The sequence below is a fragment of the Anarhichas minor genome, unplaced genomic scaffold, assembly GCF_050575085.1.
Source record: "Anarhichas minor isolate MPS153535 unplaced genomic scaffold, ASM5057508v1 ptg000073l, whole genome shotgun sequence".
NCBI classification, from domain to species: domain Eukaryota; kingdom Metazoa; phylum Chordata; class Actinopteri; order Perciformes; family Anarhichadidae; genus Anarhichas; species Anarhichas minor.
The window spans coordinates 1,790,469-2,031,571 of record NW_027466519.1 but is presented as its reverse complement, the minus strand read 5'-3'; the positions used below and the strand labels follow the sequence as shown (position 1 = coordinate 2,031,571).

The window sequence follows — 241,103 nt, the reverse complement described above, 5'->3', positions numbered from 1 at the left end:
GCCACATTCATTCTATTAATGTCTCAGTCTCATCAGGGAGGTACTTTGTTTAGCGGTTCCCACGGTTCTGACGTGGGTTGGCTGTGGGAGAGAGATTCATCAAGTTGTTTGTAATTACAAGTATTTTTGATGGCACTCTCTCTTGATGCTCCTGTGTGTACAATTATCTATATGAATGTGATATGCAGTTGGCTATTCTGCCAGAGAATATGAAGTAAAGCTTGGACTGAAATGTGTGTTTTCTTATTAATCCTTTAAAATATCAAACAGTGGTAAAATATTGAAGACTGCGAATGAGCCCGTATGAAGCATAAAGAAGGGGCAAAAAAAAGTGAGTTTAGAAGGAGAAGACGAGAACTCAACCGGTCAGCTGCAGTCTTGCAATTGCTTGCTTTTGAAGAGGTCAGTTGAGAGCCATTCAAACAAACACTTGAGCCGCAAGTTCACAAACAGCTCCGAAATGTTGGCATGCCGAGGGGCATTTCAGTGCATCTTAACTCTTCAGACGGGGAAGTAGACAGGCTAGATTCCTGCACCGGTAAATTCTTGTTCCGTCCTCTTGTTACATGGTGATGGTAAGGTGTTGATTTGATAGAGATAACTTCCAACCATATTAAACATTAGCTGAAGTTACACTAAATCCATTTATATCTGCATATTTCCTTAAATCTACTTTTCCTATCATGCAAAACAAGATTAAACTGAACAGTGTAGAAGTCTATTGATTGTGTCATAGATCCATATGCACTTTTCCCCTCAGGACTACACACACACACACACACACACACATATGCAGAGGGATATCAGCTTTCACTACATGCCAGTGTGTGCGCTTGTCATCTCATATACTGTATGCCTGCTATTCTCTCCATCTGCCAAAGAGGCTTCACACAGACTCAACAACACAGTGCAGGGTTTCACCAATCTGATAATAGAGAGCGCAATAAAGCATGTTGGGTTAGGGGCACACAATAACGAGATTGTGTTTTATTAATGACCGGCCAATTGATGCATAGAGACGTACCCAAATCAAGTAATACCAGAGTCTGAAGTGAAATATTTATGAGGCTGATCTAAAGTTTAGATGACGCAGCTCTTCTGCCAGGAATTGTACGAGATGGATGGAAAAGAGGGAACTGTTGCGGAAGAAAGTAAGCAGTAGGCGATCTGTGATTTAAATGTTGCACCTGCACCCCCAATTCCGTCTGCTACTTCAGCACCATGGACAGTGCCGTAGCTTTATCGATACACAGGTAGGCTACTGATATTTCTAAGCCATAGATTTTAACTTGCACAAACCTCAGTCAGATAAAGGATCAATGAGTCAGACTAACATATTCAACTAAACAACCCTTTACTCTCTCTGCTACTAGGGGATGGAGAGGGAGGGGTCACAGGTTAATAAGGGACATTCATTTTGCCAACAAGGCAGATAGCATTCCCCCTCATTCCACCTCAAATTGTTTACTGGATATCAGCACCTGAAGGCAGGTGGGCAGAATAAATTAGAAGAGATCGTCGACGGAGAGACATGCAATTATATGCACATCAAGGCTATTGGGGAAAAAAACTGTTTGTACGCTGACTCTGAACCGCACATTAATTCCTTTCATAATAATTGGATATGTCACTTCAAAATGCTTTAAAAGTATAGTTGCCACACTCGTATCAATATATAACACTACGGCAACTGTGTTAAACCATCAAACACCACCAGGGAACTAAACAAAAGCAATTAAAAATGAATATGCAATGAATACCACGTTGTAACAACTATAGTTTTCACTTTCACTTTGTAGCTCCATGAAATCAACACTAACCTTGATGCCTTACATTTCCTAAGAAATTGAACCATTAGCTGATTTTTTTTTTTTGTTTAAAGTGAAAGTGCTGTTTTCTTTTCATACTACATAATCCTATTAAGCAGAAGAAAGCCATCTCTACATGCTTAACATCCACAGCGTGTATTCTGTATTTCAGAGCTCACTTCACTGCATTTGTGAGAGGAATGATAGTCACACTCCAGATCTCCCTCTTCAGCAGTTTGCCAACTGCCATGACTCCTCTCCCCGGCACTCAGTTAAGTGTCTCAGTGGGTTTCAAAAGACTCTTCCTCACGTTTCCCTCCTCACTGTACTCGATCTGAATAAGTGTTACAATCTACTTATTGATGGAGCTTCAGAGTCACGCTGAGACTGCTGTGTGTGTGTCTGTGTGTGTGTGTGTGTGTGTGTGTGTGTCTGTGTTTTGTGTGTCTACGGCGTCATTATTCAAGAAGCTTATTGATCGGAGGGTGTTTGGTTACTCGGCGGCTCCTAAGCGGTGGGCTCGTTTCCATGGCAACCTAACAGGCTGGCCGCGAAGCAGCAGCCTTGGCTGTGATCAATGTTGCTGGAGAGACTTGCAAACGGCCATTCACACACACACACACACACACACACATAGAGCCTAAAGACCAGACAATGAGAGGTTTTATATACTGACTGTTTCCAGTTGCTACCCAGAGATTCCCTTTTTCCTTGACACCACTAGAAAGTAATATACATTTAAGAAACGGAGTATCACTTAACAGTGGTCTCACTCCATCTCATTAAACTACGCGGGCTATTCTGCTATTTGACAGAAACTGTTGTACTGTAAACACAGCATCTCTCTTGACAGGAAACATATCCCCTCAGATCCGCTTCATTTTGTGAGGGAGTGTTAGTTCATTTTAAATATCAGCAGTCGTGAGTTTCAAAGTACAACTTTCTGTTCGTGATTCTTTATCGTCGACCAGACTCGCCACAATCTTCTGGTATTTACACCTCCGTCTGCTTCGCTGTCGTCCGTTTGACTTCCAGGTGAAATGAGGAAGCTCCGGCAGCCTTCAGCATTTACATCAAAGGTGTTTATAGTGGTCTGATTTAAGGAGAAATGTAACAGACAGGAAGTTGACAGTGATACGTGCACACAAGCAAGATGGCAGTTTTGCGACCGTTGCAAACTAACTGGATTGACAAAAAAATGAATAAATAATTGGTCCGTATGAATCTCATGACATTCAAAAGTTCAAATTGTCAGAAAGATCTTTGCGCCTCGCTGTTCCCTTGATGATGATCAGGTCAGAGAATATGTTCTCGATGGACGCAGTACGATGAACGTAGAGTATCACTTGAGAGCACGCGGCACTAAAAAAGCTGTTGATGGTCGATAAATACCTCCTACATGTAACAATATGTCTACAAGAAAGTTGTATTTACTTGAAAAGGAAATGCAATCAAAAAATATTCACGTGTCTGCATTTTTTATGCATATCGCTCAGCTGAGATTTGAGTTTCTCTGAAAGGAAAGTTCACACACAGGCACAAGGTATACAAAAATAAAATAAAATGAACAAATGTAAGCACGTTCACATCGTGTGGAAGTCATGCCGGTCTGCTGCTATAAATAACTTGGCTCGGGAGGTTGTCATAGCAACCAACAAACTGATGCCAGGGTGGGAACGCTGAGCTCCTTGAAGAGAAAAAGCACATTCAATGGAGGGACAAACGGTGACAAAAGAAAAGATGTAAAGCAGAAGGGGAAGGATCGAGGACATGGAGAGGGAGGTCTGAAAGGATAATCATGGTCAATGTACAGGAGACACAAGAGGAGAGAGGATACAGAAGAAGGTGAGGGAGGAAAAAGGAAAGATGTAAATCATAAGTAAGAAGGAGGGGAGAGGGTTAGACTCAATATAGCAGAACAAATTTAGAAGAAAAAAAAAATTGTGGGGATGAAATGCAAGGTCAAGACATGAAGAGAGCAAAGAACGGAGGGGGGGTGAGAAAGAGGATTGGAGGAAGATCAAGTACGAATGAGAACAAGGAGATGGGATGAGGAGAGGACTGAAGAGGAGAGGATGGGGTGTGAAGAAGTAAAGAGGAGGACATGAGTAGGAAGAAGAGAAGGAAAGATGGAGGGAAGGTGGCAGAAGAGAGAGGAGTTTCTTCATCTATCACTGGATGATATTTAACAATATCTTACAGACATTATCTCATATAATGCACACAATTTGGTGAAGAGCTTCAAAGCTAAACATTAGTCTACATGGTCTCGTGCTTTTCATACGGTTTGAGTTGAGCCTCTTTGTTCCACTTAAAGGAACAATTTGATGTTTTTGGGAAACAGCTGATACGCTTTTTTGCTCTATTGCCAAGGGTTAGACGAGAAGATTGATACCACTCTCTTATCTGTCAGATCGTTATGAATCTGGGGGTTGTTAGCTTAGCTTAGCATAACAAGTGAAAAAATAGGCGGGTTAAATGCTGATTAACATGATGTATCTTGTTTAGTCCTGTGTAGTCCTCTTGTAAAATACCTCTCAGCAAGAAAGCGAATAAGCGTATATTTCAAACTTTGGGGCAAGTTGTAAAGTAAAAGACGGCAGTAAAAAACACCCTTACTTTAAGTGTTCCTGTGGACCTATGGACAACAGAGTATTTATTCCAATTGAAAACACAATCTGCTTGCACTGAAAAGAGGCACTATCCCATTCCATTTCCCCCCCGCCGCCGACCACCTCCGCTCCTTTGGCCTTGCAGGACAGATGCTGGTGCTGACCTCGACTCTTTCTGCCTCCAACTCCCAGACTCGCACAACTGCTGTCAGGCCTAATATGTGGCATGCCGCTGTGTGAACCGACACTAATGCTGACATGGGGCTTTAACAGGATCACGGGGAGAGGAGGGGGTGGGTCGTGGCGGCGAAGCGAAAGGGTGCAGAGGGCAGGATTGATGTGCGAGAGGAGGGCGATAGGGGAGAAGGAGATGTTCAAATGAGTGTGAAAAATCTGACAGGAGGGGGTTAAAGGGGAGCGAAGAGCAGGAATAGGGGAGCATTTGATGGGAGAAAGAAGTGAGGAGAGTGAGAGGGATGAGGGGGGAAACAGGCTGGGGACGTACGGGGAGGACGTGGGCTTAAGGAAGACAGCAAGAAGGGGGTGCAGGGAGGATTAGTGAGGCAAGACAAAAGCCCAAAGCTGCGGAGGGAGCAGGAGCTTTCCATTTGCATCTGCCATAAATCATCAAACACATTCTGTGGTATTTTTCTGTCCTGCTTCATTCTGCGTTTATCTGTTTGATCATAAACACAGCCGGTGGAAAAGATCCTCGCTGTTGTTGTTGCCTCTGTTTCTAGATCTCTCTTCATCCGTCAGTTTTCTTTCCAGTTCTCCGGCGGTTCTTCGACGCCTTGCCACTTCTCGGCTTCTCCCCTGAACCGCTCCGGTTCTCCATCTCTTACTTGAATCTGTTTGACGACAGTGGAGGGGGGGGGGGGGGGATTTCCCCAGAGAAATCCCACAAGAGTGAAGCCCTCCAGAGTGTTTTGCCGTAAAGAAGCTGTCTTCTTTACTTGCAACACAAAAAAAAATCTCACTAAAAGTTGTGCTCCAGAGCAGTGTTTGAGTATGTCTATCCTTGCAAACAGTTCCCACTAAATCGGAGTACCGTGATCAAGTCTGACATTTAAAACGTCCGGTTGCTGCGGTTGAACTACATCCCAAACTATGGGATGGATGTGATCCAGAAGAATCTTGCAGTCTACATTACAGCTTCTTTAATTCATTACACTCCTTGTGGAAGGTGTTAAGTGCTCAAAGTGGGACAGGACTGCACACTATCCCTCGAAACCAAAGACAACAGCACATTTTGCAACGTGGAGGCCAGTTTTTAGTGCTGATGCCACACAAACGAAACACATTTTATTAGAGATTTAGGAAATGATAAATAATTCACAATGAAAAGAAACAGAGAGCCCAGTCTCATCCATTCTCGGGGGTTATACAATTTCTGCACAATGAGTGTAAAGCTTGGCAAAACCGAGTGGCCCAGTTTTCATCATCATCGACATGAAGATGCTGCACATTCAGAGCCGATCATACAAACGGATGCTGATGCTTCGGGGACCTTCTCATATGGGTGTTTTGTGTTTTGTGTGACCGTCACAAACAAGTCATAGGGGTTAAAAAGCTCTCTGAAAATAGTCCACTTAGCCTTGTTTTTCCAGTTGCAGATCTAAACCTCACTGACTCTGGGTCTGTGTGCGGCGAAGATGATCAGACGTCACTACTCGAGCCGAACAATTTGAACTGAATGGGAGCAGATGTTCTCTGAGGAGCCTGTGAAGCGTGGATGGGGTTATGATGTCAATGGAAGAGGACTTTAAATGGTTGCCATGGCAATACCAATTAAGCAGTGCACTTTGAGTTGCAATGAACATAATCGACACACACAGGAACAAAACAATTTTGGGGACTCTCTTTGCTCTCTTTGACTGAATTCGTTCCCTAAACTGTCACACTCCATTACGGCACTTCAGGCTGAAGTTTAATCTTAGCCTCAATCGTTCGCATCTTAATTCAAAACCCAAATCTTAAATCTGCAGTAGCCTTCCCATTTCTTAATGCACTCATATCGTATGCTTAACCTCACCTCGGGCAAATTAGTCATAATGCTAATCTCATCCGTGAACTCGCAGTCAGACCCAGAAATATGAGGAGCTGCAGGATGCCCTCAAAACGCAGATCGCTGTCTCTTGTGAGGGCACTGTCCTCATAAGTATGGAAATATTCACACACATTTTGTCCTACACTAGCACGCATGAATACACACGCTGTCGCACACTTAGCTGCAATTTCATATGGAGGCCCGTGGGTGCTCTCTGTGCCATGTGGTCTGACCTAAACAATGTCAGGGGATTACACACACACACACACACATATATATATACAAACTTTATACACACATACACATGCACACAAAGGTGAGTTGGGTTGCCTATTTGTGTGATTAAATCAGTGTTGTGAGGTGGAGGAGGCAGCATTCATCTCCATTAGAGAGTTAGAGGGCTGATACCTCACTGTGACTCAACACACACACACACACACACACACACACACACACACACACACACACACAACGCAACACAGAGGACACAGAGAAGCAAACACATTAGTAATGGAGTTTGCTCCGGGCACTGATGTGTCCAAAAGAGAAATTAAAAAATGAGCATATCCAAAAACCCAAATTACTTTATATTTTTGGAGACGTCTGTTGGATTGAATTCCGCATTGTCAGAGCACACAATGGGTCTGCGTCGCACGCAGAGGATCTGGACTGTGATAGAGGCTATCCTCCACACACAGAGGATGTAATTTATTGCCGGCCAGACAAGAAATGTGTTCCCCATGAGGATGAATAATGTAGACTTACATCTGCAGGAGATAAATAATACACCATGCAATCTTTTGTTTCCTCCCTCTTTCAGCATCTACAACCTTTTTCTTACCTTCCTCTTCTCTCGTGTTTTGTCACCTCTCCTCCCCTCACAGAGTCTCACAGGTCAGTGAACACAGCGCAAAGCACAAATGTGATGCAAATACAACAGCCACCCGTCTGTGCGTACATATCCTCCAAGCTGCTGCATTCATGTTTCACAGAATAGAACACGATAGAATAGAAGAGAGTGGGATATCTGGTCGGCTTATATTTTAAGGAGCCCAAATGGCGAGCCACCCCGCATAGGTCACTGATGTCTCACTGAAACGACTTTGTCATCATAAATGCAGTGAACTGATATGAACATGGTGTTTGATTGCGGCAGTAAAGTATTTGTTTTCAGTCACATTAATGTCGCGCCGCTGACGTTATAAATGTCAACGCTGCAGTAATTACATCACCAGTGTGTGAGAGGGGTGTAACATAGTGTGCATGGCTTGACGTCCCTGTTCTGTTGATGCCACTGAAGTGACTTCACTTGGAGACATTTCGACATTCAAGGAAAGTCTACATCTCTCAAGATTTAAGTCTCTAAATGATCCATCCCAAAATCCCCCAAAAGACCAATCAGCAAACCATGGAACAACTATTTAAACAGTGTGTTTAAGTGCACGTGCAAACCCCCCAATGTCAGCTTCAAAGTTTGATTGTCCGGTTCAGACCAATAAACAAAACAATTACACAATTTACAATTCTAATTCATTGATTGTGTCATATTGCTGACTATTCACTTTATTTTATGTTCCAAACCAAGCAGACACTGTCTGAAAGCACCTTTATTGTGTCTACAATATCATTATGCATCCAGATATTTGTGACCTCACACTGCCTTCTCTGCTTTGTCTGCAAAACACGCTTACAGTCTAAATTGGGATGACTCTACCGACTACCGGCAGCGTGCAAGTGACATCTGTGCCGTGACTTACTGTGCAGTCATCATGCTGTAGTGTCACTCTTCATTTCAGTGATTGAGACACACACACACTTCGACACAGATCCGTTTTAAAGCATTGAAAAAGCCTAGATAAGATAGGCTGGATAACGATCTGTCAAAGTAGCACGGCATTAATTCAATAAAAAAAATAAACCAGGCAAACCTGAAGCCAAGCTGATGTTCTGCCAAGCCTTCTCTGGAATCTCTTCGCTGTTTTCGCAACCCTTTGAAGATGAGTCGTACAGCTGAAAGGAAGGTGTTCGGCGTTAATTACAGCCTCCTGCAAGACGTTGTTGTGTGCCACTCTCCCCCCGAAGCAACCACAGATAACTTCCTCTAATGGGGTTTGGATATCATGATAAACCACACTTCAGGAAACAGACAATGGATTTTCAGGCTACTTTTTGTCCACCTGTGTATACATACTGTATGTGACAACACACTAACTGCATCACGATATGGCAGCAAGCATGCTGCACACTATGCTTCTTGCCGATGACAGGTGAAGCCATAATGAGTTGAGGGCTTTCCTGATGATGTCGCGCCGATAATGCAGAGGAGCACGGCTTTGCAGAATCTGAGTGAGCTCACATGTCTTTGTCTCTTATGCAAACAATTATGTCTGAGTGGCATGAAAGCCTTTTTGAGATTGAAAACTTACAAATGATTAAAAATAAAAAATAAAAATACAGGTGAAAAGGTTTTGAAAATGACTAACAATGGATATTCCATATTTAGGTTGAAAATGAATGATCTTATTTAAAGGACATGCGATGTGAAGGGAGGCAGAACAACAAAGACATTTCCCTCGTCTGTGAGGATTTATGACAGCAAGAGAATAGGAGTGGGAGGTGCAGCCTAAATTAGGGAGAGAGAATATAAGAAGAAAGGAGAGAGGATGAATAAAAAAGTAGATATGAAGGCAGGGTTGATCCAGAGACTGAAAAAAAAGGGGATTATGCAGGCAGCAAAGCAGCAGTATTACGAAACTGATTTTTGCAGCTGTGGCCTTGGGCAACGACGTGAATGTATTCGGTCTAGCACACGAGTCTGGTCAGCCAACTGAAGAGCACACAAAGACAGAGAGAGAGACTCAAATACATGTACATTAGTAGCAATCTCTCATACAAACCGGCCAAAATCACACATCGCATTCATCAAAGCTGCAGTCAGAATCACTTTGCTTGAATGCTTTCATCACCGGGGATTCAAGCGTTCGGCCCTGAGGTTTTCTATAACATTTAGTTTAACCTTTTCTTTACGGCGGGTGTGTGGAATGATTACCCTGGCTGGGGCGACAAATGTATTCATGTCTGACCGGAATCCAGCACAGGAGCATTCCTCTACTGTCAAAGACACAACACCACCAAATGTAAAACCAGCAGGATAATGCATAACTGCATGTAAGCTTGCTGTTGTCAGCTTGCAATTCCATTTACATGGCTGTGCAGCATGAACGGATTAAACATGGGTTGAAGAACTCAAACATCACAGGGCGATTACACTCATTATTTTTAAAGGATATGTATGGAAGTCCCAAACTGCCACATGACTTGCAGTAAAGCTCTTCAGTTCCCAGAACTTGATCCAAACTTTTAATAATAGGAATGAATCGCTCTACAAAGCAACAATTCTGGTTCTTTATGTCCATGTCCTTTAACACGGATCATAAATAGGTGCACGTTAACATTTTAATAGGCATAATATGTGCCGTGTGGGTACGGAAAGTTTGACAGGCACAGAAACAGTAACTAAGAGGGAGGGGCTTAGCGACTAGCGTTAATTGCGAGGTCAAATCCTGAGCTCAGCTACAGTTATGCCAGACACGCATGGAGAGAAATATCATCTTGATCTTCCATAACGTAATCTCGATGAGCTGATGCATACGAGTGCAGAATCTACAGCCAATGGGACTAGACACACACACACACACACACACACCTGTGCCCAGGGGAATTACGGGCTGCTAATTGTGATGTTGATGTTGTAGTTGTTGCTGGATTTCAACGCACCAATCACATCTTCCATTTCATAAATACCCCGACAACGCTACCGATGCAGAGGAACCCTACAACTGTGTGTGTGTGTGTGTGTGTGTGTGTGTGTGTGTGAGATTTTAAGCTTGCTTTGTCTTCCTGTGAATACATTGTGTGTATGTGTGCAGGCATGCAGTGGTGTGCTGCTCTCCATTTTAATGGCAATTCCAACAGAGCCTTTCCCATCTCCCCGTCGCCATGGCAACCGAGCGGGTAAGCGGCCACGTTTGTCTCGGGGGCCTTGGCCTTCTTTCGCGTGCCACAGCTGCGCACACACACACACACACACACACACACACGCACACACATGCAAACACACATGCACACACCCCAGGACACGCATACACACCCAGGAAATCCTGATTATAAATACATTAAAGCTATAATACAAACATTTACTCCTCAATGCACACACACACGCACGTTGCTACATACCGTGTGCACACACACACACACACACAGCACCGCCCTTCCACCCTTTTAACACAGGGTTCTCCCCAAACTCTTTCCCACACGCCTCCCCCTCCTCCAAACCAGTGCTTGGGATTTCCCAGTTGAATGCAAAAAGGGCTTTCCCAACTGTCCTTCCAATTACAGGAAGCTGTATAATATCTCTCCCTCTCCCTCTCTCCCTCTCTCTCTCTCTCTCTCTCTCTCTCCCACTCTATTAACATGGTCTTTGTATGTGTCTACAGGAGCTGGCTGGCCAGTCAATGGACTGGAATGAAAAATTAGCACTCTCCGCTGTGATGTTTTATTCCCACCGCTTATAAATTGGAGAAATGTTGAATGCAGCGCGGCGCTGATGATGACTAATACAGCCACGCACTGCACCTCACCCCACATGAGCCTCACATAGCCAGGCCAAGCACACATGCTCTTCTTTTTTTCTGCAAGCCTTTACCCTGCAAAACGTCATCATGGATAGAATGAGAGCAGCAGCCAGAGGCTGAACCACTGAACTGGTTTAAATGATGGTTTAACTCGCCACCTCCTGAAACGATTAAACGCGAGATCAATTATTAATTCATTCAAGAAACACTCAAGCCAAGGCTGCGCAATATATCAATACTATATTGATATTGTGATATGAGACGAGATATTGTCTTGGATATCGTTATATCGTAACACGGCATAAGTGTTGTCTTATCCGGGTTTTAAAGGCTGCATTAAAGATTTACCAGACTGTTAGCTGTTATCTATCCATCCACCTGATTAGTTATCAAAAATCTCATTGTGCAAAGCAATAAGAAAGCACCAATAGTCAACCCTACAGTGTTGCAATATCGATATTGAGGTAATTTGGTCAAACATATTGTGATATTAGATTTTATAGCGTTAACTGAAGCCTGATTCTGTGACTACATGCCCATTCCTTGTTTAGGCAGATAATTCATGAGAAACTTGAACAGCCGCTATGACTTTAGATAGAATGAAAGCAGGAAACAATGGCAGCCAGACAGAAGCAAACTGGTTAATATGAATGTCTCACTTGTCAATCATCTTGTGGCAAGGTGACAATTGTGACTTTTGCAGCCATTTGTTTCTGATATGTTTCGAGAGGGCCGAATGAAGGAATGAGAATCCTCAACAATTCTCCCAGAATTGTTTTTGTGACTTTGACTTTCATCTGTAAGTTGATATGGTTCATTTTAGGGTCAAAGAAATTACCTGTGCTTAATTAAAGTTATGTCTGAAATGCAGTGAACAAGTCATTTGTTTATATTTTGACGGCAGTGTGGACCTTGAAACCAAAAAATTGCAGCTATACCTGCTGCAGAGAGTGGAGCTCTTTGCTCTAATATTTCATCTGTTTTAATAACTGCGCGCTGACAAGAAGGATGTCATCATGCTTCATCATCTCCCAAATCCTGCCCAGGATGTTGATGAATTGTTTATCATCACCATTGTTGCAAACACACGTAATTGCACAGCTGAAGTGGGTCACAGAGCCGTCCTCCTTGCCGTCAGTATCAAAGTTTATATGTAGTGCTAACGACAAATTCCGACATAAACCTACATATAAACTCACAGTAATATAATTAGAATTGGTATAAACCTTCCTCTATAACTGACCTCTGTTGTGAACGTCTGGCTCCAGCATAGGGGTATGTTGAATATGCTAATTCAAAATACATTGCTTATTCATCTTTTATATATTACACTACTTTCTTCTTGCATCGTGCATACCATACGTATGTTCAGTACAATACATGTAGATTAATTAATTCAATAGTAATAAAAAGAAAAGTCATTTTGTGTCAGTTGATTATACTATAATTGGGCTGTTTTATTGACGTTTGAGCCGTTTGGATCACAGATCATCCCTTTAAAGGAGTGCACCATACTGTACTGAGTGTTTAAAGGCCTTGATAGAGTTGCTGATCAGCATTAGTGATGCAAGTATTAGCGGGCAGGGTGCTGGCATTTCTGTGTCCCACGACTGTCCCTTTGTGAGACTTGCTATGGAATAACGTGGATATAATTCGGATAACACAAATTTGAACGGCGTTGATCGTCTGTATATTTCTAATCCCACTACATTGGCTTGATTTGTTTTCTATTAATCCAAAACTGTAAAATTATACTTGCTTTATATGAATTGTAAATCCCACTGCGTTATATCTTATAACTTTGTTTATTGTATTTGCGTATGGTACAACGTATTTGCACTTGTTTATTATTGTCAATAAAGAAGAAGAGAAAAAAGATTTCTGGCTTTCTGAACTGAATGACATGAATAAATGAAGTAATAACTGTGCAGCATTTTGTTCCACACTATTTGGCTTATTTAAAACCCCCTTTTGTCCTCCGTGAAAGGAGACGTCAGAGCTGTGCTGTAGTAAAACAAGGTGGAGCACTTTTGAAGTGGGTCAGAGTAAATCCCAGTCGTGACTCCTGTGGTATCGCTGGTTTATCCAAGCTGACAGACTTTCTGGATCAACGACTAAAACCCACTGTAGCATGAACTCCGTCTATTTACCAAAGTGTGTGCGTGTGTGTGTGTGCTTGTCTGTCTGTCTGTCTGTCTGTCTGTCTACCTGCCTAACTGGCTGAATGTTTAGGAATCTGACCTGGCAGTATTGCTTGTAAAGACGTGCGCAGCCTGTATTTTAGTGTTATGTCTGAAAGTAACACAGGACACATGGTATACATGTAGACAAATCACTGTGCATTCAGGTGTACAGCATCAGTTGTGAGCATCATTACAGCTCCTTTCATGCCAATATTTTTCATTAACATGTTTTTAAAGAGTTTATAGTTTCGAATCACTGTTTATTTAACAGTTCGGGTCAATTCCTTTACGGTAAGACATGCTGGTGAAAAAACTGTCCTGTGCCCTTACTCTCTCTACTCTCTGCTTTCTCCACTATCCCCTTTCCCATACTGTACACATATGGCATCAATCCCAAAAACATCATAAGGACAATAAGAAATATATCTCTAAAGAGATCATGGCTAAAAGTTGGAGAGATCTTCTAAAAGTCTTAGTATTATTGAAACACGTTACCTTCACCTTTAAATCTGACAAGCAGTGTCCTCTACTGGATCTCCCCTGGTGGTGCAGTTACTGTATAATTCCTTATTTATAATGCACATTACTGCAGACCATGCTTACATTATAAGTTGAATATGACCTGCATTATTTCAAGCATCTTAGAATCCCAGCAGAAAAACAAAAACAGCCTTTTATTTCTAATGAAGTCAATAGAACACAAACCACAGCCTCTCTTTAAATCACTCCTGCTACATTACTGCCGTCTCTTCATAATAGATTCACGCACGATGTTTCCATCTTTGAGTGTTTTTGAGTTTAAAAAAAAGAATCCGGACATAACAAGACAAAACAAACAAACGTTAAAGAAAATCACACCATTTGAAAGAACCAAGCTTTAGCTGAGCATGTTGGAGATGTTTGCAAGAATCACTTCTTATGTTTAATAATGTAATGACACTCATTGCTTTCTGTCCTCTGTCTACTTCAACACTAGTCACCAGTCAGATATTTTCAAGTGGCTTTAAAAAACCACAAGATGGCGGTGTACCCCATACTTATTATCCACGACCACCATCCTTATACTGGATTACACACTTTTCTAAGGCATGGCATACTGTGCCTGCAGACCAGTGAGGTACATGATTCAATTTTTAGCATTATTTTATTGAAATGAGCACAAATTAGCCAAATGCTTAACATTAAAACTTCAAAAGTTACCCACATTTTTAGAATAAATACTCTGTTTTTTTCAGTCAAAGGTGATCCTGATCGAGTCAGTTATGAGGATGTCATCATCTCAATCTTTCTATTTTTTTATTACCTGAGCAAGAACCCTCTATATCTCTATATACCACATATCTGGGATGAGGACGCACTAATTAACATACACACGATTAGATATTAGAACCTCCACATACTGTATAACTGGATGGAGCAGGTTGGGATCGAGGAGGGGCTGAGTGTTGGCGTGTGAGAGTGTGGAAGGTTAAAGGACGCATGTGTGATGCCCATTTAAGGTCGCTACCTCAACCTGGAGAGCAGCTGAATAACTGGCATACCAAACAACATGATAACCATGAGCTGTCAGGAAGGGAACGAGAGAGAGAGAGAGCAAGAGGGAGCAGAGGGAAGGCAGATAAGTCCGGAAGAAACAAACTCTACAAGTGTAAAAATCTAAAGTGTGACAGGAAGGAATGTGAAATGTCTTGGCACTTCAGGAGATGTGACCTTCACTCTGTCCCTTGAGCCTGGGAATGACATGTTTTCTGCTCTAATGCTCGTACACAACAATAAGCAATGAATTCAACTGGTTTTATTTGCAATGTTGGGCTGTTACATTACATTTCATCATTTATCTTCTTAATTTTTCTGTGCATTTTCAATCTAATTGCGTCGAGTTCTCGCTTCAAAAATGTCTGACGAGTCTAACGAATGTATACGTAATTAAAGTACGCTTAATGTGGGACCTCTGTTATCCACATCACAACCTGGTTGCACTTGCGCTGATCTAAAATAGTGTGTAGACAAAAACATGGGCAAATGTGTACACGTTCACTTCAGACAAAACAAAGGAAGACGATAGGAGTGAAAGGAATTGAGAAGGAAGGAAAAAAGAAAGGTGGATAAATAGAAATAAGAGAAAGCAAAGTGCAGGACTGGAAAAAGAAATGGAGAAAGTGAAAAAAAGAGGGAGGGAAGGAAGGATATAAGTAAACAAAGAGGGAAGGAAGAGGGATTGTGTAAAGAAAAGAGGCAAATGCAAGATAGAAGAGAGACAAAATAGCAATATTACTGATGGGGCAGGAAGGGCAGAACGACGGAAGAAGAGATCTTGGTTTCCCTCTCCCCTCCAGTCAGATGCTGCTAAGTACTCAGCCAGCAGTTTATAGACCCAATAAAAAGTCTGCTGAGCTTCTTGTTTGGGTAAGTAACTAAACTGTTCTCAATATACCACACTTGCTGTAGCAGCTGGACTCGTGTCTTGTCTGGCATGGACCCCTTTTTCGGCATGCCAAGCACCGTACCACCAGCTAACGCTCTGCTGTGGGGTGTTTGTAATATCTGTGATGCTTTGATTCGACATGTGACAGCTGTTCCTCTTTTTCTGTCTACCTCATACTTGCATGATTTTCCAGACTGCTCCTCTTGCATGTTTTTTTTGCAGTTTAAACTGGTGGTCCTTGGATGATTGTCCTCTGTCACTGTGTTATGCAACGTACAAACTTCTTAACTCTTACCCAATTTAACTTCATCACCACATCTGATGACCAGCATTCACATAATGTCATCAGCCAGCTCAAAAACGCAGCCAGGAACATGTTGCTGTTGACGGATTAGCACATGTGTTACAGATCATCCGGTCATGATCACATATTTTAGAGACAGTGGCTGGCTCACACTTAGTCTGTAAAAAGACAGATCATCATTCGGCACATGTTATCTTTCAATATGCGACGCCTAGAATGCAAATCTCTCCTCAGAAGATTCTATGCAGATTCGTCTGAATCCAGCAGTGAAAATCAGGCGTGTTTGACATCAACATGACAGCTCAAAACTCGATCTGGAGGATTTGAGTCCTAGAGTGCAGCCCCTCCACCAGATAATGTACGTCCGTGGTGACGTGCCCCAATTCTTGCAGACAAGACATGGTCAAAGCAGGATTGCGAGGGTTCTTTTTTTTTCTTTTTTTGTTTGGTAATAGTTGCTTAGAAAAAAATCTTCTTGAGTCTTCTTCACAAATCCTGCGCAGTATCATTCAGTCCATCATCATCCATATGGCCATCCATTTTCTGTTATCCCGTTTAAAGTAGCAGGACACCCCCTTCTTTTCTTTAACAATGGAGGGGTTTCTAAAGTATCCTATCTGCCTCTTTAAATGAATCCCTCTCCACTCTCAAAGGGGAAAGGTTCTTAGGGTAGCAGCAGCAGGGATGAGGCATGTTGGCCACTCCTTTCATTATACTGTAACTCCCCCAAGACTCTCTTTCTCTCTCTCTCTGTCTCCCTGCTCGTCTCCTTGCCGTCCTCTGCTCTCTATCCCGCTCCCTCATCTCGGCCATCTCACCCTCCTTCCCTCTCTCATCTCCGTCACACTTGCTCCTACAGTTACAGCATCTTTTTTACCTCATTTTCCTCACCTCCAAAATCCCTCATCCATCCCTCTCTCCCTCCCTCTCTCTCATTAGCATCATCACCTGGACCTTTATCCACCACTCTTTCTCTCTCTTGTTCTCTCTCACACACACAGACACACACACACACACACACACACACACACACACAACCCATCCCCTCCTGCCAGGCAGAGCAGGTCGATGCAGGAGCGGCAGTGGCAGCAGCTGCTCTGACACATTCTGGCGTGACAATCACACTGAAAAGGCAGGACGAAAGAAGAAGGAGGAGGAGGAGATAAGGAGGAGGAGAGGGAGGAGGAGGAGAGGAGCAAGAGAGAGACGAGGTGGACACAACTCTGTGAGAGAGGACAGCGGAGGACAGGAGAAGGCGAGGAGGAAGAGGGGAAGGGGAGCAGAGGGTGTTGCGGCCATGTCAGACACACCTTTGCAGAGGAACGGCACAGCCACAGCCCCGTAAGTAGTAGATGTTTTTTATCTTTTTTTTTTCTAAAGCTATCTCTGCCTCCATCTCTCCTCGCCTTGCCTGCATCCCTCCACCTCCCCCCCCCCCCCCCCCCCTCCATCTGACAGACTGGGTTGTCATGGGAACGGGAGCTCCGTCATGGTGAGGCTGCTGCTCAGTCATGACTGGCGAGGAAACCCACCGTACATCGTGTACACTCCTCCCTCTCCTCTTCCCTCTCTGTATCTCTTTTCTTCACTCATCCTCTCACTCTCTCTGCAAACCTCTCGCCTCACCACACACCAGCCCTCTGTGTCTTCTACTTGTCTTTTTTACCAAATCAGTCTTGCAGTCCTTCTTCCATAACATCTCACTGTCCCTGTCCCTAACACCATGGTACATACATAATGTGGGAATGTGTGTACGTGTGTGTGTGTGTGTGTGTGCAAGTGTGTGCGCAAGTGTGGTGTATTTCATCATAGTAAATGGGGAAGCTGCAGGCTCGGGCCAGCCTCTGTGTTCCAGCTCAGTCCACCATGCGGCAGAACGTTTCTTCCTGTGTGTGTGATTTGTGTACTGTATGCATGTGTGTGTGTGTGTGTACGTGTGTTCATGTATGTCTCTACTTTATGAGAAACAAATGCCCAGGCAAAGATAGAAAGACAATGAAATCAAACATCACTTGGTAACCTTTCATTTCTAGTCTTTTCATCAGGACAGCATGAAAACCAACCTAAAAAAACAGACTCGCATTTGCATTTGTGACTAATGGGGATAAAATCACAGCGAGACACGTATCAAGCAAACACTGGCAATGTGTGAAAGAATCGTGTAACTTTGGTGGATTTTTGGATCGAAAACAATTTGCTGTTCAAACCACGTTCAGATGACTGTCAAGTGTTTGATGATGTGTCCCACAGGTACTAGAGATGCACAAAATCAGCACATTTTCAAACCAATCCGACCTACAGCTACATTTCCAGACAAAGAATATTCCGATTTTTACATATTTAAAATGCACAAAAGACAACAATTTAAGAAGAAAATAAGAGAAGGACCCCTGTATTTTACAACAAATATGTGACATTTGGGGTCCCAAAATGATTACTGGCCAAATGTTATCCTTTTCTTTGAAAACAATGATTGCAAATGTGAGGGCCTTTCTAGTATTTTCAGAGACAAGACATTTTCCTGTTGCTTTGAGAGATAGTTGCATGTTGTTTGTAGCTTTAATGCTGCTAGGCTAGCAAAAACCAGCGTGTGTGTTGCTGCTGTAGCTAGTCCGTCATTACACTGTCCGGTAACAGTTTAATTTAGAGCTTTATGCTGGCTCACGTAGACATGACCTGCAACAGGCGGGTGACAAAGTCGGTAAAAGATGGAAAGACCCCGGATGACAGCGTGAGAAATGCAGAAGAAATCATAACGTGGTCTAAGAATTTAGCTCCCCCAAGTGCAAGAGTTGGTCAAACATCATGATTGAGACTCCCAGTGAAGAAAGCCCACACACAGGTGAGATGCTTTTAAAAAGGGTTTTCCAACCTTGCGTCAAACTTTAACATAAGAGAAAGCTGCAAGTGGGAACTAATGTTAAATCTGGAAAATGCTATAAGTAAGATGTCAACGTTATGTTGACAAAAGTTTTGGGAAGAATCCGTTGTTTATACCCGAGTCTCATGGACATGCAAAGTACTCATATTTTCTTGTCGCACCTGAACGTGCCTCAATCAGCTGCTCCATGAATTGGTGTGAAGTGGTGACAGTGATGCTGAACACAGATACAGAACAGGAGAGTGGGAGTTGTTCTTTACAATGCTAAGCTCTGTGGGTGTTCTGTGTTCTACTGAAGCTACAACAACATGGAATTCAGAAATTCTTGACTTATAATTTTTTTTTCTATGTGGCCGTGTACGTCCAGGTGCTGGTGGATTTTCCTTTGAAATCCAGAAAGCCTAAATGTATATAAAGTGGAAAAAGAGTCATATCTGTAGCTATAGCTTTAAACATTTTTTGGGGGGCTTGTGCAACTTGAACATCCTATTTTTGCCCATTTGGTGCATGAACATGTATATTACAAATTATACAGCTTGTGCAGTTTGCTATATCCTTGTGCAGCACATGCAGGTTATTGGGTTCACCCAGCCTGTGCAAATTTGGCTCTAAAATCTCAAGTTACAATATCACAAATCAGAATATATGTTGTGAATAGTCCCTACAGATGTTGCAGATTAGGGGATGCTGAGCGCTAAGCTGATTTGAGTGATAACCAACTTGTTAAATAGCGGCTCACCTACAAGCTCAGAGTCTCAATCAGCTGTCTGAACATCAGTTTGAGTGACAGGTCGTAGTGATTTTTTTGCATCCTCTGTCAGAGCCGCACCCATGAAGCGGTGCAGGGAAGCATGAACCTGACATGCTTTCCTGGTGCATCAATAGTTAATGTTTTAATTGGGGAGAATGAGACGGTGCTTTAGGGATTCAGTCAGTCCATCACATCCCATCTTCTCTTCTCTCGGCCACATGCAGCGCTCTCTCTCTCTCTCTCTCTCTCTCTCTCACTCTCTCTCTGTCCACTGAATCAGCAGAAAGATGAGGTAGTATTTGTGGTCGTGGAGAGGCGCAGACACCACAATGGCAGATGGCCCATTCGCTGCTGCTATTTATTGCACACTCAGGGAAGTCTTACAGGAAAGAGGCTCTTAATAGGGATGGGTTGAATTGAGCAGATCCACTTTTACCGTGAGGCAGCCCTGCAAGACTAACCACCATATTTTTCTGTTTATTGTCTATTATTTTGTCTCATTTTAAATTAAAGTACAGTTTGAAATTTTGAGTGTAGTTTATTAATGGATTAGTCAATTATCAACCAAACATATTAAACATTTGTTGAACAAAAAATGAATTGAAAAATACCCGCTTGGCTGCTAAGGCATTTTGATGAGCATGTTTCGTTATTTTGGGAAATGTAAATGGCTAAATAATAAACCAATTAATCATAACGTAAGTAACAAATTGATTGGTGATGAAATTGTTAGTCTCGGCACACTTGGTCCCCTGCGTATTTATGACCCTGTGAGCAAGTTCAAGTTTATTCATGACAGGTGGACAAAGAAATAAACCTGCACAACCGAGTGGAATCGTGTGCGTTTTACTCAAATGATCTGATGACACAATATGTATGTTTTTCTTTTTTTTTTGCTCTGCTTATCATCTACAATGCCTCTCAGGATAAAAACGATTAAAAGCTACTTTATTGAAGAAGAATAATATAAAAATAAATAAATAAAACGTCTTCTAACTGCATGCAGACACATGTGCATACATTGATATATATGGACATGCATGTAAATTCTTCTCTCTCAATATAAAGTACTGAGAATAAAAGAGAGTGAGAGAAATAAAACGACCATTTTAGGACATGCTAATTTATATGCTACCTAAATTCCCATTCACTACAAAGAACTGGATTAGTTAGTGGGCAATATGAGAGGCTCTCAGCATGAGTTCCTGTGGTCTTCACAGTACAATAAAAGAACCCTCTTTGCGTGGTATAGACTGAACTATTAATAGAGTTGTATCAGTTAGAAAGAAAGGGAGAGTTGATATCTGATTAGTTGCTGAAAGCCAATGACTTCCAAAAGTTCTGCCATCGCCAAACATTCTCGGCTAGACTCGCCTGGAGAATTATTTTTGTTACATTCAAGGCCAATTCTGCTGTGGAAAATTATAGATACTTAAAATGAACAAGGATGGCAGGGCTCGGTTTTAGTTGAACTGTGTGTGTGACAGACAGACAGACAGACAGACAGACAGACAGACAGACAGACAGACAGACAGACAGACAGTGGGACACCCAAACACAGCTTCACCTCCCTCAGTGATGTATAAAATATGAATGAGATCAACGTCTGGCACTCACAGAAATATGTCTGTTTAGGTTTCTTTCTCTCTCTCTGTCTCTCTCTGTCTCTCTCTGTCTCTGTCTCTCTCTGTCTCTGTCTCTCTCTCTCTCTCTCTCTCTCTCTCTCTCTCTCTCTCTCTCTCTCTCTCTTTTTTGGGGTACAATTTAAATGTGGCATTAAAAAGCTAAAAAAGGCTGGCTAAGAAAATGTCTGCATTAACAGAACACACATGCATACTCAAACGCACATGCACAGTTTGTCTTTCTTTGTCCATATTTGCTCATTTCCTCCTACTCACCCTTTTGCATGTTGTTATATTTCTGTGTGTGTGTGTGTGTGTGTGTGTGTGTGTGTGTGTGTGTGTGTGTGTGTGTGTTTTCCTGCTTCTGGTTCCACATCTGGAGGCCATTACTTCTGGGGTGGGAGGCGGGGCTGGGCTGGCTGTGCAGTGAGGTCATCGCGTCGTCGTGGCGATGCAGAGGAACAATGATGCTGTTGTCTACAGCGACGACCGACCAACACAACTGACGCCAGAATTATGGGGTTTTAGGGGGAGGGGCAGGGGGGCGGCATTTTAGGGGGGGGGGGGGGGGGGGCGAGGAGAGAGTTAAAAAGTAGGGCAACAAAAGTGAGGTAGAAAGGAAATCAAGTAGAAAAGTGTTATAATGAAGTAGAGCAGTGGTAAAGTCAGGGAGTAGGGTTCGTAATGCCAGCATGGTGATGTGATTGGTGTGAATCCAGATCAAACAGAGACGGGCCAGAAGTCTGACGCTAAAGTCAAGACAGCTGCAGAGCTAAGTCTGGTTTCATAACATAAACTATATGCTACTAACCCAAACAGGTCATGGTCCACAAGCTGCACGTCCCCACAGTAAAGATGGAGCCAGTCTCAGGGGGAAACAGACCAGTTTTTATTTGACTTATCCTGATGGTGAACCTCAGTAAGCCTATAGTGTGTTTAAAGAGACAAACTTAATTCTCACATGAGTGCAATATGTTTGCATCTTGACAAACACATTTCACTTTTAAAGATAAAATTCATCGGTACCTTTTTAAATACTACAACAAGACATAAATGGTGTTGAATGCAAGCGTCAAATGAGGAAAATTCCAAGAAAGCAAATCAAACTTAAACCTTCATGAATGTATTTGTTTGGCCATTTTAGGGCAACAAGCTGTAAAGACAACACGATAAAGTTGATATGAGCAAATATGAATGAATGTAAGTTCAATATTCCCTCTCCTTTTAAGCTCTGTTTTGGTCTCAACTCCTCAGAGAAATATCTCGCACTAAATGCTTCACATGTTCACCAGCTAGTCACTAACTTTGTCTGTCTGCTGGTTGGTGTTTGGGCAGGTAGTGAGTGGTTCATCAGAGCTTTGTCACTGAGAACAGCAGCTTGGGCTATAAAACCAAAACAACGAGCTGAAAGACGCTTAAATGCTCCACAGAGCTGAGGGGAACTTCAGGGTCAGGTGATGATCATCTGAATTTAATAAAAATATTGATAATGCAGCTTCAGACAGCGCTCATTTACCTTGTCAGAAAGCCCAAAACAACAAAAAATTGCATTTTTAAGAAAACTAAAAAGTGTCAAAAATCTCATAATACAACACTTTCTTAGCTGAAGGGTTGAATGGTCAAGCATATTTGAACACAGCCCAGGTTAGTAAGCTTGAACTGAAACAAAAACTAGGTGTTAAATCAAACAAAATAAAAACTATATTAAATATGTTCTACAGCTAACTTTAGTTTGGTTTTTAACGATACCACATATAGCAGAAATACTGAATAAGGAAAATACATTTTTACTCCCACGCACAAAAAGACAAACTTTGCAGCAGATAAAAACAATGGCACCACTCCTGAATCCATATCTGCAACCCTGCATACGGTATGTGTCTATGTGCATTAGTTTGGAAATAATAAAACAACAACTTATGGAAACTAGCTGAGGGCTAAAAACGACAACTTTGATTTATTTTCTTTCTAGTCTTTCAGCTTCCCAGAAGCTTCACAGGACAAATGCTCTCCAGCTGCAGTTATTTATTGTACACTTTATTTTCTAATGCAGAAGCTGCTATGTCAGTGTGTGTGTGTGCGTGTGTGTGTGTGTGTGTGTGTGTGTGTGTGTGTGTGTGTGTGTGTGTGTGTGTGTGTGTGTGTGTGTGTGTGTGTGTGTGTGTGTGTGTGTGTTACATGCTTCTGTATTCCCTAAAGAGTCGGCCAAGACTGCTGCTGCTGTTTCTCCTTATAAGGATGTCTGCTTGTGGAAGGAGGGATGAAGAAAGAGGAGAAAGAGGAGGACGGGAGGGAATTGAGGAAGAGGAGGAACAGAAAGTGTGAGGACAAAGTCGGAGGGACGGAAGGGGCGACAGGTGGAAGACGAAGCGGAGCGGGTGCACGGAAATGAGAGGATGGGGAGTAAGGGAGTCAGGAAGGAGACGAGGAGGGATGAAAAGAGAAAGGAAAGATCTAAGGAAGAGTCATTTGGAGGAGTGAGAGTTGAAAGGGAAAGAAGACCGAAGAAGTAAGGAGGGATGTAGGGCAGAGTATGTAGGAACGGGAGAACTTAATGTATGGAGGGAAGGATGCGAGTGTTGGGTATGGTAAAGTAGAGACGAATGTCAAGAAACAGGGCAGCAATGCAGCAAAAAGAAAAAAAGGGGAGGAAAGGTGCATGCGAGAGATGTAAGGAAGGATGGAGGCAAAGAACGAAGGAAAATCAATATGGTTGCAATAGAACAAAAATAATAGGAGATGCAGAAGAAGAATGCCTGAAACCCAGGTGAACCTAGAGAGTTAAAACAGGGAGAAAGAAAATTGGGACACAGTTAACAGTGACCCATTTACACACACACTCTGCTTTTGTCTTTGTGTGTGTGTGTGTGTGTGTGTGTGTGTGTGTGTGTGTAGATATGAAGGTGTGTCTTGCCTTTTAAAGAGGTGTTTTTGCAGTTTGTATTCAGAAAGATGGTCCACTTTACCAAATGCACGGAGTGACACAATTATCTTCTTTTTTTCACTTCTATCCTGCTCCTGTTTTTTTTCTTTTTTTTAAAATAAGAAGGCTTCTATTGATGTCTCTTCTATTGAATGAAAGGCGCTGGAATAAATGTATGACCAGAGTGACCAGAAATAGAACATGAAGAGTCAGCTTGAAGGAGTGTTTGTGTGTGGGCGACATCGCTGCGTGCGGTCTCACAGGACTGTAATAAAAGAGCAGAATATCTCAACAAAAAAACAATAGTAACATGCTAAAGACAAGTTTTGGCACTTTGTCTCTTTTGGCCTGTGATTGGCAGCAACTAAAAGCACACGGTAGCATAGCAATAGCTCCTAGCAGCAAGCAACTCTTTCAACCAATTACCATATGGGTGAAGGCTGGGAGGAGTTTGTTATGTCATAATGCTGTGGGTCCAATTGGCCAGTGAGTTCTGTGCCGAAGCATGACGGCAAGGTTTCTTTTCCAGGTGTTCAGTTGTCATTGTCACTTCCTGTTGTTGTCGATACAGTTTTGGTTGAGGAAGTGTATGTATATTGATCTACCGATGTATCAAAGTAATAATCTGCCTTCATCCAAGAGGTAAGAACATGTAAAGCTGTTGGACTGAAGAAAAAAATAAATAATTCAGTCTTCAAACTGTTAATGTTCCATTTCCCATAGTCTCATATCAGCCTTCAAATATGACAAATTACTCCTCTGCTTCCTTTTTTCCTTACTTCGGCAATTCTTCTTTGCTCTTCCTCTTTCGCTCCCTCGTCTCCCTCTCTTCTCACAACCCCCCCCTTTACCTTCATGCCATAACTTCTCTCTTCCTCTGCTTCTCTCTCTCTCTCTCTCTCTCTCTCTCTCTCTCTCTCAGCTGCTCCTCCCAGCTGTTTAATCACACATGGCTCATGCCTAAAAAAAGTGAGTGAGGGAGGGAGGGAGGGGACAAATGGGAGGAGAGACAGAGCGCAACAGAAAGAGTGGGTGAGAGAGAGAGAGAGAGAGAGAGAGAGAGAGAGAGAGAGAGAGAGAATGCGAGCAGCGGGCCGAGTGTGAGGCACATGGCCAGTGACTGAGAGATCTTTGCCTCCCCTCAGTGTGAGCTCCTTCTCCCACTGTCTCTCTCGCTCTGGTTGGATTACTGCTGAGGAAGGACCTCGTCTGGATACTCCTCTCTTCCCTCACTCCTCTCCTCTCTGCCTCCCTCAGTCTCTCGCTGAAGGGACCCCGGGCTCTAAAGTCTTCCCAGATTCTCACGTCTCTTTCTTCTCTCCCCCCCCCCCCCCCCCCCTCTCCCCTGCTTCCCCCTCAGGATGTCGTGTGAGGAGGCTCAGCTCCACAAAGAGAGGCTGCAGGCCTTGGCGGTAAGTCAGAGTGCATTTTTAAAAACTGTGTGCTTTTTGGGTTTTTTTTTTGCTTCTTTATATTTCTTTGACCTTCCGTCTGTTTGTTTTTTTGCTGTCTGTTTGTCTGCGAGTGCTTTCGTGGCTCACCATCTCACCTCGACTTCATCTCTGTCTGTCATTCACAGTACAATATCATGCCGAACTGTCTGGCACCTCCTGAAACTCTGTTAGTCCCTCTCTGCCTCCTTCATTAGTTCCCATGCTCTGCCAGGCTCTCTCTGAACTAGTCACCTTGTTCATTCATGTTCCATTCACAAAGTGATCTGTTTTTCGTCTCTTCGCTCCATACCAAAGTTCAAGTTTATTGAACGTTGCCTGATGAACTCCTGTGACGGAAACGGTAGAGGTGCTGCACATCACGGTGACCCCATGGCTGCTAATTAAGTGTGGAGCAGCGGCGGTCTGTCCTGGTGTTTTTATAATGGTTATGAAGCCAATCACCTATAACAGATGAACCTAAACATGAACTGGAGATAAATTAGCTCTCTGTGTTACGCATTCCACAAGTTAGCTGGTGGTCACCTACCTTAGCTTCTGTGGTGGGACGCTAAATGCTAACCAATGTGACAAAAGCTTCTTTTTTTGATCACAATTGCATCATTGCAGTTTTTTAATGGTTTGATTAAAAATAATTAATGAGCTCAAAGTGTTGGGAGCCCTACTTCATGACATCATAACCCCCGACATCCATTTTTGTCACACAAAACAAAGTGATTTCCGTTGCACCGATTGTAATGTGCCTTGCTTCTTCACTGCTGCAGTGTTTGTCTCGCTGCTCTTGTCCGTTTTTATCTTTCATCCATGTCTTTTTTTTGGGTGAACCAACTCTGAGGAAAGTTGGTGGAAAATCAGCTCTGTTTTTTTACTTTTTTTTTTTCTTTTTGGCGAGATGTCTGAGGTTTTTTATCTCAGCCGCGAGGCGGTCCAGAATACGTTCGGATGCTCGCCGTCATGTTTCACGATCACGGAGGCATTCGTTGAAGTGCTCGCTGCTGATAGGACTTCACAGCAACGGTTAGACCTGGATTCTCTGCCTGGGACTAAATTTGGCGCCAGCGAGCAACCACAGCATACCACACACACACACACACACACACACACACACACACACACACACACACATTCATACACACAAGTGGGGTGAACAGCAGCACCAGCAGCAGATGGAGAAACTATTTTGGCCACATCGAAACATGGCAGCCATACCAGGCTGCATGTGCTTAAACCAGTCAGGCACTTAAGTAAAGAAACAGAGTGGGAAGCTTCTGACAGTTGTGAGCACAGACGAACAAGCGTTTCTGTTTCTTGCATCATTCTTGCATGTGTATTGGATCAAACACTGGAAAAATATTCGATTACGGTATCGTGTAAATGGGTTTTGGTTCGGTGCACGAAGCCAAGAATAACAACAAACATTGCAGAATATTCTGGCGGCAGCTGTCGTGACGCTACGGAGAACGTTTCTATCTAGTCTAATTCTATCCTGAAGTACAATCAGAGGTCCTACTGGAAGTGCCAAGAGTCAAAAGTAAAAGTTTGTCTCCCTCAAATGAGCGTCTGCCTCGTCTCAGCTCTGTGTGTGTGTGTGTGTCTGTACACTATATCAAAGACAATAAGGGGCACTAATAGCCTTCAAGCCCTACCGGGACACTTAAATAGAGAAGGGTTACTATTACACTAATAGTACCAACAACCCTCTAAGCGCTCTGTAAGCCACGGACTCAGCCAAACAGCGCAGGTCCAGTGTAAATACAGGAGCCCAACAACGTTTTCCAGAGCATCTCGCAGGGAAGGGGAAGAATCTTGTAAAACCTCTTTCGACTGCCAATCAAAAGCAAGCGTTTCCTAATCCGGCGGCAGCTTCAGCGCACCAGAAACACTGGATTCAAGTCGTTAAAACTAGTTTATATGGTCTCCCACAGACAATATTTATGAAATAATGTTTTCCTTGTCTGTTCTGAATAAGTATTACTAAACCCCTGTAGAGAGGTGTACAGTACACACACACGCACGCGCGCTCACACACTGTGTCGGGTCCGCAGCTGACATGCTAATGATTTCATCAATAATTAATACTACGAGACCTCATCAATACTTCAGCAGATCTCGGTGCCAAATTGGAAGCTTCCGCTAAAATCCAGAGCCAAGTGTTGGACATTTCATCTCTGTATCTGAGGCGCCTGAACACACAACTGCTGAATCTGACACTGTTTTAAATTAACAAGTCATTTGGGACTATGATGGTTTGAGTGTCTTTGCCAGGCTTCATCTATTGAACCGGATCAGATGAAAATCACCGTCAGGTAGCAGATTGTATTGTTATTTGTGACAGAGACTGGTCTGTTTGCTGTGTGGCTCATCAATAAGGCATGCCCGTAATGGCTGTGAATCAGCTTTTTTTCTTTTCTTTTTTTAAGCCTAACAAAAGGACGACATACCTCTCTGCTCAATCACAGCAGATAGTGTTTACAGAAAGTCCTCTTTACAATTGCTCTAAGCACATTCAAAAATTACTTATTTCTAGTTTCAGGCTGTCTGTCCGTCTATATTTCCTATATTCCTATATATGTGACTTTTTTTCTGTAAGCACATTTCTATTTCTTATGAATTATTGAAGGTGCAAGAGTGCAGCGAACCCTGTGTGGCATCTTTCCGCTTCTGCACAGTTCAATTACAGTTGGTTCACTGCTGCACTTTCTTCACACCATATCTTGTGTTAAACTTAACTAAACTAGATGTAACACGGCGGAGATGGCTCTCTTTTGTGAGTTCGGGGCTGAGAGTTTGTGCCATCCGAACTGAATTATTTTTTTAATCACTAATTGATTTGTTTTCTACATAATAAGATGAATCGGAGTGTTAAATTCGGTACAACAAAGGGTTTTAATCGAAGAGTTGATCAGCGAATCGGCACATTTTGTCCGCAACACTTGCAAACAGACAAAGATTCCCACAGTCTGATAGTGATTACGGCCTCGTCGGCCGCCAGCGGTGCTAGTTTCCATGGTTGCTAATTGGCCAGATTAGGGAACAGTTGTGATGTCATGTTGTTAAATTCAGACCTGTAATTGGTGTATTATTAACATGTAATTATAGCCGTTGGATGGAGTGCAGCCTGGTCAGGACCCCCCAAAAAAACAGATTACGCGTGTGTGTGCGCGCATGTCTGTGTGTGTTCACCAAAACCCTGCGTGTGGTTTTGAGACCAGCCAATGAATGGTGAGTGCTTCGGCTTTCTAATTAGCTGTTGCCCATCTGGCAAAATACATACACAAGCGTGTGTGTGTGTGTGTGTGTGTGTGTGTCTTTGCATGCATCCATTCACTGACTTCTCTGTAGTGTCTGTGACATGTATACACAGATGACCTCAGCCCTTTGGACTCTCAGCTAACCCTACAAAACACACACACACACACACACACACACACACACACACACACACACACACAAGGCCGCAGATCGTCTGTGGCCAAGTCTGAGAGGAATTAGGAAGTGGTGCATGAGGATTGATATAATAGTGCTGTGTGTGTGTGTGTGTGTGTGTGCGTGTGTGTGTGTGTGTGTGTGTGTGTGTGTGTGTGTGTGTGTGAGTGTGTGTGTGTGTTTGTTGGAAAGACAGAGAATGAGGAAACGACAGCTGGGAACAAGACAGAGACTATCGCGGAGATATTTCACCGCAAAAAAGAAAAACCTCCATGCTTTAATTAAACCCCTGTGCCTGTTTGTTTGTGGTTCTGCTCTTTTTTAACGATCCTGCAAGACGAATGTGCAGTTATGAATGTTTTTTATTACCCACAGTTTGATCTCTTTGGGTGAGCTACGTGAAGTAATCTGTGGAACTCAGGGTCGTTGTGGAAGCCGGTCAGTGCTCTGGATCCTCTTAGTGAGGTCTGACAGAGGGAAGTGAGAGGGGCAGGGTGAAGGTCGAGGGGGGGGGGGGGGGGGGGGTCCTATAGCTAGACCTTGGCATGCATCAGATTTGTGACTGTGGGATGCAGCGAGGGCCGGCATAATGGAGGTAAATAGAGTGGGGGGCTGGGCCGCCTGCAGGAATGTGTAGTTTCAGTTTGTGCAGTTCACTCACTCATAGATTGACGTATTGGCAGCATTTTAACACTTGAAAGCAATACGGACAATATCGATTTTAGGTTGCCACAACGCGGTCACTTTTCTACTTTCTACTTTAAGCTGTGATCACAATGTTAAACATACTTACCCCTTTTTTCTGTTTTTTCCCCTGCCTTTAGGTTTCTGTTACTGTGAGTGCACATGGTATGCTAATCTTTAAAAAAAGTCAAACATTTTAAAAGCCTTGAAGGACATGTAGCAGCTCTCACAGTTGTCTTACAGATTGGCCTTTAACTTTCTGTCATCTGCTTTTATTTGTAGCGATTGTATCTGCTTTTACAGCAGGTAGCGGTAGTTGGATAGACTGTTGCAAACTGTTAGCGTCTGTAGGAGATGGCTTGTCAGTTATTTATCGGACGCGTTGGACCAAAGCAGACACTCGCCCGTAACCGTGTTTATATGCACTTATCTGAGGTGAGACTGAACACAACTTTCCAGCCCTGGATAAGTGCAGCTGATTCAAATCTTTCCCGCCTATATAACAGACGTTCGCCAACTTTTTGGCTTTTGTTTAGTTAACACGGGATCTGGCTTATTTGGTCCAGTCGACTGACAAGAAAAAATCTGTTGTCAGATCAGCCCCCGTCTGCTCCATTAAATTGGAAATACTGCATATGCAGAGGGCACTATGACACGATGTTGGTTTATGATAACTCACCGGAGTCACTGCGTGAGTTTTAATGTATATAAAGGTCTGACTGCCCAGAACGTAGTTGCTCAAAAGGCTTCCTGAATTCTAAAGGTTTGGAATATTTGTGGGTTTTGCCAACTACCATCTGAGAAGATTTGGATCCTATAGAGGCAGGAGTGGATAGGGTGGCCGGCGGAGGCCTGGTTTATGGTCTTCAGCACTTTATGGGGGTGGGGAGTGTGCTCGGGGCAAAGTAATTTCAACGGGGGGGTTTGGTTTGTTGGGTAACAGGGGGGTCTGGGGCACGCCCGGCATTACATGCCGTCTAAAATTAGCAGCAGCTGTCTTCTACCTACTGGACATTCTGGGGTTTGTGTGTGTATGTGTGTGTGTGTGTGTGTGTGTGTGTGTGTGTGTGTGTGTGTGTGTGTGTGTGTGTGTGTGTGTAAGGGAGTGGCATTAGGGTTCACAGAGACTTGAGACCAGAATGCAGCTCTCGTGGGCACTGCTGGTTATCCTCCTAATGACGGATACGCAAGCTGCGTTGTTCGTCGACTCATTAAGTCGACGATGGGGGGCATTAAAAGATTTTGTTTGTGTTTGTGTACGTCCACGTGAAGGTATGCATCCTCGCGTCTCTCCTCAATATGGACACGATGAGTGTAGTCACCAGCTGCCGCTGTCGCATGACTACGGCAGCCAAGACATTTTAGCCATGTGCTACGTCTGCATTTATTGACACCGCCATTGGCTGAGGAGTTACCGGGTTAGTGCTCTGTTCACTTTGGAACCCACAAGTTAGCATTGTGTGCGGAGGACATCACATTCCTACTAGTCACCGCTCAGGGCAAAGCGGACACAATCATAATGTAGGTCCGCAGGTCTTTGCTGTAACTACAGGATACATTTTCATCACATTTATAGATATCGGCTCATTGTTCACACTCACAGTTCTTCTCAGCACAGTGAGTGCAGAATCAAACCCGTGACAGTTAAACCCACACAGGTCCATTTCTGTTCTCTGAGTGTTCCGCTGAATGGAAGATGATCTCCACAGCGAGATGTCTCTGCTGGGTGTGTCGGGCATGTGCAGAATGTGACCCGTGTGATCCACAGCTCGCGTCCTGTTCGCAATCTCAACACCAGCAGAGCTTCAGATCCGACATGGTTGCATCACTGCTTTGTCAAATTTTAATCACGTCTCTGTGACATCATGCCGAGGGACGGGGAGCTTATGTGTATCAGTCAGCTGTTTTGTAAGCAGGGGTGGGTTTGCAATCAAGTGCTTGCATGTACAAATGAAAACTATCCAGTCAGTATATGGACACGTGATAAGAGTTCAATTTTATCACATCTACTGAGGTTGTTTTTGTTTTTTGCCTTTTATCTCATTCTACTACGACTTCCATAAAGAGAAAAAGTTATTTTCTTGAATTTATTTTTTATTTAACCCTTTTTACTTCCTGGTAAAAAATTCTGGACGTTATTGTGTACTCGGAGGCATGAATGAGAAATGCATCCAGTAAACCATGTTGGATTTTTCGACCTTCCAAACAGAAGCTTTCCTCACAGATATTCTGTTGAATGTCCCGCTGTGTACGTCGCACAACAACCGTGAATCCTCCTTTTAAGTCTGGATTTTGTTCAATGATTCATAGGCTGCATTCATACCAGTCAGACATGACTGGTATGAATGATTGGCTCCTCTGTTTCCTGTTTATTGTCTAGAGAACGAGGCCTTTTCAAATCTTGGGGGCATTGTACCACAATGATGCTTGAAAGTGTGAGTGTCCTCTTAACAAAGAGTACTCTTGCACCATTTGTTATTGCTGAGAACATTCAACAAAATGGAACCCACAAACACAAGAGGTTATGTTTAGAAATGGACATCAGATCGTTTCTGGTGAAGAAGAAGAGTGAAAGTTCACCATGCTGAACTCCTGTTTACAGGAACTGTAATTAGATAGTGTGATGAGGTTTGACCCCCCCCCCCCCCCTCCTCTCCACTGCCAAAATATTTAACCTTGTGGGATGGGAGGTTACTCAATTCTGTGTAGTCCATGTGACTTTTCATTGGCTTCTGAAGCAAAAAAAAAACATGACAGTAAAAATCTCCAATGGGGCTTAGCCGTTTTAAATATTAAACACGGAATTCTATGTTAGTGTCCAACTTTTGGGATGGTGTCAGCGGTAGTGGGGAAAAGTGATGTCCGCTGTATAATAGCTAAGCAGCGGGCCAAGTGGGGCCAAACACGCAGTGAGTCAAGAGTGTGGGAAGTCATGAGTGTTTGGCCAGGAATGTCAACATATTTTCCAGAGGAGGAGGATGTGTTTCTCTGGGATGAAATACAGTGAACAGAGCACGACTCAGGGTCTCTCTCCTGCCTATTCAGCTGTAAGGCTTTCATCTTTCAATTAACTCGGCAGTTTCAGTTTGTTTTTTTAATCCTCTTCTGGCGGACAGTGAGACACTTTTTCAGAGGAACTCTATGACCCCATGGGAGCTGAAGAGTCCTCCACAGTTTAACTCTTGGCACTGGAACCTAACTTAAGTCAACATTCCTATTCATCAATTTGTACAAGTGCAGAAAAACTAAAGAAGCACTATATTAGAAATCCAATTTTTTACAGATAATGTGAAGACATTGTTCACTTTTTTGCATACAATATGACCATTACTAAAACTGGAGGAGTTTGCAGTAGTTGATCAGACTTCCTCGGTATCGTCATTGCCAGATTCCATATCTGTAACATCTGGATCTCTTGGAAATCTCTGAGTATATTTCAGGAGGGAATTCCAAACTTTGACGAACAACAGCACTTAACAAGCAATAAAGTAGTATGAGTAAGCGGGGCCTTAACCTCTGACTCTACATTCTGAGATATGTTTAATTTATGCCAAGCATAACTGTATTACAGTTTTCACAGAAGCAATAATTGTCTTCTCCCATGTGAGATAAAGTGTAAATTGGACGACATTGCTGAAAAGGTATGCTACAGCGCATCCTACAGTAGCTGTACTGTATGTTTGCTTGGATGTATTTGATTGGTTTCCGCAGAGTGTTGCAAGATTATGTTGCATTGCGCTCCATAGAGCCTGTGTCAGCTTTTTTTTCTTTTACCTCCTTTTGTTTTGTGTTTTTTCCACATCCCTCTGCAGTGGCCACCCCCGCTGCTTTGCCTCATGTAATGAATGAAGAGTCTGTGTTATCTGCCGCAGAGCTATTGTCAACTTAAAGGTCCTTCAGGGCTGTTTAGTAACCACCAATATCAACTATTTGTACTATGCAATACTGTGTTTTAAGCAGGGATTGCCCATTCTACAAAACTTGCTTCCAGTACTCGTTGATTTTGAGAATATATTCGTACACTATCCATGTGTACATATTTGCTTTTTTGTTTCTGTGGGTGTGTATTTGCGTGTGTGTGTGTGTGTGTGTGTGTTTTGCCCATTCCTCGACCACATGTCCTTACAGTCCTTGACATCTGGGGACCATCCATACCTCTGCTCGGGCTCTTTGACTGTATTTCACAAGCCATGGGAACCACTGCTGCGTTGTGTGTGAGTGTGTGTGTGTGTGTGGGGGGGGGGGGGGGGGGGGGTGTACATATGTGGGTGTACATGTGTGTGTGTACAACAGAGAAAGAGAGAGATGACCTCAGGTTTTGAACAGATGTTTTCACAGCCTGTGTGCAGCTTCGTGATGTGTTCTTCCAACTGGTCTATTTTTCTCCAACATGTTTTTTGTTTTTTTTTAGGAAAGATTAGACCTGACTGACCTCTTCTACTCCACCACTCTTTGCTGGAGACCCTTTTTTTTATCTTCTTTTGGGGGGGGGGGGCAGGGGATCTTTAGGGGGTCAGCAGTATATACCACATGTACTATTGATGATGGAGTACATCAGTACATCATCTGAAAACTGCAGCCTGAAGATAAATTTGAGATGCAGCTGTCAAGCTTTTCTAGTCATAAACTGTCATAAACACTGTGTTTCGTTTAGGCGCCTATTCAAATGTTGAAAGTTTAGATTGTTAAAGGGCTTAGAACATTATGATGGAATTATATGGCGGCCATTCTGATACTGAATTATGTCTCATAGTTTGTGCATTCTTTGGGTTGCTACCATTTATTACACAGGTTTGGTGCAAAGAAGTAATGACCCCTCAAGAATTGATAGAAATCGAGGAACACCATAAATAGCGGTTCCCCGTACATTAGGGATTACGTTGCACAATGTCATGTGCTTTGTTTGTTTGTTTTCTGATCAATCAATATCTACTCCGTTCTTTTTTTATGTGTCCACTACGACATTCTGCTTAGCTCTGTCCTTTCTGCTTTGCTATCCTATACTCAGTTTTTTTTCCACGCAGTTTCACTCTCGTTTGAGAGGTGGTCTAACGTTTATACACATTTTGGGGTTTTCTCTCATGGCTATATTTAGCCAACAGGAAATGTCCCAGAAATCCTCGTTCTGCTCCCCCTGAGTGAGAGAGAGAGAGAGAGAGACACATCTACAGTATCTCATGCCCTTCAGCCCCAAACAGGGCTGTCCTGGGATCTACTTTGTTTGTATTCCCATGCATTTTCATCACAGCGTATTCAAAGATAGTGACTCCACACTGCCTCTGTCTGTTGAGGATTTTTTTCAGTTTCAAACCTCCCACTCAGCCTGCTCCCTGCCCGGCCTCCAAACATCAGCCTCATTCATCTCCACATGAAGTAAAGGATTGTTCGCCCCACCCCAAGTTCAATCTCAACGCCATTTAGAAGCTTCAAGGCCTAATCCCTCCCCATTTGGATAGCCTGTCCCCCTCACCTCTCTCAGTCCTCCATAAGCCCTGACCTCTGACCCCTCTAATGCTTCACTTCTTTTCAGCGTACGCCCCTGGATCGTTTTCCTCCAATGAGATCATTTTTGTTTATGATCTACCCTTTCAGAAACATATTCTTGAATTGGAATCCCAGCTTCAGTTTATAAATGTTAATGTCTAGTTTGCTCTGCTGTTGAAACCATTGGAAACACTGGGAAGTCGCTTCACCCACCCAATAGACTAAACAAGACTGCATCAGTTTAAATTGAGTCGGACGGAACATACTGTGTGAGAGGCCATTAAGTCTCTGCTCACCTTTAAATTGAACGGATGAAAACCTTAATTGGCCCGAAGGGACGTCGTCTTGCCGATGATGAGCATTAACAATAAAACACTCAATCAATACACCGGCGTGCATTAGTGCACCATCATGCTCAACTTCTTCAACTCCGTTTTTTTTTTTTTTTCACTGCCCGCCCATAAAACAGAATAAAACGTTCCCACTGACAGTATACATGTGACTTGTTCTGAAAGATAATTTGATTTAACTTTTTGTCCTTTAGGAGAAGCGAAAATGGCAAACTGAGATTGAAGAAAAAAGAAGCCAGCTCGATGACCTGGTGCTACAACTACAGCATCTCAAGGTTGTGTGTGTGTGTGTGTGTGTGTGTGTGTGTGTGTGTGTGTGTGTGTGTGTGTGTGTGTGTGTGTGTGTGTGTGTGTGTGTGTGTGTGTGTGTGTGTGTGTGTGTGTGTGTTCCATAGGAATACATAATTATTAAAGGGTTATGGTGAAGAAAGCATTTTATGATCAGCAGGAGGATTTAGGATTCCTCCGTTATGAGATAATGGACTGCATATTCATTGCCTGAATATGTGATGACATATTTACAGTTTGATCTACAGCTTGGCTGAACATTGTAAAGGTCTGGGCTACTATGTATGTGGGAGATAAGAGATGAAGCATTGTTTCAGACTTGATGTTACAGTCACTTTCAGGTCAGATATTATGTTTCGGGTGAGATAGGAGTGAGGGAAGGAACAGTTCTTGCCTTGACCTGAAATGTCAGAGAGAGTTAAAAGAGACAGTGTGCTCTCAAAGATGTGTCATGTGCCTTCCTTTACAGTGTTGCTCTATTCCTTGCATGCTGCTTCTACACGTATACGTGCATGTGCGTTTAATCACCTGTGTGCAGCAACGTGGAAGTCAGTTTCTGACTACCAGTTTCTGGTAACGAGTCCAATTCCATCGAAGCATCCGAATCTCAGTGCTGCCGGTGTGCGGGACTCTGAGAGTTTCCCCTGGCCGAGCAGGGCGGGCTCTCGATGTTTTCTTTTTTTCCAGAAAAACATTCGAATCCAAACGCACATAAACACATCCCCATAATAATTACTGCCAGCCGCTACCGCTGAGCCAAGATTGTGTTTCGAGTAAACATTGATTTGACGTTTAAGTGCGTAAACGGGGGACACTGCTGACGGATGGTGAGTTAAAAAAGAAGAAGAAATGAACAGCTTGCAGACATCATTAATTTATGTGTTGTGCTTGAACCTTTCAACCGATGAAGAATCAGTCCCTTGACCTCGCGCCCTGTCAGGTGGAGACGCACCAGATATAGTCATCCCGTACATTTTCGTATTCACGTCTTCTGCTTATGACGTTTATGAACTTTGATTTCTATTTCCCCGTCATATTTTTAGAACACATGCGTGAGTAAATCTGAGTTGCCCTTTTGGCATACAACACTATTGCAGGCTAAGGGAAATTGTTTGGAAAGTCCTGCCGCTCTAAATTCAGTGCAGATGCAGGGTGGGTTGGAAAAACTGTATAGCCAGCTTTAATATTTGCAATAAAAATACATTCCATTCTCCAATTAGAGCCTTTAAACACACGTGGCATGAATGACTCCTATATTAAAATAAGTTTGATTCCTACATGCTGGTGTTTTCCAGCGTTTAACACCCACTTGTGGAAATATCGACAAAAGAGAAACGATTATTAAAGCCATGCGCACAGTGTGTATTCGGCGTGCAACCAGTAATCAGGGTTGAGCTGTAGTACCCGCCTTCTATCACAGTCTTGAGTCCAGATTGCTACAGTAGGGGCCCAGCTGCAAAACATGTGTTCTAGTGTAACTGACTCAGCACTGTCTGGATTAGTAACTTTTTTTAAAGTTTATTTAGAAGCTTAAGAAGTAGGAAGATTTTCTCCACACATGAAGAAACACTTGCACGTGCAGCAGTTTATCACAAACATTTAAAAACCGACACATCTGGAGAGACGTGGTTTTCACTGGGCAAGAAGGGCATGAAAACATTGTTGTATGAAAATATCTAAAGTAGAGTGGAGTAAAAAGTACAATATTTAAACAATAAAGTGGAAGTTGAAATTAGCATAAAATGAATATACTAAAGTACAAGAACCTAAAAATTATACTCAAAAAAATGTACATGTTACCATTGCATTGCACAACCCTCCTGGGCAAGTCAACATAAAGTAATTACAAGCTGTATTTTCATAATAATTCAGCCAATATCCAGTTAAAAAAATAAGCTTTTTCCGCTTGCACTTGATGCCTTTATTAGTTATCCGGCGCTGGGGAGATGACAGGAAGTGAGTGGAGAGAGATGGGGAAAGATGTACCACAGTTCATGGCTCGTGCTTTAACCTCCAGGCCACGAGAATGCCCCACATGGCTTGGCGTCCGGTAGCTCCTAGCTGTCTCCTGTCTATTCCCTTTGTATACTTCCCATGCTCCCATGAGAAAAATTTTAAAGAAGTAACACACATCATCTAAATGCACCATAAACAGAGAATGGAGCCCCTATACAGAGTTTAGTTTTCCTCCATACAACACCAACAGGCTTGAACTCCAGATGTAATCAGCATCTGGTCACACAGTCCCATTTAATGGCCATTACCTCTGAGTGCCACACGGCCAAGGCAGCATGAAGCAGGCTTTGTGGTCTTCCCTCCAGAGACGTGGTGGCCTGGGAGAGGAAATGGAGACTGGAGCCCAGAGATTTGATAAGAACCTCTTGGCTGGCATGATACAAGCCTTCCAGAATGGAGGCGTTGATCTGAGTCTGGGACCATGTAAACATCATGATGATTTCAGAGTTAAGTTATACCCAGCGCTTTCCGTCCAAGCATGGTCTCCTCAGTTTATGTTTGATTTTCTCTCTAGCAGTTCTAGCATTGTGGCGATTTGATGCTTCAAAATTGTTCAAAATTGGTTATTTCAGTATCTGAAGAATAGCATAGATCCTCTACGCACACCCCCCAAAACCTTTTCCTTTTAAAAGATTCCAGCTCAGAGCAGTTGTGTGTTAAAGTTCAACAGGAAGTGGAAAGTATATTAAACAGTGTGAGGGTGAGAGAGCAGAGAGCGAGGCAGAGGAAACAACTGGCTAATTATTCAACAGAACTTTATCCAACACTGTTTTGTTGACTTCTTAAATGGTCCAAAAAAGCCTTTATTTACATGCGGTTATTCGTCTTTGTGCGGTAGTACTTTATTGTAGTTAAATGATAACATTCCACAGGCAGGTCAGAGGTCAAGGTTGGCTACAGGCCAGCATCCTCCTCTGGTTAAATTATGTTTTCTTTACCCCCCACGTACAGAATAAGAAGAAATCCATTCAGTCTAGTTGTGCAACTTGAGTCTCGTTCAAAATGTTTCTGACTGACAACTCCAAATTAGTGATAAACAAGATCTATGTGAGGTGAGCTTGGCTCTGTAGGTGTGTCGCAGCCACACTCGAACAAACAAGCAAACAAACAGCCCAGCTTCCACATTCTGACAGCAGGTGGTGAAATGCTTTTGGAAATCATTTCCGTAATGTGTGTCAGTGCGCGTGTACGTGTGTGTGTGTGTGTGCACTGCTAATTGTCAGCTCTAACACCCAGAGCCAAGCAACAGTTTGACAGCAAACAGCCAAAGGTGAAGCTAAGTGTTCCCAGCTCGGCTCTGTTGTGGTAACAAAACAGAGCTCCAGACAGAGACGAGACATCGGAGACGTAAACACGCTGCTCTGGCATTCATCTTTAAGACGTTAAATGAAAGCACTAAACCCCCGTGTGATGAGACGGTCGGTGCGTTCGCCTCTGCATTTAATGCGCCGTGATGCCGACGAACATTTCGGTGTGTGTAACAACAAAACTCGCTATGTATCACCGATAACTGTAGTCCTCCTGGCCTGATGCCTCATGCTCAGCAAAGTGTTTTTTCCTGTGAGAAACAGCTGAGTGTAGAGTTTATCTGTGTTGTGTAAAAACTGTGCGCTTGTGTGGGCCTATGTGTTTGTTTGTATGTTTGTTGTAGCTGTGCTTGGCAGTCATCTCACAAATCTCCTCACAAATTAGTTTCCATAATGAAGGCCCACTGGCTGTTACTCATATGGCGTTACGGTGTTGATATAGATCTGTAACTGTAAGTGTAACGGTCACATTCACTGTCCAGCCGAAGGAGCAGGACCTCCAACATGGCTGCTCTGATATGTAACATCACGCCATGTGTCTCCGTTCCCTCCTCAGTCCAAAGCCATGCGTGAGCGATGGCTCCTCCAGGGAATCGGAGCGGAGGAAGAGCCGGTGCGGCGGAAACAGCTGGAGCAGGATGAAGAACAAGGGAAGAGGCTGGAAGACATAATGCATAGGTACGCTAACGGACACAACACTGTGACACTTTAGTTTTGGGCTGTGTTGGGTTTCCATGATAGTTCTGGCATTGCAGATCAGGTCTGACGTACACATCTGTTTTTGTTACTGCACATCTGCGTCTCTCTAGCAATGTGTAGTCTATATTATATTTCCTAAAGTACCTGGCACAGATTTTTTTTTTGCATCCTATCCACATAGTCCAAAGTGGAAATACTGTAATAATATGTGACTACATCAGTAACATACAGTATGCACCACACGCTTTAACACTATATCAAACACAGAGGACATCAACAACAGCACGCTTTAATTACATCAACCATATTTGAAGCATCAAACCAGAGTCCCAGTATAGAGCTCTAATTTTGTGCGACTAGATGTGGCTCAACAGAAACACACTGAGTACAGTGGTTAAAATGCACACACACACACACACACACACACACACACACACACACACACACACACACACACTGTAATGGGAGAACTATTGGAGGTGTGGGATGACTCTGGAATCTAGCAGTTCTGTAACCTTAGAGCAAAATCAACTTTTTTTCTCGTACACTGGTGTGAAAACAAACACCAAGAGCTACTGTACGCATACTCGTCTTCACTAAAAACAGATACGACGAAGGTTGACAAGGAATGAAGACAGAGACGGAGAGATGAAGAGAGGGAAGGAAAGATACAAGTGAAAGGAGGGCGTTACTCGCAGAGGACGAGGGGGGATATTGTGAACGTTGAAAAAAGGTGGAAAAAAAATAGAGAGTGATTCTGTGGGCACTTCCTGCGTTTGTGTCTCTGGGAGGAGCTTCCTGATTCCCATCAAGCATTGCTGTGAGATAGTCATTCCTCATTCCCCAATGAAGCCGGGGCATGAGATCACCGCTGCTATGCAAGAAGTTCCAGCCTGCTCTTTGCCGTTCTTGCTTTGTATGCTTGGCTGTTATAGTGTTCTCCATTTGCTGGGTGTTTGAATTGGGTGGGGCTACACTTTTTAGGGCTTTTTCTGTGTGTGTGGGGGGGGGGGGGGGGGGGGGGGTTTAGGAGCTGTCCACAAGCAGAACGATAAAGAAAAAAAAGTAATTAGATTTATTCCAAAGTGATGAATAAGCACTGCGAGCTCATGTGAAATGAAATGAAAAGTGCGCCATGCCTGCACACTGTGGCTTATTGTCGAGCATAGTTTCCCATAGGCACAAGACCAAACTCTATCTTACATTTAATGAACAGTATTTGTTTGCGTATGACCATGTATTCGTGTGCTGACTTTGCATAATAGTGTATGCACGGACGAGAACGCCCTTGAAAGCTCACAATATTCCCGAGAAAATTAATAGTGAAGAGGAAAAGCCTCTAAATTGCATTATTCCCTTGTGTGTTTTTGGCATGACAAATAGCAAAGGGCACCGCCTAAAGCAGCGTGCACTGTTGGCACCGCGCTGCGAAGAGCGGAGGAAAATGTGACACAGAATAGCAGCGTGGAAGGGAAGGCAGACTTCTGTCAGCGAGCACGCAATGCAGATGATTTCATAGTTCATATATTCAAACAATGGAGATCAAGGCACGCTCCGTAAAAAGTAGGCTCGTGGAGAGGCCCGGGGTCAATTTGGTCATCAGGCTTGCGCTCCACCTCCTCATCTATCAAGTCTATGGATGACAGAGTCTCTGTTAGCCAGCGGCTACTGTAGCTTATCACCAGCTCTGGAATAACATCAACATCGTAAGTCGCCACGAACACCGGGATAACATTGGCGCGGGTGTAAACAGGGCCGCAGTGAATGGTGAAAGGGAGAGCATTGTGGACCAAAGCACAGTTGTGATTGTGGAGCTGTGTGAATCACTTCATTCAGCTGCTGGTGAACAGACTGGCTGTCTGGTGCGCTTTTTTTCAAAGAGGAGACATGGTAGTTTGTGGTTTTGATTACTTACCAAAGCAATTAAAACCACAAAGATGACTGGAATGCTACGTGTGGTTTCACTTTTTTAGAGTGAAATTCTGCTTTACCCATTTAGAGACAGGCAGCAGAAAACCAAGTAAAGTAAAACTAAGTTTTAAAAAAAGAAAGTTACGATACAACTACCACATAAAAGTAAAGCTTCAATATGCTATTCAATAACCACGAAACCACCCATCATTGACTAGAAAACGCCTCACTTTCCCTGTTTGTGTGTGTGTTCTAGTTCATATTCTCCACAGACCCAAAGTTTAGCAAGGATCCGTTAACCTGGCGTTTTTCTTGCACGTTTATATATGAGCAATGCAGCAGGAGCTATTCTCAGGCGATTGCCATTGTAAACCACGGTCTCAGATGTGTCCTGAAATTGGCTTTAAGAGGAGCTCAGCTGTCTGGGATTAAACTCTCAAGGCATTCAGAAAACAGTCTCCTCCAGTGGGTGCCACAAAGTCACAGAGCACATGTGTGGGAGTCTAAGGAGGGAATTCAGTCACACAAATCCTAAACCGTGAAACCTTTTAACAAAACAGTTTTTACGCAAATAACCTTAAAGCATCAATCTGAGGAGGGAGAGCTGTCGAAATTAAAAGACTGAAGACTAAAAATGTTGTTCGTTGGGGTGTGTCGAGTTGTGAGGGCGGCTGATATTTCTGTTTAGATGTTTTGAACAGGAAGACACTGATGGACAGCTCGTGTGTGTGTGTGTGTGTGTGTGTGTGTGTGTGTGTGTGCGTGTGTGTGTGTGCGTGTGTGTGTGTGTGTGTGTGTGTGTGTGTGTGTGTGTGTGTGTGTGTGTGTGTGTGTGTGTGTGTGTGTGTGTGTGTGTGTGTGTGTGTGTGTGTGTATTTCAGGCAGAGGGTGTGCCATCTATATTTACTCTCTGCGGAACACCATCCCAGAATATCCCACAACCAAGGCAACCAGATATTTTACAATACTGATAGGGGCAGTGGTGGATAGACGGGACGAATACGGACACATTATCTGCGTGTGTGTGCTTATGTGTGTGTGTGTGAGTGTGTGTGTGTATGTGTGTGTGTGTGTGTGTGCATGAGAGATAAAGAGGGAGACAAAAGCGTTCGCAAGGGATGCGAGTGTCCGCGTGGTCAAAGTGACGTCACACCATCAGGCGGTTCCGTTCGGCATGTTTTCGCACACAAAGATCGAAACTTTTCCTCGTCACAATTCCGAGGCTTGAAACTATAATCGTGTGTAAACCCGGATTTCCGTATAAAAGAAAACTCCACCACCCTCCACCTATAAACACTTCTGAAATAAAGTCCTCTGTCTTGTAACTAAAAGCACATAAGCCTAGACGGTCTTGTCCTTCCCAATTTTATGGCTGCTAGACTAATAACACATGCGCTGGTGGACATTTTAATGACAGAAAGTGACTAAGACGTAGGCAGAAGCTCTTTTACGGATGCTCGTGTCTGTTCACGCGCTGGAGGACACAAAACCAAAAGAGTGAAAGAAAGAGGAGGCACAGCTGTATATGTCCATGGAGAACAAATGTAGTGCGACTGTGCTTTCAATGCATGAAGAAAAGCATCCATTCAGATTATCCATATGGAAAACACCTGACAAACAAAGACATAAGGACAACAGCAGTGTCTTTGTGTGGTGTTGTACTGTAAGTGCTGCCTAACCTTTTTTCCTACATATACCGAAGGCCGTTGAGCCCCGGGAGCACCGACGGAGAAAAAGAAAATAGAATACAGTTTGGAACTAAAGGCAGTTTGTGAGGTAGTTTCCCCCTGTTGTAACCCAATTAAAGGGAACACACAAAGCGATGAAGAAATAGCGTTTGCCATTGTGTGCAGGAGAAGACGCTTACTTCGCAGAGCCCGGAGGACAAACAGACATAGAGAGAGCGAATAAGAGAGCGTGGAGGCAGCAGTGGTAGTTTTACAGATATCCCTATCATTACGGACAGGCCACGTAAACAGAGAGAGAGGGACGCATCAGCAAAAAAAAAAAAGGCCCTCTCACAATGTGGCACTGACTCGAACCCGTACCCACAACGCGCTGCTTTTGGATTATTGCTCGTCTCATGTTGCAAAGACGGCTCCGTGCAGATGTAGACATCATTGTAAGGGAGCAATGTGGGTTTTATACAGCGTGCCACAGCTCCAGGACAACCGGTTAGAGGAAAAGTCATTAGGAGAAGTTTCGTTCAGTCCTTTCCATAAAGTGTAGGATCATTTAAGACATTCAGGTTTGTATTTGATTGAATACAATTAGGTTTTGTGGCGTTGATTTAAAAAAAAAAGAAGGCCACTGCAACTTTTTGTTCCTGTTTACAGAGGCTATGTAAGACTATTAATCTTAATTTCCCTGCTAAATCCTGCTGCCGCTGTGGCCTTATTTCTCGAGAGGAGATCGATAAAGTTTCATCTAATCTTGTTAAACTATTAATCAGTTACCAGATGAGAGAAGCTCTGCTCTAAACTGTGCTGAAGAGACAAATGGAGTTTGCAGAGAAGGATACACGAGGTCCAGCATGCAGTCTGGCAACAGCAAGCTATACTTATTGCAACAAAACCGAAATGAAGTGCCCCTGTATCGTGTTACATAACGTTCTAAGAATATTTGTCTTTTCCTTCACACTGGCAGGATGAGAGCACAAAAACAAGTGTGAGGCCGTTTTTATTTCTCAGCTTATCGACAATCGCACCTCGAAATGGAAGACGCCTAAATTGTACCTTTTTAAAAACACTACTTCAAAGTACAGAGTTGGTCTCTAAATGAGGCAGAGAGCAGACCAAGACACCATGACAGGATGGACTGGATTGAAGAGCACAAGATGTCTACTGTAGATAAAGTCTGATCCAACACAGTCTCCTGTTTCTTTTTAGCTCTAAGCTCTCAAAGTCCCAGGTTACAATAAACTTGTAGTAATAATGCACTTACATGTTCCACGTCTCCAAAAACCAAAAGATATTTGAGATTATGTAACTATTTTGTAGTCAAAATAAATATGTTCAAGAAGAATGGGTTGTGTGTACAGAGGAATGAAAAGGTACTCCTTCACGGCCATAAACTCAAAACACAAATGTCTTGTTAATCCTCACACTCTATTGTTTGTGATCTGGCCTTTATCCTGCACACCCTCCTTTTGGTTGGATTTTACAGTCGTATAATTTAAACCTATCAAAACTCTCATTTTATAGTCAGTCCGAATAAGAACGTCAACTTCAGAAAATACAGAGTAAATTCCCTGGACGGGCATCATTTTACCGTTATACCCTGAGGGAGCCTTTCGTTTGAAACTGGCTTTATTTGTTTTACATGAGAGCAACATATCATGATTGTGATATTACAGGGTTAAAATGCCTTTCTGTGGTTTTATTAAGAGCTTTAACATTGACAGTAATTGATCTGCTACAATTTTGATAATCTCTTAATCACTTCAGTTGTTTAATTTAAGGATTTTCTGGTTCTAAATACAAATGATAGACGGATAAATCATGAAGGGGAAAAAAAAGCTAGATACAGAAATGAGAAATATTGACATAAAAACGTGTGCTTCTTCATGAGAGTCTCACAAGCTCTTCTATTATCATAATCTGGTTTATAATGATTCAGCCGTATTGAATGTGTTATTATTAACACCTTCCCAGGTCCCTTCAACAAGTGCTACCTTAGCTGTGTAAGTGCACATAATAACAGGGGTGAGACATCACGAAGCACCACTTCAGTATAGTGTGTAAGTGCTGACATTTTACTTTATGTGACATTTATCTTATCTTAAAGTATGACTCAAGAACTATTTAATTATAACCATATTAAGTCATGGGCCATGAACTTTTTTTTTAGGTACAACTGTGGTAACTTTGCGTGTATAGATAAGTATAATTAAGTATTTATTCAGCTTGCCCTGTCATGTTGACTAAAGCACATGTAATTTGCCTTGTTGTACCCTCTTAAACTGTAAAACAATGGGAAGGATGAAGACTTGGGACAGAGATAGAAAGACACACATAGCATTTATCTTTGGTTGTGTGTGTGAATTTGTTGCCCGGGACAGTAAATCATTCATGACTAAAGTAGGACGGAACAAAGAGCTGAAGAAGCAGACTCATATATGACAGCATATTATAAATGTGCCTGTGTGTATTAGAGGATGGTTAGGGACTGATTCCAGGTACATGATACAGTTTCAATCACTGACTTTGACTGATGTGTAGAAATCTAGTGTTTTGCTCAGCTAAACTTGCAACTTAAAACAGATACTTTAGTCTGGGACTTTTTTTTAGATGTCGGCAAAATAATTGTGTGGCCAGTGTTGACTTTTTGTTGTTTCGCTGCACCGTGGTTCGTCGAGCTGTTAATGGATTCATGAATGTGTTTGCGGTCGGATGTGGAGACCAGCGATGGTCATTGCTCTTGAGTTAGATGTGGTCAATCTCCACGGATCAACACAGTTCTTATTTGCGAACCATTAATGTCACCACTTCTAATCTAATCTAATCTAATCTTAATGTCACCACCAAGAACTGGTGAAAAATGAGCAACATCAGAGGATGCATTTGTCAAAAACCCTTTACTTTCGTATTTATGAGCAGAATTTAAACATTTAATACATGGTTTATAGCTCATTAAAATGCAGTTGTATTTGTCAACAGTTATAGCACTTCTATGAAGACATGTTTTACATGAATGCAACCCTGTTTTGCTATGTCGTCATTCATTATATGTTGCTCCACCAGCCTGCACTTATAGATGCACGCAGAATGAGTCATAGCTGTTGACTAATACTTTAATAAACAAGTATATCTGCTTACAACTAAGTCTTACAACTACTATATCATTATTGTTATTAGTATTATTATTGTTGTTAAAGCTTGATATACTGCGCGTAAACGCTAAATAACTTATGATTTATGATTATAAAAACACAATGTAACAACCCCAGTGTGGTTTTTGCTTTACACCCTGATGCTGAGGAGAGTGAGTCAAAATTGAACTGCCCTATATAGATTTAAACTTCTGCTTCTCCCCTTCATGGACTGCTTGGAAAAACGATGGCTCCTTGACTCCGCCCACTGATCTCTACCTCAGCCAATCAGAGGTTTTCATCCCCCAAGCTGCTTAGCGTCTTGAAAAGTGCACAAGAACAACTCCAGGAGAAGAACGTCACCTAGAAAGCCCCAATTACACACACACACACACACACACACACACACACACACACACACACACACACACACACACACAGTATCATGCACAAACACACACGTGCGCCGCACATAAACCAGATGTCTGCTTTTCCTCTTTTCTGTGTGATGTGGAAAGGTTTGCTGCCCACCCTGGGCGTATCCATGGCAACAGGCCCTGAGGTTGGTTGACGGGGCGGGACGGTGACATCACCGGTCTCTTTCGGGACAGCCACAGAAGATAGTGACACATGCCCGACAAACGAGGTGTAAGGACAGGAAGCGGAGGGGAAGGAGGGACAGTGTGAGGTCATGGCCCGAGCTCTCTCGCTCACACACACACACACACACACACACACACACACATATAGAGATTGAGGTAACATCTGGTAGGACAGCTAATAGTTAATGTGTGGTCCTTTGCTTTGGCATAAAACCCTATTAGGAGTGGAATCTTCATGGAAGGACAAGAAACAATCCACCCATCATGTGTAGGTCTTCTCTTCTGTGCTCACAGTTTTGGTCATGTTTGAGGTTTGATCACTAGAGGGCACCAGACACAAATATGACCGGTGCCAGCATGTCTCTCTTTGCTCTGCACATAAGCTAAAAACCATACAGGGGGGTTGACGCATCCTTTCTACCTTCTGTCTTACCTACTCAATTTCCTTCACAATTTATTCTAGTGTTATTACGGATGACTTGTATGTGAATATTTCTAAAATGAGTCTTGTAGGATGCTCCTTATAAAGCAGTACATGAAGTAGCAGCGATGTAATAGGATTAGAAACCTGCGTCCTCCTCCGGTCACATTCTTGCCCATTTTGGCATAACCTCATTCAGCTTACAGGATGCAGAAGTAAAATCCATTTCCCGCCAGAAAGGGGGGGGGGGGGGGGAGGAAATGAGATAGCGAGGAGCGGGGAAGAGTAGCCACGTGAGAGGCAACGGGGCCCAGACATCTGCTGCAGAGTGAAAAGATATAAGTTAGGGTAAAACAAGACAGAGGGAATTTCAATCTGACAACGGAGAGAGTGTGTGTGTGTTAGGAAACTTTCCAGCAGAATGTTTTTGTCGAGTTTCGTGATTGACTTCAAGATGGCGGTTTGGTTTGTCTAATAATGAAGGAGGGACAGACTGTTTTGCCCCTCCTTCATCTGCAAGTATAAGATCTGTAAAGTGGGATAGTGTGACCCCACCACCTGTACCTGCTGTATATGAAGTAGTAAGTCTAGCTGGTCTGCAGACCATTCTTTTAATCAGTTATTTCATTATCAGTGCAAGTACAGGACAGATTGATTTCCATGTATTAAAGCACACAAACTTCTGACAATTCTGAGCTAGCGAACTGATAGCAAGCTAACTTGCTCGCTAAAGGAACAATACGTTCAGTTTATCCAAAAGACATATTTCTGCCATAGACTCTCATAACTGTTTGCTAACCATTTATCGCCATTGACTGTCTCCAGTTTGTTTCCTATCTCTGCTACTGTCCTGATAAAGAGTATTTTGGTTGTTTACTTGGAGATGAATTAGCTAGTACTAGCATCAACACATTTATCACAATAAGTAAAGAAGGACACCTCACGATTTCAGACGTTGTCAGCTTAATGTACAGCTTCATATTTTCAAAGGATAATGATGCATTAATTGTGTTGAATTCCACTCAGTTCTTCCCCACGTCCTGTTAGCATGCATGCAGTCTTGTGGCCTCATAGGTGTGCAACACCTAATACTCAAAAACCCGAAAAATGATTGATCCCCCCCCCCCCCCGTAGACCTGCTTTCTTCCCTCTCTTCTATACCTCACACTCTCTACAGATATATATTTCAAGTCCATTCACATGATCCGATTCACATTGTGGTGTAGTCCTCGATCCAAGGTTGGGGCAATTTGTTTTTAAAACACCAGCAAGGCTAGAGTTGAATATAGGATGTACAGTCCGGCATTACTCTATTCATAAATAACCACTGTCATTCACTTTACCACCGCATTCATTTCTATCAGACGCTTCGTGCTGAACTACCAACACTGTCAAATACAGCGCGCTCGGCTTCACCACAGCACAGACTGTATGAGCTGTAGCTGGTGTGGCGGTGGGCCAATCACACGTTGCAGAAGAACGCTCGCAGTGATTGGCTGTGAGCAAAACCATACAGATGATCCTTTTTGTTTCACCATTCAGTCATCAGTCATTCGGGTACAAAAAGGATCAAATGCAGATATCATGGACTGGAGATGTTTCTCTACTACTTGGTACTGGGTTATTTAGGTCAACACCTTTTGAGGTATTGATTACCAATACCCAACCCTAACGATAACGGACAATACAGTCTGAAGCTGGCTCTCTTCAGACTTGACAGTGGTGTTAAATTATCTTCCGTGCATGTTGCTGCATTTGTTACATTCTTGGCATAAAAAGAGACAATACACTTTTTATTTTTAAATAAATAGACTCTTGAATCATGTGATTTTAAGTAACACTGAACGACCCTGAACTGCGCTGATTATTCTGATCCAGACAATGGCCCGAGGGCACAGTTACACAAGGCCAATTTTATGATAAGAGACTGCTATAGTCTATTCAGTCTTCTGATGCAAACGAGATTTCACATCGAAAGTAGTGCGTGATAACATTCAGCGGAGACAAATAACAGATCGGTGTGACAGATGCAGCCAACAAAAGCTTTTTTTCTGACCGCAGAACAACCCAATACGCCACAGCGTCTGCAGCGTGCTGCTCCACTGCACCCAGGCCTCTCTTACAAAAGAGATCTTGAAGAATGGTACTTGGTTCTTACAGCCATCAAAGCTTTGAAAACAGGTATTTGTAGTGCCACAGTACAGTCTTTGGGTATAGCTGTAGAACATCCAAGCGTCACACCGCTGAAGATGAACTTGGTGAAGTGATGAGTGTGTGTCTTTTGTTGAGTTAAACCTCAGCGATCAGAGCCAAAGCGCCAGGTTTTCTGGCGAACATTGAATACACAATCTTTGATTATGTTAGTACCAAGAAATATCCCCCCTGTTCACTGTTGATATTTTGAAAACTCAACACGGTTGAACTTGGCCTAGTGCTGCTAACAACCTACACAATTGTCAAAGCTGCTTCAGATAACTGGTCTCTTAAATGGTCCAGTCATGAGTGAGGCTTATTGATTACTGTATTACGGTGGGAAGATTGACTGCTTGCAGCATTGTTATGAACCTTTAATATCTTTATATCTCACACACGCTCACAAAACACTGACGCACAAATTCCTTTGCGTCCCATAGGAGTGCATTCTGAAGTATTGTGAGTGCTGGCAGTGAGTGAGGAAGCAACCCCCCCCCCCCCCCCCGGGCCTCCTCCCTGACAGCTTCCTAGTATTGTCGCTACATCCATGTCTTAAACGTCCATGCGAGCGTGCATATCTGTGTGTATGTGTTCGGAAGTCTGGTTTAGGTGCAGTTTTGGGAATGGTACTGATGAATCCATACGGTCCTCACCAAAAAAAAAAAAAAAAACAGCAGAACTGGTTGTATGGACATTCGTAGGACTTGTTGTGTCTTTAGTTCTGGTGCAACATCGGGCTGACTTCTTAAAAACACACTCAGAATTCAGCTCGTATCAGGATTTAGGTGATTACTTAGGGTCATTATGTTTTGTCTTTTAGAGATTGAGAGGAGAGATATTTTAACCAGATGTTACTCTGAACAGTGCGGTATAAATGCACTGTTCAGTATAACATCTGTCCCTCTGCAAGCCACATCCTACAGTAAAGAAGCAATATGTTAGGGCATGCTGCATTGTAATTACTGGTAAAGACATTAACATTTTGAGATACACAAAATAGCAGCTTCTTTTTTTTTCAGCTTCTTTGGAAATTCCTAATATTAGCCTTTAAGAACATGGCAACGAACTCCTTGAATCTTCAACTTCCTGTATATTTATTTTGTGCTTGCAGGCTGGAGTTTGAAATCGGCACACTGGAGAACGAGGAGTCTCTGATATCAGCCAAAGAGCAGGTTCTCCGGGAACGTCTGAAAGAGACGGAGCGCTCGATAGAAGACCTGCAGAAGGTATGAAGAACATGGCCTTTAGAGAACCTTTTATGAACTTTTTGCGTGCTTCCAGAGTTACAAATTGGTGGCTTTGAAGAAACGTCTGCCAATACTAGAATCATTCTGCTCTAACTGGTTGGCACTGACGTTACAGTTGTGCAATCCCCAGACCATCCCTCCTTACGGGAGTTTTTTCAGTTCTTGTCATCTGTTATCAGTTTATGGTTGTTTGACTACACTCTAATTGCATTGCTTTTTTACTCGCATTGTTGTTGTTTTTGTAAGAGCAAATAAAAAGCAGTGAAAATGGCATGGAGTCTTTTAAAGACCTAGCTGCTAATTATAAACACAAGCTAGCTATAAATGAGATGAATGAATGTAGTTTGTGTTTACACAGAGCAGTTATCTGTAATTGCATTGTAAAACACTGATAACTTGATCGTCAACCTGATGCAAATGTTGAAGGGGGGGGGGGCAGCACTAAAGGAGTGGTATCATTATCATTTGCTTTTTAAATATATCTGGTTGTTTTTAAAGTGGATACTGTATCTAATCTAGCATTTTTATCTAAAGGTTTATAAATAATAGTTTTTGTTATATGAAGCCTTTAATCATGATTATTTTTCATAAACTATACAAAATAAAATATCCCCCTGCGATGGCTCATGTGGATTTTCTTCCTGTCTGTCTTTCAGAGTCTGATGAGCCATGATGGAGGTATGACACACACATACACACAATGAAAATGCACAAACACACCTCTTTGGGATGATGTCCTCCTCTGAGTTATTGTTGTTTCTTAGCAGTGGGGTCCCTCTCTTTCTATTTGTGTGTGTGTGTGTGTGTGTGTGTGTGTGTGTGTGTGTGTGTGTGTGTGTGTGTGTGTGTGTGTGTGTTAGTGTCTATGTGTGGGGGGGAATAATAGTCTCGCTGAGGCAGGAGGGATGCAGGCCAGAGCACGCTCCTGAACCCCCAAACACACACTGAGGGACTCTCCCATAGAAATATATACAGCTGCACACAAACACACACACATGCACCGAAAAAGGGCACACACATACACACACAGAGCGCGGCTCAGCGAGACTATTGAAGCTCACACACACACACAAGGCCATGACTCTGCAGCCTGCAGTCGCTGGCTTTATCCCTCCTATTCACCAACAAGCCCTGTAAAGCCCCTAAAGCTTTGTCCCTGCAATCACACACACACACACACGTACACACACAAACACACACACACACGCTTCTGCTGCATAAGCACTGAACCTTAGGGGTGCTAGAGTTGCCGTGGACACAGAAACAGAGAGATGAGGAGAGTTAGATGTTGTGTGTGTGTGTGTGTGTGTGTGTGTGTGTGTGTGTGTGTGTGTGTGTGTGTGTGTGTGTGTGTGTGAGTAGGTGTGTGTGTGTGTGGAATAGGGACGGGTAGGGTCTCTCAGGGGTGTGGTTAGTTTCCCCGATGGGGGGCTGCGCTGTACGTGTGTGTGTGTGAGTGTGTATTCGTGTCAGGGTGTGGTTGCACATCACTGAGGTGTGTGTGTACGTGTGTGTTTGTGGCTCACGGTCTCTAACGTCCCCCCTGATCATGTGTCATTTCCCCCCCTTTGCTCCTGCTCACTAGATGCCTGCATGTCCGCCCTGCTCTCGGACTGCACGGACCCCGATCCCGACCACGTCGTCCTGGCCACGCAGCCCAGGACCGGCCCACCTGCCATACCAAGACCTGGTAAGACAGAGGGAGGGAGGAGAAAAGAGAGGGAGGGAGGGAGTGAGGGAGGGAGGACTGGAAGATTTTGGGCCGCAGCCAAGTTGGATTATAACCAGGACAAACTCACACGCACATGGAGGGGTGGACAGGCGTGGATACTCGCATGTTCCCACAAAGTGCGTCAAATCTCATATGGACTTTTGAACGTAAAAGATATGCAGCCAACACAGTCATGAACTCATAACGACACACACTTAATCAGTGTGTATCCACATACTTTATACTGAAAAGCACATGGACATCAGGCACTAGGTCTCCATGTTGATGTAATAATAACTTTTGACTACAATTCAGAGAGTAGAATCAAATACATTCATTGATTTGCATTACTTTTATTCTCCGTAATAGTATTACTATATTTTTTTAGTGTTAGACTCATCATTAGTTTTACTGTAGTACTACTACTTTGCTGTATTAACGCACTAGATTAATCATTATTTGCTTTAGTTTTGATCCTAGTGGGTTTAAAGGGGGGAAAAAACAATACAATACAGTTTTGATTGTAAATGGAAATCTGTTAAGTTCATTATCTTCCATGGTTGTTTCATTGTATTCAGTGGTGCTGACTTTGCGTTGGGGAATAGCTCTACAAAATAAAAGCTCAGCTTTCGGGGCAGCGTGATGACATTGTGCTTACGACTTATCTGCATTAAGATAAAGCTTCTACATCAAAAGACAAGTGTAAGAACAGAATCAAACATTTTAATATATAATAACAACAACTAATATAACTAGCTAGATATTTATTAGTGACTTAATCGCACAAAATACCTGTAGTTGACTATAGTCCCATCGACAGTAAACTTACAGTGAGGGAAAGTTAGGTATTTTTATTTTGTAGTTTGCATTACGAAAAGGATAAACAACATTTTGTGTTGTACTAATTACACATATAAGAAACTTATATTGCAGTTGCAGATATGAGTTTATCAGAGAACACTGTGTTTCCCTGTCCTCACGCTTCACTCCCTCCACTCCCCCTCCCCCCCCCCCCCCCCCTCCCCTTCCCTCCTAACAGCATTGTTTGCCATGGAGATCAACGTGGAGCATGACGCGCAGACTGGCGAGCAGCGCATCCTGTCAGCCAACCGCGTGAGCCCGCTGGATTCGGCATCGCGCGGCGTCAAAATCTACGACGATGGCAGAAAAGTGGTCTACGAAGTCAATTCCTCCGGGGGCGTGTCCACCAGCACCATGGAGAACGGCTGGAGCTCTGCGCAGGTCGACCAGCTGATCCAGCGAGCTGCCAGACCGGTGGTGCAAGCGGGAGACGGCAGCAAGGGTCAGGTGACGGTGACCCCAGCTGCCCCGCAGGCTTACGTCTCCCCGGCGGATGTTGACGACCTGTCTCCGCCCTCCTGCGCCCCGCCATCCGTTCCTTCAAGCCCACCAGCCCAGGTCACCCTCCAGAGGGAGGCCCGCCTTGGCATGATGCCCCCCGCTGCTCCCATCACGACCCAGCCCGGCACCTCAGCCCCACCGGGCAGCGAGCTCAGCTCCCCAATGCAAGCCAGCGCAGAGCACCCAATCACCATGGTGTTCCTCGGCTACCAGGACGTCGAGGACATGAGCGAGAGCAGGCGGCTGCTAGGTTTCGATGGGGCGGTGAAGGCCGAGGTGGTCCTGATCGACGAAGACGACGAGAAGTCGCTGAGGGAGAAGACGGTCACTGACCAATCCATCATCGACGGCACGGCGGCTGACCTCGTGTCGGGGCGGCCGGCCACGTCTGAGGCCGCCAGCACGGAACTGTCATTCGAGCCTGACAGCACCTCCTCGCCCCCCACCAACCCCGACGCCAAGACGGGCCCCCCGCCCGGCCTCACCCCCGCCACAGGTACAGACAAGAGGAAACGCTGCGAGTGCTGCATCCTCATGTGACTGAATCTTCTCCCTCTTCCACCCCTTTTATTATTACCCACAACACCCCTCTCTTCTCCTCTGTCTCTGGATGGCTACTAACAGAAGCCCCGCCTTTGTCCTCCTCCTCTGGACTCTGATCGGCTGGCATGCACACACACACACACACACACACACACACTCTTGACTGACCTTTGACTTTCTACTCCGTTACGTTATTACCTCTACAACTCTGCTGTTTCGTTACTCTCTCTGTCAACATGGAGGCTCTGCCTTCATGCCTCCCACCTCCTCAGACAACACAGTTCATTTCGTAACTCAAATTACACTGGATTGTAGCTGTTGTTACGCTGCTATATTAATTAACAGACATACAGATGGTGGAATTTGCTGGTGTTGACAAACAGCTTAAACCAGGTAATATATAAAACTACTCTCAGTGGTCAATAAGAGACAATGCCATGCTGTCTAACCAACCAGTATGTTTGGACAATGAGCCAGATCATCACCTTTTAATAAGCCGGTTTATAAAACATTCAAAAAGACAGACAGTAATTGTTTTTAATCTCTCAATTCAGTCACCTCCCACTTTCTTTTTCTCTCGACGGATTCTCTCCTGTTGTCTCCAAACATACACAGACGCACACAAACAACCGCACACCCAACCTACAAACTCAAACAACCCCCCCCCCCCCTCCCTTGCTTGTACCGACTCTCCCTGACCAGGGTGGAGAGTAGGAGGAGGGTACTCGCTGCCTTGGTTTCTTTATGTGCCTCTTCATTCTTCCACATTGATAGTCCTAACACCACATTAGAGATAATTAAAAGTTGCCATGAGGCATTTATTTCAGTTTGCCGTTGTGATCTGAACTCTTTTTTTATTTTTTATTTAAAAAGGCCATTGAATTGTTGGGACGGCTGTTTCCGTGGGAAATTGAGTTTTTTTTTAACATTGCAGTTAGTAGTAACAGGACTCTCTCTCTCTCTCCTCATCTCTCTCTCTCTCTCTGTCTCTCTCTCTCTCCATCATTCTGTCAATTAACTCCAGCTATTCCACTGCTGAGGCCATTTCCTCCTATTCTAGTAATTCCTAACTCAACAGCCGATAAGAAGCAGTGGAACACCTTTTGGCAGCCAGTAGGATCTATACAGCCAACATTTCCAGTGTGTCTAAAGGCTGTAGAGCACGGGAAGCAAACGGCAGCTTAATGAGTACACTGGCAGCGAAGGAACACGTATTTCCACCTCTGAAAACAAACGAGGGTTACTGCCACTAACAGCAGGGCACAAATGTTTACGTAATGAATATCTAAAAACACACTACCATATTACTAAATTAATGGGAGCTGTGCTCAAATGAGCTTTTAGAGAAAGATTGTGTCCAATTCATGTTCATCTTTTGGTCCATTAAATTCCTAAAATTCTTTGTCGCTGCAGATGGCCACCAGAGATCCATTATGCTCTTTCCAATTCAAAGAGACTGAGAACACTGCCAGCTCATGCTGTAGTCACCAACCAGGCCCTCGTTTACAAGGGTGCTGCAAATAATGTGGCCTGGGTGTCATTATTACATCATATATATATATACATATATATTACACTCTAGGTCATTTACTTGGCTGGTTTTCAGAAAAGCCCTTAAAAGCAGTAATCATCCTCATTCCATTGAATAATGATGGATGCTCTGGAAGGATTTTTGCTTCACTTCTTTGATGTTACATGGAGTAGAGATGATGAAGATGCTTAAATAGGCATCTGGTGAATGGATTTTCGGAGAGTTGGTGACTCCACTTTTCCGTTGTGCACGACAGAAGAAATACCTGTTGTTAGAGTGAGTATCAATAAAGTTATATGGGCCAGATGTGTGATCGAAGAAGATGTCCGCACATTTACAAAAAGAGGTTGGAGAGGCCCTTCAGATTCTAATAATGTGATTTGGTGTTGTTTGTGTGGCTCAGGTGTGTTTCATGGGCCGAGATGTCCTCGGCTCAAATCCAACCTGGGATCCTAATATCATTTATTTGCATCAAAATGTTTTTACTCACATCATGAAAAAACAAAACGGTGGGGGGGGGGACAAAACGACAGCTAACACTTCGCTAACCCACCCTGAAGAGCCTCAACAGCCTTTTTTTTCAGAGTGCGGTACTTTTTCTTTCTCTCTCTCTCTCTCTCTCTTCAGCCATGTGTTTGACAGCTTTACAGGCCTTTAACGTTTTGTAAAGAACATATTTCTATGCACTGTGTACTAACTCTGATAACGCTCATAAAAAGAACGAAAGACCGTCACAATATTCCTTGGCAACAAAAAGTATATTTCCAGCATTGAAAGGTTTATGGGTGAATCAGTCCTCTCCTTACACGGCTCTGTGCACAGCTGTATCCCACCTCTGAGCTGTCCTGGCGGAGCAGGTCCTGTGCTATAGTGTGATTGACCACTGCTGCTGTCAGTCAGTCCAGCTGGCTGTGTGATTGGCCACCACCAGGGCGCAGCCGGGGTCTCGTTTCCTGTGTAGATACAGAATGTAAATACGCTCTATATTCTATTTAGTGACGATTTTATTTTCCACATCTATATTGAGATCTAGAAGTAATTCTGATTATTATGGGTACACTGTTTTTGATGTCCTGCGATGCCATATGACGACTGTATGAGTGCACAAACGCGAGTTTGTATATTTTCATTCTCTTAACTTCACTGCTTTGCTGTGTGTAATCTCACAATTAACGCCTACACAACTTGCCCCCCCCCCCTCTTCTGACCACCGCCACCTTCTCTGAACTCTTGGCGGCTGCTAACATTTCCAGACGTGTTGCGGTTTGGCCCTCGAAGGCATCCGAGGATCTTTAAACATTGTGCAGAGGCGGGACCTTAAATAACCACACCATTGGATTTGCATGGTAGCCTATTAACCACAATACATCCGATTTTTCTTCGCCACGACCTTTTTCCAAAGCATGACGCACATGTTTACACTTTACACACTTATTCCCTCGAGGCAGCCATTGGTTTCCATTCATTTAGGTAAAGCATTAACATCTGTTTGACTTGATTTGCTTTGTAATTACAATTTTTCTTTTTTATCAAAGCTAGTTATTGTTGAAATTCATCTGCAAAATAACTGTTTTACCACAAAACAAAAGAATACTAGCAAATTTACATGTTTATTCTCTTGGTTTGAATTTACAACAACAGATCTCGTGGGGAGGAAAAAAACACAGAGATGGTTCTTCTGAGTTCTTATTGTCCCTCATTAAGTTTATCTCCAAACTGCAAGTCTAGTCTGGGGACAATTACTAACATCATCCCGTTCAGTGTCCCAAATCTGCCAAAACCTATTCTTTGCATGAATGTTTGCTTTTCAAGATTGAGGAGGCTATGCAGATAAGTGTATTCTCAAAAGGTGTCATGTTAGTTTTTCCCCGAGGTGTAATGCACACACATGATGTGCAACGGGGCAAAGAAGCACTTACTGTTTGTACCCACAATAGGAAGTACAATCACAATCTCAAAACACATTAAAAAAAAAAACGAAGAAGAAGAAGAAAAAGAGTACGTCTGAGTTCTAGTTAATGGAGCCTGACCGATCCAGTTAGCCTGTGTGGGTTTGTGTGCGCGTGTTTTTGATGTAATGCAAGGAGCTGTACGTGAACAACAGACTATAGTTGAGTTTACCAGCCCCACTGCCACGCCTGCAGTACTCCTCTCAATCTGTAGGGGTCTCTCTTTTTCATGTCTGCCTGCCCTCACGGTTGTATGGACTGTTAAAACAAAAAGGAGCCATTTTCTATTGTTCACACTTCTCTCTCTCTCTCTCTCTCTCTCTCTCGCTCTCGCTCTCGCTCTCGCTCTCGCTCTCTCTCTCTCTCTCTCTGATGTCTGTATCCTCTCTCTATCTTTGGTCAATAAAGCTGAGTTTCTCCAGTGCCCTCCTGCCGTCTCTTGCTTGTTGTTCTTTTCCATCTGTCTCTAACATTCACTTTTTCATTGGCTGCTGACAAAGAGAACACAAGCTGTCCTTACTTATCCTCTATCTGTCTTAATACCCACTGCCACTAATAAACACACACACACACATTTTACACTTGAATTTAGGTGATACTTTGTCCAAAGTGTCACATGAAAATCAGCTCGTGCAACTTTCTGTCGTACAGTTTATAGCCCATTATAATAAATACAACACTTATGTGTCAAAGACTTAAGTGCAAAACTAAAACTACAGCCAGAGTGAGTTGGACATTACATAATTGCTGCTTTGATTCACTCAGAATATTTTGACAGTATTAGTTTCATCATTTTTACTAGATTCAGGTGGCAATAGTCATGCAATAGATGCTTGAAAACCAGTTAAATAAATAATGTCAAGTTATTCATTGAGTGACAGTGTGGCCTGATGGGGAAACAGCTCTGAGGTGTTCTTGTGCAAGGCCTTGTGCCTGTAGCGTTTAGATAAAAGCCTGATACTGAAATGTGGATAACTCTCAAAAGAAGGTAAACTGCCACATAGAATCAGTCTGCTCCTGTTAGACATATTAAAAGACAGAGTAAAGGATGGCTGTACAAGGACTTGGATGCAGTGCAGAGTTTTTATCGTCAGCGTTCTCTTTCAAACTAGCCACTGCTCATGAGAAATTGCTCTAATATTACGGCAATCTTCCTTTTGGGACTCGTACTGTGTCTGTGGTGTCTTATGAGTTTACACACTGCTCAAAAGATGGTTAGGGGCATAGGAGGGTTAGGACTTGTATAGGTTAGGAAAGCAGCTGGTGCTTCAGGAAGGACAGTAGGAATATTGATAGATAAACAGCTACAGAGATGGCTGGATCAGTCTAGATACACCCATGCAGTTTTGCTGGAGCCCCGAGGAGCCCCCCCTGGTATCAATATTAGGTATTGCAAGAAATCCTTTCACTGCTCACTCACTCATCTAACATCTCTGATACCACTGATAACACACAGCAATGAACAGAGAGGACAACAAAGAAAAGCAATGTGCCTACCACACTAAAACACTGCACATGTACGGTATGAGACTCATTCAAAAGCACACTGCATGAACACGGAGGTGGCCGCAGCCTCGTTCAAGGACACTTTCAAGGATAACGTTCACACATGACACCTGGTGTACTACATACAATAATACACTATTCAGGACATCAGCATCTTCTGAAACCAGAGATAGATGTCGAGATTTTTTTTACATTTAGCAGATGCATAATGTCATCTATCTGTTGATGATCTGCGTTTAAACAAAACAACCCACACATGATCTGGAGAGGGCAGCGACACAAACATGACGCACACTTCCCCGGAGGACATAATGCAAGGTGATAAATGATTATGTTACAGACGTCATGACAACCAGCATCTGAAAACAGGACTAACAAACACACATACACACACACACACACACACACTCTCTCTCTTCCTGCGCAGAGGATGGGTGTGTTTTCCGTGATAATAAGCACTAATAGATTTATCTTTACATAATGACAGTCTGGTGTCTTTAACAGAAACCATGACTGCAGATAATTATTACAACCTCTCACGTGCACACACACACACACACATACACATACAAAACGTGCTCTCACTGTAAGCATGCATCATATCTTTGTGGTTCGGACTCAGCCAAAGGAGGTGCAATAATCAAAGTCAGGGTTGAATAACAGCTTACTTCTTGGCCTGGTAACGTTGCGCATGGTGGTTTCACTCCTGTAAGTTAAACTTTACATCGAACACAATAGGACATTACATTTAAAGCAAAAAGAAAGTAGTAAAGATCAGGTGAATTATTAGATGGATAGTGATCCTGGATCACAACATCTCATTTTCATGGTGTTGTGGGAGTAGTTTTAATACACTACTACCACTGCTGATGCTACCAATACTGCTACTACTACAGCCACTACTACTAATACTAATACTAAAACCATTGCAAATATTGACACTTCTATACCTAAGGCCATTATTATGCAGAATGTCCTGGTTATGAGTGTCATATTATGTATACTGCAATATTATTAAAAATGGATTATTATTGCTGATGAATTAAGGTTTTATCAGCATTTTAATTTTGGGTAGTTTCATCCAAGTTTTATAAACTTTTACGTTTTATGTATAAAATATCAGTCTGCAAAGTAACTATAGCTGTCGAATACATGTAATGGAGTACAAATTACAATATTTGTCCCTGAAATGTCAATAAAGCAGCAAAGAACAGAGTCAAGATTAAAAAAATAAATTTAAATAAATTACAGCGAGAGAATAAAATGAACACGTAATATTTAGTCGTGCAGAAACAGTTGCTCTGGTTGCGTTAAATATAATTCTCACGATTATGATAACTAACTGGTTTCCAGAGTGACAGATGATCATAATGTGAATATCACTAGCTATGCATTTCATCATATTTACAGGTCAGATGCACGTTAGTGTCAATAGCTTTTTACAGCGACAGATTTACAGATGGAAGACAGATGGATTTTCATGTTTTCACAATTGCAGGATTACATATTCCATATTGTTGGGGTCCATGAACCTCCTTGAAAAGCAAGATAGAAGGCCCAAAAGGTCAGCCACTGGTGCAAATGAATATGAAAGGTAGATGATGATTAACAATGATGACAACGGTTTCAATAACTCAAATCTTCTTTTATCATAGGTTACGGCAAAACGGGGGTTACCGTGATAACGGCAAATGGGTATCAAGCTCCCATTCCGACCAGGAATCCTCACACTGCCATGGTGAGTAGTCTGTTTATATGTACATCTAATGGTGCAATTCTTATTAACAGTAGATCACAGGAAGAACAAGACAAGCACAGTAGGAGAATGTGGACAAGTCAGGACTGTGAGTTCTCCTCAACTGGAAACATCTGTACCATACAGGTTCTTGTTGTAGTGCATCGTTAGAGTAGATCAAATTCAGGCCGCTAATTTGAAGCTATGTGCATGTATAACGTATTATTCCCCCCCCAAAAAATCACAGATTGATGACTTCTACCATAGTTAGTTTAGTTGATTATCCTTTTGTAAATTCCTTTTGTGTCTGTGAATTGCCAAACAAAGAGAGAGAGAGAGAGCATAGTGCTCCATAGTGCCCCACCACAACATCACCTATAATCAAAAAATCAACTCAAGTACAACTAAATGCAAGTGACACAACTACAGTATCATATCAGAGATTGTTTTTTTTTTGCAGCAGAAGATATGATTAATGTGTTTGCTTCAAGTGAGATAATCATTGGCTTTGTGAGTTCAGGCTCCTGCACAGTGTACTGTATGTACTTCCACATGGACGGTTTGTGCTGAATTACATCTGTTGGGGGGGGGGGGGGGTTCCACATTGTTTCCTTTCTACAGTGTCTCGGTAATATTTTTTAGAACTACCCATTGTATTTATGGAACCCAGTAAATGTAATATGACCTTACTGTACTATTCATTCATGTACATACTTTTTTATCCATATGTTTATTGTTTTATTTGATAATAAGGGTTGGTGTCCTTCTCATTTTCTCAGTGGTGTAAACAAAGGGAGGTCAGATACTTTAGTAAATGTAGCAAAACTACAGTACAAATAAATAAATATCTCATTACCAGTAAAAGTTTTATGTAAGTATTTTAATATCCTTCGCATAATGTATTCAAAAGTAAGACTACTTCTGCAAAATGGCCCCATGAGTGTTATTATTATTTGATCTTAATCTGTATAATAGCCTAACATATGGTACGTAGGGTGGGGTAAATGCTACCATATTTTCCACAAAGGTGTACTGCAGCAATTTAGTGCCACATTTCCATAAAGCTGGGGCATTGATTGAAAATAGACTGGTCTGAGTCCACACCCAAAAAAAGAAAAACCCTGGATCACTTCCCATCGTGCAATTATGTAGCGAACTTGACTTTATGCGTAACATCCATAGTTCCCCTTTAAATGTAGCGGAAAAGCATTCAAGTTGCATGCAAATAATTGTATTCAAGTCGAGTCTTTAGGTTCCTGATGTGCATTTGGGCTGTGTGGGTCAGCTCACTGTACTAGAGTGTTCTCTAGTTTGTTTTTGTTTGTCTAAAAAGAATGCCACCTGAGCACATTTGACTGAGGGAAGGTAGCCCCGAGCTGGATGTGGGGGAACAGAGAGGTGGGGTACAGAAGCATGGGGGGGGGGGGGGGGGACTGGCTGGGCCGCAGTCAGATTGTTTTGCAGCTGAATAAATGAATGAAAGGCAGTACGGCGGCGGTAACCTGATCCGTCCGGGTCGGCCGCATTGTGCTTGGCTGGCGGCTCGCGCTGGCGGCTCGCTCTCTGATTGTCTCTGGAACGGGACAGAAAACACTCCCGGGACCTCGCGAGCCCTGCATTATTCAGCACGCGTGCCTAAAAAAAAAAAAAAAAAAAAAAAAAAGGGAGAGAGAGAGAGTGAGTGAGGGCGAGAGGATAGAAGGGGAGAGAGGGAGAGGGAGGAGGGAACCGCCGGTTGGAAAAGCTGGCGCGTAAAAAAAAAAAAAAGGAGCTCAATGTCATCCCGGAGCCTGCCGGTACCGTTATTACTGCTGTAGAGAGCGCGCGGACACCAGTTCCTCTACTTCTCCTCGTCCCGCCGGCCGGTGGTGCAGCCGCTGCGGCCACGTTTTTTCACCCACCCGCCCGTGGAGAACGTTGAAGAACAAGACAATTAGGAGAGGATCAGCGGGTATGTTAACGCCTCCGCCGTTAAAACCTAATCCCGGTTATTAGCCGTTTAGTTGGCCGCAGTGAGCTCCGGCAGGGATCAGCGCTCTGTGGCTGCACATCTTCTCTCCGCACAGGTAGATTTGAATTAAAAACAATAGTAATGCTAAAAAAAAAAAAACGCAATAGAAATGTGATTTAAACTTAAGTTGCAGAGGGAAAGGAAAGGGCTGTCGGTGAAAGTGTAACGTTAGTTAATATGGAGGGTGTGTGCGTCAGTTTTTGTTTGAGTTGTTTGCATGCTGACGGTGCTTTTCAGCTTTTTGTGTGTTCTTTGTACGTGTGCTGGTTAACAACAGATAATTGTAATTACACAGATTGGCTTTAAAGTGTTGAGGACACAGGATACTGCACAGAGAGAGATCCAAAGGAGGTTAGTGGACCAGGCTGCTTGCTGCAGTATAGTCTCTATTTTTCTGTCTCTCTGTGCTCCTCCTCCTCCTCCTCCTCCTCCTCCTCCTCTGCATCACTTTAACCTAGATATCGAAATGACCTTAACCTGGTTTCCATCATCCACACACTGAACGACTTGGCAGAGACAGTCGGTGGAGAGACGGTCTTGTTGGTGCTGCTACATGTTAACTGGATTTTTTTTTATTGCAGTTTACTTGGTAACATAATGTGAATGCTGAAATAAAAAGCACATTTTTTTCAAAAGAGTGAAAAGTAGAGGCTGTCACAGAGTAGCAGTCGATTAAACCGAAGACAGAGAGAGAGAGAGAGCCGGCTCATGCTCACAGTAAACCACCTGAGGCCAGACTTCATTTGTTTGCTCCGGATTTGCTTGTGTTGAGTTTTGGATCTTTCTCTTCGCCCTGTAGCTGTTGCCATGCAACTTGCAATTCTTGTGATTGACAGCGTTCGTGTTCAACGAGGGATGGACATTGCTGGATGTAATTGGCTGGTGGGTGTCATTCGTGTTATTTGTGATCAGAGCATCAGAGGCATTTTTGCAGCACAATGTTAGTCATTTGCTGATGAATAAACACATTTTAGGTCAGGTAATCAAATCCTTGTCTTCACAAAATGCACACTCATGGTCCAGATATAGGCAAACCAACTCACTTTGACCCGGTTTTCCCACCAACTCCAATCATGCTGATTGATTTTGACTTTGCTGTGAGTGCAGCTGACCGGCACAATATCAAAGAGGGGGATGCAGGCCCCAGAAATCAGACGTGTCTCTTAGAATAATTAGAGAAGACTTCAATTCTGTTTAATCTTGGACTTGACAGCTTTTATTTATTTTGCATAAACAGCAGCGCCCGTAAGACGGGCAAACACATCCACCTGGCAAGAAGAAGCGAGGAGGCAGCCTCGCTTCAGATCTTTTTATTCAACGTGTCTCACTAAAGGGAGGACAGATTGTCTCCTTTTGGGTCAATTTTTGGAGCCTCAGCAAATCTGCATCAGTAAAACAAGGCACAAAAGCTCCACAGCGAAGCCACCGATGACGTTCAGGTCAGATTTGATCTGTAACGTTCAAAATTGAGGGTTGAACTTGTTTCTATTGTCCGCGCTCTATTTAGAATCGCTCCTCGTCCGTGTTCTGTTTACCGTTTTGTTTGGTTCACCATTTGGAATTTACCAGCTGATTCTGGAAATAACGAAGCGAAGCAGCAAACTGCCAATTCAGACGGGAGCGTTTGCCAATACCTCTGCTGGGCCGGGGGGACAGAAAACTCCCAGCCAGCTCCCCGTTTGATGAGATAGTCAATGACAGGAAGTACCTGCCATATACTGAATGTCCCATTGACACCATCAGTGTAGCTTTAAGGTTTCTGTGTGTTCGTGCAGTCCCTGTGTGTGTGTGTGTGTGTGTGTGTGTGTGTGTGTGTGTGTGTGTGTGTGTGTGTGTGTGTGTGTGTGTGTGTGTGTGTGTGTGTGTGGGGGAAGTACGTTTTCCGTCCCCACCCCTCTCAGCACAGCGGACTGTGGGAACATTGACAGGAACAACACACTTATCAACGATGACTTCTTCCTCCAGACCTCTCCCTTTTCCCAGAATACACACACACACACACACGCGCACACACACACACACACACAATCACAGGTTACATAAAAGATGTGTGGTTGATGGTGCTAAAGCTCGGTGAGCTACGAGTACACAGGAGGTGGAAAGGCGAATGAGGTACGGGATGAGAGAGGCCGACGTGATGACAAGAAACAATGAGTACAAGGAGAGATGAAGGGCAGTGCAGGTGTGTGTGTGTGTGTGTGTGGGTGTGTGTCGGGGGTAGGTGGGGCGGGGGATGTAAGGCGAATGTGGGTGGGAGGTGGAGGAGGGTGCTATAGGAAGTCTGTTCAGTCTAGCACAGCTCCAAGTGTTGTTGACATTAACCGGCCGATGGCCTTTCAATGGCCGATCTGTCGATGGGCCGCCGCTGGCCGTCTTCCAGGAAGAGAGTGATACTCCGCCTCGTGTTATTGGATGAAGTCCCAAACATTACAGTTAAATCAGCGCTGTTCAGACGGACACTATACCGTCACAGATACACGATTGTGGTTTGATTGAGGACATAGTGGATACGCAGTATGCCGCGGCCTCTCCGTTAGCAGATGTAACGAGCGTGCTATCAGCTGACAATGAGTGGACGACATGACTAGGAAAGAAAACTTGTGGCTGTTTGTCACAAATCATGTGAGCCAGCTATAACACTGAGCCTTGAAATGCAGCTTTGTCAACAAAGCCTCCTAATGTTTGTGCACGTATGACGTAGCTGGGATTTATTATAAGTTCTTTAGGCTGTGAATGACACTTTTGTCTTTTCTATTTTTGTTTTTCTCATGGGAATGGATGGCGAGACACAGTAGTGTCTGTGTGTCTGTGTGTGTGTGTGTGTGTGTGTGTGTGTGTCTGAGTTCTTCAGGTTTATTTCTGGTCATTTCTTTGATAATGCAGCAAAAATAAATCACCGTCACAGCTAGAAGAGAAGAGCGCATTGGAAGAGATGAAGAGGCCCTTTTCATAAGTGCCTAAAATGCTGTGAAAAGTTTGGATTCTTCAAAAGTAAAACCATTAATTATGTTCGAGGAAAAGGAAAAGCACAATAATTCTTTGTAAGTCTTTGGCACAAGTGCTGCGATTGGGTATCCAATTAGGGATGGTTTTGGTATTGTCTCATAGTCGAGCTGAATTGCCGTCTTGTTTCACTTCATTATTCAGTCTAATGTCGTGTTTATTATTGTTGATCAGGAGGGACGGAAATGTCCACCCGTCAACTATATTGCCACTTGGCGCAGAAGCTACTGTAGAGCAGTTAACTCATCATTAGTCATGTCAGTCAAAGAAAGACGCATAGCTGCATTGATCCCGCCCATGCTTGTTTGGAATACATTGTGACTCCGGCACAGGACGATAACTTCCTCATTCATTCTGCCTACAAAGCTCTAAAATGCTCAGCTAATCTATTTGGTTTAGTGTATCTTCCACAAGGTAACACTTTTTTTTTTTTCCGCCATATTATTTTGAGAGTCATGTCACTTTGAAAATGACAATGAAAGAAAAAAAGAAATCTTGAATTAAGCACCTAACAAGGTCACATTCCTCATTCTATCAAAGCATTTTGTCCAGTGTTTTGGGGTATTTGTGTTCCAGAGAGGAAGAGAACTGAAGGGATGCAGGAAACGTAACAATGCAACCCGGGCCATGTGATGGCCACCCTTACACAACCCCCCCACCCCCCCACCACCACCCACTATTGTCTGCAACATCCACCGACTGTTGTTGCGCCGTGCAGCAGAAGTCATTCATTTAACACAGAGCGAAGCACAAAGCACCTGTTGGCACGAATACCGTGTTCACAACAAAGACACAAAGTATAAATGCGGCGCAAGAACACGGGGAACGGGACGTAATTCGGAAAAAAATGCCTTTGAACGGAACATTCCTAACTTTTAAAACTGCAAAAAAAAATAATTGGCTGATGCTACGAGAGAGCTGCATTGCTTTCATATTTTCGCAATAAACAAGGAAGAGTTTGATGAAATACTAAAGCAGATACGTTATCTGTAGTTCCGGGAAGTCGGCAGGGAGGTTGACCTCATGTGTTTTGGTGGTGGAAAGCTGCAGAAGTCTCTTTACCGCATTCCAGCTTCAGACTGGAATGTCAGAATGCTACTTGGGCTTTAGGTGTTACTGTGTGTGTGTGTGTGTGTGTGTGTGAGGGGGGGGGGGGCGCCGACACCTGTACGTGTGGCATCGTTTCTTATTCCATCTTGTCCATGTGAGAGCCCTAGCCGAGCAGTGGAACCTCAAAGTCACGGCATTTTTAGGAAGTGAGGTCATGTCGGCCAACCGCTACTTCTTCGGGGGTTCGAAAGAATTTGTGGTTGAGGTTCAACCATCTGCTTCGCATCTTGTCTATGGGAAATTATCCATGCAACATTTTTATCCACTTCTAGTTCAACTATGCCTTAAAACAAAAAAAAAAAGTTTTGGTATGAGGCACAAAAAGAAAATAGTCCTGCAGATGTTTTTCAACCATGATAATTCCCTCTATGCTGTCATTGCTGCTGTCACAATTGCTCTCTCAGCTTGCCGAAATACATTGAAGGATTTGCCTGCGCGTTGCTGGAAGCTCGTCCGACACAAGAAATCCTTAAGTGCATCAGAAGAAGATTAGGTAGCTGGAGAGAAAGAGGAAAAAAAAAAAAAAAACGATAGATTGCAACACTTCATCACAACATGATTCCTGGAATGTGCTAGATGTCTCCGACTGTAACAGCATCTGAGGTCAGCTAAAGGTTAGCGCTGCCATTCTGGCTCATAGGTCAATTAAGGTCAACTAGAGGTGAAGTGATAAGGGTTAAGTCCTGTAGCTGAACCAACTTTGTGTTAGTTATTTGATTTGCAATCATTTTGATGATATGCACTTTAGGAATTTACTGGGAGGGGGGCGAGTCAGTAGAGACATTTTGTTTGTACAGTGGTAACAAGCAGAGACATTGAATTTAAAGCTCATCAGCAGGTCTTACTTCAGGTCATGTCATCCTAACTCTCTCTGGTCACGTGTTTGCTTTCTAATAACAAATATATATCTCTGTTTTCACTCAAGAGCGGTTGCTGTATTTCAAATACCGTCTTTGGGAACGAAGCACGATCTATATAAATACTGCAACAGTCAGGCTCAGACATGTTTACTGTCACCAGGCTGTTCTCTTCCTGTGTGAAGCCTCCGTCCTCCCGCTGTCTAAATACTGCAGGCTAATGAGCCGGTTTCTGGAAATAGACAGGTGATTAACAGAGAGGCAGAGCAGTGAGCTAGTTAATGCTATAAGCGAACACTGGGAGGAGGCTCCGTCTCTTAGGACAACAGCGCTAATGGGCTTTCTAGTCTTTTATTGGGCTGCTCGGGCTGGGTCATCTCTAGCCAACGCAGCTTCTAAACACAGAGCCACAGACAGGCGAGTCTTGAGAAAGTGCCAATACTCATCAAAACGACTATTTCCATTTAGGTCTGTTATTATGAAGCGCGTTAGCGTAGGCGTGCAATCTAAATGTGCTGCGTTCGGTAAATGATGTTGTCCAGTCAGCCACATGTAGGGATAACAAGTCAGCTAATTACTGCGGCTGGCTTGCGCGGGTGTGTTTTTGGGAGGTTTAGGTGCGTCAAAGCCTTTCTAAACATAGCCAGCTGACATGAGTGTGAGTGAGTGTTGTGTCGTAATGAAAGTCACCGATCGAATCTCTCTCTACCCTCAAACTGGCTTTAAACTGATGATTTGAGCTAATTGTTGGCAACATGATATCATCATTTATGGGTGGTGCGTCGTGATTGGCCGATGATGTTAATGATGGCGTGGTAGGCAAATGCATTTGTGATGTATGTGTTCTTAAAAAAAGAAGTCCAGCAACTTTGCATTTATTATACACCGTGTTCAAATTTTGCGTGACACTAATGGCCTCTTTTCGCTCTAAAAAAAGCTTACAAGTTACCTTCCTGAATCTGGACCTTCAGCCCATTGGCCGGTGAGCCTCACTGTGTGGTCTCTGCACCGAGAGTTCTGTGGGACCAAATACTTTCAATGGAAAGGATTACAATTATATGCTCGGTGGCGTTTTCTTTCACTCACAGGCTCACATACACACTTAAACAGCCACGACCACATCCTCCAAAGCCTCAAACTCAGCCAACCATGTGCCACCCCCACCCCCCCTCCTCTAGAGAAGATTTATTCCTTCATGTCTGTCCTCAGCTTATTTCCTGCACGTTCATCCTGTTGTCTCCGATTCTGATTGTCTGATTCCATAGAGGCTCATCTTTTATCTCATAACCTTTAGTTCTGAGATTACATTTTAGAGACGGACTTCTTTAGGAGTTAAGGTTTTAAGAAGACGAGCAATAGATGAACCAGAGAAGTGCCGTTTTTGCTGGAATCATCAGTCGCTGTAGGGTGCATTGAAACGGTCACGGTCATTGAATTCACTGCTTCCATGTGTGTGTGATATAATATGATATGAAACAAAAAGGAATGTTAGTTCAAGTAGTGTGTCATGCTGAACTACCAGCAGGAGAGTCACATAAGAAAGGGAGGCTGAGGAAAGGAAGGGAAGGAAACCGTTCTGTTATTTGGTCGTTCCATTTTTATTTGTATTATTCCTACCCTACGTGGACGATCACAGTCAACATGACAGAGAGAGATATTTTCAGTATAGCTGCAGTAGAACTAAACAGTAAGTTCATTAAAAATAATGATTAGCTAAGGTCAGGTTTTAGTGCGAGACCCTCAGAACTAACGAGCAAATGCAAAAAAAATACCATTTTTAATTGAAGGCCATTTGATTCTCAAAATACAGTTTATCACCGGTCTGCAGGCCTCTGTGACCATGTTACTCCTCATTTAATTTGTCTGCTCCACTTAGTTGATTGGATACTAATCAAATGAACTAATTACCTGTCATGTGTCCGTAGCCGTTTCTGGGTTCCTGCTGGCACAAGTCAGTAAATTACTCGTGGTGAAGTTGATCGCAGTCAATAATGACGAGCAAGCAGAACAAAAGCTCAAATACGCCGTCTTTGACCCTCAGCGGTCAACTCTCACAAATGCAGCCGGCGCTGGATAAGCCAGCTAAGCTGCATTGTTTTGACTGGGCCTGAACGCTCTGCTGTGAAGCTGGAGCGCTAATGGGATCTCAGTTTTACCCTCCAGAGTCGGGCCGTCCAGCTCTTTGGGCCGTTAGCAACCGCTATAACATAGAAAATAACATAGAAAATACACAGATTTCTGTCAAATAAGGTATCACATTGCCTTTACTGTACGGAGATGATGATACTTACAGTTGTGCGTGCTGCCCAGTCATCCCCCAGAGACCCATTTTGAGCCAGAAACAACCCTGAAGATGACCTCTGTGTGCATAAGGCTCTTTAACGGAGCTTTATTTCGCAACAATGGCTGGCTCACTGTGCATTAACCGTCACATAAGTGCACCGTTTCACCGGGCAGCCAGCCCAAGCAGAGTTTCGGTTTGTTTTACTGTCACAGTGTGAAATATTGTTACACATACACACACACACACACACACAGATCTGAGCTCCAGTTAAATAAATCAGTACGGTTGGTGCTTGGTCTCAGTCCAGGACGTAACTAATAACGGATGGCTGTTCAGTGTTAGTGCCGGACTGTGTTTTGTTCCAGTTGGTGCATGCACTTGTGCCGGAACTGTTGATCTGGTTCTCCGTCCCGTACTTGGGAGAGTGGTCACACTCTTTGACTACAGACCTTTGTTGTTTTAGAAGAGCCCTCCATCTGTGAGTGTGTGTGTGTGTGTGTGGAGCGTAGCATTAGTATTCAGCCTTCGAGAGTCCCACTGAAGCGCCCGTCGGGGCCCTTTGTTGTGCTTTGGTGAAGGGGGTCTTAGGGGGTGTGTGAGTGGTGTCGTGAGAGGCTTGGGGAAGGGACTCAAAAATCGCTGCCATGAGTCCAGACATGCAGCGCATTCCTCCGTAACACTCAAAAGGCTGCTTAACATGATTCCAGTCTGGGTGTTGTTTCGAGCTCTCTGGCACTGGGTAGGTGAAAATCCATTGTTATTTGGTTTTGCAGTGCTGCAATAATATACCGTCACTGTGTGTGTGTGTGTGTGTGTGTGTGTGTCTGTGTGTGACCCTCATTGTACCAGCCCTTCTTAAACATGGGGCGGACATTGCTTTATTGGCGCTGCACTGTTTGAGTGGGACCCATTTACTCCTTAGCCCTCGTGTGCTAACAGCTAACCATTAGATCAAGACAGATCTTCTATATTTCAGTTTAAAATGTGTCAAATTAACTAAACTAAAAAGCATCAACCCATCTTCCAAACACATTGAAGAGAAAATACAGCGCTTCATTGCTTTTTAAAAATGAATATCCCTATTTTGTGTTGACTCGGCTGATCTGGGTGTTGTCTTTAAGACAAATGTTGACCCCAGTGAACTTTTAGTCTGTGATTGTCTGTGTGTGTGTGTGTGTGTGTGTGTGTGTGTGTGTGTGTGTGTGTGTGTGTGTGTGTGTGTGTGTGTGTGTGTGTGTGTGTGTGTTCTTGTGCAGGTGGCCTCAAGTTTTTGGGTGTATTTCCTGTGTTGAGGGCCATTTCCATGGATACAAGTCAGCGCAGCTTCCTGGTTTCCTGTTTAGATAACCTGCGAGCTGTGATAGGCTTTAATCCAATCAGTCGCTTCCTTCACTTTTGCCGCATCATTTGTTTTAAAGTGTCCACCACACCCTTGTTTAAATAAACTGTGACTATCTTCTTCATCCAGCAAGACTTGAGTGTTTTTAAAATGCCTGTCAGAGACCGGAGGATCTAAGAGGGTGTTGGCCTTCGCTGCAGTCACTGCCGGACTTTGTGCTGCACAGCGTGCGTGAACGGACATTTGGTTGCTTTCTGGCTGCGATGGTTAATTGTGTCGTTCATTTTGTATTCTGATCAATCATGATCAACCTCCATGATATAAGACTGCTCTGGGCACTACGCTTTATTGACTAGTGTTGACCCAGATGCATGCAGTCACATGTGGACACACGAATACACCGTCACATATACTCCTGCTGTCTTCCTCTGTCTTCTCAACGACGTCTCTTTTCATCTTTCACAGCTTGGCCCTTACTGGACCCGTATAGTCGTATAGCTCTTCACTCTGTAAATCCCCAGCGCTGGGATAAAGACCATCACGAGTCTCTCTGTGTGTTACAACCCATCCAGGAATTGAACCCCCCCAGTGCATATGCAATAATTCGGTTACTGTCCCAGTTTCCTGTGACCGATTTCTCTACATCGTACGACTCAAGAGTTATTTCTAGCCTGGGAACTACATGTGTCGTGTAAAACAGGGATACTTAAAAAGGGACGGGGCGTTTCATTCCATTTAGTTGAAAACATTTAATTTCTTCTTTTTTTTGTCACTGATGTTAACCAGTCAGTTAGCAGGGACAGCTAGTGATTGTCAGACTGACAGGACGCACAGCTGCTAATGGGCACACGCTGGCTTTTGCCGGCCTTCCTTTGCAAATATAGAGTAAGATAACCTCTGTGACCAGTGGACCACCCTGTCGTTTCAAACAAGACTAATTTTAGGGAATAGGAAATATATCATTCTCTTCAGAAAAACTGCTTTGTCACTTGCTCATCTGGCTTTTAAAAAAGTAATCTTTACAGCACTAATTGGTGAAATGCATTGTGCCACCGGTACCTCTCTCGGCAGCGCCGTCCTCCATCATTTAGCAGCCGCTGACACAATAATGCTAATTGCTCTTGTAAATTCGAGGAAAGTGTTTCCAGTGCGTCTCCATGTAGTGCTTGTGAGAAGAGAAAGTGAACCATGACTCGGGTCAGCTCTGGTTTCCACTGGCCTGATCCTGTGACCCGTCAGGTACACGCTCACACACAACACCAAAGCAGACAGAGTAGCATTAGAGTGAGCCTGAGGCCTCAACATTTGCTTCTTTTAGTGGTGTTTACGTCTTCATTTTGGCATTGAAGTTACCGGTGATTGTAGTTTTAAGCCAAATAATGACAAAGAGTTATTTTAGGTAGCCTATAATGACAAAGCCTCTGATGCAGCGTTAAGACCAGCCTGTCACATGACAAGTCTCCACTAGAAGCACTAATAATTAAAAACCGGATGAGGCGGCGGCGGCTTTCATGTACTTTTTTTATTAAAAGGTGAATGCGACTGGTCCGTCACTCTAACCCTCGGACTGAGTCAACAGTCCCATGCTGATGATGACAGAAGAAAATACCATTCCCTCCTATCACTTCCTCCCCCCCCCTCCCTTCAGTCATCATCTCTTCATCATCGCCTCGCTGCCGGCCTCTTCGACTCCGTCTCCTCACAGTTTGAAAGGAGCTGCAGGTTAAAGGGAAAGTGGGCGAGCGACATACGTGTGGAGCGGGGAAAGAGAGGACTCGGTCCTACACAGGAAAGGAGGAGCGGGGAGCCACAGGGTGGATGTTTTTGGTGTGTGTGTGTGTGTGTGTGTGTGTGTTTTACGAGGGCCTGCACAGAAGGGGTCTTTGTGGGTTGAGGGCATCTGGAGAAACACACACACACACGTTTAGCCCATGACATCACAGCTTACTGAGCAGTCGGCAGGAATGTTACTGAGAAAGGAGAGGCTTTGTGGAGGAGAGGAAAGAGACGGGAGGGGAGGAAAAGGAGGAGAAGAAGAGGAGGAAAGGGCTTGGCCAGGGAAAAGTCCAGCACTCCCACTATCTGGAGCAGGACTGACCAAGGCTGGACTCAAGTGAACGGAGCTACGTAGGAAAACAGATAAAGCTTGTTTAAAAGAAGTCACACACACGGACGGTAGAACTTATTGATAGAAATATAAAACGGAAGGAAGCTTGCTCTTAACAAGCACTCCATGGATTTACAGATATAACTGAAATCGACTACTTATAAGAGCAGCAGGTGAGTACTCACCCTAGTTCACTTTTTCTACAGCAGTTTTGTTCTGCTGGAACTTCTGTATCGTCCGATGAGAACACCAACTTTATTTCGCAAACTGACATCACGTGAAATGTTAGCTGCAGGCGCCCGACAGGAACTACCGTGAAGGAAAAGATTAGGAAGTATAGGAATAGCAACTGCCAGTTTTCTCCCCCCCCCCCCCCCCCCCACACACTCTGTGTCAATGTAACCACGTTTAGCTTGTCGATGACGTACCACCACTCTCTAGTTCAACACCTTCCAAACTGTCTTAAGCGGAGGCTGACATCAGGAGTAAGAACCAGATAGCGCTGTTTGGCCTGGGTTCACAATCCAGGCTGGTTGGACCTGAGAACGCCATGCTAAACCAGCAGCAGGCTCCAGTTACCACACAGGATCGTATTTAGCCAGGAAACGGAGCTGTTACACAGCAGCTCAGTGGGTGAGCGTGTGTGTTGGAGGACGCACATCATCAGGCTTTCATTTCTTTTCTTTTTTTTTTGACATTTGCCATGTGCTCAGTCCAGTGTGTGCTAAAAAGAAGCATATGTCGCTATATTAGACATGGTAAATGTTTAGTTTTGGGTGAGAGACGTCAAGGTTGTGTGTTTACTTCCCGTTGGGGAGTATTAGGGTTTTCATAATCTGGTAACCCCCCCCCCCACACACAGCCTCTCAGGCACGCAGCCGAATGTGTATGTTGTTAGTGTGTGTATGTTTATGTGTGTGCGTTTGTGATTTTTGTGCATCAAAGTCAGAGAGTAAGCGTTTCCAGATGTGATGGGAATGGCGACGGGCGGAGAATGAGACAGCACTGAGACAGTAAAGTCTGACTCAGATAGACTCATGTTTGTGTCACTTTATTTGACTTTCCATTGAATTACTTGATTCACACCCCTTATAATATTAACCTCCAGACTCCCAGTTACCTGAGACTAATCTAAGCCATAATACAATATCTTTATCTTAACCCCAAACCTAACCCTAAAATCTGACCTTGGCTTGTCACCCAAACTTCATACTAATTGAAATCTCTAACCCTAAACTAGATCTGTTCATTATGCAAGACTGGTGAAAATGTCTTCGCTTTGTAGGATTTTCCTGAACTTTCCATCCTTTTTTTGGAATAAGCCGAAACAACAACACAGCTGGTACATCACGGCGGTGAGGGCGGTGGGACTATTTACACTATTTTCAAATTCATGTGACTGTTACATCGATACATGTATGTGCATTTACATGCTAATGGAAAAGTAACTCCTGGTCCAAGAGTCAGTTCAGATGTTGAAACAAACCGCTCAGAATTTTAGCTTTTTCGCTTAAGTTACATGATTTTTTTCTCCGCACTCTTTTCGCACACACACACACACACACACACACACACACACACTTTGCTCCTGGCCGGGCGTACAATGTCCCTCATCACAAGTATTTGAGTCCGAGCCTTGAGGACAGCTAGTTATGCCTGGAATGTCAGTTCACCTCAAGGAGAACCAGAACACACGTGAAATACACACCTCTGATACAAAAACACACACTTGAAAGACCACGCTCGCACCGTCATGCGCTGCTGCACAACTACAGCCACACACACACACACACACACACTCCTTATATTGTGTGTTGGTGTGTAGCAGGATAGCATTGCATATGAGACATTCCTGTACTATAGTACTGTTTTTCCTGAGGCAGTAAAGGGATATCCTCCCTCTCTGTACTGTCCTGCCTGCTGGACACACACTCCTACACACACACACACTTACATTCCTGCACACACGCGCACATGCAGTATACAATGGGTCAAATGTAAGAAGACAGAAGACCTCGTCTGTGTGAGTGTGTAAACAGAAGTGACATCTGGTCCTCACATGGTCGCTGATATCATTAACTGGGTGAAAAATTATTTGAGTGTGGGAGAGTGTGAAGAAAACAAAGAACCTGGAGATGAAAGGGGAAAAGATTAGCGTAGTTTAAACAAGTCTGTAATATTGTTCAGTGTCAATCATAGATAGTGTGGTTGAACAAAGAATTACCGTTGCTGAAGTTAAAGTTGATAAAGTAACTTGCTGCTAACAGTACGATTATTTGTCCAAATGAGAAATTCTATTGATGCTTTCACATCATAAAGGGTTATAAAGTTTGTATATTTTCACATGTTCATGTCCCCTTCAGTGTGAATTGTAATCTCTTAAAGGAACAGTGTAGTAGGACGATCTATTGCAATATAAATGGAATATAATATTAATATGTATATTTTCATTCGTGTTTTTGTTACCTTAGAATGAGCCGTTCTCCATCTACGTGTTTTTACAGTAGCCCAGAACAAACACTGGCTCTAGATGGGGCCTTTTGCGATTTGGCGTTTTCGCATCTGCCATCTTAGTTCTCCTTCACGCTTGGCACACAGGAGAAGTTATAGATGGTTGCAATCTCACCGCTAAATGCCTTCAAATCCTACAGTACGCACTAGACCTTCAACTTTTGGTTTAGCGCCATCATAACGTCAAAAATGTAATTTGTATCTTTGCTTTGGTTTACAAAATATGCAAACTAGTGACATTCCCATCAGCCTCAGCTGTACTTTGCGTTTAGTACTAATTAGCAAATGTTAGCACGCTAACACACAAAGCTAAGATGTTATCTTGGCAGACATTACGCTCACTTAGGATCCTCAATATAGCATTGCCATTGTGAGCATGTCACATGCCGATAACATTCAGCTAAATACAGCTTCACAGAACTGATAGCATGGCTGTAGACTCTCAGTCACAGAGATTACGTGTCAGTCGTGTGTTTTTTCTATCTTTCCCTTTCGATGCAAAGCAGCAAAATAGATGTTGAGTTGCATTCAATGTACTTGGAAATGTGCAAGGTGTTCCTTTTAGAGATTGTGTTTATTCTGACTGGTATATAACAGGAGACATGAGGATAGGAGGGCGGGGGGGGGGGGGGGGGGGGAGGACTGAAGAAACAATGGAGAGTAGAGGGTTCCTTCACTATAGACAAGACGGGGCTTTTTTTTTTATAATCCACCATGTGACTTCACTCGAACAATCCCAGAGAGGACCGAGGAAGCAAGAGAGGACAGAAAAGAGCAGCTGAGGGGATGCAGCAGAAGAGAGGATGAGGACCAATAAATTGAAAGGGAGAGAATAGAAAGATGATCCAGCTTTAAGGCTATATCGCCCTCTTCATGTTAAGTCTGAGCAAAATCTGCCACTGATTCCTGCAGTAAACGCGTCATGTAGAGAGTCAGTAGAAATGTCCACCAATATCATTAAATGGCGGTCAGGTAGTCTGAGAGTTAGTACAAAGCAAACACTTCCTCCTTATGGCTGTGTGTGCTTCAACTGAACAGTGGACCAATTCACTGAAGTGGTCCTCATTAATGTGGATGTGGAATGTGTCGGTCGGATGGTTCACCAAAACAGAAAAGGTCACAGGTTCGATTCCCAGAATGCCCGTGTGTCCATCTGTGTTAACTGTTATTCCTCAATATTATACTTACATCACTGGATAAAAGTGTTCCGCTTGTTATGAACTTACGTGTGTTAGTTCATTATATTATGGAAAGTTTAATTTCATTTGGAGGGACATTTTATTACATTTGGACAACTTATTTTGTCATCTAGCATCTAGCACACAATCCGTTTCTACAGGCTGTGTGACAAATTCAGCCGGGGGATTTTGGTTTTCCTTCCTCATAACAACTCCAAATGATTAGGCCTTGAGTCAGGCACCTAATCCAACAGCACAGCAGTGACGCTGCCCTGTGAACAGCTGAGGTGGGGAAGATCCAGGGAGTGAATGTGCGTAACGGAGCAAATATGACGCTGTTAAAATGGAAATATCCTTAAAGCTGTAGAACCCGGAGTGACTACTCCCTTGCCGGTGATGCACTTCGGACAAACTTAATGCAGAATAAGTATTACGTTAAAGTGTCAAGTGATACCATCGGACATAGATCCTTCGATAACAAGAGATTAAAACAGTTTTTAATGACACAATGTGAAGAGTAACATAAAATGTATTAATTCCCACCTGCAGTTATAGAAGCTCAAGATACCTCCAACCAAACTATACATATGCAGGTATTCAGCTCACTGATTCATGCACAGAACTGTGAAGTTCTTTGAACAAAGAATCGTTTTCAGTACGATGGAAGATTGGTCTGCTCTGACCTAAAGCAGCAGAATTTGAGTTGGTGCCCTCTAGTGGTGGGATCCAGTCAGAACACACTCCTGCTGCTGCAACACACTGCTACTGCAATGCAGACGGACAGACTTGTGTGTGTGACGGGTGTCTGTATGAGGTGTGTTATATATTCTATTGGAGATGAGGAAGAGCTCTGGGAAAAGTAAAACGGGTTATCTTTTAATTCCTACTTTGAGCAAACGTTGCTCTTATTAAAGTGGTCATACAGTGTGCACGGTGTCTCTGAACCTTGCGGCCTTCGTTTGTTTTGTCGACACAGAAACTGTGGCGGGCAGCCGAGGATGTCAGTGACACAATACCGAGAGAGCGGGCCTTGAAGAGCGTCAGCTTCCAGGAATCGGTCAGCGTTATCACTGACAGGCCTGCAAACATGGAACTGGAGAGCCAGCAGATCCAACATGGCTGCCTCAGCAGCCCCAGCAACCGAACTCACAATGCAGTGATGTCAGAGACTCCTGACAGCGAGGTGGTGCAGGTATGCAGCTTTTCTGAGCAAGACCCAGCTCAAATGGAACTGTGCCAATTTGTTTTGGTGTGAGTGTAAATTGTGCTGGTTATGTCACAGTCTACGGGGATAGTTAATGTAATGTCCAGTAATCAGCTCATCTGCATCGTTCCTCATAATATAATAGTAGGAGGAGTTTCATGAATATTATCGTACAACAGTTGTACACAACAGTAATTTCATTATCTGCCGTGTCCACAGGAGATCCGCTACTTGGACCAGGTCTTAGAAGCCGCCTCAGAAACACCCACCAACGGAAACTCTTCTCCGTCAGAGCACAGCAAACCAATCGGCATCGATGGGAACTCTCCTTCCGTCTGCGTGTCCGCCTCCTCTCCTGTCAATCACCAATCGATTGTTGTGGAGGGGCTGAAACAAACCACGTTCCTCCACCAGGAGGACTCTGCTGTGAGGACCAACGGCCATGTGCAGGGCGAGGAGTCGGGGAGGGCCAAGTTCGAGCTGAGAGCGTTTCAGGAGGAGAGGCGGCCGGCGAAACTCTTCACCCCAGGAGAGGAGCAGCAGGTCAGGGTGACGAGGAGGCGACCCTCAGGGGAGGTAAACGGCTGTTAGATTGTGGATCAGCTGTAACAGACACAGTATTCAGACACACAGTAGCAAAAAAGAACACAGCGGTAATGTTATTGTGAATCAAAAGTGTCAAATCAAGAAATTAGCCTTTTAGCTCAAAGGGAAGGAATTTTTAAACGGAAATAGTGTCGCAAGTTAACACTGAGTAACACAAGCACTTGTGAGCAGTGACCCAAAAATGGTTAGTTCTAGTTCAAATATTCAACAAAGATAAGTAAAGAGTGATGACCAGTGGAAACTGTTTTAAGTCAACCACTGAACTCTAAGTCCCCTGGAAAACAAGATCATTTTCAGTCGAGTCACACTGTTTATGATCCACCGATCAAGATATGCATACATGTCTTTGCCAGCCTACATGTAATTAAAAGCTTATGCTAATGGGAAATAATTGGGACTGCTTTTTAACCTTTCTCAGGTTCAGGAGCTGGAGCGTGAGCGTCAGGAGCTGATCAAAGACCAGGCAGTGAAGAAAAACCCCGGGATCGCCCGGCGCTGGTGGAACCCCCCGCAAGAGGTAGGCCTCCCCTTTAATCTTTGCTTTGTGTATTGACTTCCAGACAAACTGATTGTTTATTCGGTTGATTCATTAATTCATTCAAGGTTCCTTTGGAAGACCAGCTGGATGTAGATCAGCTTGAGTCCCTCAAGAAATACCAGGAGAGGAAACAGCAGAAAGAGACTCACACTTATACATACACACAGGTAACACACACACACACACACACATAGGACTAGCGATGTACTTCATGTTGATGATTGATTCGATTTGAGGGCCAACCTTGTTGTTGTTATATTTCTGTCTCACCTTTGTTTTCTGTCCTCCCCATCTCTGTTTGCAGCCCCAGGTCTCAGGTCCTCCCACAATGGTGACCTTTGACCCAGAGCTCAACAGGAAGGAGGACATTTCGGAGGAGCAGATCAACTTCTCGTCTGCCAGAAGGCAGTTTCTGCAAGGGGAGGCGACCAAGCGCGACGTCGCTCCTCACATGTATTCTGCCAAACCCTTTTCGAAATCCACAACCAGGGGCAGCCAGTGGAGCAGTGACATCGTTGCAGAAACCGGGGAGGGTCACGTGACCTGGTCTGCCGAAGAAGTTGCAGAGGAATTTACCTGTGCGCGAGCTGTAATGACAATCCTGCCTGACGACGAGGAGACGAGGAGCCATTTCTATCCAGGTTTTCACCCAGAGGAGTCTGACTCGGGATTAGACGAGTTATCTCTCCGTTCTCAGGACACGACGGTGTTCAGCTTGGATAGCATTTCTGACAGCGGGGCCTCGCTACCGCCTACTCCGTTGCCACTTACCCCGGTGTCACCGCCCACCCCCCAGCCCACCACGCCAGTCAATGGGCGGACCAGCGGCAGTCCAACGGAAGACGTGCTGGAGTACCACGCAGGGGTACTTGTCCAAAATGCCATCCAAAATGCCCTGGCAGCTCAGGATGGAGAGGAGTGGCAGCCGTCTGAGTTGAATTCTTCCCAGCTGAGCACCCCTGTATCTCCATCCTCGACTTCAACCAGTAGCCCAGTGCCAGTTTCTTCCTCCCCTGTGTCTTCTGGCGGAGCTCCCAGTCTCCAATCACCCGTGTCCACCAGTCCCGCTCCATCCAACCTGTCCCCTCAGCCAGACAGGCGGCCAGAAGTAAGGGTCTTATCCCAAGAGAAGCCTTCCGAATCGCAACACGCTCTGCAGCAGCAGCAGCAGCCCTCCAGTCCAGCCCAGCAACCACAACTCCAGACGCCGTCTCCGCCTCCTTCTCAGCCCGTCTCGCCACCACAGAGGCCCAAAAACGGAGGCCCCCGGATCAAAATCCAGTCCTCTTACGCCAGAGCGCTCGCCTCCTCGGCGCCGCCTCCAGCTCAGGCGCCTGCCTCTTCCTCATCAGCGGCTCCGGTTCCCAGGCCGACCCCGGTCTACCGCCCCCCTTCTCCCCCGAGCGCGGAGAAACCGGAGTTCAGCTACTTCAGCAAATACTCGGAGGCGGCGGAACTGCGTAGCACGGCGGCGGCGGCGCGAGGCCCCGAGGCGGAGGCGGCCAGCGGCCCGTTCCGCCTGCGCTCCAAGAAGCAGCGGACTTTGTCCATGATCGAAGAGGAGATCCGAGCAGCTCAGCAGAGGGAGGAGGAGCTGAAGAAACAGAGGGAGGAGAAGCCCGTTGTGATTGTCCGCCCCAGGAACTCCTCCAACAGCCTGGGCCCCGCGAGGACGGGGATGCGGCAAACCAAGATTTCCCCAGCAGATAAGATGAAGAGCAACAGCCTGCCAGCTAGACTCACACTGACAGCGAGGACAGCACCAGGTTAGTCACTGCTGTATCGCCTCGCTAGGGTGTTAGTCATTGGTCCCTGGAGAGACTATGTATGAGGTTGTTGTTGTTGTTGTTGTACTAGAACAAAATAAAAACTCAATTATTTTCTGTTGTACAAAGCCGTTGCTTGGTGTGATCATGTTGATTGAACAAACCGGCCTAACTCCATGTTTTTCTGCGATGTGCAGGGAAGATCGAGAAGGTTCGACCTGTGCCGCCTGTCTCACCCTCACCCTCAGAGGGAGCCCTGTCTGACGCCGGCAGCGAGGACTCTGGAGGACGACCCAAGAACTTCATGCAGACGCTTATGGAGGACTATGAAACACACAAAGTGAAGAGGAGGGAGAAAATAGAGGACAACAGTGTGAGTATTTGAACCTGGAGAAACTACATGGTACACGGATGAATGCTTCCATCCCCCTGACCTTTTGGCAAGAGCTAACACTGTATTACATCAAAGGGAATTTCCCGGCCTAATACTGGGAATGAAATTGAAAGTGAGTCACGTCCGGTGGGGGGGTTTCTGTCCTGTCTCCATCTTTTTTTTTTACGTCTGGCGGTGTGTCATTATTAAGAATTAGGCCTCTCTTGAGAAGAAGTATTGGATTTCGGCAGACTAAACCGTGAAAATGAAAGTCTTCAAAGAATCACTTGATGGAAAAAATGTTACATAACCAGAACATGTCCCAGACAACAGTTTGACTTTCTTCATGAGCAGCAAACACTTTGAACACAAGAAGAGATACATCTCAGGGCAACAACGTCACATTGCTTACTGGTCATTTATATATTTTTTAAGATATATAACAGAATTTATCTTGAACATGCAGCAGGAATATTGTTGTGATCTTGTTGTTGTCTATTCATGATGACATCACATGTTTTTGACTATTTGTACTGTTGCTTCTCTCCTGCTGGTCGGTCAGTATGCCCGTTTGTTGCTGGTTAACGAGGTAACCACTGAGGTACCTGTCTCACCTAAAACCCGTTCACTCCATGAACTGCCTGTACCGACAGACCTGGGACAGACGAAATTGAAAACTTTAAAAAAACATACCCTGGTTCCTACCATTAGAATAAACTGTGAGGGTTATCTTTAGTCTTATTCAACATTGTAGATGAGTCTACAACAAGAAACACAAAGTATTTCACTTCAATCAGACTCACGGATATGAAAGTGGTCAAGAAAAACAGAATGGGGATGTATTATTTATTTAGAAATGCTAGACAGGAAGGATTCTGTAAAGGAAACCAAATTTTGTTTTATATCTGATCCCAGGTCTGCTTGTGGTCTCACTGCATTACTGTTCTGCTCTGTGGTGTTGGTGCTGCACGTGCTTGTCCTCCCCCAACCCCCCCCCATGCACATTTGTCCTCTGTCTACAACACATGAAACAAATCGTAAACTTAGAAGAAGTTAACAAATATAATATATTTTCTTCTAAACACACAGCAAGCTTAATTCAAAGAACACAACTGTTAAAAAACCTGCTTTCCTAAGATGTTAAATGCGGTGGATGTCTATGTTGTGATCGTCATCGACTGTAGGTCATATATAAATTGCGAGCATCAACACTTCTACTCAAGTAAGAGCTTAAGTAGTGCTCAGGGATTTGAAAATCCATCATTTTCTACCCACAATGCACTTCACCTTCCCCCTGGACTCCTGCTCACAAAGACATCTCTCCTGCGTGTGAAGATGTGCTCATGTGTTTGTAACTGTGTGTGTGTGTGTGTGTGTGTGTGTGTCTTGGCATGAGTGTGTGAGAGGGACGCATTTAAAAAAATGGAAAGAAATCTCGTGTTGAAGCATGAAACTTTCCCAGAAATGGAGTAAAATTACTTTTTGTTTTTATTGTTAAATACTGCAGGTGCGCTTCATCTTGCTGTGTTTTTTTTTTTTGGATGGATACAACTCAAGGACTCCTTTACTGCAGGATGGTTTAACCAAGCGCTCCCTCAGTTGTTGGCACACAATGCATGCCATATTAAAGTCACTGTGGTGTGTTTTGTTTTTGTGGTTGTGTTGCCGTTATATCCCTTGAGGCTGGTAAAAAGCATGGGGTGTTTAATAGTGATCAGTTGGCTCATGCTAACTATTTCTTTGTTGTTGTTGTAATTGACAGGTTCTGGAGGCGACTCGCGTCACCAGGAGGAAAAGTGACATGGCACGGAAGTGGGAAGCCGGTATCTACGCCAACGAGGAAGGAGCGGGGGAGGAAGAAGAGGAGGAGGAAGAGGAGGAGGAGGAGGAGGAGTAAACGGCTCCTCTCAGAGACGGTTAAGGGACTGAGTGGAAAGGTGGAGGAAGAAGAGGATGATGGGACTGAAGGAAAAATGCAGCGAGGATAGGGAAAGGCAACAGTATTTATTTTACTAATAGTATTCTGATGATCACATGACCCGCTGGCTCGACCAATGGGACTAACCGAAGAGATGCATCAAGTTGTGGTGTTTTGGACCTGACGATTGAAGGCCGACAGTATGTTAAAATGGCCGAGCATGTGAGAGACATTTGAGGTGTTGAGGTGAGTTTGGAGAAAGGTCAGTTACGACAGAGACACTTTGAAAGGGTTCTATGTTGGTTAAACTGATCAGAGGTGTATTTGGTTTTAAAGGTTTTTACTAGTTGGTAGACGCTGAATGACTTAAATATTCATAGCATTTTCATTTGCCTGTAATCTTTTTTTATTTAAATATGGGCTGAGATCTAAAGATTATATTGAGACTTGATGATGGTTTTGGCAACGGGTGCTTGGCAGTAATAACCCCAATCGTCTTCAAAATGTGCGGAAAGACAACGCAAGTGTGTGCATTGTGACTCTCACGAAACGTCTGACGAAAGGAGAAAAAGCAAGGCCTAATTTCTGTAATGTCAGATTATTTTGTTTTACCTGGATTCAGTGATGCTGCAGGAAGGCCGGGATGGGACCTGAAGCATCACTTTCAGAGCCCGTGAAGGTTGATCTTCTGCATCTCGCAGTGCCGCAGTACACCACAGTACGGATCGAACGCACATACGACGCGTTGGTGGGATCTCTCGCAATCCTTTTAAGCATCTATATTAAATCGTAAGTGCCGACTCGAGGGTCCTTGAACTGTCGAATGCTAGCGAGGAAATATTTGAAAACTAGCATCAAGGTTCAACTTTGCCTTAGACCGTCAGTAATCGTGGGATGCACGATACGTACGATGTATTTTATCTTCTCCTATTCCGTCTTGCTACAGTTTCTGTAGACTTTAGAGAAAATTACACAACCACATTAGATAGAAAGCCTGTCATTGAAAAAATATTCTTCAGTGACTTTGTGTCTAGTAAGTGACGGACAGACAGGGATGAGGGAAGCTAACTGCGGGTCATGTTCGCGTCACTTCAGTCAGCGTGTGTATTAATTAAAAGGGCTGCGTCGGGGGTTTTTATATTCTACAAATCACTTATTTTACATTCGCTGGCTGCGTCGCTTCGTTGACCTGTGATTTCTGATGTAAGCAGTCGTTTCATGTATTATACTGCGGTAGGACTGTGTATTTGATATATATGAACATGTATGTTGAGATTCCAGTCGGGCAACATGCCACGCATCTACTATACTTTGCTAGCTGAGGATAAAGTTTGATGAAACATATTGAAAAAGCTTTTTTTATTAAAAAAAATGTTGTTATACCAAAACAGAATGTCGTTACTTAGAGAACCGTCCGCTTGTGCTTTTGAGTCTATTTAACAAGTACTGGTTGTGTGCATGACACTCCTTTCCCCCCCTGAAACAAGCACACAACGAGCAGCAAGAAGAAGGCAATAGACCATCAGTAGAAAGGCTGATAAACAGGTGTGTTCATTGTGTATGGTAATGACAGAACAGGGGGAGATTTGGGGGTTGTCAGTTTCTTTTTAGTTTTTTTTTTTACTGAATATATCGTGAGCTTTGATTTTGCAGAACGATGTGATTTCCTGTTTTGTTTGATGAGCAAAGAATAACTGCAACACACAGGCCTCTATGAGTGTGGTGATGCTGCGGAATGTCCCGGTGTACAAAGCAGCGTTCAGCTTCCAAATAAAAAAAAACGGTGAACACGTTGAAATGTTTTTAAATGAGTAATTAATAGAAATGTGCCAACATGGCTGTAGAAAAACAGAACTTTTGAACCACTTTAACTGAAAAGTAGCAAAGATGACTGAACTCTCCAGTCTCTGTTAGCTTGTTTATTGAAGCCTTTGAGATTTATTTTTCCCTTGTGAACCGCCGGTCACAGTTTTGATCACCGCATCTGTTAGCATGTCCTGTTCAAGTGTCCTTCCCCCCCCCCAGGAACTGACCTTTCGGTTCGCTCACGAACACACTGAATGAAATCTAAATAATTCAACCCGAGGTAAACTTGCACAAAAGATAAAGAGGTGCGGGACACATGCTAACCCTTGGCAATAATGACTCTAATTTATTTATTGTGACGGCCCCATCCCGAGTGCAACTTACCTGACTCTATTTAATTATCTATTTTAATATGTTCTCTGAGGAAACGTAGTGCCAGCAACCAGAAGTGCGTGATGTGTCCATTTCCCCCTGAAACAAAACAAACCCACAATGGTTCCAGAGAATCCTCCTCGTTCTTGTTTTATTTCGACACATAATATTGTATATAAAATGAAAAAAGGAAAAAAAAAAGTATTTAAAGGACTACTGTCCCATTTAATGAGATGTTATTGTGGTGCAGCAGATAGTGTATCTTCATCACAGTGGCAACAGAGGTAGAGCCGATGCTGATATGAGATTAATTTACCGCGCGAGTTAAAGGACAAACAAAATGCTATTTTGATGCAATACCGCGTGAGAGTTGTTCGATTTTAGAGGAGCTTGAACTGACATTTTTCAAGATGAATGACGGACACAGATCCTTTAGTGCCGGATGATATTTTTTACAGTGGCCTATTCTGGATGCCAGCTGAGCTCCTCCTGTATCTTAAGCTTTATTCACAGCACGATTTGAGTTTCAAGCGACAACAGCTTCATCCCTAGTTTACTGTAGCTGCTGCGACACAATGTAAAACTGTATTATTGTGTACACACACTGTCCTCATTTTACCTTCAAAGGACACAATCCAACATTAGATACACTAGAACGCTTTTGAAATGGTTATGACATCATGCACACGCAGAGGAGTTCTAATTGTGTGATTTCTTATTATTATTATGATTATTATGCTTTCGTTGTTTGAATGAGATGATTTATTTATCATTTTTAAATGCTGGTTGCTTGTTCTGGCCTGCAGAAGCACCTGAGCTTCAGTGTGGGACTCACACTGTCTGTCTGTGTGGGTGCGTGTGTGTGTGTGTGTGTGTGTGTGTGTGTGTGTGTGTGTGTGTGTGTGTGTGTGTGTGTGTGTGTGTGTGTGTGTGTGATAAAGCAATCCTATTATACAGTATAACCTGTTCCTATGTTAACCACTTGTATGCTCATACTCTGCTTTGTTATTTTATAGCACATGTAAGGCTCACGGTTATACACCTACGATACATATTATGGATATTTTCTCATTAAAAACAAAACCTGTACATTTCTGACTGGTTCATTCCTGTTCTAAAAGCCACAGTCGTGGTCTTTGCATTTTCAGCCAATTAACTAAAAACTATATATATATATATATATATATACTGTCAAGACTGTCACCAATTTTTCCAAGTATGATATAACTAAATGTACGCTGTCATTTATTGACCAAAATCTTAATACTTTCTGGTTCCAGCTTCTCAAATGTGATGATTTAGCAGTTTGTTTGGTGTTTTATATCACTGTCAACTGAATCCTTTTGGATTGCTGGTTGTTGGTCAAAACAAGCAAGATGGGCTCCGGGAACATGTGATGGCCATGCTTTTAACCATGGTTTCACATTTTTACACACTAAACAACCAAATTATTATTTGAAAAAAGTAATTTAAATTGAAATAAAAAGTAAATAAGGACATTAGTTGCGGTCTTAGATACATTACCTGTGAATTGCCTGATTTTCATTGTGTCCTGACATGCTTTTCTGCCGGCTGGTGGAAAATGTATGTGGCTGTGCCACATCCAATCAATTTCAGCAAACATCCCAGAATGATTTAATGCCAAAAAAAAAAACTAAGGTATCAAACACGCATTAATACTTTGCAGTTAAATATTTAACATTTATTCCAACATGAAAAAAAGCAGTAAATAACACTTCAGGACATCATATTTGTGTGGCGGGGCACTAGCGCCTTCTATTGGCCAGCCGCCAGTTTTCTGCATACCTGAACACAAGAGTCCCGTGGCAATAACGACTGTTGCGATTATTTTATTTTCTCTTTAAACACAGAAAAAACGAAATGAGTGTCTTCATCGAAATAAAAGAGGGAAGTGCTGTTTTGGATTAACTCTGAAATGCATATGTGACTCCCTGGTTGAGCACATGGGTGCTTTCCGAAATTGCTCACACTCTATTACGTACCATCACGCCCGTTTTGTCAGCGCGTAAAGAGGAGGAAGTGTGGGCGTGAGCGTTTTTATTTCTCCCTCGGTGCTTTAATTCCAAACACTATACTCACTGACTCTGAGGGACACCGAGTGTAGCGCGTCTTCACTACATCAGGATGATTTAAGTTTAACAAGGAAGTCTTAGAAGAGGCTGTTATTCAAAGTATCACCATGGTCACGCCGAACCTGTGCCAAACTGCCTTCGCGGTGCTCCGGCGCATAGAGCCCGCGGTCGTGCTGGAGCAGCTGGGCAGCTCTCTCTTCACCACCGCCCTGCAGATGGTGGCCAAAGACCGCTGCGTTAACGCCACCTACCCGGACGCCCACCTCTCCAGGGAGGACAGCCAGCAGAGAGCCATATCGGACTTCTACATGACCTACAACCTCATCCTCCATCTGGTTCCGATCTTACCTGCGCTGCTGCTGGCCAGGTTAGGCGACCGCGGCTGGAGGAGAGTCCCCATCGCGGTGCCGCTGTGCGGGTACGTGCTGTCGAGTCTCACCCTGCTCCTGGTGGTCATCTTCCGGCTCCCGCTGGGGGTGATGTTCGGCGGGGCGGTCTTATTCGGTCTGTCCGGTGGCTTCGGCGCCTACTGGCCCGGCGTGATGACGCTGGCTGCGCTCTCCTCCACGGCAACTGACCGGTCCAAGGTCAGTACTGTCAGACACGGTTCCCCAGCCTCACAACAATAAGTAGGCCTACTCACAGGAAGCTTATGTATATGTATCATTAACCAACAAAGTAATTGCCTAGGCCTATTTGTTCATTGCAAATCTGCATTTGAGGTAATAGTCTGGACAATGTGACAAAAAGTAAAAGACTTAACGCTTAATCATCAGTCATAGCCCTTAATGCGTGTAAATTATTTGCAAATGCTTTAACCTAACCAGGAATAGCAGGAAAAACAACACAAAAACAACAACCTTATCACAAACGAATGGTTTTAATCCTGTAATAAGTCTGATCATGAGGTCAACCTTTTAAAAGAAGTAACGTGTGCCCATGTCCCGAGCAGGTGATCATGACAGTGGAGCTGCTGTATGGGACAGCGGGTCTGGTGGGCAGCCTCGCGTCAGGTCATCTGTTCCTGCTGTACAGCTCCAATTTGGAAAATGGAACCATCCTGATCACCGTCGGCGCACTGCTGCAACTGCTCTGCCTCATTCACTCCATCTTCCTGCTGCAGGTCAGCGTGCGTTTTGGTGTATTACTCTGTTTTGTCTTTTGTGCATATTTAGATGCGTGTGTGTGTGTGTGTGTCCCCGGAGCGTACAATGTATGGCTCCGCCCCAGCCTTGCATCTTTCTCTTGTATGTCATGAGGAATGAATCCCGACAGGTTATATGTGCCACGTTTGCACTGGTTGACGCAGGAGCTCTGCGGATCAAACTAAACTCTTTCTACTACTCTAAACGTGTTGTATTAAGGCTGTTGTAGCCTATATACTGTGGACATGAAGAGCCACAAAAAGAAAGTATGCAGACACTGGAATTAACTCACTCCAGTAAACTGTGTGCATTTTAAGAAAATAAAAAAGTTAAACCATTTAGAGCAGGGGTCTTCAACGTTTTTCAGGCCAAGGACCCCCAAACTGACAGAGAGATGGAGCAGGGACCCCCGACTATATATATTGTATAAAATTGTGTTTTATATTAAATGGGCCTAGTGCCATGTATAAACACACCTCTTTATTGTGCATTCAATACTAAGCTATTCAAATAATACACAGGTTCATATATTCATGTTTTCATTTTAAACAGGTACAGTGAGTAGGGACCCCCTGTTGAAGACCTCTGATTTAGAGTAACAAACAAAGCAGTGCCATATCGTCATAACCACATTTCCAGCTTTTTATCCCCAAATATAGCCCAAATATTCGCTCTACTGCAGCAGCTGAGCAGTGCACAGCTCATGCAGATGTTAAATGTGTTTGTGTGCACTTTCATTTTAAGGTGAAACACCGACCCATCAAAGAGCCAGAGGACGCCAGCCCACTCCTTCCTGATAACTCCAGTGAAGTTCTTGTGGAGGCTTCAGTGGAGGCTCCTGCTGAGAGAAACAGGGTGAACGTAGTTCTGCTGGTTCTAGCTGCCGTCCTGTACGTCTCTGCAGTGGGAGGAGCAGTAGAAATGATCGAAGTCTTTGTGCTAAAAGAGCCACTCAACTGGAGTGCCACTCAGGTGACATTTTGTCTTCTTTGCATGTTTGAATTAGGTCTTGTGTTTGGATATACCTTTTTTTTTTTTTTTTTTAAATGATTGAAAGTTGATCCAATACAATGATTAGACATGAACAGAGAATATAATCAGTATAGTGTACATTGATTTGATCTTGTTTCACTTTGACTTGTTTTTCTCTTTCTTTTACTGTTGCTCTTTCTTGTTTGCTGTCCAATTACATCCTTTCCCTGGTTTCATGTTGTCTCTTTTCCTCCAGGTGGGTTATGGGCATGCAGCAGGCTGTACGATTTTCCTCACTAGTTTCCTTGGCGTCATGGTGTTCCGTCGCTGCGTCAGCGACGTGAAGCTCATCCTGATCGGCATGCTGTCGTTCGCCTCTGGAATTTACTTCATGTCCTTCGTCAGGACAACCTCCATGTTCTACCTCGGTAAGCATCGTAGACTGAGGCACAGTTTGTGTGATGGATCATGAATAATGGACATTTGAACTCTAGTAGTTTGCAGTTCAGGCGATATTTCCTTCCTGCAGTTCTATGTCGTAGCCCCTGATGAAAGCCAAAACTTTCATGTTGAAAAAAGTCATAGAAAATGATTATTTATGGCTTAAAAAGTCATAGTATAGTTTGAAAAAAAAAGTTATATTATTAGTATATGAAGTATATCATGTCGCAAGAAGCATAACAAAGTCATAGTTTAGTGTATCTAAAATAACTAAAGTATTCTTTGTCAAACAAATCATAGAAAAGTCATAGTAAAGCCTGTGGTAAAAAGACAATAATTCAACCAATGCAAACATGAAAAGTCAGTAATCAGCAATGTGTTGTGTGAAAAATTCTGAAGCAAACAAATAGAAAGCAGCAGCCGGGTCAGCAGAGGAAGAGCTGTCCATTTCAGGTGGTGCACTTTTATAGCTGGAACTGCATTACATGTTCAGGTGTGTCTCATCAGCTGACAAGAGTCCTGTAAGAAAAAGAAAACCCAAGTGTATTTCAGTGGTCGCCACAATGTTTAATGTTTGATAAAGTCATTAAAAAGTGACTGTATAGTATGACCAGAAAAATGGATGAAATATTCTTCATCAAGTATGTTGAAAACAATCATATAAAGTATAGTATGTAGAAAAAAGTACTAAAAAATTCATTAAAAAGTAGGCCGAAAATAGTTATAGCATAGTAGGTAAAAAAAAAGAAAAAAAAAGGTCATGCTATAGTATTACAAAAACATTCATGAAATAGTCATAGTATAGTAGTATGTAGAAAAAAGTCATAAAAAAGTTTAATATGTCGAAAAATGTTATAGTATAATGTGTCGTAAAAAAATATATATATTAGTCTTTAGTATGTATATAGTACTCAAAAAATCCATAAAAAACGCCATATCATAGAATGTCAAAAAAAGTCAGAAAAAGTCAGAATATAGTTCGTCAAAAAAAACATAAAAGATTGTCATGATTATATAGTATTTAATTAAAATGCTATTAAGAGCAGTCATAGTATAGTATGCCATAAAAAGGTTATGAGTAAAGAGCTGGCAGGCACGAGCTCAAACAACAGCCAATGGAACTTGTATGATGTTGAACCACTCTTGTTTCAAAGCAAGGAGTGGCAGACAGAAACCAAATGGACCTTCATTTGTCTCGTCACAGGTTAAAGCAAAACAAAAGGCTTATTGTTAAGATGACGTGGTTCAGATAATATTGAGAGAGAGAGATAAGTGGATCAGAAGGATATTGTGGAGGAATTGAGAGTAAAATAGTTAATCAGTGTTCATTTCCCCGCAGCTCGCTCACTCAACTTGTTTGCTCTCATTCCGATGCCAACTATCAGATCTCTGCTCTCACAGCAGGTTCCAGCTTCCTCATGTGGTGAGTATGAAATATGTGTGTGTGTGCGTGCGTGTGTGTGTGTAGGCTTGTAAAAGCACAACAGATGAGTATTGATTGACATTAGAGAGAATTGAACAGGGAAAACAATCTTTGATAGAAAGTAGTTCGAAAGAAAGATGTTCACAATAAGGTCTGTGGAGTAAAGTAACCTGGACATTGTTGTTGGAAAGAGATGTTTCTGTTCAATTCAGTGTAATGCTTTTTAATTCAATTGAATTTAGATTGAATCGCCTCCATTGTAGTGGAGGGAGAGATGGATATCTCGAAACCTGGGCAATAAAAACTTCTTTTTTTTCTGTCAAAATGAATCATTCAGACTTTTCCCTCACAAAGTAAACTGCCAAAGCAGTGACTCCTGACCTCATTATTCTTACGCGTTGCCTTGTTGTTTGAACTATCTGCACAAACTGCTGTAACATGACATTGATAGTGTCATGATCAGAGTATGTCACAATGAGTACAGGAAGAAGTTGTGTGAAAGGGATGACTACTTCATATTTCCTGAGTTTGCGACCTAAAGTTCATGGACAGGTCAGAAACCAAACGCTACTGATCCTCTGACATCGCTACTATCGGTCTGTGATGTTCCGGGTATTTAAGGAGTTACTGTGTGATGACAGTTGAGTCACACATGTCCCCTGGTAGATAGTAGAATAACTATGACTCTGACCCGAGACCCACCATCTAGCTTCATTTTTGGATTTTCAGGGGGGAAAAAATGAAGGCACCTCTGAGGCAGTTATGCATAGATTTTGATCAAGCTTTCTTCTTTTTGAAACAAACACACACACACACACACAAACATTTGTCTTTCTATACCTGTGAGGACGCTCATTGACATAATCCATTCCCGAAGCTATTGGCTAATAAAATAGGTCTCAACCCTCAAACAGCCCTTTTAAAGTCCGTCCCAAAGTGAGGATCGTGCAAAACACACACATACAAGAGAATTAAGAAATATATATGAGTGCCAGGCTAGCTGTAAATATATGAGCGTGGTATCAATCTTCTTAAATCACTCTTGGCAAGAAAGCATAATAAGCTTATTACCGAAAATGCTTTTCCTTTAAAGAGCTCTCTGCGAGATACGCTTATAAGAAAACGTGTATATGTGCTCTGAACCTTTTTAACTTCTCTTTCCTTTGTGTACTCCTTCCCATCAGGCACAACTCTCACCTATCTGCAGTTGGCTCTGACGTTTTCCGGTCTGGCGTACATCCCTGCCTTTACTAAGATCTATCAGAGAACCCTGGACTGGTTCCCGGGCTTTGTCTTCACGCTCTCCAGCATCATTACAGTGCTGGGAATGATACCCATCAGGTAGGATGTGGCTGATATCATTTTGCTGCCAGTGATTGGTATATTCCTACCATGGACCTCTATTTGTTTTCTGCTTGTGTACATCTTTTTTAATTCCTTCAAAAAACAGAAATGTATTTGGTTGTTTGTTTTCTGAATATTTTTAAAACATGTGAAAATGAGATTAGTCTAACAATCAACAGTCAGGACCACTATTTATATTATACACTTTGTAGTTCAATCGTGTGTTAATCAAATGTTTTTTGGAAAAAGACAACAAGGTCGTTACCATTCCCATTTCTGTCGATCGACTATGAAGTTGGAGCCATGAGTCAATTAGCTTAGCTTAGCTTAGCATAAAGATTGGAAACAGGGGTAAACAGGTAGCACATTTAATTTACTAAACTTACTTTTTTTTTTACCTACTCGCACATTGTTTTTATTTACTTCCCAGAGGGACTCTTAGAGCACCCCATGTTATATTCACAATACATTTTATATATACCTAATTAACATACGATCAAATTAAAAGTCGTCAAGAGTATTTGAAAAAGATCTATTGTCTCTACATGGTCTATGCCTGGTCTATGTCTGCTCTATGCCTGGTCTATTACTGGTCTAAGTCTGGTCTATTACTGGTCTATGTCTGCTCTATGTCTGGTAAGATTGGCATGATTCAGCCTTGAATGAAAAAACTGACTTAAAAACACACACCTGCTTCATCTTCTTATTTATATATCTTTGATATGTATTTCCTCTCTCCTCCCGCCAGTATTGTCAGCTGGAGATCACGTCAGATGAGGCAGAACACAAGGATTCAGGCAGACTCAGCGTGACGGCACCGACCTCCTCGTCCGCAGTGTGCAGGCAGACGGGAAGTGAGAATGGGCAAAAAGGAGAACAGTGCTTTAATCTCACTTCCTATTTTGATAAAACTTTAGACACTGCAAGAGAGAAGTTTCAAATGGCTTTGGCTGTTACTGGAAGTACAGACAGCAGTGTTGACCAATCTTTTTTTTCTAGATACAGGCAAATGTTATCAACCAATGGAAATAATTGGGGAGTGAAATTTTGTCCTCAACAACACGCCCAAGGGCATTTCCACATAATGTGGATTTGTCAACGAGTGTGTCAGACATCCTCTCGTACATATATCCTAAGGGAGACTACAAAGTACCGACGGATTTTAACAAGTTTCCTGTTATCAACAGGCTCAAAGTGACTCTGCGAATATGAAACATTTTTGATACCATTGTGACTCTGACACTTCATTTGGAAGTGAGAGATTTCAGTCCTAAAGCCTTGCAAATAAAGACGAGGCTGATGGAATACAATTTGACGGAAGTTGGAAGTTAAATTTCCAGTCATCAACATTGTGTACTTTGGCTTTATTATTATTATTTATAGTTGTGTTTGGTCAGGGGATTTTGCATTTGGTTTCAACAAATTTGAAAGGTACTACACTAAAATAAATATATATATATATATATATAAAAAAAATGTACTGTACTTCAATAAATTGTAACCATAATGTTATGTAATGGTACGTACCTGGCAGAAATGGCGTCTGTTGAATGTCAGTGTTGCACGAAGTCGCAGCTTAAAAAAGATGGAACTCTGCAGTGTGTAGATCTATACCGATAGATATATTATGCATTTCAGACAATAAGGCGGCAAGTGCAAGTTACTGCATGTCCTGTCCTGGCAGCCTGTATTATCATTTTAATATCATGCACATTATGCACACTTTAAAAAGCACGCACACAAAAAGGCTGCAGTCAATGTGTTTAAATAAAGGTTAGTATGACACCTGAGGTACAGTTTATGCTGATGTATGGGTTTGAAGAACATTTTATATTTTTGTGGTGATGGACTGAAGCTGCAAGTTTTGTAAGTCTAGTTTTTGTATTTTCTGAGGTATGTTTTGGGAGACTTGATTTGATTTTGTTTCTATGAAATTCACTTAAATTCTGATAATAAAGAGGTATTAAGAAAATTCTTTATAATTACTATTTTAAGACTCATATCTAAACCGGTTCATTTGGGTTTATAGTCAGCAGATCAATATTACTTTATGCATGTTCATCAAATAACGACTCATCTTTTGTAAACTTACAAAACGTTTAAATTGCTGAATACACAGAAAATGTTAAAGAATAAAATAAAACAATCCTGAGCAGACGAGTATCAAACGCATTCTTTTTATTATTGGTCCAATATATCCAAAAAAATCATTCGAGGTAAAGATAAATTGCATCAAAACGACATCAATATACAAGCTTATTTATAAGTACAACAAGATGTTATGAACATCCAAATGTACAATAAGGACAGAACGTAAACAGTACACACTGGGGAGGAACAGAAACGAAATAAAAAGACGTAGAACCTGTCATACAGGTCTGATTGATCAGGTTGATCTTGTACTGCAAATCAGATTTCCTCATTATGTGTGAATCTAAGACGGGAAGAAAAGACGAGGACATTTTGGCTTCGAAACTTTTGATTTGTACATTAAATGAAAAACAAAAAATGAGTCCGCTCTCACTCTCCCTTTTGTACAGTGGCAGCCATAAATGTCCCCGTTTGGGGATTTTACCTGAATCAGCTTTGCAGACGATGCCTCTCCTAACATCACAGAACCAAGTCAACCCACCAGACTATTAATTGTCACATTTGGCAACTAAAAGAAAGCTTATTTAGTTGTTTAGTTGGAGTTGGAGCTACATATATTGTGCAAAAGTAAATCAGCAGGCACACAGTTAGGAGATGGGGATTTTCCAATGGCTATGAGTGAGAATAACTAAATGTATCTGAGAACCATTCTTGGGGTTCCAATGAGTATTAAAAACAAATAACAAATAAATGTTTCATTTCTCATTTTGTTTATACGAGATGCATCTACAAAATCGTGTTGTTGTAATCTTCACGTACTCATTGGAAAACCGAACAATGATCAACTGCTTGTTTTATACAAAAATAGACTCAGCTGTACCGTATAATTCAGCTGCACATTTGGATATATTGAATATACAGTATACTGTCAGAGCAAAAATAAATTTCAAATCTATTCTCATGCTCAGGTCAGGCCACCTCAGCAGGAAAGTCTACAGACGGCCCAATGCTTATTTAAAAAAAAACTAAAAAACATACACTGCCACAATTCACATTGCTCAGCAATAAACAGATCTCATCCAGTAAATAAAAAACAACTAAAAGAAAAGAGTGACCTAAGTCGCTTTTTATGCTCCAATAGAGGGTTTGCTACATGTACTTTTCCTTTGCCCTTTATCAAGTCAATATATTAAAACGTATTTGAGTTACAGTAAACATTAGTTATTGGTTGAAATATGGAAAATTAAACTTCTTGCTGTCTTATTTCTCATGGGGTTCCAGAGTGCAGTGTGCCAATATGAAAAAAAAAAGGTTAAACTGATATAAGTCTGATAAAACAATCTGTTTTCAAAGCTGCCTAGTGGAGTTTTCTTGTAAACAAAGTTATGTTCACATTCAATCTCTGTCTTTGTGTGTTTTCTTGAGATACAAACGCAGAAACACGGCTCCGTAGTGCTTCTAGTGGTCAGAAACTCTACAGGGTGCCTTTAACTTTGCCTGATAGTGATGAATCCCTGCTGCTGCTAATTTAATAACAGTGACTCTGTCTGTGAGGTTTGGATGAACCATTTAAAAAAAAAAAACATCTTTTTATACTAGTTGTGACAATAAACATAAAAACGGATGGAAAATGTAGGAAATAAGAATACAAACGGCTCTTAAAGCAGTAGTTTGGGGATAAAAATGGAGGTTTGTCTGTACATTTTATGTGAGCGATAGAGAAGCTTTGTTTTGGTTTCCAAACACCTCTGGCTGTGGCTCTTCGCAGTGGATGTTAAAATTGTGTGTGTGTGTGTGTCTGTGTACCGTAATTTAGCATCAGTGCCTGCGTAGTACGGTCCGCTGTGGCTGCGTCGACACTGGACCACAGTGACTCAGAGAGCTTCTCTCAAATCGTACTGGTTCAAAATGCCTAAAATATAAAATATATTCTTGTGTCACCTCACTGACTTCTGGCAGTGAGAAGAAACAGTATCTGCTTTGTGTGCTTTTAACGCTCGAGGGGAAAATCTGAGGGATAAACACAACCCTGACAAAAGCGACAACGTAATAAATCCAGTTCACGAGCAGCCACGGTTACTTCTCGTCGCTGTCTTACAGCACTTGCATTTGGCAACACAGAGAGCGGCCTCGGTAACAAGACGCACGCCTATAAAAACAGGGCAAGGACCATTCAAAGACAGTCGGACTAAAGGACATTTAAAAGAAACAAATAAAAATACACGGGCCTCGAAGAGCACAGACCCCAAAACTCAAACCGGCACCTTATTTCTGAGAGAAATCAAATTACGCTAAAGAAACTCTTCATCAAACAGAGATGATCATGACAGGTGTTGGAAAAGTAAAGTTTTGTAGTGCAATGACATGAACTTCAGATAAAATCAGGGTTTTTAAATGTGGTCCTAGTCATCATTGGTGGGGCTTTCACTACTTTAGGCCGAGTGTAATGAGCTAGCAGTACGGCTGCAAATGAATCGTGCATATTAGCAATAGCAATGAACCATCAGCACGCTGCATCTATCCGCTGTGGCTGAAATCACTTAAGAAAGCAGGTTTGTGATAAGGACCCGTGTCTGAATGGGCTTTTTGGTCGTTTCTAATGAAAGTGTCGGTCTGACATATAAATCTCAGGATAGCCAAAACAAGCTTCTCCTCTATTTTCTATACTTATGACATCACCGGCGCTTTTCAAAGAAGTTCAGAAGCACAGAAAAGGCACAGCGCTCGAGGCAGAAGTTCTAAACTCTGCACTCTTTTCTGAAGGTGTTTTCAGGTCATATGCAGCCTTCAAGACACAGATGTTGTTGATGGGGTGCATAAACGCCACATGTTCCCATGTTTGAGTTTTTAGAAATGTTCTCTTAGTGAGTGTCACTGAGGCAGATTACTGCAAAAGAAATGACTTTTGACTCAAAAAAGTTCCACGAAAAAAAAAAAAAGTTGACAGCCGATTGTTTTCATTTGTTCCAAAAGAATAAATTACACTCTGAACTTGTGTTCATTCCATTGGGTAAATCTGCCTGTTGCGCCAATTAGCATCCTGAACTAACTGAAAGTGTTTGCTTGAAGAAGAGAGGTGAAATCCCCACAGCAGGTATCAACGGCTGTAGCAAAAAAACAAAAGGTGACATCGTGAGAAACCAACAGAAGCAGCACACTGTTGAGCCACCGCTTTTGTAAAAGTATGAAAACTGTTAACAATCTTAACCACCAGGTGGTGCTGCTACAACAGCACACAATGACCACTAACTAAATCACCTCCCTGATAAAGCTCCACAGTCATCTCAGACACCCACACTTGTTTCGTGTCTATTTAAAAGCTCCGATGACACAGGTAGTTTCGAGTCACCGCAAGATGATTTTCATGATAATGGTTGCGGGGAAATTAGGAACTCTTGGGAAAAAAAGGTATGATCCTTTAAATTAAGTATAAGATGTTGGATTGTAATTTACAGTCTATACGGGGCCTTTAAGAGATGAAGGAGTATTGTTTCAGTGTTACAGTTTAGAAGGGTTTTACATCCTGACAGGGGGAAAAGTAGATCTTGGGGATGCTCTGAATACTACTTCATACTTACGCAACATTTCGTGATCTTATCGGTTTTCTTCAACGCTGAAGAGTTATCCTTCACATTTGTAGCGAATAGACAGAAAACATGCCTCTCCGAGACTGTGGTTAAATAAACACCAAGGAGCATTGGCAACCGACTGTAGTTGGAAATACAGTCGTATACAGAAGTAGAAAAGGTCATCAGGAACGAAGAAAAAACAAACAAAAAAAACCGAAGGAAAATGTCTATACAGAGCAGGTCTCTCCTCGTTCCCAAATGTCCCAGGATGCACCATTTGTTACCAACTTTGCAGGTCAAATCTCTGAGAGAGACGACTCCCCTCTGTACAATCATCTCACCGGAGAACAGAGGCAAAGTCCAGCAGTTCAAATCTGCTGCCTGGTTGGTCCTTGGCATGAGAGTGTGTGTTATACAGAGAGAGAGAGAGAGAGAGAGAGAAAGAGGGGGGGGGCAACGGCATGAGAGGAGGTTTCAGTTCGTCTCGCTCGTTTTGTCTTCAGTCTGTTTGTCCTGGAGGAGAGTTATGAGCGACTCCCACGCTGCTTGGCACTGCAGAGGGAGGGAGGGAGGGAGAGAGAGGTAGATGACTGTTGTTGTACTGGGCAACTCTCACGTGTGAAACTGTGTCAATGAGAGCAGGACGTTTTCTTTATTGTTTTATAAAGAGCCTTCATGTTCAGTGAATCTACTGCGGGTAAATAAAGGTCAACAACAGACAGCTCTGTTGGATCCCAAAGCTCAGCTTACTGCTCATTAGATCAGATGGCCTCCAACTTTTTGTTCCTCTGAAAGCTAATTTGACAAAATGAAAAAGTAGCCCGAGAGCTACTCGTGGAACCATTAGTCAGGATATACAGCACGTATATGGGCGATAAAAGAGGTGGATGTTCTTAAATCACTCCACCATTATTGGTGACGTTGATGAAACATGTGGGTCAAACTCCGCTAACTAATTGCTTATTGTTACATTAACGCAAGTCATTTGTAACAAAGCAAAGCCAGCTAGCGTCTGGGAAGCAATACACCATCCATTGATGCTAATAATTTAATAATGTCCTCACATTGCCGACACAGAATAACTATTGACCGGTGTGATTACAAAGCTCATCTTGGTTTGTTGCCTGCTGAGGAACATGAGTTTATGGTCTCGATGGTTAGTTGCGTCTTCTATAATACAGCATGATGTCCATCTAGTAAATGATGGTCCCGTTAAAGTAAAATAGACCATAAAGCCGGGTATACTTAACGTTTATTTAAGATTTAAAGTTCATGCGTTTGCAGTGTATTGAAGTCATAGCAGTGCTTTACAGCAGCGTGCGTACCTTTTCATAGTGGTTGACGTTTTTGTCGGCCATGCCGGTGAGAAGCTGTTTGAAGTCTTGCCTCTTGTTGCTCTGCCAGCGCTCCCAGTCTGCCTTCAGGTCGGCGTTGAAACACTCCACTTTGTCCTGGCACTTCTCTACCTCGACTGGCATCTACGGCGAAACAGAGAAAACACTACCAGCTACAGGGGGCTTTTTAAGGGAACATTACACAAAACTACAGGTTGCAGGCTACAACCGGGCGGTCTAGGTGGTGCAGGGGGTTTTGGAGGGGGAGGGTTGTGTTAGAGATATGTGAAATTTGACACAGCGGCAGGAGAATCTTTATTTGTGGAGGCTTACTGGCGTTCTGTCCTCCTGTTTGCGTATTATGGCTGCTTCTAGTCGGCCCTCGTACTCCGCCTGGCTCTGGTCTCGCTTCCTCAAAACATTCTGTAAATCAAACACAAAACATCAACTGTTTAATTTCTCTCACTTCCTCTATTCATAGTCAAACATGACTCCGCTGAAACACAGCGAGTCTGTAGCCGTGTCCCAAAGCCATAATACACAAATTCAAAATCAGCTTTTTGGTGTGTAGACATTGCAAAATGTGTGCACATTTGTGCAATTTGTGAGTGTGGTGTTGATGTGTGCATCACTATTCTTAAACAAAAGAAATAGAGGAGCTGCTCATAGCAGGAAAAATAAACAAAAATTAAACTAATTTTGGGTGTGTGTGAATCAGTTCAAAACATCTTGTTCAACAAACAAAATAAGCATTAAATCGAAGGGAAAAACGATTGCTGTCCATTTGTCAGTGACATTCCAAAGTCACAGTTTGAGTGACGTTCGCTGTCTGTTAGTATAAAAAAAAATTGGGTTTTCTAGTACAACCCTTATTCCAAAAAAAGTTGGGACACATTAAAACATAAACAAAACAGAGTGGTATAATTTGCTAATCCTTTCTGACATATATTCAATTGAAAACAGTGAAGAAGTTAAGATATCTAATGTTCAAAATGTCCCAAAAAAGTTGGGACAGGGGCATGTTTACCACTGTGTCATTAATTGTTGAAGTTTTGAAAGAAAAATTCTTTCCAATTCTTGCCTTTTAAGAACTTTTTTCAAAATGTTGGTGGCATCAAATTAGAAAGAACTACATGTTTACAAAAATCAAAAGACGTTGATAAGGTAAACTGAACATATGTAAAAGAGGTTATAAAAGCGATCGCATTCTGTTATTTGACAACAAGGTTGAATTGCTGTACTGCATTCCAGCTCTTTAGAACATCAACAAAACAAAACAAAAAATGTCCCGTGCGACATCCCTCGTCCCGCTCACCTTCATGGACTCTACGTAGAGGACGTACTCTCGGAGTACGGGCAGGAAGTCCTGGCTCATGCCCTCGCCCAGGTCCTCCAGCGCTCCGCAGCACGACGTCACGCTGCCGCTCACGCCCTCCAGGGGGCGCCGCAGCTCCTCCTCCGATCCCACCCAGCTGGAGTACACGGTGCCGTACTCACGAAGCTCCGTCAGGTACTCTAGTGGGGTTTAAAAGAAGAAAGAAAGAGGCGGTTAGACAGGAAATAAAGAAGAGTTATGCCTCTTCTTTCCTTTACGCAGCCCTTTTTTCATACTTCTTAATGACCCGTGGATAATCTGTGTCTGGATTTGAAGGTTGAGCAGCTAATACTTTATTACACTGCTGGACTGGAAAACCAATGAAAGCTAAACTTTCTCCCTTTCCTCACAGGCGATATAGAGAGAGAATGGCGTGTTCAATGGAAACATCTGGATTGCCAAATTACACATGAGAGAGGGTGATGAGTGAACACCAGGCTGCTAAGTGAAGCATGGCATCTACACTCTGCGTCAGCTCATAGGTCTTTTTTTATCTACACTTCCCAGAGTTTCCATCTCATCTCCTCCAATATGGAAACGAGGTGCGTTTGCGCTGTAGATTTTTAGGCCACAGACTGCGACATCATCTAAACCCCCGAACAGATGGCGATATCGAGCATTTCACACGGCAGATGTCAGGTATTTACAAGATCACATGTCATGCGTGAGCTAGGCCTGCACTTATCCACCAGGCACCCGCGATGCCAAAGGTCTGTGGGTTTTTTTTTTTTTCTCTAACCAAACACAACAGCACTGAATCAATACTGCAGATAAAGTCCCACAGGCTAGTTTTAGCCACCCGGGTCAAGACCGAGCGACTGCATGACATAAGCTAACCGCAAGCACAATGTAACTTAGAAGATACAGTAAGTAGTTCTACTGAGAAGACGAGTAGAGTATAAGGAGTACTACTTGAGGTCTTTTGCAAGCAGCACACACACACACACACACACACACACACACACACACACACACACACAACTGTTTCATAATGTCGCTTCCTGGTGCCTAAAATACATTTCTGGAAGAAGTAATTATGAAGAAGTGGCTCTAGCCAGAAAGTGGTTTTTGCAACCCACAGCTTATACAGTATGTAATGTTCAGCCACAGTGAGGCTCTCTGTAAATGACAAACAAATGGGTAAATGGAAAATATTAATTAATCTGGTTTTAATTTATCCATTTATTGATTGCTTCATGTTGCTCCTTTCGTTGCCATTTTTGGTGGAATAATTTTCTCATTTGGTACGTTTTGTATTAATCCCTGTCTTTATTGCAAAAATAACAATCAATCAATTAACTGGTTCATAACCATGTGCAAGCCTGCTGGGCCCTGCATAACATTTAAAGGATGACTCCGTTTTATTGGAACTTGGAAAGGGACCTTTGTTGCATATCATACCTCCATGCGAACAAGTGTTCAATAGAGCCAAACTACAGATTTTTACAAAAAGGAAGACTCGGCAACCTCCAGGTGATACAGGTAATCGTATTATTATTATTGTTCCGATACCCGACTGCTCTTTGAGGATCCTCTGAGCGATGCGGTCGATGGTTCCCAGTTTCTGGTTGAAGGTGTCCAGGTATTCTCCCATGGCGCAGAACTCGGCCGGCCGCGCCCGCAGCTTGTAGCCTCCGGCCGCGTGCTTCACCGACTCGCCCACCTTGGTCAGCAGGGCCAGACCCTGACGCTTGTTCAGGTCCTGCAGACACACAGTGACGACAGGCCACATGATGTCGACAATCAAATGACATAGGTATGAAGCGACAAATGTGTTAACGTAGCAATAATGTTTTTTTTTGGATGTACCTTGTGCAGCTTGGACACAGAAATTACCCAATTATATTCTTTTGTTGTTTTATTACCGTAAGTATTTTATTATCACCCATTTTACATCTTATATGGATCGAGCATGCTTATGCTTCACTTTCTTTTTCTGAGTCCAATTATCTTACTGCTGCAACAACATTATTTACCCACTGGGATCAATAACGTTGTCTTTTGTCTCAGCTACTCCGAGACAAAATGTGTGACTGATGGCAGATCCAGAGAAAACACACACACACGAGGAAGCAGAGGCTCCGTGTTTCCTGGGACTGGATTACACTGAAAGATCTCTGCTGAGATTAGGTCTTTTTATTGTACACAATAACACGCACAATGACACGGTGCTGCATAAAATGAACTGCATGCAAGCATGCGACAGGAAAACCACTGGCTGACCTGAATGTGTCTGTGTGTTGATCACAGTGAGAAAGCAGAAAGCATTAGTTTTCTTGTCCCTAAAAATCAAACTTTCCGACTTTGCGTTGTCTCACCTTGGCAGTGAGGAAAGTGTTTAGATGTGGGTTGAAGGAGAGTACGGGGTGGTCGGAAACTCGCTTCAGGAACTTGTCCAGGGCCTTCATCCTCGTCTCCACAAACTCCTCTGAAAAACGATCCACCACGCCCTTCATCACGAACTTCTCTGGCAGCGGCTGGAGATGGCGAGAGGCGGAGGAAAGAGGAGACGCAGAGAATGTATATTAAGCGCCTCTCAACAGAAAACCAGGACAGGAAGCAGGGCGCGCTGTGGCTCGTTTGACCTACGGGGATGAGGTGGGTCGGCTGGCTGTCCTCCAACTTGATCCTCAGCCAGTCAAAGTCCTGGTAGCGCCGTCGCAAACAGTAGTCCGGCAGGTCAAACTCTACCCGTGATGTCTGAAGAAAAACACACACGCACACACACATTTGCTGTGTTAATAAATTACCAAATTAGAAGACAGTACTTTAGCAGACAATTTATACTTACAAGTACACATTTATATGGAAGGTGGGCATGTCGCAATACATCTCAGCCCATTTAGGATAACTATACATGCTTACTGACCTTAACATATAGCTGACACTGCACACACATTCTCTCTCTCTCTCTGACAATACCGTGTTAAACGACAGCCCCCACATGCTCTCAATTAACACGTTTGTGTTCATAGTGGGCTGTGATATTTGTCGTCTGAGCTGAAGCACCACAGCGCACATAGCAACTGTAGTCATGACACAACCCGGGCAGCGTCTATCTCTGAATCTGTTTCTTTCATTACTCGTTGGAAAGGCCTCTAAAGCTGCGAATCCCCGCTGAAGGTCAGAGCACATTTAGTCCCGTCAGGCCAAGCGGTGCCTCCTGGCAAGACAGAAGGATGGACCAGAGGCTCCACCCGGTAAACACAAGTCACTGAATACATCTAAATCTCTGGAATATTAATCCTTTATGGGAAGGCTGAGGGACTATGAATCTGCAACCTGCCTAAATCCATTACCATGAGGCGGTTTACCTCCACCATATTGGTCGTTTTGCATGTTTTGATCCAATTTAATTACAGAAGCTGACGGAGTACAAACAGACGTTGATGTTGAGGAACATATAAAAACTAAAGTTTCTTGCATTAAAAAAGAAACTTTCTTTCATAGCACTTTGGTATAAAACGTGCCTTGAACACACCGTGAAGGAGAGTTTTTAAAACAATCACGAAACACAACAAATAAGAGGAAATACGAATAATAAAAAGGAAGACTAACGACTCACTGTGATTGATTACCTACTCCGAACGGTGCAGAGGTATTAAATGTAAGCTCTGAGAAATGGTTGGCAGTAACTGTTGGTTGGCTAAAACATGGTAAACAAACACTATGACACCCATTAGATTAGAAGTTTATTACTGCTGTCCGGCCAATAGCAGACCTTGGTGGAGACTCTGTAGGTGATGTAGGTCTCCATGGTGGACACGTGCTTCTTTGGGTCGTCGACCGTGACGAACAGGTCACGGGTCTCTGTGGTTTCTGCGTAGGGGTCCCGGACATCTGCCTCCAGATCGTCGTCCAGCTGCAGCCTGTTGAACAGCGACGAGGTGGAGGCGGGACTCGACGTCTCGACCGGCGTGCCGTTGGTCAGCCCGGCTTCCTGCGTGGACTGAGACAATAGCGACGTCAGGAAAAAAATAAATGGGAAACGCTGCAAACAAAGAGCTGATAGATTGATGGTGATGGTGATGCAGTTGTATCTCTGTGTCAATGGGGCTCTTGTTGAGGCTGCGTACACAGCCCACATCGCCTGACACTACTCCTGGCTCTCTAATTGAATGATGGACGAGAGGAGAGAAATGGAGCATCTGTGGACTGGGGGTACTTTTCCAAAAGGTCTAATACAAAACTATTTCCAACTGTGGGAAAACAATGGCTTGCTAGGTTGACGAAAATAAAAAATATTTCATTTGGTTTTATCATATTTATATACTATTCCAAGATGACACTCTTCCACAGCAGGTACGTTGGTGTAAAATGTGTGCCGTCATACTTGTTCAAACTATTTCAATTTTTCAGTGCTTTCTATAGCAGCAAGCAGAGAGCAAACAACAAACATCCCCCGCAGACTCCATCCAAACACAGCAAGAGCGCTCAAAGAAAAAAAAAAAAAAAGCTATAAAAAGCAAACAACTGGACAAAAGTGGATTCTGCGGAAACTGTTACTCCGACAATGAAGGGACAATCTGTGGAGTACAAAGGATATAAAAAAAGCACATCTCTACAATGGATTGATATATGGCTACTGCTGCACATTTAGAAGGGACTTCGTTTAGCAAACAGCCGGCAACAGATTGCTAAATGTAAACAAAGATTCAAATGTAACCACTGCAACAGGAAGGCAGACAAAACACAGAGTCTGCATCATTGGAACTGGATCTTGAAATAAAACGAACAAAAATCTCTCACTGCAACAAGCTGTACAGCAACATCTGATGTCCTCTGCAGGCACATCTTGCCTCACATGAGGAAGGAACTTCTTTCCTCCAGGTTAAGGTGCAAGTGGGAAAGCAGCTAATGTTCAACCTCTACCGCATTTTTTCCTGACACAAACACACACAGGATTTGTGCAAATTTCCAATTCACTCAGTGAAAAAAAGTGCTGCCCCTCTGTCTCTCACTCTTACATACACACTCTGCAACTCCACACACTGACCACACACACCTCTCTCTCTCTCTCTCTCTCTGCTACTGTATAGACACAGAAACACACACACACAAGCTGCGAGATGTATGAATGAATGTAATAATAATCATAATTGGGATAAGGGAATGGACATAATGTAGAGTTCTGCTTGTCATTGATGTACTGTGATGGAGCTTAAATGTTGCATTTCAGGGCTTAAAGGTTATTTCAAAACATATTGGACAGTTTTAGCTCAGAAATAACTGAAAAACGTGCATGTGGTTGGTCATCATATCCGCATTACTACCATCATAGGCAGACGTTTTGACTTGTCAGAGTCGGAAGACCACAGGTGTTACTAATAACATTAACGATGGCTCTGCTGTATTCGGCATGCCCGGGACCCTGAAACCGAAGCAGCTAAACGGAACTCCATTATTAATTTTACCATTTACACCTGTGCGTTTCCTGCGGCGATATGTCAAAATATCTCCGGTGAAAAGGGGCCTATTGAATGACACCGACCTCTGCTTCAAGATATAAGATGAGAAGCGAAGACTGTACCCGTAGCATGCAATTTTATATTTTGGGTATACAAAAAGGTATAGAGAGAAGAAGAAAGAAAAACGTAATGACACAGCTAGGTTTTTGCTTTACACAATTTCAAATGCATTATACTTTTTATGGAAGGTGCTTAAAATGCCTGAATAAATATATAATATATGAGTCCACAAAATATATTTATTAATAATAAGAAATGGTAATAAATGTTAAATCTGGATCTGTAAAAAAAACACAAAATGACAGACAATCATTAGATATATGTGCAAGATGTTGTCTAACAGGTCAATAATAGTTATTTAGATATTAGTAAAAAGGGTTAAAAAGAAAATGTTAAGAATGCAATGTTAAGAAAATCCTTTGAAAAAAAAAAATCTGATCCAAGGAATCACTTGTTCCCAAGTTCCCATAATCTAAATTTCCATCCACTTTTATTGAAGTGTGTCGAAAGACTGTTACTAACAGACCAGGACAATTACCTCCTTGCTCGTGGGCGATATAGTCTGTGGCATAAACAAAGAAACTCTCACAGGCTTCACATTTTCAATTAGTGAGGAGGTTCTCTTTGTCTCTGGTTGTCTCTGGATATTCATGAATGAAAAAAAGTAACCTCGTTGGAAGAATGTATCACAGCATCTCTTATTGGCTATAATAACTGCAACAAAAAAAAATCATTGTTTCACAGCACACACACGCGCGCGCGCACACAAAGATGAAAGAGAGACATCTGTTTTCTAACCAAAATACGTGTAAACAGGAGTCAGTATTTATGCAACACGTGTAAACACATCCAGTTTACACGGTACAGTAATAAAAAGTACTGTAATAAAAAGTAATTTGACAAGATATAACGTTATCTAGCTAAAGGCTCAACTCTAACAGCAAGGCTTAAAAAGCAAATATAAATAATAAACATTAAGAAAGGCGTTGTTTAATGTTTATCCTGTTTTCTCCGTTTAACTTCCATCACTTTGCTAGTACTTATTTAATAGATTTAGCCACAAGTACTGAAAACATGTTAATGTATGTTAAACGTCCTCTCTCCATCATCTGGTTGGTCTCAACCCGGTCTCGGATCAGCCCCAGCGGACCCTACCTTGTCCCCTCCGACGCTGACGGTGCCGGAGAGCTGATCCTCGGCGGCGGATAGCGGGTGGAGGATCTCCGTGATGGGCTTCTGCCCCGAGCTGGCCAGGCCTCTCGGAGCACCGACACTCATCCTGCGGAAGGCGGGAAGACGTGGCCGGGTATCTGGGGACAAGGGCTGTCCGGTTCTCCGCTGCAGAAACGGAAAGTATAGAGAGAAAGGTCTTTTTTTCCTCCGTTCAGTGTCTCTTCAGTTGATATGTTACACCCGCTGGTTGGTTACTACTGTCAGCTGACTCCCATTGCGCAGCTCCGGAAGTTAAACTACACGAACCCGGATGTAAACACATGCATCACGTGGGAATCGGGCAACGAATGGTTTTCTAAAGATCGTCTATTGAGAGGATCAGTAAACTGTTATTGAAACCGCCAACCCTGCCCATTTTTTAACCGAGTGACATCCCACAGCACAACATAAAGTGCAGGAAACATCATGTAAAAAGCAGACAGTATGAATGAAATAATAATAACCTTAAATTTAGATTTGTATCTTTTTATTTATCAAACTATTGTTCCCAAAGGCAAGATTTATACTTGAATTTGAATATGCATATACTGGACTCTAAATAAAGCGGGGCCTCATATGATGTATTAATTAATTAAAGTTATTTATAGTGATATATCTATATATATACTTTTATCATGCTTATTTACTAGTCTTTTGTGCCGTTTTCTTGATCACCGGAAGTAGAACAGAGTGACACCTCTTCATTTTTTACTACTATCTAACCTCCCTATCTGACAAACCGGTTCTTGGTTTCAAGAAGTAAAATGCGTCTCATCATTCGTACATAAGCAAGAGTTTTATCCAAATTTTTAACTTTCAGTTAACGTTACTGTTACAACAGCAAGTACTGTGTAGTGTATCCAGTTTAAGTGATATCACAAAGGGGGACTTTTATCGTCCGTTATCCACCAGTGCAACATTAGCTGGGTGGAAGGAAACACAAATAAAACGTGATCCATTAGCTAATAATCCTTTCTGTACGTCGTTATTTCGACCTGCCTCTCGCTACCTGCACAGACATGGCTACTAATCCTCCAGGACCAGGTAAATAGTTTGTTTAGGGGACAAACGGTATTAATATTGAGGTCTTTGTCTTTATCGCGCTGTAACTCCAGGGGCGTAGCTACGAATTCTGCCCCCCGGAAACATTTTGCTCTCTCGTTCCCCTTTGAGGAAATATAGCTAGCTTTAATTGTCTTTCAGCTTATATACATTAATTTCCCTTCAACATAAAAGCTGAAAAAAGTATATATGTTTAAAATATATATAATATATTTATTTATTTGTGTTACTCAAAATGTTGCCTGTCTTTAGATGCATAAAGTAATGTTAGCTGATGCATATTGTTCCATCCCTGTCTCTTCCCTTACTGTCTTTGTCTCTTTCTTTTGTCTCCATCTAGCTTTACCAAACAAGGCACGGATGGCGATCCTGGCCGAGCTGGAGAAGGAGAGGAGGCGGCTTTTAAATGCTCCTGGAGCGAGGTAGGGATAGTATCCAGCCGTGGAGGGTAACAGGAGTCTCAGTCACAACCTCGGAGAAACATTGTTATGGTGTATCCATATCCATGGTATATATATACATCAATATTCAAATTGATTTAAAAATGTTCTCCTCTCCATCTCATCCTGTAGCATCTCGATGTCCAGACCGAGTCTGAAGGAGTTCAGAGACAACGCAGAACAGCAACACATCGCTGCCCAGCAGAAAGCTGCCCTGCAGGTGCGACCGTCGAACATATTCATGTCATTTTACACAAGTTTTACATACAGCAACAAGTAGCACAATAAATAAATATGAATAATAGTCGTACATATAGTTGTTGAGTAAATATCCAGTTGGGGGGGGGGGGGTGTTCAAGGCAACATGGAAAACATCTCACAGAAGTGGGACACACACACAAACAAACACACACAAAGAGACAGAAGAGGCTTGATAGTCACTGCATGGTTGTTGGTGCATCAAACCTCAAACACTGTGATATGCTTTAATGTGGCGTAAAAGTCTCAGAAATCATTTAGCCAAACACAGACACTACGGGGTGGTTAGCTTAGCTTAGCATGAAGACTAGAAATGGGAAAACATCTAGCCTAGCTCTGTCCAAAGATAACAAAAAAATCAAGCTACCAGCACTTCTATTGCGGAAATATTGTTTAGTTAATAGCATTTTAAATTGTGAATTTGGTCAGTGTTAACACAAGCCTTTGCCTAACTGTGTCTTCTCTTGCAGCATGCACACACACACTCATCAGGCTTCTTCATCACTCAGGACTCCTCCTTCGGGAACCTCATACTCCCCGTCATTCCACGCCTGGAGCCAGAGTCTTGACCTGTTGACCCGTTGTCCTCCTGCTGCTGCCGCCCGGTGTGACACAAAGCATTCAAACAACACACGTGCGCACCAGACCCACGTGTCTCCCACTTTCCCTCTTTTAAGTCTTTGGATTAACGGACGGTTGTTTTGACGTGTCGTAAACGATCTCAGGGGAGTGTGAATCTGTCATTTTTACATTTTCCAGACCAACAAAGCTGGCTGCTGAATTCGGGAAAGCTTCCGGGGGAAAAAAAAAAAGTCGGAAGAAGGTTCCAGACATCCTGTGAAATTGTGTGGCGGATAAAAAACAAAAAACACAGAAATACAGTAAATGCTCTGTTGCCTTTCACCGCACTGATCCATAAAATGCACATTCGGTCAGGGTTTTTACATAAATGGGTTTGTGTCAATATTTGATAATAAAATTGTTACATTCAATTGTATATATATATATATATAGTGAATTTCAGTTTTTATTTTTGCAAGTTTAAAAAGAGGGGTTAGAAGCATATGCATGGCTGTGTTCACATTATAGGATTTAAACGTAATCCTGATTTTTTTTGTTTTCCCCTCACTTCTAAACTTTGTGTTCACGTCCATGTTTTAAAGTGATCCATGTTCAAAGAGAAGAAAAGATTCCTTCATCCATGGGTACTTGGTGTTACCTGAGGAAAGCACCATGTGTTGATACGTGTTGGGGTCTTTAACCCATATTTATTAAAGGCTTTACATTTTCAACCATTCACTTAAGTGCCTAAAATTGGATTTATTTTTATGCCACACCGTGCCCATGGACAAAGGTTTGTTTTGTTTTGTTACTAAAACAAAAGAAGACTTGCTTAACTTCATAATGCTCACTGTTTTTAGTGGATTTATTGTAAAACTGTTAGGCAGACCACAAAACAAGAAACATGCATCAAAAACATTAAGTCACTGAACCTTGAACACTTAAAAGTCTCCTTATTGATCGAACATCAGAAGTCGAGCCTTTTGAATATAAAGTGGTTGGACTGACCACAGAATAAACCAGTTTCTACTAGCTGGTATCGTTTTCACCTTCTGAGTCTATCTGAGTGTCCTCATGGTCCTGGAGACACCGACTGTAGCGGAGGTGTGTAGCTGAGATCAAAGTAAACGCAATGTTTGATGATGGGTGCGGTCCATCACCAAGGGGCCCCGGAAGTAGGGGGGTAGGAAGTGGGGAAGGGGCCATTACCACCCCCACACTTTGCGCCCCTGGTGCAATTTGGTGTTGCGGCTGGTGTGATCCCATCGCAAGATGGTCTGTAGTTGTTTTTTTTCATTTTTCTCAAATGTTGAAACTTGGTAATAAAGCATTCTGAGCTGCCATGACTGCAGTTGTAGGTGACTGTGCCAGAGAATCTAAGAACAAGAGCTCATTCTTTCAACCGTAACCACAGAAGCAGAAATGTGGCCAGAATGTAATGCAGCCACACAATGATTAGAAGTACACAAGATAGTGAAAATTACAACAACCTTGCGATATAAATCCTGGAATAAGTGGAGGACCACAGACTCAGATAGTGCAGTGAAATGAAAGCTTCCTTTTCCTACGTAGGCCTACAAGAAGTATGCATTGTAGTCTTCTGATTCAAGGTTCCTCACTTGGACACTATGGGCAGTAGATCGCCTTTTGCCTTCATCGTTTTGATCTTGGCCTTAATGTTGTCGTCCATGGCCTGTCGGCAGCGGTGGGCATAATGTGCCAGCGTCTCCTCCTTCTCGTCCCACGGTGCCATGGCATGGAACACCACGGGGGCGGCAAGACTGAGCTCAGCTATGGCCGCCGTACGGGAAATCGTGTTGCGGTCCACGCCAACCCGGTCGAAGGCCACCTTCATGGAAACACTGCAGCGAAACTCCTGGAGGGCCGCCATGTAGCGCGCTATTACGCCCACCACGTTTTTCACTGGAGAGGAGAGGGACAGAAAGAGATAGACACATCAGTACATGTGGAAAGCAAATGAATGCCACGTTTAGTATCAACTTTTCATTCTACTCTGGGGCTGTTCCTCCTTGCTGTGTCGTGTCCTTACTCCTGACGCGGGGGTTTTCTCCGTCCCGGCTCCTCTTGCTCTTCAGGGTCCGGTGGCGGTCCAGAGGGTAAAGCTCCACTTCTTCAAATGAGTCAAACATTGTCGGGGAATCGGCCCCTGCCACATCGTCAGAAGAGGGCATGTGGGAACTTCCCGGTTCCATTGGATTGGAGCAACAAGGCCACCTCTTCTCTGGTATCACAAATAGAAAAAGGACAACTCTGAATTTGGATACAAATAAAAAGTCATACAGTGCGGCGAAATAAACATTTTAGCAACAGCATTGTAGTTAAAATGAATAGTAAAGTATTTTTTCTGTTCTATTTTGTTCACTACTATGGGAGGAACGTTTAATTGCAATTTTGCGTGACAGATACTACACAAATAAATGTCATCTCCTTTAAAAGTGCCAACAAACGGTTGAACTGCCATTGAATTCATCAGCAGGTGTGTTTTCGTACCGAACTCTTACCTGGCCGCAGTTTGTCTTGCAGGAAGTCACAGATGAGTTCTGCTTTCTTAGTGAGTTCATGCTGCAGCAGCTCTTTGTCCTGCTTCAGACCGGAGATGATCTCCGTCATCCGCTGGTTACGGCTGCGCTCTGCACAAAGTAACACGTGCAGCTCCTCCAGCTCACCCTGCTCCCCTGCAGATTTACATTAAAAGAAACGCCAACAGTCAGAAACAGGAAGTCAGACAGTTGGATACAAGCACACAGAAACATTTGGTAAGAAACTATTTTATATATTGTTTTGTATCATAAAACAATACAGTGTTTAAACAATAATAATATATTCTTGTGTCTTAATTCCGATTAAAGCTGGGGTACGCAGTTTATTTTTCCATAAATGTGCAAAAAATGCCATAAAATCCTTTCAGCATATTGTATTTCATTTTCTCTCCATCCCTAAAATACTTCCTGGATATTTCTCTCTTTTCCTGTTTTGGGTTGCTTTGCAGTGTAGGAAGTTGTTACTAATGCTGGAATAGCTATTTCCTGCACGATATAACGCCGTTGAATCACGCTTTCCCTGAAAGGGACGTTTCCTCGCCTCTATTTTTTGCAGAACAGCCAATAGGAACACCCTCTCTCTGAAATGACCTGTGATTGGCCAAAGTCTCCCGACACAGGCTAGATTTTCTGAGCCAAGAGGAGATGCAGGAGTCGAGTTTTTCTTTAGACCACTTGAATAAAAATATGCTGAAAGGTAATTATGGAATTTATTGCTCACAACAAAGCTGTACCCGCAGTCTTCTCTGTGGTCTCTGTGGCGGAGCTGCGTCTCTCGGCCTGCTCCGTGGTCCCTGTCGTGCAGCTGCCTCCTCCCAGCAGCTCCATCTCTGGGTCCTCTAATCTCTCACACTTCAGATCCTGTCCATGCAGTGGTTGAGGGCAGGGTGGGAGGGGCTTTTTGGGCAACAGTGTGTGTGTCATTTGAGAGTGTGTGTTTGGTGCCCGACAAGCCCGTGGCACATAGTCCGTCACAGCTAGCCCCGTGCCAGCTGTGTTAGCAGCAGTGTCATGATCCTCGGCCGAGGTGGCTTCTTGCTTGACCTTCTTCCTGGTTGCTGCTCTTCCTGGTGCCCCGCCTCTTTTCCTGGACGGGCGGGGCTCGTAGGCGCCGTCTTCGTCTGTGGCCGACGAATCACACCCAGCAATGTCAAACAGCCGGCTGCTGAACTCCTCCCCGTCTGATGCTGCTTCGCTATAGCAGAGGTCACACGACGCCCTCGCTGTCACCTGGAATGTAATAAAGAGAGAATAGATGAGAAATTAAAAGGTAAAGGCTGAATTTTGTGGCTATGAGCTTCATCCCTGTTGTTAACATTGTATGAATTGTGGATTTCTATACAGTTGAACATTTGTATTGCACCATTGACACTACATTTTAATATATTGACCTAAAATCTCTGCGTTACCTTATTGGACCGGCGCCCTCCGACAAACCTTTCCTGGCCTTGGCCGGTATTTGCTGAGCCTGAACATAGCCTCTCGCTGCTGTGGCCCCCGAGGGGCCAGTGGTATGAGTGTCCGGCGGCACAACCCCACACGGCGCCAGGGACACTGCTACCATGGAGACCGGGTTCCGTTGTCAGGCTGGGGATGAGGTTGCAGATGGTCCCGTGGCTGTGAGCCCAGCGGACCAGTTTACACAGACTGTCTGAGGTGGTCTGAACCGGGTCGGACATGATATCAAACCTGGAGAAGAGAAGAGAGGAAAGTGTGTCTAGTGTGCAGCAGTTGTTAAGGCTCACAAAAGTGAAATCACTTAATCAAGGTTTACCATTTTGATGCCAACGAAAGCTTATTTATAGAATGAAGGAATTAAGATTTGTGATTCAACTGACTCACTTTTTCTATTATACCAGAAACACTTCAGTTTGTTCACCATCTTTCATTTCCAGCACCACTACAATTTAAAGGAGTGTGCAGCCTCTCACAATCCAGCTGATCCTTAAGAAACGTTCCATAATTGTTTTATGATTTCATGTCCAACCAACAGATCAAAATACACTTCCTTGCACATCCTTTCTATCTCAAAATACACTCTCCACTTTTATAATATACTTGTTTAACGTACTGTTATCTGTTTGCTTACCATATTTTATTGTACATTTTAACATCTTTCTATTTTTAAATCATGTCTCCATTATTGCACTGTGTTCATGGTTTATTGTTATGCACCATTCACCAGGTCGAATTCCTTGTATGTGTAACGTAACGGTTCTGATGCTGAAAGAGATTGAGGTAACCATCGTATCATATGATAAAGAAAAGCATCATATTCCTATATTTGGGAGGCTGAACCAGCAAATGCTTGGCATTTGGCAAAACAACTAAACTGATTATTCGATTATGAAAAAGAGTTCATTTTGGTCGGTACATTTTCTGTCAATATTGCCTCATCGATCAATCGTGAATTATTACAACTTTATAATAAATCAGCAACATTTAATTGACAAAGTAAAAAAAAGAATGGTGCCAAAGAATTACAATACAAGAGAGCCAACCTCTCTATGGGCTACAGTTCGCACTCACAAAACAATAACACAGCTGGATGAGTGACTTGAAGATGCAACTTTCACATTGAGCTGAAACTACAACCAGACCAACATCGGGGACAGACGGACATCTTGTGGATCACCAGACTGCCTTTATGTCTATCACATGTGTCTGCAGGCAAACCACAATTATCAGGCACAAGAACAAAGCGACAGATCATTAACATGTCTTATATTTACCTTTTTGTTTAATACTATAAATTAAAACACTCCGGCTCATCACAGCGTCCTCATGTATTCCGCACCTGTACGGGCCGCTTCCACGAGGCGACTATCAATTATGTAATGACGCAAATGATGTTTTGATGAATTATCATGAATATCAGATGTGCAGCGTTTGTTTAATTATTACATTCTTTGTCTGGAAGCAGAGACTGTATTACAAGAATCCAAAGGGAAAGTTGCTTTACTGCCACCTGATGCTCAGGAGGAGGAACTGCTTCTCCTGTTACTGTCTGATTACACTGAACTCTAGTGGCCTGGTGGGTCAACGCACACTACTGAATTATTATATTATATGATATTGTATTGTATTGTATTGTATTGTATTATCTTATCTTATCTTATATTACATTATATTATATTATACAGTTTGGCATATCCTGCGCATATTTTGGAGCAAAAGAGTAATACAATGCAATAGTAATAAAAAAATAAAAAGCATCATCCCTCCAGAATTCGTTTTGTATATTGTAAATTAATTTGATGGTTTGTCTTCACTGTGCAGAACGAGTTTGATGCTGTTGCTGCTGTTCGAAAATTAATCTGTGAAGGGAGACCTTTTCTGTGTTTTTCGATAAGGGGGAGGAGCAGATGTGCTTTTCAGAATGTGTAATTAGTTAATTGAAATGTGGACAGAGAAAAAAACTTAATTGACACAAAAAAGCAAATAACGAACCTGAGGATTTTCCCTTTACTGGGGAGATGTGATACAGAAGGAAAATAATGTAAATACAAACATTGTCCAATTTGCACAATTTGTCATTGACTGGGAACCTAATTGCAGTCAAATAAAAGTGTGTTTTCTTTATTCAAGTCATATTCTGCAGTTTAATAGTAAGATAATAAACGACGCAATATGTGCACCTGGGTAATTTAGCCCATTCTGTGTTACGTTATATATAATATATATATATATATATATATATATGTATTATATATATTATATAAGTTATGTAAGTTTTTGTAAACTCGTGAGAGGATTGTTTAATACGCTAATATTCAAATATTGAATAAAAGCCTATAATTGGGATATGGCTACATTCATATGACGGAGCTTTTAAAATGAGGTTGCGTGGGTTTTGATGTATGAATTCAGTGACTTGACGGAACTTGCTCCTGGCTCCACCCTCCGTTAGTCAGCCAGTCTGTTGCCTTTAACCGACCAGCATCTCGGGGAGAAGAAGGGGGGGGAAAGGAGTTTTCCCCGGCTCTTATCTGGAGGAAGAAAAGCAGCCACACAGCCGTCGCAACTTCGTCAACCTTAAACTCTCAACGGCAACTTCCTTTTCGGAGAGAAAAATATCCTATAAAGACAGGTTTCCTCTGTGTTTTCCGCCTCGGATTAAGTTCTGCATGGAAACAAATGATATTTGAGAGGAGCGGAGAGAGGAGGTGGGTGTCGGGTACGAGCCCGTGTGTTTCTCTGCTTGTTGTTTTATGCACGGCTCTCTGATACAAGCCTGTTTGATTTTGACAAAAGTGGAAAAAAAAATAGTCCCAATTGTTGCTGCCGCTGCGTGATCTAAATCTGTAAATATCTGGGATTTTTAAAAGACCTAATCCCGGGGGGCAGAAAAAAAAAGAAGAAAACTTCTTGATACAACAAAAACACAAATAATAATTGTACTACAATTATGGCGTTAAAGGCCAAAGTGTTGTACGACTTCCACTCTGAAAACCCAGGGGAGATCTCCATAACAGAGAATGAGCTGGTGACTCTGTTCAGCGAGGAGGAGCTGGATGGCTGGCTGGAGGGGGAGAACAGCAGGGGGGAGGCTGGCCTCTTCCCTGCCTCCTATGTGGAGATCCTCAGGGACCACATCACCTCCAACGCCAACAACAACGGCCTGTCCTCACCCAAAATCAAAGCCCTGACGCCCACCCACACCTCCTGCGCGCCCTCGGACACCCAGTCTCAGAGAGGACTCGGGGCTGGCAGCGGCGGTAGCGGTGGAGGCAGCTTCCACACCAGCCAGGGCAGCGATGACGACTGGGACGACGACTGGGACGACAGCTCTCCGGCGGCCGACGCGTCTCAGGGTCTCGGCAGATCGCCCCCCTTGTACCCGGTGACCACCTCCTTGCCCGGGCGGCGCGAGAGCACCCAGCAGCAGCATCAGCAGGCCAAGAGCTCGGCAACGGTGGGGAGGAACCTCAACAGGTTCTCCACCTTTGTCAAGTCCGGCGGGGAGGCCTTCGTGCTCGGGGAGGCCTCTGCTTTCGTGAAGGACGGGGACAGGATCTGCGTGGTGATGGGGAAGCACGGACCGGAGTGGCAGGAAGACCCGTATCCGTTCACGTGCACCATCGACGACCCCACCAAGCAGACCAAGTTCAAAGGCATGAAGAGCTACATGTCCTACGGCCTGACCCCGACGCACACCAACATACAGGTCAACCGCAGGTACAGGCTGGCTTCCTGCTTCTCTCGCTCCTTCTCTTCCCTCTCTGGGGGTTTCCAAACTTATTTCTTCCACCGGATCCCCCGGGCCCCCATACACTTAAAAATAAATGTTTCTGTGGCTTTTCCCGTGGCCACAGTTCTTGCCACAAAATTGCAAAAACAGCGTAGACTGTGGCCTTTTGCCCTCTGGAGTCCTCAGGAATCTCCTCTTTCCTTTCTGAGATTCCCTCTGCACCTTTTACATTGTTTCCCTGTCAGTAGGTCTGTCATTACGAGCCAACACTCTTACATTTCAGTTTCCACATGGTCCTGACTCCTGCCGGTTGGCAAAAAAAAGTCCTTAGAGTTGCTCTTCTGGCATCCTTCCTTCTTTTTCACTCCTTCTGACTACATTTTCCTGCCGTCGACCTCACTTCCGTATCTCCCTCGCTCCCTATTGACCAAACCTTCTCCCTCACTTCTCATCCACTCGAAATATCCCCATGCTCCCACCTGTCTGTCCTCCCACCTGTCTGTCGTCTTCCACCCTCCCCGCAGGTACAAGCACTTTGACTGGCTGTACGCTCGGCTTGTGGAGCGTTTCCCGGTCATCTCAGTCCCCCACCTGCCAGAGAAGCAGGCCACGGGCCGCTTCGAGGAGGACTTCATCTCCAAGCGGAGGAAGGGACTGATCTGGTGGATGAACCACATGACCAGCCACCCGGTGCTGGCGCGCTGCGACGTTTTCCAGCATTTCCTGACGTGCGGGGCGGATGAGAAGGCCTGGAAACAGGGCAAGAGGAAGGCAGAGAGGGACCAGCTGGTTGGGTCCAATTTCTTCCTCACGATCAGGTAGGAGGCCGGGTTACGAGCTGCTCTTTGTTTTCATTACAAGCTCATAAAAAGCATCGAGCACTCGACAGGAAAGCCTGTGATTTGTTTGACGTTTAAATAAACTGATGGCAGGCCTTTGCAGTCCGAGAACAAGGGGCTTCATTAACCATTGTTCCATACGAAATCCATTGTTGAAGGGGCGTAGAGACCCAATATCTACACCAATAAGAGCAGGAAATAGACCACAATGCAATGCTGCTACAACACAGATCCTGACCTTCTTTACTTGATAAACTACCGCTCTACTGAATGTATCAAGTTACAGCCCAGTCCCTGGAGATTGTAAAAATAATTCTGGGAAATGTAAGCAATCCGTAGCTGAAGTACATGTACTGGTAGGTTGAGGGAAAGGAAGGTACACCAAAACCATAAATTACAGCATGTTAACAGTTACAAACTGCTAATTACTGGTGGGCAGGTGGTGGACAAAATAACAGGAACTGTTGGGGAAATTTATAACATATGTTTGTTCATAGTGTGTCAATGAGATAGGAATCCATTTTTAGGTGCTGGGATAGGTGCTGTTATCAGTTCTCCTTGTGTTAACTCGGCTGTAACGATAAGCTTTTATCTTCAGGGGGTGCCTGATAGTGAAGACGAGATAAGTAGAACACATGAATAATAAATAAAGATGATGTAATGCTTCAATAATAGCAGAATGAAACCACAAGGTCTAAAAATGGCCGTGACTTGTCCCGCTTGTCTTCAGCACGCCTGCTGTCCCGCTGGACCTCCAGGAAGTCGAGAGCAAAATCGAGGGCTTCAAGACCTTCACCAAGAGGATGGACGAGAACATCGTGGTCGTGAACACCACCATCAACGAGTTCGCTCGCAAGCAGATGACCGGGTTCAAGAAGGAGTACCAGAAAGTCGGACAGTCCTTCGCACTCCTCGGGCAGGCGTTCGAGCTGGACCAGCAGGCCTACTCGGCGGGCCTGAACGGAGCCATCGCCTACACCGGCGAGGCCTATGAGGCGGTGGGAGAGTATTTCGCTGAGCAGCCACGCCACGACCTGGCTCCCATTTCCGACCTGCTGGACCTCTACAGGGGACACCTGGCCAATTTCCCCGACATCATCCACGTGCAGAAGGGTGAGAACGCGTTCGTGTATGTTCATGTGAACACAATGAGCTCATTTGCATACAAGTCATTTATATTGAAAGTGTGGGCCTTTTCCTTTTTCTATCGTAGAGTCTGAGTACTTTAACACACCTACGTTGCCACTCGGTCTTTTTAAGTGGAATGTAAATGCCAAACATGTCTGGGGGGGAAAAAAGGAAATTGTGCAGAAGTATGTGAAAGGGGTTACTGACAAAAAATGCCTCCTAACATACTTGTAATAAATTAAACAGATGCATGGCTTAGCTCACTTCTCTTTACAGGGAGGTCAGAGGTCAGGTCTTAGCTTGAAATGGAGCTGGTGGGGACTGAGTGGTCAGGACTCTCGCTCATGGATGCCTCTGCAGGGCGGAGAGTTTCAATCCAGGGAGGATTCATTACAGCACGAGGCCTCTCGCTCTCAGCTTCCATGCAACCGGCTGTATAATCTCGTCTGAAACACAATACTCAGAGATTTGTTTACTTTTACTTGGATGGCAAAATAATTTATAAGGTTTTCCAAAAGCAATCCAGCCTGCAGCCTGCCCATGTATTAATCATGTCAATACAAAGGCAGATAACACACAAGAGACCTGGATTCTGACTGTTTCAACATCTGTTTTCATTTACTGAATTGTCTATCTGGGTTGAAAACTGAAACCCGTAGCCGGTCCATTGTAACACTCTGGTACTGTGAGAGCCTGTACTCGCTCGCAGGAAAACACATAACAACACACACACACACGCACACTCACTCACACACACACGTGTACAAAGGACTCGCAGAGGAGTTAGCTTGTTAGTTCCCCGCAGGTTGGGAGGAGGGAGCTGCTACTGGCACGCAAAGTCCTGACGTCTGCCAAACGTAGAGCCACTGTTTCTATAGTCCGCAGAGCTCTGTTCTCCTGACACAATCACAGCTCCAACTATGGAAACACAGTCTGAATCCCAAAAGTCCCTGTGACTGACAGCAGTTCACCCACTTTCTGATTGACAAGAAACACATTGTTGCATGTCCCACAAAGAGCGTCTAACTTCCAACAACGTTGAACGCTTCCCTCACTTCCGCTGCACTGCAAGACGCCCTTCCTATTATGACTTTTGAGTACTAAACTCAAGTTTAAATTGACTTCTTAGCTTTAGTAATATGTGAAATAAATATTATTTTGTGTCTCTGTGGAGCATGATCTGCTGACTTGGCGACGTTCTCACTCGATTTAGTGACTTTCCGAGCTATTGCTACTAAGAGCAGGCAACACTGGGTTGAATCATTTTTTTTTTAAATCTAGCGTGCTCATACTTGTTTCTCCAACGTTACCTACCCAAGCTTTAACCAAAGACATATGAAGGGGAACTCGTGGTAATGTCATAGGATATGACATCATCATTCATGCCTTCATGCCTTCGTAGAACCGCACTGTCATCCTTCTTGGGTACCACCGTGCTTTTCACTTCTGGAAACCGTAACTAGCAGTGCCTGCAGTAAAACAAGTCTGATTTATGGTAAGAAGGGGAACAGAAGTCTTTCTTTATGTTTTATTTATTTATTTATTTTTAAATGCAAGGTTGTGAGCTATACACAGGGAGTCATTGACTCAGAGTCTGGCCTGTGCTTTTATCTCTCATGCACTCTGAGTAATCCACCAGTGCTGACGTTTTGTCTGCCCAGCGACACTCGTGAACACATTGCAAAGTCTGCACTTCTGCCATAGTTGTGAAATAACTACCTTCAACAAAAGAGGGCTGGTTTGGTCAAAGTTTCCATAACAGTCAATTTGGTGAATGATCCTCATTGAGAGAAAAATGTTTGCACTAGCGCAAAGATTTAGCTTTTTTCCCTTTTTTTTTCCAACCAAATAAAACGTTTGACTTCATTCTTTTTTACAAAAAAAAACAAACACAAAGAAAACCTGACTGTAGGTTTCACATTTCACATAAACTTTAATTTTCTTCATTCCACTAATATCTATCTATGTCATACAGCGCTGAACATTTCTGCAGCAACAACCGCAGAACAAAAGCACAAAAACAAAAGGCGGACGGCTTTGTCGACCTAAATGCGCCCATACAGTATCATCCGACGTCGCCGGTTCTGTCTGTGAGGTCCAAAAGGATACATCTGATTTAAATGAGCGCAGAGATTCTTGGGCCTCTTGTCCTGTGTTGCCCTGGGACTGCAGGAATGCAAAATGGAGCAGTCTCAGGATTAGTTTCCCCTCCTCCTCTTTTCTTCTCCCTCTTTTCCTCCTTCCTCCCAGTGAATACAGCGAGTTAACGAGGAGGAGGCAGAAGAAGAAGAAGAAGAGGGGGTGTGTGTGTGTCTGTGCGAAAGGGTGGAGGGGGGGGCAGATAGTTTAGTTACAGAGCTGAACAAGTTTCCCACCAGCCAACAGCACAAGAGTTCAGATTACAGCTCCGTAATCGCCTTAGTAGCGATGAGAGCAAAGTCCAAGTTAATTTCAGTTTCGTTAGCGCATTTGAGCAGGTATGGTGTGTGATTTTTGGCGTACGAGACAGAGAGAGATCTGGAAAGAGAAGGCAACGAGGTCAGGAATGAGAGCCGTGCTGGCCTACAATCTAGCTCATAATTTCCTCCACATGCTGCCGTGTGAGAGCCTTACTCTTGAGTTCCTCTTCATCCTTTTCTGTCATGGATCCAAACTCGGCTGCTTCCCCTCTTCACACTAAACTATACATTCTGAGTCACGACTGGGTGTTGGGTAACTTCAAGGATCCTGGAAAAAGTGTGCAATAACCAGCTTCTTCTTGTAGTATGAAGAAAATGTTGTGTGAGGAATGTGCCTGCCTTTCTTCCTTGTAGTCTTTTTTTTAAATAGACGTTGTGCTAGCGTTGTCCTGATGTTACATCCTGGCTAGCTGCCATCCCATTAGCATCTCTCACTCAATGTAATAGAGGGTTAAAAAGTGAAACATGTTCCCTCCATTTACTGAACATATTCTAAGATACAGATCAGTATTGAGTACAACACTTGTGAATAGAGTGTTATCCCTTTATGACCTCAATAAAGTAAAACAAAAGGCTTTCCAACTTCTTTGCTGTATGATCTCTGCTGTCAAAACAAAATCTCTCCTCAGGCCCCGATCAGACAGATTAATTGCATGGATTTACTTTTAGCTCCAGCTTTTAGTTTGGCTCTATGCTTTGTACACCTGCCACACTTTCTCAGTCGTCTCCCTCTCCTTTCCCTCCACCACCTTTTTTTTTTTTTTTTTCTCTCCCAGGTGCGCTGACCAAGGTCAAAGACTGTCCAAAGCAGGAAGGCGAGCTCCACGACCGCTGCAACATCATCTCCTGCGCCACGCTCGCAGAGATCCAGCACTTCCACCGCACGCGCGTACGGGACTTCCGCTCCCAGATGCAGCACCACCTCCGTGAGCAGATCGTCTTCTTCCAGAAGATCACTGCCAAGCTGGAGGATGCGCTTCAAAAATATGACGATGACCAGTAGGAAGAGATGGGGAGGGAACAGAGGAGTTGGACTTCAAAGAGGGGGGGAGGGGGGGGGGGGGGGTGGGGGACTAAGCTTGAAGAGAAGACCAGACAGGGATGATTGATGTGCTTTTCCTCCTACATTAATGGAGAACATCTTACGCCCCTTTTAAGAAAGATGCGTTTCTGATGTGGTGAATCCTGGGCCTGGTACAAGCATTAGAAGAAATATACCACTCTTTTTTAGCAAACATAGGCCACTGGATTGTGGAAAGACAACTTCTTGGATTAATCTTGACGGCCTTGATGAATACCAGTAATAGGGATTTTTGCTGACACTCCAGGCACATCTTGCAACTCAGCGGGACCGCGAGAGATATTAAAAACAGCTGCTCTCAATGTGAAGGGGCTGCCTCTCAATTCCCGGTTTCAGGGTCACGTGATCTGTCCACGCCTCTATATTCTGCCTCACCACTTCATGGAAACCTTCTGTTCTGGAACACACAGTAAACCAACAGAAACACAGGCACGAAACTCCCCGAATCACTTCAACGGGATGTTTTAATGATTGAAAGACGGGACTTTCGTGAATTTAACTTTTTCCGTTTTCTCTATATTTTATGTTTTTACTTGAATGACCTGTTCAGTATTGTTTTGATGGGCCATGACAGTACGTAAGTATTTGTTTGTGGATATGGAAAGAGGACACGTGGGTGTAATCTCCAATGATGAATGAGTTTAGTAGTTGGATTTCATTACAGCTTGAAATTTGGCCTACTTCTGATGTCTAACATCCGTCACAACTCGGAAGCTGTCACTTCTTTGCTATATTATAATTTGAATATCTGTGTTGTTAGTTCATGTCTTGCCGGACTTAAAACCATAACTGATCTTCGACCGATTTAATATGTATTTGACAGACTATCTTCTTGTTTTGGGAAGTAGCTCCACAGTTCTGTTTCTTTGGGTTCCTGCAGTAGTTTAGTTATTAAAACCCCCAAGTCCACATCTGTCTTTCTGCTCTCCCTCAATCAGGGGAGCTCAGAGGTCAGGCTCAGGGTACAGAAACTTCAACATGAAGGATGCTTCCTGGCAATACATCTTTGAATCCAGATCTTCCCGTTTAAAGCCACCACGTGTAGGCTTTTTCTGTGATTCTAGCATATTTCAAATTATTTCAAAGGGTATTGTCTTTTTTATTGTTAAAAAAAAAGCTGTTTTAAGACAATCTTATTGCAAGTCCATGTGTTTCCTTTCCCCATTTTGTGTTTTGTGGTACTACCACTTGAGCACGCCAAAGTTGGACATTTTCATATTCTACATAGTAACTTTAATAACGGTTACTCTTCTAAGAATGCTAACCTGCGACTCTAAAACATTCTTGTCAAACCTAGTTACCAAAATAAGCACACAGTACTGTTTGTCGTAGGTCCCGAATCGATCACAGAACAGTATTTAGACACCGAGAGGGAAGCTTAGGATCTGGTGAAGATAATCAATATAAATTGACCATGCAGTAGATCACTGAGATAACAAATGAATGCATTACAATGGTCTACTGTATGTAGGGCTGTCAATTATATGCTCACATAGAGTATTTATTGTAAAGGTTGTACTTCACGTTCCTCCCCTTGGATTTTTTACTTCACATGGTTTATAATAGGATACACCACCAGGTAGGTTGTTAACAGTGTTCTTCACAAGCACGTAATTCACTACAATGAAATTGTTCCTTAACACTGTTAATGTAACAGTATTTCAGTAAATAAATGAAAGTCAAATTTATGTCAATCATATATTTGTAGTTTCACTAGACCCGTTCTGTGTCTTTCAAGTAGTGTTTTCATGAATATGAATGTTTACTTCAGGATATTTATATATATATATATATATATCACCTTTTTTTCCGAAACAAGACACCTGCTCCATCATTTTAGATTAGTTAGTTTGTCTAGTATGAAACAAATCTTCATTCTGTGTGTTTTTAGAGCAAAGAGAAGCTTGTTATCACTATTTTTCCCCTGTGGAGACAGCAGCAGTCAAGCCGCTGATATGTGACACCAGAGTTCACAGACTGCAGGTCAGGTTACTGCAGTTGCAGGCTCTTCATTATTTAGACCTGCCTCTTTCTCTCCCCGTTTTCATTTTCTTATTTACTGGTTTCACTAATGATCTCAAAATCTTGGTTATTCTGAGCCAATACTTTCAATTCATAAAGACATTCAAACGACTACATACACAAAGCAAAAGCTCTCCCACTCTCTAAATGCTGCACCTAATCCATTAAGCTTTAAAAGTATTACGACTTGAGTACCTGTTGGGGTCATTTGAAACATTTAGAAACACAAATTGTGTGGTGGTGCATATATGCGTCAATATACATCTGGAAACGTGTCAAGTACTGACTTAAAAATAACAAAAATCATGAAACTCAAAGACTCAAGTGTTGTTCTCCATTGACTGTTGATTGCATGTATGCGTTTGAGATTAACACACAGAAGTCTTTATGAAATAATTTTTATTAAAAATAAATCTTTCACAGCGCATGGCAAACAGGCTGGCATTAAAAGGGGTCACGGGTGAAGAACTGAGGAAGCTACCAGTGTCTCTACATCTCACTGTGTATTAATACTGTACGGTTTATCAGAAAAGGTTACATGACAACTCACCGCTGTAAAGAGAGGTGAATGTTATAAAAATATAGTTTGCATGCATGGACTTGGAAGCTTACAGTACTTTTAGTCACGAGCACAAACAGGCAGTATGATCTACCAGCTGACATACAAGGTTTTGAACACATCGACTCTGTACGGTTACAATGTTGTAGGTGAGTGGTGTCAATTACCAGTTACGCTACGAACTCTTTTGAGCTAAAATTCCGCTACATTAAATCTGTTACAGTAAATGCAATAAAGCTCAGTCTATGTTTCACTCCCTTGTTCAGCCACACTTCAAAAACGTATGCTTTCTTCGTCACAGCTATGGAAGTTGCAGTCAGTGTTTTGAGGAATCAGTCAGACTGATCGCTACACAAGTGTATGTTTGCATAAAAGAACCAATGGTGGCCATAATAGTGTCACAACGCTGCAGTACAATTACAGCTCCTAGGTGATGTTTTACGGTTTAAATAACATACATTTCAGTACATTGTTACTCCAACAAAGATGAGTTCAGTTGAACATTTCCTACAAAGAAAGGAAAAATCTCTTCAACAAATTAACATATTTTTGTCCTTTTTAAAAAAGTTGATGTGCCTTAGATGACTACAGCTGTCCCCTGGATAGTACACATGTGCTATTTATACACCAAAATACACCTCTAAGGCACAGTTTGTTTTTGGACTTCTTCCATCAAACCCAGTACTGGTTGTCTTTAAGAGTCGGAGTAGGGGACCTAGATCTCAGAGAGGTTTGGAATCCTGCAGTTACCATATCTTTTTCAATACTGTTACCACCTTTAATATTCCCATCATCACCTGCTCCATCAGCTTCAAATGGCCCCCAGAAGGTCATCCCAGGGGCCAGACTCCTCCTTCTGGGACTCAAAGGTACCCTGGGTGAGGTAGGGCAGCTTGCAGGGCCCAGCGGGGTGACCACCACAGAGGGCATAGCCACGCTCCGCTCCGCCCGGCCCAGGTAAGGGCTGTCCTCAGTGGGTAACATCACTGCAGCGAGCTGCTGGAGGAGCCGCAGCCGGGCCTGTTTCTCCTTGCGGCGGCGGAACACCAGAATCAAAACTACGAGGATTATAATCAGGAACAAACAGGCCAGCAGCGGCAGGATAATGAGGAGAGGGTCGGAGGCGGGGCGAGGGAGGATCTCAACGTGGACCGGGTGGTTGTCGGGAGGGAGTGCTGGAACATGTTTGTCTGAGACAGAAGGAGTGTGGGGCTGTGGGCCATGACTATGACCCCCTCCCGCTCCCTCTGCACGACTCCCTGATCTTCCTCTATGACTTCCGCTGCGTGTGTGGTTCCCCCAGCGGCTGTGAGGCCTCGACTTGTGCTGTGTCCTATTGTGGTTCTTATGTGACAAAATGTGGGGGGGCAAACCCACCCCGTCCCCGCTGAGCGTTGTGGAACCCCCTCGCCCGCCTCCTCTTCCGGTCGTAGTCTTATTGTGTGTCGGAAGTCGGGTTGTCGTTTGTTCGCGACTTGCACCGTCTGTATTCGAACCGCTTGGACCGTGATGCATCTGGTGGTGGGGAAAGATGGTGAAGTGAAGCTCGCCCTTCGCTGGTTGGACGTTTCCAGCCTTCAGCAGGAAGATGAAAGAATCATTGAGAGGCGTGGCGGGGGCGTGGCCTCGAGCCGTATTGAGTGCTGATTTGTTGTCATGCTGCCGGCTGTCGCTGTCGCTGAGAGTCTCCTCGATGGCGACCCGGCCCTGCACCACATCTCTGAACGTAAACGACTTCAGCACCTCTGTTGCTCGGTTAGGGTCATAGGTCATCTGCAAACATGCACACACAGACACAGAGTGGAAGAGAGAATGAACTGAAATTAGATGATTAGACTGAAAGTGTAACTGAGGTTTTTGCACAGCTTTACCTTGACTAGTTTTCCATGCTTTGGTGGCGACAGAACCTGAAAGACCGGGTCGGCTCGGCTGATTCTGGCCAGCTCGGATGCGTCGATCATGGATTTCCCCAGCTTCACAGCGATCCCACTGGGCACTCTCACTGGCTCCCTCAGGTAGATCAGAGGCCTCACTGTCACCTCCACCGTCTGTGCTGTTAAATTTCCATAGTCAACACCGGGTGACGAGGCTGACACCGAGACTTGGAAGCTGTCCTCTGATTCGCTGAGATCCGTCATGTGATAGACAACGCGTCCTGACTGCACGTCCTCGTGCGGGAAGGTTGCGACTTCCTGGTCGTTAATTGCGATGCGTCCGTGGCGAGGGTGCGTGGTGACCGTGTAGGTGATGTTGACCGGCCTGCGACTGTTGGTTTGAGCTGCAAACTGGTCGGTTGTCAGGACCACGGCGGTCCTGCCTTGAACCAATGACAGGCCAGTGTTGTTCACCATGGAGACAGAGGGCTTTATTACCTCCAAACTAAACAGTTTGTAGAGTGGGCGATGATGACCGTCAGTTACGTTGAAGTAGAAAACACCTGTTGAGGGCTCTCCCTGTCAGAGGGAACACAGGAAGGAAGGATTAAAAGAAAACTAACCTATGATTTAGGGTCAGGGTTAACCGAATTTAAACCCCCTGATTTAGGATGATTTGCTGCCATCAGATGCTATTGTACAATTCTAATCGCATACAAATTACACACATATAAAAAAAAAAAAAAGAATGAAAGTCTCCTTCAGCAGACTGACTCTTCACCTGCTGTATAAAGTGCAGCCGGCCGTGGTTGACGTCGTACTGGGTGAAGGAGGTCACCGGCTCCAGTCTCTCCCCCAGCGTCAGGTAGCCGTTGTTGGGCTTACTGATCACAAGGTAGTGCAGCTCCTCTGGAGGGGTGTCATGGTCCTCAACCTGGACATGTAGATTGACAGGATTGTATTTCACAAGACTCTAAAAGTAAACACTCATGTTGAAGTACTGTTGCTGCTTGTCTAATCTAATCTTAAAAGGTGTGCATAGAAAACCCATCCTTTGTCCCGAAAATGATAATTTCCTGGGGAAGAAATGTACTTAATATCAGCATCCCTGTTGTTATGTGACTTAATGACTTTAGAGGAACACTGTGGATGTTTTAATTGCTATTAAGACAAAAAGGCTTCTACAATTAAGATGCATTGGTGGGGATATTGGCACTTTGCTTTTTTAAAATTTTGTTCCCAATGATCGATAAATAATTGTGAAAATAATAAAGCATTTTGAACCATAAATATGCAGCCCTAACCACAGCCAAACCTGCTCTCTCAACACTTGGCTCACATGCAGATTGTCCGGTCCAAGTACGACTCTCTCTCCGACAACGACCTTCATACTCGGGGCGCTGCTCCTGATGAGCGGCGGCTGGTCGTTGACCGGTGTCACCGTGATGTTGAACGTCTCTGTCACCGCCAGCCTGTCCTTGGCACGGCGATGAGAAACCACGTCTGATGACGAAAGGGAGGATGATGAGGCTGAATAGAGAGGTGAAAAGGAAGCAGGGGAGGAAGAGGACGAAGAGGAGGAATAAGCAGATGAGGTGGAGGAAGAGGAGAAGAGATCCAAAGGAGCCACCCAGGCCCGGAAAGTAAAGCTGTCGCTCGTCGTCTCTGAGTCATCATGGACATATGTGATGCCGAACTTGTTTAGGGTGACTTGAGAGAAATCAGGTTTGTTCCTGGGAAAAGAAAAAAAAAACGTTACAATTGCAAGGTTGCCGAGTAGTATTTGGTAAATGGTTTTGTTGAAGTCAGCAGTGAATTGTCAACACATTAAAATACAAAGAAAAAAAAATCTATTGAGGCAAGAAGAACAGAACAAAGCACCTGGTGAAGTTATGTCCTTGTATAGACAGAGCCCCGTGGCGCGGCAGGGAAATCAGGCGGTACAGGATGTGGTGGTTTTTCCGGTGCGGCTCAGGGACTTTCCCAAGGAGATTGGAGGCATCGAGTTTAGACCTGTCAATCCTCACCCTGCCTCCCTCGGCCACCACAGCACCTGAATGACACATACGAACACCTCACTTGGTCCACTTGAACTTATATTCTTCATGGTACGAATATATATCAAATAAGAAATAGAGATTTTTGCACACACTCATTCGCACTGTACCCGCGTTGCTCAGCAGTCTGGTCTTGTGTTGAGGGCTGTCGTGATGTCCGTGGGCCTGATAGGAGATTAAGATGGTGAAGGTGTGTGGAGGAAGGAAAGCAGGAGGAGAGGACACGGTGAAAGAAAAAGCGTCTGCAGCCGACCATCCCACTGACTGTGGCCTGTTCTGATCGTACAAAATGACCCCATCTTTCACCTGAGAGACGAAGACATGACAAATCACAAAGAGCATCCTTTTAATTGAGAAGTAAACAAAAACTTTCCCTTTTGTTGCGAAGACACAGGCGTCCCCTACCATGCTTTGTGTGAACGTGGAAATGTTTCTTGTAGAGTTGTCGGGCATACGTCGGACCAGGCTGCCAAGTTTAGGAGGATCAGTTACCGCGAACACCACCAAGGGGTTTCGTCTGATGTCGCTGACATCGTTGGTTACGGCCTGAAGCTCCTGCTCAGAGATCGGTGTCACAGAGCCTTTAAAGGTTGGAAAAGATACAGCGAGAGTGATGAGAAGCTCACAACAACAGAGAAGAGGCAATGAAGGATCCTGGTTAAATCTATTATCAGTAGACATCGCCATGCTTTAAATTCAAAAAGCCACAAAAAGGGCAGGAGCAAGTTTTGTTGGATATTGTAAAAAATTAAATCAACTACAGTATTAAATGTCCCATACTATCAGAATAACAGCTTCACTTCTGTAACCCTGACCAGAGACTACTGATAAGTGAGTATGTTTACAGGTTAGAACCACTATCAGCCTGGCACTGACTGTGCGCAGAGGTATTGTGATCTCTTTGTGTAGGCAGCAACATAATGTTTAGACTAGTGATGCCACACAGTGCCATTGTTATATAACTACACTGAAATGAGGCCACAAACTATTAAACATTTTAATTAAAAAAATGGTCCAAATACCTAGATCTAGAAGTGATAGATTGACAGGCTGATTTCAAGTTTACACTTTTGTTCTAGAAAGTTTATACGTCAAAATCACATTTACTGTACTTAAGCAGGAAAAGGCCGACATACGCTTTGCTTCTACCGCCAGTCACTATACTTTAGCTGACTGGGTACAAATCCAGAATGTCGAACCAGGTTTTTAGTTTTGTAAAACCATACCTGGGTAGACCTCCATGGGATGATTTCTCTGCAGGGTGAGGACCAGAGAGTGGGCAGTTGTGCTGAAGATCTGTCGAGGGGCGAAGTTCACGCCGTCGTTCACCTGGAAGTGAAAGCCACCCGATAAAGCACCTACACAAGAAAAAAGTCAAAATCAGGAAAAAAGAGGAGTTTGTATATTCAATTCTCATCTGTTCTCATCTTTAAATATTTTTGTTTCTTTTTCTGAAAACCTATAAATATGGTCCCAAGATGTTACTCACCACTGTGCACGAACATCAATTGTCCGGTTTGTATGTGATGTTGGGTGAAGTTCAGGATTTGTCTGGAGAGGGCCCTCTTAAGGGCCAGGTGGCCGTTGCTTGGTGGTGTGACGATGAACTCCAGTCCTTTAGGCTCAGGAGTGTCCGAGTCCTCAGCACTGAGATCATCTGTGGTGATTTCTGTCACTGAACCCACCCACACCTGAGGAAAAGAGAGGAAAGATGGAAGGAAAGGAGGCAAAGTTTAGCTATCAAATTATCTAATTATGTTCCTTAATTTCATCAAAAACATAGAAGTAATCCTATAAATAAAGGTGATGCAGTCAGACTCATTTGAACAATCACTTGTCCTATGGGTGTAAATCGTCACTCCCCACCTTCAGACCCTTGTTGGTTGTAACAACCGGCGTCTCATCATCCACAGGTGTGACCTTGATGTGAGCAGTGCAGGGCAGGCTGTGCTTCCTGATTTCCGTCTGATTGGCCACAAGGGTAAAGTTGTCTCTCAGTGTGTCGCTGCCATCATGGATATAGGAGATGTACTCATGTTCCACCTGGAAAGAGAAGCCATTGTTGTAACTCCCAATGCGGCTGATGTTACAAATGCAGGAACAGAGCAACAAAACAGAGCATTTGACAAAAGCAGAGTGTTTTGAAAATATTTGTATCTTTAGATGCGAGAGAAAGTGCTGCTATGCGAAATTAACACACCTTCATTGGCTCACACCTAAACGGTCTTTAATAAAGCAAAAATCTTCCTTATTACCCTCAATTTACAAACCAAACCAAACTTTCCAAAAATGTGTGTGTGTGTGCTCAGTCAAACCTCTTTGTGAGTGAAAGCAGTGATGGGCATCCCCGGGATCCGACTGTGCTCCAAGTGTCCGTGTCGCGGTGGAATGATGATCTGGTACAGGAAGTTCATCCCTGAGAAGTGATGATTGGCCACCTTGATGATGTCAGTGGTCAGTGGCAGGGACGACCCCTCATCAAGGGTCAAGTCAGACACCTGCAGAACAGATGATACTACTGACTGACTGGTTGAAGAAGTTCCTCCTTTGTGTAAAATGTTTGTTAAGAAAATGAATTTCTCTCCCTTTTCATACAATTCTTTCCTTTTTTTAAGGTCATCTAACATCCAGACACACATTCTGTACCTGAAGAGGAAGCAGGATAGGGATGATGTCAATCTCTAGCCTGATATGTCCGACCCTTGTGACCCCGTTGGTTGCCTCCAACAGGATAGAGTCGTTGGTGTGTCCTGCAGCCTGCTGGTGGTAGACGATCAATCCCTGGTTGAGATCCTCCTGGGTGAAGGAATGTGTTGGCTGCTCTTTGATGCCCTGCATGGAGGCACGAAACAGACAAACTTATCAAGTGCTGTTTCTGTGCAATATCTCTGAAACTTTAAAGGTGCAGTGTGCAACTGTCTGTCAGCTTTAAACCTACAGGTGGCTGTATTTGATGGAGGTGCAGCTGTTCTCCGTTGTTGATCTGGTGCTTGTCGTTGGGGGGCAACCGTTGTAGAAAGCCCAGGGCGGGAGGACTTTGGACGGTAAAAACTATCTCTGAGGGCTTGCTGTCCTCATGAACCACCTGTTCAAACAGAACAGAACATATTTACTTATAAATATTACAATGAACTTCTGATATTAACAGACCATTTTTCATCTGTTGTCTAGATGATGTCACTGGATTGTATTAAAGTCCAGATGAAAACATTTGACTCAGAAATCTGACCGTGATTGCTTTGAAGGGTGAACTTGGAAAATAAATGACTCGGAAAGCATCTGTCAATATTTTCTCAGGTACAGACAATAAACCTTGATATATCCTAGATGCAAGTAATGTATCTTGCAATATATGAAACAAATACAGGCTGGTAACCAAGTAATGAATGAGTCATAATTATGGTTACTAGCTTACCTCTAAGTGGTCCTTGCTTATGGAGACGTACTGTCCCTCCGCCACCACCACTAGACGGTTACTTATGACCGATGGCGGCCTCTGGTGGCTCTCCAGGCAGATTGTTACCGTCACTCCAATGTCCAGATGTATCTCCCTCCTCCCTCTATCCAGCCGCCTCTCTGTGCTCTTCTCCCTGGCTCTCGCCGTCACATTGAACCCATCCGACAACTCATGGCTGCCGTCATGGTGATATGCCAGGCGCCCCGCCACCAAATCTCGCTGGGTGAATATTGAAATTGCATCTGTTGCTGTTACACGATCTCCATCTTTAAAGAAGAGCACGCCGTGTTTAGGTGGAAGGAAGACCACAAATGTCACTTCCTGTGGGTCTCGGATGTCAAGGTTGCTGAAGATGCTGAGGTTGGCAGAGGTCAAGGTTATGATCCCACCTCGCTGGACCATGAGGCCCGTGTTGTTCTCGACCTGAAGGTAGGGATCCTGCGCCATCACCTGCATCAGCCAGTTACGCAACAGAAAGAGAAATAAATGATCAGCAGCAGCTAACATCATTAGGCTTATTATGTTCACACTAATAAGGCATCATGATTTGTAATTACAAGCAAACAATTTGTAAACGCTATAATTAACGCTATAGCACAACATTTAAACTACTAATAAATAACAAATCAACAGTGAAATTGACCAACATCACTGTAAAATATGAATAAATAAAACCATGAATACATCATGCGTGAAGACATTATAATCACCTCCAGCAGTGTTGAAACATAATGTTTCCCATCTGATACGAAAAGCACAAAACGCCCAAAACTCACTCCTCTGTGGACAAACAGCACTTTTTTCTGCGAGGAGAGAAAAGAAAAGGAGGTGATGAGAGAAAAGGAAAACGCATCAGCAGGCTTTATAAAAAAAAAAACTGAAGAAACACCAGTATTACAAGTTTAGTACAAGTTAAGTACTTAGTATCTAGCGGTCAAAGGCAGCTGGATTTTCTGTTTTTTAAAGTGATTTTTGGATCCTCAAACAGCATCTGAAACCCCCTCCCTCTACACCTTTCTAACACTGGAAATGGGGAGCTGCGTCATTACATTTTTGCAAACTTCCAAAAATGATAATCCGACAGCATTCATGCAGCAATTGTCCAAATGTGAAGAGAGGAGAATCTATTTTATTTTGTGTACAACCAAGTGCAACACATGAATACCTTAGAGGACAGACTGTCCTAAAGTATGCGCCCCTATCCCTCATTTGCATGAGTGCACGGAATTTCCTGTCGCCTGACTCACAGGATGTAGATTTTGCGTATAAACCTTCCATTGGTCGCCTATTTCAGATGGAATTCTCCACCCCTTCCCCTATCTGCTCATTTCTCCTCTATATCTATTGAGAAATTGCAAGACTTTCAACCTATTTTGAGATCAGTCGGACATTGAAGACCACATGAAGGTTGTTGACATCATGACACAGAAACATCTGAAGACTAACCCTTGAATTGTTAATTCTAAATGTTCTACCTTCTGGATGAACAAGAACCTTCACAGATAATTGTGCTAACCTGCTCCAGGTCCCGTTGTGTGAACTCGTACAGCTTGTGGCTGGTATCACTGGCTAGCACCAAGTCTCCCATGGGAATCCCCCTCCGCGTGTACACCAACCAATTGTCCTCAAAGTCAGAGTCGTCATCCCGGTAACGAAGGTCATTCAGCGTCACCAACCTCTGCCCATCGCGGGCTACATGGAAAACTTTATCGACAGCCCTGACAGGTCTCTCATCGTTGACGAGCTGCACAGAGATATTGAAGGTGTGTTCAGCTGTGTTCCTATCCTCCTTCCTGCGTTTGTTCGGTTTGTAAACCATAATTTGGAAAGTGAAGGAATCCTGCTTGGTCTCGCTGTCATCGTGAACGTACACGATCCTCTCCCCAATGATATCCTGATTTGTAAACGTCACAATGTTATCGTTAATGGAAGTCGAGTTGGAAAGGTTGATCCTCCTTAACTGCCCGTGCCTGGGGCTCACCGTAACGCTGTAGTGGACATCCCGGTTACTTGCTGTGTGAGTGAAGAGGATGTCTTTGTTGATGACTCTACTTCCTCCCTCCAGGGTTGAAAGGCCTCTGTTTACAACGATGACGGCGGTCGACTCAGCATTGATGTTGATTCTGAAGTCGTAAGCTGTTGAGTTGGCGTGTGTTGAGAACACCTGAAAGCTGAACGTGTCTCTCGTGTCATCCTGAAGCATGTTGAGCAGATCGTACTTCATCAAGCCATCTGTGATGTTCTTTTGGCTGAAGGTTGACTTCCTCCGTAGAGCTTTGTTGTCGAGGAATAGCCGCCCTTTCTTTGGTAATGTTAGAAGCCTGAAGTAGAGGTCGCTCTCATTGACTTTAACGCCCTTAGAGATCACATGAAGGTCCTCGGGAGTGACAGCTGTAGACTGAACACCGTCGACCTCCATCTTGCTTCGTGTGATCTTGAAGTGGATCCAGCGCACCACGATGGGGAAAACAACCTCCTCAGTAGCCCGGGAGCCGATGCTGATTTTACATTTGAAGTAATCAGTGATGTTGCTCAGAGTCTGAACGCCATAGTAAGTGCTGAGGTATCGGATCCGTTCTTTTTCTAGAAGCTTCTGAGAGAAGGAAGTTGTCGGTTTCCAGTCGCCATTTGAGTGCAACCGCTGGAGCTCACCATATTGTGGCAACTCTGCAACGTCGTAGCGGATTTCCACTGTTGGATCATTCACATTAACTTTTACAGCAAGCTGAGTGGTTGTGATGATGGAAGCCCCGCCTTGGTTCACCTCTAGTCCGGTGTTATTCACCAGTTTGTGTTCGAGTGGCACCGCCATGATCCTCAAAACCACTGTGTTGCTCGACTGTGCAAAGGGAACAGGGAAACACCAGATGTTATGATAACAAAGAGGAGGAGATGAAGGAGGAGGAAACAAGGGAAGAGAGGAAGCAACAGGAGATGAGCAGAATGAACAGATTAGATGAACAGGAGCAGAAGGTTAATCAGTAATCGACTGTTGTACCATGGAAACATAAAATGTGTGTGTGTGCAATAAAACAATTAAGTTAACAACAGCTGTGCTTTCAGCTATACGCTAATGTTAGCATGCTACATGCTTATAATGATAATGCCAATATATTGATGTCCACCACGTTAGTTAGCTTGCTAATATTAGCTAAGTAGCAATAAACACAAAGCATAGCAAAATCTTATGGAAATGTTATTAGTTTTGTTGATTACAATTAATTCTGAGGAGTGTGTGAATGTTCCAAATTTCCTGGCAATCCATCCAATAATGTAAGAACAGGAAGCGACTGTGGCTAAGTGGATAGCAGGGCCGACCTTCAATCAGAGGATCGGTGGTTTGATCCCCGGCTCCACTAGTCGTATGTCGATGTGTCCTTGAGCAAGACACTTAACCCCAAAATGTAGAAATGTGATAGAATCTGAATTGCAAGTTGCTTTGGATAAAAGCGTCTGCTAAATGACTGTAATGTAATGTTACTTGTTTCTACAGTAGTCCAGAACAGACAAAACTCTGGCTCTAGGGGCATTTTCGCTGCGGCCCCAACTCTATGTATGGGGCTATTGCCTTTTGGGCAAGATAATACATTATTTACCTTCAGCCCGTCGCTGACCCTGAGTGCCAGCCGAGCGGTAGGGACCCCAGTGTGGATAAAGCAGATCTTACCCTCCTCCAGATCGTTCAGTGAGAACAGGTTAATGGCCCTGGAAGATAGACGCAATCCTGTTAACTTCCATGTCCTGATTCCTAACTCTGAATCCTGATTTAAAACATTAACACATCTAGTAGCTGCTTGCATGACTTTTGGCTACGTGGCCACATGCAACAAGGTATACAAGTGGATAGACTGAATGTGGAATGTGACAAGCCCATATCAAAATCTAGCAACCACAGATGTGCAGGGTCAGTTAGTTTCTGGATATGTACCAGCAGATTCAACTAGCAGTTACAGAGAGCCACACTCTACAATTAGCTTTTGTTCCACCAGCAGGCATTTCACGGTTTATTTATTTTTGCATTGAATATTTTGTTCCATCTGGTTATTTTAACTTTTATCAACATCAGCCACTTATCCAATAGACCTCCATGGTGGGTTGTGTGATTATTTGCAAAGCCACAGTACAAACCTGCCGGGGTATTCCTGGTGCTCGAGGTGTCCAACCTCAGTTTTGAGGTTTCCCAGGGAGCTGAACACCAGCTCTGCAGGACTGCTGTCGGGGTCCCACGCCCTCAGCACATCCGTTGTCAGCTGGGGACATAGTGGCTGTATTCATTTTCATTTTATACTTAGCGAACATCCACGGAAAGATGATGATAAAACTGAAATGTATTAAATACAACAATGACAAAATCTTAACTAATAAACTTCTTTCAATAACTGCTCTCACAACCCATAGGGCGCTAAGTTGTTTGACGAGCATCTCATAGACTCAGAGACACATCCGGCTGTGCTTTAACGACTTAAAGAAACTGAGTTTATCTAACTGTGGACAGTTGGTAGAATGGGAGTGGTTTTCTGTTATAAATAAATTATAATAAAATGATCTTAGATAGAAATATCTTAGACCGAACGATCTGAAAGAAATTTGAATTAAAGCCAATATAAAGGTGCTTCACAATAAATTAAATTAAATCTTATGTTAAAATGATGTTAGTTAAACTAATGGTGTATCGTGGAAGCTGAATACCATCACTTTTTATGAATATGTCAGAGTTTATGATTCATAATTGAGATATTAATAATCGTTACATATTTTGATATTAATTAATTATTATGTATTACATCTGCTATAAGCAACCACCCTACCCTTAACCCACTTACACTTAGCATCCGAGTGCTCTGCTGGACCTACCTGTCGTTTGGACTTCTCCAACAGTGTGAAAAGGTTTCCCTCCGGCAGGCTGAGCACAGGTGCATCATTAACAGGACTGATGCTGATATTGAACTGATGCAGGCGGTTACCCTTCAGAAATACAGGAAGCGCCTTCTTCTTGCTGGAGAATACCGAAAACATGAAGAAGTCATGCTGGTCCTCTGAACCATCGTGAACGTATATCACACGGCCCTGCCACAAGTCCAGCATACTGAAAGTACGGTCGACCTCTCCTGCTCCTAGTGTGACAGTCCTCTCCTGGCCTTCCCCCAGCATCCCATCAGGGTCAGGACTGAGGTCCAGCCGGAGCTGGCCGTGGACAGGCTGCCCCTCAATGCGGAACATCAGTTGGGACGGATGAATGCCCAATTTCCGAAAATCCAGATTCACCTAAAAGGGAGAGCAAATAGGAACTGACTTGGGGTTATTATGTGAAAACGACATAACTCCATGTTATTCTTACTGACGATGATGTATAAGAAACCTGTCACATAACTAAAAGTGAAAACTAAAAGTCCTACCCTCATGTGTTTGGGCTCCAGTGGTGCGCGGCCTCCCTCCAAAACTTCAAGTTTTCTCAGCAACAAAAAGTTAGCGTTCTTCTTATTGTTGACAACTGGTTGTGTGGTTGTAACATCAAACTCGGGACGATCTGTTGGACTCGAGATGGTCACCATACCTGGAACTTGCCCCGTCTTACAGCCTACAGTGATGTCCTTGGTGACGGCAGCATGAGGTAGGCCTGTTCTTTGAGTATTCACCCTAATTCCTCGGAGGCAGCCTTTAAAGGAGCCTCCCCGCCCAGCCAGTTGCCCCCCAGGCACAGCGGACAACAACCCAGCTCGCCTTGCATCCCCCCGTGCTTCTTCGTCCAGCCCTCCCAGGAAGAGAGGCCCTTTGAGCTGGATGACCTGGAGCTCCAGACTCAGGGTGGCCTTAACCAACTCCTCCCCCACCTTCAGCTGGATGCTGTTGGGCAGCAGGTGCAGCTGGATGGGGTACCACGTGTGGTTGCTGTGAACATACGTTAGAGAACGCAGCTCAGTCTTGCTGCCTTCTCCATTTCCTACGGTTGCCACCAGGTTACCATCTCTGATCTCTATGGCAAGAAATCCTCCCTGGTTGCCAGAGCTATAGAGAACCATGCCATCTTCTTCTCTTGATGAGGGGTGCAATTCACATTCAAACAGCCCCTCCTGTGGCACTTCCCACGGCGGAAGAGAGATAAAAGCTTTAGAGCTGAAAAAGCTAACGGAATCTTCTTCCGTTGCCGAAAACTGCGGACTACAGCCCAGAGATACCTCGTGGACGCTCTTGTACCCAGAATAAGGCCTTAGGCTTGACAACAGGTTATGTTCATTGAACACAACTTCATCTACACAGCCTCGAAACCCAGCGGAGATGTTGAGAAGGAACGGGTGGTTCAGTCCGGCTGTCCCGCCAACAAAAAGCCCGTCCTCGACACTGAGCTCCAGGTCTGGTCCTGGCATACGGAGGCTGGAATGAGAGTTTCGGTCCACGGTCATGTTGACATTATGGTGGTCGTGGGTCAGCTCCATGGAGTGCCACGCCAGGTCGCTGAGATGGATGCCCTTTTCTGAGCGTAGCGAACGCTCACCTGAGCCCAGGTCCAGACGGACCTGAGGGATGAAGGGGGGAGTAGAGAAAGAGTGAGGAAAGGAAGAATAAAAGGTGATAACCAAGACCAATGAAATGTCTTTCTATTTATTTTCTTTGCCAAAAAAATACAAACTTGAATTAGTAAGAGAGAGCAAAACATAAAAGCAAGCATAACATGATGATGAGAACTTCAATTGGCACAATTCATAACAGAATCAAGGGACTTGTTAACTGTGTTGCATTATTCCACACAAAAGTAACCAAACTCTTTTATGAGTTGCTCCCTTGCAGTGTACTTGGGAGTTTTTCTCTCTTAACGTTGGTCATGAAGGAACTTGTTCTGAAAGTGCCAGGGGGATATTTTTTTTTCTCTCTGCGAGCAATCCGACACCGAGCTGTGTGTGTTCAGACTTCTCTCTGTCTCTCCTTCGGATAGTTAATGGCAATATATGAGCTAGAATGGCCCAAGGGACACATATTTCCTCTTGTTTTGAAGGTGTGAGGCATCTTTAAGTGAGAGCCACCGAACCGCTTTTATTTGGACTCATTTGTACTTATATGACTAAAATCCAAATGGTCTTTCCCCAACCAAACCATACCATTTTTGCTCTTTAAATGGACAATAAACATGTCTTGCTTGTTTGTCACCCATGAATAGATTCCTGTCAGTCGCTTTAGACACGTGCGCTACTGTCCTAACATGTCCTTATGCCTACCTGCAGGCGCCCAGAGAGGAGCTCCAGCAGCAAGAAGTCTCTGCGTCCAGCTGCCAAAAACAGCATGGCCGCCGGACTGGAGGTTCGGAAACGCACATGGAGCAAAGTCTGAATGGACGCCTCCACTGTCCGCAGGTGGATGTATCCATCCCCGTAGAATGACACTACAACAATGAACAAGAAGACAGGTAAGAAGTAGAGGTTTTAGCTGTTGCCAGAATAGTCGGCTCATTCAATCTCTTTTATATCTCTATATTAAAAAAAAAAACAATAATAAAATGAACATTTGGTGACCAAAGGCATTCTCCCAGCAGAGGTGATTCCATTAATCTGTATTGACCAGCTTTCCAATATGGTGTCTGCTCTGCACTTTAAACCTGCTATCCGAATCAATTAATGACAACTAATGCACTCTGGAGCGGGTCATGTTCTGATGCTAAAAAAGAGTTCACCGTTGACCCAAATGACGCAGATTGGACATTTAGTAAACATTTCTCAGACAGAGCTCTCAAAGCGCGAGCACACATGTCTGTCACAGCACACGTAGCTAACTCAAATTGAGAACCCGTGATCCAAATATAAATAAAAATGTGAAAAGGACCACTGTTTAAATGAATTAACGACTATTGATATTGCATTAATATTGCATCCTCATGCCAGATATCAGCTAGTTTGAATTTCCAACATTTAGCCAAAAGTCTACAGCCATGCCAGTGGAGTGCAATGCTAACATCAGCATGCTAACATGCTCACAATTACAATACTGGCATGCTGAAGTTTATCAGGTGTAATTCCTGTAGTGAAAACAACACAAAGGGCAACCTGATGGTGGTACTCGAGGTAAAAAGTTACGGGGTCTCCAAAATCATTACGATGCATTATCTGGGAACTGTGAGTGTTTATACAAATTTGTATGCGATCTATCTAGCGGTTGAGATACCAACCAGCCAACCGTCTATTCATTGTCTAGTCTAAAGCCTCTGTATAAATTAGGTACAACACTTTTTCATTCTAGGGTTTTATAATTGTGTCTATATGTAATTATGACACTGTACTTGTATTTAATAGTGAAGCCAGTGAACCCAGGACTCACATCTATGAATGAAAAAACAATAAAACAGTCTTCATTTCAATCAATTTGACCTACAAAGCAGCTGTTGCAGCTATTGGAGCACTTTGTTAAAATGACCATGATCAATTTGTTGAACACATAGCAAGTAGAGGTCAAAGAGAGAGAGAGAGAGAGAGAGAGAGAGAGAGAGAGAGAGTGTGTGTGTGTGTGTGTGTGTGTGTGTGTGTGTGTGTGTGTGTGTGTGGTTAGGGATGGCTGACACTCTTAAAACTCTATATGAGACTGAACACCAGATAGAAATTAAAGAAGTATTTCAATGATTCAAATGAAAGCACAGAGAGAGTTTTACACATCAGAGTCAGATAAAAGAGTTTATTGGCCAGAGGAGGAGAAACAACTTGTTCATTTTATGAACAAGTTATTCTCAAAAGCTACTGTGTGCAGCTCAACAACACAGCAGTGAAATTACATGGCAGCCAATGATTTACGTTCCCACATCACACACACAAATAACAGCCAGATGGCAACACATGCTAGTCTGTTGCCTGAAGGGAAATTACAACCATTAATCATGATGGCGTATTATTTTATTGCCTTTAAATCCCTCCTGGTAGGGAAATGCACTGCCTGCAAAATAAATAAAAAAGAAACACATTTGGTAGACTGGTCCCTGTGAGAAGCACTCGGTCAGCAGGCCGTCCCAGCATGCCGCTCTGCATAAAGCCTATAAGCCTGCTGTCAGTACAACCCATGCCTGTCCATCTATCTCTAATCTGCCTCTATGATACCAGTGAACATTGGATTATTAGTAATCTTCCTACAGTGACGGACACACCTTGAATGTGAGTGCAGGTCTTTAATGCGCTGTCATGAGCAGATACCACCAGTGGAAAACTTTTAACAACCAAACTCATTTAGTGACATCAGATGTCTAATTATAATCCAGAATTCAGCAGCATATTGCCATATATCTGCAGACAATATTAGACTGGATTATTAGACATTAAGCTGCCAACTCTCATAGACACATTTTAATAATCAATTGCTGTAAAACTGCATTTGCATCTTTATTCCTATCATCTCCTGCACCAATTCATTGAAGGTTGATGGCATTAACTTCAGGACAACAACCACAGCTTGTGTGTGAATGTTAAACGTTGACTTTACTGAATGTGCACTAACAACCATTAAAAACTGTAGTTGCATGCATTTGGCGTGCTTTTAGAAAGGGAAACATTTTCACAGCATTATCAGTTCTATTATAACAATGCAACAAATCATGCACCTGTAATGATGTGGAATAATTGTTCTCAGGTAACTTTTTGCATGTTACCTTCTGCAGTGCCTTACCTGCATAAACGTGTCCTGTGGAAATCAGCAGGAGCAGAAACAGATCAGCAACAAGACTCCCCATTGTTAGTTAGGCCCCTAAAATCATTTAGTTAAGAGCAACATCTGGCTGCTTGATTGTGCCGTCCATTGTCTTTACTGCACAGCACCGGCCCTCATTTCAACCACTGGCAACTTCCAGACAGCCTCTACTTGCTTTGCTGGCTTTGGCTTACAGTCTTTAAAAAAAAAATGTACCTGTGCCTGCTGGCAAAGCACAGCGAGGCGGAGCTCCACCCTTGGATCCTCCCCGTGGCTGATGCAGTGCTTAGTACCGAGCATGAACACAAGGGGGAGGTGTCACAACACATACAGAGGCAGAAAGGAAGAGGAAGAATGAAAAGAAAATAATGTTGGAAAGGGGCTTCATAGAAGGTGCAGCAGATTGTTTGTGTATTTCTGTTCATGGGAGACTGAGACTGGATCACCCCTCTAGTTAGACTATTGAAGACAAAGATGAGACTTATTTTGAAAAATGAGAATGGTATATTTTCAGTTGGCAACCTGTCTCATAGCAAAAAATCCTCCTGATTGGGCCATAACAAGGGAACTGTCAGCCTCTCTGTAATCACTGTTCCTCTAAAACTGAGCTCAGTATACTACTCAAAGTGTAACATAACACTATAGCTCCACTTTTTAGTTCATACATTTCAACTTTAATGTAGTTATTAACTTTATTATGATTTTGGTCCTGAGATTTCCCTCTGGATAAATAAATAAAATAATCTGACATGGCCCTGTGACGCCCTTCACCCCGGGTGTACCGGGACAATAGATATGTGGATAATGAATAGAAATCTCTGATGCTGCATTGTACTCCGCACCCCTAACGTACAAGGCAACGTCACATTCACTCTGAATCGCCACCCTATCAGGACATAGAAACACAGAATCAACCCTCTGCACTGTTGAGACTTTGGAGTTCTTTGCCATTTGCAAAAAGATCTGAAGCATGCCACCGAGTGTAGTAGGAGTATTAAGCAATAAGTCAACAAAAGCTGTGATTTAGTGATGATAAAACAGCTAAAGGGGGGTTGTTTAGCTTGACGATGTATCTACCGTCAGCAACTATTATGCTTACTTTCCCCGAGCTGTTGTCTCTTGCCAGCGATATCATTTTCGTTGCAGTGCAGCCCTTAACTTGCTGAGTAACCAAGCGACACTTTCAAAAACAATATATAGCGAGCAATTGACAACAAAGCTCGAGAAAAGTGAGCATAAAAGGCTAAAAGTAAAAACATGCAAGCAAGCTAAAGTTATATTGTAAACTTCTTATGCCGTTGGATGGAGATAAAAGTCCAGTGGATTGGGCGACAGCAATGACAGGACACATGTTCCCTGGCTGCTTTAACATCAATCCCTGCAGGATACTCTGGACTGTTCTTATCCAGGTTGATGATCAGGTCTGAAGAACGGACCCCGTAGTCGGTTTTGTTTTTTGACTTTTCAATTGTTTCTTTAATTGTTTTTATCTTCCTCCTCTATCCTGTCCTTCTCTGCCAAACACGTTTCCACACTTAGCCCACCCAGTAAATCCAAACAAATTAAACATGAAATCTGACATTGTGTAACAATAGGTGAGTCTTTGGCGCAGTGATACTATTGCAAAGCGGTCAGAGCTGTGTGTTATTTTAAGGGTTCGAATGTGGCTTAGCCAATCGTAATCAAGGACCGGAACTATCCATTTTACAAACGGTATTTGAACTAAGCAAGTCTACCACTCACATTTTTAAACTGTCCACTCAGTGGCTTTAATCATAAATTCAGCTGAAAGTAGGTACAAAGTAACATTAGAGTACAAGTACCCCCTGAAAAGAAACTTTCCACCTCAGTAGAACACCCACAGAGCTGAAATAAATTGACCTGCAGAGAGGGATAGAAGAGGGAGAAAATGAAGACGATACAAAAAATGGGAGTGTGCAAAATTGCTAAAACAGAAAAGAGAGAGAGAGAGAGAGAGGAAGTAAAAACAAGAGGTTAAAGGAGGGAAATGGCCTGTGGCCGATCGAGGTAAAGTGGAAGTTTGGGTGTGATTGTTAAAATGCAGGACACACTCCCTAGTCTGTATCCTGAACCCCCTCCCACCCTTTAACCTACTACTTCCACACACACACACACACACACACACACACACACACACACACACACACACACACACACACACACGTTGAAATGGGCTGTGAGTCTGCAGCTGGAGAGAGTTTGGTCCATTAAAATGTTGAAAGAACACACATAAGGGCTTTTATTCGGCTGCTGATTCAAACTCCGCTTGGCTCGCTCACGAGAGGAGTGATGGGTTTAGGTTTAGTTCCCAGGGTGCTGAATAATAGACTCTGCAGCCTGGTTTCTTAGACGGAGGGGTCACACCCAAAAATGGGTCACAGTTCAGTGGCGACGGGTCCTCTCATGACAAGGGAGGTGGTGTGTTTTAATGAGCCTGGATCCCACGCTGAGAGGATTAGCGTCTTGTCTTTTGGGCTGGAAAAGTCTTTTAAGTGCTTAAAAAAAAAAACTTAAGCTAAACTATGAGACAACTGAATGTTTATATTGAGCTTTAATTTCTACATTTCACGGGAATTATCGTTTCTGGGCATCAGGACCCATTCACAGGGGAATTTCCGACGCTAAATGCAAATTAATAAACAAATGAATCACATATACATGCAAGGTTGTTGGTAAAGTGGTTTTGCTAAAGTCCCTATAAACTCCAGCACAGATGTTGTTGGCATTTGGTGCTATTTGGTAACTACTGTATTGTCCAATATGATAAATATATATTTTAATCATCAAATGAAAGAGAAATCAATCAATTTTTCTTAAACACAAATACACTTTGAAAACCCAGCGACATTCTCATCAAACTAAATAAAACTGTTGAATTCCTCCCTCTAAAAAACACCAAAGCTATAAAACTGGCATAATACAAGGTATAGAGAACAGGAACCACCTGGCTGAGGACAAGGCAAACAGCGTAGACCAGGAAGAGACGGAGGACTTGGGACCGATTTAACCCCAGCAGCAGCTAAAACAACAAAAACACACCACACAGCTGGATGGACCAACCTAAAAGGTCCCTGCTTCTTCTTACACATGTCACCAACACTTTGTTGTGTGTGCAACCGAACACAGTAAAGAAACAGAAAAGAAAAGAAAACAGAAAGCAAAAAGTGCTTTCCTCCTAGAAAACTAATGAACACAATCCTCCTTCCTTCCTCACCTACATGTGTTGGCACATTTGCTCATGCTTGAAAACGTGTCAGTGCCAGTTTTCACGAGGAATTTGATACACATCTATTGATTTTTTAAACAAGCACGAAAAAAGAGAGCACATTATCCACCTGTGCAGCCAAGATGAATGAGTCACAGTGTTTTGATACTGGAGTAAAAATAAAGTTAATGGAAGAAGGCTTAAAACCCTGTGTGGGCTCCGCTATAAACCTCGGCCTGCGCTTGTGGTCCACTTCCAGTATAAATACAGTAATTGAGTGACACATCCATTTTCTATTTATGAGCTTTGTTGCATAAGAGAGAGAGAGAGAGAGAGAGAGAGGAAGGGAGAATAGGGCCGTGGAGAAAGGCCAGAGTCTCAGACCGAGAGAAAGAGATGCAGATAAAGCTCAGAAAGAGGCTGTCAGAGAGAGGTTTAGAGGGCCGAGATCCATAGATAGACAGTAAACCGTAAAGAACACAGATAATTAACAATCTGCGTTTTCTCCTTGTGCTCTGGGCATTTTTTTTTTAGCATTTAGCTTAAATATCATGACATTTTCAACAAAACTCAACAAAGAGCGGCTCGGGACATTTGATCCTGTCTATTGAGGGGAGTGCACGGTTGTGTGTTTGTGAGGGAGGCCAGAGCTTGGTCAGCCTTTCATTAAGTGTACGCTCTCCATCCCCAGCAACAAGTTGTAAGGCACACCATGCAATTCACAGTCAGTGTGTTGTTCTCTCTCTCTCTCTCTCTGTGTGTGTGTGTGTGTGTGTGTGTGTGTGTGTGTAGCCCATCTCCAGAGGCACCTCTTCAAATGTTTCAGGGAACCTTTCAGATATTTGATATTTCTCTCCTAAAAACATGCAACGCGATGCTTGGACCAGCTGCTACCTTTGCTTGGGGACACATGGAGTCTTTGTTTGTGTGTTTGTGTGCGTGTGTGTGTGTACGTGTGTGCCCATGTGTGAAAGTGATTGAGGTGTGAGTCACTTTGAGTCATAGCTGCTCTATTTAGCTCACTCGTTGACAGAGAAGAAAATACATAAAAAGACACAAGCAGAGAAGAGGTGATAATAATCACATAGACAGGACATATAGCAGAAGACTAGAAGTAGTTACAATGAAGTCGCGAGCCAAAGAAAAGGAAAAAACAGACAAATAGCAGTCGTGCTATAGCTAAGTATCTTTAGCAAACAGGTGTCCAACAGACCAACTCCCCATCCTCTCCTACCTATTGATTCACTTTTGTTTTGGATCTCATCTGGTCTGGGTATATGGTTGGCCGTGTAGTGGGTTAGCATTCTAATATTTGGTAATTAAACACAAACAGCTGAGGCTGACGGGAATGTCATTAGTTCTGGAAGTTTTGATCATAAACTTGTTTTTACCTGATGATGATGTGAGATAAAGAAAAAGTTGAGGGATCACCACTTTTATTGCAGATCCTCCCGAGGGGGACCAATAGGCCGACCTTGCAACCGTCGTCTTATAATCACGTTCGCTTCCCTCTCAGCCTTACCGACCTATAAAACACAGATTGTTCTGTGAAAACAAAGACAGGCCACATCTGCGAGATCAGCACTCCCAGTGATGAGTGACGGGAAGGGAAAGTGCAGAGGAGGAAGGATGGGAAGGGATGAGAGGAAATGACCTGCGGTTGTCTCACAATGTTGTAGTTGTTTTTTTCCAAAATGAAAAAAAAAAAAGAATTCAAGAAATGGAAGAAGCCTGATTTCTTTTTGCAATGCTAAACTGGATACAAACACACGTAAGAGTTGTGATTGTTTTACAAAACCTTGAACAAGTGTACAAGGAAATCCCATCTTGCTCTTTGTCGGAAATAAGTACTTTAAACTTTGAATCCACACACTTTAACACGCTTACAAGCGTACAGGCACACTTTCAAATACAAATACGTGCAGGTATTCACACGAATCCCACAAGTTACACGTACCATTTTGCTCTCTCTTACACACACACACACACACACACACACACTCACACACTGCTCCCCTGACACAATATCACGCCTTCGGCCAAGGATTGTTTTTGCTCTCATTTCAAATCTTCCTCTCCATCACTGTGACGAAGGTCAGTCCCCCAAAACACAATGGCCGCCAACAGCTGGCGGCCTGACTCACTGCCAAACCATTTGACTCTGAAGCTTATCAGACATTGACCATCATTAAAGACTTCTCAGCAGAACCGTATTCTGAGTCACTGCTTCTGTGTAAGTCATAACAACAAGTGCTGGAACTATGAAAATCAAAATGCTTGTTGCACGCATTTACAGTCGAACACACCGTTCATACATGCGATCAATGGCGCGCACAGGACACGGTAGTTTAACTGTGCAAAGTGCTGCCACAACTTTGCGGGGTCGGTTGCTTTTCAAACATCTCAAACCTTCCCTGTGTTCTCGCAAGCGGGCCTGAAAAACAGGCTTGTTTGTGAGTTCAAAAACAGGAAGTGCGTTTCGCATCATGTGCTCTACCCGAAGCTAATATCTGGTCTCTCCCTGTGATCTTTTTCCGTGCAAAATCTAACTAGATTATCTACGGTGATACAAAAAACTAGCACAACCAGTCTAAAAAACCCAGACTGTCTTGTCTTTTAAAAGACAACAGTGAGCCTGGGAAGACAGGCTGCTTGAGGAATACATGAAAGAGCCAATTGTAAAGTTGAACTAATTAGGGGGCAACGAATGAGACTCATGGACAAAAAACTGGGGTCATGCGGTCAAACTGCAACCTGCTCATTAAGTGAGTTAGATATGAATCAACTATTGTTGTCTCCCAAACTGTCTCATTTGTTTTGGGGGGGGCGACTTATAATTGAGTTTTACTCTAATACAGAGCTCATTCACTACTTGATTATTATTCACAGGAAGCACTTCTCGTCATTTTCATGCACAGAGTTTTCATTTACAACACGTCATCCAAATTAAACCACAAAATACCACAAAATACAAGTGTTTTCTGATCTGACAGCCCTGTTGGCAGGATGATATTATTTGTTTATTGTATTTTAAACGCTGCTGCAATCAATACATCCCCAGTGCTCGATCGGTTTGCCCGGTAAGTAATGCTCCTCGTGAACCAAGTGTGTGGTGTAATATTTGATGAAACGCCAGCGGGGTCTGTGGTCACGGTTTGACCTTGCTTATACCATCTTAGTGTGCAATTTTGATTCGTTGAGCCTTCAGGTGTCACACGCTAGGTAGTGTGTGACACACGTGCTAGCCGGCTTGGGAGAACAGTTTCCTCATTTCTTGCATTTTGAAACATCTTATCTGCAAAATGATAAGATAAAGAATCCCTAATTATTCTGGGTGCATTAACTATCATGGACTACTGTAGCCAGTAATAATAACTGTTCTTTTGTCGTATAATTTTGCTTCACTTTAATTTAAAACACCTTGTGGGAACCACAGCATATTCAGTTATTCCCCTTTTTCACTGCTCTCTCTCTCTCTCTCTCTCTCTCTCTCTCTCTCTCTCTCCTATGAATCACTCCCACGAGAGGAGCTGGAGTGGCACTTCACTCTGAAAACAAACAAACTCTTCCCTCCCTTTTGGCGCCGAAGAACCGTTTGTGGCCCAGATTCAGGTCACAAATAGTTGATATATGAAAATATGGCCATAGTTGTTGATTGTTACAAAGAACCGTGGGTCAACTGATAACGGAAAGTTAACAAGATGGCTTGATTTGCAAAAATAGATTGAAGTGCTTTTAGATATAAAAAGATGACCAGATAAAAAATGGAAAGCGCAAGAGACAGTGTTTTCTTAGTCACCTGTGTGTTTTACAGCAACCCAAACATTGACTCACGATGCCTCGGTTACCAGAGACTTATACATGTTAAGCCCCTCCCCCTACCAACCAACCGTTGATTGAATCAATTATCTTCCGTTTTAAACATTCTGCAAATTTACTATCAGTTCTGACACTAAACAAATACAACTAATTATAGGATCACCATTTCCCAGTCAAATAGCTTAAATAAAACCCAAAACTTTGACACAATTTCGTCAATAAGGTCACATAACCAATAATCCAATTAAACATGGTATCTTCCGCCATCAGCACACATGCGCAGGACTGCCGGGACTTCTATATAACACAGCACTATGAGCTGGCTCTGTCTCAGACCCAGGGACGGTGGAGGAGAGGATCCTTAGTTTCATGTCACGTTAGTGTGAAAATCATTAATCCAACTGAAGGATTACATGCTCATCTAAGAACTGAGGCCATCTTTATTCTTATGAAACAACTTTCAAATCAAGTTGGATGAACCCAGAAACAATTTTTCCGCTTTGTTTTGATTCCTGAAAACTTGACATTTCAGAGCTGCAATTTCTCCACAAGACATGGAACATTTATAGCACAACTATTATAAAAGAACCACTTCTACAACAGTTGTTGCAGTAAAAACTGCAGTTTTGCAGAGACTGTCTCACAATTCATCTGTTACTTCAGAGGATTACACAACTCATCTTCCAAGCCAAACTGATTCCAAGGGATTCAAATTGTTTGGAGAACAACATTTTTGAGCTAAACACACAGACACCATCCCATAACAAACCGTCCCAAAACACACCCCTCAATTCTGGGACGAAGTGGCGGGAATAAGTTGACAGCATGCAAACGCATGTTTGCCGTGACTCGTTAGTGACGCACTATTTGTTGTTGAGCCACGCTGCAGTGCACTTATTGTTGAGGAGGGGCACTTCACTCTTGTTGGGGGGGGGGAGGAAGGGGATAGTGGGGAGGGGTTTTGTTGTGAGAATGAAAAGTCGAGGGTGTTCTCCTTTCGTTTCCTCCTTTCCCTGAAACCCCCCACCCCCTTCCTCGGTCTGTCTCCCTCCCACTCCCCCACATCTCATGTTGTTCCAAATGTCTTTCCTGTACAGGGTTAGGACCTGTTCCCACACCGTGTAAGACATCACTTGGACACGCACACACACACACAAGGAAAACACACCCTGCTCCTTGTACGCACAGTCCTATTATACTTCCTGTAGAGAATAAACCTGGAGTTAAAAGGTGGGCCAGCATATTCTAAACATTTTAGGACAAGCTCTATTATTATTACAATCATTAAAAAGGAAATATAGATGATGTATTCATGTAGTTTGGAAATAACATTAAATATTTTTTTTTCAGAGCAAGTTTGTGCCGAGATAAGAAATAAATCTAACCTATATGTTTTTTGGGGTTATTTTAAAGGGGGTTTTAAACTCAGAAGCGACTGTTTTTGAAGCTTTGTAGCTCTGTGGACTGTTATAACTTCTTGCCCTTTGCTGGAAACCTTTTTTATTTGCGGTTATCCACGAGTTTACATTGGCTGGCAATTTTGTACTTCTGCTTGTGACCGCGGTGGTAACTAACAGTTTCACTTCTTCAGGTTCAGTATTTCCATCACTCCACTTCACTTCAAGAGGCATTTCCTGAACTTCCACTGGCTTTTTTTCCCCAGAACTCCCATTAAATACTCACTCAGTGTGAAGATAGAAATATGATCAATAGGAGATCTTTCAACAGTGTCTGTTATGTAAACTCCTGGCAGAGCATATTGCGTTAGCTAAGACAAGAAAGTAGATTGCAGAAGGGAACGTTTGGAATAAACCTTTTTGCGTGTACCACTGAACGGGAGGGAACACAAAGCGTGTTTCCTGTTTGTGTCACATTTAAACCCCTCCCCCCTATTTCCTTCCCTTGGGTCCGATTGTGCACCTGCACCCAAAAGCGAGCATAAACACTATTAGCTGCTCGGCTCTCCACTGGGCGATGAATTCATCGGCCGCACAACAACACCACACAAGTGGAGAAACAATACAGCAATTGTGTGAAAACAAGTTTGTTGTTCAGTGATCCTTGGCGGGATGAATAGAAAGTACAGGAAGCCCCTCAGATTCCTTTGCATTCTTCTCGTTGTGGGGTTGATTGTTTACATTTGGTCACTGAGATGAATATAGATATTACACCCATCTTATTTTGTAGAGGAATGAAAGGAATGTGACCAGCTGCTCTTCTCTTTGTTAAAACATCAGGATTCTAGGTCACAGTTGCAGTCTGCACTTCAGTTATTGGACAAGCTTTTTTGAATCGTCTTTTTGAAATGTGATTTCAACTGATTGATATCACAATATCTATATCCACTGTATGCCAATGTGTTTTATGCTGAACAAGGTATTTGCAATAGATAGGAGATTAGCTTCTTTATTGTCCAGAGAGTAGGAAATTGGCTTCACTACAGAGTGTAAGAATCAATAAAAGACAACTGACATATGTGTTCCTGACAAATGAAATGATCAGGTGAGGGCAAAGAATGCCACTTTGCTCACTGCTGAATCAATTATATGAAATAATGCAAGAACAGCAAAGAAAACAGTACAGAGTCAGAGGTAAAATTCACAATTTTTGGAAAATGATGAGGTCATGGAGTGGTTATGTTTACATACGATTTCTTCATGATGGCTCAAGCACTGAGCAGTCATTCTAAATGTTGACCAAGTTTGAAATGTAGTCTGGATGAACAATTATCATGAACACAGCACAAGCCAATAATATCTTCCATGGCCATAGTACGACAAAACATTGTTATTATATCATTATACGTAAAGTCACTGTATTTTGTTTGGCAAAGCTAAGACACTTTTACAGATGGACCGTCTGTATTGAAAAATGAACCTTGCGAAATTGAGGGGTTTGGATTTTCAGCAATGGACATATTTCTTCCTCTTGTATGGGAAATCATACTGTAAATGAGTGTGCAGCCTGGTCTCACCAAATGGCGTATGAATAACACGCCAATTTCTAAAGTCATCTTGCGTGCTATCACAACGACGATCTCACACCATTTAGTCTGCGCTGACTGCAATGTTAACCCATCCGTGTGAATATATGCTCGGAGCTAAAGACGTGGAATAAGTAGCGACACTAGTGAGGAAGAGCAATGCCGTTTACGATATAAAAACAGGGAATGAAGGCGAGGGGGATAGGTCGAGACTTTCACCCAGGACGCCGGTGTTCATGTCCCATGTGAAACCAAAATAGTTGTTGGCCTATTTCGAAGTAACGTTAGTGATGTTTGTGTCGAAACCAACCGGATTGATCAGTCATACTGTGTCTGAGGGTTACTTTGTTCAAACCACTAACGAGTGCAGAATGTTAGCCGTTGCGAAGGAGTGAAGAGAAAAACGAGGTTTGCTGCATTTTGAACTGTCCCGTAACGTCCTGAGTGATTGACCAACCATTGTGAAGAGTAAAAGTCACTTTGCTTTGAAAATACCAACAGAATTCCTTAGAAAGAATCTGTTGAAAGACATGTAAAACAAAACACACACACAGTACACACACACACACACACACACAGTACACATACATTCCTTCCCACTAAATCCAGTGCCACATCTGCAGACAGTGTAGGAGTGGTTTACAGTAAAACCACCGGAGCTTCAGTGAAATTACAGAAGTAAATCAAAACACTCACAGACTGCGCTCGCTCCCAGATGCATCTTTACTTTTGTTTTTAGTAAGAGCGTGGGCAGCTCACATCCCACCTCAAACATCTATTGGGTTTAACGCTTTATTGGGAGGATTTGGTAGTAGCAGAGTGGACACTTCATACAATTATAGAACAGAAAGAAAGGAAAGAGTGTTGTGTCTTCAAAGAAAAAAGCTACATAAATATGTGTTTCACTGATTCCTTTTAAATATTTACTTTTCACGGGGTTGTCACCTTTAATTAGGCAGTAAATAGTGTAATGAGAGGAGGGATAATTGAGAAAGGGCAAGGAGACAGAGGACTGATGAGAGAGATGTGAGCTGGTCCAGAGTCAGAATTTAAGATTATAACTGAACAATAAAGCCACATCTACGGATATGGATACCAATATCTTTAAAAAACAAAAAAATTGTTTTCTGTGATAACAAAACTCTGTCTATACAGGGACCTTTGCTTTTTGCAAATTTTCACCCACACATCATTGTGCAAGTTTCCAAAGAAGTGCAAGTCATAGCTGTGACGGTAACAATTTAATAGTCGCCATGTGTTACTTACAGGCTGTGTTTTTAGTCACCCAAAAACCCAAATGTTAATTCCCGAAAGGAAAGAAAAAGTTGCATTTAAAAAAAAAAAAGTCTTGATAAATGTAAGTACAATAAATTTGTATTTTATAGAAGGAGCTACTACACAACAAAAATAAAAATAAATTGAACAAATTGTCTCTCCTCTCCATTGACAAAACACACAGTAAGAGCATACAGACAATCGGTACAGTACAGCATGACTGAGGTGAAGTCTCCGTTGGGATTTTCTGTGCTCACATTCACATGTTTTTCATGGACTTGTTGGAAGCAAGTCTGTAGTTTTTGGCAGAACATTTACCCTGAGGGTTTGGTGAAAGGGTTCACCTGCGTGACGTCTTTTCACATGTACTTATCATATTTTATATAGCCACTGTACTGAAATATGACTTCAAATATTTCAAATGGATGCACAGAGGCGTCAGGTGCTTAAAAAGAAGAAAAGAAAAATGACCTTCAAATGAAACAAAAGAAAAAGTTAAGCTTTGACTCTTTTGTTATGTAAAGCAGATGCAGGTCAATGTATCAAATGTACCAAAATGTAGGGTGTAATGTGTGAATGTGTGTGTGCGTGTCTATGTGTCTACCTCCCATCCTCAGAGGATATCTGTGTGAGTGACATGGAAGTTCAGGGCACATCCAGGAAACAGGCCCTCTGTCCGACTATCATCCATCACCTGCAACTTTCACAGGAGTCCCACGCGAGGAGGCGTGGAGGAGGAAGAAGAGGATGAGGAGTTGGTTTCTTTTTGGCTTCACTCAGAGAGCAGGCAACACCAATTTGTTTCCAGAATTTGCAGTCTTGTGTAACAGTTATTTTGTTTTGTTCGAGTAACATGAAAGTTGATTATCACTAAAGGTGCAATTGCACCGGTTGAATTCTGTCTTCTCTTCTTTTTGTTCATAGCTGTTCTTGACAGCAGGAGAAAGCAAACACAGACGACGACTGACGTTCATACCTGAATCATCCATTATGTAATCAAACACCTGCATGCTTCCTGTTGTTCTATTTCATTCAAGGCAACACAAACGGCAAAAAGAGGAAGATTTTAAATGCTGTAAAAGTTGGTATTCGTCCATAGCCGTCAGCCAACCTGACTCATACATGGAGCATGTGACGAGCAGTTCCTGTGATTACACGGCTGCTGTTGCCGTGAGCGAAAGTGATCCCCCTTTTCTCTCATCTCGTCACTATAGCAACACAAATGACATGTCACAAGGGTCAGCAGAAAGACGGATCGCTTCAAAAGGAACCGCAGGGCAGTATGAGTGACGGAACGAAACAATGCGCGCACAAATGAACGGGGAAAAGTGTGCATGTGGTTTTCTAAGTATCTTTGAAGCTGATCTGAGGCCTTATGACTTGGCTGACTAAAGTGTAAAATCTGTCTGAGGATCTTTTTTTCTTTGTTGTCTCTCCGGTGATTTAAGAAAAAGCTAAAGTAGTGAGAACTGTATAGCAGACATATTTCATTTTTTATTTTCCATAATGTGACCTTTGGGGTCTCTCTTTTCTCCAGCAAAGTAAAAAAAAAAGCACTGATTATTGGCCACTTATTGTCTCCAGACAGGGTCAAGGGGCTTCCAGTAGCTGAGTCACACCTCTTACTGGAAGCCCGTGAGTCACCCATCTCCCTCTCTCCCCCCCTGTTCCCCCCCTCTCATCCCCCTCCTGATGTCCCACATATCAACTACTCCACTCATGTCTCTCTCTTCAAGTACTCCATGCACGTAAAAACGTAAACGCAAAAGAACAGCGAGAGCATTTTGGGGGTTTTTGAAGCAGGTCGGCGTTATTGTGCAGCTGGATTATTTCTTCTCTTTAACTTTTCCAATGCACACGCACGCATTCTGCAGAGTAAAGAATGTCACCACAAAAGCCCACCCCACCCCTCTGCCCCAACACCATTATACCCCAACCCCTCCCCTCCCCCGATTCTCGGGTTCTCCCCCCTTATTACCCCCCCTCCCCCCTTTCCCGACCATAATGATCTCACCCAGCTGTCACTGTGTATAGTCCCACCCACACGCACTACAGCACATACGTCTGTGTCTGCTGCTGGTGGCCGCTGACATCATTTGTTTTGTGTCGCTGTTTCCTGGAAATCCAAAAACACGCTGCCAGTCAGAAGCTTTTGAACAATGATTTTGGGGCATTTTGGTTGAACTATTAGTAATGTACTCAATGTAAATAATCTAAAATGTAGGTGAAAGAATATGTCTATAAACCCACATTTTTGTTGAATCATCTCTGACACCATCTGAACCAAAGGTTAAACCTGCAATAATTGATTTATTGGCCACTTGTGGACAGCAGAAAGTACCACTACACTTTTAAATTGATATGTCAAACGTGTCAGCAATGATCTGTTTATTTACACATCGACATTAGGATGATGTGGAGTCATGTTTCTTGCTACCTGATCAATTTAAGTCCAATATTCCCTCTCCTTTTAGCTCTTCCTTTGGTCTCTACCGACTCCTGAGGGATGTATCGGACTCTTTTGCTGTTAAATGTTCCTTTAGCTAGTAGCTACTTATCTGGAGGAGCAGGTAGCGTTCACGCTGAGCTTTTATAGTTTTTTTTTCTGCTACTAACTGCTTGCCGGCTGCGCCCAAAATTGACACTATTAGAGTGGTGAGAGTGAACCAAAGCAATAAAGTAGCAGGACAGAAAGGCAAAATAATTCCATTGCAATCCATTGTTAATACAAAAACATTATTTACATCCAATTTAATATGATAAGGTAGTGTACTAGTGCATTGCAGGTTGAATTGGATAGTAGCTAATAAGCTGGTAACCCCAAACACAAACACACAATTGGTGCTTTTTGCTCAGTGCCTTCTAAGGCGACTGTTGAGTGTCACACTGAAGTTATTGTCAGATGATGCTGTTTAATATAAGACCCGCACCTTGGAAAAGTTAACCACTTAAACCTGTATATGAAGGAAAGACAAGGCACAGGTGCATCTCAAATATGATAAAGAAAACCTCACAAACATTTCCCATTTAAAGCATGCCTGTTCCTTACTTATCTCCAAATGTTAGGGTATTTACAGCATTGCATTGCATATCATTTCACAAGGAAACCTTTGCCTGATAGAGTATGTTAGCATGGCGACTAAGAATCAATGACAAGACTCCTACTTTCATTGTTTCTCCTCATGAAGCTTTCAGTGTCTGTAGTTTTGATAAATAACGGGAAAATCAGAAACATCTGTTGCATTATCTTGTCTGAGTCTTTGCGAAACAACGGAGGCGAGATGATGAGTGGTTCTCCGGTAAATACAGAACTTAAACAAAGTGGCCTTCATGCTAAACGCCTGTGCATCAGCTCTGTGCATTTACGCAGGAATGCAGATTACTTTTTCCTGATCTTCTCTTCACTAACAGTCTTCTAGCTGGACACGGTGGGCGGACAAGAAGCAGAAACAACCTAAACTCAATTAAATCGCCTTTTCATTGAAGCCTGTGTTTTGAATCCTGCTGGATGTTCCCCCTACCGTGTCTCCATTATTACATCACATTACCGTACCTCTGCAATTAAGTCATTAAAGTCCAACGAAAAGAATTTTCAAGAATAAAAAAATGTGATGTGACTCATTCAGTCATAAATGCTTCCTAAAGGTCTTAAGTAACTGCCGAGGACATTCATAGAGCAAATCTTTTTTTGTAATGGTGGTGGTGTTCACTTTCAGTTGAGGTTAATCTTATTTCCATTGACTTCCTTGCTCTGCCGCTCTGACAGTAAGTCTTCCTCAACAGCTCTCTGGCAGTCGTGGGCGTCAGGCAAGCCGATCGAAAGGCCAAACCTCACGAGGGCCCTCACCGAGCGTCGCCGAGGTCAAGCATCGCCGGAAGTTAGTGCACCGTGCGCTTGCACGGGCAAACTACGCAGCCGGAAGCCGTGCGCTCCGGTGGCTGGTGTAGGAGTCGGGTTATTGAAATGAGAAAAACCCTGCAGCCTGAAAGACTCAGAGATCAGCTATTCTTGCCTCAAACAGTGATGTGTCAGAATGTAAGAGGCGTCAGCGCTGAGCGCCGCCCACAACGTCAGGGCCCGGCCGGCGCTGTAAATCTAATGCTGTGTTTTATGTAATTTCATGTTTATGCAATGAAAAGGATTGGACTCCCGCTGAGGTGGATGGTGGCGGTGCAGTGGCAGTTGAGCGGGCGGGTATTGTGCGCACCCACCTTGCTTTAATTACCATATTTCAGAGGAAATTAGACTGCTGAAGGGAGCATATAGCATATATATTTAGAGTATATTCTAAACATTTAGAGAGAGAGATGAGGTGTGTTTTTAATCTCTGCCAAAGTAAAAATGAATCTGAACCTGTTTCAAAAGACCCAGGAGTGCATGAGTGTATACGTAAACAGGACAGGACTGTACATATATTCCTGTTGTTAGATGATCTTCTTGTTTTCACTGCAATTTAAGGATAACTTTGTGTTATGGGTGGAGTGGAGTCATTTCTCCCACATTGTGGGGTTGTTAAATCCTTTCAAATCCCCATCGGGGTATCAAGAAAATGACTGTTGTCAAAGCTGTTTTTCTTTCTTTCTTAATTCTTGAAAAAAAAGACGTTAATGCAACAACATGCAAACAATGCATTCCTTGTAAATAAAGAAGCATCCCGTAAATCAACGCTTTGCCCTCGCAGCCCGCTGTGTTGAATAGTATACACACTACAGCCGAGAGTCAATAACTGTGATTATAGATTTACACGAAGGTACAATTTAATGGTTTACCAATAAACAGTCACAGATCCAGGTATTTCGAGAACGGCCGTGACCAGGTGTAATTACCTGTGAGCCCACAGTCTGGTATGAATGACCCAATGCAGATTGAGAGTGTGTTCATCACCCTTCACACACAAACAACTGTATGTAAAAGCGGTACAAGTATGTGGCCTGGTATGTTATGTGATACGTGAACTGATCTTTGATGTTGGAGCTGCAACTAACAGCACTTGATTAATCCCACTTTCTACCGCATTACCACATGATAACGCAACAAAAAAAGATTAAAGCTGCACCGACCAAGATATTTTATATTACCAATCATTTAAAACGACCTGCGTGACATGAAAGGAGCCACGATCCCACATGGAATTATCATCCAACTCTGCAGTTCTCCTCGGTTTTATGGAGCGATGTCGTGGTTTTCAGCTGATTATTTTGGTTCTCCGGCCCGTTCTCTTCACCATTATTCTTCTCTATGACAACAACAGACAGCAGTTTTCATCCCAAAATGTCTGATTCAGCCCACTGACTGAATGCAACTTGCCTAGAGTCGGATGACATAACAAGTTAGCGACTGGCTGGTGAACACAGGGAAGCATTTGGCAGCAATGTACTTTTCTCAGGAGTTGGTGGAAGCCAAAAAAAAGCAAAAACAAATATCTTATAAATATATTTGTCAGGTGACCAGAGACTCAAAATGAGTACCATTTTTTTTCTCCTTGTCTGCTGGATGTGTAACCACTTTACTAACATCTTCGCTGTAACAACTTTATGAGACAATAGTGAGTCAGATGTGTGTTCAGTTTGTTCTGCTGCCTCTAAATGACCAATTAAATACATGAATGAATGCAGCTTTTAAGCCAACAAAATTTCCCCTGTGATGAGTTACCTATACTGGAGCTGATTTCAAGATGGCATCCGCCCACTGCCATCTGATTTCATAGTGCAGAAATGAATGGCAACCTAAGTAAGGAAGGACAAATACTCCAATGTTCAGCAGTAACGATTTGTAGCAAATTACCTTTATGCACAAAAACAACGCTACAATGTATATGCTTTTGTCTATTCGTGCTCACTGTTTGCCATGGCTGTCATCCTCTTACAATATAATAGCAAATATAGAATAGCTGAATAATTGTCTTCTTAGATGGATGTTATACATATCTGTGTGTTGTATACCTGAAGCAACATTTTTCTGGCAGTGCTTAATGCCCTTATTTAACAAGATTAAATGTGATAAACACAAAACAAAACAGGAAGCTTATACTTTTACAAACGCTTGATTTTTAAGCTACTGAGACCAACTTACCACCACACACACACACACATGCACGCATTCCGGGAGGAAACCTTACACCTTCCATATTTCAGCTCTCCAACAAAAACACTCGCTGCTGCGGTTGAAAAGAAAGGAATTCGACAGACGGCCGGCCAGCCAATCAGATTCTCCGGAGATTTCGATTTCTCGTCTCCTCCGCCGCGATTGGCCCGCGTGGCCCCCAGAGGCGCCCGCCTCCGCGCAGCGATTGGCCGGTTTTCCCGGCTCAATGGAAGTCATTTGAATACGCCTCGCTGTGAGGATCATTACGGCGCTGCCTGGTTCAAATTGAGTCAAATATCAAGAAGCGGTGGACACAATGGAGGAGAGCACGGTGCAGACATTCTGCTGAAAGACTTTATCCGTGCAGTGCGCACCGTGCAGCTTTATCCCGGGCGCGTAACGGACGGCGGAGATTCCTCACAGTTTGGATAGTTTCGGTTCTTCGCTTTTGCAACTGTTTCTGCCAATGAAAGATATTGCGGTCGGACATTGAGCTGCATCGCATCAGCGGTGAGTGTGGATGATGGGGTTATTCATGGAGACAATTAACTTTCATCTTGCTCAGAGTGAGATCATTGTTTTTTACTAGATACAGTTCTGGTATGCAATACCTGACGGCGAGACCATATTTACCTTTATAGAAATAAAGTTTAGAATCGCAATCTTTTATTATTTATTTATTTATTGACAAAGTTTTGTTTCATTGCATTCATGTATTAACGTCACCAAGTTGCCCATGATGCTGTATATTAAGGTTTAATATCCTTATTAAGGTTTATCTCGTGGCTTATAACAAACAACATTTTCTGAAATGAAACTTTTATCAGCAAAATAAAAAAAAATCATGTTACCTCAAAAGCCTTCATTCAGCCTTGTGGTGTTTAAAAATCCAATTTAATCCCAATATATGTCCCTCAATTGATTCTATTCTCTTCCTCCTAGCTACGTTTGTTGTTGTTGTTGTTGTTGTTGTTGTTTACCGCCCATGTGAGTTTATAATTAGGCTGGCTGTCAGACTCGCACACAAACGTTACTCACCAGCACCTGTGATGGGACTGTGGTTACACAGCAGGGCATTTTCACAGTCAGCTTTTACTTTTACTGTGTTATGACTCAGTTAGAAACCCATAATGTAGACCAGGAATGGTGTGTGTGTGTGTGTGTGTGTGTGTTGTGAGAGAGACTAACAGATTGTGTGTGTGTGTGTGTGTCTGTAGGGAAAAGAATAAAAAGAACGAGAGAAAGCGTGTGTTCTTCTGGCCAAACAGACTTTAAACAGCCTTATTCCCTCCGCACACTTATATATAAACCAGAGGTCCCTTAACTTGCTGAAATGAGCGAGACAGGCTGCTTGAATAAACCTCAAATTTAATGGTTTACCTTATTTGATGATTAACACAAAGGCAGTCTGACCAACACAAGCGACATTTTCGGACTTCAACTGATCTGAAAACTGCTCATTTAACGTTTTACAACTCTGATCTCATTATGAAATGCGTGTGTTGTGTTGTGAGGCAGTGGTGTGTGAGCTCTGTCGGTTTATAGGCAGTAAATGTGTATCTGTGTGAAGGAGAACCCCTTACACCAGCTTATAGGTTTATTATATCCCAGCAGCAGAGGAGATAATGGGTCTTTATCCTTTCTGACACTAGGTTAATACTGTACTAGCCTACCAGATCATGCAAGGGGCAGGTGCGTGTGTGTTCTTGTGTGCCTCCATGCACTTCTAGCCCTGTGGGTGTGTGTGTGTGTGTGTGTGTGTGTGTGTGTGTGTGTGTGTGTGTGTGGAGCCTACACACAAGGGAATGCGTGCTTGAATGCAGTGTGTGTGGGAATAAAAGATTTAAAAAAAAACAAGACCAGCAGTGGGTGAATTGTATTCCACTTATCTCTCAAGCCAATCTGAGCACTGGGGTCTGTATCCGGTTCTGTTTGCCCGTCTATCAGATGTAGTTGCAGGTGCTGGTTTTTGAAGTGGTCAGCGGGTCCCAGCATCTGGTGTTTTCACAGAGGCTGGAGGCCTCACCTGACCCATGAGATTACGTTTGTTTCCCCCCCCCCTCCTACTCCTTACTCTACTTCTGTCTCGTTTGGTCCGGTGATGACGACACTTAAACTCTGGTGGTCGCCCGAACGTTTGAGTCTCAGACCTCAAACATGAGAGCTGGTTGTGCAGATTGTTTGAATCTTCATTCATACGTCTTACAAAGTGAAGGAGAAACAACCCCAAAACACAAAGGATTATGGGTATAGAAAGGCGGCTGCAGGTTCTTATGCTTGGAACAGCCAACAAGCAGAAAATGACATCTTGAATGATGCTTGTATTCAGCAGTTAAATCGTATGTTCTTACATAGAGACGAAGAGACAGACAAGTGCATCAAGTAGTAACAATTTATACACTAGCTAATTACTATCGATCATATGTATTCGCATAATTCAAAGTTACCAACAAGATGTGGTGAGCTAGTCAGGTCTGATAGTATTTAAAAGTTTCAGTAGGCCGCTCTTAAGGTACACCCTCACAAAATGAAGATAAGACTACTAATTGAGGCATCAAGGATTCATCCTATGTGGCCTAAATGGCATTCCTAAGTCAAGTATAGCCACTTCTCCTCCTCCAGGACGTAACAAATTACAGTTTGACAGTGAAATTGTCTAAACAGCAGGGCGCGAGCCCCCTCTCCAGAGAGAGATGGACTTGCTTGGCTTTTCTTTGGGTGTATACGTGCTTTAGTGCAGGTTACATGGCCCCATCTTACTGTACAGGACTTCTGCGTAGTGCTGTTTTAAAGGGCTGATTGTTTGTTATGTGGCAAACTTGTCCAGTGTGCATATTTGACAAAACCACGAGGAAGTGCTATGAGCTCAGCCTGGACTTTAACCTCATTTATTGTCACGATTTAAGGCTGACTGTGAAGGGTTTCCCCCCCAGACGAAGACGCCTGTAACTTGCCGTAACTTATTAGTGTCAAAGTACATACGGTGCAAAGTAGAAGAAAAGATAGCAATGCATCGACCTTTTACCGCTCTGATAAACTGCTTTACAGGTCTTCTTATCAGGTGCCTTTTTCCTCTCACGCCATGTGTCCACACCGCGGTTTTCACCTACGTGCTGAACTTTGTTGAATGTGTTTTCTTGGCTCCTGGCCCCGCTTAAAGACCTCCAATGTGATTAGACGTCACACAAAAAAAGAAAGTCTTTGCAAACAAATCTTCTCTTGTTCCTTTCAGCTCCTGTTGTGGTTAAGCGTCGGGGGGGGGGGGGGGGTTTCAGCCGGTTTCAGTGCTGGCTATTATTAGGTCACTTTCACTCTGGGGTCAGTTGAGTCAGGACAATTTAGACGGACTAAGATAGCCGCAGGGTGCTTACACACCGTGACGCATGATTAAAACTGTTATGCTTTACAATCTATTTTGTGTGTATTCCCTCGGTACACCAAGTTAGAGCTGCTTGAGGCCCTTGAGCGCACGTGAAGTTATATCGGCTTATGTCAATACGTGAGTTTCGATAGGCTCCTTCACTGAAGTCACCAAGATAGCTCCCTGTACCGTTTTTACTGCACTTGGCAATATAAAAGTGCGGATTTATGGCGCATGACCTCACAGTATAGATGATGTCTGTAAAGGTGTAATAAGAGTTCACACCTTACAGAAGAATGAGAAAGTCTGCTTCGTATTGGTGATGTGAAGATGATCCCAGCTTCTATTCGGTGCAGAGACGGGGCGTCATGCGTCCTGACGGTGGCCAGCCGAGTGTGTGTGTGTGTGTGTGTGTGTGTGTGTGTGTGTGTGTGAAAGCTGCTGTGTGTGTCTGATATGCTGTGATCTCTTCCCGGGGGTCTTTGTGCGGTCGTTAATGCCATGACAGGATAGATAATACCTCTATTGTTGAAGACCCCCCTTCCCCCCCTTCCCCTCATTCTCCCCCCTCCTGTTATAACTGGTCCCAGCATTGCTGGCTGTACCTTTTTTTTTTTTTTTTTTTTTCTTTTTTTTAAAATCACATTGTGTGAGTTAAAAAAAAATGGTCTTCCAAAGGTTGAAATATTTTTGGTTGTTTTCTGGAACCAACTGGAGTGAAGTTGGTCTCAAGCCGTCAATACTTCGGTGTCTCTGCAGGGATCCAAGAAGGAAGCCCGTCCAGCTGCAAAGCAAATGCACCTTAAACAATTCATTCCTTTCATGCATGGTAGAAAAAAAGACACTAAAACTATTAATAGGCAGCATTCACATAAGTGTCAAATTCACTGAAACCTTCATATGAGGTTGTGTCTTTGAAGCAGCCTGGTGTTAAATCCATTAGCAGATGATATTTGCCTGCAGCTCCATCAAACGTTCAATTAGTTTGAACCTTTTGATGAACCGGGTTATGGCACTTCAGGCACCAGACGCTGCAGTCGGTGCCATTTGTCAAACAGGAGATATTGTTTTGTTGTCACAATATGAAACGGATGCCTGTGGCAGGGAAAATGCACTATAAAGCGTGCAATGCATAGTATTTTAAGAACTTCAGCACAGGAGCATGAAACTGTATCCTTTTTGGTTTTTGTTGGGATAGTGTTCGAACAGAAAGTTAACATTTCTGCTCTTTACTACACACATGAAATCCCTTTTGTAAGGCTGCACTTTTTCAAAGTTTACAAATAAGAGATTTTTAAACAATGCTTTCAATATGAAATTACGCTCCCAAACACCATCATTAAGGCGTCCATGGAGAGCCCAACCTATGATTTGGAGAGAGTAAAATGTCGGTGCTGCAACATGGAAAGCCGCAAACTATCCAAAGGGTCAACTTTTCAGGAAGTCAGTCTGGAAAAACAGTTTTTAGATGCGTTTCCCATTTTTTGCGTGAGGTCACCTTTCAATGCAAAACAGAGGCTTGGAGGCTAAATAAACGGCGTCCTAACTGGTGTAAATATTACCCGGTAGATGCCTTATCTCAACTTGACCTCCGGAGCTTTTCCAGATTATATTATATTGTAACTTCAGGAAGGTAAAGCCAGTCTAATCTTTTAACCGAGTTAGAAGGAAAACAGCAGGCAGAGATCACAGAGTTCAGAAGACGGGCTGGCACTGGACTGGCTGACACTGGCAGGACGCCAGGCGCTGTGGTACACAGGAGTGTGTGTGTGTGTGTGTGCGTGTGTGTGTGCGTGTCGCTCAAGCCATCATTTGTTTATGTGTGACATGTGTGTGTGCGTGTGTGTTTTTGGATTACACCGGCATGGGGCTTGGCGCCATGGTGGACATGGGTATGTGTGTGTAAGATGTTGGCTCAGGCAGACACTCCTCTGTCGGCGCTGCGATGGACAAACAAAAGTCGGCTGGATTCCTGCAGGGTTGTGTTTTCTGGCACGGCGTGCGTGCATGTGTGTACGGCTTCGTTTTACGCTGGCATGTGGTTCCTAGACAGACAACAGTAGCGGGATAAAGATGGCTCCAGAGTTAAAGCACGCCTTGGTGGTGATCTGGGATCAGCTTACCAACCTCAAATCCAATTATCTACACCATTAAGGCAAAAAAAAAAATCATTGCTGTCTTGAGATCATCCATCTGTTGGCCTATTTTTCTTTCCCCCCCCCCCCTTATGCCGCCCTGAAAAATACAAAATACCACATACAATAAAGCAGAACAGTGCAAAAGTAGGCTTTAAAAAACCCATTTGTAAAATAGACTTTACCTTCAAATAGCTTTTCGGGAAAGTGAATTTCACAAGGAGGTATCTTTCAAAAGTCAAAGCCAAAACGGTAAACAGAGGAGGGGTAAAATTATGTGATTAAGTGCAATTACGTTCACAGACGCTTCTAAGTCTCCGCTTTGTGTGATCAAGTTGCTCAAACAAGATATTTTCACAACATGTGGACGCAGCTCAAACACCAGCTCAAACACCAGCTCAAACACCAGCCACATTCCAAGGGAGCGAGGGAGGCTGTGTCACGGTGCAATAGCAGCAAAAGTACAGGAGACATTTGTAGTCGTGATCTTTGCACTATAGTAGTAGCGATAGTAGAGTAGAGTGACTTCTAATGTTGACTGGAAGCTAGTCAGTGCAACAGCAGTGAATATTGGTGTTTGATGTCATAATGAAGAGAGAAAGTATCATTTAAAACCATAAAGCATGCTATCTGTTTAACTTGTTTTTCACTTTCGTAGTACCATAATTAATGCCACTGCTGAAACTATTAGTGAAACGATTGCTTAGCTGATCGACAGAAGATCATTCAACAAAATAATTTGTTATTATGTGCCGGCTACAGCTTTTTCAATGTGTAGATTTGCTGATTTTTTAAATTAGTATAAATTGAATAGATTTGGGGTTTGCTAATTTAAATAAGCAATATGATGGATGAAGAAAAAAATACATCATAATTCATTCAGGGAACAATCTACTACTTTCACGCGATATGACGCGAAGAGTGTACTATGAGACAATGTGATTGTCTACACTGTTTTAGACAGTTGTTACCTCTTTAATTCCTCTGGGTGTGTGAGGTCAGTGGTTCTCAGAGGGGTTGCTAAACAAATCTGAGGGGTCGTGAGATGATTAATGGGACAGGACATAATCAAAACATATTCTTCAACTCAAAATTCTGTTTATTTGTCAGAGCTTACTATAATAATTGCTATTCTCTTGTTAAAAAAATGTGATATTTTAGTTCCTCCAGTGTCTAAAAAACTGTATCAAGTCACTCATGAGTGACAAGGGATCACAAGTGGACATTGCTTTGTTTTAGTGAAAAAGTTGTATTAGCTCAATGTTGCAAATCAAGGAGCAGAACAGCTTCATTTCCTCAGTTGATTGATGATATGTATCATATGCTATACTCCCTGATTTGACCTCCACCTTGTGTCTTTTCTACAGGTCACCATGCCTCCCACAACGCCGTACGCTGGAAAGTTCAGCTCTTGCGCTCCGTACGGCAACACCAACAACAACCACCCTCAGCCCCACAGCCCGTACCACAACGGCGCTGCCCCAACGCCCACGAAGGAGAACGTCTGCAACGGCGCCTACTCCTCCGCAGAGAACCCCTACGACACGCCGCAGCCTCACAGCTCGTACCGCAGCTCCTCCGTCTCCTCCTCGACCGCCAGGGAGCACCACTACAACAGCAGCGGCGCCGTTTCAGAGAACCCGTACTCCTCGCCGCAGCCCCACAGCCCCCGGCAGCACAGCACCTCCTGTCCCGGACGGGCGTACCGCCACACCACCACCACCACCACCAACAACAGCAGCAGCAGCGGCGGCAGCAGCGAGCAGTCCTCTCGCCACAACTCCGTCGTGGTGAAAGGACGGCGGTACGGACACGGCGTCACCGCTAGCTACGGGGAGATGTGTTACCACGACAACAGTTTGGTCTCAGCATCCCTCGAGGCCCTGATCCAGCACCTGGTTCCCACAGTCGACTACTACCCCGACGTAAGTGCCAGTAAAGTGGTTTTAGTGGTTGTAAACAAGACTAGTTGTGTTAAAAGATGTCAGCTGTCCTGTGTGTGCGTGTGTGTTCCAACCCGTTGTTGTGTTTCCTCATCATCAGAGGTCGTATGTGTTCACCTTCCTGCTGAGCTCACGCCTCTTCCTGCACCCGTACGAGCTCATGACGAGGGTTTGTCACCTGTGTGTGGAGCAGCAGCGGTCCGGAGACGCCCTGCTGGACAAGGTGGGCGGATTACACACACACACACACACACACACACACACACACACACTCACGTACATACACACAGCTATAATTTGTCTTCACTTCACTCTCTCTCCTCCACACAAACTCACACCCACCACAACATCGCCACACACTCACCCACAGACACAAACCTCTGTAATTCTTTGCTAGGAGAGAATATTTATCGACTATTTCATAAGCAAAAGAAATTTCCCGACAGACAGAGAGGGCTCAAATTGACACAAGAGGAATAAAAATGAAAGGAAACACCTTTAATGGGAACAATGAAGTAAACAAACGAACAACTAACAGCAGCATATTGTGTCAGAAAGACAGATTATATTCATAAATGCTGTGTGATGTTTTTTTTTTTTTTAGATCCGTTTCCGTGAGGTGGCGCCCAAGCTGGTGCAGCTGCTGACCGAGTGGACGGAGACGTTTCCGTACGACTTCAGGGACGACAGGATGATGCGCTGCCTCAAGGACATGACGCACCACGTGGCCCGAGGAGACGAGGTCAGTGCTAAATCTAGTGCGGCTAATTGTTCTTTTATGTCAGCTAGTATCGGCCGTGGAAAATTTCCCGTTTTGAGTATCGATGTAGAAAACTACAATTTTTTTCCACGACAAGTACGTATATCTGGCTGTCGTATGAAATGTGCCGTATGAATACGCTGGATCGATTGATGTCTAATGATCCGCGTTGTGCTTCCAGTACTCCTGGCGAGCCATGCAGCAGATGACCCAGCGGCTGATCAAACGGCTGTCTGCCCTCGGCCAATACGAGGAGGCCGTGTCGGCGCTCAACGCCGTGGCGACGGAGCGGCCCGCCTCCCTGAAAAGCAAACAGGCCTCGGGTCAGCGCGGCGACGTGATGAGCGTGTGCGACGACCCCTTCATCCTCGCCCAGCAGCTCACGCACATCGAACTGGTAAGAAGGGATCCGGGACTCTTATTTGGAGCGACGTCTCCTGTGTAACCATTAGGAGGCAAATGTGCAGTCGTGTCTCTGTGATGTTCTCACATGTCTTTTATGTCTTGACATGCGGTTACTACTTTACAGGCCTTTTTTTAAATTCATCTCAATCTAGTGAATTTATTACATTGGTGGTGTAAAGGCAGCGTTTAAGAAAACGTTTATAGGCTTAATGAAAATGTTCAAGTGTTAAGTTGTCTTCTTTTCTGTCTGTGTCCTGCTCATGTGTTGACTTATTACAGTTTTGTTTTACGATTGTTATTTCTTGGTTTTATTGTTTTCCCATAAACCCCTTTGTGTGGTCTTTTTTAAAATAGAAAGTTTATTTATACAGTCAGCATATTTTTGTAGTTTTTTTAATTTATGTGTAACTTTTTTGTTATTTGTGATGACCCTTCATAAAGTCGTAGCTCTCCTTTGTTTCCATCACCATCTCCAGTTATGTTGTCATCTCTTTTTTTTGTTCTCAAGCGTCTCCCTTTTCTTGTTCTCGTAATGTTTCTGTTATTCATCTCCCTCTCATGTATTGCTGTTATTATTCTGTCCTGATTGTTTCCTGTCCCTGTTCTCCGCCTTCAGGACAGACTGAGTTTTATCGGTCCCGAGGAGTTCATCCAAACATTCGCCAGGAAGGATCCTTTGGAGAACCACAAGGTACAATTGAGTTTCAGTGTTTTGCATTATCCCAAACACGAGCCTGTGAGACAATTAGACACTAAATAATAATATCTAACCTCTCTACCAGAAAACCTATTCAACGTGTACCTCATTTCTTTACTTTTCCCCTCTAGTATTAAATTATCCTGATTGAAATGATTTGGAAATTAATAAAGCTGTCTTTCTACTACAAGATGTAATGGGTGATATCAGTCAGAATGAGTAAATAGATGGATCTAATAGCTATGGCTTGCTGCATTTAGGTGTTTCTGTTTAAAGACAGCTTAAGTATACAGCGTTTTATTATTATTATTATTATCAGCATCAAAGAAAGGATGAAGAAAAGTCCCAGATTGTAGTCATTTTTACTTCAAGCGTCTCAGTTTTCGGTCTTCTTTGATAATTTAATTTGTGGTCTGCTTCAGTTCAATTTGATTTAGAAGCCACATGAAAGATCCTGCTGGCAGATTTGGGGAATTAGTGTTTTTTTTTTTGTATGTAGCTTTTGAAAATGCATCAAACACAGTATGAAAGAGCCGTTATGCATAAGTCTAAGTGTATCTGAAGGGCTCTTTTTCCTCCTAAGTGGCCCTGTGAGTCAGCTGAAGGGTCGCTTTCAATCAGCGTCGCTGAGAACAAGCTTTCAGCCGCTGTTTGTGACCGAGCCGCATTTCAGTCCTCAGCGGCGCTGCGCCAGTTACATAAGACCCACTTTGTATAAAAGAGCGGTTTAGTCAGCGTTAGGGGTCCTGAAGTGTAAAGGGGAAGTTTGGAGTGGAGTGGGCTGCTGGTGTTGTGTAAGCAGTTAATAGAGCCGTGAATCGGCGGGATTACGTCATCGCAAGTTTTTATTTTATACAGCAGCTGTTCTAATGTTTATTTATATAACAGTGCCCCCCGGCAAACAGGTTCACCACCGATTGTCTCACACAAAACCAAAAGACCCAGAAGCAGATGGAAATGAGATGGAAATAACAACAGAGATGTCACAGGCTTCACTGTGCAGGGCCACAGGTTGTGTGGGTGTGAGGGCTGTCAGGATCCATTTACAAAGGAAATTGCAGAGTAGCAGCGCTGCCTCCTTGTATTTCCTTTTTTTTTTTTTGTAAAATTATTTATTGGATAGTCTTGAAAAAATGATGATGCAGAAAAGAATGGCAAAAAGAATATAAAAAACGAAATCTTAGCTCGAGATCCACTTGCTAGCTTTTTACGAGGCTTTCATTTATATCTTCCTCGGCGGCTGGAGTCAGCTCAGTATTTACATTTGTTGTGTATTAATGCTAGTAAAGGCCTTTTTTTCCCATTTATGACACATTTATGACAAATATCTGCCTTACATTGCTGTTTTTCTACCCAGAATCCCTTTATTTTCCTAAGTGGTTTACTTAATGTTCTTACTTACAAGACCACGGTTCTCACAAATAATGAAACACTAACAGAAACGTGGTATAAAACTAGAAAACACACAAACAAATGCATCATTTTTATGCTTGCATTTTTACCATGTCATCTCCTAACCTTTTGTTTTTTAGGGTTTCTTCCGGAAGCGTAAAACCAGCAACCTGGAGGCCTACGTCAACTGGTTCAACAGACTGAGTTTCCTGGTGGCCACGGAGATCTGTATGGTGCGTTGCTCTTAAAAGGAACAGTTCAGAAATAACGTGGGGGCCCTCCCTGTTTCACCCACGCCAAAGCTTTTGTTGTTCAATGGCCTCCATTCTAAAAACTCACCTGTTCTGTCATTACAGCCAGTGAAGAAGAAACACCGAGCACGTATCATAGAGTTCTTCATTGATGTGGCTCAGGAGTGTTTCAACATCGGCAATTTCAACTCCCTCATGGCCATCATCAGTGAGTATTTTGACCCGAAAAAATGAAAGCATCCAACATAGCTCTGCCTCTCCACACTGTTTTAAAAAGACAGGTGATTTCTGGGCAATGATGTGCATTGTGGTTCCCACCGTTTCTTTGTTGAATAGACACATTAGAAAAATCTAATTCAGGTCATAGTGCCAGCTGGAGTTTCAAGGAAGTAAACTTGAGTTTGCTTCATATACTTACATAGTTTCTCTGTCTTTCAGCCGGCATGAACATGAGTCCTGTTGCCAGGCTGAGGAAAACCTGGAGTAAAGTCAATACCGACAAGTTTGAAATCCTGGAGGTAAGAAAACCTGCATACATCATCTGCACACACCAGTGATTCCCTGGTACATGTATTATTTTGTACTTTTCAATAGATTTTGATTTATTTTAAGTTGACTCCCAGCTCTTAGTGGGCGCAAACTTTGTGCACGCATGTACGTGTTTGATCAACGTCGGCTCTTGTCTGACCTCACTCAGCACCAGATGGACCCGTCCAGTAACTTCAGCAACTACCGCACGGCGCTCCGCGGCGCCACCCAGAGGTCTGAGACGGCACACAGCAGCCAGGAGAAGGTAAGAGGGCACACGGGAGTCTTCTGGACAGACAAAGACATCCTACTATCCCGAGTGTAAAATGTCAAGTTCAAACCGGCTGTTGTCTCTGTCCTCCAGATTGTGATCCCTTTCTTCAGTCTCCTCATTAAAGACATCTACTTCCTGAATGAAGGCTGTGCCAGCAGGCTGACCAACGGGCACATCAACTTTGAGGTCAGTCCACAGTAACAAACATTGTTAAAAGCTAATTCCAAGAGAGTAAGATTCGACCATTCACTGTGAAATTATGTAACTGCTCCACAGTCATAGCTATGGCTTTGAGAAGAGGCTTTTCAAGAGGTGTGTAATGGCGCCCCCTTGTGCTTTAAAACGAGCACTACAGTTCCCTCTATTTCTTTTGAGATGACATTAAGAAACTCTGACTGTTTTTTTGAAATCCTCTTCTCACAGTATGGTGTGATAATGCTACAAAATGTGTTTTTTTTGTGTATTTCCTGGATAAGCATCTGTTAAATCGGTATCAGTGTTAATAAAGTCTGTTGTCTTTATGTCTCAACAGAAACTTTGGGAGCTTGCAAAGCAGGTGAGCGAATTCCTGGTTTGGCGTCAGGTGATTTGTCCGTTCGACAGAGACCGCCGGATCCTCCAGTACCTCGTCACCACGCCTGTCTTCAGCGAAGACGGTCAGTACGCGATCTTCTCCGTATTTATCTAATCGTGTATATAAATTGCATGACCGCCGCGTCTACTCACCAAGTTGGAGAACAAATCAAACTCAGGCTTCGTCTTGTTTTACTGCTGCAGAGCTGCACCTGGCCTCGTATGAGAGCGAAGGACCTGAGAACCACATGGAGAAAGACAGTCGTAGGTCTCTTAGGTGGGTGTACACACACACACACATGTGCACACACTGAAAAAAACATTAAACCACCTCAACGACAACATATTTAATCAGCTATGATAATAACTGATGATCTGTGTTCTGTTTCACAGATCTTCCCTTCTGCATCGAGAGAATCGGTCCTAAGAGAGCGACAATCTCCTCTGCTCTGCAGACTGTAAATGAACGAGGTATTTTAAAGCTACAGGTTCCTGCATAATCATCTCATGGACACATTTTTACATTCCCTTGGAGAACAAACGCAGCCGGGCCCGTACTCTCACAGATCAACGGAATACCACGCTGCAGCACGTGGGCTTTCAGCTCACTAGAAGTACCGAAACCTCGTGAGTCCCAAGAAGAAGAGCTCGGAGGACTGATTTGGATCATCAGCTGAGCTTCTTCTTCAACATCAGCTCTGTCCAAGGCACTTAAGAGGATTTCATACGACTGCAGAAGTAGTCAAACGTGTGGATTTTGTTCATATTACCAGTGGACTTCTGTCATGGCGACAACATATTGTTGAGGGACCCGTGCTGTGGAAGCGCAAAGGGCCGGTTCCGTCTCTGAATGAGACGGATGTGGACCCCCGATCGGTTACATTGTAACATCAGCACTGCTTCTCTACGGACATCCTGGCTACATTTAGCCCGGGACCCGCGGAGAGAGGAGAGATGCACTCTGAAAGGACGATCATCGATTTGTATTATAAGTAACAGGCTGACTGCTGCTTTCAGAAGTGGTGTTTTCCTGCAGTGTTGTCTTGTTGAGTGCTTGATTGTAATGGCAACACCGTGAGCAGCAACCGCACCACATCCTTTCCATTTTTTCTCTCAGTTTGCACACAGCATCAATATCCGGCTGTTACCGGGTCATTCGAGCCTTTGATCTAATTTTTAAAAAAAACTTAAATGCAAGTCGATCCATCAGCTGAGCATTCCCAAAACCGCTGCAAGCTATTGGGTTCTAAACATTCTGTGATGCGTGTGCACTTTGACTGCGTATTGGTGATGCAACATTATGCTAATCATGCAAGTTAAATCAAATGCACTTCAGTGGGTTCTTGTGTATTGTACTATAGGATATGGTGACTCCTATTTTATGGCGTCTTTCTATACAGTATTAAATTGTATTTTGTATCAGAAGGTAAAAAAAAGTGTTTTTTTTTTTTTTCTTTACGTACTTTTTTCTGAAGTGTCACCGTGAGCTTGTTGCTGGTTGGCTGGCTCTTGTGTTGGTAAGCTAGTTTTGTTAATACAACACCAGTTCATGTATGACAAGGAAGTGTTTTGTGTCTGAATGAAACAGAGACTGATGCGTGTCTGATATGTGCAGCTTGGATACAAACATCCTCCTCTTCATCTCATCTGTGATGATGTGAGCTTGATGCGATTGTTAAAATGTCTGCCTGTGAGTGAACGTGATGCTATTGTTCTGTTTTTTTGTATTTAAAAAAAAAAAAGCTAATTTTACAAGTGTTTTCTCATGTATTCTTTTTGTTTGTGTGTGTATCATTTGTTCTACCGGTCAGGGTACTTGTACTGAAGGGTTTTGTGAAAAGAGAATTATATTTTTTCTTTCAAAATAAACAGAATAACTAAAACGTTTTTTTGGAGGGTTCTTCACAGGTAATAGATCTCTGAAATGCAACAACAACACCAGAATATAAGTAAAGACATTTATTTACAATACACATTGAATCAGAACAATCATCTCTTGAGTGTACACGTCACTAATCTTTGGCCAAAAACTGGAATAAAGTGAAAAGTGTTGATCCTCGCGGTTAAACATCAGCGACTCTGAACTCTGGTGAAGTTAATACAGCGGCCCTGGAGACAAACACAAGCCAGACATTACAGTCAGATGATTTTATTACATAAAGTGGCAGATTCTGAATATGATATAAAACATCACAAGCAAACCAGAGGTGATGTGTGTCATGTGTTAACTGATCTGACTCTTGCTTAAAATGGGAAATATCACATTTTGAGTTGATGCTGGTGTTGGATTAGAGCACTTTCATCAGTTCAGTCAGTAGACCACATCACACAGAGGGACAAAATATGAAAAAAAATCATCAAAATCTCATCAGTACACTAAAACATTGGCTCGCCTGTTGCCTGTTCAAGCTGTGTTTATAGTGTTGATATTTACACCGTCATTTATTACGACTGAGTTGATGCAGTGAGCTGTTATTTGTCTGTTGGGTAGATAGTTAGAGGGGGGGGGGGGGGGGGGGGATCGGGCTGTATTATTATCTGTTATTATCTAATCAAATCACTTTGGCGTCAAGAGGGTGGGTCCATCTTCTAATCAAATTAGCTGGTGACACTTTATGGCAAACACAAACTTGATTATTCCTTGGTGACTGCGGACAGTCCTGCAGGAAGGAATGATGATCAAAGTGTTCTGAATTGATAAGCATCCGTGTTTTCTTCCATCCTACGAGTTGAATTGCATCGGAGGTAAACACTGCAGAGGTTTCTTACCTTGTCCTGATGTGTTGGCCTCATGATCGCCACTCTGTCATACTGTCTTCTAAATAATGCCCGCAGTGCATCAAAACGCCCCTGAAAGTCAAGTCAAATCAGGTGAATTCAATCCAAAAACACGAGATAAAAATGCAGATATAGAACGGTATACAACACGGGCATCCTAACATTTATTTGTACGTGTGTGTGAACAGCAGTTATAGAGTCAGAATCACATTTCATTTTTTTAATTTGAAGCCTTAAAGTGGTAGTTATCTACCAATATGCAAAGTTGCACAGTGCAGCTACACACACATTAAAGAGAAACTAATGCAAAGAGCCTTTAATGTGATCAGTAAATGTCTGGTGATTAATGAGGTTATTGTCTCACCTTGATGGGAGTGTACCATTTGGACTCTGATGGGGGGTTGTAGGCTGGAGGAGATCGTGGTGGGGGTCGAGGCATGAAGGGCTCCTCCACGCCCTCCGGCATAGTGACCACAGCATTTTTGGCTTTCTCTAGCCGTGACCCTTCCTCTGTGGACCCCATCTGCCCCCAACGCACCTACAGACCACGGGTACAAAAGACAGACATCACAGACCCGCCTTATAACCCGTAAGTTGAGCGTAAATGTATGTGTGACAGTAATTAATTGTAATTGTGGTTTCTTTATCCTATTACCTCCATGCGTTTGATTCCTCCAGGACCTCTGCCTCCATAGTACGAAGCATCCACTGTAGGCCACCTGTGTTTGGGTGAAAGATCGTCTTCTGGCTCCTTAAAAACAACAACAAAGAAATTGAAAGAACTATACAGTGAGTTTCAGTTCAAATTGTGGGCTTAAGACTTTAGAATACTACACAACATTGTAATGATTCATTTAAAGGGAAAGTCATTAAGCCCTCTAATTAATATGATAATTTAATGTCGTGACTAACAACAGAACAGAAACCCCTCTGGTCGAGAGCTGAAACCAATGCAGCACTATGAACAGTCAGTAGATGCTGCCTCACCAAAGTCTCAAACACCTTAGAGATTTATTCAGCTTCTTCTACCTTGAAATAATCAACTTTTCTCTACATTATAGTCTAAATATCACTACTTCTTTTGAGTCATGGTAGCGCCCAGCCTGCATGGACTTCAATTGCAGTGGTGAAACTTTGTCTCCTCCAAGTGCTACAAATCATATCTGCTATGAGGACTAACTCTTTATGCTACAAGAGTTTTGACCTCTTCAGACTTTTTTCATCTTGGAAATAAGTGAAGTTTTGCCAGAAACCCCTACTCTGCTTTCCATGTCTCGATGTCAATGCCAAGGTGGTAGCATGTGGTAGAACCCAAACTTCAGTCTCAGAATCTCAATTCAGCAATTTGCTAGTGATGTAAGAGAAGCGTGTTTTTCAACAGTCTGCGGTCTACTCACAATGACAGGAGGTGGCGGTGGTGGGCGAGCCGGGGGTGGGTCTCTGATCACCTGTAAGAAATAATGTGAAAAAGTAATAAACTTAACATTGTCAATGGACAGAAATAACTAGGTGTTACTACTGGAACACTGGCCAAATTGCAACACGTGGGCTAACAATAGCACTGAATTATGGCCTGTGCTTCCACAAGACCTGAACTGGAGGTCTACACGCATACATCGAGGCTGAAGACTCACCACAGTGCAGCAGAGAGGCCAGAACCACCAGAATAAAGCCAGAGCCAGTAACAGCAACAGAGCCAACAGCAACCAGAGCACCCAGATCCCATCTGACTGCAATAAACACACACTAATCAGACACACGCAACTCTACAAGGCCTACTTCAGCGAATCTATACTGTAGTGATACTGTTAACCTGGCAACCTATCACGAAAGGTGTTTTTCTTTTTTTTTGGTACTATATGATGAATACTATATGTACGGCTGTATGATTGATACTCACACACGTTGTAGCATAGATGGTGATGGGACTGGAGATGTAGGATTGTCCATTGTTCAGGCTGACCAGCACTTCGATTGATCTGCAATTATTAGACAGAATCACTGAAAGCAACACCAGAAGCAAAAACACTTCTTGCTCAAACTATTAGCAGCTACACGTGATGTTCGCTCAGCCATCAGAGTGATGGAAAAATACAGTGAGGGCCGTGATGAGAGGGTGCATGCGTGTGCGTTTATGGTGGATGAATATCATTTGTATTGATTTATTTGATAATTAAGGGGTTAAGTAACAACTACAAAGTTTGAGAAGCACTGCCGTAGAGCTATGTCTCTTGGTAACCTCGTGAGTTTCCCTGTTGACCTTACATTAGCGGCACCGCTGACTCACTGAAAAAAGGAAGTACTTGCGATTCATATTCTTATCGTTTTTTCACCAGATTTCCTTGTTTGCCATTTCAGTTCGGTATTGTTTTGGTTTCCAACGTTCGAGGGTTGGACTCAACAGAGATTGTTTCGGCTTCGTCCCTGAGAAAGTCAGTAGTGTGTGCACGAGTGTTTCAGTAAGGAGGGAGCGTTACAGAGTGAGTGAGACGTGATGGAAAGTGAGAGGCGACCGGGGACAGATGGCGGGGGAGAGAGGGCGCTGCTTGAAGTGGGTGAAGTTAAATCAGCTTTTGGCTCGCTCTCTAAATGCCACAGAGATATTTTGGTCGGACTGGCTTCAGTTACCACAACACTTTGAGCTGCCGATAGTTACACTGCAAACATTGTTCTCGCTCTCCATTACAGACACACAACAGACTTCTAGTTTCTAATTTCAACCTGCTGCAGGAAGACATGTTAATGGATTGAAAGGGATACATTTGGGCATGATGATCTGCAAAAGTTATAGTTCTTTGAATTTACTGGAAGAAAAGACGTGCAACACGTGAGTTTTCCTTTGACACTATCGCAAAAGAGACATTTACTATCCATCAGCCCTGTGAAAAGTTGCCCCACATAAGCGCTGGGCTGATGAAACACTTCCTTTATAAGTCAGAGAAATGCCATGGCAGTGAGGTTATGAAATGCCATGCCAAACTACTACAAGAGTTGGTGGGGCACGGAGATGCTCATGACTGTTATCTACAAGTCATTTCAGCGAACTCACAGCCTTTGGGGATAACTGATTTTAATCACAAGGGTTTCGCTGTGCAACAAAGGAAGCAGGCAGAGACAAATCAGCACAGAAAGGACAGAAAACTGACCATGCAGGATGAACACTTCACTCACTATTTTCAGTGTTCAAGCGCAAGTGTGGTTTCTCAGGTGTAGATTAAGAAATTCTACAATTACTGTTTATTTTGTGGGTATGACCAGGATTTTATATTGTGACTGTATACTACTGTCATTGTAATTTGAATACTAATACAGTTTGAGTTGTTTTTTCCTTTAAAATGAAACCTTGTGCTGACATAAAGCTCAGTTTTCTTTACTTGCATCTTATTTACAGTTTGACACAGTTACGAACACTTTGCAAATGTGCGTGTGTGTTAACTTAACTTACTGTCCGACCTCATGCAGAACAGGAGCTGGACACAGCAGATAGCCGTCTCTAACTACTTTTGGTTTCTGGTCTGAGAGAGAGACACACAAACTGTGAGAATAACTGCCTAAAAGGAAAGGATTGTCTTATAAAAACATGACCAAACATATCAAAATTACACAACGTTTAGTTGTAAATGGAAGCAAAAACACATCACTTTGGCTTGCAAAACAAATTCATGCTTGTGCTTATGGCGTTTTAACTGATCATGGATGAGTGTACATGTTGGTGATGTTGGAACATCATCTAATGTTACCCACTGCAAATTTGCAAAGAGAAGATGCTTTGTACCTTGCTGCCATGATGTTATATTTCTTTTATGCGCATTAAGCATAGCAATACTTTCATCTTGTTTGACAATTTGCAATGCCATGCGGCCTTCAGTAACTATTTTAAATTGTATATATATATTCAGATTACCAGCCAGAATAAAACTTCAGAGCAACAGAGCAATTGCAAAAAAAGAAAGACATTCCAGCAGAACAGATAAAAACAAGCTGGTTGGAAGTCAAGAAGGACAGTCATGTGTTATCCCTTCATGTCCTCTCGGTGACATTAAGAGGACATCAATCTGTTAATAGACTAATGAGACGCAGAACATGTTCTCCCTCCCTCTGCGTCTCACAATGTCTCCTCTGTTCTCTGGCTGAAGTCAATAAAAAGCAGCCACTGTTTTGTTTCTGGATGTCATGACTCCGACTTTCCACTGCAGCACAGACATCTGCGCGTCGTATCGCATTTCCCTTCATAGACGATGTTACCCCAAAGTGCATTGCAGCATAGGGGCATTGGTGAATAAACTTGGGTAACAATGAGTGCATCCTTAGCATTAGCATCCAAAAGCAAACTGTATCTCAGCTGACCTCTGAAGCACAAGTCATGAGGGTGTTGAGCGCGTGGCATTCACTGACCGTATGACTTTTGATTGACTGTGAGGACGCAGAGCATGTTGTCTGTCCTCCTGGATCCGCTGAAGCCACTGCCCCTCAGCACCACACTGAAAGACTCTGAGAAACATCGGACACGTTACGCTGCTGGGACAGTACTTAAAATGCAGCAAACAGAAACAGCATTTACTAAACAGCAAATATGGTGATCGAGCAAATTAAAGTCAACAGTGAGCGCTTTGAGGAGGGATGAGCAAAAAGACCAAAATGCATCCCCCTTGTTAACCTGCCACCGCCCCCTCTCCATCCCCCTGTAGCAGAGAGAGTTCAGAGGCAGAAGGGTTGTTGAGTACAATATGTAAGTCTTGTCTGCCTGACTTATTGATCCTTTATCCGACTGAGGGTTGTTATTTGTTTGTTGTTGATAAATCCATGGCACTGTCTGTGGTGCTGAATTAGCAGATGGATTTGTACTTGCACTTTATTTCCTCTCAGTCCCGCCCTTCTATCAGTTTCGTCTTGGATCCATAATATTCTCGAAACGATATGCTATAAATACTCAATTCTATACTGTATTTGAACCTATATACTGTAGAATAGGGTCACCTTCATGATCAAAGTGACAAGTAGCAACGTGTAGTTGTGGAAGACTGAGATAGAGTACATAGAGTAATTCTATCAGTAATTCTATCATTTTCCTATGAAAGTACACCCCCAGACCGAGCCACCTCTGTAACAAACTATTTTAGCGTAGACAAGACCACAGTTATGGTTAAGGTGTCCTGCAACAATGTCCTTTGGGAGGTGTACATGTGTGTGCTGGTTGATGGTTTGAAGGCAATGGGTTGCTCCCATTGGGACATGACCGCTGTGAGAAATCAACAAATCCCTAACGCTAAAAGGAAGTTAGGCGAGCACCGAAGTCATTTGGCATCATCCTCTGGGGACCATGAGTGTCCGTACAATTCTTTTCCTGCATCATTATATTAAAAAAACTCTTCTAACTGACCATTCACACAGACACTCGACGGCTCTACTGTGAAGACGTCTGCGCACGTCTGCTTCAGGATCTGTGTGGAGATACAGGTGACGGTAACGTAATCAGTATGGAAGCCTGATCTTGCCGAATGAATGTTTTTGTGCATTGTAATATTTGACTTGACCTCACCGAGTTGACGATGTCTTTGAGGGCATGAAACCCGGACAGCACCGGGAAGACCTGTTCTGTGCCGTCTGCTATGTCAGCAAGCTGAGACAAAAAAAATGAATAAGGTTTAGCCGCATTTTAAATTAATTTATTCAAAAGACAACGTCGCATTTCTTGCCGCCTCTTTTGGGGAGGTTCAGTGCTTGAGCAGCGTTTTTTTAGGAAGGAAAAGTCTGTTTCTGGGAGATGAAAGCTCTGGACAGCTGGCCGGAGCTTTCATCTCCCGCTGTAGTGATAGCAGAACAGGAAGCTCGCCTGGCATTATTTAATTGGAGACTGATGTAATTACTTCCTCCTCAGACCACAAAGTGCACTCGGGCAGTAACCGGCCAGAAGAACGCTTGAACCCGATGACATGCTGAAGACTTTACTAGTCGTGAGTTATGAAAGTTTGAAGCCAATCTGCTATGCTTATTAATACTTATTATACAGTTCAATACGGTCACTATGAGATGTGATGAAAGAATGATTCAGGGTGGGGGTTGTGCAACAACGGATGCCGCTTTAAATGAATTATACTGTATTATCACATTTCTCAACAAATGTAATTACAGTTTTTTCTTTGCACTGCAAATTTCATTACGGAGAACATATGACCTGATGTTGACTGTTGAACATATTACGTAGCACAGCATTGCTACAAACACGGCAGATCAATGCACAGGAACAAATCAAATCAAATCTCTCCAAGGATATGATAACTCAAATCATGCCGCCATACAAACATTATTCCATGTTTTTACAGAAACCACATGCATAAACCTCTAACTACAAATCCCCGCCAGCTGCTTGCTGTTCTGTCCTCAGGAGGTTCCAGTCGAACTCAAACAGACTAAGTAACAAGGTCAAGGTGTGTTAATAAATCGGGGGCCAAAAGTAACTCGTCTATTGAAGATCTGACCACAACCAAACCTAACACACGCTGACACACACACACACAGAAAGACAAATACAAGCTCAGTGTTTACACAACCAACAGTATCAGTAACAGAGAGAAGGGTTCTTTCACAGTCAGAGGCTGAAAGAATGTGAAGGTCCTCCTACCTGTTTGTGGTCAAAGTCCATGACCCCGACACAGTACACTCTGGCTCCAAACCCTCTGGCTTTGTCAGCCTGGGAAGCATAACACAGAAAGTCCTGAGTAAAGTTCTGCTTCTATAAACATACACCAAACCCATGTTTATGATCAGTTCAGTTCTCTGTGGGCTTGAAACGAGCCAGATGCTAATTGGAAGAAGCATAATTGACGACTATAAAACCATATAGTGATCAATTATGCATCTTCCATGCAGCCACTAACTCATTTCACGCAACGTGACACTCCGATCTTTGAAACTGTTATTAGAGTGTCGTAATTCAGTAAAACAGAGATGATTTGAGAAGTGTGTGTGTGTGTGTGTGTGTGTGTGTGTGTGTGTGTGTGTGTGTGTGTGTGTGTGTGTGTGTGTGTGTCTTCCCAAGCAACCTTGCTTTTAATTGCAACACAAGACAAAAAAAGAACACAAAGCACATGAACACGTCAATAAAATAGAGGTGAATTATCTTCAGTAAAGAGTGAAGGCGTTGAGTACCTCCTGTACAGTCAGTTCGTAGGGGTAGGCCTCCAGCTTGCCATCGGTCAGAGCGATGATGATGGTGGATGACGGAGAGGTTTGTGTCTTCATCTGCTCCGACACCTGAAGAGTGAAAGTTGACACAAACTCAGTGCAGCTCACACACGTACTGTGCACGTGTGTTGCTTCTAAAACGATAATGACACTTTGACTGTTGTATGTTTTGGATTGCTGAAACACTTTCTACTGCCAGACCCCGTCGGGAGCTGCTTGAAATATCTGATAACACATCTACTTTATTTTTTTATCTATTAGAGTGTCCAGTGAGACCGAATGGACCAACATATACAAGGCACATAGCCGGCAGCCGTGTTTTAGAGTAGATTTTACAAACTCTAACTAAGCACATTTAGTACATTAATTGTATTGAATTCCCCCTTTTAGTAAGTTAGAAATATGGTTCCTGGAGGGCAATCAGATGAGTGTACCTACCGCTTTCAAGCCTTCGTGCATGTACGTTTCCCCAGCAGGTTTGATTTGGCTCAGCTTCTCCAAACCCTCATCTATCTTTGACCTGCGCATCCAGATCACAAAACATGGACAACACAGTTTAAATAAAGACTGATAAGAGCTCAGTTTCTGTGTGATCTGGTTATCTGTGTTATGTTGTTCCTCCATGAGGAGCAGGAGGACGAGGAGGAGGAGGAAGAGGAAGAAGATGGGTTAGGGAGTTAGGCAGAGAATGAGAGAAAGAGAAGAAGGAAAACTCTAAAAATGAAAACTGGTACCTGTCTCCAGTTAGTGGCAGTATTACAACTGCTCTGGCTGAAAAGACTATGTAGGAAACCCTCATCCTGGGACTGAAACACACATATACAGGAAGCTTGTGAATCCTGTCTGTAGTACAAAAACACATCATTTGTACTGTACTGGTACTAGCTGTGTAAAATAGCAATAAAGTTAAATCTAATCCAACAACATTATACAACATGACAAACCCGAGCATGCCACAATAATACATGATTTACATAGCAACATGGTAACAGAACATGACAAGACATTATGACTTTTTAACGTGATATAATTAAATGTATTGTAATGAAATGACAATACACAGCAAGACATATAATATGACTTTCCATAATCCTACAAAACGTGGCAAAGCAGATAATACCACGCTGCAAAACATGACATGACATAAATAAACCAATCATGAAATTAATATTACAATCATCAAGCTGTATTTGTTTTTGCTTTGTAGGGAATTGAACCCTTAACCTTGTCACTGTTACTTCCTTTATCTGCCCTTCAGGCTGTGAAGGGATACAGGACAGCCTGTTGTGGCCAGCACCAACTTCCACATCTGGCTGGATGTTTTGCTTTCATATTTAGCAACCTGTTATTAAACCTAAAGATATCTCTCTCACACACACACACACACACACACACGCACGCACGCACACACCATTACCCAGAGGGATTTTGGATCAGTTGGTGGCCTTGTATGATGTCTGCTGCCCAAAATAAACATGGCCTACTTTCTGCTCACTACCACTCACTACCACTTCCCAGTGTTTAAAGTAGTATTTTTTTCATTAGTTTAAATATGACTGAAGTACATTTTATATGCCTGCTTGCCTGCAAAGCACTTTTTCACTTGGTTTTGAACTTGGTTTTATTCTTCCAATATTTTCCGAGGCTATTTATAGTATCGACACCCCTAAAATCGGAGGAAGGGGTGAGAGGAGAGGAGGGGCATGGAGAGAGAGGAAAAGGAAACAACAGCCACTTTATTTACCTGACAAACCTGTTGGTGAGCTGCTCCACAAATCCATATATCTCATTCCAATGTCCAAAAACACTGCCTGACCTGCAAAAACAAGCAGCAGCGGGGCAATAAATCACCCTCACCCAGACATGAAGTTTCAAATATATCCAACACATGACCAAGCACGCTGAGCCCTGAAGACGGTACAGGTGTGTAAAAAACACATTTGTGTAGCTTATATCGTCTGTATAAACTGCATAAATTAAGTTGTGATGCTGCAGAATGGGTCTTGCAGGATTTATTATGTTGTTGCTATGACATAAACAGAAAACTTTTCATTTGTTTTTGTTGGAAGGTCTGTAATGGACTTCGTTTGTTGATTACGACATACACTTAGAGGAACTCTGAAGGCAATAAAAGTGAACTTTCTTTAAGTATACACATCAAACACTGATGGTCGGAACAGAAGATACACTCTGTCCAAGTTTGCAGTGAAGCAGCAGAGGAACAGAACTAAACACAGCCATACATGGAGAGGACTGAGTCAAGGCTGTCTCTGCACTTTAGTACCAAATATGACATTCATATATTGTTCTCTCCTGCGGTTGGCTCCTATATTCCAGAAAAACACATGCATGCAGACAGATACTCACCTGTCCAAAACAAAATAAATATCAAACGCTCCATCACAAGAAGCGTCGTCGCCATCATGCAACGACGAATTAACGCAAACACTTAGGCAAAGTAGGATTTGGCAACATATCCATATCAGATCCATAATCCGTGCGTTTCATATCAGCAGTGTGTTTCTTCAAAAAAGTCCCCAAATCAGCAGCTGCGAGTCTGTGTTCATCATCTTGTCAGCATCAGCCCGGCGGTTCACATGTTGGATCCCTGCTGAGTGGAAGCACAGTACCCTACGAGGGTTCCCTGACTGCACAGTCATAATGAAATGAACGGGGCACGGCGCACAGCTGCTGCACACGGTCAGAAGAGCAGCAATGTAAACAGAACGGAACTTCCCTCAGGATTCTTCAAATTAAACTGGACTGAAAACAGAATTAGTCCAAAGTTTGTCATCTGTCACTGGACGTAATTTATCTAAGTCTCCCTCAATAAAAAAAAAGCTATTAAAATAGTTAATAAGGGATGATGAAACAATCATATTATTAATGTTAAGATGTCATACAGATTAAATCTAACTAAATTAGAAAAATCGAATTAAATCACAATTAGATACTTTATACAGAAAAGCTAATTAAACATGACTTTTTGTCATGTAAACAAAAATAGAATTGTATGTAATCTTGCACGAAAATCTTCATAACTTTTTATTTTTTCTAATTTTAACCCTTTCTGCTATGTCATACACCATTATGCTTTTATTTTGAAGGCAAAATAAAAACATCTTCCTGTGTTGTAGATCTCGGACTTGACTTCTGGTTGCCGGAGCAGCTGGCATAAATAGAGACTGACTGAGGTAAAAAAAAAAAAAAGAATAGAAAGAATGGCAGACAGGATGACTGCCCTACAGAATATATGACCGATAGATATTATTGGGTTTTAAAACAACAGAAGTAAGGGAGCCTCTTATAAAAACAAGTAATCCCTATTCTTGCTCGTATTTGAAAAGTGTTTTTATCAGGGTGCCATGTTTCAAGACTTATTGATCATTTGAGCAGTGGTTCATCACAGTGCATTTCTCACTGACTCATAAATCACTCCCTGTAATTATCAATGCATGCCTGGTGTCTGTTTTCTTCTCAGAACAAACAAGTGCATCATGTTCCAATGAATTTGTTGCAGATGGAAAAAGGAATCAAATAGGCCAACATAACGCCCTTGGTATGTCAGAGTGATTTGCTGCCTTGCATGATCCAAAATGTTACTCCCCGAAATAAATTAAACTTACTCCTTTGTCTCACAAGAAGAAGAAAAAAAGTCTGGATTTATTGATTGTTACAAGCACGTCTCGTCAACACCAAAACATGAGCATGTCCTCAAAAGCACATCATGTTTAAAGACATTAGCATCGAATTATGTTGAAAACATACATCATAAATCTAAGATGTCCAACACATTCCAGGAGTTATTTTGGGGTGTAGCGCTGTAATTATACATCTCATTGTGTTTGCAGGGATCTGATGCATCTGATGTTTAATTTCAACTTTTAAGGAGGATGAAGTCATAACATTAAACCACTCAAATATTAACATACCAAAGTCATTGTGTCAGCAAATTTCATGGACGGCTGTTATGTATTATGTGATCTGGGCTTTTGGGTGTGGCAGTTGGACTAGGAGACAGAGGCTCTTGTTGCATGTCCTCTCTAATCATTGCACTAAGGTTGCACAATTGCCCAACCTTAACTCAAAGTCGAAATGAAAGAATTCTGGGATTTTAAGGCCTACATTTAAAATAGGAAAAGTTAGCTGCAGGTCGATGGATACATGTATGTCAAAAGGAGGACTGGTCTTGTTTATTCCAGGCTAAAAGGACTGATGGCAGAATGGAGGGATCACTACCATGGCAGCCATGCTCTCCTTTGACTTCATTAAAAAAACACAACAGAGATTGTGTTTCATCATAGGCCTACGCTGATTAGTCTGTGATCATATCCCTCCATCATAGCCAAAAACAAATGCAATTTCCTTTGGGGTGTAGCCCACAAGTCTGGTCTATTAAATGAAATACATTCATACTGTCAGACAACAATTTGCATTCTAATTAATGGTCGCCAAAAAGCAAGGGCGTGATTTTCATTTCAGCTCTGGTGGAGATATCTACTGGGAAGTGCTCACAGCAGTGAACAATAGACTGTAAGACATGTCAGCTAATACTTTATGGAGAGGAAAGACCTCATTATAAGCCTTTAACATAGGATTTAAGAGGTATTTCTGCAGCAAAGCTCGGAAGATTATTTTGGCTCCAGGTGCAATCCTCCACATTCACCAGTTGGTGGCAGTAACGCGCCGTTTCCTCCTTCAATACCAAAACGAAGAAGATAGGTTTGGTGTCATCCAGCAGCTGATGATATGTGTTTTGTTTGTTTTCTTTGACTAAAATGTAATCGTTTTTAACGCAATGCTAGCTTAATAGTCGTCCGGTTATGGCTGAATTACCTGAACAAAGACATCGACGGTCCGACTGCGACTAATGGTGAGCTTTGTAAGCCGGGTTTGAATATGTTTAGCCGGCTACGTTACAGAAAAAAATGCCTGTCAAGGTTAGCGTCGCCGTTTGCTATCCAGGAATTGAACTTGCTAACATGGCTTGACAGCAATGAAACGGTCTGACACGTTGTTCCAAAATGCCAGTGCGTCTGTTTTTACCCAATATGTTCAAATGAACTACACAGAGCTGCCTCTCCTTGACCGGTGGTTTCTCTTTCCCTCTCTCAGCCTTAACCTCTCCCCGGCTCGCCAGTGGCTGAGAGCACGATGCTGCTGAAGATGCCCCAGAAGCTGCTGAAGACCGCCCACTACATAGAGCTGGGCAGCTACCAGCACTGGCCGGTGCTGATACCCCAGAGGATACGGCTGTACACCTACGAACAGATCCCCCTCTTCCTCAAAGAAAACCCCTACATCACAGGCGGCTACAGGGCCCACCTGCCCTCCAAACTCTGCCTGAGGAGGTGGGAGACATGCTGGAAATATATATATATATATGCAAATATTCTGCATGTTATAATGAACCTTCTACTTGTGTGCTCACGGCCTTGCTGCTCGTTGATGTGTGTTTTCCTCTTTCTCCGTTGCAGTATTTTCATTCTGTCCAATGAGACCGTGAACATTTGGAGCCACCTCCTTGGTTTCCTGCTCTTCTTCTCTCTGGGGGTCAACGACCTCTCATCGGTACTGCCAGCCTCCGGAGCGAAAAGAGAGGACTACGTCATCTACGCCATAGGACTGTTCTGCTTCCAGGTAAAAATGAATTTGGCTCACCGTGTGTGTGTGTGAGGGAGAAGTTGCTGGTATCAGAGAAAGTCTTGCATCTTTCGTCCAGACCTTGTTTTACTGTGCCGTTTAGACATGCAACTGAATGCAAACTTAATATAACTGTCTTATTATACTTGGTCCTCCCAGAGTCCATTGCTTTTTAATTATTTACAGCGGTTTATAAGTGTCACTTAATTATGAACGCCTGCATTAGCTGAGTATTTGTTCTGTATGTAAATAAAGTATGTATGGCTTAATAAACTGATTCATGAAGGTTCACGTTTCCTGCCGCAGGTGCAATCAGTTCACCTCAACCCACACAGGTGTGTAAGCTGTGTGTAGGTGTAGCTGCTGTAAAGGCTGGACACAGTGTGTTGTACTGTAAAGAGCTACAATAGCAATGGCAGAGTAGTTCAGAGACGGCGTTAATTGTTTCTGTTAGCTGTGCGCGGTTCGTGTTGTAGGTTGTGTTGCAGCTGATGATGAACTTGTTAATGTAATAGATTACAAGTCAGTGTGATTCCCACTTCCAGTAGGTATACAGTGTAGTATATGTGACCCGCACACCCTCCGTAAACCCCTTTCTTTGTCCATTTAAATGCATATTGTGAGTATCTAGACTGTCCCTAAAAATTCCTTGAGTTAAGTTAATGTATTATAGTCGCAGAAGGATTTTGTTGACGTATAATCAGAAATGGTGAAGATGTATTGATGAAACCAAAACTAATCATAAAAAAAAATGATCTAAACATAAAATAAATTGGTGTTGGATGTCATGACTGCAATTGTTTCCCAGTCTGTAAATGGTACCGTGTGTTTGTATCGCAGGTGTGCATGTTGTGCTCTGTGGGGTATCACTCGTTCTCGTGCCACCGATCAGAGAAGACTTGCCGTCGCTGGCTGTCTTTGGACTACGCAGGCATCTCTGTCGGCATCCTGGGCTGTTATGTCCCCGGGATCTTCTACGCTTTCTACTGTAACGCTGTAAGTGGGAACGCTCGACGTTTTTTTTTTCTCCAGATGCTAATAAAGAAACCAGATGCTCTGATTAGACTGCATCTCATCGGTCACTCTCCTGTCTTGCAGTTTTGGCGACAGGTCTACCTGCTGACGGTGCTGTCCCTGATCCTGGCCGTCTTCTGCGCTCAGGTCCACCCTCATTACCTCAGCAACGAGTGGCGGCGGATTCGGACGGCGATCTTCTGCTGCGTGGCCGGCATCAGCGTGATTCCTGCATGTCACTGGGTCTGGCTCAATGGAGGATTCACCACTGATGTTGTACAGGTCAGGAAACAGAGAGATATTAGAAAACAAGCAAAGTGAGAGCGTACGCATGCGCACACTTGGATTTCTTTTCACACTTCCGTGTACACTATTATTATTATTACTGTATTAAGAGAAGTGTTCCTCTAGTGATCATGTGACTACTCAATCTCAGCACTTTCTTCCCCCGACTGTACAACGTTCAGTCATACAAACTTTGTTTTTTGTTGTGTGTGCAGCTGTTCCTGCCTCGTATGATGGTGATGTACCTGATCGCTGGATCTGCCTTCTTGTTCTACGTCACCAAGATCCCTGAACGCTACTTCCCCGGTGAGTCATTCTCCTCCGTCTCTTTACAGAAATCTGTACTTGAGGTTACTGTGTGACTAGGAATAAACAAAAGTGACAATTTATTTTTTTTCAGTCTTTTTTTTTTTTTTTTTTGCGTCAGTGAAGAGTCGCAGAAGCCGCTGCTCCTCTCGTTAGCTTAGCTGCAGCTCAAGGTTTCACACGGGTTCAAACCTGTGTTGTCTGGCACAAAACCGTACGGTCTCTTCAACCGCACTGACCTGTTGTCAGCAGCTGCAGCTTAAACTGCATCTGTAGTTTGGTCTAAACCCAGTAGTTCTGTAGAAACAACCTGAAAAAACCACTAGAGGTCATCATATCTGAGGTTTACCTTAAACCTACTGCAGACATGGTCTTAACAGTAAAGATATGAAGGAAACGCGACAATACATATTAGAATAATGTGTAATTACATTGAAACTCAGTATGTGTAAGGTAGTGTGTTGCAAGTTTAGGACATCTGAAATGTTCAGTCTACTAAAGCCGGAGTCACAAAAAATAATCCAATCCATACTGCAGTTTTCATATAATTTAATATATTTTACAGATTAGGGAAAGAAGTACAATATTAGATTTGTTTAATACTGATCAAAATGTATTTTTGTGGGAGTCGGTAGTGCACGCAGACTTGAGATGATAAAACCCACACTGTATTGTTTCAGTAGCATTTGTCCAGCCGACCTGGAAAATCAAGCAGCTGTAACAGATTTCCTTAATTACCACTTAACGAGCCAATGAACAGTGCTGTGGTCTTGTTCACGGCAGGAAAATCACAGGTGTTACTAATAACAATAACGATGGCACCACTTTAGGCACGCAAGAATATAAGGATGGACTGATATATGACATGTTTAGGTACTATTTTGAGACATTTACATGTTAACTATCCTCCTAAAATATATTTTCATTCTTGTACATAGTGAAGAAAGTATGAGAATGGGAAAAAAAAAACCAATATGTACAGTATTTAGAGCCTTTTTCCCCTTCCTCCTCCTCTTCTAGGCCAGCTGAACTACCTGGGTGCCAGCCACCAGGTGTGGCACATACTGGTGGTGGTGATGTTTTACTGGTGGCATCAGACAGCCGTACACATCATGCACTTCAGGCACAGCCGGTCGTGCTCGACCAGCAGCGGCTAAGTTGAACCGATCCAAGGATGTTACGGGAAAGGCAATCAGTTGCGGGCTAAAAGCTATACATGTTAGCAGACATCAGTTACACTCCTCATGTTAATATTCCACCACTTCTCACCAGTTAGCTGCTGGTTAGAAGTTGCTGCCTAAAGGTTTTTCAACCACTAGCTTGTGACTACTAGCTGCTAAGGTGTAAAACTGGGAGTCTAACGGTAGCTCATAGCGTTCACTGAGCCGCTGGTTACATTAAGTCTATTGTCTCCAGCAGTAGATATCAGCTAGGAGTGGCTACACGCTACTGTAAATCTTTTAAAAATCGCTTAACCATTAAGATGCATGAAGCTGGTATTTCAATTAATTTGTAGGAACAGACTAAAGTTTGGTGTTTTTAATTAGTGATCATGTTTTTTTTATCTCATGGTTGGTTGAGATTAGGAATTTTATTTTTTGTACAGAAGCTTTTAAAAAGATCTCAGAGGATTCTGTTGAATCAAACAACGCCTGTGTGTGCGTATCAGTTCCTACAAGGTTAGATTGTATGAAAAGTATTGATGAAATGTGGAAAGCACAGAACAAAAACATGACAACTGGTAATTATGAACACTGTGAACTCATAAATAATGTCTCAACGCCTCGAGCATTTGAAGCTCTCGAACAAATAGCTAAAGGTCAATCTGTGATATCTACGAAGAAATTGTAGGAACCATATTTAGCCTACCATACATTATTTTCTTAAAACAGCTTTTTTTGTGTGTACTGTCTTGTCTTTGGAACAAATAAGGTGGCAGTTTTGAATAACTCTTCACGGTGGCCAAATCCAGTACGTTAGGGCTGCACTAGGCAAGATGTCATATCGGCCTTAATACCAGAGCAACAGAGTTAATCAATATATTGTACAATCGGCCTCTTTTGATATTATTGTTATTAGCGGAGTATTGCATTTGAACTGGTCAGTAAACAGGATGTGTCATCACAGGGTAAAGGATGAAAAAAGCCTGACAATGACTAAATCCGATGATCGTCTCCTGACAGCATGGTAAATGATCCCGGGCTCGTATTTGAAGTCACTGACTACTGTTTGTTTTGTTAGAAAGTGGTTCGTAAACCGGATTCTGCATGGTTGAAATGAGAAAAATGTTGATTGTAATATGGATGAAATAACCCTTTTAACAACAGCTCGAACTGGACAATTAATACAACAAAACACCTTCTTTTTTTTTTGCTGACAATCCAGTGAGTGGTCGCACTTAAACTGTCTCTGATTGGTCAACACCTGTGGCTGATATGGCAGGTAGCTAAAGCCAAAATTGTTGTCAGATGTCACCTTTGCAGCCCTTTGATCATAAAGTCGATCATAAAGGCTAACTGTGTGACAAAATTGTTGTTCTTGTCTGTTTTGATGCTGTTGTTTAAAGGAGGCCAGTGTTAAGTGTTACAGCTACCTGGAGCACTTCTTTTTCTTCCTGCAGCACAGTTTGGGGCATATTTCAATGTTTAGACTTTACTTTTTTTAGCATAATTCCAATCATGTTTGTACATTTTTGCCTTTATTATATTTTGAGTATTTGTACTGTATACGCACTTACTGTTGCAATCTGTTTGTGGGTCAAAAACAATGATCAAACTCAGACCGGTTTCATCTTTGCTGTTACACAACAAGGCCAGTAGTTCTGTTTATTTAGTACAACTCAATGCTTGGAACAAGTTGTCAATTTTAGTTGAGCTCACTTACTGCTGCAGAGCTGCAGAACTAGAAGTGGCACTATGAAAGAAGTGACTTTATTTTTGCCTTTTTGAGTGTGTGTTTTTAGTTTTCATCGTGAACTGCGTGATTTAAAAGAAGAAGAAAATCATCTAATGATTGTTTTATCCCGTGTTTGTGTTTTCCTTGAATATCATTTACATGATAAAGCACTGGCGCTGATTTACGAGGTATTTATTTCAGTGCCTGTGTGAAATTATATTTATATTATATTTTTAAACATTTTGAATGAATAAAGAATGCTGGGAAATAAATAGTTGGTTTGTCTTTTATCAATCGCTCAGGGTTACTTTGATTGATTGAATTGATTTTAATGTCTAATCCATATCAATCCCATGATCATTGTAGAGGACGCATCATGTGCTTATGTCTGCTGTTCATACAATTGAACAATAGAGGGCAGTATTGGTACAAGAGTTACCAATTCACAAGCAAGAGATTTTTGTACTGACACACATTCGGTTCACCCCTTTGTTGCCAGATTTGACCAATTTAACCTTCTATTGTCTTCTAAGGAAGTGACTTCTCAGACTGTTTCACATTTGAGGGCTTTCTGTTCAGCCAGGGTCAAGGGATTCACTTCAGTTAGCAAATTGAAAATGACATGCTTGTTAAACACGGGGATCTTCTGATGACTCAGCAGGCCATTGGTCAAGTCACATGATCAAAGTATCGGTCTCAGAAGCAGGTTAGTATATTCTTATCTTCTAAAAAGAGACATGTGTGTGCAGGGACTTTATCTGTGGTTATTGAAACCACTTGTTTCAGATCTATTCCTCTCTGTTGACATCATTGTTGGACAGTGAATGACTGTTAGGATTCTGATCGTATTGAGTTTGCTCAAAAGAGTTGTTCCTCACGTAGCGGTGCTTCACTTTGCTGCTTTTACTAATCGCCACGGCCTCTGAACATATGAGTCGTACTGGTTTTGAACTGCCAGTGGGAAGAATTAACAGATACGAGTCTGTTCATTCTTGGTTAAAGACTCCGGTCTCTCTGGTCTCGCTGTCCACATTCCTCTTTTTATAGAACACCATGTGAAATAACTTCTCTGACTCACATAACACTCATTTTCTGACTACTCGGTCTCTCGCCCGTCTATTAGTGACCCCCTGAGCTCATGCATGATATATGGAGCGGGAAAATGCTCCATTTGAAATATTTACATCACAATAAGAAGCATACAGGCAAATCAGACTTTAGTCCAGAGAGATATCTTGTTTGTTTTGTTGCACAAGTGAAACACTGACTTGAATAAGTACGACTGGGGAGGAACTCACTCCACTCAATATTAGCAGCTTTATGCAGACTGGACTCAATAGAAAGAGAAAAACAGTAAAGAAGTCCTCAGCATCAAAGTTTAAAGACACGTTATCAGACTCAAAGTTCTTTGTTAGCCTGTGTGTTGTCTTTAACTTTCACCTAAACTCGAGGATACTTTTAGTCTATATTTTAATAATTAATATTCACTAAACATGTGCAGCACACAGAAGACTATGGGATTTACATGCTAATTTGTATTGAGATACAATTTACTAACACAACCTGATCTCAGTGGACTTGTTTAAGTCAGCATTTCCACTGCAGGTGAACAACACACTTATCCATACAATAAGTAATTTGTTACCCGTCTGCAGTGTGTTACATGTCACTAGCTGGCATTGCTTATGTAGATTTTCTATCTCTTTACAACAACCGAATGAACCGAACGGCTTAAAGTGGTCCTGTGGACAGAAGCTCAAATCCTCCCTGTGGACTTTTCCAGCTCTTTAACGGCCATTTTTGACTCTTCACTCTTATGAATGTGCTCCTTGTTAAACATATCTTGCACAGGTTTAACAGTTATTTTCATACAGTCATAAAGTAATGGGAATCATGTTGATGAATATGAATAAACAGTGACAATCCTTTCGTTTCATTTTATATGTATGTATTTATGTTTTCCTTGAACGTCATGGGACCACAAACAACTTTCTTCATTTATTAGAAAGATTTGTCTTTTCATGATCTGATATTTCCCTCAATAACTTTTATTAATTAAAGTCAGAGAGAGCTGGAGAGACTAAACACTTTTTACATAATTTATCATCACCATTCAGTCACGTGAGGCTGATCATTCCATATCATTTAAATGTCCCCCAAGCATGGAAACATTGAGCCTAATAAATTAATTCCAGTCTTCAAAAAACACCATAATCATATTCTGTTATTAAATAATGACTTCACAATCAGAATTTCAAAACAGATGCAAATAATTCATAAATATGACAAACGCAATCTGCCTGTAAAAATCGATCCTTCGCTTATAAACGGAATACAAAACACAGTATAAATACCACAGACTGTATATAAATACTCAATGCTGTTTGTTAAACAGCTAACAGGCTACAGATAGAAAACACCTCTCTGGCAGTCATGAAGTGTCTTTATCTGTTATTCGTATTACTATTATTAAGTACAATCATCATGTGAACAGACACAAACTCCTCAAAAGTCTCTCCAGCTGTTAAAGCCGACTGACAGCTGATCCAGCTGTGATCAGATCCTCCGTCATCAGAAACAGACGTTGCTTCATGTGATGAAACTGAGGAAAGGTCGTCTCATTTCTCTTAAAACATATTTCCTCGTTTCTTCTCTCCTCGCATGGTTTCCTTGCGTCTCTCCATGCATCCCTGGTGAGAGGGACTAAGACGCAAGGAAAGGACACAACAGGGATGCAATTAAGAGACTTGGGATGTTGTGCACTAAGTCTATCTCAGTTGTTTCAGATTTATTTAAAACACAATCATTTTCTGATTTAACTCTTGTCTGGTGCCTGAATGATTGTAGTTTTCTTCTGCAGTGGCTTTGTTAGTATGATAGTTATGTTAGAAAATGATATACCATCACAAAATCACCTCATGCTGTAATGAATATTTGTGCATATGGTGTCTGAGACAGGAATGATGGAAAACCATTGTGAAAATACAGTTGTCTTACACTTCATTTTTACTGGGTTTAACTTTTCTGCTCGGGCACAATAACCCCATTGTAAAAAAGCTGAATTGTCATTTTTACACTTCAATTTTTGTACGAATTGAACAAAGAAAATAAAACGTGTTAATTAGTGAGCTTAAGAGGTGCTGCCACTGTAAGCAGATTTTTTACATTCAGACTTTCCCATATCTCCAGTCTTTGTGCTAAGCTAAGTTAACCAGCTGCTGGCTGCACTTCTAGATTTAATGGACACAAATATGTCCCCTCCCATGAATGACCATGGGGGCAATAGCTCCTGGTAGGCTCTCCAAAGGCAAGCCAGCACCTCGCCTGGAGAAGGATATTGCTTCCTTTGGCAAAAAAAACAACATTTGTCATTAATAGATATTCCCTTACTATGATAAATGTTTGTTATTAATGCAAATAATTCAGTCACAGACACAAGCTCTTCACTAAAAACAGTTTAATTCAAGTATTGAACATTAAGGAAGTGTTTGTACTGTGTAGGAATGTTGAATGTCAACACTGTCAACAATGAAAGTCCAGCAGACTACACGTTTCTACAAATCTAAAACACGTGATGATTTAAGTTCCATTAATACATGGAAACAGTTCGATAACAAAATAAGTGTAGGAAAATATAAATTGTTAAGTTTCTAAATTTTACAAACACAAATTTCTATATTTTAATACAATGGCGGTTCATCAAAAGTTCATGATAAAGTAGTAAAAGTAAAAATGCATCCTTTTTTAAGTATAACATAAATTGGGGTACTTTCAAGACCAATGTTTGCACTTGGCAGCAACAGGATAAAAGACTTAAGGAAAAACAGTGATTTAATAACTAAGAGAATAAATCTGCTCAACACAAAACATTTGATTCAACAAACCAGTACTGGCGAAGTACAGTATGTGGCATCACCTGCTGCTATCAGTTTAGATATACATTTCAGAAGCACCCGAGAAGAGATTGCAGAGGTGTGTAAATCCTTTATTTTTACAAGAACAGATCTAGAACAGGTAGAGCTGCCATTAATGGGTCACCAGAGAACAGGGCAAGAGTACAAGTATGTTGTGATGAGCCATGGTTTTAAAGGCAAGGCTGTCTCGGTGCGAGACCGAAGCTGAAAAAGCACTCCTCGTGGGACACGTAAAGCTTCTGTTCCCGCCACGGACGAGTGCTTCTTCTTTAAGTCAGGAAGAGTTTAATTAATAACTGGCCTTTAGACATGATTTTGAGCTCCAATGTCACAGTTGGAAGGTCAGGCAATACTGCTAATAGTGGCTGAATCTTCATGTGTGAACTCTGGACTCCTGGATCAGAGCCATTATGTACTTTGGCAAAAGGCTTCAAGTGATATAAAAAGTGAAAACAGCTTTCAGTCAACGTTGCTTTTGACAGAGTGACACAAATGTGTTGTATGACTCGGATATTAATCAGCTCTTAATAGGAACAAACCAGGGAGTTTGACTACGTCGGGCCTTGTGCCTGTTACCCTTACCTGCTGTCATTTTGTGGTATTTCCATCTGCTTCTCCTGTATTGAAAAAATTGCATCCAAAAATCAGCTGGATGAGTCAAAGCTTGGATTGCAGAGGTTTGCTGAACCACATGCTGTGCTTCCTTATGTTTTGTAAGGCCACCGTAGAGGACAGTTAGGAGGGAGCGTTTACAGACTAAGCTAGCACAATGGTCTGTCCACAAATTTCATTCTTAAAAATTCCAGTGTATTTGGAGAAAACTGTCTATGATATATGTCGGAACCAAATATTCCGGTGTTAAAGGGCACAAAGCATCAAACAATGAATTGATAGGATACTTTTCCTTATTGAATCCTCTTGGTTACCCCATTATTTCTGGAACAAAGCTTCCTAGATAGCGACCTCAAAGCTAACTCGCAGTATGCAGTATTGTCATAGACGGCATAACCTCATATCATGATAGCATACCTAAACTCCTTCTTCCTCCAGCTGTTCTAAACCACAGAGTCTTCTAACCTGCTCTCTGCTGCTGCAGATGTACTGTTTGCATGAAGAACCGCCGTGTGAACTGTATGAAACAGCAGGCTGCTCATGTCTTTGTCATTTTCCCCAAAGAATTGTCCTTTCTGCAGGGCATCAATGACTGAGGTGTTGCAGTTGGAGAGGAGCACGCTCACACTTATCTCTTTATATTCACTGACCAGCCCTTTAAATGTGGCCATGCCTGTTGAGTCAATGAAGGGTATGGCCGAGCAGTCTAAGACTATTGTGTGGAAAGCCAGTTCTCTTTGTACAAGTCCGATTACAACAGAGTTGTTTTTATCCCCATTTGCCTTGCCAAGCTTTGAGGACATCTCTCTGGCCTTCTTCTCTGCCTTTCTCCTCTTAGTCAGCTCCAAAAAAGGTTCAACTCCGACAGCTTTGTAGAGTGATTTTAGGAATGAGTCCTTGTTGGCGTAGTACAGCGGAGCCTGGAAGCGGAATACCTGAACCCGAGGTGGGGCCATAAGGTTCTTGTACTCGTCCAAGTCCTCGTAAAGATCAGTGTCCTTGGCCCGGCCCAGGAGAGAGACCTGGCATCAGACATCAGATTAGATTAGATCATGAGATAACCAAAGGCCAATAATTGTCTTTTTACATGCTGGAATTATTGTCATTTGTATCAGCTTTCCAAAACCATTATCAGCATTAAGTCTATTCCTCACCTTTGCGTTCTGGGTCATAAAAATGACGCAGATCATGGAAAACAATACTCCGACCATGAGGCCCAGCTCCACACTGATCAGAGCCGTGGCTGACATGGTGACCAGCCACACAATGCCGTCGTTCCGGCTGGCACGCCACTTAGCTGGGACATCCTTGAACTTCCTCAGTGCCCCACGAAGGCTTACAATGATGATACAGGCAAGAACACACTTCTGGAGGGCGTAGAAGAAAGGCGCAAAGAAGAGAAGGACGAGAAGGACAACCATGGCGCTTATCAGACTGGAAATCTGATGGAAGAGCAGAGAAATGGAGAGAAAAAGAGACGGAGGAAGAAAGAGAGGTTTTGTAGTGAGCATGAACAGATACAATGCGGTATGTTTTGCTCCTCAGGACAGACTTTAGTGATGTTCCTAGAAACCATTCCCTCAGGCAAGGAAAGCAAGAACTTGCCAACTTTAGGGAAGCATCTCAAACTATTTTCAAAAGTAGGAAATTCACCTGTGTCTGGCAACCGGTTGAGTCCTTCACCATGGTTTTTGCCAATGCTGCACTGGTGGTGAAACAGTGGAAGAAGGAGGGGATGATATTACAAAAGCCGATGGCCAGCATCTCCTGGTTGGGACGAACCGTGTAGCCATTTTTCTTGGCAAACATCTCGGACAGCGACACCGTGAAGGCAAAACTGCAGGATAAAATGAAAGTCGGTTTACCAATTGAGCCTGTGAATTAGTCTTTGCTCTTACAAGCATGTGAAGAACTGATGTAAACGTCCAACAGAAGTGTAAATGAAATAGCATTTCATCTTCCCCATACAATTACTACTTAGGGAGAGATAGCTTTATTTTTTTGCATCTTTAAAACGTATTAATTAAGACTCAATTGATATCTCTTTAAACAGTTTCAAAGCATATTAAAATGCTGATTGGCGAGTGGTTACCATCATTCAAATGAGCCAATATATGTTTTTCAGATAGAGTACAAACTGTCCATAGTTTTATGAATTTTGAAGAGATGCAATCAGATAATGAGGGCATGTATTCCTCCATACAGCTTTAACAATCCATATAACAGAAACACGTGGATGCCAAGCAACCATGTTGTTAAATATGTTACACATTACCTAATGACTGCCAAAGGAATGGCATCCAGTATCAACCGTGGCATCAGAGTAAAGCTGGGCACCTGGGGAGGAATGAACCCTGTGGGGATGTGACCGGATACACTGGAGCCATAATTGCTGTTCAGCTCCCCAAAATGGCTGGCCAGGGTAGCTCCAGCCACAACTATCAGCTCAGTCGGCAGAGGGATCTTAAGACGATCCTTGTAGCGCTCCTGGATCTCTTTCCCTGCCACTACAATAACAAAAATACTAGTGTTATTCCATATCAAAGACAGTTAAGAATTTGCTTTTTAGAGTGTTGTATATCATTAACACATGAGGCCATTTGTAACTTTACCTAATACAGAGATACAGATGGTGCTAGTGATGAGGTCACACAGGTTGGCCTTATGAATGTTGGCGAAGATGTTGAACCAGGTGACGACAACTGTGCCGTAGCCCTGGTGACGGGGGATCTTTAGTCCCAACAGGTATTTAGCCTGCACGGTGAGGATGGTGAAAGAGGCTCCCGTGGCAAAACCATCAAGCATTGGAGCCGAAAGGTATACAGAGACGAAGCCTAGCCGAAACACGGCCATCACGACCTGGTGAGGAGATTTTAGGAGGTGGAGCGGGGAGAGGAAGACGTACAAAACAAGAGGGATGGGAGATGGATGGGAATAAAAACGTGAGTCACTTATCAAATGAAATATCAAGTATGATATAAGTACAGCCTCAAAGACTCTTTGGTTTACATTTTTACATTATTGCCCATTTATGATGTTGTCATCGTGCCACTATTACTATCATCCCCATCGCCCTGCCACAGAAACTGCTTGCAGAACTTCACTATAACTAGATAATAATAAAATGAGGGCCTAAAAGCATTTTCCAAAGCGCTACAAAAAAATGCACCTGCATATATTACCTGATAGACGCCGACCAGGAAGGTGAGGGCAGCAGCGATGCTGATGGAGTAACACTCCTTCCCACACTGCAGACCCATTAGCTCCACAGTGTGAAGTTTACCAGCGGTGAGGTTAGTGCCCAGTGTGGCATTAAACACATCAGGGCCAGACGCTGTGGAGTCCTCATTGAGGTCAAAACCTGCCAGGAACATCTCCTTATACACCACCTGCATAAGTAGAAGTCTTAATTAATCTATTAAGTAAAACACAAGAAATACAACTGTAAAAGACTGTGATCCATTGCAGTACCTGTCCAACCATGAGGCTCATGAGGCTGAAGATCCCCACAGAGACATGTCTGGACGTCCCCATGAGGAAGTAGATGATGTTGGCGTAAAATGAGGTGTATAAACCATAGATGGGACCCACTCCTGCCAGCAGGCAGTAGGCGATGGCCTGCGGTACCAAGATGATACCGATGATCACCCCGGACATCAAATCGCCCCAGACGTACTCGCGGAGCTTGTATTTAGGCAGCCAGCGCACAACGGGGAAGAACCCGGTCAGGGTGGATCGGACTCTGGGCACCGAGCAGGTCACACCCTGCTTCAGCTTGGATTTGAGCACTGAAACCGTGGGCTGTCGCTGGCGAGCCCGACGTTCCAGGACAGGTGGCGTGACCTTGGTGACCTCCTCCATGGTCTTAGGGAGGAAGAGGAGGCAGCAAGGTGAGAGGAAGAGGGAGGGGAGGTGGATAATGTGGTCAGCTGTGCTCCTGTGAGATCATCATCAGAGAAAAAGGAGGCGGGGAGAGAGGGGTACAGGACAAAGATAGGGAAATGGAAACAGTGAATATCACTAGAGATGACTTCAGTCCAGAAATAAAATATGATATCTTCCTGTTAGGTCACTTTCATACTAAGCATGTTTGCTGTGGTATCTTTGAATTCTGGGGCATTTACTCATTCACCTGGGGGCTATTTCTCTTTTTTTGGGTTGGTACATCATCCTTTAAACTTCTCAATCAGCCCTTTCAATGTTCAGTCAGGATTATGAATTCAGTGTTTTACGGTGGTTGACTTTCTCATTTCCAAAACAACTCCATGTGCAAATCAAATAGTAAACCCAAGACAATTGTCCTGTTAAACTTCAATGAATAGTTGTGCAACAGTACAGGCCGTACAGCATCTTTTATGGTAAAGGTGATGGACTAACATTTTGTCAGTTGTTAATGAGCTCCTTTTTCCAGAACACAGGTTAATCAGTGACTAAGACGTATAGTTGTGAGCATGTGATAGTACTGTAGGCATCTGTAAATTATTATAAACATACAGTGTTGGGTTATTTTGTCCACTGTAGTCCAAATCTTTGCCAGTCCTTCACCTGAACTGCATCTATGTTTTGACACTTTAACTATTCACTACACTGATAGGTCTGCCAGTGCTGCACCCCTTGTTGGTTATCTGTACATGCTCTGATGTGTTGCGGTCTGATTGAGGCTAAGTGAGGACAGGGCCTTTATGAAAGTATGCCAAAGCAATAGGTGAGCTAGGAAAATGTCTTTATATGGACTGCGAGAAAACCGTAAAATCGATCTTGGAGCTGCTTATGGGAAATAGAAAGGTCTCTAGATATGGACATGTTTAGCCCTGTTAGCTAAATAGCTCGATGGCGATTTGACGGATTGCCATCAAACTTCGGACAGAGCAGAGTGAAATAGGTTTCTTTGACTTTGCTTTGTGTGTGTGTGTGTGTGTGTAGTTGGAGGAACTCAGGCCCGACAGAGAAAGCAGAGGAGATGCTCGCTTCAGCGTCATTAAAAATTACACCAAAACATTCAAAAGTACCAATAAAAATGCAACTCTCAGAGAAACCTTCAAATGTCAAAAGTTTTTGATTGTAAATTATAGCATGATTTTTTCTTTGGTGCTCCTGCAGATCTTGCTCTCTAATGTGATATTTTTATAATGTACATAATCAATTCTCGAGTGGTAAAAAATTGTTAAATTTAGCACCAAATCATTGTAATAAATGGTATCAACAACTTACGAGACCATATACTTCCGTCATCATGTTCTAAGCCCTTTATTTCTGATTTATGAATAGAAGAACTTGTGCTTCATGTCAAATGAATCTTTAAGTTCTTAGCTTTCAGATGATGTATACCACTTCTATGTGGCACATGCTGTTGACCTTTTATCTACCCCTGAACATCCCCCGCCCCCCCCTTTCCCCTACAGAAAAAGGGTCAGAATGATCAGGGGTTAAAACTATACTTTGTTTGAGTCAGCGTTACATGATGGTCTAAATTCAATTTCAGTGTGTTTCCACGGAAAATCATACCATGAAACTGGTTCAATTGTTTTTAGAAACCATAACTGATCAGATGAAAGCCATAAAAGACATTCATGACACTCATGAAGGAAACTAGTGATCGACGGGTTGCAGAAAGCCTTTCTCACAAGGTTAGCATGTTTTCAGAAGCAGCTGCGTCTCAGCGGAGAGATTACCACATAAACCATTAAACACTTTAAATGATGTGTTATTATCAGCCTCTGCCATCACAACACAGGTACGTGGTGTGATTTAGACTTCCTGTAGCAGCGCCAGCAGCTGTCACGGACCGATATGACAGGGGGATGAAGAATAGAGGAATGAGTTATTTTTGGTGTACTTAGATCAGATTTGTCGTTTGCTTTTTTCTGTCTTTTCTTCTTTTCTTTTTCTTTTCTACTCGCTGTTTCTTGGCAGTTTTACTTTGCTTTGCAAGAATTGCTCACTTTGCATGGAAAACAAACCAATACAGAGGCCAGTCTGTGTTCATATGCGTCTTATAAATCCAACTTGACCTTTTTAACAGATAAAAGACACGGGAGATAAATAATGAGCCTGCTACAATTTCCCCAAAAAAGAGACCAAGAACTACTTCACATTTGTGCTCAACACTGCTGCCATCAAAATGTCCACCCAAACAAGGATTTCTTTCAAGAAACACACCTGATTGACTGCTGAGCATGGCAGGAGTCACGCTGAGGACCTTTTGGAACCAAATAATACGATTTATTTCAGCGTCAAGCCTGAACAGTGCTGGAAACATTTGATCAAAGCGGTTTCTGTAAACCGTTTCCAATCACTGTTGATCATGTGATAAAGGAATCACCACTTCATGCTCAGAAATTACCATAGACTGTGTAGCTTCCTTTCATTGCCTTTCATGTAAAGTTAAAGTCTTTTTTATCTAGTCATGTTACAAGTCTACAGGGGTGAAAATAACTGGCTTCTCAGCTTAAACAGCTCTGTGTTACTGAAAACTCAGAGAGGACTCCTTATTCACCAATTTAAATCAATCAAGTCATATAAGGTCTTCAATATCAACTTTTTTTAATCCACTGCAGTTGACTACAACTGAAATATAATGAATGGTTATGTATTAGGCATGTGCAGATATATAAAAACATTAAGGTATGATTGTGGTGACCGAAAGTATAAAGATATCCTAATTTTTTGACAAATATGACTTTTAAAAACATTATACGTCAGTCAGACCCTGAGTTGCTGAGTCTTCGAACGTGACGTAACCGTGACAGCTGGTAGTTTCACCACTTTACAACCAAATTAAAATCCGTTCAATTTGCACAAGAATTTAGCAAGAGCCCAATACTCTTCAGACTTCCAAATTTGCTTTGTGGCTGATTGTTGATTTGCAGAACAGGTGCTTTTAAAAAGATGCAAATCATTCTCCAACCCTTAATGTTTAACTGAACTTGCAAAGCCAACAGTCGACAGGTTTTAACATCATTAAAGAAACAGTGACTACTACTAAAATGACATTCCCACGTGCTTGACTTTAATAAACTAGATACAAGAGGACTCATGTGGAAAATGACTCATGAAAAAAAATAAAAACTGGCTAGTTTCAAGGCTAAAGAAAGGACCAACCAACAACTCTCCAATTCAAGTAATAGTTTCTAAAATCAGGGAACTTATCAGCAGAACACTCTCTGAAAATCAAGTCAAACCGAAATGGGAAATCCTCCTGATTGGAGCATTAGAGCAGAACTGTAGGACGTCATGTTCAAAAGTAGTTACTCCAACAATTAACGACAGTAGACATTCTTAAATTACCTATGAAATAACGTGTGTGCCGCAGACATCTTATCACTTGCAGATGATCAAAACTGTGCTCCCCACAGCACATTTTTCTACTCCCCAGCTCCAGTCGTATTATCACTACTCTTAAGATGCTTTCCAGAAGGACTAAAAAACAACTTTGAAAAGCATCAGTGGTTCTTTCTTAGACACACAGTTACAGTCATTCATGTGTGACAACACACTCACCTGCAGAGTCACTGGCACAGGGTCAAACAGGACCACGGGTCTCTGAGGTGTCTGGTTTAAATCAGCTGTGTCGGCTGCCCTTAACTTCTTCTCATTCTCTTCCACTCTTTATACGTCTCTCTCTCTCTCTCTTTCTCTCTAATGGCATCCGAGCAGCCGGACAACAGGAAACGAGAGTTTGATCTCTGCTGGATAAATAGTGAGATAAGAGCAGCCCTTTGCTCACCCTCAATCACCCTATTGGCTCGGTCAACAAGAGTGGGTGGGGCTTGTCAAAATGTGCACCAACTAAAAAGCATTTGTGTGTGTGTGTGTGTGTGTGTGTGTGTGTGTGTGTGTAGAGGAGGCAACTCTGGGCAAGAGGTTGAATCCAGTCAATATTTTACTGAATACTGAAGTATATCTGCCCTGCAGGAGGCCAGGGCCATGCAATCACCTTTTGCAAAAGTGAGCACAGACCCGTAAGTCAGCATGTCATGCTGTTTACATACATCCTAGAGTGGACTACATAGCAAACAGAAGATAAAGCCCTGTTATCTGTGTGAACGGCACCAGAAACAACCTATATATACAGTTGTGTGAAAAAGTGTTTGCCCCCTTCCTGATTTCTTATTTTTTTGCATGTTTGTCACACTTAAATGTTTCAGATCATCAAACAAATTTAAATATTAGACAAAGATAACACAAGTAAACACAAAATGCAGTTTTTAAATGAAGATTTTTATTATTAAGGGGAAAAAAAAATCCAAACCTACATGGCCCTGTGTGAAAAAGTGATTGCCCCCCCCCCTGTTAAAACATAAATTAACTGTGGTTTATCAAAGTAATTGAGATCTATCAGTCTGGAAAAGGTTACAAAGCCATTTCTAAAGCTTTGGGACTCCAGCGAACCACAGTGAGAGCCATTATCCACAAATGGCGAAAACATGGAATAGTGGTGAACCTTCCCAGGAGTGGCCGGCCGACCAAAATTACCCCAAGAGCGCAGCGACGACTCATCCAAGAGGTCACAAAAGACCCCAGAACAACATCCAAAGAACTGCAGGCCTCACTTGCCTCAATTAAGGTCAGTGTTCATGACTCCACCATAAGAAAGAGACTGGGCAAAAATGGCCTGCATGGCAGAGTTCCAAGATGAAAACCACTGCTGAGCAAAAAGAACATAAAGGCTCGTCTCAGTTTTGCCAGAAAACATCTTGATGATCCCCAAGACTTTTGGGAAAATACTCTGTGGACTGACGAGACAAAAGTTGAACTTTTTGGAAGGTGTATGTCCCATTACATCTGGCGTAAAAGTAACACGGCATTTCAGAAAAGGAACATCATACCAACAGTAAAATATGGTGGTGGTAGTGTGATGGTCTGGGGCTGTTTTGCTGCTTCAGGACCTGGAAGACTTGCTGTGGTAAATGGAACCATGAATTCTGCTGTCTACCAAAAAATCCTGAAGGAGAATGTCCGGCCATCTGTTCGTGACCTCAAGCTGAAGCACACTTGGGTTCTGCAGCAGGACAATGATCCAAAACACACCAGCAAGTCCACCTCTGAATGGCTTAAGAAAAACAAAATGAAGACTTTGGAGTGGCCTAGTCAAAGTCCCGACCTGAATCCGATTGAGATGCTGTGGCATGACCTTAAAAAGGCGGTTCATGCTCGAAAACCCTCCAATGTGGCTGAATTACAACAATTCTGCAAAGATGAGTGGGCCAAAATTCCTCTACAGCGCTGTAAAAGACTCATTGCCAGTTATCGCAAACGCTTGATTGCAGTTGTTGCTGCTAAGGGTGGCCCAACCAGTTGTTAGGTTTAGGGGGCAATCGCTTTTTCACACAGGGCCATGTAGGTTTGGATTTTTTTTCCCCCTTAATAATAAAAACCTTAATTTATAAACTGCATTTTGTGTTTACTTGTGTTATCTTTGTCTAATATTTAAATTTGTTTGATGATCTGAAACATTTAAGTGTGACAAACATGCAAAAAAATAAGAAATCAGGAAGGGGGCAAACACTTTTTCACACAACTGTATATACGTCTATAAGCAAATACACTCAGATTAGATCAGTGTTGTGTGGGAAAGGGGAACTAATAAGTTGTACCATGCCAGGTTGAATCAAAACCAACAAACTGTATTGTAATGCTACTGTTTTACATTTACTGTGTATATTAAGTATTTCTTTTTTATCATATACATTTGTAAAAATGGAATCTGAGCTAATAATCAGATGCGTAAGACATGCACCTAAATCTGACCTGCTAATTTAAGAAAAGGAATCCTATGTTGATCAAACTTATCAAAACTCCCCCATGTGATCATTTTAAAAGTGGTTTAATACTCTCATTAAATGATTTATAGTCAACCAACCAGAGCAAAAGTGAACCCACTGCTCCTTTTGTCATTCAGCTAAATAATTAAAACAATACTAATTTTTAAACCCTTCTTTTTCAAGTTGTTGAGGAAATACATTACGTTTCTTTCTGCCAGTTCTAATGCCAAATCACAGCATTTCTTTTTCTCCGCTACATTTATTTGAGAGCTTTAATCCCTTTGCCGACTGAGATTATAAATAGAGAAACATAATAAATCAACTAATGACTGATGATGCATTATTATAGGTACCCAGCAGTAGGCCTATATAAAGTCTTAGCTTCACTTTTACCAGCTGCAACATTATTATAGTATTTTTTTACATTGTAGTGTATTGCTATTTTTACTAAGGTAAAATATCTGAATATGTGTTGAGCCCCAGTTGGTTTTTCTTCCTGTAGTTTCTTGGCGTGTTAGCTTTTCTAGAATGTGTATTACGATAAATCAAACCGTTTTGTACTAGTATACATTGACATACCAGTTTAGGCTTCAGAGACTTAACTTCAACGGCATTGTAATACTGTCATTGTAATGTAATGTTATCATTAATGAGAAACAAGACCCAGAGATTAAGAGAGAGCTTCTGATTTTCTGTATAATCATCACTAAAATTCACTAACTGAGACAAGTGGGTCTGTGTGTGTTTGTAGACGTGTGTGGGTGTGTCCCTGTGTGCATTATATGCTGGACTGAATAGCATCGTTGTCAGTGCAAAAAAAGCAGACAAAGCCGAACAATCGGAACATGTGAGGAGTTTTCCGCCTGTCTTGTCGCCTTAGTTGACCCCTCTCCCTTCAGTCTGAGAGGATTACTGCACTGTTCCTTTAAATCCACTGGCAGCATCGTCTGTCTGCCCCACCGTCTACAAACTGCATCCTCTGTCCAGCATGAATTTTTGGACACCGTTTGTCTGTTGTCCTTGTAATTGACAAGTCAAACGAGGAAGGACTCACCCAAAGAGGACCAGAGGAGTGAACAGTAGGCAGCATCAGCCATACCTCCCTGACTGGTGCCTCTGCATCCACCATCAGTCTGTCAATTTGTCCCCTCTGCTGCTCACTGACTGCCTCTGTCTTCTTCCTGCTTCCTGCTGCAAAGCATGATGGGAGCACCCCCCTCGTCTCGTTCCTGTCTGCAGATTGGAGCCGAGCAAAGAGGGAGGGGAGAGAGGAGGGGCTGTTGCCAGTGGATGATGGTTACCATGGTGACTAAGCTTCTGCTGATGTGCATGTGTCCATGTGTGCATGTGGGTATTTGGACTGCAGCTGCCTTAGTTAGTGATTCCTGTTTTTTTTTTAAAAGAGACAATTACCACTTCACATGTCTATGTTTATGCACCTTATCAAGAGCATCATCATCATCCAAAGACTGTTAGAAACACATCACCCATGAGCCACACATGATTACCATCGGCCCTGTTTTGAGTCAATCCCACAAACACTGTCCTGCTGCTCATTAAAACACCACAGAGAGCCAATGATTTTCAGATTTCAGATGGAGTTGAGACCTGGTTGATTCTAATCACAATAATGTCTTTCAGCAACTTTCTACTCACCCGCGTCTTATTTTTTGTCACTATGAACACGGACGATACGACAGATCCTCCCTGTCGGTAATGTATGAACCTGTGAGTTTCCCTCAAAACTAGTGCAAAACAAATTCCACAATACTACTTATATATATATATATATATATATATATATATATATATATATATATATATATATATGTGTGTGGTTTTATGATTAAGTACTTAAAGCTGGAATATTTTTATATTGACAGTGACATTGACAAACCAACAGATAAATATCACTCCATTTCTCCTCATATGAAAGATTATCTGAAGTGTTTCATTGTCTTTCACCTCTTTGTTTTTGTTTTCTGGCACACATTTTTGCATTTTTGCTTCATGCTTATCAGCGCTATCTGCTCAGCCTCGAACTCAGACAAAGTTAGTGTCTAGCTGGTGAACAAAGTGGAGCATTTGGCAGCTAAAGAGCCATACTTTCACTTTCACCCAGGTGACTTACTGTCACGTAACTTCCATACTTAAGTAATGCCACTTCCGCATTTATTGTAACCCAAATGTTGACTTATTTGGGTCATTACTACTTAAGTAACGCCAATTCCGTATTTATTTCAAACCAAGCGTTGACTTTCATACTTAAGTAACATCTCTTCCGTACTTGAACTGACAGCTGCACTGTCTTACAATCTTTTCCTGAACCCAACCAAGCATTTGTTGCTTTCACACAATTCTGTTGCAGGATGAGATATTAAAGAAAAACAACCTGTAAACACTGTGAAAAGATAAACTTGTCAGACCTTCTCCAAACACAGAGACAATGTTTACCTTCACTTTCTGATAACCCCGTGATGCCACCACTTAACCTTCTCTTCTCCCCCAGCATTTCCCAAGGGTTACAAGGGTCCTACAGCAGAACCGTGAAGAGTTTATCCATTCTACTTATTATTAACCCTTTGAATTGTCTCTGAGGAACGTGAATGTTTTAAGGAAGATAAGCTGTAACACAGGAAAGGTCACGCACACAACATTCCATGCTGTCAAGTCGTCGCTTACTTAAATCATCTCTAAGAAAGTTAAAGGCCTGGTATCAGTGTTTGAGTGAGGTTAGGTATAAAGAGAGGCATCCTGTTGACCTGTTGACGGAACAAATCAGTGAGGTGAAACGTTTCTCACCCTGAAACTCACAGGTTCTTCAAATTGCCCTCGCACCTTTCTCAGAACATCACACGTTTGGTGCCTTGGACCAACTTTGAATTTTGCGTTGGCGGTGACTATGGAAAAAGTTCGCATTAATGTCCATGCAGCCATACTCCTGTGCAGTGCTCCAGGAAGTTGCAGTCCAGTAAACATCTTCCATGAGTAATCATTGTTTTAGTTAAAATGTTACCAGCAGCATGAAAAAATGCGAACGTTTGCTATTTGCTAATCAACCGGATAAACAACGTAACAATTTACAAGGTTATTTGCTTTCACAGACAAAAATAAGCTAAATCAAACTGCTGCCTCTGATTCAACCCTCTTACTGTTTGATGGTTTTTTGGCTAAATCAAACTGTAAATATTTTTAACAGCTATTCGGCCATGAACAGTCACTGACAGCTTCAATAAAGGGTGCAAGAAAAGAACACCTGAATCATTAACTTAAACACCAAACCAAAATGTCGGAAACTTTCTTTCCTTCTTTCTTTCCATTTTAACAAACACCTTTAGAAGTTCCTCCTTCTACTCAATTGACTTGATTGCTAATTGATTGCACCTGTGGCAGGTATATTTAAGTGACCTGAACCCCCCCCCCCCCAGAAGATGTAAGCACAGATGAACGTTTGAGGACTGAAATGTTTGCCATTGATAGGTGTAAATGAGTGCACACAATAATTAGTATGTTTTTTTGGCAATTTGCAATGCAACTGCAATGCTGAAGGCTGTTGTTTTTGTACATTTTTTTTAACTGAAAATGATTGAAGTGTGGAGTTTGAAATCAGCAATAAAACCTGCAGAGGTTGTCAAATAATGCTACAATAAAAGCAAAAGCAATAAGTGACAGTTTAGGTTTTGTGTTGCACAACTGTAACATGTCCATGGTTGTTTAATAGGCCTTTTTTTAAAACAGAAGATACGTCTTGTCATGGTAGGAAAAGCACAGGTGTCACGAATGACGTTAACGGTGGCTCTGTTCAGTTCAAGTGTCCCGGTAAGTCACGACAGAGTGACGGTGCACAGTACCAGGACCCTGAAACCAAAACAGCTACATTTAATTCAATAGTTTTATTTATTTTTTTACAGCTGTGCTTATACTGTGACATATCAAACTGTTTATGGTGTCCACAATATAAAGTCACAGTCAACCTGAACAAATAAATAATATTTTAGTTGCTTGTGTTGTAGCTACATCTAGTGGCAGTGTGGAGATAAGGCGGTAGGGTGTTAACATTACAGCAACTGATGCTGCTTTCTTTCTCCCTGCAGTCTGATAACTGAACACGCTCAATGTGCAGTTCTGTGTGCCAATTCACACATTCTTCATGCAGGATGGTAGCAGTATTTGCAAGCAGGTTGTGGGTCTCAGTGCTCATTCCACGTGGCTTATTGTGTTGGCATAGTTGTGTCTAGCTGCATACCTGGTGCTATTTATTTGTCTCAAACGAGGCTAATGACCAGGCTCAGGGTCACCCGTCTGGTAGGAGAGTCAGTCCTGTATGGTTCCCATAGAGAAGCTCGGGGGAGGTGGGGAGGTGTTCATTCAACAAACCAAATCCTTGAAGTCTTTTAATTCTTATACTTCCTCTAAAGCAGGGATTCCCAAAGTGTGTGCGAGAGGAAAAATGTAATGGTGGTCTAATGGTGTAATAATTAATATTAAATGTAATTTTCACAAAATAAAAACATGAATTATAAAAATTCCCTTTGTAAGATTTAAATTTAAAATTAAAAACGTACAATTTAATAAATAAATGCACTTTAGCTCCTGCCGCCAGACTGTCTTTTACCTACACTAGCTAGCCTAGCTTGTGCAGCTAACGTCAGCTAACAGCTAACTTCATTCATTCAGCAACGTTCATGCAAATATGCTAAACTGGCTGAAATCGGGGAAACTGTCAGGTGGGACATCTGAAGCTATCAGTCATAAAAGAGGAGAGGGACAGACAGAGAGAGAGAGAGGAATCGGAGGCGAGAGGAACGGAGAGGTGCGTTAGGGAGAGACCGGGAGAAGAAATCGAGCCGGAGTCAGAGAAAGATGAGACGGAGGAGACCGAAAAGGAGGAAGGGATTGCACAGACAAATCGGGAGCACATAGGGCTAAACCTTAGCTGTTTCCTGTGAAGATGGAAGTTTATTTTGAAAAGACAGTATGCATGTAACAAGCGAAAACAGACTCATGTTGCTGGACTTTTGCAGGAAAAATGCACGAAAAGTGAGGAGTAATTTTTCGTAAGATATCAATAAAACGGGGATGAATTTATATCATTGTATAAAGAGAGTGACATGAGAAGATCAATCTCATGTCTGTAAGTTAAATCAGCTATAATCACTATTTTAAAGTGATTAGTGACTCGTCTAAAACATTTAAAAAAGGAATAACTTCAATAGAATCATTCTATACACTGTAGCTTCTTTACATTCTATTAGAATGTAAAGAAGCTACATTGTATAAGAATGTAAAGTGTTGCCTTTTCTTTTCTTTCCACAACAACGTAATTTTGTCAGGTTGATAAAAAAATGTCACTTTACTTCCTGATATTATTGTTATTTTACCGCAGGGGTGTCCAAACTTTGTCCAAACCGCAGGGGTCTCCGCGATCGCGGAGTCAAGGTGAAAAAAAGAGGAAACGAGAGTGAGCATCAGACTGGGAAAAAAAAGAGGTAATATGATGAAAATGATCTGGGTCTGGGCTTCACTTGGATTGCCAATGCAGATTGCCCAAAGCCACAGTGCGTGGTGTGCAGTGAGGTTCTGGCTAACAGCTGCCCTCTTATTTACGTCGCCTCCTGAACACCAAGCATGCCAGTGCAAATCAAAAGCCCCTTACATTTTTTATATCGAAATTGGAGGAGTTACAAAACAGCCCAAAACAACTGCAGTCTCATTCTATGTATGGTTAATTGTAAATTAAATGTGATGCAATCTGCCTCTGAGCCTGTGCGTGTGTCCTCGCCATCCTTATTGCTCTTTCAAAGTGACGCCTTGTGTAACTGAAAGTTATTGAAACTTTGTTGCAGTGTTTCAGGGCGTTTTCACACCTTCAATTCGTTTGCTTTGTTCTGATTCAGAGATTAATATGATACAATGTTGCAGTTGCCCCTTTGTTCGGTTTGTGTTCACACTGCAACATTTAATAACAGCGGACTAAATATTGTAAACAAACGCCACGCGCGAGCAAACTGTTCTCTCATTGGTCCGATTTCTATGCGGCTATAAATAGGCTCTGTTGCTTCTTCTTTTTTTTAAGGTGTGGGGGATTGGGGGTGCGTGAACCCGGTCGGGATGTAGAAGGGGGTGCGTGGGCTAAAAAGTTTGGGAACCGCTGCTCTAAAGCATAAATCTCACCTTGGTGTCACTCGTCAAAACGAGTGTGGAATAGGCTCACTGTTGCTCCTTGTGGCCACCCACTACAACTGCAGTTCTCACCTTCTGTCAAGTACCAGTGTTTTTGGTCCTCTGGCCTCAAAGGGGAGTAATGAGCCCATTACGGCTTGGTATGCCACAATGGGGTGAAAAAGATACTGCACTAGAAAGTTGGACAAGTGACACAAAGGTCAGATTTATGCCTTATCAACACGGTATTTTGGGGTGTTACAAGAGAAAAGATATGAAGGATAAGGGCTAACTGGTTAGTTTGGTAAAAGTATGTGTGGTTAACTCCCCCATGCACGTCCAGCAATGAGCAGCTCACAGACGCTTCCCTGAGCTTTTCTATGGGAACTATCCTGAACCGGGCTCAGCTCCGGCTTCCTGCTTTGATGTTGAGGCTGACCTCTTACCTCCACAAGAGATAAGTGATAAATCCCCAGGAAGATTTTTAAATCCTATCGCACTTTAAGTCCTTGAGCAAATAATTTTTTCAGTGGACATATCTGTTAGAAAAGCAGATGAGGCTGGATTCACACAGGAACAAAAACTAACACAACTAATTTCTAGCAGCCCATAGAAGGATAAAATACGGGATTGGTGTCTCATGGGGTTAAAGCATATTTTTGCATTCCGTTGCGTACTTCCGAAAAATCTTGGAGCACAAGATGCTTTTCGAAAACCCAGGTCCAGGTCTGGCACTGCTGTGCTATGAGGCAAAGCCTTGAGAGCCTCATGCTTTAGACAGTAAGTAAGCCCAGAGAGATTGTGTTGGAGGCAGTGAGTTTTGAGAGGGCTCACAGAATAATGAATTCCTCCTCTGGATTTTCCCTGATTGGTTAATGGCCAGCAGACTGGGGGGTCTGCACCAATCAACCCATGCAAATCAGTGTGAAGATTGTTTTTAGGGTAAAGGGAATGACTGGGGATAATCGTGTTTGCTGTTACCAAATAGGCTTCCTGACGAGGGGCTTTGTAATTGCCGCCTGCCGCCGCCAACAGCAATAAAGGATTGGTAAAAAATGTGTTTTAGGCCCACACAGGATAATATTAGTCTGTGCTTGATGTTGGTGTTGTCTTACTGAAGACAGAGCTCATGATACGATGTGTAAATCATCAACAGAAAGGCGTGCAAAGACTAAAATAGTCAAGTCCAGCTGCCTAAAATGGGGAAAAAAAATGCATTTTCTTATATCAGTTGACAAGATGTGAGTATTTTCACCATATTTGACTGGTATTGGGTAGTGGTTCTTAAAATAGAGATTGGGGCCTTACAAGTGGTGGCCAAATGATTTTGGGGTTCATGATACATAAGTAGTTTTCTCTGTACAAATGTATTAACTTTGTATTTGTATTAAGTAATGTTTTTGTTGTGTAACTTGGGCGAGTACAAAGTCATGTACTCAGTTGGTTATTGTCTGGTTGTAGTTGGCATGGAGATGGTTTGAAGTTTAAACTAATCTTCATCCTCTGATGGAGGCCACAAGATGTAGCTGAAAGCTCTGCTAAAGGTAGTCAGTGGACCTTGTGATTACAATTTTTGGGAGAACTGTCCCTTCAAAATAAAAAGAAACCACAAAGTTGCGCGAATCAGTGGGATGAAGTGACTTTGGATCATTTTTTAAATGCACACTAATGTTCAACTATTATTCTGAATATGACAATAATATCCAAATTCTACATGGATTATGTGCAAACAGCATATTCATATATTCTGAATTAGGCTTTATTCTGGATTGAGCATTTTCCTCTGTGCTTTGGACACAAACCAACTAGCCGTTTGCAGAGATGCATGCCCGAAAGAAAAGCCCACATTTCTGGTCAGGAAGGAGAAACACTTTTCAAACTACTAACTTCTTTTAAAAATTCTGAAATTTTGCAAAGACTACCTTTTTACCACCGCCGGTTACGTTAATCAGAGTACAGTATATGCACGGCTGCATGTAAACGGGGATATTAGTGGAATTTTCATTTCAACATGAGCCAAGTGAACAGCTTAGTAGGAATATTGTCTTTTTCATAATAAGGGGAAAAATATATATATTTTGTGCATGTAAACATGTCGATGTTTTGGTGTTCAGGAACATGACTCGGAATGAAGAATAGGGTTGCTCCGTAACTACTGGATGCGTAAAGAAGCAACTGTTTGCTAACACGTTCGCCATACAGATACGTATGGTTTAATCAGCCGCAACTACACTATCTATCGACTCTTAATATGACAGTACAATCAAGATCTGGAGAAATGTGCATGGCTTCAAAGACTTGCCACATTTGATATAGCTGATATTAATCAATTTGCACCAAATTGTTGTCAAATTGTCTGTTTATTCATCATCTCCATCACACACAATAACGATGAAATACAGGGCACAGCGGACTAGTAAAAGTTGTCACATTGTAACAAGACATTCATTCAGCTCGTCACCTTTGAAGCTGGACTTTGAGGTTGTGCATTGAAAATAAAAAGGAAAGATGATGAGTTAACCGTTGTTTTCTGAGGCAGGGATGCAGAGAGAAATGTAAATGCGATGACAAAGTGTGGGCGGCTGAGTTGGCGTCACACCTCTGTGTGTCCATCTCCTGATCATGTTGTGACAGACAGGGAGGGAGAGAGAGTTTAGATAAACTGAGCATCAAACATTGGAGAGTTAAATCGGGGTTAGAGGCATTTTTGAAGCTGCCTTTGAATAAGATTAAGTCATGTGAATGGGTGACTAGTGCTACCAAACCCAGTATGCAGCTCGGTAACAATTTTAGCTGTATTTAGATATTTCAGCCTATAATAAGCTTTATTATGGTCAAAAATCACTTAATGCTGCTTTAAAACACAGTTGGACCACGAGACAACTTACAGACGCAGACAAGTCTCTAATTCTTCATCTGAGTGATATTCACCCTGACCTGAATGCTCTATCATGTCTCGTGAGGAAAATATTCATATTGCTTCCTGAAATGTTGCAAATTCTCATTTTCAAGTTCACTGTGGAGGGAACACAACAGATCGCGATTGTGCCGAACAACATGACATAAACTCTCAATTTATTTTAAACTTGTTCTCACTTTTTTAAAGACTGTGTGTGAAATGAGTGCTTCCTAAAATGCTCATAATGTGCCACAAAAACGTTTGAGTTTAGTCAAATGATTATGATCATTTCATGTACATCATTCAGTTCCCTCCTAAAAAACTACAGTGCCTACTTTTTTAGGAAATGAATCAGCCTTTTCTGAAAATGTTTATTTTGTGGGCCAGTCAGTAGAACCCCACTGACAAATTATAAAGAAGTATCCAAGAAAAGCTTTACCTATTTAAAAATAGGAAAAGGCCCAAATATCAAAATTGTAAAATAGATTATTACTTACTTTAATTATAAATATTGAATGTTATTGAGATACTTGATTTGAGGATCACAAGTATCTTCAGAATCATTCCTTCTCTTCGGCCTTCCATCAGCTATAGGCTTGTGGTTCATATCGAGTCCAACAAGGGAAAGAAACATTCGGTGCGTTAACATACTATATATTTGGTGGACAGGCCACATGTAACATCAGTGAAATCTGAAATACTTCTTCCTGTTTCAAGGTGTCTTCTGCATATAATGCACGGTACACATTATCTGCATTTATATACATTTCATGATGATTCTTACCATACTTTTTGAGATACATGTATGGCAGTATATCTGTTTGTATTCTGAATATGTTCTTTCAGTGCTTTTAAAGCATTCTTATTCATTTACAAAACATTAAAGAGTGAATTCCTACTCATGTCTCTTGCAGTAAACGCTTTGTCCCTTGCTGCGGTGATGTAGAGCTGCACTACCAACACAACATCACTGCTGGTTGTGGAACGACATGCGACAAAATTTGAAACTTTCAGCCAGTGGTAAGTGCAACGATATTTTATGTGCCATGAAAGGTTTAGGCAAGTGTTTCATCACAATGGTCAATGATAGAAGTTTTATACGATGCTGTATTTCATCACAAACTGCAAGACTGTGAAGTCGGTCAGTCCTGTTTTTCACATCCTGGGCCTTTGGTGTTTTGTTTACACCTATTTCAAAATAGAATATGAAATGAAAGATTAAAAAAAACACGTCTACTTTTCACATTACATTCAGCAGTTTCAGAGTGCTTTCAATGCTGGTAAAGGACAAGAATACAAACTGCTCGACAATAAACTGAACTTTAAATCTAATAAGACCTGGAGTCACCTGCGTGACCAGCTGGCAGTGACCCCTGTTATAACTATGGAGGGATGCCATAATAGAGGTTTAAAAGCAGAAGCTATATATCTATAGCTTCACTTATCGTTTTAGCCAGAGTTTGGCATGTAGTCTGCTGTGGTTTCTGAGATCTGTGGTGCCGGACCTCTGACTTCATCTTCACATCCTGTGATCCTGACGTCCGACCGAGAAGAACAGTTCTCCGGGTTTTAGAATGAGAACCTGGAAAAATATTGGCAATGTTTCAGTCCATGGACGCAAGTACAACTAGTACTTTGGTGTGCACCAATATGGTTACTTTTTATGTTGTATCTCATGTTGAGCCACCAAGAGTCAGATCTGACTGTCTGTACTCGTCTGATGGCCTGCAATAGTGCCCTCTGACCCTGGACAGCATCAACATACATGTAATCATCCAAGTAGTCATCCAATGAGGATTCTGGATCATACAGTGAATATCCAGGTGAGATAATCCCAGTCTCAGTCTCAGGTCAGTTCACAGTAGACTGTTGAGATTACACAGGCCAAGACTTCTTCGTCTCTGAGCGGACTCAAAGGTCCCCCACATCAGCTGATGCTGTCAGAGCTCTGTCAAGACGTCCTCAATGCGCTCCAAGAGAGTCCTGGGACTCCTGCTCGTTGGCCAGCATCGTGCGCCCATTGTCGCTGTAGCTCCGATTTGGCAGGAATGACAATCTGAAAAAGAGAGACAGAGAGCTCTTCAGTAAACTTTACACTACGTCACCCTTCCCGGCTCCCGATTACATGGATTACTCGACACACAAATTATTTACGTGTATTAGGTTTTCCTGCTGTAATGAGCTGTAATGTCTCTGATGCCAAGAAATCCATCATCACAAGGAGTGGCACAATGAGAATGAAACTAATAAAATAAAGACTAATACAACAAAAGACAGTCAAAATGTCTGTTTCAAATAATCAAATAAAAAAAGGTCTGATTGGTATTGTAAGAAAAGGTTAAGAGGAAAAGTTAAGGTCAAGGCAGAGTTGCCTCATAACTCTGCTGGCAGAAATAAGCAGAGTTTCTGCAGTAGAGTCAGTGGGAATAGAAGAGGAAGGAGGCATGTGAACGGAGTTAAGAGCGACTGGGAACTACTGTCGACATTCTTCTCAAAGTAGGCAGCAAAGTCCTCCCCCAAGAGGGAGGAAGAGGAGGGAGACAGGAAAGAAAAGTTTAGTTTACAATGGCAAAATTACATTTTAAATAAAAAAAGTTTTAAACATAGCAAAAAGGAAAATATTTTGTGGTTCTGTGTGTGTTCATTGGTCTGTTGACTAGCAAAAAGCACTTAAAATCAAAATTGATATTTGTCCATGATGTTCTGGTGGTTTTACAGCCTTATGGAAACCCTAAACTAGCCCGAAGTGGCAAAAGTCCTTTACTGTGGAGGACTTAAGTAATCTGTCCCTCTGTGTGAAGACTGTACCTCATGATCATGGGAAAACTAGAAAACACACACACGCACACGCACACACACACACACACACACACACACACACACACACACACACACACACACACACACCAACAAGCAAACACACACCTGAATGGAAGTTCGGGTGGATTCCTTCTGCTAAGTCCCAGTAAATAGCTATAGCTGTTATCAGACCATTCACTTGTGTTTACAGTCTAAACACACTCTGTCTGTCTCCCCGTCACACAGTCGTGGATGAGACTGCCAACAGCCACCAGGGGAAAGATCAGCATCAGACAATACCGAGGACGAAATTCAGGGAAACAGTCATCCGGATTACAAATAATCATAGAATTAGAGTCTGAGGTCAAAAACCTCCCCGCCCCGTACATTGCATTGGCAAATATGTTGTGGAGGAAATGTAACTGCAGCATTTTGCTCCAATGGAGGAAGTGTTGCCTCGGGTGGATAGTTGGGTGTAAAAAGCACAAGACTGTCATCAGAAACCGTGGTTGGCGCCCTGCATCCCTGGTGTGGTTTGGATTTGGAAACTTTAGGTCAGAAAAAAAAAGATCTGTCGTGAGAAGTACAACATGATTCAAGATTCAAGTTGGAATAAACTGACTTTAAATATTGAACCAAGACCACAAATCTTTCCTTGACCTTTACCGAGTGGTTACTGAGTTGCCAGGAGTGAATCTTTTAGGGAAAACGAGTGGAAGACACTAAATACGAACATTTTACAGATGCACTCAATAAAAAATATTTTGTTCTTGTCTTCAAAAACAAAGTAACCCATTCTAATTAGTTGTATATGAATGTACTTTTTAGGAGTTTTAGGAGTTTTGAAAACTCACATTGTTGAAGTAACTCTGCAAAGGAATAAAGATATCTGTATAATTATTTTACACAATAAAAAAAAGCTCATTCTCTGATATCTAGACTGATTGACAGTTTGAAGTTTAAACTCTATTTTCACTTTTGTTTTACGTGTTTGATCAAGTAACATGGACCTGGATATGTCCATGTCCTGGTTTTCAGAAACTATGGCAATATATTAAACATCTATTCACTGCGTCATTTAACAAGGACAAAGCACATCAACAAACATGATTGAAAATGGGCCCAGAGTTATCCGAAAGGCTGTTTTTCATCTGTGCACAGATGTTACGTATATGGCACCCAAAGAAATAATGCAGAATTTGCTGAAATAAGTATCCTTCAAAGTGTCCTTTAGCGGTGTGATGCAGAGCTACTCTCAACTTCCCTCTCTTACTTCCCAAAAATATCTGGATGGGATTGCACCAGAAGTTGTTGTAAGCTCTCTTGTTTCATTAGCATGCAGTTTTGAGACGGTCCTTAACTTTAGCTCATCGGTTTTCTGTCTGCTGTCAAGTGTCACACTTCAGTATCTGATCATGAGGTAAAAACAACACCTGTGCGAAATCATTTAAGCTTTTTACCACCCTGATCGACTAGCCAGGTGAAAACGGATGGAAAGTTAGTGACGATCAACTTCGAGTCGTCGTCGAGTATTGAACTAACTCAAACCTTAGTAGACCTCCATGTTTTTGCATGTTGGCACATCTGCGTCATGAAAATGTTCGTGCTGCTCTGGCTGCTAGCAGTTCCTGTTTGCACTGTACAGACATCAATACTGGAGCAAAATAAATCTAAATCTGACAATTATCAGCCAAGATCTTAAGTTGTAAAGACGTTTATCTGGAGGCAACGAGTGAATTCAAGTCAACAACAAGCGTCTGACAGCAACAGCTGTCCCTACTGCCTTGAGGAAGATTAGAATTTTACTGAGATTATTTTAATCAATTAGTCATGCAGAAATCCTCAAATTGACCCTCCTGTAATGTTATTCTTTCATTTAATGAGGCATAACAAAAACCCTGCTTATCCCTGAGATCTGACCCTGCAAGCCATTATGTGAACACCGGATGCAGCATCTTATTAGGGATGAATATAAAAGTCACATTAACTCAGTCATAAACAAATTCATGCTTGAATTTGGCATCATAGAGTCGATGCTTTCCTTCACATCTGGGGGGCATTTTGGATTCAATTTCATCCTTCAGCTTAAGATTGACTCACATTTAAATTCATAAGTACAGTTTGACCAAAACACTAATATGCGGCTCATAGAGCAAAGCTGTTGTTTATACTTCTGATCATCACAAATTACATTGAGTTGAGACGCAGGTCACTTTGCGGATTTACTTATATGGTATTGTTCATAACACAGACACGTTATCCTTAAATCTCATCCGTATGGCCCGAAGCAGATGTTTTGACTACGTGTATCAGATTAACTTCTCGTGGTTTAATATATACATATATATACACATTTAATATACGAGTCCCATACAGTGCACATATCTTACCTCTGGCGTTCAGTATAGCAGCGAGAAGTGCAACTTCAATTTGGCAAGTTTTATCTGTAGCATGAAAAAAATGTCAATAGCCCCTCATAACAGATCGTTGCCAGAGTTAGAAAAAATGGGGGGAAAGAGAGTATTGGAATTTTCCCACGTGTTAAATCAAATCATATAACATCATTCTGTCCACAGTTTAGTGGTCAACTCCCAGCAGAGCTTTCCCTCGTGTGTCTCCTCCAATCTGTTTTGCTTTCTGTCTGGCTTTTTACTGTCCAATTTGGAGAAAAAGGAAAAGGTGGATTTATCTTGCAATACCTGTGCACTTTGGTAATTTTCCATAATTTCCCTCAGTTTGATGGCTCTGAAATGTTTTGTGAGGTTGTGTCAGCTGTCATTTATGATAAAAAATAAAACAAACTTGTAGGGAACAGCGAAGTCTCCCTCCTGGTCAGAAGGAGAGAAAGGAGAAACTAACTTCTCTCATGGGAATCGACAAATATGTTTCTGTTTCTACTCTTGACACGATAAGCAGCAGCGGCGAGGAAAGCAGAGCTGTTTCAAACCCTTGTTTTTGTCACTGTTTATAGTCTGCAACTAATGTATTTACATTTAGTAATAACCTCTTTATATCGCAGTTTTTGGTTACGGTTAAGTGGTGGAGTCCGCCACGCCCGCACTGGATTTAAATTGCCTTCACTCACGCACGAGATTCCCAGGCTATGATGCAGTGTGAAATCCAGCCCTTACTGTTTTTACTTTGATATCATAGATATCAGCTTCATTGTTAACTCTCCCACAGCAGTGTCAAAGCTGAATTATAGGTCTGGTGTGTTGGATTTAGGGGGATACTTGGTAGAGATGGAATATGATATTAATAGTGTATAATAAACTAAGACTCCGTCATGTTGCACCGAAAACACTGGCTCTAGATGGGACCATTTGCGTTCATCAGGCATCGTAGTTCTCCTACATGCCTGGCACATGGGAAAAGTTTCAGTTGGTCGCAATCTGCAAAGTCACCACTAGATGTCACTAAATCCTACACACTGGACCTTTAAGTTACTGCTAATGCAAACCCATTATTTCATATTATTGCCGCTTTACATTAAAAGCATTGAGCTGGCTCTCATTGTGAAGCAGCCACACTAAACACAATGTTTTGTATTTGTCACTAAGTTTTAACTTTAGCATTAACCGCAACTATTCTTTAAAAACAAGACATGGTCATTTTGTTAATTTCTGAGACTGGATCATTTAAAAAAACATATTGCAGGTAGTGATGCAATGAAGTTGAGAAAAATTTGACTCAAATCTCCTGTACTATCAATGTTATCCAATGACTTTTAAGACAATACATTACAATTTCTTCAATCCACACACTTGAGATCTTGAGAGGCAGCTCTCAGAAAAAAAAGCCAAGTTAAAAACAGCCCAGTACAGGTCATGTATTCAACTTACTGTTCATAATTGCATCTGGCGCCTACGTGCTGCCAGATTTGCAGTTATCCGTCAGTTGGTTTAATACGTATGTGGCAAAATTCCAGCCTGACAAATTAAAACAGTAGATCAAAACACAGATCAAAAAGCTCCATGCTTGGGAAAACATCGTGAGAAAGGAGGAAATTCAGAATCCTTGAACTGATTTTTACGGGGATTTTTAGCTCTTTTCAGGGAAAAAGAGGATTTTAACTGACAGCAGGCATTTCAGAAGAGGTTTTTGAAACTGTATTTATTGCTTTAGTTTTGTGTATGTTGGCCCTTTCCTCTCCAGCCTGTGTATTGTCCTCAGTCTATTTTTCTTCAGAATGTTGATGATTTGCCAGTGTAAATTTACTGCTTCTGTTATGATCCGTGGATTTTTAACAAACAAATAATATTTTGCTTTTTTTTTTTTTTTATACAAAAGCTTTTTATTATTTAGAGGCAAATCCTGCACTTTAATTATTACAGGAAGCTTATAAAACCTTTAATTATGCCCATGGAATCTTGACATCAAAACATTATTAAACACATAATCATGACTGATCAACATATTTGTTTTTGAATGAGAACCACATTTTGTTTGTAATTGTGTCAAAGCTGCACTCAGTACCTGTCCTTGTTTAGTTTTCATACATGCTTCAAGAAAAGCTGAAATGTCACAAAACAACAAGGCTGTGCTGTCATATGATCCGTACCCGTGACCTTAAGACAGATCGACACGAGATACAGGAGAGGTTTGTGTTCCTTTAATTTAGCGCTAATATCTTTCGGGGACATTAAATAATCAGATTTCACTCTTATCCCCTCGTTTTGGAGAGTTGAAGTAGCGAGGACGGAGCGCTGATGGGGAAGGAAGATAAGGTGCGTTTTCCCACAGGAAAGCTGAGGATATTACTGGAGGAGCTAGTTGTGCTCGTTTTAAGCAAACTACTCATTTCCACCCGTGAGATACTGCAGGTTTCACGTGTTTTGATTACAAACGGAGAACATTTACAAAAGCAAGAAGGGATATTGTACAGGCTGAACACATGGTATCACTGACAAACTGATAAATGCCCAAATACTTGAAAACAACAACCTTCTGCCTTTACACACACTTGTCCACGCACACATTAATAGAACGACGTGTACGGACTGAAGCATTGCTTAGACGGCTCCGGCACTCGAGGGAAATTCATCGGCTAATTGGCAGCGTGAATTCACGAAGACACCCTGGAATCTGGGCCAGTTAGGACTCCAGTACAACAGATACTGTATGTTGGACGGGTCAGCTGGGAATCCAAATCCAGGTTTGCTGGATCTGGTTTTAAAATGTTGAAGCACCTGAACAGTTTTGACACGCTGTCCTCAAAACAAAGCCGGAACAGGAAGCAGAACCACTCAGCTCTGATATATGAGCTCCTTCCGTGATAATGGAGAGGACGTGTTAGATTGTGGACACTCGGCCTTATTAATTATACATCAAAGGCTTTTAGAGACCCCGATTTTTTTTACTTTTTACTTCTACTTCTCTCTACACACTTCTATAAACAATGTCACTTCCTCCGTCCTCCCTGAAGTTAGTTTTTCTCCCTGTGGTAAATGCATGAGAGCTTTTTTTTTGTACCAAAACCTCGAATCACTCATCCTGAGACCAAACGGAATGAAAACATTGAGGGACACAACAGACCATCAGCTCATAAAAAGACAGTGTATTAAAACAAATCCCAAACTCTGGATCGGCCGAGCATTCACACAGTACACGAACACACACGAAACAAAAAAATCCAAACATAAAAGGGTAAAATTCATTCCTCCTCTAACATCAAATCCTGCTCTGAGAAACCAGAGACGCTCAGCTGGAGTGTCTTCGCTTCTCAGAAAATGTAAATGACTGACCACACAGTGAAAAATGTACATGCACATGTTGAAGTCTGAGCTCCAGGATCGCTACACTGACAGTGATACTTCAGCATTCAATCCACACTGGTGTCCTGCAGCCCCTTCATGAGCATGATCTGGGTTTCTAGGACAGAAAATCCTGTGTTTCATGTTTCTGCTATTTTGCTGTGGAGGATACGGTGGCAGCCATTCTGAACGAAGACATATTTCCATGCAGTGACCCGACGCCATCTCCCAACAGATCTCATAAGAAATAACAACACCCTCATTTCTATTAGCGTCTTACTGGCAAGTGTTTTGTGTTGACTCTCTGATTTGGTCACTCAGGGTAAATAGAGCGTCCTTTCCTCTAAATCTGAATCTCAGTATCGACAGCTAATCTATGTCGTACTATGCTGAAAGATTCTAAAACAGGAGAAAACCCCTAAATATAATCTCATGAAAGGACAAAGAGGATATATAAACATTTAAATCATACTTTGTAGGGTTATGCAGCTCACCGGAGTGAGATCAGTCTATTTGTTAAGCGTGGTTCTTCAATACACTGATGCGATATTAATTTTGTCCATATCGCACAGCTCAAGTGCTGTCTCTGTGTGTCTGTGCAGACTCGAGTCATGTAGCAAGCACTGGCTTTAAAGAAAACAAAGAAAATCCCTATACCGTTCGTCAAACAGAGCTTGTTTTGTTAGAGAGAAATGCAAATTATTTTATCTGATGGGAGTTTTGGACCTGATCTCCCCACCCCCCCCCCCCCCCCCCCATCCCACCGAAGTTAAACCACCTCACTTCTTGATATGGACCTGATAGTGAGACGTTGTTTCTATTTTAGACACTTTATGTCTGCATTGTTTACAAATGATCATTTGTATCTTATTTGCATTTTTAAACAATATGTCCTTTTAGTTGGGTGAAATTTTGCCAAGTCATTAAACCTAACCTTATCTTGTGACTCATGCAAATTTTGTATTGTTTCTCAAAGCTTGTCCCGGTGCTTTGGTACTTTTTTCTTTTCTTTTACACCATCAAATACAAGCTGTATATATGCCCTCACCTGAACTATTTTCCAAAGTTTTTTACCAGGAAATCGACTTGCTTTGCATGGTTCTTTATGCGTTAGTCAGAGCAAAGGTGGCTGTGCTGCTGTGGTAAGCTACATGTGACGCATTGAGCTACTGCTGTTACTCATCACTTCCTGTATTTGCTTCACAATCAATCAATATGAATGTGAAGACAGTGGAAGGCCTTTACCGTCGCACTAACAATTGAATCAATTTAGTTTTTATTTTAAATAGAGATTTTTTTCTCATAGTTTATGTATGTTCTTCAGAAATACAATCTCTATGTCTATCTGTACACAATGGTGAAGGTTGTTTTTATTTAATAAAACTCATAATTACACCAAAATAAAGTGATCGACGTACAGCCAGAGTTTTATCTGGCTGCACCAGGAATGTTGGACCGAGCTCTAAGGACCGCAGAACTACCGGACCAACAGCACTGTGCACCTCGGACAAAAAACACGCAACTATCTTTCCGTCACTCAAACACACATACGCAATCTCACTCGCACACACGCACAGCCTTGTCACTAACTTGGGATGCATCCATGCTCTCTACAGACGTGTTGCCGGCCATTAACTTCTGATGGAATCTAAATTTAACCAAATTTCTGCCGGTCAGTGTATCCAAAAACATCTATTTTAGGTGCCAAAATGATGTTGACAGCAGTTTTGATATTATCTCTAATCCTCATTTCCCTACAAATAAGCCTAGAATAGGTAGATAGACACAATAGAAGAAGAAGGTAAACATGTATTTGCGTATTTTTTTAATGCCCAAGATGAGCTTTTACATTTCACCCCTGTTGTTTTCTAAATGAAATGTCTTTTTTTATTGATTAACTGATTTTGTGTGATTTTCTTTTGGTTGTAGTATTTTTTCTTGGAGCATCTACTTCTGAAAAAAGGCCTGGATGCTGCAGCCACGTCATGTACTAATTGTTTGCATTGTCACGAAGGAAAAGTGCAGACTGGGCTTTGAGGGGGGTCTTAAAGAGACAGGTGCTAAAACAGCGCGTTTCAGACAGTGAATACAGGTATATTGAGACAGACAGAATGAGAAAAATAATGTGTTTTTGAAACGAGCATGTAAACATGTTCTTGTAGGAACCCCAAATACAAGTGTGAACCTGAAAATGAGCATATGTCCCCTTAGACACAGATATTAAAAAGGCCCCAAATCTGCAAAATATAAATTTAGCAAACAGTCCCCTGAGTTTGTGAATACTTTCTCGACAGCCATAATTGAACAAATTAGGTTTTTATTATGCTTTATGTTGAGTTAATTATAATCTGAAAACAATGGAACGATGACCTTCACGTAAAGATGTTTGTTCCCAAAGTCACATGTCTTTTTTAAGTTAAAGGCTGTCGGATGTAGTTCTCTTATCTATCAAGTGCATAGAGTGAAATCGGTCTGTGACCCATTTTGATGACTAACCCGTGAGTTTCAAAGAACTGTTCATCATTTTCTCCTACCTGCTTGCTGTTGCTAAGGGAACAAATAGTAGACAAAAAAAGACACACAAGGCAATACAATTTTCACAAGAAACAAACGTCTGGTTCAACGGAGGGCTGACAGCACACAGAAGATCGCAGAAAGGCAGGAGAGGAAGAAAGTAAATAAGAAGTGCTCCTTCTCTCTTCAGCGGCTACAGCTGATGTAGCTGATGACACATGCTAATAAGATTCATGAGGTGACCCAGTTTGGTTTCAGCTGCAGTCTGACTACAGCGAGACCTTTTATTGCTTCATGTTTAGGCCCCGGTCAGCCTCATGGTTGTATAAAAAAAAAAAACACACAGCATTAAGCTGCAGCTGTTATCAAAATCAATACAGAAAGTTACCTTTGATATGGCGGGTCATCAAAAATTGATTAGAAGACTATTTGTGAGCGCTTCAAGATGTCGAGCGTCAAGTTCAAACGGCTGCATTCCTAAAAAAACCTTCTGAACTAACCTGAACTGAACTGAACTACATCTCCATTGCTCCTTTGGGGGAATTTTGCTCTGCAGACAGAGTTTAAAGTAAAAACACATGATGAGAACGGTGAAAACAAATGAACATAGCAAATCCGAAGAAAGCCTGCACCTCATCCCCGAATTTAATATCAGCTCTGCGGCACAATACACATGCCGACTGCCAGTGTTTATGACAGATTTAAACTGAGCCGTTGTGCCGTCTGTGTCAGACACAAGTCCGTTGTTTTGCTCTCTTTTGAGCAGACGGAGAAATGTAAAGTATGTGATTCACCCGAAGCTAAAATAAGGTCAGCAGGTAAAGGTTTGACAGAGACTTCACAACACCACTGAAACTCAACTGTTGTGCTGTAAAGTTAACCATATACTTTATAATATCACACGGAAGGCCCAACTGTTTCCCTCTATACATCCACATACAGACACATGGCTGTCTGAAAAGATATAAGCGACAAAATAACAGGAAGGAACATGGGATTCACTCCAACTACAGGAAATAACCTCAAAGCACAAGGGATTATGGGTAGCAGAAGATGGATGCGACATGTGATTAGCAGCAGGTGCTCGTGCGTGGAAAGTTGAGCAGAATTAAAAATGAATTATCGGATTTGTTGCGACACATTCGTTTGTCGAACCTGGCAGGACGTAAATCAACTGCTTGTGAGTCATGTGATTATCGCTAACAAGTTCTAGTCTGTTCAACACGAGGCCGTCGGCACCCAAAGAAACCAAGCACAACAAAACGCAACAAAGCTGACATTTCCAGAATCACTTGGACTGTTCGCAGGTGTGATCACACCCGCACTCATCATATGGTAGTTTTTTTTCCCCTCACGTTGTTGATGACATCGGACGGAAAAAATGAATGGAACATCGGCGTTTGCAGGGATAACACTGAGGGACTGAGTGTGCTCACAGAACGATGGGATAGTGTAAGCCCCATCAGAAGCCTGGCAAGAGATCTGATGCAAAATTCACTCACAATGTCTCAATGTGCTGAAACGGAGTTAGGATTTACTTTCCCGCTCTGTGTTGTTTTTAGCAGAATCTCTGTGTCAGGCAGACAGTCAGCTGAGGTGAAGTCCTGTAGTTTCTATTGACAATGTTGTGATATCAATTTAAAGTTCCTCTCAGCTCTATGGAGCATTTCTTTATTATTGGTTTATTTGATAAGGAACAGTGCACATTAACAAAAACATTTCTGTAAATGTGACAGTTAGCCAAAAAGCTATTTTTCATTTGTACTATTTTTAGCTTCTTTCAGCTATTTGTTTTGTTTTTTTGGGCCAGCAGTTCTCTTGTTTTGGTTCACTCTCACATCTCTCATAGTGTTTTTTTTTTTGGTTATATTTTAGCAAAAAAGCTTGGATTAATCCACTTTACATTGCCTGTCCAGAACCAAATGGAAGACAGACACAATAAGCGAATAAGTTAGTTAGTAGAGACCAAAACCAGAGCTAAAAGTGATTTTTTTTACCACGGACATTGACTTAGTTAGCAGGTAAGGTTAGCAGGTGTTGCTACTGACATCAACAATGACATTTTCTTTAGAGCAGGATCCTGAAACTCAATCAGCTAAATGGAATTCAGCCATCATTCATTCCCTCATTTACACCTGTGCTTTTCCTACTCAACAAGTCTTCCATGACAAAAGACCTGTTGTAAATGTGCTTAATCCTTTACTGTTCTATGCAACACAGTGTGTTTGTGTTTCTATTCTACTGACATTCTGTATTTACATTTGCCATACGTATAAAGGCTAACTCAATGTGGAGCTGAGTCTGTGTTTCAAATCAGTGAACTAACACTATCATTTTTAAAGAAAGAACAAGTCTTTTGTCCCTCGCAGATGTGCCCAGGTGGGTTCATTCTACTGTCCAATTTGTAACCGAGGAAACCATGTTTCTGTTACAGAGGAGAGCAATGCCATGAGACCGAGGGAGAGATTCAATTAGAATCACAGATGAGTTCAGAACATCCGAACCGAGTCTAAAACTGAGGAGGAAGAGAAACGTCAGCAGCTGATGCAATCAGGACACCAACAACTTTTATTATGTTGCTTATTTTTTATCATTTAAATGTGAGTTTTTCCCGTTTTACTCTCTCACTTTCTTTTGTTGTAGTATAAAATATGACGATAAACAGTAATTCCTTTTTTTAGCGCTCGAGACGAGAGGCGGGGACGAAAAAGAAACTGAAGATCAAAATCTTCTGGGTAAGAAAAAAGAGAGAGAAGCAGCTGAGGGATTTGGGGTTTCAATCAAACAGTAATAAATCATATAAGCCTCATAATAAATCCTAGACTGCAGTGTTTACACTTCCCCGGCTCGTCTGTCTAAACTAAGTGTCTGTGGTCGACACAACATGCTCAAAACATGGGCTGCAGCCTGTACAATAAAGAGGAGTTCTACAAAAGGGGGCTTCGTTTTTTTTATGATTTTGACATTGGATGGCTCCGGAATTCTGGGAAAAAGCACGATTGCGCTCTCCTGCTGATGTGAAGGATAAACCGTGTGAGAGCAACAGTTGATTATCCATTTATTAACAAATGAACACAGCCCTGAAGGATGAAACCATACGCCCTTAACCTCTTTAACTCAAGCCCTATTTTTAGGCCTCTGCTCGAAAATTGCATACCCATACTCAAGAGAGTCCAAAGCTCTAACTACAAGGTCTATTTTAATACTTTTGATGGTATAATACAGGTAACACTTGTGAGATGTGTTGAGATGTGTAAATATTATGTATATGTTACTGGTTAATAACCAAGGTTTGGAATAGACGGATCTATTTTGGGACACCATTTTCCAAAGATGAGAAGAAGCAGCTTGGTCTTTAGTTCAGATTCTCTTTTCTCCAATATCCTACTGAAGCTGGAGCCGTAAGACTTGGGATAACTTGAATAATTAAAAAAAAAGAATGCTTAAATATCCGAACCTCTAGTCCTAGTATCGGTCAAGCTCCACCCAAAACCTGGATCCTACATTTCCCATAGTGCAACTAGCTGATCTTTTTCTCAGACCCCCTGTGCTCCTCCTGACTAGTAAATTGATCCTGTGTGTGTGTAAATATCAGTGGAGTGCCCCTTTAATATAACCCAACAATCAGTTACATTGTGTGTAATACATTTCTGGTTTCATCATTTCAGTGTTTCACCAGCTATTTTACATTGCATTTGTGCAGCCATTGCTCATTTGTCTTCTTGCCTGCTGCACTTAACTTCCATCTATGGAGCTGAATGCTTTAGCTTATTATAATAATCAAAACAAGGAGGTTCAGGACGGGTAAACAGCATTGATTGAGCATGGCGGCAGGGCCTTGATCCAAAAGAGTGATCTTACTCGCCATCTCCCACATGAACCTTCGCTCCAGTGAGATTACAAGGTCTGCTGTTTTTGAAATGGCTAAACAGCTGCGCTTTGCTTTGGCATTAACTGGCGGATAGTTGAACCACATAGCAATCACACTGATTGTACAGGACCAATAACACTGCATTTGTGGAATTCAACAGGCATTGAGATCCCCATGCAGAGCCGAAGGTGAGCTCAGGACGGATCACACTGAAGTTGATTAACTGTAACAGGAAGAGTTGGACATTTTGAGTTGTAGCTTGTTATTTTTCTCACCAGACACTTGACACTCAAGGGGAAAATGGTTTTTTTTATAATAGCCCTTCCTGGCTTCCCTACTTTGTTATATAGCACTAAAATGTGCATGTGTCCATGCACTCTATAGCAAGGCAGCAAACGTGTTCTCTGGGGTCTGATTTGTGCACATTAAGAGACTGTATCAACCTCTCATTTTACAGCTTTCACTCTTGTTTGAATCACTCCCATGCTTGTATTTTTGAGTTGAAGCTCACACATTCAGCCCACACTGTTTTAGGTACCGATGTCAGCTGCTCTGAAGGAGGATAAGATGACGGTGCCGAGAGAGTCACGGAGAATCTACAGAAGAGAAGTGAGATTTAAAACTTGTTTCAAAAGATTAGGTGGCCACATCCAAAAACATGATGACCACAAGATCTTCAACATGTTCAACAACAATAAGCTACCTCTGAGGAGGACTCACAGGATTCCTAAAATGTCAGCGTGTAGTAATGAGGAGAGCCCCGTGTTTATGAAAGTAGAAAATCTTCCCAAAACATTTGATATTTCAAAACTGTGTTGACCCGGATAACAAGAACGTGCATGGCAGATAATTAAGTTCAGTTCCAATTTATTGCTGTGACATCACCCTTTGGTTTGTGGACTATACGGTTTTACATACAGACCAAATATATTACAATTAACTTTCATGAACAGGAAAAACACAAATCCCAAATCGGACAACGTTGTGGTAACGACCTGTCAATCACACAGTAGCCAGGCCCTAAAGCATATACCCTGCTTTATAGTCTATTTTACTCTAAATGGGACCATAATGTACTAAATGAGCATCATGCTGTGTCGAAGAAGGCTTGAAAGTAGCGATTGAGACCATAAACTCATGTTTACAATGTTTACAGAGGTAATAAATCAAGTGAGAAGTAGGGTCATTTTCTCATGAATTGAACAAAGACTAAAATACAGTAAAAGGAAGTTGTATACTATCCTCTGGAGCAACACAAGGCCTCTGGGGATAATGCAACAATATTTACTCAACAGCGTTGACCTGTTTCAGATGGTCTCACTATCTTTTCTACTTTCTCTACTGGGCACACCACAAAGTCTTTTGTTATGACTCTAAACACAAGCAAGTGTCTACTATCCACTGCTGGAGCATAGTGTTGATGGTGAGTGTCCGACAGCGTGCGTTTGTTGTCAGGACCACTCAGGAAAACGGCCTCAAGATTTTCATAGCGGAAAACAACAACGCTGCTTCTTCCACGAAGAGCAGGAATGCAGAGTGATCCGAAGCCAAAATTCACACCATTTTATACTAAAAAAACTTCATCTAAAACTATAGGAACTAGAGAGCTTTGTATTCATATACAGTATATCTTATAGGACTATACTGGTTACTGTTTCCCAAATTATTGTCAAGTTGTGTGTTGGGGTTTCTTCCCTGTAGGCAGTAACTGTTCACTTTCATTTAAATCAACTTGCAGAGACGTGAAACTTGGTGACTGCATGGCTAAAAGTGACCCAAATGACCAAGAAACAAATGTTATTTATCTGTGACCAGACTTCAGTAGAAACTAGAAGACTATTGCTGACCATGGAATGAAGTGGACAAACAACTGTTTTATAAGATGCAGGAAGGCTGCTGGCGGTCTTTGAAGATGAATGGTGGTCTTTACTGAACAAATCTGCCTTTTATGGGTCCAAAGTCCGACAAACTGACAGATTGATGTCAAGTGTGCGCAAAAGCGCATTCACACAGGACTTAATAAAAGGCAGAAGACAGATTTTGTAATGAACTGCACTACGGAGAAACACCCACACGGACACACACACACACACACCATCCACGCAAAAGCCCTCGAGCTCACAGACAAAATGACTCGTCGGGATCCCCCTCCAGTAATTTCACTTTCCAGTATCCTGTTGAATGTAATCTGATTGTCTGAGTCTGTTTTCTGTCCGAGACAGATTTTAAGAGAGGACATGAGATTGGAGTTAAAACTGTTTGCCTTTCTTGTTTCCGACCCACACCGGCAGAAAGCCTCAAAAACGCACACAGACACCCCGGAAACACACATTACAACAAAAACCACTGCGACTGGAGCAGAGGCATAAGGTCAGGAAGCTTCCTCTCTAACAAAAAAAAAGAAACTACAGACACACACATGCACTTGCGTGCACGAAGCATTGCGTGTGTGTGTTTTTGCATGCACGTTTTTTAGATTTTCAGAATGTCTCTCTCATATGACATCAATTTGTCAGCTGTGTGTGTGTGTGCGTGTGTGTGAGACTGCGTGTTTGTGTGTGTAAGTGCGTGTGCCTCTGCTTCTCTCCAGCAGCAAAGTACTTGTGTTGAAGTTAAACAGTGCAGACACAAGCAGGTCGCCTCCTCCGTCATCCCCACGAGAAGGGGAGCACAAACACAGACGTCAACTAAATCACCACCATTAACGTCAACAGAAAAAAACGCTGTAAAAGTCAAAGAATGTTGGACTATCGTTGTGTTATCATTCATTATCATTCAATTAAGGATTGCCATCGGCGAAATAAAACAAATTTAGGAAAAATTGAATCTGTCCTCCCTGAAGTTCAACGCCTCAGATGATTCTAAGCGCAAGAAAACTCTACAGCGACGTGACAAACGACTTCAGATGGCTCACTTTATTTAAAGCAACATGGGGTTTACTTTCAGGAAGGCAAGCATATTATTTAGGTGTCAGTTTTACACACTGAGGACTTTATTAAAGCAATAAATACAAAAGGCAATACAGTTTAAAGTCAGTGCTTTGTCCAATTTGGTGCAATTTTCACACGTGACACGTTAAAAAAGACTTTGAATAAACAAGCGATAGTGTTCTGTTCAGGGTTCTGCAGACTGATGCTGCAATCCATCGCAAATTAGAAGTCGATAATTCCAAGTCAGTCTTTCCGACTTCTGATCTAAATGCATCTTACGCCATCTGTTCGGGAAAACATGGCTGCAAAGTTTGCCTGCAGCAGAGTGATGCTTGTGGAGCTGAGATACTTGCCATATAGACATCACTTCACTGCAGGCGTCCATGTTTTCCCGAGCAGATGCACTGGGACGGATTTAGATCGGAAGTTGCTGACTTGGAATTAACCACTTCCATTTACAGAGGCTGGATGGATCTTGCCCGAGTTTCCGACTTGCATGACCGTTCCATTGCACTTTTCCATGTCGGAGTGCATTTTTGGTACAAAAGGATTTTAGCATGACCCCAGCATGTCGTCTGATTGTAAAATTGCTACTGCTGCTGGTTTATAACTTCACAAGCTACATGCTGCTGTTACTGTCTGTGCTGGCGTATTACTCCATCCACCTCCCCAGCTTCTACTGTTCCAGTTCCTTATTGCTGTACATGCCTATAAGTTAAAATAAGTAAAGGACTATATACATCTATGTATACAAAATACAGCATGTGTGCTGTATACATTTCCTGATGGGACACGATAGAAAGAAAAGCATATATGACACAGCTTGTGAGCAGATCTTATTTCTATAATATGAGTACACACTATGCTCCAAAATTGAATGACTCAACTATTAAATTAATTTAACACAAGTCTGATTCCTGGACAGTTTTCCTTTTCTTTTTTTTCTGGTAAAATGTTCCCTCTGCAGAGCAACACAGCTGCTTTGGCCATGAACATGTATTTCTAGAAAAGGCACAGCCTGTTCAGATCTATTATTTACACATTAAAGTATGACACATGGCCTAAATGAGAAATGATGACTTCATTCAAATAAGACCATGCCTTGCATCCAAGCCATGACATGGTGTCTCACTGCTGGTTTTAATGCACCGCCAATGATTGAACCAACCTATGATCCATAGGATGTAGACTGAAACTAAATCAAATCATGTTTTTAAAATCGAAATGTCTTCAAAATGGCAGACATTGAATCTAACCTAATCTATGCCACCAATCAGTAATTTATACAGTGTGTCACCTTGTACTGATGAATGTGATGTCCATGTTACATCCGTAGGACGTTTGCAGTTCAACAGCAGCCCTGGGCCGACTGGCCTGACTTTTGAAATGTCTGCAACTGAACAAATCGAACTGTAGAGCAAGAAATCTCTGTCTGTCTATCTGTCTGTCTTTCTGGGTGTTCTTCGAATATCTCGAGAACCGCTCATCCGATCTACTTCACCGTTGGTGACAGTTTTTCTGTGGACCCCGTGGAGTGCTCCCTCGAATTTGGTGCAATTTGGACACGCGACGCGTTCAATATGAATAGACTTTGAATAAATTAGTGAACAGCACTTTTTGTAGAAGCAGGGGCGAAGTTCGCAGACTTCATGACTTCGCAGATTTGATCATGTCATCTGTAAATGCACATTCGTCTCTCTTTGCAAGAGAAGACAAATGAACCTGGTTCCCGCCTGAGGTCTTGATTTCTTCTTTGATGGACTTTTAACACGGAGCACAGCAAGACAACACAAATATTCACGAAGACAGGTGTAGGCGTGCCTTTACCGTTTACCTCAGTGCCATAGACGTCCCGTTGCCCGACGCAGCCGAGTACGCTCTTTGGGTGTGTCCATAGGAGCAGCTCCCCTGCCGTGCATACCGCTCATCTCCACAGCAGAGAATCACCAGAAACGCCCTCCGAAACGCTCGGTTCAGAAAGGCGTACAGGAAAGGGTTCAACCCTGAATTAATGTACCCGAGCCACAGCCAGGCTGTCCACAGCTGCCAGGGCACTGAGTAATCGATGAATGGGTCCACCACGTTGGTGATGAAGAATGGCGCCCAGCATAGACAGAAACAACCCATTATAACCGCCAGCGTCTTTGCCGCCTTAGTCTCAATGCGCATGCGGCTGTTCGCTATGGGACCGTGGTCTGAGGAGGAGGAGCCCGTTGTTGTCCTAAGGCGGTAGTGCTCCGACGGATCTGAGGAAGTGGAGGACCTCACGGTGACAACTGGAGTCGTCCCAGTGACGGGAGCAGAGCCGGCCCGCTGCAGTGTCTCGATCTGCCGCACATGGGTCATGGCGGTGACGTAGATCCGCTGGTAGGCCAGGACCATGAGAGCCAACGGGACGTAGAAGGCCACTGTGGAGCAGATCAGGGCATACGGCCGGTTGACCAGAAACACACAGCTGGTGTCGTTGGAGCCTCCTGCCAAGGCGCGCCTCTCCTCAATCTGGAGAGGAGACGAAACACGGACACAAAAATAACAAATCATTTATAAAATGAACAAAACTTTATTTTTTTCGTTTGTGTATGTATGAAACAAACAAGATAATTGATAAGGTGTTAAAGGTAGAAGTGTTTTTGGACTTTGAGGAGGCTAACTAGTAAGCTAAGCCTTACAATCCTAACCTAGGAACTTTTAAAAGGTATCTTTCATAGAATACACATATTGAGTAATTCTGGTTTCAAAGCTAAGATAGAGACAAGACTCCTTAGTTTCATATCACCATGTCACCAGGAGTGCGGAGTCTCATTCTGTCCTTGGTGGAAATGGAGCAGAGAGAGTTCACACCAAGATGACATCCTTTACCGTATCGTTTAACTTGTGTCACAATTGTTAAATCAGTTCCTGTGGCTTTGTGACAGCTAGAGTGAGAAGAAGTTACAATTTCAAACAACTCCTTTTTTGGGCAGAACAAGAGTGCGATGGAAATTTCCTGAATTTTTTGAGAGAAAGACAAGCGGCCAAAGATGAAAAATGTACACACAACAGATAAAAACAAACTAAATACTAAAACCTGGCCTAAATGTGCAGACATAAGTCAAAACAAGTCCTATGCAATTTTGTCCTTGACATATGACTTCAAGCCATCCAGCCAGCTCTTAAAAAACAAAAGATTGTTCTTTGGATGCTGCCAGACTGAAAGACAGAGAAAAGAGCAGAGTATTTCATTAACTCTGGCTGAATAAATTCATCTATCCTCGTCTGCCTCTGGGAGTCCTGCAGCTCATTTCAAGGCAGCTCTGAAATAACCTCACGCCAAAACATATCCAAAGCAGCAGGAAATGCTTGTTGAAGTGCTGTCTTTGCTCGCAGCAAGAGAGCCTCCACAGGGACTGGAATTGTTTTGTGATCACTGCATTAGCGTGTCATTGTACCAGGGATTGGAAACGTTATTAGAAACAGAGAATATTAGGTTAGAAAGGTATGCTGCATTTGCCCTCACAGAAAGAACATCTCTCTCTTTAGGCATTAGAGGGAGGTATGTGAACTGTTAAGTGTGATACTTTGTTAAAATAAACAGTATATTTTGTTCATGCGGGGCTGTATTAAAATTGTAATAAAAAATAATAATGTAACCAGCAGTTGCTTTTGAGCCCCCTTTTTGATTTTCAATCTCAGCGGCTGAGGACTCACAATGTCCTCGATGCCGATGGCGTTCCAGCTTTGCATGATGGGTAGAAAGGAGATGAAAATGGGGATGAGCCAGCAGCCACTGAGCATCACCGCCACTCTGACCGGGGTCATCTTGTGTCTGTAGACCAACGGCTGGCAGCAGATAGCGTAATACCTGGAGTAAGACACACACACACACACACATGATGTACACTAGAAAGCCTACGAATGAGGTTCAAATCCCCCTCGTTCGTCTCTCGCGCAAACACACAAACCTGTCCAGCGCTATGCAGCAGAGGTGCAGTATTGACGCTGTGGTCAACAGGACGTCCAGGGACGTTCGGACCAGACAGAAGATCTCTCCGTACCGCCACTCTCCGGTGGTCAGCTCGATCGCAGCGAAGGGCATCACCAGCAACGCAACCAGCAAGTCGGCGAACGCCAGCGACACAATGAAGTAGTTAGTCTTCTTCTTTCTGAGAAGAAAGCAGGGAAAAAAGACAGCATCAAAGAATCAGTAGAAGTTCATGGTGTTCTGTATATGTTGTACTGTGCCTTCATGTCTCACATGACTGTAATACGCTCTAACCTTTAAAGGTGCTTCCTTTTCAGTTTGCCAGCTGTCGGTGTGACTTTTCAGAAATATGAAGCGACTGTTTTCCATCTTTTAAATGAAGCCTGCCCGATGTGGGTTTGTAGGATTGAGGATTTATTTTTAAATGAAATGCCTTTTCAAGACTTTTCATGTATAGATCAAAAACATTATTAAAGGTTTGTTTGGCTTCGATTTTATGCTACCAATCTACCGGTCCAGTCAGAAACTTTTTTCAGGAAAGGATCTCTGTAATGCGAGCGCTTTGACATTTGACGGGTTCAGTCCAAAGCACGTGTCAATTTACAAAACCGTTTCCCCAGAATGCATTACACGATACATGTGTGTTTTCAGTACAAATAGCACGAAACAAATGCCCTGGCTTTGTCTCTGTGTTTGTGTTGCTTGTCTCATTAAAGTCACATTTGACTTTCACATCAAACGTTTTCCAAAGTATACACAACATTTTCGGTGAATTTCGTGGCAGTGAACATGTAGCTGCCTTTATTTCTTGTTGAGGTAAAAGGGAAAACCTTGAAGTGTGTGTTTTGCATGGATTCTGCTGGCTGCAAGTAGACCCTTCTCATTTCACCAGTGCTTTAAAGCCAGTTTGCACTGTTACTGCTTCCAGTATTTAAAGATTGACAACAGGCTCACCTTAGATATCTATCCTTGCAGAGTGCCACCATGACCAGCAGGTTGCCAAACACTGTCATGATGATAATAATGGAGAGAAAGATGGTCAGAACAATCGTCTCCAGCAAGCTCAGGAATTCCTGCTGCTCTTGCTGTTGTTCTTGTCCTCTGTTTATTATGTCATCCAACAAACTGCGAAAATAAAAAAAATAAAAATAAAAAACTCCTCATATATCAGATTATTTAGGGTAGATTATATCGATAGTATTGATAGAACTGTAGATAGAAAGAGAGGAAACAAGATAGAGAGAGGGGGAGAACAAAATGCCAGGGATGTTGCAAAATTAATTTTATGTTTAGACTGAGATTAAATACAAAGCAATAATAATGAAATTAAACAGGTTTATTTTTATGTAATTTGTAAACTGGTTAATTATAGTATATATATTTTTTTTTTCTTTGTGTAACAGAATTGAATTCATGACTTACTGTAGAGGTGATGTTGTGGCCATCACTGGTCATCTGCATTGAGGTCAGCAGAGGGTAGTCCTCATCACCCCATGCCTTGGCCCTGTTGACACACACACACACACACACACACACACACACTTGCGGTGAGTCTCTAGTAGCCAGCTTGCGTGTAGACGGGCTGGATTTATTTTTGTTTGACCTTGTTGATGAAAATGATTATGTTTGAACCTCAAATAAGAAACTGGATTACAGCTTGAGAGCGTGTAATATTTAGAGGACAAATAGGCTGCAACAGACCGCAGCTGTCTCTGCCAGATTCCATCAGCATGTTAGTTTGTCTTTGTAATGCAACAATAATACCATGCTTTAGTTGGTACCACAGGGGAAATTCTCCTTTCTTACTCCCCTGTCAAGGGAGGTCAAAGGTCAGATATTAGCTCCAGAACAGCACCTCTGGGACTAGCGGGAATTCGGCAGATCTTGGTTCTCCGTATTGAGGGACAGTCTGCAGGCAACATATTGATTTTACGAACAACAGCCTGAGGTATTGAGATGAGATTCTCTTTACAATGAGAGACGTTAAAGCATTGACTCTGGGTCATTATCGACCAGGACCCTGTCTGCCTCTCTTTTTT

At 42.6% G+C, this 241,103-nt stretch overlaps 12 protein-coding genes across 13 annotated transcripts; 6 read left to right on the top strand and 6 right to left on the bottom strand.

Moving 5' to 3' along the window:
* Positions 1–25,554: 25,554 nt before the first annotated feature.
* palm2akap2 (PALM2 and AKAP2 fusion) lies at positions 25,555–85,617 on the top strand. Its single transcript, XM_076079450.1, has 16 exons — positions 25,555–25,605; positions 35,783–35,863; positions 39,756–39,877; positions 50,947–51,061; positions 51,739–51,760; positions 52,668–52,772; positions 53,833–54,651; positions 61,340–61,422; positions 78,796–79,011; positions 79,243–79,599; positions 80,048–80,146; positions 80,233–80,334; positions 80,472–81,933; positions 82,131–82,306; positions 82,869–82,907; positions 84,069–85,617. The coding sequence occupies exons 1-16, from the start codon at positions 25,555–25,557 to the stop codon at positions 84,201–84,203; spliced, it is 3,984 nt and encodes a 1,327-aa protein (XP_075935565.1). The 3' UTR covers positions 84,204–85,617.
* A 2,838-nt stretch (positions 85,618–88,455) lies between these two features.
* slc46a2 (solute carrier family 46 member 2) lies at positions 88,456–97,475 on the top strand. The gene is made up of 7 exons (XM_076079555.1): positions 88,456–89,082; positions 89,448–89,618; positions 90,385–90,612; positions 90,869–91,040; positions 92,393–92,476; positions 93,661–93,817; positions 94,569–97,475. Exons 1-7 carry the CDS (start codon positions 88,603–88,605, stop codon positions 94,630–94,632), a joined length of 1,356 nt encoding a protein of 451 aa, XP_075935670.1. The 5' UTR covers positions 88,456–88,602; the 3' UTR covers positions 94,633–97,475.
* On the bottom strand, positions 95,982–109,123 carry snx30 (sorting nexin family member 30). Its single transcript, XM_076079556.1, has 9 exons — positions 108,813–109,123; positions 105,911–106,138; positions 104,779–104,889; positions 104,508–104,666; positions 103,702–103,891; positions 102,130–102,329; positions 101,148–101,237; positions 100,806–100,958; positions 95,982–100,032 (listed from the first exon to the last, which is right to left on the bottom strand). Exons 1-9 carry the CDS (start codon positions 108,933–108,935, stop codon positions 99,955–99,957), a joined length of 1,332 nt encoding a protein of 443 aa, XP_075935671.1. The 5' UTR covers positions 108,936–109,123; the 3' UTR covers positions 95,982–99,954.
* Positions 108,938–112,576, top strand: inip (ints3 and nabp interacting protein). Of its 2 annotated transcripts, none has more exons than XM_076079558.1 (4): positions 108,938–109,913; positions 110,272–110,353; positions 110,504–110,591; positions 111,139–112,576. In XM_076079558.1, exons 1-4 carry the CDS (start codon positions 109,889–109,891, stop codon positions 111,196–111,198), a joined length of 255 nt encoding a protein of 84 aa, XP_075935673.1. In that variant the 5' UTR covers positions 108,938–109,888; the 3' UTR covers positions 111,199–112,576. The 2 variants fall into 2 exon arrangements, with proteins under 2 accessions (XP_075935673.1, XP_075935672.1); XM_076079557.1 differs by having other exon boundaries at positions 109,022–109,913; positions 111,100–112,531.
* kiaa1958 (KIAA1958 ortholog) lies at positions 112,023–116,702 on the bottom strand. The gene is made up of 6 exons (XM_076079553.1): positions 116,484–116,702; positions 115,161–115,440; positions 114,486–114,981; positions 113,713–113,886; positions 113,241–113,432; positions 112,023–113,113 (listed from the first exon to the last, which is right to left on the bottom strand). The coding sequence occupies exons 2-6, from the start codon at positions 115,428–115,430 to the stop codon at positions 112,806–112,808; spliced, it is 1,440 nt and encodes a 479-aa protein (XP_075935668.1). The 5' UTR covers positions 115,431–115,440; positions 116,484–116,702; the 3' UTR covers positions 112,023–112,805.
* Positions 116,703–117,683: 981 nt separating this feature from the next.
* On the top strand, positions 117,684–126,137 carry LOC142935349 (sorting nexin-18-like). The gene is made up of 4 exons (XM_076079663.1): positions 117,684–118,929; positions 119,467–119,760; positions 120,512–120,894; positions 124,145–126,137. Exons 1-4 carry the CDS (start codon positions 118,160–118,162, stop codon positions 124,369–124,371), a joined length of 1,674 nt encoding a protein of 557 aa, XP_075935778.1. The 5' UTR covers positions 117,684–118,159; the 3' UTR covers positions 124,372–126,137.
* Positions 126,138–127,702: 1,565 nt separating this feature from the next.
* LOC142935432 (chondroitin sulfate proteoglycan 4-like) lies at positions 127,703–144,115 on the bottom strand. The gene is made up of 22 exons (XM_076079811.1): positions 144,052–144,115; positions 141,630–141,793; positions 139,815–140,933; positions 139,273–139,683; positions 138,547–138,668; positions 138,015–138,123; positions 135,935–137,257; positions 135,129–135,221; positions 134,377–134,868; positions 133,895–134,046; positions 133,608–133,794; positions 133,277–133,459; positions 132,828–133,004; positions 132,451–132,652; positions 132,188–132,319; positions 131,367–131,542; positions 131,072–131,267; positions 130,786–130,957; positions 130,244–130,637; positions 129,686–129,838; positions 128,902–129,483; positions 127,703–128,803 (listed from the first exon to the last, which is right to left on the bottom strand). The coding sequence occupies exons 1-22, from the start codon at positions 144,113–144,115 to the stop codon at positions 127,703–127,705; spliced, it is 7,704 nt and encodes a 2,567-aa protein (XP_075935926.1).
* Positions 144,116–161,755: 17,640 nt separating this feature from the next.
* On the top strand, positions 161,756–175,662 carry LOC142935369 (ras-GEF domain-containing family member 1B-B-like). The gene is made up of 14 exons (XM_076079701.1): positions 161,756–161,970; positions 168,324–168,881; positions 169,000–169,122; positions 169,504–169,641; positions 169,841–170,056; positions 170,681–170,755; positions 172,294–172,386; positions 172,510–172,612; positions 172,843–172,922; positions 173,102–173,197; positions 173,297–173,392; positions 173,739–173,862; positions 173,984–174,056; positions 174,173–175,662. The coding sequence occupies exons 2-14, from the start codon at positions 168,330–168,332 to the stop codon at positions 174,204–174,206; spliced, it is 1,803 nt and encodes a 600-aa protein (XP_075935816.1). The 5' UTR covers positions 161,756–161,970; positions 168,324–168,329; the 3' UTR covers positions 174,207–175,662.
* A 61-nt stretch (positions 175,663–175,723) lies between these two features.
* On the bottom strand, positions 175,724–186,102 carry LOC142935370 (anthrax toxin receptor 2-like). Its single transcript, XM_076079702.1, has 16 exons — positions 185,487–186,102; positions 184,477–184,548; positions 184,181–184,262; positions 183,707–183,811; positions 183,180–183,248; positions 182,097–182,177; positions 181,938–181,998; positions 180,953–181,048; positions 180,003–180,072; positions 178,458–178,536; positions 178,192–178,287; positions 177,955–178,005; positions 177,213–177,308; positions 176,922–177,095; positions 176,549–176,629; positions 175,724–175,888 (listed from the first exon to the last, which is right to left on the bottom strand). Exons 1-16 carry the CDS (start codon positions 185,630–185,632, stop codon positions 175,850–175,852), a joined length of 1,398 nt encoding a protein of 465 aa, XP_075935817.1. The 5' UTR covers positions 185,633–186,102; the 3' UTR covers positions 175,724–175,849.
* A 2,350-nt stretch (positions 186,103–188,452) lies between these two features.
* On the top strand, positions 188,453–194,157 carry LOC142935371 (progestin and adipoQ receptor family member 3-like). The gene is made up of 7 exons (XM_076079703.1): positions 188,453–188,615; positions 188,858–189,093; positions 189,220–189,382; positions 190,226–190,381; positions 190,484–190,681; positions 190,900–190,990; positions 192,011–194,157. Exons 2-7 carry the CDS (start codon positions 188,897–188,899, stop codon positions 192,145–192,147), a joined length of 942 nt encoding a protein of 313 aa, XP_075935818.1. The 5' UTR covers positions 188,453–188,615; positions 188,858–188,896; the 3' UTR covers positions 192,148–194,157.
* A 3,170-nt stretch (positions 194,158–197,327) lies between these two features.
* slc26a1 (solute carrier family 26 member 1) lies at positions 197,328–209,272 on the bottom strand. Its single transcript, XM_076079819.1, is given in 9 exon segments — positions 197,328–199,433; positions 199,566–199,853; positions 200,065–200,248; positions 200,687–200,918; positions 201,024–201,270; positions 201,594–201,800; positions 201,883–202,322; positions 202,325–202,348; positions 209,230–209,272. Coding segments are annotated over 9 exon segments (2,244 nt in total). The 3' UTR covers positions 197,328–198,854.
* Positions 209,273–218,966: 9,694 nt separating this feature from the next.
* LOC142935461 (5-hydroxytryptamine receptor 4) lies at positions 218,967–240,509 on the bottom strand. The gene is made up of 6 exons (XM_076079847.1): positions 240,487–240,509; positions 240,019–240,189; positions 239,045–239,245; positions 238,791–238,944; positions 236,938–237,602; positions 218,967–219,292 (listed from the first exon to the last, which is right to left on the bottom strand). The coding sequence occupies exons 1-6, from the start codon at positions 240,507–240,509 to the stop codon at positions 219,199–219,201; spliced, it is 1,308 nt and encodes a 435-aa protein (XP_075935962.1). The 3' UTR covers positions 218,967–219,198.
* Positions 240,510–241,103: the final 594 nt, after the last annotated feature.

What these genes read in the sequence shown, in the direction of transcription:
- palm2akap2 (XM_076079450.1), top strand. Translation starts at nt 25,555, where the DNA reads ATGTCGTGTGAGGAGGCTCAGCTCCACAAAGAGAGGCTGCAGGCCTTG. An exon ending in GGAGGCGACCCTCAGGGGAG is followed by an intron (nt 79,600 to 80,047) that starts GTAAACGGCTGT and finishes AACCTTTCTCAG; the next exon opens with GTTCAGGAGCTGGAGCGTGA. An exon ending in TTAACGAGGTAACCACTGAG is followed by an intron (nt 82,908 to 84,068) that starts GTACCTGTCTCA and finishes TGTAATTGACAG; the next exon opens with GTTCTGGAGGCGACTCGCGT.
- slc46a2 (XM_076079555.1), top strand. Translation starts at nt 88,603, where the DNA reads ATGGTCACGCCGAACCTGTGCCAAACTGCCTTCGCGGTGCTCCGGCGC. An exon ending in CGGCAACTGACCGGTCCAAG is followed by an intron (nt 89,083 to 89,447) that starts GTCAGTACTGTC and finishes TGTCCCGAGCAG; the next exon opens with GTGATCATGACAGTGGAGCT. An exon ending in GGTTCCAGCTTCCTCATGTG is followed by an intron (nt 92,477 to 93,660) that starts GTGAGTATGAAA and finishes CCTTCCCATCAG; the next exon opens with GCACAACTCTCACCTATCTG.
- snx30 (XM_076079556.1), bottom strand. Translation starts at nt 108,935, where the DNA reads ATGAGTGTCGGTGCTCCGAGAGGCCTGGCCAGCTCGGGGCAGAAGCCC. An exon ending in TCTACGTAGAGTCCATGAAG is followed by an intron (nt 101,238 to 102,129) that starts GTGAGCGGGACG and finishes TTTGATTTACAG; the next exon opens with AATGTTTTGAGGAAGCGAGA. An exon ending in AACAGGAGGACAGAACGCCA is followed by an intron (nt 100,959 to 101,147) that starts GTAAGCCTCCAC and finishes GTTTCGCCGTAG; the next exon opens with ATGCCAGTCGAGGTAGAGAA.
- inip (XM_076079557.1), top strand. Translation starts at nt 109,889, where the DNA reads ATGGCTACTAATCCTCCAGGACCAG. An exon ending in TTAAATGCTCCTGGAGCGAG is followed by an intron (nt 110,354 to 110,503) that starts GTAGGGATAGTA and finishes CTCATCCTGTAG; the next exon opens with CATCTCGATGTCCAGACCGA. An exon ending in AGCAGAAAGCTGCCCTGCAG is followed by an intron (nt 110,592 to 111,099) that starts GTGCGACCGTCG and finishes CTTCTCTTGCAG; the next exon opens with CATGCACACACACACTCATC.
- kiaa1958 (XM_076079553.1), bottom strand. Translation starts at nt 115,430, where the DNA reads ATGTCCGACCCGGTTCAGACCACCTCAGACAGTCTGTGTAAACTGGTC. An exon ending in GACCACAGAGAAGACTGCGG is followed by an intron (nt 113,887 to 114,485) that starts GTACAGCTTTGT and finishes GTAAATCTGCAG; the next exon opens with GGGAGCAGGGTGAGCTGGAG. An exon ending in GCAAGACAAACTGCGGCCAG is followed by an intron (nt 113,433 to 113,712) that starts GTAAGAGTTCGG and finishes TTGTGATACCAG; the next exon opens with AGAAGAGGTGGCCTTGTTGC.
- LOC142935349 (XM_076079663.1), top strand. Translation starts at nt 118,160, where the DNA reads ATGGCGTTAAAGGCCAAAGTGTTGTACGACTTCCACTCTGAAAACCCA. An exon ending in AATTTCTTCCTCACGATCAG is followed by an intron (nt 119,761 to 120,511) that starts GTAGGAGGCCGG and finishes GCTTGTCTTCAG; the next exon opens with CACGCCTGCTGTCCCGCTGG. An exon ending in CATCATCCACGTGCAGAAGG is followed by an intron (nt 120,895 to 124,144) that starts GTGAGAACGCGT and finishes TTTCTCTCCCAG; the next exon opens with GTGCGCTGACCAAGGTCAAA.
- LOC142935432 (XM_076079811.1), bottom strand. Translation starts at nt 144,115, where the DNA reads ATGGGGAGTCTTGTTGCTGATCTGTTTCTGCTCCTGCTGATTTCCACA. An exon ending in TGGAGAAGTCCAAACGACAG is followed by an intron (nt 138,669 to 139,272) that starts GTAGGTCCAGCA and finishes CTATGTCCCCAG; the next exon opens with CTGACAACGGATGTGCTGAG. An exon ending in GGGTCAGCGACGGGCTGAAG is followed by an intron (nt 137,258 to 138,014) that starts GTAAATAATGTA and finishes CCCTTTGCACAG; the next exon opens with TCGAGCAACACAGTGGTTTT.
- LOC142935369 (XM_076079701.1), top strand. Translation starts at nt 168,330, where the DNA reads ATGCCTCCCACAACGCCGTACGCTGGAAAGTTCAGCTCTTGCGCTCCG. An exon ending in GAGACGCCCTGCTGGACAAG is followed by an intron (nt 169,123 to 169,503) that starts GTGGGCGGATTA and finishes TTTTTTTTTTAG; the next exon opens with ATCCGTTTCCGTGAGGTGGC. An exon ending in ACGTGGCCCGAGGAGACGAG is followed by an intron (nt 169,642 to 169,840) that starts GTCAGTGCTAAA and finishes TTGTGCTTCCAG; the next exon opens with TACTCCTGGCGAGCCATGCA.
- LOC142935370 (XM_076079702.1), bottom strand. Translation starts at nt 185,632, where the DNA reads ATGTGTTGGATATATTTGAAACTTCATGTCTGGGTGAGGGTGATTTAT. An exon ending in GTCGAGTGTCTGTGTGAATG is followed by an intron (nt 181,049 to 181,937) that starts GTCAGTTAGAAG and finishes GATGTTTCTCAG; the next exon opens with AGTCTTTCAGTGTGGTGCTG. An exon ending in CACCGCCACCTCCTGTCATT is followed by an intron (nt 177,309 to 177,954) that starts GTGAGTAGACCG and finishes GTTGTTTTTAAG; the next exon opens with GAGCCAGAAGACGATCTTTC.
- LOC142935371 (XM_076079703.1), top strand. Translation starts at nt 188,897, where the DNA reads ATGCTGCTGAAGATGCCCCAGAAGCTGCTGAAGACCGCCCACTACATA. An exon ending in TAGGACTGTTCTGCTTCCAG is followed by an intron (nt 189,383 to 190,225) that starts GTAAAAATGAAT and finishes TTTGTATCGCAG; the next exon opens with GTGTGCATGTTGTGCTCTGT. An exon ending in TCACCACTGATGTTGTACAG is followed by an intron (nt 190,682 to 190,899) that starts GTCAGGAAACAG and finishes TTGTGTGTGCAG; the next exon opens with CTGTTCCTGCCTCGTATGAT.
- LOC142935461 (XM_076079847.1), bottom strand. Translation starts at nt 240,509, where the DNA reads ATGGCCACAACATCACCTCTACA. An exon ending in TGCTGCATAGCGCTGGACAG is followed by an intron (nt 238,945 to 239,044) that starts GTTTGTGTGTTT and finishes GTCTTACTCCAG; the next exon opens with GTATTACGCTATCTGCTGCC. An exon ending in GGGACGTCTATGGCACTGAG is followed by an intron (nt 219,293 to 236,937) that starts GTAAACGGTAAA and finishes TCTCTTTTTCAG; the next exon opens with ATTGTCATTCCTGCCAAATC.